Here is a 288,358-nt window from a genome sequence, read left to right on the forward strand (position 1 = left end):
AGAAGGTCATTCAGAAGCAAACTATTAGATCTTACTTGACCTGTGCGTTCAAGACAACAAAGATTATAACTCAAATAGAAGTTGACATAGTCTGCAAGGATGTTGGCTGGCCCTCTGGTCGGCGTAAAGAATCCCGGTATCATCTAGATACCAATGTGGCCTCATTGCATCGTAATCAGAAGTAAGATGGATTATATATAGTTGTCCTGGATACACACTATGCTGCGGTATTGGTGCAGAGAAGTAGAGCTCCATGTGGATAAGGACATTACTGGCCACATATATTTTCTTATGAAGGATTCATTGCATCTTAAATCCTCAGTTAGGTCTCATAGTAATTAATAATGGCATAACAAGAAAAAGTTCCAGCATGGAGTAGATCATACATTACTGCATATTTATTCCAGTATTCACATGACAGGTAAATCGCAGTGAGCTTCACCTTCCTCCACCTCCCATCAGATCAACATGTTTCGAGCCTCCTGGTTTTTAATCATGATCACCAATAATGACCTGCTTCCTTTTTGTGAAGCTGGAGGTTATAATTAGTGTTGAAGTCGAACTAATTGATTTGGATCCGAATTTCAGGAAAAATTCCCGCAAAGCCAAATTTCCTCGTGCTTCATGGTAACTAATCAATTTTCCCTGAAATCGGGGTAAAAACAAAAAAATACATACTCACCTCATCCATTTGTGCTCAAAGAGGCTGTCGCAAATATCTTGATTGAAGATACCGCGCAAAATATTTGGTGCAGTGACATATGGCGTCACCACGCCGGACAACGTGATGATGTCATCACGTCACTGCGCAAGATTTTGCGCAATGTCTTCAATCAGGATGGTCACGACGCCCTCTCAACGATACAATGCATAAGGTGGGTATTTATGTATTTATTGTTCCACCTTCATTAACCCCTGAAAGGCCTAAATGGTAGCCTCAGATGCTGCGATCAGCGCTCACTGCATAGAAAGAAATGCACTTTGTGACATTAATTTCTTTGTGAAATTTGGCGAAGCAGCTTAATCGAATTTTCCATAGCTATGTTCGTCTCTAGTAATAATGTTATACCCAAACCACAGGGGACATTTTCAGTACCTAGGACAAAAATGGCGACTTTAGTCATACAATCATATTAGAAATTTTTGTAGGAATCATAGCTGTAATAAAATATTACAATTTGTTTTATTATTATTATGCCATGACCTGTATTCATGTTCGTGCCCCAAAAAAAGTGAGGGCTCACTTTAAGCAATAAGTTATCCTCTGGCAATATTTTAATTAAAATATGACCTCTTGCCAACACATAGTGCGCCCAGAAATCTACCTTGTACAAATCCTCTGATCTAGAGATTAGCTTAACAAGAATAACATTTCCTTTTAGTAACAAGCTAAGCTTTTTATATAATGAAAAGAGCATCTTTCCTTCACTGGCTGCTGCCACAGATCACTGTCTTTCTACCAAGTTTACCACATTTCCAGTGCAGTCATTTCTAGGCTCGTGTTACATTATGTAATTGAAAACATTTTTTTTTTCCTGGAAACCATAGGGATTCCTTTCAAGCAATTAGCACCTTTGTAGCTTTGTACAGTCTAGAACAGCGCCGTCTGCAGGCAGCAGGTATGCTTTCCTTCTGTCTTTTAATATTTGCTTACAGGTTTCTTCCCAATCGAAAACATGTCCAGGTTCATTTTTTTTCTAAATGAGATCGGTAAAATTTCTGTATGTGTATTTGAATGCTTATAAGGTATGTAAATTACTATGAGCCTCATTTGGGCAATATTCTGAAGAAAAACAAAATCTGACACCAACTAAAGTAGAGTATGAAAACAGATACATGACTACAAAAAATAGGAAAAAATATAATAGAGAAGAAATGGGCAAATTAATATAAATATTAGAAACCAGTTAAGCCACAGCAGGGGACAATTTTAACTTTCTTAGTTGCATATCAATAAGAAAAAAAAAAAAAACTCAAAAAGTGAGGTACCTACAGCAAATTTTTGAACTGGCTACTTGGCTCCTGAAATTCGCCCACCCTCGAAAACATCAATAATAATAGCAATTATAGCAACAGTTAAAGGGCTCAGGCGCAAGACCGTAATTTGTATCTATGTCCAATCCACATTTTTTGAGGATTGCACATTGACCCATCCATTTCTATGGATCCACAAAAAAAATGATTAGCGTTCATATGTCCGTTCTGAAAATTAGAGAGCATGCCGTATTCTTGTCTGTATTGCGGTCAAGAATAGTCATTACTATTGATGGGAGTGAGAAAAAAAAAATAGGAGTGTGATTGTACATGGACGGTATCTGTATTTTGTGGATGTGTGGTTTGTGGACCGCAATATGGACACGGTCGTGTGCATGTGTCCTAATAATGAGAAAAAGACTTGCTTTAAAGTATCAGTTCACAAAATTCCAAACACTGACTGTATATAAGGCTGACATCAAGCATGTAGTCAGTATGAAATTACTTAAGCTATTATACTTATTAAAAGTATTAAAAGTTGATAGCAAATATTGAATTTGTCATTAGCATACCATATGTCAATGCAATGTGCTGTATCAGCTGTCAAATTTCTGTTGGCAAAATAATATGATCTTAAAACAAATTGTTAATAGAACAAGTAATATACAGCTGTCAATATAATGGAACTGTCAGAGCTTTGACATATTTGTTGCCATAGGTTTGGTTTCAGATTATGAATTTTAAGGTTTTCTATGGGTAAACAAGACTTGGCATACTAATTCAGTCTTTCTGGAGTTGTAGTCTTCAGACATACGGTAGGTAGCCTATAGGAATGGTCTTAAAAAAGATTCCTGAGGCCACACAAAGGCTTCATTAGACAGATGGATCAGCTCTTTAGTAACTTAAATAATGGCCTGGCTAATTAACATGCTGGACTGGCTGGACGCTAAATACTGACCAGTCCGATGACACTCAATTCCGCATCACACTATTGATTTTGTAATAAAAGACATCTGACATTGTGCATAGCAGCCAATGAGGATTCGTGTCAATCTGTGGCTAGGTCAACCCCTTGATTATCTAAGGCTCTAGATCATAGCGTGCTACCACACTTCATTATGTGTCACTGATTGGGTTTACAGCAACACATGAACGTACAGGGATATTCAGGAAAAATCTTAGTATGGTAAATAAGTATATATAACCAAGTATTGCTTGGGAAATTGGCATTCTGTTATTCTACCATAAAAGGGCGCTTATTGCATCATATTTTGGTATTGGTATGGTAGATAGATAGATAGATAGATAGATAGATAGATAGATATAGATATATCAGACAAGTGGATGATAGATATATGATAGATAGATAGATATGGGATGAATAGATATGAGACAGACAGATAGATAGATACAGTAGATAGATAGATAGATAGATAGATAGATAGATAGATAGGAGGCAGATATGAGATAGGTAGCTAGATAAATAGATACAGTATATAGATAGACAGAGATAGATAGATAGTAACATAGTCCATAAGGCCGAAAAAATACATTTGTCTTCCAGTTCGGCCTGTTATCCTGCAAGTTGATCCATAGATAGATAGATGGTAGATAGATAGATATTAGACAGAAGATAGATAGATGGATAGACAGATAGATATTTGTCCCTGGTTTACAGTTATACATGTATTAAAATGTGGATACTCATTCATTTTACTAATCTCCCATGTAATGCTGCTACTTCTGACAGTAATAACAAGCATTTGAAGAATATTATTGGCCTTTCACACTATAACAATACCATCATCACTGTTTCCTCAATATAAGGTATGTTACTACTAATACTACAGTGTATAGCGTGGGCCTGATACAACCGTACTAGGACAGCACCCCAGTACTACATGAACCCTACAGAGGACTCTTATCTACAAAATATAAAGTTCGAGGGTAGAACAAATAGCTAAGATCTGGCAGCGACAGAACAATGCCTGGAACATTGCAAGCAGGTTTTTATTGTTAGAGCTGTCACGTCCCTGTAGTTGGTAAGATAGTGACATCCCTGACGAGGATCACACCCCATGCAGATGTTGGCATTCTATAGGACAAGGTAAAATGTGCAAACCTGTAAGGGATGGACATTTCCCCATGATTATAATTTAGAAACATAAAGGCTTCCAAGAGAATGTTATGACTGCAAGAAAGTGATACCAGGAAGTGTCAGAATTACCAAGATCTGCATATCAGATCACACATGGGAAATTTCAATACAAATATATAAAAATTAAAAAATAATAATACTTGATACGGTTAGAATAAACGTACAGTCTGTGTAAAAAGATTTCAAGTTCTTGAAATCAAACCCTTTATTTTCAGGTTCTCACATTATATCTGTTTACACAAAACATGTCAAATCATTGAATTGTATGCAACCTCTCTGCAAACATAATGCTAAATAAACTTATTCCTAAAATATAAAAAAATATAAAAATTAACAACAGGGAAATATCTTTTAAAAAAAATATAGTAAAAATTATAAAAAATAAATAAACTTGGACCGTATTTCATTTAGAACACAACATAGTAACAGTAACATTGACTCAGAAAATCTGACAAAATAGTGACGATAACAGACACTTATCAGTTGGACTTTTGATGAAATTGTTGGTACATTTAACGTAATCAATCGGACTGTATACATTTTTTACCTTTTTTTTTTTTTATTCAGGTGATACCAAAGTCATACTTAGCTATACATAACCTTTCATTAGCTAAATCTATTATTTCCCTAAGGCTGTGACTTTCTAAATACTGTGCATGCACAATAAAAGCCTCTTCATGTGGGTCTGTCTATATAATGCTGTGTGTAATCTAGAAAAAATAATAAAGTTAACTATAGAATACTGTATTTTGGAAATACACATCTAACGGGAAGACCTCCGGAGGCTTCGAGACCTACAATGTTGGTAGCTCTCAATATCCCCCTCCGTTAAAGACCATCAAAATCCGCAAGGTCACTTATTAGTCCTTATTAATGACCTCTGTCATTTACAGCTCCATTTCACTCATTTTCGACACGTTATTTATTTTTACTAATGCCGTTTCTTCGTTATATTTATTTCTTTTCATTTTTATGTATCAAAGAATTTCGTTTTTGTGCATTTGTCCCCTCCTGCAGCACATTCGAATCTCAATACTTTAAAGCAGACGCGCAGGATGCTCTCTCTACTTTTTAAGCTTATCTGGCTTTATTGTTGGCGTGGAAACAAACAGCTAATTGGTGTGAAAAAAGAAAAACAATCAAATCACGCTAGCAGAAATAAATTATTTACCATTTTGGATTTAGATTAACTGAGGATGAAGTCGCGAAGTAAAATGTTGACTTTGTTAGGATGGGTCACTCGAAGGGGCTGCGCTAAACAGTGGTGAAGTCTGTAATAGACTCCGTGATGTCGTTTGCCATTATTTTCCTTTCTCGTAACGCATATCATTAGATGGAGAAGGTGCGTGATCCTTGCAGGAAGCAGAAGTTTGCACAAAAGTTGAAGAGGAATTTTGACTTCCAACTGAGTTGCTATCGCTCTGGGGCCCAGGTGAGGGATGTATAATTTTCAGACACATACTCCTATTGAAAATAGCACCTTTTTTATTTTAAAAGGCGATGGAGCAGTCAAAGTGCTAAATTATACATTTTCACAGGTTGATTCTGTTTTTCAAATAGTTCCAAAAAGAAAGTACTGAACGGTATATCTTTTAACCCTTACACGAAAGACAATACCTCACTGACGAACATATCCACCTGCTTAGGGCCTCAAAGTTGAAACCCAGAAGATGCTTGCCACCAGATTCTTTTTGCTTTTGTATTATGTACATTGTATCTTTCTCATCCAGTTTCTCTATGCACATGATACACCTCCTACATTGTTTTGCTTACGGTGGAGTTGAGCTCTCCTCACCAGTCTTGGTGTTCTTCAGTAACTTTAATGACCTCCTAATTGTCAGCCATCTATTTCATTTATTATTTGCACCAAGTTCTGCGCCTGCAATCACCTCCAGCAGCTCCAATAGGTCAAGAAGCTGACAATCCCATAAAACACACATGTACAAGGACAACAACATTGCTGGAGAAAGACTTCTGCTGCTGCTGACTAGAACCTGACTTTACTCTCTTAAAGCATGAGACATTTCTACCCTTAGACTTGCTGCTGTTAAGAACTGGCAGGGATCATGTGCTAAATGCCTGTGACAAGAGGAAACAAAGCTACAGACATGCTAATGATTCTCATTGGGGAGGAAATGAGGGCTGCTGAAGAACATGCAGTAGGACATTGATCTTTACAAATCACCCTGGGAAGAAACAACCAAGGCTCTTCTAATCAGGTACTGTACAATAATAATGATGCCCACACATCTATAAGATGCTGGATCTTACCTTTCCTCTTAGGTCTCCTTCTTCTTCTCTTAGACTTGAATTTGAGTTGACTACTTGAACAGGCTGAGGTCCTGCTGCTGCCCAAAACTGAAGCCATGGATGGAGTGCAACTGAGTACAATGTTTGGAGAATAGTCACCAATTTGCCTCAGTTCATGGGATTTAAGCGCTTGCTTGGTAAGATATACCTCTGTAGCTGCTGTTGTATCCTGCTGGATTTTGTTCTGGCATGTAGTCACTTGCTATTAGCTGTGTTAAGTGTCTTTTATCTTCTTTGCATGCTTGGGAAGCTGCTGGTGAAGCTGCTGGATCAGCTCTCAGTGTAAGGCTGTCTTCCTCTTAGCAGGGGCTGCAAATGCTCTGAATCTACTTTTTGCACCTCTGCTAGTCGTTTGGCACAAGCCACTTTGAAGCCAATCATGCAGGGAGCCTGTCTATTTGCTATAGGAAAGTCTAATTAGATCCAATCAGAACTGTCTCCTGGCTCTGACATCACACCATCATCAGTCCTCTCTCTCTCTCTCTCTCTCTCTCGCTGTATCCCCCCTTGTCAGATTGCAAATTCAGCTCCCATTTGGGCTGATGGATATGCTTAGGACCCGACAGAAAGGGAAAAGAAGAAGAAGACGCACTGTAGGGGCTAGGAACATACTGCCTGTCTATCTGGAAGAAGCCTGGGGGAGCATCTTAAAGAATGCATGCTGTAAAAGCATCTCTCTTTGCCTTTTGCATTAAGCCACATGGGCAGAACATTATGTTTGCGGACCCTGCCCGCAACTAGTTCTCAGGGCAAAGAGTTTTATTTATTTATTAACTAGTTAGTTCTCAGAACGGAATAGAAGTACGTGATTATGAGTGTTGAAGTATTATAGGTGGTGTCTGTTTCCAAGGAGGGGGAAGCTGTGATTGTAGAAAAGTATCTGATTATATATATAGACGGAAAAGGAAAAGAGAAGAGGAGATCACGGATGAAGTGTGTGAATCATATAGAGTGAGCGGAAGCCGAGGCTTTGTCTGCTGTGCAATAGGTGGGAGTTACAATGTGGTACATTTGCTCCTTTGTGTAGTTTATTACATATTTATAAACTATATACGGTATGTAGCTTATTGGACAAGTGGGAAATAAAAGGGGTTGAATGTTGTGGTCTACCCAAAGGCATGATTGAAAGGTAACTCGCCATGGACCTGGTGCCTTTTACTGCATAATAAAAAAAAGACCATTATACGGTGCTGACATATACTGCAGCGGTGTACAATTATACAAAACGACACGTAATAAAAGCAAATACTGATCCCTACTCCAAAAAGTAAACTCTAAATGGAGGCCTCTACAATCTTAACATGTGGGCTAATGTCAAAATAAGTTAAAAAAACTACTGATTTTTGCTTTTGATTTTAAGATTGTGACTAGTATTGAGCAAATCGAACCCAAACTAATTGACTTTGATCTGAATTTCAGGAAGAATTTGATTCGCTGTGAAGCCAAATTTCCTCGGGTTACGTGGTAACAAATCTATTTGTCCTGAAATGGCGCTAAAAGTAAAAAATACATACTCAACTCGGCAAAGAGGCCGTCGCGGCCATCTTGATTGGCAGAAACCACCCCCAGACAGCATCATGATGTGATGACATCATCTTGCGAGATTTTGCGCAGAGTCCTCAATTAAGTTGGCCGGGCCAGCCCCTACGCGAGCAAATGGATGAGGTGAGTGCTTATTTATTTATTTTTCCGTGATCAGTGATGAATGCAGCATCTGGGGGGGTTCAATGATGAGGGGGGCAAAATCGCTGTTCTCCGTCATTGTGCCCACTACATACCAAGGAATTCAGTATATTGGGCAGACTAGATGGGCCAAATGGTTCTTATCTGCCGACACATTCTATGTTTCTATGAATGTGCTTCATTAATAAGTAATTCGTCACAAATTGAATTTCTTTGTCAAATTCGACAAAACAGCCAAATCAATGCCTTTGTTATTCTATACATTTCAGAACATGCATCAGGTCGGGGAGGAGAACTTCATGTCTGTGGACCTCTGCACCAGCTGCTTAGCTAGGATGTATAGGTGACTATATACTCTATGTTCATTCGCTTCGGTTTTGCTAAATTATATTTTGCAGCCTACTTGACAGTTTGCACATTACCAGATGTAGCAGAGCTGTTTAACTTGTTGGGGCTGCATTACTAATAATTGAGGGAGATATAATAAAACAAATTTACTACTTAGCGATATGGTGAAACATAATACATACATCACAGTATAAGTAGTAATAATGCAAAGTGTCCAATCCATTTCTGCTACATCTGCATGTTGTTTCGATTGTCTTCCATAATGATAATAGGTGTAAATCAGTGTATGAGTTTCGTAGAAGTAAATGTTAACACATTCATGCCCAGAGATTGTGAGTAGAGATGAGCGAAGTTTTGTAAAATTTGATTCGGCAACTTCACCTAAGTCCGTCAAGAAATGTAATTGGTTACAAATGAATTATTCACGAATCGCTATAAATCATGTATATCCAGGCCTCTCTGCCTTAGGGTATGGCCAAACGGCAGTGCTGCAGGTGGGTGATGAACCGCGTAATCAATTAGCCCACAGTTGCCTTTAATTTAATAATGAAGACTGCAATGTATATTCCTTCTTTATTGGTAATGGTCGTGCGGCACCTTTAATCAGGGGCTGTTGCTGGTATGGGGTTTGGCTAGTTAGGTGGGGGGGACAATATGCAAACTATTGCTGTTTTTCCTTGCAATCTCCTGCAAGTTGATGGTAAACACAGAATATTAATCAGCACTTGCATACCCACTTCTCCGACCCCAGCTCTCTCCTGCCCTACAGGTAGCAGCTCTTCTTCTGCCATCTGCTTTTCCTCCTTTTCCACATCATCTAATATCTGTGAGAATATGTCATCAGGAACATCCAGCTCCTCTTCTCTCTGCATCTTGCTGACATTTCTAAGACATGGAGACTTTGAAGAATGATTTGGAAGAAGTAATGCCAGCAAAGTATGAGGTTGGTCCTCATTAAGACCTAGTCCCCCTAAGAGGTGCAGACTGGATGGTTTTGGTTGGCACGCTAGCAAAGGAATAATAAAAGCTTTCATCTTATTGGGATTGAATTACATATCTCACTTTATGGCTGATGTTGGAATAACTAAATGTAGGAATAAATAAAACTGATGCAGAATAAGTCTCCCTGCACTCTCCCTCTCCAATACTCTTCTACTAATCGTTTTCAGCAACATTGTCCCTAGTGCATGAGCACTTGCCACATCTCTCCCTATGTTCAACTCACAACAAGCCAATGGTGAAGACTGCGAGGGATGACGGTTTTATAGGGTTGTTAATGACCACTCCTAGTAGGCGTCAGTGGGCACATGCAAACTAATAGGAGGCCATTGTAGCAAAAATTTCAGAAAAGGACAGCTGAAAACACAATTTTACTCAATTAAAATATAAAAAAATAAAGGGGTTGTCCAACATAAATAAAAATGTCATTACAACCAGGAAAGTTTGTAAAACAAAACAAAAAAAAAAATCTCTTTTTGAAAGTGCCGCAGCCCTAGCGTCTCAGCTCTTGTTCCCAACAGATCACCGCCAGACTGTTAGTGATGACATTATGTCCAAGATTGGGTGACTACTGCAGCCAATCATTATTCTGCATGAACGGCACATCACTGCAGAGGCTCAGAGGCTGCCGTTCATACATGCGTCACCACTTTTAGCACTTTGGGGGCTGCTTGGTGGGTGGGATTCTACCCACCAGTAACTCCATATTATGCTCGACCATACCGCTATCCTACTTTTATTAGGTCTTTCTTAGTGACAGGTTCTCTTTATTATGTCACTGACTTGGAAATAATTGATTAATGATGACAGCAGCAGAAGAGAACGTTGTTTCCTGCTCTTTTCCTCTTTAGGTTTCAATAGGACTCAATACATCTTGGACATTAAGGAAATAAAAGAAGGGTTAAACATTGACAGAGGTGTAAGAGGTAAAAGTGAGCTCCAGGCTGAATAGCAACATTTGGAATTTGCCATCGCCACCATGGTACTGTATGACACTTAGACTAGGCTACTCATATAGGGGTGCAGGCTATCTGGCAGAAATTCTGCGCAAATTTCCATGTGGATTTCTGTGCATTTCTGCACTAAATCCACAGCAAAAATCATATGTGTTACTTGCAGTTTTTGTGCGGATTTGAGGTGTTTTTTCCGCATATCTCTTTTCTCTACCACTGAAAAGGGTGAAATCTGCACCCAAAATCGCATACATAGTTGACAGGATGCAAATTTACTAATCGAAAAAGCAAAGCTTACATGAGATTTGTCAAATTTCATACACTTTGTACTGTAATATGCTGCAATTTTTCTGCACAAGAATCCACATGGAAAAAAAACGTCATCTACGTGCAGTTACCTCAAAATATCTGTTCTGTTAACATTTCCACTATGGCTTCTGTCCCCATAACTCTGTGCGGCATGCATCATACTGTACAACGGATCCAAAGGCATGACCACATGGTGCGGTTGTGATCCGGTCGGATTGGGCCAGCTACAGTCAAGAACCGTGTGGCTAATTACAAGTAGTCCACACCTATACAGTGTGATCTTCTTGACCACAGGTAGCCTAGACGCGACCGGGATCATGAGCGTGGTCTTACTCTAAATAGCACCTGGTATGTAGATTTAAGATTTCAACAGATCTAAACACTGTGGGGATTCGCTCTGGTAGGCAGATTAGCGGACGCAGTACAGAGGCAAAAACAAAGTCTTTAACTTAAACAGTTCAGTGTTTATTCACACATAAACAAAATGACAGTTTGCCGTCTTGGTGTTCATTCACACTATAGCAAGTGCACAGAACAAAAAACATTCACCTTGTCAGCAGCAGTTCACAACAGGCTTTAGGGGCCTGCTTCCCAGCAAGCATCTCTCAGCCCTTTAATACGGCACACATCCTTAGATCTCAAAACACAGAGACTCCACAGCTTCCCTGTCAGACGCAGGATAATCCACACCACCTAACATTGCTGCATGTGCTTTTATAACCCAGACCAAGACCCGGCCTGGAGCGTGGGGAGGAGCCACCCACCCAGCACTTTGGCTACTCCCAGAAAGAGCCGTCCCGAATTGGCATTGCAGGTATACTAAACAGCAAACAGTGTCAATCAGCACTAGCTGCCGCCGACACTTGAAACTACCGGCTCTTACCTCACCGAGGCCAGGAACCTAGGTGACACATACCTTCCGTCAATGACGGACCCTTGCACCTTCCTACAACACACACACACATAAATAACACACACACAAAAAAAAACATATACACAGATAAGCGCATATACATATAGTGCACATAAAAGTATTCATGCATAAATACACAAATGTACCGATACAGATATAAACACATTATTGTGCACATACGTTCACATAAATACACAAATATACAGCAACATGTACATGTATATTTCCATATACATATGTATTATTTGCCCTAGGACTGAACCGGTGAGTATAGTCCCTTTTGTTATTGTATGACAAGGCCTAGTAATTTGTAAATTCTTGAACTCCCCTTTAATTTGTCTGTACACATAAGAGTAAAGTCGGCCAAATGCACCGATTTAGGCAGACCCTGCTGTGCAGACTCTTCACCTTTGGCAGATGAAGGGGGAAAGAAGAGTCAGTAACAGCTTTCTCGCCTTTCCCTATTGAGAACATATTTGGCTAACAGCTATTGAAAGTGTTTGCGCACATTTAGTGCCTGCTCACACTGAGTATTTGGTGCTTATTTTGGCGAGTTTTCCACTTCAGAATCAGTGCCCAAAATGACTTCAAACAACGTTTTTCTTTTGTTTTGTTTTTACAGCAAAGTTTATACCACTCCGAAAAAAAAGGAGCAGCGTTCTCTATTTTGGCATGGAATCTGCATTTAATCTCCTGAATCCATGCCAAAATCTGTGAGCAGAAAATGCAGTTTTGAAAAAAAGTATATGCTCCAACAAAACCTTGTAAAAACACCACAGTGTCAAAAACACACAGAAAGTGGCTATAAAAAAGAAACCTGTCAGGAATATGGATTAACATGTACTGTCAGCCATGTCCTCACATCCACAATTTGTTGAAAGATAGCAGAGGTAGTGAACTCCACAGGAGGGCCCTGCTTCAAAGCCGCAGCCAGATAGCAGAAAACTACCAGCAGGCCTCATTTGGTTATATTTCACACCTCCATTCAGACAGCACGGATCCTGCAGGAAAACCTCCCTGCAGGGGGTCTGAGCCATTACCCAGTTCAATCAAATCTAGAAGACAGCATGGAACCGGCGATTTATAAGGAATTATGAATTGTCCGTCCATCCCAGGCATAATTCGGTTACCTTTTTGCGATCCTGGGGCAAAGCCAAACATCCACATGGTCCTGGCTTGATGCTAGGATGCTCAGGAGGGGAGATATACAGTACAGACCAAAAGTTTGGACACACCTTCTCATTCAGAGTTTTCTTTATTTTCATGACTATGAAAATTGTAGATTCACACTGAAGGCATCAAAAATATGAATTAACACATGTGGAATTATATACATAACTAAAAAGTGTGAAACAACTGAAAATATGTCATATTCTAGGTTCTTTAAAGTAGCCACCTTTTGCTTTGATTACTGCTTTCCACACTCTTGGCATTCTCTTGATGAGCTTCAAGAGGTAGTCACCTGAAATGGTTTTCACTTCACAGGTGTGCCCTGTCAGGTTTAATAAGTGGGATTTCTTGCCTTATAAATGGGGTTGGGACCCTCAGTTGCATTGTGGAGAAGTCAGGTGGATACACAGCTGATAGTCCTACTGAATAGACTGTTAGAATTTGTATTATGGCAAGAAAAAAGCAGCTAAGTAAAGGAAAATGAGTGGCCATCATTACTTTAAGAAATGAAGGTCAGTCAGTCCGAAAAATTGGGAAAACTTTGAAAGTGTCCCCAAGTGCAGTCACAAAAACCATCAAGCGCTACAAAGAAACTGGCTCACATGCGGACCGCCCCAGGAAAGGAAGACCAAGAGTCACCTCTGCTGCGGAGGATAAGTTCATCCGAGTCACCAGCCTCAGAAATCGCAGGTTAACAGCAGCTCAGATTAGAGACTAGGTCAATGCCACACAGAGTTCTAGCAGCAGACACATCTCTAGAACAACTGTTAAGAGGAGACTGTGTGAATCAGGCCTTCATGGTAGAATATCTGCTAGGAAACCACTGCTAAGGACAGGCAACAAGCAAAAGAGACTTGTTTGGGCTAAAGAACACAAGGAATGGACATTAGACCAGTGGAAATCTGTGCTTTGGTCTGATGAGTCCAAATTTGAGATCTTTGTTTCCAACCACTGTGTCTTTGTGCGACACAGAAAAGGTGAACGGATGGACTCTACATGCCTGGTTCCAACCGTGAAGCATGGAGGAGGAGGTGTGATGGTGTGGGGGTGCTTTGCTGGTGACACTGTTGGGGATTTATTCAAAATTGAAGGCATACTGAACCAGCATGGCTACCACAGCATCTTGCAGTGGCATGCTATTCCATCCGGTTTGCGTTTAGTTGGACCATCATTTATTTTTCAACAGGACAATGACCCCAAACACACCTCCAGGCTGTGTAAGGGCTATATGACCATGAAGGAGAGTGATGGGGTGCTGCGCCAGATGACCAGGCCTCCACAGTCAACGGACCTGAACCCAATCGAGATGGTTTGGGGTGAGCTGGACTGCAGAGTGAAGGCAAAAGGGCCAACAAGTACTAAGCATCTCTGGGAACTCCTTCAAGACTGTTGGAAGACCATTTCAGGTGACTACCTCTTGAAGCTCATCAAGAGAATGCCAAGAGTGTGCAAAGCAGTAATCAAAGCAAAAGGTGGTTACTTTGAAGAACCTAGAATATGACATATTTTCAGTTGTTTCACACTTTTTTGTTATGTATATAATTCCACATGTGTTAATTCATATTTTTGATGCCTTTAGTGTGAATCTACAATTTTCATAGTCATGAAAATAAAGAAAACTCTTTGAATGAGAAGGTGTGTCCAAACTTTTGGTCTGTACTGTACATATCTCTCCACAGAAACCAAATAATGGTACCATGTTTGGACTCTACTTGTAGCCAGAACCCAGGCGGATCTGTTGGTCCTAGTACCATCTCCCTGTGATGTTCTGATCTGGAGCTATGAACCCTAAAGGGTTTTGTGGGTCATTGAGCTGCCAGACCACTGTATATATTCTGTGTGTATAGTGTTATATCTAGTGTGCCCTTACGGCGATTAAATATATAATTTAATCTTGTGCTGTCTTATATCTCGATCATGAATCCCCACGTCCGTGTTTCGGCCTAGTTATAAGCTACCGCGGGTTGGTTTCTCACCTAAATAATCCCGTTAGCGGATCGGGATTATATAAAACGAGAAGCTGGTGGCAGATTACCCAGGCTGAGAAGGCGCTGTTTCGCTGCGGCAGTGAAAAGGCCCTCTCACCTTGTTGCCTCTCTGTGCCCGCGTAGACAGGTGGTGTCTGTGTAAACTGTACCAAGCTGACCTTACCTACTCCTCCAGGAGGGCGTAATGTCACGCTTTGGTAACAAGTGACCATACTGCGTCTCGTGAGCTCGACGTAGGTGACGTCAAGTGGGCACGAGGCATGGTATCTGTCACAAAACCTTTTTTCTGATTTTTTTTTAAATCAGTCGTGTGAATGTACCCTTAGACTACAGTGGTAGGTCTGCCTCTGGTCATGGCATTTCAACACACAAAAGTAGCCGAGACATATATTCTCAACAGATTTGTGGAAACTCCATAAAAATTACAGTTTCTCATTGTAACATTTCATTACTAAGTCAGATTTTGTAATAAAGTAATTTGACTGTGGATTAAAGGGAAAGTGCCAGGAAAGGCTTTCTTAGCCTATCACTGGCCTTAGCGGTAACCAACTCCAACCAGTGATTGACTGAGCTTGCCTTTCTGGTGTTGAGTTAGGACGGGCTGTGGAGAACATAGCTCCAAAATGTTGTGGTGAGGGACCCATTATGGTGAGTATCCATTCTTTTATGTACTAAAGCCCCTCTGAGCCCTCTTCTAACAATTTTTATTGTGTTACATGTCAAGAAACACCAGCGGAGACCCGGGAAGCACGGAATGGGAAGGGTAAGGGTGGGTGAGGTATAAAATGTGTTTAAACATTTTTTTATACCATTCTGAAGCTTTTTTAAATCATTTTTATTGCCCAGACAACCCCTTTAATGTTACTTTATAATGTATTCTGAATTCTTCTCCAGCCTTCTCCCCTGGTGGAGCATTCATTTAGATAATCTTCAAATCCTAATTGTCTATCTGTGTACTCCAGGATCCCACTTTCATAGATAAGGTTGCACTCAAGGTTTGTAAACTAGCAAAATAATGCATTTCAGATTTTATTCCTACATATGCTTTCGACAAAACCATCTCATTGGCTGCCACCATCACAGTACCTAAAATAAATAATTCAGATGAAGAGACTAGCATGCTGGTTACTTGTGACTTATGACTGAGCTGCATGTTCAGAAAAGGCTGCCACTCTCTATTTACACTGCCAAGAAAAAAAAAAATCAGCCTCTGACGGGGAGTAAATACACAATAAGAACATTTTAAAAGACGTGCCTTAACATCGGGGTATCAAAGCATTTCCTCTCCACCAGCTTGAGGTTTTTAATAGGCAGTGAAGACTGTTAGAGCAAGAGTTGAGGAACACGTACGTTACAGCAGCATATGTAAAGCTATTGATCTAAGCCATCATCTCATCTTTTTTCTCTTTTCCTGCCATCAAGGAGTTCACGCGCTCCGTCAGACTGGTCAAATGTGTAGAATCTGACTAACAAGTTTATTATATCTGACACAGCCACGAGAAGAACAGAAAAATCTTTCATGAGTCTTTTCAGTATCTGTAGTGTACATCGATATCCTAGGGGAGTCTTTTCCTCATGCCTCATCTTGAACATCCCATATACCTCAAATTATCTTTCTTAATTTTTTTCTGAGTTTACATTAACACAAAATATTTTTTCATTTTTTAAATTCTAGTTGTAGAGATGAAATATTTTGGACTGGCTGTCACGCTTGTGTGTGGGAGGAAAACACCACACCGAGCATAGGAGAGAAAGGGGATACCAGAATAAGGCCTGGAAACTAGGGAAGGAAAATGGACACCTCCTAGAGAAAACCCTAACTCCAGTCCTGACAGACTACTAGTATGAACAGGCCCCAAAGGAAGGCAAGTTCATACACCGTATAGCTAGAATCCAATCTCACCCTATAGGACCCTGGAACTAATGTCAGGACTGAGTCTACCTGTTCCTCCAAAGGGAAGGATGAACAGGAGTTTCCCTCAGGCCTAATGACAAATAGAGATGTCGCGAACGGCGAACGCGAATTTCCGCAAATGTTCACGAACGGGCGAACCAGGCGAACCGCCATAGACTTCAATATGAAGAAGCGTACGCTAGACCTTAGGTAGAGCGTGTGGACCACAGAGGGCGCACGAAACAACCGGTCAAAGACAATATTTTGGTTTCAGCAGTATTCCATTTATTCGTAAGACAACGCGTTTTGGGGTGCTAGGGTCCCCTTTATCAAGTCTGAGCCGGAAGGCTGGAGGGGTGTCACGGCTCATCTACAGAGGCACGTGTAGAACTCTGACCTCTTCGGTAACCGCGCTCCTCCACAACTTCTCCTTCTGAGAGGAGACCATCGATCTCCTACTGTTTAGAGGGAGCTGACTCGTCTGCTAAATCGTCCTCTGTTGAAACCAAAATATTGTCTTTGACCGGTTGTTTCGTGCGCCCTCTGTGGTCCACACGCTCTACCTAAGGTCTAGCGTACTCTTCTTCATACCGTTACCCAAGTGGCAGGGTGGCTCCTGCCCAAGGCGATCGGACGAATCTAGGCTGCACCAACCGTCATTTATCTACACTCGTTCTCAATTGCAGTTGCATCCAATTGATGCAACCACAATAGGTGAGCAAACCATTTCTTTCATTAGAAATCTGATTTGCTGAATTTACTTACCCTATGAGCGCCTTCTCTATCCTCTTGGCCGTTATCTGCTATAGATTTCAATAGGCAGGCGAATTTTAAAACCCACAGGGACTCTTTCTGGCCACAATAGTGATGGAAAAGTTGTTTCAAGGGGACTAACACCTGGACTGTGGCATGCCGGAGGGGGATCCATGGCAAAACTCCCATGGAAAATTACGTAGTTGACGCAGAGTCGGGTTTTAATCCATAAAGGGCATAAATCACCTAACATTCCTAAATAGTTTGGAATAACGTGCTTTAAAACATCAGGTATGATGTGGTTTCGATCAGGCAGTGTAAGGGTTACGCCCGCTTCACAGTGACAGACCAAACTCTGACAGACCAAACTCCCCTTTTAACTCACCGCAAACAACCGCAAACAGTCCATTTGCACAACCGCAAACACCCCATATGTACAAGGTTGGATACCAAGCTAGCCATGTCCCGTTCCTTGTCCTCACTGACGTCATTCAAGGTCTCTTCCTCCACCCAGCCACGTACAACACCAAGGGTTCCCAAAAGGTGACAACAAGCCCCCTGGGACGCCTGCTGTGGTTAGTCTTCCACCTCCTCAAAGCCTCCTTCCTCCTCTGACTCCTCTTCTTCAGACTCCTCTCTCTGCGTTGCCACAGGTCCAGCAATCGACGACGACAAGGCTGCTTCTGGTGGTGATGGTGACCACAACTCTTCCTCTTCATGCTCATCTATGGCCTGATCCAGCACTCTTCGCAGGGCACGCTCCAGAAAAAACACATATGGGATGAGGTCGATGATGTTGCCTTGGGTTTGACTGACCAGGTTTGTCACCTCCGCAAAAGGACGCATGAGCCTACAGCCATTGTGCATGAGCGTTCAGTAACGCGGCCAAAAAATACCCAGCTCCGCAGAGGCTGTCCTCTTTTTTTAAATAAAAAAAATCTGTTCTTAACAGTTTAATCTCTGTTTTGTCCCCTATCAGGGGCCGGTGTATGGAATAGATTTTAGTAACCGGGAGATGGAAAAAGATGCTTGGTCGGTCCTTTTCCAATTTAGGGCACTGCGTGTAATGTACTTTGCAATTCCCAATATGAGTGGTATGTTAAGTAGTACTATTCCTATCAGTTTAATCCCTCTTACGTCCCCTATCACGTCCTTCCCTGTTACGTCCCCCTGGAAGTAGGAGGACCGACCAAGCATCTTTTTTTTTTAAATCTATTCCATACACGTCCCCCCGACCAAGCATCTTTTTCCATCTCCCGGTTCCTAAAATCTATTCCATACACGTCCCTTGATAGGGGACGTGTATGGAATAGATTTTAGGAACCGGGAGATGGAAAAAGATGCTTGGTCGGTCCTCCTACTTCCAATTTGGGGCACTGCACGTGCGCCGTGCAATGTACTGTGCCACCAAATATGAGTGGTGTGTTAAGTAGTACTATTCCTATCAGTTTAATCCCTGTTATGTCCCCTATCAGGGGCCGATCTAATAAATAGATTTTAGACAACCGCAAAGAGTTGTCAATAGTTGACACACTCATGACATAAATTTTATTCCTCTATGCGTCAAACTTGGTGTAGTAATGACTGTGCTCGTGCACACGTTGGGGAGATTGCAGGCGATGTTTTTTTTTAAAAGCCTATGGTCGTGCTGAGGTAGTTCAGTGACAGTTAAGTGACCCAGAAAACAGTGATTCTGCAGTCTGGGCCCATTGTTGGCCTAGTAGGCTTTAATGATCACCTTAGATGATCACAAAGAAAATTAATGTTTTTTCTATGCAAAGTTATCCAGCCGATCGCTTTTGGTCTGTTCACAATGAAGCAATGACCTTATCATCTGGGGTGTGCCAACATTGCCAACACACTCATAGAGGTGGTTGCTTCATTGTGATACGCAAGTCCCTTCGCCACAAAGAGGTAATGATCACGAAGGGGAATTGACACATGTATGTGCCTTTTTTTTTGTTTTGTTTTTGCAGCCACAGTGCAGCACCAGAGGCCAGAAAAATTAGGCATGTATACATGCCTGAAAAATTAGGTATTGTTGCAGCCGTTGCTGCGGCCAGAAAAATTTATGTTTACCAAGCAGAAAGTGTACTAAAACATTGCGGCTTGAACCCTAGTTGGTGGCGGATAAGTTACGCAAGTCATCCGGCATGCAGAGATAAAATACAGCAGCGTGTGGACCATTTTTAGCCCAAGGCAGCTCATCTCAGCACCAGGCCTTTATTAGTCAAATGTATCGCCCACTGTCAGTCCCTTCAGGATCCATGCCTCATTCATATTAATAAAGGTGAGGTAATCTAGACTTTTTTGACCTAGGCGACTTCTCTTCTCAGTGACAATACCTCCTGCTGCACTGAAGGTCCTTTCTGACAGGACACTTGAAGCGGGGCAGGCCAGAAGTTCTATCACAAATCGGGATAGCTCAGGCCACAGGTCAAGCCTGCACACCCAGTAGTCAAGGGGTTCATCGCTCCTCAGAGTGTCGATATCTGCAGTTAAGGCGAGGTAGTCTGCTACCTGTCGGTCGAGTCGTTCTCTGAGGGTGGACCCCGAAGGGCTGTGGTGATGAGTAGGACTTAAAAACCTCTGCATGTCCTCCATCAACAACACGTCTGTAAAGCGTCCTGTCCTTGCCGGCGTGGTCGTGGTAGGAGGATTCCTTTCATCTCTTCCCCTGTTAGATTCCCGTTGTGCTGTGACATCACCCTTATACGCTTTGTAAAGCATACTTTTCAATTTATTTTGGAACTGCTGCATCCATTCCGACTTGCAGTAATTCGGTAACATTTCAGGCACTTTCTGCTTATACTGGGGGTCTAGTAGCAAGGACACCCAGTACAGGTCGTTCTCCTTCAGCCTTTTTATACGAGGGTCCCTCAACAGGCACGACAGCATTTAAGACCTCATTTGCACAAGGTTGGATGCCGAGCTACTCATGTCCTGTTCCTCGTCCTCAGTGATGTCACTGAAAGTCTGTTCTTCCCCCCAGCCACGTACAACACCATGGGTACCAGATAGGTGACAACGAGCACCCTGGGATGCCTGCTGTGGTTGGTCTTCCTCCTCTTCCTCAAAGCCACATTCGTCCTTTGACTCCTCTTCCTCACACTCCTCTTCCAGCGTTGCCGCAGGTCCAGCAAGCAATGCTAATAAGGCTGTTTCTGGTGGTGATGGTGACCACAACTCTTCATGCTCATCTATGGCCTGATACAGCACTCTTCGCAGGGCACGTGTTACGGAAGGTGTACAGGAAACTAGAAGACACAAAATGAAGATCCGACTGACTGGATCCAAAACTAAGGAACAAAAGGGAGAGCCCTGCATCAGACCTGGCTCTCTCCCTAACTGCTCAGCCTATGCGAAAATCCCAATGGTAGATGATTGCATATCCTCGTACCTCGACTGTATAACACCTGAACACCCTATAATAGTGAGGGGACACGACCACCGGCTCCCTACACTTGATACGGAGGGAGTCAGGGTCACCTGGGATCCAGCAAACAGGAAAACACAAATTAATGAACAAAACTTATCTGTAGAAGACTCAGAAGTAGGATCAGCATGCACACACTCCAGGAAGTAATATAAACCACAAAGTGATGCAGTATGTGGAGGGATTTAAAGGGATGCAATCAGTGCAACTACATGACAGCTGAGAGAGGCTAACGAGATGAGAAAATGAAAGCAAAACAAAAGGAACCCCCAAGCGAGAACAGAAAGCCTTCCAGAATCTGGAAACAAACTGTGTGCCCCTATCAGAGACTATGTCTGAAGGAATACCATGCAATTTGACAATGTGATCAATAAATGCCTGCGCCAGCGTCTTAGCATTGGGCAAACCAGGAAAAGGAATGAAATGCACCATTTTGATAAAACGGTCCACCACCACCAGTATCACAGTCTTCCTCGAGGAACGAGGCAGGTCCGTAATGAAGTCCATGGACAGATGTGTCCAAGGACTGGAAGAAATGGGTAACGGAAGGAGAGGACCCGATGGCCGTGAGTGAGGGACTTTGGCATGAGCGCAGGTCTCGCAGGCAGCCACAAAACCCTCAACCGACTTACGAAGCGCCGGCCACCAGAATCTCCGAGCGATGAGATCCACTGTGGCTCTTGCCCCCGGGTGCCCAGCAAGGACAGTATTGTGGTGTTCTTTAAAAATCTTGTGTCTTAAAGCGAGAAACAACCTCCCAGGAGGACAAAGATCAGGAGCCTCTGACTGGGCTACCTGAATCTCTGCCTCCAATTCAGGATAAAGAGCATAGACCACCACACCTTCAGCCAAAATGGGACCCGGGTCTTGAAAAATTCCCACCTCCCGGAAAGCAACGTGACAGGGCATCCGCCTTCACATTCTTAACCCCAGGGCGGAATGTGACAACAAAATTAAACCTTGAAAAGAACAAAGACCATCTGGCCTGTCTCGGGTTCAGACGCTTGGCTGACTCCAAGTAGGCCAGATTCTTATGGTCAGTAAACACGGTAATAGGGTGTCTGGCTCCCTCTAGCCAATAGCGCCATTCCTCAAAAGCCAACTTGATGGCCAACAACTCTCTATCTCCCACATCATAATTTCTCTCTGAGGAGGAGAGTTTCTTCGAGAAAAAGGCACACAGTCGCCATTTGGCAGGAGAGGGACCCTGAGACAAGACCGGACCCACACCCACCTCAGAAGCATCAACCTCAACTATGAAGGGTAGAGAAATATCAGGTTGTACCAAGATGGGAGCGGAAGCAAAACTCTCCTTGATATTAGAAAAGGCTTTACGCGCCTCTACCGACCAGTAGGAAAAATCTACCCCCTTTCTAGTCATATCAGTGAGTGGTTTAACAACAGAGGAATAATTCAAAATAAACTTCCTGTAATAATTGGCAAAACCCAAAAAACGCATCAGCGCCTTCTGATTCTCAGGAAGCTCCCACTCAAGCACAGCGCGGACCTTCTCGAGGTCCATGCGAAAACCAGAAGCGGAGAGAAGAAACTCCAGTAATTGAATTTCTGGAACCGCAAACACACATTTTTCCAGTTTAGCGTACAATTTATTCTCCCGCAGGATGAGCAAGACCTGACGTAGGTGGTCCTTATGAGTTTTGAAATCAAAATGTCATCTAGATACACTAATACAAATTTCCCCATTAAATGATAAAAAATGCTGTTCACAAAATGCTGAAAGACGGCTGGAGCATTCATCAAACCAAAAGGCATAACCAAATTCTCAAAATGGCCCTCAGGGGTATTGAAGGCCGTCTTCCATTCGTCTCCTTCTCTGACCCTGACCAGGTTGTATGCCCCTCTTAGATCCAACTTGGAAAAAACTTTAGCCCCAACAATCTGGTTAAACAGGTCCGGGATCAGAGGAAACGGATAAGGGTCGCGAATTGTGATACTGTTCAGCTCCCTGAAATCCAGACATGGTCTTAAAGAACCATTTTTTTTCTTAACAAAGAAAAAAACTGTGGCAACAGGTGACTCTCAGAGATATAAGCCCGCATAGCGACCCTTTTAGGTTGGGAGAGATTGTATAAACGAGATTTAGGCAGCTTGGCGCCTGGGGTGAGTTTAATAGGGCAATCGTACTCCCTGTGCGGGGTCAAGTCCTGAACACCACTCTCAGAGAACACATCCGAAAATTTACGATCCGGATCATCATATATCTGACCCAGGGCTAAAAAGAAATTCATCCACTGAACGGAGGGGCCGTGCCCCCACCGGCAGCGGAAAGGCCCAGGACTGACCGTTATCCCTGAGCAGCGAGATGATGATCCCCACCCTCCGTTCCTCATCACCAGAGGAATGGGGAAGTAGGCGAAAATGGAGTTTGCAAGCCTCTATAAAATGAACAAAATTCTCACTACCCCCGAGAACGTATCCGGGAGCGAGATCTTAGGCTCAGAACAAACTCCATGAACGCAAGCAGGACAGGTAACTTGAAACTGAGAAAGAGTCTTACGGAGATCTGCTACCTCCAATGGAAGACCATGCATGCGTTCAGTCAAAAGTGAAACCGGATCCATGCTTGAGACGGTTTTGGCGGTTTATAATGTCACGGAAGGTGTACAGGAAACTAGAAGACACAAAATGAAGATCCGACTGACTGGATCCAAAACTAAGGATTAAAAGGGAGAGCCCTGCATCAGACCTGGCTCTCTCCCTAACTGCTCAGCCTATGCGAAAATCCCAATGGTAGATGATCGCATATCCTCGTACCTCGACTGTATAACACCTGAACACCCTATAATAGTGAGGGGACACGACCACCGGCTCCCTACACTTGATACGGAGGGAGTCAGGGTCACCTGGGATCCAGCAAACAGGAAAACACAAATGAATGAACAAAACTTATCTGTAGGAGACTCAGAAGTAGGATCAGCATGCACACACTCCAGGAAGTAATATAAACCGCAAAGTGATGCAGTATGGGGAGGGATTTAAAGGGATGCAATCAGTGCAACTACATGACAGCTGAGAGAGGCTAACGAGATGAGAAAATGAAAGCAAAACAAAAGGAACCTCAAGGAGGAGGTTCTGAAGGACGTCTGTCAGAGCTTCTCAGATGTCTGGTGGTGACAGCACGCTCCAGGAAGAAAACAAATGGGATGATGTCGCTGATGGTGCCTTCGGTGCGACTGACTAGGTTTGTCACCTCCTTAAAAGGACGCATGAGCCTACAGGCATTGTGCATAAGCGTCCAGTAACATGGCAAAAACCCCGGTCATACAAATACTCATTGACGGATTTTTCTTGTTGGAGCAGGTCGAACATTCGGAGTGTTGAATTCCAACGTGTCGGGCTGTCGCAAATCAAGCGCCTCACTGGCATGTTGTTTCGCCACTGGATATCTGAAAAGTGCGCCATGGCCGTGTAGAAACGCCTGAAATGGCCACACACCTTTCTGGCCTGCTTGAGGACGTCCTGTAAGCCTGGGTACTTATACACAAAGCGTTGTACAATCAGATTCAACACATGTGCCATGCACCGCACATGTGTCAACTTGCCCAAATTCAATGCCGCCAACAAATTGCTTCCATTGTCACACACCACTTTGCCGATCTCCAGTTGGTGCGGAGTCAGCCACTGATCCACCTGTGCTAGGAGTGCTGGTCCAGTGTGACTCTCTGCTTTCAGGCAAGTCAATCTAAAGACTGCGTGACACTGTCGTATCCGGGATGTGGAACAGCACCTGGGGAGCTGGCGTTGATGTGGAGCAAGACGCAGCAGCAGAAGAGGACTCAGCCGAGGAGGTTAGCGAAGAGGATGGTGTAGGAGGAGTAGAGGAGGTGGCAGCAGGCCTGCCTGCAAGTCGTGGCGGTGTCACCAACTCCTCTGCAGAGCCACGCATTCCATGCTTGGCAGCCGTCAGCAGGTTTACCCAATGCGGTGATATACCTGCCCTGACTGTGCTTTGCAGACAAGGTATAAGTGGTCAGATGGACCCTTGCCCCAACACTTTGTGCCAGACATGCCATGACTTCCTTTTGCACAATTGAGTACAGGTTGGGGATTGCCTTTTGTGCAAAGAAATTTTGTCCGGGTACCTTCCACTGCAGTGTCCCAATAGCTACAAATTTTTGGAAGCCTCAGACTCCACCAGCTTGTATGGTAAAAGCTGGCGGGCTAAGAGTTCCGACAAGCCAGCTGTCAGACGCCAGGCAAGGGGGTGACTTTGTGACATTGGCTTCTTATGCTCAAACATGTTCTTGAGTGGCGGATTGTTGAGAGGGGGCAAGGAGGACAGCAGTGGTTGACGTGGCTGAAGATGCTGGACCAGGAGGAGGATGGCGGCTTTGAGTTTGTGTGCTGCTTATACTCATGTGTTGATTCCATAGGCATTTGTAATTTGAGATCATGTGCCTTCGCAAAGCAGTTGTACCTAGATGGGTGTTGTACTTCTCACGACTCAGTTTCTTTTGGCACAGGTTGCAAATGGCATCGCTGTTATCACAGGAAGACACACAAAATGCCACACTGCTGATCTCTGCAATGACGTAATTCTGGTGGTGGCAACAGCATGCGTTGATTGGCGTGCTGTCTGTCTGACCCCGGGTGCCAATGCATGCTGTCTGACTTTGCCAATAGCTCCTTGTGACGACCTCCCCCTGCTTCCAACTCGTCTCCTCCTCCTCTCTGTTTCCCCATCTGAACTTTCCCCCTGTTCTTCTTCTCTTCGAGCGGGCACCCACGTGACATCCACGGACACATCGTCATCATCAACCGCTTCACTTGTATCTGACAACTCAGCAAAGGAAGCAGCGGGTACAACATCATCATCATCACACCATGTGTCCATCTGTGTAATGCTTCCTGACTGAGAAATATCCCTGTTATCTACATCCTCTGGCAATAATGGTTGCGCATCACTCATTTCTTCAAACTGATGTGTAAATAACTGCTCTGACAGATCAAGTGAAGCGGCTGTGGTGCTAGTGTTGGTGGTGGCGGCAGGCGGGCGAGTGGTAACTTGAGAGGTACCCGAAGCTGAGCTGGAGGAGGATGGTGCGTAAGGCTGGGTTCACACCTGAGCGTTCGCGATGGAGCGCTCTGTATGCGCGATTGTACCGGCGTTTGCAATCGCACATACAGAGACAAGCGAACGCCCATTGTCGCGCGTTCCCGAAAGTCTATGTACGGGAACACGCGACAAGACGCCCCAAAGAAGCTCATTTACTTCTTGGGGCGTCTGGCCAATCGCGCTGTAAAACGCCCAGGTGAGAACCATGCCGATAGGGAAGCATTGGTTTCTCCTTGTTAAGCGTTTTACAGCGCATAGGAACGCGCTGTAAAACGCTCAGGTATGAACCCAGCGTCAAGGTTCCGAGCGGAAGCTGTAGAAGATTGGGTGTCCTGTGTTAGCCAGTCAACTATGTCCTCAGAACTTTTCGAGTTCAGGGTACGTGGCCTCTAAACAACGGGCATTATTCTAGGGCCAAAGGGAATCACAGCACCACGACCAGGACGGCCCCTGTGGGGTGGCCTGCCTCTGCCTGTCATTTTTTTAAGATTAGTTTAGTTGTACTATGCGTGCAAGCTACTGTGACACCAGATATGAGTGGCACTGTGCACTGGCAGAAGTTGGCAGAGTAGATGCTGTAGGCCTGACACACACGCTTGCAGACAACTAACTGCTATTCAATCTATTACAGTCAAAAAATTTTTTTTTTAAATGTAATCTACTGTGAAACCAGATATGAGTTGCTCTAGTGACACTATGCACTTGCAGGGCCTGAAATACACACACGTGCAGCAGGCAACTGACTGCTATTATTTCACAGTCAAATTTATTTTATTTTTTTATGTCATCTTCTGTGACACCAGATATGAGTTGGCTGGTGACACTGTGCACTTGCAGGGCCTGAAACACACACACGTGCAGGCAACTGACTGCTATTATTTCACAGTCAAATTTGTTTTTTGTTTTTTTAATGTAATCTACTGTGACACCAGATATGAGATGCACTGGTGACACTATGCACTTACAGGGCCTGAAACACACACGCGTGCAGGCAACTGACTGCTATTATTTCACAGTCAAAATTATTATTTTTTTAAATGTAATCTTCTGTGACACCAGATATGAGTTGCGCTGGTGACACTGTGCACTTGCAGGGCCTCAAACACACACACGCGTGCAGGCAACTGACTGCTATTATTTCACAGTCAATTTTTTTAATTTTTTTTAAAATGTAATCTACTGTGACACCAGATATGAGTTGCGCTGGCTACACTATGCACTTGCAGGGCCTGAAACACACACGCGTGCAGGCAACTGACTGCTATTATTTCACAGTCCAAATATATATATATATATTTTTAAATGTAATCTACTGTGACACCAGATATGAGTTGCGCTGGTGACACTGTGCACTTGCAGGGCCTGAAACAAACACGCGTGCAGCAGGCAACTGACTGCTATTATTTCACATTTAAATTTTATTTGATTTTTTTATGTAATCTACTGTGACACCAGATATGAGTTGCGCTGGTGACATTGTGCACTTGCAGGGCCTGAAACACACACGCGTGCAGGCAACTGACTGCTATTATTTCACAGTCAAAATCGTTTTTTTTTTTTTATGTAATCTACTGTGACACAAGATCTGAGTTGCACTGGTGACACTATGCACTTGCAGGGCCTGAAACACACACGCGTGCAGGCAACTGACTGCTATTATTTCACAGTCAAAATAGTTTTTTATTTTTTATTTAATCTACTGTGACACCAGATATGAGTTGCGCTGGTGACACTATGCACTTGCAGGGCCTGAAACACACACGCGTGCAGGCAACTGACTGCTATTATAACACAGTCAAAATATATATATATTTTTAATATAATCTACTGTGACACCAGATATGAGTTGCGCTGGTGACACTGTGCACTTGCAGGGCCTGAAAAACACACGTGCAGGCAACTGACTGCTATTATTTCACAGTCCAATTTTTTTTATGTAATCTTCTGTGACACAAGCTATGAGTTTCACTGGTGTGACACTGTGCACTTGCAGGGCCGGAAACACACACGTGTGTCGGCAACTGACTGCTATTATTTCACAGTCAAAATAGTTTTTTTTCATGTAATCTACTGTGACACAAGATATGAGTGGCACTGGTGTGACACTTTGCACTTGCAGGGCCTGAAACACACACGCGTGCAGGCAACTGACTGCTATTATTTCACAGTCAAAATAGTTTTTTTTTTTAATGTAATCTACTGTGACACAAGATATGAGTTGCGCTGGCTACACTATGCACTTGCAGGGCCTGAAACACACACGCGTGTCGGCAACTGACTGCTATTATTTCACAGTCAAAATACTTTTTTTTTTAAATGTAATCTACTGTGACACAAGATATGAGTTGCACTGGTGTGACACTGTACACTTGCAGGGCCTGAAACAAACACGCGTGCAGGCAACTGACTGCTATTATTTCACAGTCAAAATATATATATATATTTTTTTTTTAATGTAATCTACTGTGACACAAGATATGAGTTGCACTGGTGTGACACTGTGCACTTGCAGGACCTGAAACACACACACGTGCAGGCAACTGACTGCTATCATTTCACAGTCAAAATTTTAGTTTTTTTTTAAATGTAATCTACTGTGACACCAGATATGAGTTGCGCTGGTGACACTATGCACTTGCAGGGCCTGAAACACACATGTGTGCCGGCAACTGACTGCTATTATTCCACAGTCAAATGTTTTTTAGTTTTTTTTTATATAATCTTCTGTGACACCAGATATGAGTTGCACTGGTGACACTATGCACTTGCAGGGCATGAAACACACACGCGTGCAGGCAACTGACTGCTATTATATTGCAGTCCAAAAAGTTGTTGTTTTTTTTAAATGCAAGCTACTGTGACACCAGATATGAGTGGTGGCACTGGGCAAGTTGGCACAGTATACGCTGTGAGCCTGACACACACGCTGGCAGGCAACTGCAATTAGATTACACAGGAAACAAAAAAAACAAAAAAAGCAGACTTATGTTCTAGCCCTAAAAAGGGCTTTTTGGGGTGCTGTCCTTACAGCAGAGATCAGATGAGTCTTTCAGGACTGTAGTGGACACTGAATACACTGGCCTAGCTATCGATTTCCCTATTAAATTAGCAGCAGCTAGACTGTCCCTCCTCTCACTAAGAATGCAGCTTCCGAATGAATCTAAAATGGATGCTGTCCAGGAGGTGGGAGGGTTTGGGTGGGAGGGTCTGCTGCTGATTGGCTGGAATGTGTCTGCTGACTGTGAGGTACAGGGTCAAAGTTTACTCAATGATGACGAATAGGGGGCGGACCTAACATCGCATATGTTCGCACACTGCGGCGAATGCGAGCAAGCTATGTTTGCCGGGACCTGTTCGGGATAGTTCGGGACATCTCTAATGACAAACAACAGGGAAAGGGAACACACACACACATATATATATATATATATATATATATAAACAAAATACAAAAGGGAAAGGAAACACTTATCTTCAATGAAGCTTTGGTAGCACCAGGAACTCAGCCGAGAACCACATACAAGCTAACCACAAGTCTAACAGAAGCTATAAACCGCGTAACGTAGTGGGAGAAACAGCAATAAATAGAGAAGGTTAAATGACCACAATAGCCACACCTGGAGATAGAAAGTGTGGCAAGCACCAGAAACAAGACAGATGTCATTGGATCCAATATGAAAACATGTCAGATCAAACCACATGTTGCCAGTCTCACAGATCTCCTGCCACCTGTCGAGGGAACGTCCGCATGTCTCGGTACATCCGTGACACTGATACAATTAAAGGGATATACAAGTCATTAGTGCCATTGGCTCTCTATTTGGCTACTTATAACAAGGGACTTATAATAATGCTACTGCATGTGTACATGGGTTTAAAAATAAAAAAGTAGAGAACCTCGTTAATGCCCCTTTCACACGAGCGTGACTTATTAGATCCAGATGCGTTCAGGGTGCGTTCAGTGAAACTCACATAATTTTGCAATCAATCACTTTTGTCTGCGATTGTGTTTAGTTGTTCAGTTTTTTTCCGTGCGGGTGCAATGCGTTTTGATGCGTTTGTAAAGCGCGTGATAAAAAACAGAAGGTTTACAAACAACATCTCTTAGCAACCATCAGTGAAAATCGCATCACATCCGCACTTGCTTGCGGACGTGATGCGATTTTCACGCAGCCCTATTCATTTCTATTGTGCCTGCGTTGCGTGAAAAACGCAGAATATAGAACATGCTGCGATTTTCACGCAACGCACAAGTGATGCGTGAAAAACATTGCTTATGTACACAGCTCTATTGAAGTGAATGGGTCAGGATTCAGTGCAGGTGCAATGTGTGCACCCGCGCAGAGTACTCGCCCGTGTGAAAGGGGCCTAAAGGTGTTATTCTGTGATCCATGTAAAAAAATTAAAATTGACCATCATTTCAGACATGAAAATACCTTTCTAACAAAGCTAGAACCAGCTCTGTCCCACATATGGATCCAGAGATCTCCACATTCACGGCACCATGTGCTCTGCAAGATTATGTTTAGCCTAGCAGCACATGGGGCGGGCGTGTCCTTTCTGCTTCTGCTCTCTCCCTGTAACTGCCATAGAAAATATGGCTAATGGGATTTGAAGATTTGAACTGAACACACTCAACCAGCTCAGTGAGACGGACAGCCTGGATGCAGTAGCCAGAGGTGAAGAAGAACTATGGCAAAATCTGAGCAGAATGTGCTCCACTGTTTCCATTACTTCCAGAGATGAGAACCACATATATCAAGCACTTATGACATATCCTGTAGAGATGCAATAAATGTTGGGAATGACCATAACCCTTTAAACCCCTTCCCCACCATAAATTTAAGTCAGGAGTCAAGTATTTAAATTTGGCGCCTGCTTGTTAGAGCAACAGGTGCCATAGCCGCCAGATGCCTGCTGTATTAAACAGCAGACACCTGTGGCTAATGTATGGGATTGACGATAATGTAGATTGCACACATTTAACCTCTCAAAACTCATGGTCAAATGTGACCACAGCATCTGGGAGCTCAAAAACCCAGGAGCATGCACTTCTGGGCATGCAAACTAGATGATTTCTGCAGCAACCTTGGTCCTCCTGAATGATCCAAGGCTGCTGCAGATGGATTCTTGCAGAGATCCTGCCTGTGGCAGGGCTCCATAAGAACTCAGCGAAATTCTCATAGACTCCAATACACTGGAGTCTATGAGAGAACGATTTCTTCTCAAAGTTCCTTGGGGAACTAATAAAAAGTGTAAAAAAGTTAAAAAAGGCTTTAAAAAAATCTAATTTAAATAAACACAAAAAACAATCAAAAAAATTAACGACACAGGCATCGCTGTGTGCAAAAACATCCACACTATTAAAATACAAAAATATTTATTCCATATGGCAAATGGCATAGTGAAAAAACATAAAAATCGTTGATTCACCAATTTTTTTGTCACTTCACCTGCCTAAAAAATCATTATCAGAAAGTCATGAACACTCCAAAATGGTATAAAGAGAAGCTATAGATCCCGCAAAAAATGAGCCCCCAAAAAGCTCCATGCACATAAAAATAAATAAGTTATGGGGGGTTTTAACCACTTATGGACCACAGGTCTATACCCCCCTAGTGACCAGGCCCTTTTTTACAAATCGGCACTCCACAACTTTAGCGGTTTATTGCTCGGTCATGCAACTTACCACCCAAATGAATTTTACCTCCTTTTCTTCTCACTAATAGAGCTTTCATTTGGTGGTATTTCATTGCTGCTGACATTTTTACTTTTTTTGTTATTAATCGAAATTTTATGAAATTTTTGCCAAAAAATGTCATTTTTCACTTTCAGTTGTTAAATAAAAAAAATAAAAAATACATCTATATATAAATTTTTCTCAAAATTGATTGTTCTACATGTCTTTGATTAAAAAAAAATGTTTGGGGGAAAAAAATGGTTTGGGTAAAAGTTATAGCGTTTACAAACTATGGTACAAAAATGCGAATTTCCGCTTTTTGAAGCAGCTCTGACTTTCTGAGCACCTGTCATGTTTCCTGAGGTTCTACAATGCCCAGACAGTAGAAAACCCCCACAAATGACCCCATTTCAGAAAGTAGACACCCTAAGGTATTCGCTGATGGGCATAGTGAGTTCATAGAACTTTTTATTTTTTGTCACAAGTTAGCGGAAAATGATGATTTTTTTTTCCTTTCCATGCTGGGTGAGAAAAATATCTCGGCAAAAGACAACTTTTCCAATTTTTTTATACAAATTTGGCATTTGACCAAGATATTTATCTCACCCAGCATGGGTATATGTAAAATGACACCCCAAACCACATTCCAAAGAGCACCTTTCGGATTTCACAGGCCATTTTTTACACATTTTGATTTCAAACTACTTAGCACGCATTTGGGCCCCTAAAATGCCAGGGCAGTATAACTACCCCACAAGTGACCCCATTTTAGAAAGAAGACACCCCAAGGTATTTCATGATTTCATTTTTTGTCACAAGTTAGTGGAATATGAGACTTTGTAAGAAAAAAAATTAAAAATAAATCCTCATTTTCCGCTAACTTGTGACAAAAAATTAAAAATTCGGGGAACTCGCCATGCCCCTCACGGAATACCTTGGGGTGTCTTCTTTCCAAAATGGGGTCACTTGTGGGGTAGTTATACTGCCCTGGCATTTTAGGGGCCCAGATGCGTGAGAAGTAGTTTGAAATCAAAATCTGTAAAAAATGCCCTGTGAAATCCGAAAGGTGCTCTTTGGAATGTGGGCCCATTTGCCCACCTAGGCTGCAAAAAAGTGTCACACATGTGGTATTTCCGTACTCAGGAGAAGTTGGGGAATGTGTTTTGGGGTGTCATTTTACATATACCCATGCTGGGTGAGAGAAATATCTCGGCAAATGACAACTTTTCCCATTTTTTTATACAAAGTTTGCATTTGACCAAGATATTTATCTCACCCAGCATGGGTATATGTAAAATGACACCCCAAAACACATTCCCCAACTTCTCCTGAGTACGGCGATACCACATGTGTGACACTTTTTTGCAGCCTAGATGCACAAAGGTGCCCAAATTCCTTTTAGGAGGGCATTTTTAGACATTTGGATCCCAGACTTCTTCTCACGCTTTAGGGCCCCTAAAAAGCCAGGGCAGTATAAATACCCCACATGTGACCCCATTTTGGAAAGAAGACACCCCAAGGTATTCAATGAGGGGCATGCCGAGTTCATAGAAAAAAAAAAATTGGGCACAAGTTAGCGGAATTTTTATTTTTTTTTCTCACGAAGTCTCCCTTTCCGCTAACTTGAGACAAAAATTTCAATCTTTCATGGACTCAATATGCCCCTCAGCAAATACCTTGGGTTGTCTTCTTTCCAAAGTGGGGTCATTTGTGGGGTGTTTGTACTGCCCTGGCATTTGAGGGTCTCCGCAATCATTACATGTATGGCCAGCATTAGGAGTTTCTGCTATTCTCCTTATATTGAGCATACGGGTAATGAGATTTATTTTTTTCGTTCCGCCTCTGGGCTGAAAGAAAAAATGAACGGCACAGATTTCTTCTTTCGCATCGATCAATGTGGATGAAAAAACTCTGCCCCCCCAAAAATGGAGGGGAAAGGCGTCTGCCAGGACATAGGAGCTCCGCCCAACATCCATACCCACTTAGCTCGTATGCCCTGGCAAACCAGATTTCTCCATTCACATCAATCGATGTGGATGAATAAATCATTGCCGGTATTTTTTTATTTTTTTTATATATACAAAGTGTTTGCCAAAGCATATGAACACCGCCGCCTCCTCAGCTCATATGCCTCGGCAAACGTATCTTTTACTGCAGAGGAGAAATCTCGTCTTGCAGCGCCGCATACACCGACTTTTGTGTAATCTGACAGCAGCGCAATGCTTCTGTCAGAATGCACATCAGTGCTGCAGCTGCTTGATCGCTTGGTCCACCTAGAAGGTAAAAAAAAAAACTAAAAAATAAACAGTCAGCAACGCAATACATTTATTAACATTAACTTTAGAGAACATTAACTTTTATAAACTTTTGAAACTGAACAATAACTTTTTTGCTTACCGGTGATTTATTTATTTATTTTGTTTTTTTACCTTTATAAGACAAACCTCTGGCAGCTCTGTGTGAAAGGGCCCTAAGACCCCTGTGTGCCTGTCCTGTGTGACGCAATCCCTACACTAATAGTGTACCTGAGTGTGGAACTTGCGGAAACACTCCCCTATGCATAGGGCACGCTGGTCAGGACAGTCAGGACAAAAAAAGATGGTGTCACGCCTTATTCCACCTCTGCTACAGACACAACATCTTTTTCTTGGGGAACGTTGAGTTGGGGTACCAGGATAGACAGACGCCTTGGGGCACGGACCCTCCTGGATACAGGATTTCCGAAATGATCTCTTCCTGGAATTTTAGGAAGGATCTTGTTCTCCCAGCCTTACTGTAGAGAACAAAACTATTATACAGAGCCAATTGGATCAAATATACAGACACCTTCTTATACCAGCGTCAGGTGCGTCGGGAAACTAAATAGGGAGCCAACATCTGGTCATTGAAGTCCACCCCTCCCATGTGAAGGTTATAGTCGTGGACAGAGAGGGGTTTCACAATGACTCCAGTTGCCCTTTCAATTTGTACAGTCGTGTCTGCATGAATGGTGGACAGAAGGTAAACGTCCCTCTTGTCCCTCCACTTCACCGCGAGCAGTTCTTGGTCACACAAGGCAGCCCTCTCCCCCCGTGCAAGTCGGGTACTAACGAGCCGTTAGGGGAAGCCCCGGCGACTAGGTCGCGCGGTGCCACAGCATTGAATTCCGACTAGATGTAAGTGCGGAAAGAGGGCCATGCTTGAGTAAAAATTGTCCATGTATAAGTGGTACCCCTTGTGGAGTAAGGGTGACACCAAGTCCCAGACAATCTTGCCACTGCTCCCCAGGTAGTCAGGACATCCGACCGGCTCCAGTTTTGAGTCTTTTCCCTAATAGACCCTAAAACGATATGTATAGCCTGTGGCCCTTTCACAGAGCTTATACAGTTTGACCCCATACCGGGCGCGCTTGCTGGGGATGTACTGTTTTATGCCAAGGCGCCCGGTAAAATGTACTAGGGACTCGTCTATGCAGATGCTTTGATTAGGGGTATACGCATCTGCAAATCTGGATGACAAATGGTCTATGAGGGGCCGAATTTTGTGGAGTCGGTCATAAGCAGGGTGGCCTCTTGGATGACAGGTGCTATTGTCAGCGAAATGCATAAAGCACATGATGACCTCAAAACGTGCCCTGGACATTGCAGCAGAGAACATGGGCATGTAATGTATTGGATCTTTAGACCAATATGACCGCAATACATTTTTTTTAGTTAGACCCATGCTGAGGATAAGGCCCAAAAAAAAATTAAACTCGGAAACTGTGACTGGTTTCCACCGGAAAGGCTGGGCATAGCGGTTGGTTTCTGCCACAACTAGGTCATAGAGATCCGCGGTGAAGAACAGCTCAAAAAACTGAAGGGCCGATCCTAAATGAGCCGTCTCCACGCGAACTCCAGACTGGGCGATGAATGGGGGCAATACGGGTGCGGCGGATGCAGGGGATTGCCAATTAGGATTTGCCAGCACCTCTGGGAGACTAAGGGTTCTATGGGCCTGTGAACGCGGTGGCTGTGACGGGGGAGTTATTGCACGTGCCACCGTACCAGCTGGAACATCCCTTCTGGTGCTTGCCACTTCACCAGGGAATACGGCAGTGCTGGTAGAAGGTCCAGGGTGTGCTGCGCTGCTGGTGTATGCCGCACCATAAACAAGATCAGCGCTAGCACCACTCTGCTGCAAATGAGGATCATCATGCGAGGTATGCAGAACTCTGACATGGGATCGGGTACGCCTGACCGTAGCAGGGACCTCTACCTCGTCATCTTCGCTAGCGGTTAGAGTGCCACTGCTGTCTACAGGTTCATATTCTGAACCACTGGATTCAGCGGGTGAGGCGTCCCCATCGCTTTCATCCATCACGGCCAGAATCCTGTAGGCCTCTTCAGCGGAATACCCCTTGTTTGACATTTTGGCTTCACAAAATTTAGGGGGTATTCCTCTGAGACTACACGGGAAAAAGAGCAAACCTACCTAGTAAAAAGGAGTGCTTGCGAAGTAAAGCTGCGATCGCTAATAAAGATCCAAAAAGCTCAAAAGTGATCTTTATAGTGGCGCAGCGATTTTACAGTGTTTTTGCAGTGATCAGAAAAATAAATATTCTGGCACTGCGGTCAGTCTTGATCACTTACAGATACTATATAGTACTAGTGCTGATTAGCGACAGCGAAGACGCTAATCAGCGACTAATCAGTGACTGCGGTGCGGTGGGCTGGGCGCTAAACTACCTATCAAGTAGCTAACTATCTGGCAGAGATGAGGGACCCTTACAGGGGGGGTGATCAATGACAGGGGGGTGGACAAGGGGGTGATCAGGGTGATCAGGGAGTCTAATATGGGTGATCAGGTGCTAAATAAGGGGTTAATAAATGACAGGGTAATGTCTAATGTGTAGTTGGTGATTTGGTGCTACTTACAGAGCTGCCTGTGTCCTCTGGTGGTCGATTCAAGCAAAAGGGACCACCAGAGGAGCAGGTAGCAGTTATATCAGACGCTATTTTCAAAATAGCGTCTGACATGCCTCTTTCATAGGTCGTTTAAAAAATCCACAGCCTGCCAGCCAATGATCGCGGCCGGCAGGCTGCAGCTGAACTTGTGAACTACGCGATCCTGTGAACGCGCGCTCCTGTGTGCGCGCGTTCACAGGAAATCTCGGCTTACGCGAGATGACGACAATCGGCGTTAGTGTGACCTGGCAGCGCCGCAGCAATGACGCCTTTCGCCGTTAGTGTGACGGGAGGTGGTTAATATGGTGATGCAAAGAAAAAAAATTATTTTTTGTATTAAAACGCAAGAAAAACTATATAAATGTGGTATCATTGTAATCTTACTGACCCAGAGAATAAAGAGAACAGGTCAGTTTTACCACATAGGAAACACTGTAAAAACAAAACCCATAAAATCATGGCAATTTTATTTTATTTTTTATAATTCCATGCCATTTGACATTTTTTTCCAGCTCCCACTATATCTTATGCAACAATAAATTGTGCCATTAGAAAGTACTTGTCCCACAAAAAAAGAAGCCCTCATGTGGCCATGTTAATGGAACCATAAAAAAGATATGGCTCTGAAAAGACCGGAAATAAAAAATAAAAAAACGAAACATAAAATGGCCCAGTCCTGAAGTAGTTATCTTACGCTGCATTATATAGTCTGTATGGCATTTTTTAACAACTTTCACACTGGCGTTTTGACTTTCCGTTTGTGAGATTCGTTCAGGGCTCTCACAAGCGGTCCAAAACAGATCAGTTTTGCCCTAATTCATTCTGAATGGAAAAGGATCCGCTCAGAATGCATCAGTTTGCCTCCATTCTGTCTCTATTCCGCTTTGGAGGCGGACACCAAAACGCTGCTTGCATCATGTTGGTGTCCGTTTGACGAAACTGAGCCAAACGGATCCGTTCTGACACACAATGTAAGTCAATGTGGATAGATCCGTTTTCTATGACATAACAGAAAACAGATCCGTCCTCCATTGACTTTCAATGGTGTTAAAGATAATGCAAACAGATCCATTCTGAACGGATGCAGACGTTTGTATTATCTGAACGGATTCGTCTGTGCAGCTCCATGACGAATCTGCACCGAACGCGAGTGTGAAAGTAGCTATACTAACCATCATCTTTGATGCCTGTTTAAATCTCACTGATACTTCTAGTAATATTGGTTTTAAAGAATGTATTTCATATCTTTCAATATCAGCATAAACTGTCTCAACTAAACCACATCAATTCAATTGTATATATTGTCCTGGAAACATGATATGGGCACCTCAATTGTATGAAAAGATTTTCATGTCATAACCAAGATATAAATAAATCACTGCAAAGGTGCACTACAATTTATGCAAATGGAAATACAAGTCTAAACCCTCACGCTAGATGTTAAAATAAGACTTTAGCCAATATATTCAGTTCAAGAACATATCGGAGCCCGCGCACCCCGTCAAGGTATCTGGCTCCCCGTCCAACAGCGGGTGATGTTCAAGATTGAATGCTTTATGCATAGGGTATTCCATGGTGTGGGGCCCTTGTACCTGCGATGTAAATTCACCAGGTACGCCCCGTTGAGGACATTGAAGTCTAGTAACTCTGCAAATTTTAACATCCCGCAAGTTAATAAGATCAGACATGGAGGTAGATTATTTTCGGCTCAAGGGGCCAGATTTTGGAACCACTTACCTCTGGCCCTGAAAATTATTCCCAATCTTCTCTCATTCAGGCGTACACTGAAAACCCTACTTTTCAAAAAGGTGTTTGATCTTCCTATGTAACACTTACCTTGGTTAATATAATTTTGGGGGTTTTCCTAAATCTTAGTCTATAAATTCACGGTTGGTAATCTCCCTTCTATTTTAAAGATACCTTTTCCTCACGTTTATTAATTTTGTTCTCTTCACATTCTCTATATCTCGTCCGAACCCTTTGAACCTTGAGATCCCCTACCTTCCCTTCCTCTTTCTTGATTTTCCATTTGATAAGTGCTAGGAAATTGGTCTTTGGAATAGGTGCCTTATCCTCTAGGCCTTTGCGGCCCATGGTAAAGTGTCATGCCTTCTTCTTAGCCAGCCCTAAGGGTAAGACTGCGTGTACACAAGACTATACATCATCATCATCTCAGTTGGCGTGGGACCTACCGCTAAACCTACCTATAGTGTGTGAACACTGTCTAATAGGTGCTAAGGTCCGACTCACAGCCAAGCTTCCACAAACCTCCAAAGTGAGATCACATATACAATGGGAGGAGGGAGGAGGCTGTGAGCCCCACCTAAAACAGGCTAGTGTGACACAGGCTACCAGGTGCACCAGAATGTTACCAAAGATAAAAAATGGCACATTCCATACATATAGAGACAAATCACTGAATAAAGTGGCCTAAATGGGAGGAAATGCTCAGAACCCCAAATACTGTAGTGTATTTATAACCGGGGGAGCAAACCCTACACATGTGATCCGCTGCAAACGGCAATCCCCAGCAAATAACGTATACAATGGAGGATGCCGGGAGCGGACCACGTGTGCCACAAAAACATCCTACACAATATGGAATAATGTGTGGATTAGACTATAAGAATAAATAAATCACTGCAAAGGTGCCCTACAATATATGCAAATGAAAATACAAGGCTAAACCCTCACTCTAGATGTTAAAATGAGACTTTAGCCAATATATTCAGTTCAAGAACATATGAGATACCTTGACAGGGTGTGCGGGCTCTGATAGTTCTTGAACAGAATATATTGGCTAAAGTCTCATTTAACTAGTGACGGTACTTTGTTTTTTGTATTCAGCCTGTATCTACTGTGCCATGCTGAAATGAGCTGTGGCATGATGTGCTTTACCTTGATTACATTAAATTTAATTGGTATTGTAGTGTTTACTCCAGACACTAGCAAATTATAAAAGGACTTGCAGCAGGGAACACGCTGTAGTGTGTAGCTGAAGCCAGATGGTGTTAGAGAGAAGGCTGCACAGTTTGTAGAGGCAATGTTACTATCTGGACAGGGTATAATCTGACAAGGAAAGAATGGAGGATTGTTGTATGATTCAGGAGGATTACAAGGAGAAATCTATAGTACCCCAGACCTGGGTGTGCTACTATTAAATAGTAACATAGTTTATAAGGCTGAAAAAAGACCTGCAAGTTGATCCAGAGGAAGGCAAATTTACCTCACTTTAGGGGAAAAAAATTCCTTCCCGACTCCAATCAGGCAATCAGAATAACTCCCTGGATCAACGACCCTTCTCTAGTAGCTATAGCCTGTAATATTACTACACTCCAGAAATATATCCAGGCCCCTATTGAACTCTTTTAGTGAATTCACCATCACCACCTCCTCAGGCAGAGAGTTCCATAGTCTCACTGCTATTACTGTAAAGAATCCTACATTTGTGTAGAAACCTTCTTTCCTCTAGACACAGAGGATGCCCCCTCGTAACAGTCACAGTCCGGGGGATAAATAGATGATGGGAGAGATCTCTGTACTGACTCCTGATATAATTATACATAGTTATTAGATCTCCCCTCAGTTGTCTTTTTTCTAAAGTGAATAACCCTCATTTTGATCATCTTTCAGGGTACTGTAGTCCACCAATTCCAGTTTTTACTTTAGTTGCCCTCCTCTGAACCCTCTCCAGCTCTGCTATGTCTGGCTTGTTCACAGGAGTCCAGAACTATACACAGTACTCCATGTGTGGTCTCACTAGTGATTTGTAAAGTGGCAGGATTATGTTCTCATCACAGGCATCTATGCCCCTTTTGATGCAACCCATAATCTTATTGGCCTTGGAAACAGCTGCCTGACACTGGTTTCTACAGATTAGTTTCTGTTTACTAAAATTCCTAGGTCCTTTTCCATGTCAGTGTTACCCAGTGTTTTACCATTTAGTATGTACTGGTGACTTGCATTATTCCTTCCCATATGCATTACCTTACATTTCTCTGTGTTTAACCTCATCTGCCACTTCTCTGCCCAAGACTCCAATCTATCCAGATCCCTCTGTAGCAGTATACTGTCCTCTTCTGTGTTAATTACTTTACACAGTTCAGTGTAATCTGCAAAAAAATAATATATTACTGTGCAAGGCTTCTACAAGATCATTAATAAATATATTGAAGAGAATAGGACCCAACACTTACCCCACTAGTGATAGTGACCCAATCTGAGTGTGTACCTGTCACGGCGGGGAGCGGGGGAAACCCCCCACCATGCAATAGCAGTGGCTGCAACGCCAGATAGCAGGGCACAGGGAGCTGGTCACCACCTAAAGTAACCCTGAGCTCTCCCTGGACTTCTAGCGCATGAGCCGCTTCAGATGGTAAGGGGGTTCATGCTCACAAACCTAGGACCCTACTATCCCTGTAATGCCATAGGCCTAATTACAGGGCAGAGACCAACTATTCATCCTACACCACGGATGAAAAGGTGTCTCCAGAGGCCCAGTGGCAGACAGGAAGCAAGACCATGGGATAAACAGTACGGCAGGTAAGTTACACAGCAACATAACTATGCTACACACTTACCTGCTGTAGCCAAGATAGAATGCGGCTCCAGGCTGGGAAACCCACAGTCTTGTCTTCGCCTAAACCCCTCCGGGAAAGCACGCCCCTTTCGGAGCCAAGATACCACCAGAAAACCTCCATACACCAACCACACCAATACAACATACACCAGGTGGGGGAGGAAAACAGAGACACACTGGAGGGGACACACAGCCAGGGCAAGGAAACAATATAATAAATAGGGGTGACTCACACAGACACAAAGACATACCGCCAGGGAGCAGAGCCCCTACACAGGCAGACAACAAAATAAGACTGACCACAGGCTCCAACACACCATCATATAAAGAGGTCTGATGTCACACCCACCACACCTAGCAGACACACCTAAATTAACCCGTGACAACCAAAAGGGGAAAGCACCAAATAAAGGAAAGTATACGTGCAAACAGCAAACTACTCGTTGCCCCCGGCAACCAGTCTGCGCGCAACAGCGTCACGGTCAAACATCAATTTGACTGTGACAACTACTCATTGCCCAAGGCAACCAGCCTGCACGCAACAGCGTCACGGTCAAACATCAATTTGACTGTGACAGTACCACCCCTAAAAGCCCCCCCCAACCAAAAAGGGGAAGTTGGTGGGGCACAACAAACAATGGGAAGGGGGGTGGAAAATAAAATGTCAGTGTCAGCATGTCCCTTCAAGACTGCTGCCAGCAAGCCAGGACCATCACCTAGGTCCCTGGCCGCCAGCAAAGCAGTCCAAAGGACATACTGGACACCGCGTCCAACTCAAAAAAACGCTCCCACTTCAGGTCGCTGCCAGCAGCCACTCCCCAACCAGCACACAGCCGGATCACCAAAGGAATGCTGCCAGCAGACGACCAGAGATAGGAACAAAGAGAGGGACGAGGGATCACCAACACGGACACGGTTAGCAAGGTGGCAGGGAATAAGCCACCAACCGCGTCGTTAACGGTTAACTCCATAACGCTCTCCCTCCGGAAAATGCGCATTTATGCCCAAAAATGCAGGCCATACATGCTGCACCCTCTTCCGAAGGAATGCGACTGCGGAGCCAATATTTATTATAATGTCACGACGGGGAGTGGGGAAAACCCCCCACCGTGCAATGGCAGTGGCTGCAACGCCAGATAGCAGGGCACAGGGAGCTGGTCACCACCTAAAGTAACCCTGAGCTCTCCCTGGACTCCTAGCGCATGACCCGCCTCAGATGGTAAGGGGGCTCATGCGCATGAACCTAGGACCCTACTATCCCTGTAATGCCCTAGGCCTAATGACAGGGCATAGACCACCCATTCATCCTACACCACGGATGAAAAGGTGTCTCCAGAGGCCCAGTGGCAGACAGGAAGCAAGACCATGGGATAAACAGTATGGCAGGTAAGTTAAACAGCAACATAACTATTCTATCCACACTTACCTGCCATAGCCAAGATGGAATGCGGCTCCAGGCTGGGAAACCCACAGTCTTGTCTTCGCTTAAACCCCTCCGGGAAAGCACGCCCCTTTCGGAGCCAAGACACCACCAGAAAACCTCCATACACCAACCACACCAATACAACATACACCAGGTGGGGGAGGAAAACAGAGACACACCGGAGGGGACACACAGCCAAGGCAAGGAAACAATATAATAAATAGGGGTGACTCACACAGACACAAGACATACCGCCAGGGAGTAGAGCTCCCTCTCAGGCAAACAACAAAATAAGACTGACCACAGGCTCCAACACACCCATCATATAAAGAGGCCTGAGGTCACACCCACCACACCTAGCAGACACACCTAAATTAACCCCTGTGACAACCAAAACGGGGAAAGCACCAAATAAAGGAAAGTATACGTGCAAACAGCAAACTACTCGTTGCCCCCGGCAACCAGTCTGCACGCAACAGCGTCACGGTCAAACATCAATTTGGCCGTGACAATGTTGCGTGCAGACTGGTTGCCTGGGGCAACGAGTAGTTGTCGCGGTCAAATTGATGTTTGACCGTGACGCTGTTGCGTGCAGACTGGTTGCCGGGGGCAACGAGTAGTTTGCTGTTTGCACGTATACTTTCCTTTATTTGGTGCTTTCCCCGTTTTGGTTGTCACGGGGTTGATTTAGGTGTGTCTGCTAGGTGTGACCTCAGGCCTCTTTATATGATGGTGTGTTGGAGCCTGTGGTCAGTCTTATTTTGTTGTCTGCCTGAGTAGGAGCTCTACTCCCTGGCGGTATGTCTTTGTGTCTGTGTGAGTCACCCTTATTTATTATAATGTCATGCCGGGGAGCAGGGAAAACCCCCCACCGTGCAATGGCAGTGGTTGCAATGCCAGATAGCAGGGCACAGGGAGCTGGTCACCACCTAAAGTAACCCTGAGCTCTCCCTGGACTCCTAGCACATGAGCCCCCACAGATGGTAAGGGGGCTCATGCTCACAAACCTAGGACCCTACTATCCCTGTAATGCCCTGGGCCTAATGACAGGGCAGAGACCACCCATTCATTCTACCCCATGGATGAAAAGGTGTCTCCAGAGGCCCAGTGGCAGACAGGAAGCAAGACCATGGGATAAACAGTAAGGCAGGTAAGTTACACAGCAACATAACTATGCTATCCACACTTACCTGCCGTAGCAAAGATAGAATGCGGCTCCAGGCTGGGAAACCCAAAGTCTTGTCTTCGCTTAAACCCCTCTGGGAAAGCACGCCCCTTTCGGAGCCAAGATACCACCAGAAAACCTCCATACACCAACCACACCAATACAACATACACCGGGTGGGGGAGGAAAACAGAGACACGCCGGAGGGGACACACAGCCAGGGCAAGGAAACAATATAATAAATAGGGGTGACTCACACAGACACAAAGACATACCGCCAGGGAGCAGAGCTCCAACACACCATCATATAAAGAGGCCTGAGGTCACACCCACCACACCTAACAGACACACCTAAATTAACCCGTGACAACCAAAACAGGGAAAGCACCAAATAAAGGAAAGTATACGTGCATACAGCAAACTACTCGTTGCCCCCGGCAACCAGTCTGCACGCAACAGTGTCACGGTCAAACATCAATTTGACCGTGACAACTACTCGTTGCCCCAGGCAACCAGTCTGCATGCAACAGCGTCGCGTTCAAACATCAATTTGACCGTGACAGTACCGTTAATAACCACCCTCTGTTTTCTATCACATAGCCAGTTACATACCTACATACAGACATTTCCCCCAGTCCAAGCATTCTCATTTTATATACTAACCTTTTATGTGGTACAGTGTCAAATGCTTTGGTGAAGTCAAGATATACAACATCCATTGATTCGCCTCGGTCAAGTCTACAACTTACCTCCTCATAAAAAACTGATTAAATTAGTTTGACATGACCGATCCCTCATAAAGCCATGCTGCTATGGCGTTATTTGCCTTTTCTCATTGAGGTACTCCAAGACAGCATCTCTTAGAAAACCTTCAAACAATTTACCCACTAAAGTTGTTAAACTTACCAGCATATAGTTTTCCACCTCAGTTTTTGGACCCTTTTTGAATATTGGCACTACATTTACTATGAGCCAATCCCGTGGAACACTCCCTGTCAGTATGCAGTCCCTAAATATTAGAAATGAGGGTCTGGCTATGAAATTACTTAATTCTCTTAGGATGTATGCCATCTGGTTGCGGCGATTTGTCTATTTTAATCTTTTTAAGACGTCGCTGTACTGCTTCCTGGGTCAGAGAGGGCACTTTTATGCCTCATGCACACATCTGTGGAACATGGACCGTGTGATACCGAAAAGGATTTCTTCTGAGTGCAGGAGTTCACTGCATCATTGGTTGCTATGACGCCGTGCGCTTCCTGCTGCCGCTGCAGTACAGTAGTACACTGGTATGATCTATACCAGTGTACTACTGTACTGCGGTGGCAGCAGGAAGCACAGGGCGTCATAGCAACCAATGACGCCGTGTGCTCCTGCACTCAGAAGAAATCCAGGCCGGTATCACACGGTCCGTGTTCCATGGACATGTGCATGAGGCTTTAATAGGGAATTTACTTTTACATTCTGCATTTCATCTGACAGTTTATTTTCCTCAGTGAATACAGTGGAGAAAAAATTTTTTTTAATAGCTTTGCTTTCTCCCCATTGATCTCGGCAACTCCCCCCTCATTACACTGTAGAGGGCAGACACCTTCAGAGTTATACTTTTTACCATTGATATAATTGAAGAACATTTTAGGGTTAGTTTTGCTCTCTTTGGCAATTAATCTCTCGGTCTCTAGTTTGGCTGCTTTTATTTGTCTTTTACATATTCTATTTTTTTCCTTATCGTTTTTCAATGCTTCCTCGCTACCGTCCTGTTTTAGTGATTTAAATGCTTTCTTTTTGTCATTTATTGCTTTCTTTACAATTAGATTTATCCACATAGTTTTTTTTCTTGTTCCTCAACCTTTTATTCCCATAAAGGTATTTTCCTCTCACAATTAGATTTTAGGATGCTTTTAAAAATATCCTATTTGGTGGCTGTATTTTTTTTTTTTTGAGGACTTTGTCCCAGTTAGTTGGCAAAATTGTGCTTTTTTGATGTTTGGTATTTTTTTTTCCTCCCTGGAGAAACACTCTTTTAAATGACAATTGGAAGGTTATTACTTTATGGTCACTATTTCCCATGTGTCCCCCAACCTGCACGTCTGTTGGTTAATATTAAGTCTAGTATGGCCGTCCTTCTAGTCGGGTCCTGAACCAGTTGGGAAAGGTAATTTTCTTTGTTTACTGTCAAGAACCTGTTTCCTTTATGAGATGTACAGGTTTCAGTTTCCCAGTCTTTATCTGGGTAGTTGAAGTTTACCATAATAATGACGTCATTAAGATTTACCGCCTCGTCTATTTTATTTAAAAGTAGATTTTCTGTGGACTCTGGTATATTAGGTGGCTTATAATAAACTCCTACTAGTATTTTATTATTGATTTTTCCTCCATGTATTTCTACCAACAGTGACTCCACATGTTCATGTCCCTCACTTATATCTTCCTGGAGTGTGGGCTTTAGACAGGACTTTAAATAAAGGCAAACCCCTCCCCCTCTCCAGTTTTGATAATCCTTTCTAAACAGACTGTTGTAAATGGTTTGTAATGTAATGCAATGTAATGTATGTACTTATGCCCTTAACCTGGTCTCTTCACAGCAATGGGAGGAGGTCAGCATGATTAGCCACTTTGGGTATTTGGTGCTGTACTACCAGGAAGGGACCACAAGCACAACCTGCTGACAGCCCACCTTTCATCAAGGGGGTGTGTAGTACCCAATGAACTGGGGGTACTACTATTGTAAATGGTTTGTAAAGGAATGCAATGTAATGTAATGTCATGCTATACACTTTGTCCACCAGAAGATGGGGTATGGTTGGCAGTGTTTGGCAACATGAATGAAATTTACCATTACATTCCTCCCCTTTTGTTAGGAGTGGGCTGGTCTGACTTCTTGCCAAGGAAAGGACAGAGATAGTTAGAGTGAAAGAAGAGAGTGAGGGAGCCTGAGATCCAGCTTCCACTCCTCCAGGCCATGATGCAGCTTATCTAGAAGGACCACTGCAGAGAGCTTGCAGGATCCGAGGCTACAGAGGATCTGTAAACTATGGCATATTTGTTTCTGTAGAGTGATCATGCAATCAAGCTATATAGATTCAGCTGCACCGTGAGGGGAAACATGTTCATACATCACCACCACAGTTCAGGACAGGAATTGCTAGAAGTCTGCATCATACAGTAGACACCTACAGCCACATGTTTCAGAGTACAGCCATAGGGAAGGAAATCAGAAGAGAGACATTGTCAGCTAGCCAACTTTTCCGTGTCATCATCTGCCACATTGCCAGACACCATTTTCCATTATCTGGGAGAAGAAATTGCATTTTGTACGAACTGATGCTGGATGTGCTGCTACCTGTTTTTGCATTCAGTAAAGAAAGACATTCTTTGTTCTATAATCTGTGCCTGACTCTTTTACATCACATTTTCACTGCACCGAACCCCAGAGAGCAAATATGCTTTTATTGTGAAAAAGTAACAAAACCCTAGACAAAGTATACACATTGTAATCATACAGACCCATAGAATAAAGGCAGAATATTAATTATACTGCACATCGAATCTTGCAAAATGTATAATAAAAAATAGAAGCAAATGATTGCTGTTTTTCCTTCCCACTAGAAATAGTTAATATAAGTTATATGTACCCCAAAATAGTGCCATTGAAAAACATAACTCATTCTACTAAAGACACACCCTCATTTAGTGTCATCAATGGAAAATAATTATGGCTTTCATAAGGCTGCCATGGCAGTGAGTGTGGAATCACTGTGTCAACCAACAGGTTTGACTTCCTGGAGTAGAAGTAGTGTTGTTGACATTTGACCCACAGGGGCCAGAGACACTGGTTCAAGGCACCAAAGGAACAGGCAAGCATGTAGTCAGTTGCCACCTGGGGTCACAGTAGGCTGAGTTCATGCGAATTTGTGATACAGATGAGGTTAGAGTTGGCAGCAGAGGGTCACAATGTTAAACAGGCATAGATCAGTGCTGGTACAGTAGTTGAGAGTCAGAATCTGGTAAACAGACACAAGTTGATCGAAGGCAGACAACGGAAAATAAACACTTTAGCAGGAACTAGGCAAGCTAGGAACCTAATTGGTCTGGCAAGGAAATGAGGTCAGCAGCACAGTCTTATAGCAGAAAGCTGATTAGCAGTTAGAAGCAGCTGAGCAACTGCACATAGCAAAAAGAGGAGGGGAGTGATGGTAGTAGAAATGGGAGTAGTAGTGTTCACTAATGTTCCTAATAGAAGAAGCGGCACAGCAACAGGTTCGGAGTGCCAATGCAACAAAGGCAGAAATTGAAAAATCACACATTATAAATAGAGATGAGCGAATTTCATGTTATAGTCCGTGGTAATTCTGCTTTTACCTCCAAACGAAGCGTAAATGAATTTCAAAATATGAAATTTGCTTATCTCTAATTATAAAGAGAAAAAATGGCGGTGACAGCAAGGGGTTAATGTACACTTCCAATGCCATTGTTGATTGAATCACTTCTAACAGTTAAAATGCATGATGACTTTATGATGATATTCGTAATCATTTCAGGTACAAAAATATCTTTTCAATATCCTTTCTGTATCAATTTCTCACGGTATTCAAGATTAGTGATAAGTGGCATAGGCAATATTCTTTTTCGTGATATTTCGCAAATGTTTCGCATAATATTCGCAATAAATTCACAAATTCTAGAATTCGTGATCTCCAGTCATTATTTTCGCAATTGTGCAAATCGGTACTAATGATGTGCATATTTTTTGCGCAATACATGCAACTTCACATTTTATCAGGTCTGAGTAGATATTACTGATTGGTGCACTAAGTATTGTTGTGACATCACAGCACTACGTATGTATGTACAGCAGAGAAACCGTAATTCCTATCACACTACCTAACACCCTGCACTGGAACTCTCAGCTACACTATATCACTATCTAACCTACACTGACTATCTCCCACTATCTGTTTAATATATTTATGGTCAGGGCTAGGAAAACGTCGGCGTACGCAGAGACTCCCGCCCTGAGCAAGGTGGCTGGATTATGCCGGGAGCCACGGCGAGGGTACACCAAGAAAGGGGGCAAAAGCAACCATTAGTAACAATATTTTATTACGTGGATTACAAAGCCAAAGAACAAAAGGCACGGGATATCTCTACTTGAGGATCAGGGATATATCTAGTGTAGCAAGAGGATCGCCACCGGCCCATGCTCCGAATGACGTGAGCTGGCACCTGATGCCGTGATGCGGCTGAAGCCGCCCCTATGCGCAAAGAATGCCCTGATATTACTTTGGGGTCGTATCCTAGGCCTTGGGCGAGAGCACGGATGCAGGATATGAACCGTGTGGCAGTAAGGGGTTTGCCTGCGTGCGTCAGGAGTGGAGAAGAGACCTGGATGTGTAATAATAATTGGTGCAGCACCTGAACTGGGCACCACATGTTGGTAGTCGGATAAAATCTGATTGCGGTGGGGGGACCCGACTGACTGGTTTTGGTGGAGGGTAGGAGGAGAGTGTAGCAACCTCGGCCCCAAGACAGATGCTGTTTCAACGGGTGACCCTGACGGTTTGGCCCGGCTAAGACTTCCCCGGGCCTAAGAAACCCATAAAAAATGAGGTACATGGCCGCTTTCAGGATCAAGCTAGTGGAGGGCCCAAAAGGATAACCGTCCAACGACGAGGAGAGAGCCCTAAACAATTCGCTAGACACAGGTTGCCTACGGCTATGGGACCCCTTACCCTCCTTTTGAATACCCCGAAGGGTGGCCCTAATGGCCTGAACAGAGAAAAAGGACCCGCGGTGAGGATCATCCAGCATGAAGTGGTGTTGAAGTCCGGCTAAATAGAGTTTGATGGTATTGTGTGACAGAGACAGTTGGTAGTGACAATGGGCTAGAAAGGCGATGATGTGGGAAGTTTCGGAATGATGACCCCTTGGATGAGTCCTGGAGAATTTATCAAACGCTCTCAAGCCGGCCTGATAATTCCTCGCCGTATTACGCGACAGAGACTTCCTGACCAGACCCTTGGCTTCGTCTATGAGGAAATCTAGCCCAGGGTGAGGGTGCTGAAATGGGGCACGGGCGCTCCTGACCGATCCGCGTCGGGCACTTCCTGGAAAAAAAACGGAAAATTAAAGCGGGAAAGAGCGTCCTATTCTGCTCGCCTGATATATGAATACACCGAAAATGAAAATTGTGGCGGAGGGACAGCCAGACTAGCTTGCGCAACAATGCCATGATCTTGAATGACTGGGCCCTGCCTTTGTTGACGATGTCCACCAAGGTCTGACTTTCCGTAACAAAGGACACAGAAGAATTAGACCAATGGTGGCCCCAAACCTGAGCTGACGCCACGACGGGATACAGTTCCAGGAGGGGAGAGGATTTGAGAGCAGCTGGATCTGAGGCCAATTCTGGCGGCCATCCGGCGGCCAGCCAATGGGACCTAAAAATGGCAGCGAACCCGAATGACCCCGCAGCATCAGAGAAGACGAGTGGAGAAGAGGAACCCCACTGTGGCACAAACAGCGAAATGCCATTCCAATTGGATAGGAAACTGTCCCACATGCACAGGTCCGCGATGGCCTGACCGTCGAGATGGACAACAGAATCCTGCTCTGGAGCGGAGGGCAACAGACATAACAATCTGGCAAGAAAGGTCCTGCCTTGAGGCATGATTCTGGTGGCGAAATTAAGCATCCCCAGCAAGGATTGCAACTCGACCTTGGTCAAAGAGTGGGACCGGACTGCTTGAGTGATGGCTGAGCGAATCCTGTGCAATTTCTCGCTGGGGAGGCTGGCCTCCATCTTGACTGTATCTAGAATTATGCCCAAGAAGGTGACCTTGGTGGTCGGACCCTCCGTCTTGGCGGCAGCGACAGGGACCTGAAGACGGGCAAAAATATCCAAAAGAGTGTGGGGAATGGATGGGACCTGTCTAGGACTTTCTACCATAAGGAAGTCATCCAGGTAGTGAACGACCATGGATAACCCGCCATGATGGATGAGGATCCAGTGTAGGGCTTTGGCCAGTTGATCGAAAAGCCACGGGCTACTTTTTAGACCCGAAGGTGAGCCGGTTGGCGAAGTAGTAATTATCCGCCCACTTGAAGCCATAATACTTCCAAAGCTGTGGATGGATAGGAAGCTGCTTGAAAGCATCAGCTATATCTACTTTAGCCAACCATGCCCCGGCCCCTGCTAGCAGAATGTACTGAATGGCCTCATCGACCGAAGAATATTGCATTGAATATTCCTCGGAAGGAATGAGTGAATTGAGACTAGGGATGGCCGACATATGAGGCGCAGAGAGGTCGTAAATGAGACGCTTTTTATTAGACGAATGCTTTGTAACAAGTCCAATGGGACTGATGCGCCATGATTGGAAACGAATGTCCAAAAAAGGACCGATGACAAACCCTTTGTCGACCTCCAGTTGGATGAGAGAGGTGACTGCCTCGGGATCGCTGGCAGCAGATAACAGATTAGGGCCCGTCCAGCAGCCCTGTGGGAGTGTAATGAGGCCAGTATGAAAACCTTCTCTGAACCCATCCAACAAGGAGACAAAAGGCCGATCAGGGTGGACCCGCAGAAGAGCAGCCAGTAACCCCAAATTAATGTCGGCTAGTCAGGAATCCTTGGCTGCCCTCCTGGGACAGGAGGAACGGGGATGGGCCCGAAAACAAAGGGAACAAATATGGAGCGCACGGCAAGAATTAAAGGCACATCCCTTGGCATTAAAATTATTGCATACCTGGCTGTTACCGAGGTACACAATCGGTCTGCCCAGCTTATCTAAAGACGGGGAAGACCTGGAGGACCCGGAAGGACCTGCCGAGGGAGCTGACTGTGGGGCTTGCACCGGATTAGGACACCACTCAGTGGAATGAAAAATAGACTGGCAGGTAGCACAGAGGGGGGCCTTGAGACCCGCAAAATGCCGGCAAAACAATTCCATATCCAAATCCGCCCAGCTAGACACGAACTGGAACTGATTCAGAGCGGCCGCGGCTTTAGCCGAAAAAGAACGATGGTAATCGTAGAAAGCCGTGCCGCCGTATTTGTGCCCTAAGTCCGTAATCCGGTACAAGTAAGTGTCCAGCTCTTCCCTGCGATCTGGCTGAGCGGAACACACCACGTCCCTGTAGAGGCTGAAGGCCAGGACAAACTCGGAAATAGATAGCTTCCTATTAAGCCGAGCATCCTTAGCCTTCAACACTACGGAAACCTCACCGCAGTTAATGACCCGATTCTCTGAAATATCCTGGGAGGCAATAAGAATGGACGCCAGATTTACGTCCTTGCCCGCCAGGATATCCTTTTTAATATGCTCCGGGACAAAGTGGGAAGGGGCGATCTGAGGGGTGGCAGAAGGCCTACCTGCAACGTCTAGCGGAATGGCAGGGGTGACTGCCGACCCTGGAAATTGCGGTGAGACTGCGGGCCTGGATTCCAAAACCGCTACCCTAGCCTGAATGTCCGAAACCGAGCCAGCTAGACCAGTGATGGACGACTGAATCTGAGCTAGGGCCAGCTGTATAGAATCGAGGTTGGAATGGTCCGCCATCGGGACCGGGGCCGTCATCAGCAGGCGATACAATTCAGCCTTGCGGGCAGACGCCGGATGCCGTATCCCCCTGCGGTTAAGTTCGGCGACCAATCTTGGCACCGTCCAGCTTCTCAATGATGTGCCACTGTTGCGCCCTGAGATGGGAGTTCCTGGCATGGAGACGTTATCGTCCATATCGGAGGAGACGTGAGACATATTTGACCTGAGAAAAAAGATGAGTAAAGTACACCTAGAAAATGAAACGGTACAGACGAATGCGGAGAGGCCGGACGGAAGACTTGTGAGAAAGAATGAAGGTGAGTAAAATGCCCATCGGACGAACAACCTACCTGGTAGGACACGAATGGATTTGGAAGCACGGCTCCAAAACCCCAAATGCTTAAGTTGAAGCTAATGAAAGGAAAATGACCCTGAGTAGAACCGAAGTTTGAACCCTGCCTTGATAACCATCTATAAACTGACTTACCAGAGAGCGCCTCAGAATTGCCTGGCCGAAAACGTAGAAAAACGTACAACTAAAAGCCAATCTAAAGGGAGGAACAACACAACGTCAGAATTAAAAGAACATATACGAACCCCCTGAAGAACCGGGAGACAGAGACAACCTGGGCGATCCAGGGACATGACAACCTGGGCGATCCAGGGACATTGACAACCTGGGCGATCCAGGGACATTGACAACCTGGGCGATCCAGGGACATTGACAACCTGGGCGATCCAGGGACCTTGACAACCTGGGCGATCCAGGGACCTTGACAACCTGGGCGATCCAGGGACCTTGACAACCTGGGCGATCCAGGGACCTTGACAACCTGGGCGATCCAGGGACCTTGACAACCTGGGCGATCCAGGGACATTGACAACCTGGGCGATCCAGGGACATTGACAACCTGGGCGATCCAGGGACCCAGAAAAAAATGGGACGACCGGGAGACAGAAGCAAAATGCGACAGAAATGAAAAACCGCTGACTTAAAACAGTAAAGTGAAAAGCTCCCCCTCACCTAGACCGCAAATTCTGGCACTATGAAGCTGTAAGATTTAAATTCTGCTATATATATATATATATATATATATATGTATATTATTTTTTATCTCCTTTTTTTTTTTTTTTTTTAATAACCAGCCTATGTATCGCTGCTCTGAAAACGGGCACGCACATGGTATTTTAATCCCGCCGGTAACCTGCTGGAGGGGTTGGGGAGCACAAATGAGGCTACGCCCCCCCCTGAAAACAGGAGTACCCCTGCAACATAATACCAGAATTTGCCAACACCTCCTGTGCTGGAAGCACCGTTTAGACTTTTATTAAAAGTCTCAAAAATTGCCTCACCCTGGCTCTACCACTAACTGAGCCTTTAAATCCTTCATGACACCCATCCTGAGCGGCATGAGACCGGAAAGGCACGAAGCTAGGACACCGCTCCCCCAACCCAGCCGCCTGTAATTCCGTGGGCGGAACGTACTGGGGGAGAGCGGCATCCCAACCGCGCACCCCCGGGGCCAGAGACCAGGCCGGACGTGAAACATAGCTGGAGCGGGGCCGCTGAACCCCGATTACCTGGCAGGCTGGCGGCGAAGCTGACGTCGGCGGCACGTGACCACGGTATCACCGGAAGTGACGACACTGAAGGAGGGAGCGTCATGCCGCAGTGATGCGTGAAGCTCGGGCGCCTGGCTGAAAGGTAGCGAGGGGTATATATGGCCAGACGCCCCTCCCACAAATGCAGGCTGGTAACAGCCTTACCTATATGAGCTAACTATCTAATGTAATTGGATAAAGAATAGGATCCAGATGAAAGCACAGAGAACAGCAATGTCACTGCTCTCTCAGAACTGCAAACAAAAATTGCAGAAAATGGCTTCTGGGGAGGTTCTTATATAGTAAGGGGTAGGCAACTTTCCTATTGGTTGCTAGGGATGTTACTAAGCTCAGACAAAGACATTGCATCCTTCTCAGTGGCCCACAAGCACGAAGGGAGGTTACTGTAAAAAAACAATCTAGAATATTCACAATTACGAATATATAGCCCTATATTCTACATCTTCGCGATTTCTCGAAGTGCAGGTATTTGTGATAAAAATTTGTGATTAGAATATTCGCAAATCAACACTATTCAAGATGGACACACAGGTGGATGACTGGGTACAGCATGTGCATCAGTATGTGCAGTGTACTTCATCTCCATGTCCATTGAAGGTTCCTATTAAATGACGGCAAAGAGAGATCACAAACTATGAGGAATTTCATAGTCTCACTGCCCTTTACAGTAAAGACTCCTAGTCCATGCTGACGATGAAACCTTCTTTCCTCTGGACATAGCAGATGCCCTCTTGTCATGGATACAGGTCTAGGTATCATAGGCAAGAAATCTATATTGGCCATTCTAGATCTCTCCTAAAGGCTCTTTTACATGGGCAGACACAACAGACAATAACCGTTCACTCCCGATAATTACCTGCTTGTCAGAGGAGGTGAGAGATACACTTACATACAGCAATCATCTCCATTGTATGGAGATGAATGAGAGCTACAGCGATCGCTCATTCCCCTACATAATCGTTGCTTCTTGGCAGCAGATGGCCTGCATGATCTGCTGTCCAGAAATGATGATTTAGTTGACCAGCATCAGCAACACTTTCAGCTGATGAATGAGTATTTGCTCATTCTTTGGGTGATCTGTGGCACAGTTACACAGTTATCTATTTGTTCCAAGGGATGCTCCTTCCCAATAATTACCCCAATCACTGGCCCATGTAAAGGGTCTTAAGCCAACTTTTTTTTATTTTTTTCAGATCAAAACAGACTAATCAAATTCAAGTTAACCTGTCATGTACAATTTTTGGTTGACCCAAATGCATACCTCCAGCTTCTCAGATCCAAATCTCTTAGTGGTATTATATTATCCTCCTCTGTGCTGATTACTTTGCAGAGCTGAGTATCATCTGCAAACATTGAAATTTTTTGTATACAGGCCCTCTACAAGATCATTAATAAATATATAAAACAATATTAAAAAGCCCAATACTAAAGATGTAATCCCATGGTCAGGGCCAGCTTTAATATTGATTGGACCCTGGGCAAGAATTTACTTGGGCCCCCTGGATCCCGCCTTCCCACACCCTAAAAAAAATAATTATACTCACCTGTGTCCCTTCACTGGCGCTCACTAGCTGCTGGTACAGCGAGGGATGGTGTAACGCAGACGCGCACACCTCACCGCGTCCTGGCACAGGCGGGCGTGAGGGCATCATTACGCCTGCCTGCGCTGGGATTTCACTACCAAATAGACCTCAGGCCTGTAGCCTATGACAAGTCTTGTCGCCATCTGCAAATTTTAAGGCGCATTGGCGACCATTTTGGTCGCCATCTGGAGCGCTGTATTGCATCAGTGACATGAACACTCTCTACATATAATGTCATAGTACATCAGTGACATCACTGCTCTCCACATATAATGTTATATTACATCAGTGACATTACCACACTCCACATATAAGTGATATATTACATCAGTGACATCACCGCTGTCCTCATATAGGCAATATATTACATCAGTGACATCACCGCTCTCCACATATATGTGGACAGCGGTGATGTCACTGATGTAATATATTACTTATGTGGACAGCGGTGATGTCACTGATGTAATATATTGCTTATGTGGACAGCGGTGATGTCACTGATGTAATATATTACTTATATGTGGAGAGTGGTGATGTCACTGATGTAATATATTACTTATATGTGGAGAGTGGTGATGTCACTGATGTAATATATTACTTATATGTGGAGAGTGGTGATGTCACTGATGTAATATATCACTTATAAGTAATATATTACATCTGTGACATCACCGCTCTCCACATATAAGAGGCATATTACATCAGTGACGTCATCCCTCTATATGACGTTACAGACTACAGTTCGTTCTATTGTATGACACAGGAGTGGTGCGCAGCCAGGGTTGGCCTTAGGTGTTCAGGTGCCCTGTGCGAGCTAACCTTGTGGTAGTGTTACCTGCAGTCCTATGCAAAACCACAGATTACAGTAGTGCTGAATAATGTAGTAGTGTTACCTGCAGTCCTATGTAAAACCACAGATAACACTAGTGTAGATCATGTGGAAGTGTTACCTTCGTCCTTAGTGTGCCTCCCTGTGTCTATCGCACGGACTCCATGCTGGCGCTGCCTCCTCTTCCTTCTTCTTTTTGCCCCGCACAGAACGTTCTGAAGCAGCTGCGTCAAGACATAGGAACACTGTGGGCATGGTGATACACACAGGGAGAGACACACACACACAGGGACGGACAGTCACACACATACACAGGGACGGACAGTCACACACACAGGGACGGACACACACACACACACAGGGACAGACACACACACACACAAAGGGACAGACACACACACACAAAGGGACGGACACACACACAGGGACGGACAGTCACACACACACAGGGACGGACAGTAACACACACACACAGGGTCGGACAGTCACAAACACACACACACAGGGACGGACACACACACATACATACAATAAATATGATCACCACAAGGCTCCTGCCTGTCTGCTTTGCTATGCCAGGCTTTAGAAGAGTGGGCACAGGACAGTGGACATAGGGCACGATATGTATGCGAGCACAGCTGAGCGAGTGCAGGGCAAGGGCCCACATACACATCGCCCCTCCTGCTTGCCAAACCACCCCCCCCCCACTGCATTTTGGGGGGCATTAGGGGTTGGATGATGCGGAGTGTGCACATAGCCACCAATCATACCCCCCCCCCCCCCCTCCTAAAGGTAACTGATGTGCTGGGGGGAAGGGAATATAATTGGTGGCACTGGCACACCCAACATCAGCAGCAAGGAGTTAAAGTCCAACCCTTAATGGCCCCCAAAATCCCTGGGGGGGGGGGGTGATGTAGTAGCAGGAAAGCACACACTGTCCCCCTGTCCTCGATGAGCCCCCCCCATGGCACATTTCTCGCACTCCATCATGGGCCAGTGGCAGATGGGATACATCCAGTTGTTATCTTTGTACAAAATTGCACTTTGTACTACCAAATACCTGTAAGTTGCTTGCCTGGCTCAGGCTATGTCTGTTGTGGCTGCTGGCTGGCGCTCGGGCTCGCTCCACCTCCTTCTTCTCTCTGCCTGTGCGGCAGCTGCGTCACGCTCCAGCAGCCACTGGTCTGCTCTGTTAAAGAGACAGGCAGGCCAGGCAGCAGAGCGGAGCGCAGAGCGGCCGCGGGCCCCGCCCCCTCCTCACTCAGTCTCTTTCTATAGTCCGGACCGTGACTCAGTGCTGTTAGATGGGCGGCGGCGGCGGCAACAAAATATAGTAGTAAGCACAGCCCGCCCGCACACCCCAAAGGCCGGCCCTGTGCGCAGCGCACAGCTCCCATGCCCCGCCGCAATATTCGGCAGCTAAGGCTAAAAAGTCTTGTTGGTCACTGAGTGCTGCTTGGGCCCCCCAGGAGCAACTAGGCCCGGGGCAGCTGCCCCTTTTGCCCCGCGGTAAAGACTGCCCTGCCCATGGTTAATGAAAAAGTGAAAGTCAGACATCATATAGTACATGACAATCACTTTCTATCCAGATCCAAACCTCCATGACTTGATTGCAATAAAACTGCATCAGGTATTGAAAACTAAATTGTATTTTTCTTATTTTTGTTTCCACAATGAATATTTTTTTTTATATATTACCGCATATTATAAGATTTTTTTCTGGGTTCAAATAAAACGGTCAATTTATAGTGATATAGAAAAATAAGACCAATATATTACGGAGCAATAATAATCAAAATAGAGTTATCTTATTAGGAATTTCTTACCAATTGTTTGAGCCGTGCTTAGTCATGTGCTGTCTGTAAACATTTAGTAAGGTCGGTAAAGAGCTTTTCTTTATTTTATGCAGCCTACCATTCTGACTTTTTTTTTTTAAACGTGGGTATCAGCTTCAAAGGTTTTTTTAGTTACCAGTGCATGTAATGATCAGAAAACCATGCTGAAGAAAAAAATGGTACATAAAAGTTAATATTCATGCCATAAGAAATATACTGTGTTTATACAAACCTGTACGTAATTTGTAATCTTGTATATTTCATTGTAGTAGAAAATCTTTATGCATGTGTACACAGACAGGACATTATTAATAGGCTTTTCACAATATATTATATTTGTAATATAGTAGGGATACAGATATATCAGGTACCAGTTTAGCAGATGACAGCATCTGTCTCTGTTGGAAACATGCCATAATGCATTATCAGATGGAGGTGCATTCAATTACTTCAACTCCATCTGGTGGTTAAAAACATGAACAATCTATGATAATACAGTATATGACTTACTGCTTTACATTTCTTCTAGAGGAAGTGTTTTATTTAGTAATTTAAAGGACTATTCAATTTTTTTTTTATTTCAAGTTCCCCCCTCTTGTTGAGACTAACATCTTTTGAATTGATATGTATAAAGCAGGCACCTGCCTGCTGAAAGCTGCGGCAAGCTGCATACACAGTGTGTCCTGGTGATATAGCAATTTGGCCACCTATTCGGCAACAGGAAAGCATTTTGCTTTCCCCCTTTTTGCTTTGATAACAAGTGTCTAAAAGCATGTCTATCCAGTAATCATCATTTTGCTTCATACTAACAATACTCCTATAAGTATGTAAGTAACTAACCATACAGTTTGCCATGTTTACCAGCGTGTCAGAGGATCCAGTACTTTCTGGCTTCCCCCCCACTGAGATAATTCATCATCATGGCCAGTGTTGATCTTATCATTATCTGCTTCTTCCTCCTGCACAAGCAACTACTCTTCCTGCTTCTCTGCCTCCAGTGGTAGCTCCTCATCTTCATCCTCTAATTCCTCCTCCAATTCTCCATGTGGGTCCCCAACAGCTAAAGGCGGTTAGCAAGATGGTAAAGCTCACTGTTCATCTTCCGCTGTCTGTTGTTGCATCAGCTTGAGCATCTGTTCTAAGATAATGATCAGGCAGATAGCAATGTTCATGCTGCAGTTATCCTGCTGACAAATCTGGTGGTCTCTTCAAAGGGCCTTAGTATGCAAAAACGCTTCTCTGATGAGCTGCCCCTGTCAGGTCTTAAAAAAACCACATGCTTCCTGCTGAGGTGGTCTTGTACGTGACAAGATCCTTCACCACTTTATGCTGCTCGCACATACGCTCTAGCATATGCATAGTGGAATTCCAATGAGTTGAACATTCTCAGATCAAATGGTACAATGGCAGCCCATTCTGTTACTGCAAATCCAGGAGGGTATTCCTTGCCATATAAGAATGGCTGAAATGTAAGGACAGTCTCCTGGACATTGCCAGCACTTTCTGCAACCCAGAGTACTTAAAAAAAAAAAGCGTTGCACAACTTGGTTTTTTCATGTGTACCATGCTGTCACAGTGAGCTTCTCTGTACCTGAGTTGCCATCTAGGCTTGCTGCATGCGCCCTTGCGTACTGGCTGCAGGTCAAAATCCTGTAAAGGCTGGTTGCTAGGGGCTGCGTGCTGGCTGTGGTATCCGTGTTGAACCACCTGTGTATGTTTTCCCTCCCTGATTGTGTCTGCAGTTCCACGGGTTGCGGGTATCTCACCAGGGGCAACGGCCTGTGCTGCAGTCTGTCTGTTATGGTCTGTTCTGGACTCAGGTTCTGTTGGGGTTAACTCCCCTGTTCTGTGGCTGGGTGGGGCTTCTCAGGTACCTCGTTATGAAGCTTTCAGTTCCTGTCAGCTGTGGGGCTTGAGGTAGTTTGTCCTGTTCCGTTCTAGGTGTAGCTCCTTGCTGCTGACCCAAGAATCTTACTATATGCCCTTTTGTATGGTTTCGCCTAGGTTTTCATTGTTGTATTCTGTATCTTGTATCGTGTTTATGTCATGTCCAGTTCTGTCTGTACCTGCCCTGTATTATGTCATGTGATGTTCCTGGTCTGTTCCCTGTTAGCCTAGCAGTGCATAACTGCGTCTGAGAGCCTGGCAGTGCTTAACTGCTTCCGATGTATCCTGTCCCATGTCTGTCTGGTAGTGCCTACGGTTTCTGTCCCTGTTCTGTTCATGTCAGTTGCTATGCCTTTCCTGTATCTGGATCTGGATCCGTATCTGTATCGCTGTCTGACTCTGCTGGTACCATTGTTGGTATCTTCTGGTCTGCTGGACCAGCTGCCACTGACTCGGTTTACGCTCTGGAGTCGCCCATGGCAACTACTGTGGCTCAAGTCTATCTTCACCACCAGAGGCGCTAGTGAAGACCTGATGTTGATTAGTTATGCCCCTCCAGAGTATTGCCAGTCAGTGGCACAGTGGGTACACACCCGCTGGTTCGTTACACATGCATTTATTTCCTCCAGGTTGTGGCCATTATCGCTGACCACCTTGCCCAGTTAGAGTTGGCAGGGAGACAGCCAGTGGGATATTTGCTGCTTGATGCACTTTAGTAAGTAATCAGCTGTGCGGTTACTGTCGCTCAGGCTCATCAGCTTTAGCACAACATGACAATGGTTCACTTTACTAAATAATAGGAGGAAGAGGGAGTTAGAGCACTAGAGGATGTCCATGAAGGAGGACGTGGAGGAAGTGGATAAATACCTGGTGTGGGAACCAGACTGACACAAACATGGAGATGTCAATAGGACCTGGCCTAGTGTAACGACCCTTGGTCATGGTCGTGACTCTTGTGGCCGCATGCAGTTGCCTGCGGTCTTGGTGTGGTTGTCAATCACAGGTGAGGGCTATTGTATGTTGCCTCACCTGTGGTTGCCGCTGGCAACATTGGGTATGTGGCAGCAGAGCAGCCTGAGCGGTGCTAGGCAGCTTGCTGCAGTAGGCATGCGGTTGCACCTGGCAACCTCTCCGATAGGTGTGCCTTTTATCAGTGTGCACGGGGTGTTATATGTGTTGTGTGCACTTCCCCTTTAAGTTGATGTCTTTCCTTCCCTGGTGTTGGAAGGGTTAACTTCCTTCCTAGTGTGTGTGTGCACTGGGTGTGTCTGACTGTGGGTGTGGCTACTTGGCCCTATAAAGCCTCGTGGAAGGCAGTAGTCAGTGAGGGTGCTTCAGCCATGCTTGCTGGAGACATCCTCCTGGCTATTTACTATCTGCCAGTGAGGGCCACCCTGGTGGTCATAAAACTTTATGTCTGGTGTTAGTTTATGTGTTATTGCAGAATATGGTTTACTGGGTTCCCGTGTGATGTCTGTTGTGTGCTGTGTCCTTGGTGTTTGTTGTGGATAACAGCACTTGCACGTGGGTTCCAGGTTGTGTGTCTGTGGCAGGTAAGTGTGGTACTAGTCTCACTTACCTGTCAATGCCATATGTCTGTTTATGTTCCCCTTTTCTATGTAGCTTGGCCAGTGAGACTCCTGTTCCTCCGTGTCTAGGAGGAACGGGTCGTCTTACCCAGCTCCTAGCTTAGGGACCTGCGGAGGGTTAGTAGGGACCCGAGGTTCCGAAGCATGAGTCCTCCTACCTTCAAGGTCGGCTCATGCTGCTAGGAGTTAGGGTCAAATTAGAGATGTGTAGGAGGTGACCAGCTCCCTAATTCTCTGTCCTGGCCTTGCAGCGACTCCATCTGCTGATACCGCACGGCTGAGGGTTTTCCCCATCCGTAGCTGTGACACCTAGTTGCTGCAGTGCCACGTAGCTGCTGCTTTAAGAAACTTTGACCAAATTGGCGTAAAAGACATGTACTGTCCCTGCCCATGACAGCTGCTCCAGGTGTCCACTATGGTGTGCATCTTGCCAACAGCAACAAATGCAAAGAGCAGCGCAAATTCTCCATTACTTGACAATACAAGACAGAGATGGCTTTTTTTTTAGAAATAATGGCAACTAGGTATCTTCCAGCAAGGGTGGGCGCATGTAATCAGCTTCCTAAATGCATCAAAATCTACTAAGTGGTATGGTAGCGACTACACCGCCAGCAACATGGCAAGGTGGGAGTTTTCACTGCATCAAATTTCTGGATCCGTAGAGTTAAATAGTTACATAGTTAATACGTTTGAAAAAATACATAGTCAGGTCCATAAATATTGGCACATCAACACAATTCTAACATTTTTGGCTCTATACACCACCACAATGTATTTGAAATGAAACAAACAAGATGTGCTTTAACTGCAACAATTCCTATACCGTTCACCTGATTTGGATGTAAATACCCTCAAATTAAAGCTGACAGTCTGCAGTTAAAGCACATCTTGTTTGTTTCTTTCAAATCCATTGCAGTGGTGTAAAGAGCCAAAAAATTTAGAATTGTTTTGATGTCCCAATATTTACGGACCTGACTGTAAATCCATCAAGTTCAACCAAAGGATAGGTGGGGACACGAATCCCAGAAAGGAAGTGAGATTCAGATTTCTACACATTTTCATAAGCATTAATGTCATTTATTTTTAAGAATTAGGCCTCATGCACACGACCGTTGTGTGCATCCGTGGCCGTTGTACCGTTTTCCGTTTTTTTTCACGGACCCATTGACTTTCAATGGGTCCGTGGAAAAATCGGAAAATGCACCGTTTTGCAGCCGCATCCGTGATCCGTGCTTCCTGTCCGTCACAAAAAATATGACCTGTCCTATTTTTTTGACGGACAACGGTTCACGGACCCATTCAAGTCAATGGGTCCGTGAAAAAACACGGATGCACACAAGATTGGCATCCGCGTCCGTGGTCCGTGGCCGTAGGCTACTTTTACACAGACGGATCCGCAGATCCGTCTGCATAAAAGCTTTTTCAGAGCTGAGTTTTCACTTTGTGAAAACTCAGATCCGACAGTATATTCTAACACAGAGGCGTTCCCATAGTGATGGGGACGCTTCAGGTTAGAATATACTAAAAGAACTGTGTACATGACTGCCCCCTGCTGCCTGGCAGGTGCTGCCAGGCAGCAGGGGGCAGACCCCCCCTCCCCCTGTAGTTAACACATTGGTGGCCATTGCGGCCGGCCCCCCTCCCTCCCCTGTAGTTAACTCATTGGTAGCCAGTGGGCCCCCCTCCCTCCCTCCCCTGTAGTTAACTCATTGGTAGCCAGTGGGCCCCCCTCCCTCCCCTGTAGTTAACTCATTGGTAGCCAGTGGGCCCCCCTCCCTCCCCTGTAGTTAACTCATTGGCAGCCAGTGGGCCCCCCTCCCTCCCTCCCCTGTAGTTAACTCATTGGTAGCCAGTGGGCCCCCCTCCCTCCCCTGTAGTTAACTCATTGGTAGCCAGTGGGCCCCCCCTCCCTCCCCTGTAGTTAACTCGTTGGTGGCCAGTGGGCCCCCACTCCCTCCCCTGTAGTTAACTCGTTGGTGGCCAGTAGGCCCTCCCCCCTCCCTCCCCCTCCTAATTAAAATCTCCCCCCCTTATCATTGGTGGCAGCGGAGAGTACCGATCGGAGTCCCAGTGTAATCGCTGGGGCTCCGATCGGTAACCATGGCAACCAGGACGCTACTGCAGTCCCGGTTGCCATGGTTATTTAGCAATATGTAGAAGCATTATACTTACCTGCGAGCAGCGATGTCTGTATCCGGCCGGGAGCTCCTCCTACTGGTAAGTGACAGGTCTATGCGGCGCATTGCTTAATGATCTGTCACTTACCAGTAGGAGGAGCTCCCGGTCGGTCACAGACATCGCAGCTCGCAGGTAAGTATAAAGCTTCTACAAATTTCTAAGTAACCATGGCAACCGGGACCGCAGTAGGGTCCTGGTTGCCATGGTTACCGATCGGAGCCCCAGCGATTAAACTGGGACTCCGATCGGTACTCTCCGCTACCACCAATGATAGGGGGGGAGATTTTAATTAGATGGGGGAGGCCACCAACGAGTTAACTACAGGGGAGGGAGGGGGGCCCACTGGCCACCAACGAGTTAACTACAGGGGAGGGAGGGGGGGCCCACTGGCCACCAATGAGTTAACTACAGGGGAGGGAGGGGGGGCCCACTGGCTACCAATGAGTTAACTACAGGGGAGGGAGGGGGGCCCACTGGCCACCAATGAGTTAACTACAGGGGGGGAGGGGGGTGCCGGCCGCACTGGCCACCAATGAGTTAAAAACGGGGGGGGGGGAGTCATGTACACAGTTTTTTAGTATATTCTATCCTGAAGCGTCCCCATCACCATGGGAACGCCTCTGTGTTAGAATATACTGTCGGATCTGAGTTTCACAATCTAACTCATATCCAACAGTATATTCTAACACAGAGGCGTTCCCATGGTGATGGGGACGCTTCAAGTTAAAATATACCATCGGATTGGAGAAAACTCTGATCCGATGGTATAAAAGGGACTCCTGACTTTACATTGAAAGTCAATGGGGGACGGATCCGTTTGCAATTTCACCATATTGTGTCAACGTCAAACGGATCCCCATTGACTTGCATTGTAATTCAGGATGGATCTTTTTTTTATGTCCGTGGATCCTCCAAAAATCAAGGAAGACCAACGGACGAAAAAACGGTCACGGATCACGGACCTACGGACCCCGTTTTTGCGGACCGTGAAAAAAAACTGTCGTGTGCATGAGGCCTAAATCTAAACCTTTTTTTAAAATGATCCATTGTCACTGTTGTGACCTTGTCCAGAGGTAGTTTATTCCACAGATTCAAAGTTCTTACAGTAAAAAAGCTTTGATGCTTCTGGAGACTGAACTTTTTCTACTCCAGTCGGAGGCAGCGCCCCTTGACTTTTAAAGGGCATTTTACATGGAACAGCATTTCACCATATTTTTTGTATGGCCCACTTATATATTTGTATAGGTTAATCATGTCTCCCCTTAGACGTCTCTTCTCAAGACTAAATAAATGTAATTCTTTTAATCTTTCTTCAAAACTAAAACCCTCCATGCCCCTTATCAGTTTAGTTGCTCTCCTTGTTCCACAACTGAACTGCATATTCCAGATGAGGTCGCATCAAAGCTTTGTAAAGTGGTAATATTACATCCCTGCCCCGCGAGCCCATGCCTTGCTTAATACATGACAATATCCTGGTAGCCTTTGAAGCATCTGATTGACATTTTATGCTGTTATTTAATCTACAATCAAAAAGGACACCCAAATCCCTCTCTACAAGTGACTCTCCCAGTGTTACATTCCCTAGGACTGTGATGGCTAACCTCCAGCTGTAGTAAGACTATAACTCCCAAAATGCACACTTGCTTGGCTGTTCTCATGCTGGGAGTCATCATTGCCCTAGGACACATGATGCACAGAGATTATTGCTGCCAAGGTGCATAACTTTACATTTATCCACATTGAACCTCATCTGCCAAGTTGATGCCCAATCACTCAGAGTATACATGTCAGCTTGTATTTTATGGATCTTCCTTAGATTGCACAGTACTACTTAGCTTGGTGTCATCTGCAAAAATTCAAATAGTGATATTATTCCCATCCTTGATACCCTTAAAAAATAAATTAAATAAAAGAAAACCCAGCACTGAACCTTGGGGTACACCACCTATTACAAACGACCATTCTGAATAGAACTCACGACTCTCTGGACACGGTCCTTCAGCCAGTTTTCAATCCCATTACAAACTAGACTCTCCAAGCCTATAGACCTTATTTTACCTATTAAACGTCTATGAGGGATTGTATAAAAATCCTTAGCAAAATCCAGAAACACTACATATACAGCTTCCTCTCTGTCCAGGCTTCTAGTCACCTCCTCATTTTCCCAGAACAGAAGTTAAACTAACTTGTCTATAATTGCCTGTAGAGGACCTAGATCCGTTTTTGAATAGGGGCACCACATTTGCCTTGTGCCAGTCACTTGACACTGCACCAGTACCTAGAGAATCTTAAAAAATTTTAAACAGAGGCACAGCATTGACTGAACTGAGCTCTTAACAACTTTTGGGTGCAATCCATCTGGAGTCTTGTTCACAGCTACCTTATTTAACTTAGCTTGGACAATATCTACAGTAAGCCAGTTTAGTATTAGAGATGAGCAGCAGGGTCAATATTCTTTTTTTTATTCAAATTTTTATTTTAACATATCAACTTAACAATAGTAAAAATCGAAAATTCCATATTAACAATAAATTACAATTTCAAGTTATATCAAAAACATTAATTTTCTATACTTAAAAAAGCAATTTTCAATCCCCTATTACCCACCCACCACCCTTAGGGGGAGGGAGGGGGATGCAAAAAACAAACAAAAAAAAACACAACTGTCCAGCCCTAAAGCAACCATCTTTTCCATAGTTCATCAACATTTTGTGGTCTTTTACTATGGCCCTCCATCACCCGTTCTTCTTTAATCAGATTGTCCACAGCCTTTCTCCACTGTCCCACTGTCGGAGGATCTACCTTTACCCAATTCTTAAGTATAAGGAGTCTAGCTTGAAATAATACTTTGGTCAGGACCGTTCGTATATTTTTATTTAACTTCAGATGTTCAGTTGCCCCTAATATACAGGTTACTGGATCTTCAGATATTTGGACCTTCAGAGTTAAATATACAGTCTCTAGTATTTCTGTCCAATATCTAAACAGTCTAGGACATCTCCAAAAACAATGTATTAAATCTGCATTCTCTCCCTTACATTTTGGGCACTTGTCTGAGTCTCTCACACCCATTCTTTTTAACATCCGTGGGGATCGATGTAATCTGTGAACTATGAAAAACTGTGAAATTTTGTGTGAACCCCTATCAGAAACCCCAGCATAACTTCTAAGAGCATCTTCCCATTTCTCTTCCGAGAAAGATTGTAAATCATTTTTCAATTTTTTCCTAGCAAGTATTGTAATCCCTTTTTTTTTTACCCTCCATCAAAATCCTGTATCTTTTTGCGGTTATTCCTCCTCTTTCACCTTCGTTGGTAAATTTGTACAATCTATCTGATTTTTCCATTCTATATTTATCCTCCTGTCCCACTGTCCGCAACGCAATATTCAAATTTGTGATATTTTACGAATATTTGTGCGAATACTTGTCATATATGTGCGAATTCGAGAATTTGCGATAATTTTCTTAATTGTGAAAATCCATAATGAAATATGCACGTATTGCGTGCGCAATACAGGCGTGGGTCACTGTTGCTATATTTTCCAAGCTGCTAGAAGTTTCCTGAGACTGGAGAAAATAGTTAGCACGGCAGAACATTACAATAGCTTTACATGCAGATAGAGCGCTCAAATATATTCATGATTGTGCAAATTGGCAATTAATGATGGACATATTTTTGCGCAATATGTGCAACTTCACATTTTAGCAGGTCTGAATACATATTACTGATTGGTGTATTAAGTATTGTTGTGAACTTGTGACATCACAGCACTATGTCTGTAGCATGTACAGTATGTATGGACAGCAGTGATGAGCGTCAGGGGTCATATTCGAATTCGCGATATTTCAAAAAATTTTTTTTTAATATTCTTCGAATATTCGAAAATTCGGCAAGGTGATGATTGTGTAATATGCAAATTTTCGTAATTCGAATTTTCGGATTTGAATTTTTATTGCGAATTTTTCAACTTGCAACTATTAGACAATGAAGATTATAGCACTATATTAGCTAAATTGCTCTATATTCGATTTTTTTTTGAATATTCGCTATATTGCTATCTTAGTTTTTTTTCGAATATTCGTAATATTCTAAAACAAGAATATATAGCAATATAGCGAATATTCGAAAAAAAACTAATATAGAGCAATTTAGCTAATATAGTGCTATAATCTTTTTTTTATAGTTGTAATTTTTTTCCAATCTGAACTTCAGATGAGAAAAAAAATTACAACTATTAGACAAAGAAGATTATAGCACTATATTAGCTAAATTGCTCTATATTCGTTTTTTCGAATATTCGCTATATTGCTATATATTCTTGTTTTAGAATATTACGAATATTCGAAAAAACTAAGTTATAGCAATATAGCGAATATTCGAAAAAAAACTAATATAGAGCAATTTAGCTAATATAGTGCTATAATCTTCTTTGTCTAATAGTTGTAATTTTTTTCTCATCTGAAGTTCAGATTGGAAAAAAGATTACAACTATAAAAAAAAGATTATAGCACTATATTAGCTAAATTGCTCTATATTCAAATAAAAAAAAAGGGAAAAAAAATCGAATATTTGAAATTACGAATATATATAACTATTTGAAATATTCGCGAATTTTTCGAAGTACCTATATTCGCAATAAAAATTCGAAATTCGAATATTCGTGATCAAAACTACACACTACCTAACACCCTGCACTGGAGCCTAACCGCTACACTATATCACGATCCAACCTACACTGACTATCTCCCACTAACTATCTGTATTATATATATAAGCTAACTAACTATCTAATGTAATTAAACAGTAAAGCAGAGAGCACAGCAATGACACTGCTGTCTCTCTCAGAACTCCATAAAACTACAGAAAATGGCTGCTGGGAAGGTGCTTATATAGTATGGGGTAGGCAACATTCCTATTGGTTGCTAGGGATGTTGCTAAGCTCAGACAAAGACATTGCAGCCTTCTCATTGGCCCACAAGCAAGAAGGGAGGTTACTGATGGAAAAAAAAATCTAGAATATTCAAGAACACAAATCTATAGCACTATATTCTAAATCTTCACAAATTCTCAAAGTGGCGATATTCGAGATTAAAATTCGTGATTCAAATATTCGCACCCAACACTATTAAGTATTTTGCTGGATGTATGTAATGATAATGTAATACTAAAGCCAAACTGACGACCAACAAACGCGGTGTACCAGACACACTTTGCACAAGCCTTGAAGGGCAAGTTACTCTTCATCCACCTCCAACAGGAAGGGGGACTTCGGCAGAGCCCCTTCCAGGTGTCAATAGCAGGGTGGCTGGTGGCAGGGCACACCGGTCGCAGTTGGTCAAAAAAAAACAAAGTAAATACAGTGATACTTCACAGTGGCAAAAATAGAGAAACACGAGAATTGTCAGTAAACGTAAGACAACCAAAACCAGAGCCAGAGTCAACCACCAGAGAAACCACTCACCAGATAGCTTAAGATCCAGAACCAGAAAAGCAAATAATCAGCAGTGAGTGAGGGAAAAGACCAGGTTTAAATATCCCTCCATATATCACCTGATACTGCAGAGGTCACACCCAATCTCCACCCTCAGACCAGGGAAGCACAGGTGAGAGTGTGCAGAGAATGTAACCTCCCACCACATATCTAAATCAGGAGACATGACAGCAGAAGTTCCCGGGCAACAGCTGACGCTATGGGTTCTGGCGTTCCAGGACCCCTGACCACCATCAGCGCTGGGAATGATGGCGTCCCGTCTTCCAGCAATACCAAGACCAGGAGTGGATCTCACAAAGTGAAGTGCACGTGTAAAGCGTGACCCTTTACTAGCTGTTGTCTCTGGGGGCAACACCCCGCCCCTCGTGGCCAGCCAGGGCTGAGGGATGTCCCGACGGAGGGCCGGAGTCCTCCTGAGAGAATCAGAGACACGTCTTTGCGTGGTGACATGCTTCAGGTGAGACTGCATCTGTCTCCCTGGCTGCCTGACAATGTAACAGCCCTGGCACCACCGATATCAGCTCCTTTCTCTTTTTTGTATATTAAGAGCTAAAAAACCCATTTAGTAACTCTGCCCTTTCCTTACTGTTTAGGGGACCTACCTGCTCCAACCCCAGTTTTTTAGCATTTATATATTTAAAGATTTTGGGGGGATTTTGTTCTCTTTTGCCACCTGTTGTATTTTTGCCAATTTTATCTCCTTTTTACAGATTTTATTAAGCCCTTTTTAAACTTCAAAGACTAACTCTGACCCCCTCAGATTTGTATTTATTAAATGCCCTTGTCATTTATTATGCTTTTTACAGTAGCTAAAAGCCATGGGGGGGTTTAATTTTAGCAGTTTATATTTGTTACCTGGCCACACATTCTATCATTGATGGCTGACAATGGAGAGGAGTAGTAAAAGGAGGAGAATGATAGGGAGAAACAGTAACTGATAATGACAATGACAATGTACTACACATGAATGTGGATACTGGAAGAAAGAAGATACTCTTGTTGTGCTAGCTATTTTCCCACAGGATCTGGTTATGCCGCTTCATCTACTGCAACAGAGCCTTAGTGCCTCTATTTGTACTTGAACGCTCACTGCTTATTATAATCCTGCAGATCTTGCACAGTGCAATGATTTTGTCTTCCAGCACTGTGAAAAAATAAATGCCAGATGGGAAAAACTTACACAGAGCTAGTGGCAGCAGAACTTGGCTTAGCTTTGGCACATTTTGAGCCTGCGCCCACAGTATCAGCGGCATTGCCAGTTCCAGAGCTGACCATAATAGAGCCAGAACTGGACCTGGCACTTTTTGGGGGTTCTAGCATATGTTGCCTCTGCTTTTTATTACTGCCATCACAGTCACCATGTTCCTCCTCTGATGTTACCTCCTCCTCAGCACTCTGGACCGGTTCTTAGGTCCTGTCCACTACACAATCCTCTTCAGAGTCTGCACCCACCCTTCTACTTTTATCAGACTGTGAGATGTCATTGTGGGCTCCTTGCCACCCTTACATTTCCCTGCTCTGTATTTGCCTTGAGTGCCACTGTCACTACCACTACTACCACTACTACTACCAACATAACCAATACAGCTATACATAGGGTCACCCTCCTCTTCCTGAACCTCCTGCTCATGGCAGTCCAAACAATGACTGTTCTCACACTCATTGACAGGGAGACTCTCTAGAGTATATTTCATGGTGGGGTTTTGTTGTCTCTTCTTAGAGTAAAACAAGTACCCCACTAGTAGGGGTCAATTAACATAGAGAAGAAGTAAAATGCTTTTCTGAGGTATCAACGAAAAGAAGCAGGAATAATACTGTTACCTCTGGCTCCTAGGCACAATTTCATCTCAGAGGTGACCTCAACATCATGCTGATGTGACTGAGAAAAGGAGTGAGCCACCCAGTCCCTAATTTCATCCTCTTTGTCCTCAATATTAATATAGTGCTTATTGGAAGCCAGGGAGAACCTAGTACAACTACTACTGGCAGGATGACTGGTACTGCTACTACCTACATTCATTTTCTTGGATGACGAGGCATAAGTTCAATTTTGCAGTCTGCTGTTTATGATACATTTTTGTAATGAGACCTTTAAATTAAAAGTCACAGGTTTATTACACAGATTATTAACCCCTTAAGGACTCAGGGCGTACCGGTACATCCTAACTTTAAATCGGGATTCTGGCGCCGCGGGGGTTAATCGCAACGGGATGCCAGCTGAAATCATTCAGCCGGCATACCGTAACAACGCAGGGGGGGGTCATTTGACACCCCCCCCGTATCGGCGATTGCAGAAAACCGCAGGGTGTCCTGTGACCCGATGAACCGGAAAAAGACTGCGATCGGTGGTGTGATTACACACCACCAATCGCATTACGAAGATTTGGAGAGGCGGTGCTGGCCCTGGTGCTGAACACTGCTGTCCAGGGTGCTGATTGGTGCAGGGAAAAGAGAGGCGCGAGATTCAAACTTCCTGCGCTCCTCTCTCCCCTCCTCTTCCTGTTATGCACGAGCACCCGGCAGCATCGTCCAGCACCAGCTCCTGTGTCCCCCTAATCGCCATCCATCACCCTCCTGCACCAATCGCCACCCAGGTAGGTTAGGGTCAGTGAGGGAGAGGCACCGTTAGGCAGGTAAAGAAGGGAAAAGTTAGTTAGGGGAAAAAAAAAACACTTTTATTCCAAACTTTCTTTGATCCATCTATCAGACCTCAGCCCCCCCCTGCCACTTGCCCCCCCTACCAGCCCCCCAACACCACCAGCCCCCCCCCACCCCCCCACCAGCCCCCCCACCACTTGCCCTTTTTTTGCTTTTTTTAGTACGCAAACACCCTTGCCCCCACACACACGCACATATAATAAAGTTTGCCACACACGCACACATACACGCACACACACCCATGGCCCGCCGGATGTTCTCGGCCGAGGAGGCATACGCCCAGATTGCCTCCGACTCTGAGAGCCCCAGTGAGGATGAGGATTACCCCACATTCCTTTTATCATCCGCATCCTCCTCATCATCATCAGATGACGATGAGCCACCAAGGCGGCGGAGACGCCGCCAGGCGGAGCCAGGGGCCCCACATGCTAGGGATCCTGTGGCCCACCCTAGTACGAGCCGCCCTGGGGTTCGTACTGGTTTCCCGGCCCACCAAATAAGTTCACCGGAGCCCCCTGCCGATGAACTTAGCTGGTGTCCCCCAGTGGACTTTGAGCCTGAGATTCCGGATTTTGCTGGCAATCCTGGAATCCAGATTCCCACAGTGGGGTTTACTGAAATTGACTAATTTAGTTTTTTTTTCATTAACCCACTGGTGAATCTGATGGTGGAGCAGACGAATCTGTACGCCCAACAGTTCGTCGCTCAAAACCCAGGCTCATTTTTGGCTAGACCCGGTGGCTGGACGCCGGTCAGTGCAGCCGAGATGAGGACATTTTGGGGCCTCGTGCTGCATATTGGTCTAGTCCAAAAACCCAGTGTCAGGCAATACTGGAGTGGGGACATCCTATACCAGACCCCACTGTACAGTATGGTCATGACACGTCCCCGGTTTGAGGCCATCCGGAAATGTCTGCATTATTCCGATAATGCAGCATGTCCACCCCGAGGAGATCCTGCCTATGACCGGCTGTATAAGATACGACCGGTCATCGATCACTTTGGGGCCAAATTCATGGAGGCCTACGTACCTGGAAGGGAGGTCGCGGTTGATGAGTCTCTCGTTGCGTTCAAGGGGAGACTCAGTTTCCGCCAATATATTCCCACAAAGCGGGCGAGGTATGGCGTGAAGCTATACAAAATTTGTGAGAGTACCTCAGGGTACACTTACAAATTTCGTGTGTACAAGGGGCAAGATTCCTGTATTCAACCCCCAGAATGTCCCCCCACTCTGGGTGTTAGCGGGAAACTCGTGAGGGACCTTATGTACCCACTGCTGGATAGCGGTTACCACTTGTATGTGGATAACTTTTATACCAGCATTCCCTTGTTCAGGTCCCTTGCCGCCAGATCCACGTTCGCTTGTGGGACCGTGTGGAAAAATCAACGCGGCCTCCCTGCTTACCCCCTCCAGGTACCTATCCCCAGGGGTGAGACCTGTGCACTTACCAGTGGAAATCTGTTGCTGGTCAGGTATAAGGACAAGAGGGATGTCCTTATGCTGTCCACAATCCACGGTAACAGCACCACCCCAGTCTCTGTGCGAGGTACCACGGCAACGGTCCTCAAGCCCGATTGTATCGTCGACTACAATTGGTATATGGGAGGAGTTGATCTCTCTGATCAAGTCCTCAAGACATATAACGCCATGCGCAAAACCCGGGCATGGTACAAAAAAGTTGCGGTCTACTTGGTACAGGTTGCCATTTACAACTCTTTTGTACTATCCTGAAGCGCTGGCAGCACAGGGACATTCCTCCAGTTCTATGAGGCAGTCCTCAAGGCCCTGATCTTTTCGGACCAGGAAAGAGCAGGCCGGAGTACCTCGGGAACTGGAGGCGCCCGGATCGTCCCTGGCCAACACTTTCCAGGTGTGGTCCCCCATACTGGAAAGAAGGGACGAACCCCAAAAAAGTGCAGAGTGTGTCGCAGGAGGGGGATACGGAAGGACACCACCACTCAGTGCGACACGTGCCCCGATCATCCGGGCCTCTGCGTTATCGATTGCTTCAGGAAGTATCACACTTCCATGGAGTACTACATTTTTATAATCCCCAACAGTCCACTAGAGAACATAAAAAACAATGGCTCTCAGACTTTGGAGACACGAAAACAATTTTTGTTTCCCCAAAAAATATTAGTTTTAGTGCAGGCATCCTCAAACTGCGGCCCTCCAGATGTTGCAAAACTATAACTCCCAGCATGCCCAGACAACCTACAGCCATCAGCAGGGCATGGTGGGAATTGTAGTTTTACAACATCTGAGGGCCATACATATTGGGCATCGTCGCGTGCGTAAAAGTCGTCGCTATAAAAATAACTTTTGACCAAACGCCTCGGATGAACGGTGTTAAAAATATAAAAAAAAACGGTGCCAAAACACCCATTTTTGGGCAAAATTTCCATTTGAATCCTTTTTGCCGGTAATAAAGCAAGGGTTAACAGCCAAACAAAACTCAATGTTTGCAGAAACACCCCATGTGTGGTCGTAAATGGCTATATAGCCGCACGGCAGGGCATAGAACGAAGGGAACTCCATACGGTTTCTGGAAGGCAGATTTTGATGGACAGTTTTTTTTTTACACCATGTCCCATTAGAAGCCCCCCTGATGTAGCCTAGACTAGAAACTCCCAAAAAAGTGACCCCATCTAAGAAACTACACCCCTCAAGGTATTCAAAAGTTACTTTACAAACTATGTTAACCCTTTTGGTTTAGACGAATGTAGAAACAATTTTAGAATTTAATTTTTTTTGTTACATTGCCTCAAAAAAGAGTAATATAGAGCAACCAAAAATCATATTTACCCCTAAAATAGTCCCAAAACAACAACCACCTTATCCCGTAGTTTCCTAGATGGGGTCACTTTTATGGAGTTTCTACTCTAGGGGTGCATCAGGGGGCTTGAAAGTGTACATGGTGTAAATAAACCAGTTTAGCAAAATCTGCCTTCCAAAAACCATATGACGTTCCTCTTCTTCTATGTCCTGCCGTTTAGCCAAATAGTAGTTTACGACCACATATGGGGTGTTTCTGAAAACGACAGAATCAGGGCAACCCATGTCCCATTTTGAGTTTTGTTTGGCTGTTAACCCATTTTTTCCAGTAATAAAGTAATGGTTAAAATGGAAAATTTTCAAAAAAATAGAAATTTCTAAATTGTTTCTCCATCTGCCATTAACTCTTGTGGAACACCTAAAGGGTTAACAAAGTTTGTAAACCCAGTTTTGAATACCTTGAGGGGTGTACTTTGTTAGATGGAGTCACTTTTTTGAAATTTCTATTCAAGGGGTGCAATAGGGGGCTTCAAATGGGACATAGTATAAACAAAATCAGTCCTGCAAAATCTGCATTCCAAAACCCATATGGTGTTCCCCTCCTTCTATGTGCTCCCGTTCGGCCATACAGTAGTTTACGACCACATATGGGGTGTTTCTGCAAAACTACAGAATCAGGGCAACCCATTTAGAGTTTTGTTTGGCAGTTAACCCTTGTTTTACTCCTGGAAAAAATTGATTATATTGGAAAATTGTCCAAAAAATAGAAATTTCTAAATTGTTTCTCAATCTGCCATTAACTCTTGTGGAAGACCTAAAGGGTTAATAAAGTTTGAAAAAAACAGTTTTGAATACCTTAAGGGGTGTAGTTTTTTATACCTTTGGGAGGTTTCTATTATCTAAGCCTCACAATATGACTTCAAACCTGAACTGGTCCATAAAAAGTGGGATTTTGTAGATTTCTGAACTTCTAAGCCTTGTAACATCCCCCAAAAATAAAATATCATTCCCAAAATGCTACAAACATGAAGTAGACATATGGGGAATGTAAAATCATCACAATTTTTGGGGGTATTACTATGTATTACAGAAGTATAGAAACTGAAACTTTGAAATTTGCTAATTTTCCTAAATTTTTGGTAACCTTTTTATTTTTTTATGCAAAAAAATTTACTTTTTTGACCCAATTTTAGCAGTGTCATGAAGTACAATATGTGACGAAAAAAAAATCTCAGAACGGCCTGGTTAAGTCAAAGCGTTTTAAAGTTATGAGCACTTAAAGTGACACTGGTCAGATTTGCAAAAAATGGCAAGTCCTTAAGGTGAAATAGTGCTTTAAGGGGTTAAATGGTACTAGGAAAATTGCCAAAAATTTTTCCTGTAATTTGCAGACAGAGACACAAATAAATGTCCCCCTCCATCTACAAACACACTGCATACTGTTATTGACAATTTACAATGGTAATAATGCAGTTTTACGTGAGTATAGTATAGCAGTTTTTGCAGTAAATCACATTCAATAAGGCAGGTATAGTAATGCAGTTTTTTTCAGTAAAATGTTTTTGCTGTCACTGAACACGTTTAATAACATTGATATAGTTATTTAGTTTTTGTAGTAAAATACTTTTGCTGTAACCAGACAGTATTTTTAACTAATGCAACACATTCACTAACATGAATATAGTAATGGAGTTTTTACAGTAAAATGTGTTCACTGGTATAATAATGTTTGTTTTTTTTCAATAAAATGTGTTAATTAACAAGGGTATAGTAATTGCCACAAACTTACCATTCCTAGTCCCAACGATGAGATCTCCAGCTTAAGCACAACTGCGTTGAAAAAAAGACGCGTAGCGAAGCGACACGCCCTGGTGACGCAACAACATCCTTTACAACAGGATGCAATGCTCTGTTTCTCCCCGCAGCGGGAATATGCTGGAGGAAACCAGCAGCGGGTTGATTGTTGAGCTGTTCTATTCCTGTGTGCTGTGTTCTGACTAATGGAGTGCAGAGTCATGACTTATCAGGTTCTGATCCTGCGACTCAGTGATCTATTTAAACCCCTTACTGGCCAGGTACCATTGCCAGTGATAGGTTTTCACTCCCTAGCTGTGCTCTCAGTTCTGTTCTGTTTGTATTTTGATTGCTTATTGGATTGATCTCGGCTTGCCTTTTACCACTCTCTGACTCGTGATTTGGTACTGTGTTTTCTGTGTGATCCTGACCAGCTTGGCTATTCTGACTACCCTCTATCATCTGATTTGGTACTGCATTGCTTGCCTGGTTCCGACCCATTTCTATATGAATTCATCTTTGTGTAGTTTCCTTTGAGTGTGTGTGTCAGTCCTGCACCTAGCAGAGTAGGGAGCGCCGACCAGATGACTTGCTACCTAGGGCTTGCACTGCAGGTAGGCAGGGAAAGCAGACAGGGTTCTAGTTAGGACTCACTGTCTTTGTGTTTCTGCCTACTGTGCTATAAGTAATGCAGTTTTTCCAGTAAAATACTTTTTCTATAACTGAAGTGTATCTTAAAGTAACACAATACATTCACTAAAACAGGTATAATAATGTCATTTTTGTACTAAAACAGGTATTATAAAGCGTTTTTTTTCCATAAAAAGCTTGCAATATCATTATAATCATATTTTCCATACTAGAGGTTTACTATGTTTAGTTTTTCTAATCTTTCTGCACTTTCTTCAATGAAAGTCATCTCTCCACACACTGAAACCCTGGTGAGGCTGTCATAGACTTGAATTTATACACATAATCCAATCTGATGAGGTAGAGTTGCAAGGAAAGGGAGGAAGCAGCAACTTGAAACAATAATGAGATAGGAGATGTGTCCCAGACTACAGAAGACTCCTTGTAGGCACTGTAGCTGAGCAGATGACAGCTCTGCCCTAATAGAGTTGAACTAAAAAGCAGACAATGAGCAAGCAGGAAAAATAAATATCAGGTAAGCATCAATTATTTGTAGAGACTTACATATCATGACTGGACCTGGTTTAATAACAAATATGTGAACCATAAGTGATGATGCAAGCTAAGGAAGAATTTTATAATACTAAGTACACATAAAACAATTTTGCATTTGACATTTTGGGGTTTTTATATGTTGATATTTTTGTATATATTGTATCTAAAAATATATTGCATCTAGAAATACTGTATATAGTAAGAATATTAAATATTAATCTCTAGCATATTGTATCCTATGTCCATAGATAAAGAAATATAGGTACATCCTTAGGATGTAGCCCCTTTTCTTTTCGATCAATAATGACTGAATCATTTGCTCAGCTTGGTCTGTAGTTCCTCACATACTTTTATGCTTGTTCACAGCGCTTGTTGTGTCCTTAGGGAGGTAGAATGATTTCACCACTGGTAGTCAACATAAGGTCTACAGATTAATCTATTTTTGACATGTGGAAAGGAACATTGGTCTTTTAGTTCTCATAGATTTTTTAACCAATCTTCTAATGAAAAAAAATCTGAGCTCTGTGAACAAATTTTTAGACTTTTTCTTATTTCCTATTGTTGTTTTTGTCCCTCCAAAATCTAATCTTCGTCTGTATCCCTGTCAAAATTACTACATGATGGTTCCAAGAAATGTTTCATTCATTGAATTCCCAGGACACTTCTAACCAATCCAGGCCTGCAACTGAGAGGATGAAACATATAACATAATAGATCTGTTTTATTCCTGACAATCCACTGTGAAAATTCCCAATGTTTTACCTAAATTCAATAAAAATGGTGTGTTGAATCATAAAGTAGGTTGTATGAATTAATTCTGCTGCCTTAGAAAGGGAGCAATAAATTCTTAAATATGTACATTAATAACAAGTAAGTCTACTTAACCTATTATGCTATGCTGGTGAGTAATAATTACTTTGGGGAAAATGATTTGGTTAAAATAAAAGAAATTGAAAAAAATATAATATAATAAGCTCAATAAATAATCAAAACTATCAAATTCCCTTAAAAATATAAATTTTTATTAAATATCCACTGTTAAAAATACATATACATTGTAGTACAGGATCCACCAGTATATACAGCCACCAGGTGCTCAATGTCCCAATGCATAATTACTAGTGTTGGTCAAGCACCAAAGTGCTTGTGTGTAAATGAGATACATTCCTATAAGGCAGAAGTATTTTTTTTTGTAACTGGCCATGCAGCTCTATATTGTAGTGGTTAACATTCTTGGCTGTAATGTAGAAGGCTGTGAGTTTGAATCCCACCAGAAACTTTTCATAAATAGAGGCTAAATTAGATTTAAATATACTGGCTTGAGCACACGCAATATTTGGCAGAACACCACAATGTGGTGAGCATAGCGATGCTCGAGCCGAACTTGTGTTCGGCCGAGCATGCTCGCCCAACACTAATAATTACCACTGTCATTTCACCAACCAGTATTGTACTGCTACTGTTACTAAAAACATCTACAATCCCCATAGTTACTCAACCTCAATAATAACTTTTAGAAGCAGAATAATGTAACCATAAAATTGCTCAACACTAGTGTGGATCTAAGCACCCAAGCACCTTGACACACATTTCTTTTCTTTCTTCATCAGGATGTGATGCTGGAAATAGAAAGGGTGTTAATAAAAGAATTCTACCAGGATCCCCTTGTAGTTTTAGGACTTGGCTTGGTGCTGCTTCCATGGGAAACTGTATGTGAATGACAACTTGAAGTGTAGGAGCTCTGAGGAAAGGGGTTGTCCCTTGGAGGAGTGCAGTGATGTGCTGGTAAGCATGGACCACTTGTTGCTTAATTGTCCCTTTAATACAGAGGTCTACAACAGGGTGGATGCCTCAATTGACTGGCCTGGGCTGGCCTGTCTCATCTATACAGAGTGGGCCTATCTTGCATTCAGAGACGTGGGAGGCGGGGACGGCTGCACTGTATTCTTAGTTAGTGTAGTGGTGAGGAATGCACAGTGTCTAGTATCTATGCAATGGAAAATACTCCTGGTGGATGAGGTGGTGAGGAAATTTCTGGGTTACTTCACTGGTGGTGGGCTGATCTTGACACAGTAGATTTTTGTCTTGGTCAGTATATAGGATGTAGGGCTTGCAGGCACCAAACTTAGGCTTTGTTGGGTGTGGGTTTTGTGTATTTTGTTTATGTTTTGTTTTACCAAAGTTTTCTTTTATTACATTTATATTGTATATATGGGGTTTGGTGTTAGGTGGGGTGGTGACCCAAGGGGGAAGAGTGTGTTTATGTGACTTTCTGTACTTTGGGATTATGTGGATTTTATGGACTTGGGGACACTGGGTAAAAAAATAAAGAACTTGTATTTTGCCTCTGTACTGCACCCACTTACCCTATCTACCAGAGTGAAACCCCACAATAGTTGTTATTGTTGTGGTTATATAGGTGGTTTATTCGGCAACTGGACCAGTTAGTTTTCTGTGATTATTTGTATATATTTGGTGTAGAGTGTGTGGGGGTCAGTTCAATAGTGGTAGGCACAGCAGTCAGAGACAGTGACACAATGGCACAGTTCACAAAGGGATTTGCCTGTTTTCTTTATTCTCATCCACAAGCAAAATATACGGCCTTTACATTCAGGCAAAATACGACAAAAGCGTTTTTTTCTTTAGCACTGTCAGTAAGGGGCACTTGCCAGTACCCCTTGGTTAGGTCAAGAGTAGAGAAATACCTTGCATGGCCAAGTCTCTCAATTAATTCATCCACTCTCGGCATTGGGTATGCGTAAAACTTTGACACTTCATTTAATTTTCGGAAATCATTACAGAATCTCACTGTACCATCTGGCTTTGGGATTAGGACTATGGGATTGGACCACTCACTTTGCGACTCTTCAATCACCCCAAGTAACTAACATATTTTTTACTTCTTCAGATATAGCTTGTCTCCGAGCTTCAGGTACCCTATATGGTTTCAAGTGAACTCGTACCTGCGGCTCAGTGCCCATGTCATGTTTGATAACTGAAGTGCACCCAGGCAAATCTGAGAACACATCAGTGTTTCTTGAGACAAATTCTTTTGTCTCCTGCATTTGAAACTTGGACAAGGACTCTGAAATATGCACACCTACAGTATTATTACAAGGGTTGTTTACCTTATTTGCCGACAACTCTGGGGCAACACTGCCAGGGGAACTCACTGCTAACAGAGTCTCTTTGTCCTTCCAAGGTTTGAGCAAATTTATATGATATAATTGTTCAGGTTTTCTTTTACCAGGCTGGTAAACTTTATAATTTACCTCTTTGACTTTTTCTGCACACAAACAGTAACCTTATTTAGTAGACCCGCAACTTGCAGACAGCAAAACCTAAACGGTTCTGTGCACGAGCCCTATCACTTATACTCAGTGCCCATAACAGTGACATCCACAGGGCTCATATAACAGTGACATACACAGCGCCCCGATAACAGTGACGTTTACGGTGCCCCCATAACAGTGACATCCACAGTGCCCCCATAACAGTGACGTCCACAGTGCCCCCATAACAGTGACGTCCACAGTGCCCCCATAACAGTGACGTCCACAGTGCCCCCATAACAGTGACGTCCACAGTGCCCCCATAACAGTGACGTCCACAGTGCCCCCATAACAGTGACATCCACAGTGCGTCAATAATAGTTCCATTCACAGTGCGTCCATAACAGTGAAATCCACAGTGCGTCCATAACAGTTACATCCACAGCGCCCCCATGACAGTGACATCCACAGTGCCATTCATTGCCCCTGTTTGCCATCCAGTGCCTCTGTTTGCCATCCAGTGCCCCCTGTTTTCCATCCAAAGTGCCCCCATTCTGCTATCCATTGCCCCGTGTGCCATCCAGTGCCCGCATTGGGTCATCCAGTGCCCTTGTTTGCCATACAGTTCCCCTTTGTGCCATCCATTTCCCCCTTGTGCCATCCGTTGACCTCATTGTGCCATCCAGTGCCCCTTTGTGCCATCCATTGCCCCCTTGTGACATCCATTGCCCCCTGTGTGCCATCCAAAGTGCCCCCAGGGACATGCACAGCATAGCGATCAGCCTCTGTGGCTGATCGCTATGTTGTCACTCCTGCACAGCGCTTACATCGCACTGTGCAGGAGTCAATACAGGCTTCACATAGAAGCCTGTTCACTGCAGAGAGTGGCAGGCAATCCCACGCATGCGCACTACGATTCAGCATAGTGCACTTGCGTTGTAAGTGAAGACGGACGGGCGGAGCTTTCTTTTGCAGGAGGCGGTGACGTAATTTATGACGATCCGTCATCTGCACAACAAAGGAAGAGAAGACAGGAAGAGAAGAAGACGGAGACTCACAGAAAGACAAGAAAGCCAGACAGGAGCAGTCACGTTTCCTCCACAGGTTAGCTTTTAATCCCCAAAAAAGGTTAAGCCCAGAGAACCCCTTTATAGAGTTGAGCGAACCCGAACTGTAAAGTTCGGGTTCGTACCAAACTTTAGGTTTTTCGGCACCCGGACCCGAACCCGAACATTTACGCAAAAGTTCGAGTTCGGGTTCGGTGTTCAATAATTTTTATGGCGCTTTTTGAAAGGCTGCACAGCAGCCAATCAACAAGCGTCATACTACTTGCCCCAAAAGGCCATCACTGCCATGCCTACTATTGGCATGGCTGTGATTGGCCAACTGCAGCATGTGACCCAGCCTCTATTTAAGCTGGAGTCACATAGCGCCGCCCGTCACTCTGCTGGGATTAGTGTAGGGAGAGGCTGCAGATGCTGTAAGGGAGAGATCAGGGAGGGATCTTATCAAGAACTGGTTTAGTACTCAGCGATCTACAGAAAAAGTGTTTTGTGGATGCAGTGCATAATTTTTTTAAACCTGCCCTGAGCAAACTACTACTGAAAACAAACTTTTTTTTCTTCATTTCATCAATATCAATACCTAATCGGCAGCCACTTTATGCAACGATAGTGCACCAGCATAGGCTATCTGCAAGTCCAGAAATACAGCTTTGGCATACTGGGGTGAAAAAACCCTCTAATATACTGCACATCTGTGATTACACGTGCATAAGTGACTGTCACATTTAGGACAGAAATACAGCTTTTTGGTTACATACTGCACATCTGGGATTACACGTGCAAAAGTGAATGTCACATTTAGACAATAAATATGGCTTTGGCATACTGGGGTGAAAAAACCCTCTAATATACTGCACATCTGTGATTACACGTGCATAAGTGACTGTCACATTTAGGACAGAAATACAGCTTTTTGGTTACATACTGCACATCTGGGATTACACGTGCAAAAGTGAATGTCACATTTAGACAATAAATATGGCTTTGGCATACTGGGGTGAAAAAACCCTCTAATATACTGCACATCTGTGATTACACGTGCATAAGTGACTGTCACATTTAGGACAGAAATACAGCTTTTTGGTTACATACTGCACATCTGGGATTACACGTGCAAAAGTGAATGTCACATTTAGACAATAAATATGGCTTTGGCATACTGGGGTGAAAAAAGCCTCTCATATACTGCACATCTAGGATTACACATGCATAAGTGACTGTCACATTTATGACAGAAATACAGCTTTTTTTTTACTGGGGTGAAAAAACCCTCTGATATACTGCACATCTGTGATTACACGTGCATAAGTGATTGTCAGATTAAGGCCAGAAATACGTATTTTTGGTTACTGGGGTGATAAAACCTCTGATATACTGCACATCTCTGATTACACATGCATAAGTGATTGTCAAATTAAGGCCAGAAATACAGCTTTTTTCTTACTGGGGTGAAAAAACCCTCTGATATACTGCACATCTGTGATTACACATGCATAAGTGATTGTCAAATTAAGGCCAGAAATACAGCTTTTTTCTTACTGGGGTGAAAAAAGCCTCTCATATACTGCACATCTGTGATTACACATGCATAAGTGAGTGTCACATTAAGGCCAGAAATACGCCTTTTTGGTTACTGGGGTGAAAAAAGCCTCTAATATATTGCACATCTCTGATTACACATGCATAAGTGATTGTCACATTAAGGCCAGAAATACCCCTTTTTGGTTACTGGGGTGAAAAAAGCCTCTAATATACTGCACATCTGGGATTACACATGCATAAGTGATTGTCACATTAAGGCCAGAAATACGCCTTTTTGGTTACTGGGGTGAAAAAAGCCTCTAATATATTGCACATCTGGGATAAGACGTGAATAAGTGAGTGTCACATTTAGGCCAGAAATACGCCTTTTTGGTTACTGGGGTGAAAAAAGCCTCCGATATACTGCACATCTGGGATTACACATGCATAAGTGAGTGTGACATTTAGGCCACAAATACTGCTGTCATATAGAGTTCAAAAAAAAATTGAGTGCAATACCCTACATCAGGGTTTTTATTGGCGGTTAATTTTTTTTAACAGACTTAACCACTTTTTACTTTGCTTTGTAAACGCTAACTATGAGGCAAACATCTAATAAGGGTCATGGTCATGGTCGTGGTGTTGGTGTTGGTGGAGCCTCTGGTGCAGGGAAAGAACGTGGGCGTTCTGCCACAGCTACACATCCTACTGAACCTACTACCTCAGGTCCCAGTAGCCGCCAGAATCTACAGCGATATTTGGTCGGGCCTAATGCCGTTCTAAGGATGGTAAGGCCTGAGCAAGTACAGGCGCTAGTCAATTGAGTGGATCCAGCACGTTCACATTATCTCCCACCCAGTCTTCTGCAGAAAGCGCACAGTGCATATCGGGGAACCTGTCTGAGCCTTAAGTTATGCAGCAGTCTCTTAGGCTGTTTGAAGACTCTGTTGGCAGGGTTTCCCAAGGGCATCCACCTAGCCCTTCCCCAGGGGTGGAAGACAGAGAATGCACTGACGCACAACTACTTATGTTTCCTGATAAGGACATGGGAATACCACCTCAGCACGTCTCTGATGATGATGATGAAACACAGGTGCAAACTGCTGCATCTTTCTGCAGTGTGCAGACCAAAAAGGAGGTCAGGGAGGAAGACTGGGTGGAAAACGATGCAGGGGACGATGAGGTCCTAGACCCCACATGGAATGAAGGTCGTACCACTGACTTTCAAAGTTCAGAGGAAGAGGCAGTGGTGAGACCGAGCCAACAGCGTAGCAAAAGAGGGAGCAGTGGGCAAAAGCAGAACACCCGCCGCCAAGAGACTCCGCCTGCTACTGACCGCCGCCATCTGGGACCGAGCACCCCAAAGGCAGCTTCAAGGAGTTCCCTGGCGTGGCACTTCTTCACACAATGTGCTGACGACAAGACCCGAGTGGTTTGCACGCTGTGCCATCAGAGCCTGAAGCGAGGCATTAACGTTCTGAACTATAGCACAACCTGCATGACCAGGCATCTACATGCGAGATGCATCTGCTGCTGCCTCGGCCTCTTCTTCCGCCTCTGGAGGAACGTTGGCACCTGCCGCCCAGCAAACAGAGGATGTGCCACCAACAACACCACCTCTGTCACCAAGCATCTCCAGCATGTCACACGGAATCGTTCAGCTCTCCATCTCACAAACCTTTGAGAGAAAGCGTAAATTCCCACCTAGCCACCCTCGATCCCTGGCTCTGAATGCCAGCATTTCTAAACTGCTGGCCTTTGAAATGCTGTCATTCAGGCTGGTGGATAGGGACAGCCTCAAACAGCTCATGTCGCTTGCTGTCACACAGTACGTCGTTCCCAGCCGCCACTACTTCTCCAGGAGAGCCGGGCCTTCCCTGCACAACCAAGTATCGGATAAAATCAAGTGTGCACTGCGCAACGCCATCTGTGGCAAGGTCCACCTAACCACAGATACGTGGACCAGTAATCATGGCCAGGGACGCTATATCTCCCTAACTGCACACTGGGTAAATGTAGTGGCAGCTGGGCCCCAGGCGGAGAGCTGTTTGGCGCACGTCCTTCCGCCACCAAGGATTGCAGGGCATCATTCTTTGCCTCCTGTTGCCTCCTCTTCCTACTCGGCTTCCTCCTCCTCCTCTACCACCTCCTCATCCGGTCAGCGACAGACCTTCACCACAAACTTCAGCACAGCCAGGGGTAAACGTCAGCAGGCCATTCTGAAACTGATGTGTTTGGGGGACAGGCCCCACACTGCGCAGGAGTTGTGACGGGGTATAGAACAACAGACCGATGAGTGGTTGCTGCCAGTGAGCCTCAAGCCCGGCCTGGTGGTGTGTGATAATGGGCGAAATCTCGTTGCAGCTCTGGGACTTACCGGTTTGATGCACATCCCTTGCCTGGCGCATGTGCTGAATTTGGTGGTGCAGAAATTCATTCACAACTACCCCGACATGTCAGAGCTGCTGCATAAAGTGCGGGCCGTCTGTGCGCACTTTCGGCATTCTCACCCTGCTGCTGCTCGCCTGTCTGCGCTACAGCGTAACTTCGGCCTTCCCGTCCACCACCTCATATGCGACGTGCCCACCAGGTGGAACTCCACCTTGCACATGCTGGACAGACTGTGCGAGCAGCAGCAGGCCATAGTGGAGTTTCAGCTGCAGCACGCACGGGTCAGTCGCACTGCGGAACAGCACCACTTCACCACCAATGACTGGGCCTCCATGCGAGACCTGTGTGCCCTGTTGCACTGTTTCGAGTACTGCACCAACATGGCCAGTGGCGATGACGCCGTTATCAGCGTTACAATACCACTTCTATGTCTCCTTGAGAAAACACTTAGGGCGATGATGGAAGAGGATGTGGCCCAGGACGAGGAGGAAGAAGAGGGGTCATCTCTAACACTTTCAGGCCAGACATTTAGAAGTGGTTTAGAAAGAGGATTTTTGCAACAGCAGAGGCCAGGTACAAATGTGGTCAGCCAGGGCCCACTACTGGAGGACGAGGAGGAGGAGGATGAGGAGGAGGATGGGGATGAAGCATGTTCACAGCAGGGTGGCATCCAACTCAGCTCGGGCCCATCTCTGGTGTGTGGCTGGGGGGATACGGAGGACGCAGACGATACGCCTCCCACAGAGGACAGCTTGTCTTTACCTCTGGGCAGCCTGGCACACATGAGCGACTACATGCTGCAGTGCCTGCGCAACGACTGCAGAGTTGCCCACATTTTAACGTGTGCTGACTACTGGGTGGCCACCCTGCTGGATCCCCGTTACAAAGACAATGTGCCGTCCTTAATTCCCTCACTGGAGCGTGATCGGAAGATGCACGACTACAGGCACACGCTGGTAGACGCGCTCCTGAGAGCATTCCCGACTGACGCCGGGGGACAAGTGGAAGCACAAGGCGAAGGCAGGGGAGGAGGAAGAGGTCGCCAACGCAGCTGTGTCACGGACAGCTCCTCTGAGGGCAGGGTTGGCATGGCCGACATGTGGAAAAGCTTTGTCACCTGTCCGCAACAACCGGCCCCAAATGCGGATATGGAGCGTGTTAGCAGGAGGCAGCATTTGAACAACATGGTGGAACAGTACCTGTGCACACGACTACACGTACTGACTAATTACTCTGCCCCATTCAACTTCTGGGTCTCCAAATTGTCCACATGGCCAGAGCTTGCCCTGTATGCCTTTAAGGTGCTGGCCTGCCCTGCAGCCAGTGTACTCTCTGAACGTGTATTTAGCACGGCAGGAGGCGTCATTACAGACAGACGCAGCCGCCTGTCCCTAGCCAACGTGGACAAGCTCACGTTCATTAAACCAGACTTGGATCCCACAAGACTTGTCTGTACCTTGTGCAGAATAGACATTTATACCACCACCAAATATACATTCTTGTACTCAAGTCAAGTGCAATGATTCTTTGTTTTCTTTTTTTTTATTTGGCCCAATATTTTGGGGGCTCCCTACCCAATAAAAAAAAAAAAAAAACATTGTTGGCTACCTGTTCCTCCTCCATTGCTGCCTCCACCTACAACACCACATTCACATTTTAGGCGTATACAAACCCCTGCTGTGCCTGGGTGACAGGGGCCTAAATCTCTCAAAATCGTCTGTTGTATTGCTGGGTGACATGCAGGCTCGGACTGGCCCACAGGGGTACGGGGAATCCCCCGGTGGGCCCCTGAGCAAGGTGGGCCCCTAGCCTCCCACCCCCTACACAAGTGGCACATAACACAGTAGACTTACTGCACTACATACATATATTCAATGTACAGCACCTCAACCAGCTTATGTTCATATAAAAAAAAAACTTGTTAAATTATTAATAATATTCAAATGCATCCGTACGGTGGGCCCCCCAAAATAAATTTTACTGGTGGGCCCTAGGTACCCCAGTCCGACACTGGTGACATGAACCCCCTTTTGACGTAAATGAACCCCTGCTGTGCCTCGGTGACAGGGGCCTAAATCTCTCAAAATCCTCTGTTGTATTGCTGGGTGACAAGAACCCCCTTTTGCCGTGAATGAACCCCTGTTCTGCATTGCTGACAGGGAACTAAATTTAGTGAAAACATCTGTTACTGATCGGAAGATGCGCAACTACAAGCGCACGCTAATGATAGCATTCCTACCTGACAGCGGGGGCACAGTGGAAGCACAAGGCGAAAGCAGAGGAGGAGGAAGAGGTCACCAACGCAGCTGGGGCACCACCAGCACCTGAGAAGGCAGGGATAGCATGGCCCAAATGTGGAAAAGCTTTGTCAGCCTTGGAGGTGCTGACCTGCAGCCAGTGTGTAGTGTGTTTAGCACGGGAGAGATCATTATCACAGGCCGCAGCCAATGTGGACAAGCTTACGTTTATTAAAATGAACCAGGCATGGATCCCACAGGACTTGTCTGTACCTTGTGCAGAATAGACATTTATACCAGCCTCAACCATCCATTCTTGTACTCAAGTGCAGTTATTCTTAGTTTTATTTTGTTATATGTCACAATATTTTGGGGGATACCCCAATTTAAAAATAAAAAATAACACAAATCATTGTTGGCTACCTATTCCTCCTTCACCGCCGCTTCCACCTACACCGACACATCCACTCATCCACCACCTCCTCAACCTCCTACTCCTAGATCCAGATTGTTATTAGAAATTTTTGTGTATTTTATGTTATTTTGAGTCATTTCCCTATCCACATTTGTTTGCAGAACAGTTGCCATGCTTTTTAGCACATTTTGATGCCTTTTGCAGCCCCCTAGTCCTTTCCAGGACTATTTTAGAGCCATTTTAGTGCCCAAAAGTTTGGGTCTCCATTGACTTCAATGGGGTTCGGGGTCAAGTTCGGATCAAGTTTGGGTCCCGAATAGAGTTGAGCGAACACCTGGATGTTCGGATTCGAGAAGTTCGGCCGAACTTCCCGGAAATGTTCGGGTTCGGGATCCGAACCCGACCCGAACTTCGTCCCGAACCCGAACCCCATTGAAGTCAATGGGGACCCGAAATTTTCGGCACTAAAAAGGCTGTAAAAAAGGCCCAGGAAAGAGCTAGAGGGCTGCAAAAGGCAGCAACATGTAGGTAAATCCCCTGCAAACAAATGTGGATAGGGAAATGAATAAAAATAAAAAAAAAATAAAAAAAAATTAACCAATATCAATTGGAGAGAGGTCCCATAGCAGAGAATCTGGCTTCACGTCACCCACCACTGTAACAGTCTATTGTCAGATATTTAGGCCCCGGCACCCAGGCAAAGGAGAGAGGTCCCGTAACAGAGATAGTGGCTTAATGTCAGCAGAGAATCAGTCTGCATGTCATAGCAGAGAATCAGGCTTCACGTCACCCACCACTGTAACAGTCCATTGTCATATATTTAGGCCCAGGCACCCAGGCAGAGGAGAGAGGTCCCGTAAAAGAGAATCTGGCTTCATGTCAGCAGAGAATCAGTCTGCATGTCATAGCAGAGAATCAGGCTTCACGTCAGCCACCACTGTAACAGTCCATTGTCATATATTTAGGCCCAGGCACCCAGGCAGAGGAGAGAGGTCCCATAACAGAGAATCTGGCTTCATGTCAGCAGAGAATCAGTCTGCATGTCATAGCAGTGAATCATGCTTTACGTCACCCAACACTGGAACAGTCCATTGTCAGTTATTTAGGCCCAGGCACCCAGGCAGAGGAGAGAGGTCCCGTAACAGAGAATCTGGCTTCATGTCAGCAGAGAATCAGTCTGCATGTCATAGCAGAGAATCAGGCTTCACGTCACCCAACATTGGAACAGTCCATTGGCATATATTTAGGCCCCGGCACCCAGACAGAGGAGAGGTTCATTCAACTTTGGGTTGCCTCGCAATATAATGGTAAAATGAAAATAAAAATAGGATTGAATGAGGAAGTGCCCTGGAGTACAATAATATATGGTTAAGGGGAGGTAGTTAATGTCTAATCTGCACAAGGGATGGACAGGTCCTGTGGGATCCATGCCTGGTTCATTTTTATGAACGTCAGCTTGTCCACATTGGCTGTAGACAGGCGGCTGCGTTTGTCTGTAATGACGCCCCCTGCCATGCTGAATACACGTTCAGACAAAACGCTGGCCGCCGGGAAGGCCAGCACCTCCAAGGCATAAAAGGCTAGCTCTGGCCACGTGGACAATTTAGAGACCCAGAAGTTGAATGGGGCCGAACCATCAGTCAGTACGTGGAGGGGTGTGCACACGTACTGTTCCACCATGTTAGTGAAATGTTGCCTCCTGCTAACACGTTGCGTATCAGGTGGTGGTGCAGTTAGCTGTGGCGTGTTGACAAAACTTTTCCACATCTCTGCCATGCTAACCCTGCCCTCAGAGGAGCTGGCCGTGACACAGCTGCCTTGGCGACCTCTTGCTCCTCCTCTGCCTTGGCCTTGGGCTTCCACTTGTTCCCCTGTCACATTTGGGAATGCTCTCAGTAGCGCGTCTACCAACGTGCGCTTGTACTCGCGCATCTTCCTATCACGCTCCAGTGCAGGAAGTAAGGTGGGCACATTGTCTTTGTACCGTGGATCCAGCAGGGTGGCAACCCAGTAGTCCACACACGTTAAAATGTGGGCAACTCTGCTGTCGGCGTCATCGCCACTGGCCATGTTGGTGGAGTACTCGAAACAGCGCAACAGGGCACACAGGTCTCGCATGGAGGCCCAGTCATTGGTGGTGAAGTGGTGCTGTTCTGTAGTGCGACTGACCCGTGCGTGCTGCAGCTGAAACTCCACTACGGCCTGCTGCTGCTCGCACAGTATGTCCAGCATGTGCAAGGTGGAGTTCCACCTGGTGGGCACGTCGCATATGAGGCAGTGAGCGGGAAGGCCGAAGTTACGCTGTAGCGCAGACAGGCGAGCAGCGGCAGGATGTGAACGCCGGAAGCGCAAACAGACGGCCCGCACTTTATGCAGCAGCTCTGACATGTCGGGGTAGTTGTGAATGAACTTCTGCACCACCAAATTCAACACATGCGCCAGGCAAGGGATGTGCGTCAAACCGGCTAGTCCCAGAGCTGCACCGAGATTTCTCCTATTATCGCACACCACCAGGCCGGGCTTGAGGCTCACCGGCAGCAACCACTCGTCGGTCTGTTGTTCTATACCCCGCCACAACTCCTGTGTGGTGTGGGGCCTGTCCCCCAAACATATGAGTTTCAGAATGGCCTGCTGACGTTTACCCCGGACTGTGCTGAAGTTGGTGGTGAAGGTGTGTGGCTGACTGGATGAGCAGGTGGAAGAAGAGGAGGAGGAAGCCGAGAAGGAGGAGGTGGCAACAGGAGGCAAAGAATGTTGCCCTGCGATCCTTGGCGGCGGAAGGACGTGCGCCAAACAGCTTTCCGCCTGGGGCCCAGCCGCCACTACATTTACCCAGTGTGCAGTTAGGGAGATATAGCGTCCCTGGCCGTGCTTACTGGTCCACTTATCTGTGGTTAGGTGGACCTTGCCACAGATGGCGTTGCGCAGTGCACACTTGATTTTATCGGATACTTGGTTGTGCAGGGAAGGCACGGCTCTCTTGGAGAAGTTGTGCCGGCTGGGAACAACATACTGTGGGACAGCAAGCGACATGAGCTGTTTGAAGCTGTCTGTGTCCACCAGCCTAAATGACAGCATTTCATAGGCCAGTAGTTTAGAAATGCTGGCATTCAGGGCCAGGGATCGAGGGTGGCTAGGTGGGAATTTACGCTTTCTCTCAAATGTTTGTGAGATGGAGAGCTGAACGCTGCCGTGTGACATGGTTGAGATGCTTGGTGACGGAGGTGGTGGTGTTGGTGGTACATCCCCTGTTTGCTGGGCGGCAGGTGCCAACGTTCCTCCAGAGGCAGAGGAAGAGGCCGAGGCGGCAGCAGCAGAAGAGGCCGAGGCGGCAGCAGCAGAAGAGGCCGAGGCGGCAGCAGCAGAAGAGGTAGCAGGGGGAGCCTGAGTGACTTCCTTGGTTTTAAGGTGTTTACTCCACTGCAGTTCATGCTTTGCATGCAGGTGCCTGGTCATGCAGGTTGTGCTAAGGTTCAGAACGTTAATGCCTCGCTTCAGGCTCTGATGGCACAGCGTGCAAACCACTCGGGTCTTGTCGTCAGCACATTGTTTGAAGAAGTGCCATGCCAGGGAACTCCTTGAAGCTGCCTTTGGGGTGCTCGGTACCAGATGGGGGTGGTCAATAGCAGGCGGAGTCTCTTGGCGGCGGGTGTTCTGCTTTTGCCCACTGCTCCCTCTTTTGCTACGCTGTTGGCTCGGTCTCACCACTGCCTCTTCCTCCGAACTGTGAAAGTCAGTGGCACGACCTTCATTCCATGTGGGGTCTAGGACCTCATCGTCCCCTGCATCGTCTTCCACCCAGTCTTGATCCCTGACCTCCTGTTCAGTCTGCACACTGCAGAAAGACGCAGCAGTTGGCACCTGTGTTTCGTCATCATCAGAGACGCGCTGAGGTGGTATTCCCATGTCCTCATCATCAGGAAACATAAGTGGTTGTGCGTCAGTGCATTCTATGTCTTCCACCGCTGGGGAAGGGCTAGGTGGATGCCCTTGGGAAACCCTGCCAGCGGAGTCTTCAAACAGCATAAGAGACTGCTGCATAACTTGAGGCTCACTCCTCCTGAGGACGCAGCACGGCGAAACGTACGTCGGGGAGATCCAGCGCCTATTTTGACCCTCATTGGTAGGTTTACATTTTGTCCATGGTTAGCTGTCTTTGACACTAGTTCCTTTACCCAGCAGCATATGTCCTTTTGTTCAGGAATGGTGATAGTCTCTACACACTTTCACATGGGTGATTGCATTTAGAATGATATCCTTAGTGCACCCCAGTTTCACATTTCAACAGAGTCCACCTTCCTGCTGACATATACCATTGATGGTCCCTTCCATGAGAACAGTCCTATATAAGTAATAGGTGTATTAGCTATTAGATTCCTTTATTATAATGGCTTATTACTATTGGTATAATTTAATGTTATAGAGGTGTAATCATGTTTACAATTATGATTGTTCAATAAAGATTATATATAATTTTTAAAATTCAATGGGATTCATTGTACTCATTCAGTGAAGTTGATAACTTGAGGCTCAGACAGTTTCCCTGGTATGCATGGGGGTGATGTGACAGACTGATGGGCTTGGTTTTCAGGCGCCATCTGTGCGCTTTCTGCAGAAGACTGGGTGGGAGATAATGTGAACGTGCTGGATCCACTGTCGGCCACCCAATTGACTAATGCCTGTACCTGCTCAGGCCTTACCATCCTTAGAACGGCATTGGGCCCCACCAAATATTGCTGTAAATGATGGCGGCTACTGGGACCTGAAGTAGTTGGTACACTAGGACGTGTGGCTGTGGCAGAACGGCCACGTCCTCTCCCAGCACCAGAGGGTCCACTAACACCACCACGACCATGTCCGCGTCCTTTACTAGATGTTTTCCTCATTGTTATCGTTCACCACAACAACAAAAATATTATTTGGCCCAATGTATTGAAGTCAAATTCAGGCCTTTTTTTACAGACACCTAACACTATCTGGCTATCTATTTAGTTACCGTATTACACTAATACAGGCACAGCAGTAACCACAGATTTAGCTGACTATAAATTTAAGGCCTATTATTTAGGCGCTGGGTGACAGGTATACGTTTACGGACAGAATTAGACTGGGATATGCACAGTAGCGTGTGTGTGAAGTTATTGAGAATGACCCTATCAGCACCTTGAATCTAATATACCCTTTTAGGGATAAATTTAAAGTAGGCCTGATACAGAAGAAACCACTAATTTAGAGAATTGCTAAATTGGTAATTGTATTTCAACCCAGAACAAAAACTGTGCTTTAACGGACACTAAATAACTTGCCCAGCCACAGCAATAACCACAGATTTAGCAGACTATAAATTTGAGGCCTATTATTTAGGCGCTGGGTGACAGGTATAGGTTTACAGACAGAATTAGACTGGGATATGGCCAAAAAATAACCACACTATTGATGGTTAAATGCACTTGGTGTGACAGCTTGACCAACCACACTATTGAGGGTTAAATGCACTTGGTGACAGGCTCAGCTTTCCCCTGATGTAGTATATGGCCAAAAAATAACCACACTATTGATGGTTAAATGCACTTGGTGTGACAGCTTGACCAACCACACTATTGAGGGTTAAATGCACTTGGTGACAGGCTCTGATTGCCCCTGATGTAGTATATGGCCAAAAAATAACCACACTATTGATGGTTAAATGCACGTGGTGTGACAGCTTGACCCTGATGTAGGATTTAGCCAAAAAACAACCACACTATTGAGGGTTAAATGCACTTGGTGGCAGCTTGTGCTGGCGCACCACAAGACACAAAATGGCCGCCGATCACCCCAGAAAAAAGTGAATGAAAAACGCTCTGGGCAGCCTAAAAACAGTGAGCAGTTGAATAGCAGCAGTTCAATGATCCACAGCTGCAGATCGATTACTGAATGAAGTCTTTTGGAGGAGTTAATCACTGCCTAATCTCGCCCTACTGTCGCAGCTGCAACCTCTCCCTACACTGATCAGAGCAGAGTGACGTGCGGCGCTACGTGACTCCAGCTTAAATAGAGGCTGGGTCACATGCTGCACTGGCCAATCACAGCCATGCCAATAGTAGGCATGGCTGTGACGGCCTCTTGGGGCAAGTAGTATGACGCTTGTTGATTGGCTGCTTTGCAGCCTTTCAAAAAGCGCCAAGAAAGCGACGAACACCGAACCCGGACTTTTACGAAAATGTTCGGGTTCGGGTCCGTGTCACGGACACCCCAAAATTCGGTACGAACCCGAACTATACAGTTCGGGTACGCTCATCTCTAGTCCCGAACCCAAACTTTTTTTTCAAGTTCGGCTGAACCTGCCGAACCCGAACATCCAGGTGTCCGCTCAACTCTACCTCTTTACTATGGGAGTAAGTGGCTGTGGTTGTGTTTGATATTTTATGATGATTATGTTTGTTATTATTGACATTGTTACATTGTCTTATTGTTATGTTTTATAATTTTAGAATAAAAGAAATACAGTAACTATCGTTTACTCCTGTGCATGCTTAATGTTCCCTAGGTACCTCATACATTGTACTTCCACCCACCATCCGAAGCAGCACCTGTGCAAGGCATTCCCATGGAGCTTCGGAGCTGGTGGTTCAAAGTACCATGTACACGGTAGAGAATGCTAGGCATGCACTGGAGAAACCTCTACCTAGGAAGTCAAGGATAGCCAGCTCCTGATGAAACAACAACACGAAACGCATGCCAAGATGCCCAGGCACTTGGGACCATGCTAGTGGTGAACAAGTTCAATGTTACATTTGAAGGCTTTGATTATTTATTGAGCTTATGATATTTAAGAAGCTTTTGTTGAATTCAATTACTAATAGGGGTCTTTACTTAATCTGAAAAAATAAAATGTCACATTTCCATGCTGATTCTCAAAATTATGTAGTTCCATATACACGTAGAATTTGCATTTATAACTGGTGGGGCTATGACTATTACCCCTGCCGAATAGCTGAATGAAGCTACTTAGTTAATCATTTACCCAGGTAGAGCACCATATGTATGAGCTCATACTAAGACAAGGCCATCAATATTAACCCTTTCACTACCAGCATCGTACATGTACGGCACTGGAGCGATAGACAAACATGGCACCCGCTCGCAGAGACCTGTGGCTAATTACCACGACCAGCAATAATGCCGATCGCGGTAATTAAAGCCTTTAGATCCCGTGATCAAGTGAGATTGTGGCATCTAAAGTGTTAAAAACACCGGCATACTATGAGGATGCCTGTAACTGATATAAATGCATTCAGCCTCACTGAAGAGGCTGAGGGTAGGGTTGAGCGAACCTGAACTGTAAAGTTCGGGTTCGTACTGAACTTTAGTATTTTTGGACCCCTCACCCGAACATTTCAGTAAAAGTTCGGGTTCGGTGTTCGGCGCTTTCTTGGCGCTTTTTGAAATCAACAAGCGGTTAACTGTCTGACCTTAGAAGCCATCACAGCCATGCCTACTAATGGCATGGCTGTCATTGGCCAGTGTAGCATGTGACCCAGCCTCTATATAAGCTGGAGTCACGTAGCGCTGCACGTCACTCTGCTGTGCTTAGTGTAGGAAGAGGATGCTGCTGGTGATTTCAGGGAGAGTATAGGAGACTGTCTTTGCTCAGAATCGAAATCTAACTCAGCGATCTACATACATCGTGTTTTGTGGGTGCAGGGCACAATTTTTTTATCCTGCCCTGAGCCCAGTGATCGAAAAAAAATAACTTTAATAAGTCAGTTAGATGGGCGGCGACGGCAGCGGACATTTTATGCAAGCCCAGTGCACCAGCACTGCATCTGAGCTTTTGGGACATTGAAAATCCCAATTTGTTGGGCAATTTACAACATCTGGATTAGTCAGTGTGCAATTTTAGCTAGAAATACAGCTATCATTTTCTGGGGTTTTAAAAACACACTTTTTTTTGCCAAAAACCACTATTTTCCTGATCTGCAAGTGTTAAATTCAAGTTTAATATATACAGCTTTCATATTCTGTTACAAAAAAACTAACACTTTTTTGGCAATATACATCTGGATTAGTCAGTGTGCAATTTAAGCTAGAAATACAGCCATCATTTTCTGGGGTTTTAAAAACACACTTTTTTGCAAAAAAAAACACACTACTTTCCTGATCTGCAAGTGTTAAATTCAAGTTTAATATATACAGCTTTCATATTCTGTTACCAAAAAAACACTTTTTTTTGGCAATCTACAACATCTGGATTAGTCAGTGTGCAATTTAAGCTAGAAATACACCCATCATTTTCTGGGGTTGCCAAAAAACATTATTTTCAGGCCTTGCAGCATCAGCACGTGTGAAATTACAGGCTTAAATACTGCTGTCAAATTCAGTTATTAAACAAACACCCGTTTAGGCAAAAAAAAAAAAAGTTGGCAGCCTTTGATGCAGATGTCATTGTGAGATACACCCTTTATACATTTGGGTTATATTCAGATATTTTAAATACCGACATTTGGTGCACATATCTTTAATTGAGGACTACTATCTGTCAGGCTGTGTAAGAAACACCCTGTATATACAGGGCTTATATTCTTTCATTAAGACACCCTTTTTGGGGCAAAATACACAATATTTCAGGCCTTGCAGCCTCTTGACGTTTGAAATTCCTGGGTTATATACTGCTGCCATATTGAGTTATTAAACAAACACCCGTTTGGGCAAAAAAAGTTTATTTAGCAGCCTTTGCTGCATATGTCATTGTGAGATACACCCTTAATACATTTGGGTTAGATTCAGATATTTGAAATACCGCCATTTGGTAAACAAATTCAGGCCTACTGTGGGTCAAGCCATGTGGGATACACCCTGTATATACAGGGGTTTGATTCAGGCATTTAAAATACAGCCATTTTGGGCAAAGAAATCTTTAATTGAGGCCTACAGTGGGTCAGGCCGTGTGAGATACACCCTTTACATACAGGGGTTTGATTCAGGTTTTGAAATACAGCCATTTTGGGCAAAGAAATCTTTAACTGAGGCTTACTGTGGGTAAGGCCGTATGAGATACACCCTGTATATACAGGGGTTTAATTCAGGTATTTGAAATACAGCCATTGTGGGCAAAGAAATCTTTAATTGAGGCCTACTGTGGGTTAGGCCGTGTGAGATACACCCTTTACATACAGGGGTTTGATTAAGGTATTTGAAATACAGCCATTTTGGGCAAACAAATCTTTAATTGAGGCCTAGTCTGATTCAGGCCGTGTGAGATACACCCTTTAAATACAGGGGTTTGATTCAGGTATTTGAAATACAGCTATTTTGGACAAAGAAATCTTCAATTGAGTCCTACTGTGGGTCAGGCTGTGTAAGATACACCCTTCACATACAGGGGTTTGATTCAGGTATTTGAAATACAGCCATTTTGGGCAAATAAATCTTTATTGAGGCCTACTGTGGTTAAGGCCATGTGAATACACCCTGTATATACAGGGGTTTAATTCAGGTATTTGAAATACAGCCATTTTGGGCAAAGAAATCTTTAATTGAGGCCTACTGTGGTTAAGGCCATGTAAATACACCCTGTATATACAGGGGTTTAATTCAGGTATTTGAAATACAGCCATTTTGGGCAAATAAATCTTTAATTGAGGCCTACAGTGGGTTAGGCCGTGTGAGATACACCTTTTAAATACAGGAATTTGATTCAGGCATTTGAAATACAGCCATTTTCGGCAAAGAAATCTTTAATTGAGGCCTACAGTGGGTTAGGCCGTGTGAGATACACCCTTTAAATACAGGGGTTTGATTCAGGTATTTGAAATACAGCTATTTTGGACAAAGAAATCTTCAATTGAGTCCTACTGTGGGTCAGGCTGTGTAAGATACACCCTTCACATACAGGGGTTTGATTCAGGTATTTGAAATACAGCCATTTTGGGCAAATAAATCTTTATTGAGGCCTACTGTGGTTAAGGCCATGTGAATACACCCTGTATATACAGGGGTTTAATTCAGGTATTTGAAATACAGCCATTTTGGGCAAAGAAATCTTTAATTGAGGCCTACTGTGGTTAAGGCCATGTAAATACACCCTGTATATACAGGGGTTTAATTCAGGTATTTGAAATACAGCCATTTTGAGCAAATAAATCTTTAATTGAGGCTTACTGTGGGTCAGGCCTTGTGAGATACACCCTATATATACAGGGGTTTGATTTAGGTATTTGAAATACAGCCATTTTGGGCAAAGAAATCTTTAATTATGGACTACGGTGGGTCAGGCCGTGTGAGATACACCCTTTACATTCAGGGGTTTGATTCAGGTATTTGAAATACAGCCATTTTGGGCAAAGAAATCTTTAATTGAGGTTTACTGTGGGTCAGGCCGTGTGAGATACACCCTTTAAATACAGGGGTTTGATTCAGGTATTTGAAATACAGCCATTTTGGGCAAATAAATCTTTAATTGAAGCCTACAGTGGGTCAGGCCGTGTGAGATACACCCTTTAAATACAGGGGTTTGATTCAGGCATTTGAAATACAGCCATTTTGGGCAAAGAAATCTTTAATTGAGGCCTACTGTGGGTCAGGCCGTGTGAGATACACCCTTTAAATACAGGGGTTTGATTCAGGTATTTGGAGTTGCTGACAGTGGATCCAGTTAATTTGCATTGTCTCCCACCCAGTCTCCTGCTGAAAGACCACAGTTGGCACCTGCAGCTGATGTCCATCAGTCTTTCACCTAACCCCCTTGCAAATCAGCCAAGCAGTTTGAGACCCAAGTCATGCAGCAGTCTCTTCTGCTTTTTGAGGACTCTGTTAGCAGGGTTTCCCAGGGCCATCCACCTAGCCCTGCCCCAGAAGTGGAAGAGATTGAGTGCACCGATGCCCAACCACTTATCTTTAAAGATGAGTACATGGGAGGACCATCGCAGCACGTCTCGGATGATGACGAAACACAGGTGCCAACTGCTGGGGCTTTCAAAAGTGTGCAGACCGACAAGGAAGGCAGGGGTGAAGACTGGGTGGAAGATGATGTGGAGGACAATGAGGTCCTCGAACCCACATGGAATCAAGGTCATGCCAGTGACCTATGTAGTTCGGAGGAAGAGGCATTGGTCGCACAGAGCCACCAGCAAAGCAGAGGAGGGAGCAGGGTCCAAAAGCGGAGCGGCCGTCCTCTAGACAGTACGCCTGCTACTGCCCACCGCAGCAAAGGAACTGAGCACACCAGAGCCAGCTCCAAAGAGTTCCCTGGCAGTTCTTCAGACAATGTGCTGACGACAAGACACAAGTGGTTTGCACGCTGTGCAATCAGAGCCTGAAGAGAGGCATAAACGTTCTCAACCTGAGCACAACCTGCATGACCAGGCATTTAAGTGCAAAGCACGAGTTGCAGTGGAGTAGACACCTCAAAAACTAAGAAAGGTCTCTGGCTCCTCCTGCTTCCTCTTCTGCTGCAGTCTCGGCCTCTTCATCTACCTCTGGAGTGACAGTGCCACCTGTCACCGCGCAAACAGAGGATCTGCCAGCAACACCACCACCTGGGTCACCAAGCATCTCCACAATGTCCCACGGAAGCGTTCAGCTCTTCATATCCCAAAAGGAAAGGAAGAGAAAGTACCCCCCTACCCACCCGCGATCCCTAGCCCTGAATGCCAGCATTTCTAAATGACTGGCCTTTGAAATTCTGTCATTCCGTGGTGGAGACGGATAGTTTTAAAGACCTTATGGCGGTGGCTGTCCTACAGTACGTCGTGCCCAGCCACCACTACTTTTCCAGGAGAGCCACCCCTTCCATGCACAACCAAGTAGGGGACAAAATCAGGTGTGCACTGCGCAATGCCACCTGTGGCAAGGTGCACCTGACTACGGATATGTGGACCAGTAATCACGGTCAGGGACGTTATATATCCATAACAGCACACTGGGTTAATGCAGTTTGGCGCATGTCCTTCCACCACCGAGGATTGCAGGGCGCTTAAGTTTTTCTTCTGTTGCTTCCTCCTCCTACTCTGCTTCCTCATCCTCTACCAGCTCCTCATCTGGCTCAGCGTAACACCTTAACCACCAACTTCAGCACAGCCAGCGGTAAACGACAGCAGGCAGTTTTAAAACTTATCTGTTTGGGGACAAACCCCACACCGCACAGGAGCTGTGGACTGGCCTTGAACAACAGACCGATGAGGGTTTGTGCCAGTCAGCCTCAAGCCCGGCCTGGTGGTGTGCGATAATGGGCGAAATCTCGTAGCAGCTCTGGGACTAGCCGGTTTGACGCACATCCCTTGCCTGGCGCATGTGCTGAATTTGGTGGTGCAGAGATTCCTTAAAACTTACCACGATATGTCAGAGATGCTGCATAAAGTGGTGGCCGTCTGTACGCGCTTTTCGGCGTTCTCACCCTGCTGCTGCTTGCCTGTCAGCGCGCCAACGTAACTTCGGCCTTCCCGCTCACTGCCTCATATGCGATGTGCCCACAAGGAGGAACTTCACCTTCCACATGCTGGCCAGACTGTGCAAACAGCAGCAGGCGATAGTGGAGTTTCAGCTGCAGCACGCATGGGTGAGTCGCTCTGCGGAACAGCACCACTTCACCGCCAATGACTGGACCTCCATGCGAGACCTGTGTTACTTGTTGCGCTGTTTCGAGTACTCCACCAACATGGCCAGCACCGATAACGCCGTTCTCAGCATTACTATCCCACTTCTATGCCTCCTTGAAAAAAAGTCTCCTGGTGATGATGGAAGAGGATGTGGCACAGGAGGAGGAGTAGGAAGAGGGATCAATTCGTAGGGTTTCCGGCAAGTCTTTCCCAAGTGGCTCCGAGGGTGGGTTCCTGCACCCACAAACCCAAGGTACACAATTGTTCAGCCAGGGCACAGTTCTGGAGGATGATGAGGTGGAGGATGAGGAGGAGGAGATGGAGGAGGAGGAACCATGTTCACAGCAGGGTGGCACCCAGACCAGCTCATGGCCCTCACTGGTGCATGGCTGGGGGGATAGAGAGGACAAAGACGATACACCTCCCACAGAGGTCAGCTTTTCGTTGCCTCTGGGCAGAATTGCACACATGAGCGATTACATGCTGCAGTGTCTCCGCAACGACCGCCGAGTTGCCCACATTCTAACTTGAGCTGATTACTGGGTGGCCACGCTGCTGGATCCCCGTTACAAGGACAATGTCCCATCCTTAATTCCGTCACTGGAGCGTGATCGTGAGATGCACGAGTACAAGCGCACGCTGGTAGACTTGCTGCTGGTAGCATTCCCACCTGACAGCGGGGGCACAGTGGAAGCACAAGGTGAAAGCAGAGGATGAGGAAGAGGTTGCCAACACAGCTGGGGCACAGCCAGCACCTCAGAAGGCAGGGTTAGCATGGCCTAAATGTGAAAAAGCTTTGTCAGCACGCCACAACAACCAGCACCACCAGCTGATATGGAACGTCTTAGCAGGAGGCAGCATTTCACCAACATGGTGGAGCAGTATGTGTGCACACGCCTACATGTAATGAATGACGGGTTTGCCCCCTTCAACTTCTGGGTCTCCGAATTGGGCACATGGCCTGAGCCGGAGGTGCTGGCCTGCCCTGCAGCCAGTGTATTATCTGAACGTGTGTTTAGCACGGCAGGGGGCGTCATCACAGACAAGCGCAGCCGCCTGTCCACAGCCAATGTGGACAAGCTTATGTTCATTAAAATGAACCAGGCATGAATCCCTCAGGTCTGTCCGTACCTTGTGCAGAATAAACATGTATACCGGCACTAACCAGCCATTGTTATACTGCAGTGCAATTGCTCATTCTTGTATTTTAGATATTTCACACTCTTTTAGAGTGTACCCTAATTTAAAAAAATTTAATTAAAACGAAAAACCTGTGTTGGCTACCTCGTCCTCCTCCACCGCCGCTTCCACCGCCTCCTCAAGCTCCTACTTCATATGGAACTCCACCTCATAAATCAAATTTTTTACATTTATTTGTACGTATTTTATTTTATGTCATTTCACTACTTTGTCAGTTACATTTTCTGGTGAAATTCACCAATTCTTGGGTGTATAGTACCACTGCAATATCTAGTAGACAGGTTAAAATAAATAAATAAATTGTAATTTACATTTTTGGACGAAATTCACCAATTTTTGGGTGTATAGTACCACTGCTATACCTAGTAGGCCGTTAAAAAAAATAAAAAATTGTCATTTACATTTTCTGGTGAAATTCACCAATTTTTGGGTGTATAGTACCACTGCTATACCTAGTAGACAGGTTAAAAAAAAATAATAATCGTCATTTACATTTTCAGATGAAATTCACCAATTTTTGGGTGTATAGTACCACTGCTATACCTAGTAGGCCGTTAAAAAAAATAAAAAATTGTCATTTACATTTTCTGGTGAAATTCACCAATTTTTGGGTGTATAGTACCACTGCTATACCTAGTAGACAGGTTAAAAAAAAATAATAATCGTCATTTACATTTTCAGATGAAATTCACCAATTTTTGGGTTTGATGTACCACTGCTATACCTAGTAGGCTGTTAATAAATAAATTAATTTTCATTTACATTTTCGGGTGAAATTCACCAATTTTTTAGTGTAAAGTACCACTGCTATACCTAGTAGACAGTTAAAAAAATGTAAAAAAAATTGTCGGGTACATTTTGGGGTGAAATTCACAAATTTTTGGGTGTGATGTACCACTGCTATACCTATTTGACTGTTAAAAACGAAAAAATTGTCAGTTACGCTTTCTGGTGAAATTCACCAATTTTTGGGTGTATAGTACCACTGCTTTACCTAGTAGACAGGTTAAAAAAAATAATAATCGTCATTTACATTTTCAGGTGAAATTCACCAATTTTTGGGTGTGATGTACCACTGCTATACCTAGTAGGCCATTAAAAAATAAATAAATTGTCATTTACATTTTCGGGTGAAATTCACCAATTCTTGGGTGTATAGTACCACTGCAATATCTAGTAGACAGGTTAAAATAAATAAATAAATTAATTATCATTTACATTTTCGGGCGAAATTCACGAATTTTTGGGTGTGATGTACCACTGCTATACCTAGTAGAACGGTAAAAAAAAAAATGTCAATTACATTTTCAGTTGAAATTCAACAATTTTTTTGTGTGAAGTACCACTGCTATAACTAGTAGACAGGTTAAACAATAAAACAATGTGTCTGTTATATTTTATGGTGAAATTCACCAATTTTTGGGTGTATAGTACCACTGCTATACCTAGTAGACCGTAAAAAAAAAAAAATTTAATATACATTGTCAGGTACATTTTCTGGTGAAATTCACCAATTTTGGGCTGTATAGTACCACTGCTATACCTAGTAGACAGGTTAAAAAAAACAAATAAAATTAAATATACATTTTCGGGTGAAATTCAAATTTTTTGGTGTGATGTACCACTGCTATATATAGTAGGCCGGTTAAAAAATAAATAAATTGTCATTTACATTTTTGCGCGAAATTTACCAATTTTTGTCTGCTATACCTAGTAGACAAGTTAAAATAAATAAATAAATTGTATATTACATTTTCGGGTGAAATTCACATATTTTTGGGTGTGATGTACCACTGCTATACCTAGTAGACTGTTAAAAAAATTAAATAATTGTCAGGTACATTTTCTGGTGAAATTCAGCAATTTTTGGTTGTATAGTACCACTGCTATAACTAGTAGACAGGTTAAAAAAAACTAAAAATGTTAAATATACATTTTTTAATGAAATTCACCAATTTTTGGGTGTGATGTACCACTGCTATACCTAGTAGGCCGGTTAAAAATAAAAAATATTGGTCAGTTATAATATCGGGTGAAATTCACCAATTTTTGTGTGTATAGTACCACTGCTATACCTAGTAGACAAGTTAAATAAAATAAATAAATTGTCATTAACATTTTCGAGTGAAATTCACCAATTTTTGGGTGTGATGTACCACTGCTATACCTAGTAGGCCAGTTAAAAATAAATAAATTGTAATTTACATTTTTGGACGAAATTCACCAATTTTTGGTTGTATAGTACCACTGCTATACCTAGTAGGCCGTTAAAAAAAATTAAAAATTGTCATTTACATTTTCTGGTGAAATTCACCAATTTTTGGGTGTATAGTACCACTGCTATACCTAGTAGACAGGTTAAAAAAAATAATAATCGTCATTTACATTTTCAGATGAAATTCACCAATTCTTTAGTGTAAAGTACCACTGCTATACCTAGTAGACCGTTAAAAATGAAAAAATTGTCAGTTACGCTTTCTGGTGAAATTCACAAATTTTTGGGTGTAAAGTACCACTGCTATACCTAGTAGACAGGTTAAAAATGAAAAAATTGTCAGTTACGCTTTCTGGTGAAATTCACAAATTTTTGGGTGTAAAGTACCACTGCTATACCTAGTAGACAGGTTAAAAAAAATTATAATTGTCATTTACATTTTCAGGTGAAATTCACAAATTTTTGGGTGTGATGTACCACTGCTATACCTAGTAGGCCATTAAAAAATAAATAAATTGTCCTTTACATTTTCGGGTGAAATTCACCAATTTTTGGGTGTAAAGTACCACTGCTATACCTAGTAGACCGTTAAAAACAAAAAAATTGTCAGTTACGCTTTCTGGTGAAATTCACCAATTTTTTGGGTGTATAGTACCACTGCTATACCTAGTAGGCCGGTTAAAAAATAAATAAATTGTCATTTACATTTTCGGGTGAAATTCACCAATCTTTGGGTGTATAGTACCACTGCTATACCTAGTAGACCGTAAAAAAATTAAAATAAATTGTCAGGTACATTTTTGGGTGAAATTCACCAATTTTTGGGTGTGATGTACCACTGCTATACCTAGTAGGCCGGATAAAAAAATAAAAAATTGTCAATTATATTTTCAGGTGAAATTCACCAATTTTTGGGTATTGATGTACCACTGCTATACCCAGTAGGCTGGTTAAAAAATGAATAAATTGTCATTTACATTTTCGGGTGAAATTCACAAATTTTTGGGTGTGATAAACCACTGCTATACCTATTAGGCCAGTAAAAAAAATAATATATTGTCAGTTACATTTTTATTTGAAATTCAACAATTTTTGTGTGAAGTACCACTGCTATACCTAGTAGACAGGTTAAACAATAAAAACATTGTCTGTTACATTTTATTGTGAAATTCACTAATTTGTGGGTGTATAGTACCACTGCTATACCTAGTAGATTTTTAAAAAAATAAAAAATTGTCAGGTACATTTTCTGGTAAAATTCACAAATTTTTGGATGTATAGTGTGTGATGTACCACTGCCATACCTAATAGGCCGGTTAAAAAGAAATTGTCATTTTCAGGTGAAATTTACCAATTTTTGGGTGTATAGTACCACTGCTATAACCTAGTAGACAGGTAAAAAAATATAAAAAATTGTCATTTACATTTTCGGGTGAAATTCACCAATTTTTTGGTGTGATGTAACACTGCTATACCTAAAAGACAGGTTAAACAATAAAAAAAAATTGTCTGTTACATTTTCGGGTGAGATTCACCAATTTTTGCGTGTGAGTTACCACTGCTATACCTTGTAGACCGGTAAAAATAAATAAAAATAATAATAAAATTGTCAGTTACATTTTCTGGTGAAATTCAGCAATTTTTGGGTGTTATGTACCCCTCCTCTACATTGACAGCTTAATAAATTTCAATAATTTTTATTTTACATTTTTAGGTGACAATAAACAATTGTTTTCTGTCACAGACCCCTGCTCTACCAAGTAGACAGGTTAATACATTTCTGTAATTTTTCTGTTACATTCTTGGGTTGACATTATGCAATTTTAGACGTGAATAAACCCCTGCTCTGCATAGGTGACAGGCAATACAATTTCTGAAATGCTTCTTTAATTGATGCACGGCACCTCCTTTGATTCAATGCTTTAACTTAAACAAGTTGTACCACATTTGCACTTCAATAATTTCTCCCACATTTCCGCTATACTCTTTTGGCCAACATTTGCGCCTCAATAGCTTTTCACGCATTTCCGCTTGACTCTTTTGGCCCACATTTGGGCTTCTGTAATTTGTACAACATTTGCGCCTTAATAGCTTTTCCCACATTTCCACTTGACTCTTTTGGCCCACATTTGGGCTTCAGTAATTTGTTTTACATTTGCGCCTCAATAGCTTTTCCCACATTTCTGCTAAATCCCCAAATTTGTTTATAAATGTATCTCCCTTAAATTTGGTCTATTTTTCTCCCGCTCCCTCTCCGGCCTGGAACCCTGATTCCCCGCCACCCGTGATCACCATGGTAGGTGCATTAAAAGAACATCGAAAGTTGATAGAGCAGATATCAAATTGGATCGTAAAAATCACGGGGACGTTTGACATGGTGGGGCAGTAAGTATGCACACGCCTACACGAACTAACTGACAGGGGTCAGCCCCTGCAACTTCTGGGTCTCCAAATTGGGCACATGGCCTGAGCTTGCACTTTATCCCTTGGAGGTGCTGGCCTGCCCTGCAGCCGGTGTATTGTCTGAACGTGTGTTTAGCACGACTGGAAAGTTATATTTCCCAATGTTTTGGGGTGTACCCTAATTTGAAAAATAAAAATAAATTTTAAACCAAAAAGCAGTGTAGGCTGCCTCCTCCTCCTCCACCGCCACTTCCACCACCTCTTCAACCTCCTACTCCTTATGGACCTGGTCCTCCTAGATCAAGATTATTATTCTTTATTTTTATGTATTTTATGTTATTTAAAGTCATTTCCCTATCCACATTTGTTTGCAGAGCACTTGCCATGCTCTTAACCACATTTTGATGACATTTACAGCCATCTAGCCCTTTCCATGACATTTTTACAGCCATTTTAGTGCTCAGTTCGGGTCCCCATTGACTTAAATGGGGTTCGGGGTCAAGTTCGGGTTCCGAACTCAAACTTTTTTGTGAAGTTCGGCCGAACCCAAACATCCAGGTGTCCGCTCAACTCTAGCTGAGGGCATTCATGCTGCAATTCTTATTTTGGCCAACAGATGGCAGGACAGCAGAAGAAATGAGCAATACTAAGTAATAAATGCATTTTAAAAATCCATGATTGTTCAAAATAAAAAATAAAAAAATCATTTTGTATGCTCATATATGAGCTTCAAAATCATTAAAAAAAAGAAAAAATTTAAAAAATATAAAAGTTTAAATAACCCCCCTTTTTCTGTGTAATAAAAAATAAATACCTAAATAACAAAAATCATAAACATCATGGATATCCCCGGGACCGAAAATGCCTTACTGTTAAAATATAAAAATATATTTCCAATATGGCGAATGGTTTAATGGAAAAAAGGGTCAAAATAGCCAATTTGCAAGGGGAACTAACAGCTATTTACACAGGATGGCTGTCAATCACTGATAGGAGCGCTCATACGGCTACTGAGATCACAAAGAGCAGAGATTTAGTCCAGCATATCTTCTGTCTTCTTCTTTGCTGTGCACAGGAATAGGACCTTTCATGACATCACTGTGCTCATCACATGGTCAAATCACATGGTTCATCACCATGGTGAAGGACCATGTGATTGGATCATGTGATGTGACGTCACCACAGGTCCTTAGCCGGCAGCTCAACATTACAGAAGAAGACAGACATCCGCAACTACGCGATCAAGTGGACTCGTGAGTTGTTGTTTTTTTAACCCCTCCATCACTATTTTACTTTGCATTCTGCATTCAGACAGAAGAGAAGCCGGGCTGTGCAAACAAGTGGATGAGGTGAGTTAAATTATTTTTTATTTATTTGAACCCCTCCAGCCCAATTTTACTAAGCATTCTGTATTAAGAATACAATTATTTTCCTTATAACCATGTTATAAGGGAAAATAATACAGATCGGGTCCCCAGCCCTATCGTCACCTACCAACCATGCGTGAAAATCGCACCGCATCCGCACTTGCTTGCGGATGCTTGCGATTTTCACACGGCCCCATTCACTTCTATGGGGCCTGCGTTGCGTGAAAAACGCAGAATATAGAGCTTGCTGCGATTTTCACGCAACACACAAGTGATGCGTGAAAAACACAGCTTATGTGTACAGCCCCATAGAAATGAATGGGTCAGGATTCAGTGCGGGTGCAATGCGTTGAATTCACGCATTGCACCTGCGCAGAATACTCGCCCGTGTAAAAAGGGGCCTTTTAGTTTTTTGCGGTTTGTTTTTCACGGATCCGTTGTTACGTTTTTTGATTCCGTTGCGTTTCCATTCCGTTCCATTTTTCAGTATGGCATATACAGTATACAGTAATTACATAGTAAAAATTGGGCTGGGCATAACATTTTCAATAGATGGTTCCGCAAAAACAGAACGGATACGAAAGACATACGCATGCATTTCCGTATGTGTTCCTTTTTTTTGCGGACCCATTGACTTGAATAGAGCCACGGAACGTGATTTGTGGGCAATAATAGGACATGTTTTATCTTTCAACGGAACGGAAAAACGGAAATACTGAAATGGAATGCTTACGGAACACATTCCATTTTTAATGCGGAACCATTGAAATGAATGGTTCCGTATACGAACCGTATAAGGAACACAAAAAAAGGCCCATACACTCGCAAAAAAAAACCGATTCTGTGAACTAGGCCTTAAATAAATAAATTATGGTGACAGATTCCCTTTAAAGGGGTTAGACTTATTATTTAAAGGGAATATGTCACCAGTTTTATTTTGTCCTAACTAAGTGCAACATAAATGAGTACAGATTCCCATAGCTAGATGCTGGGTGACTTTCTTTAATTGACTCTTTAATTGGTATTTTGATAAAATCTTATATTGAACATCTCCAGCGCATGCCGATGAGTCTTGAATATTCATGAGCTCCTGGCTTTCTCTGCCACCCCTGCTGCTAATTTAGTTGCAAAAAAAATGTTGATCAGTGGCAGAGGGTAGAGAATTCCAAAAGCTCATTAAAATCAGGACTCATTGGCAAGCGCTGAAGCTGTTAGAGCCTAGCAGCGTAAAACTGCTGACAGATTCCTTTTTAAAAAATCGCAGAGAAACTGTTATAATAATATTAATAATAATAATAATAATAGAAAAAAAAATAACATACCAAACCCTGGTGGTCTTTGTGTCTTGACTGCCGTTCTGAGGTCAGTGATTTGCTGCAGTGGTCACGTGTGGAATATGGGCATGTCATTACTGGAGGTAAAATATTGGGCGTGGAGGATAGGAGTGGCACTGCTGGAATGGAGAAGATTCGGGATGGTAAGGCTGAGTTCACACTTCATTTATTTGATCAGTTATTTCCATTAGTGATTGTGAGCCAAAACCCATAAAAAAGCTAACTCAGAGGTAAGGTATAGTGGAAAGATCTGCACCTGTTCAGTATTTTTGCAGATTTTTTTTTATTATTATTCTTCCTTGCTTCCTTTTGTTTTTATCTTAGACATTGTGAGAAAACAATAAATATTTATAGAAATTATTATTTTACGTAATTATAAAAGGTTCAGACTGAATATAAAATAAAAGTCACTCACCTTACTATCCCCCTACCAGTTACATTCTGATGCCTCCCATTCCCCAACAGTTTCTACTTTCCTGTCCATGTTGATGCATAGAAAATTATAGGAAATGACCACCCAGTCAATTAGTGGCTGTCAGGCAGGCCACCACTACCCTTGCTGAACTGCTTGGATGACTAGTAGGGATGAGCGAACCCGGACTGTATAGTTCGGGTTCGTACCGAATTTTGGGGTGTCCGTGACACGGACCCGAACCCGGACATTTTCGTAAAAGTCCGGGTTCGGGTTCGGTGTTCGTCGCTTTCTTAGCGCTTTTGTGACGCTTTCTTGGCGCTTTTTGAAAGGCTGCAAAGCAGCCAATCAACAAGCGTCATACTACTTGCCCCAAGAGGCCATCACAACCATGCCTACTATTGGCATGGCTGTGATTGGCCAGAGCACCATGTGACCCAGCCTCTATTTAAGCTGGAGTCACATAGCGCCGCCCGTCACTCTGCTCTGATTAGCGTAGGGAGAGGTTGCGGCTGCGACAGTAGGGCGAGATTAGGCAGATTAACTCCTCCAAAGGACTTGATTATTGATCGATCTGCAGCTGTGCATCATTGAGCTGCTGATACTCAATTGCTCACTGTTTTTAGGCTGCCCAGACCGTTTGTCAGTCACTTTTTTCTGGGGTGATCGGCGGCCATTTTGTGTCTTGTGGTGCGCCAGCACAAGCTGCGACCAAGTGCATTTAACCCTCAATGGTGTGGTTGTTTTTTGGCTAAAGCCTACATCAGGGTGAAGCTGTCACACCAAGTGCATTTAACCAGCAATAGTCTGTTTATTTTTTGGCCATATACTACATCAGGGGCAAGCTGCGCCTGTCACCAAGTGCATTTAACCCTCAATGGTGTGGTTGTTTTTTGGCTAAAGCCTACATCAGGGTGAAGCTGTCACACCAAGTGCATTTAACCAGCAATAGTCTGTTTATTTTTTGGCCATATACTACATCAGGGGCAAGCTGCGCCTGTCACCAAGTGCATTTAACCCTCAATGTGTGGTTGTTTTTGGCTAAGCCTACATCAGGGTGAAGCTGTCACACCAAGTGCATTTAAACCAGCAATAGTCTGTTTATTTTTTTGGCCATATACTACATTAGGGGCAAGCTGCGCCTGTCATCAAGTGCATTTAACCCTCAATGGTGTGGTTGTTTTTTGGCAAAGCCTACATCAGGGTGAGGTGAAGCTGTCACACCAAGTGCATTTAACAGCAATAGTCTGTTATTTTTTGGCCATATACTACATCAGGGGCAAGCTGCGCTGTCACCAAGTGCATTTAACCCTCAATGGGTGGTTGTTTTTTGGCTAAAGCCTACATCAGGGTGAAGCTGTCACACCAAGTGCATTTAACCAGCAATAGTCTGTTTATTTTTTGGCCATATACTATATCAGGGGCAAGCTGAGCCTGTCACCAAGTGCATTCAAACCCTCAATGGTGTGGTTGTTTTTGGCTAAAGCCTACATCAGGGTGAAGCTGTCACACCAAGTGCATTTAACCAGCAATAGTCTGTTTATTTTTTGGCCATATACTACATCAGGGGCAAGCTGCGCCCGTCACCAAGTGCATTTAACCCTCAGTAGTGTGGTTGGTCAAGCTGTCACACCAAGTGCATTTAACCAGCAATAGTCTGTTCATTTTCTGGCCATATACTACATCAGGGGCAAACTGCGCCTGTCACCAAGTGCATTTAACCCTCAGTAGTGTGGTTGGTCAAGCTGTCACACCAAGTGCATTTAACCAGCAATAGTGTGGTTATTTTTTGGCCATATCCCAGTCTAATTCTGTCAGTAAATCCATACCGGTCACCCAGCGCCTAAATACTAGGCCTCAAATTTATATCCCGCTAAATCTGTCGTTACTGCTGTACTGTTGTGGCTGGGCAAGTTATTTAGTGTCCGTCAAAGCACATTTTTTGTTCTGGGTTGAAATACAATTCACAATTTAGCAATTTCCTAATTTAGTAGTTTCTGCTGTATCAGAGCTATTTGAAATCTATCCCTAAAAGGGTATATAATATTCAAGGTGCACATAGGGTCATTCAGAATAACTTCACACACACGCTACTGTGCATTTCCAAGTCTAATTCTGTCAGTAAATCCATACCTGTCACCCAGCGCCTAAATACTAGGCCTCAAATTTATATCCCGCTAAATCTGTCGTTACCGCTGTACTGTTGTGGCTGGGCAAGTTATTTAGTGTCCGTCAAAGCACATTTTTTGTTCTGGGTTGAAATACAATTCCCAATTTAGCAATTTCATAATTTAGTGGTTTCTGCTATATCAGAGCTATTTGAAATCTATCCCTAAAAGGGTATATAATATTCAAGGTGCACATAGGGTCATTCAGAATAACTTCACACACACGCTACTGTGCATTTCCAAGTCTAATTCTGTCAGTAAATCCATACCTGTCACCCAGCGCCTAAATACTAGGCCTCAAATTTATATCCCGCTAAATCTGTCGTTACTGCTGTACTGTTGTGGCTGGGCGAGTTATTTAGTGTCCGTTCAAGCACATTTCTTTTTCTGGGTTGAAATACAATTCCCAATTTAGCAATTTAAAAATTTAGTGGTTTCTGCTATATCAGAGCTATTTGAAATCTATCCCTAAAAGGGTAGATCATATTGAAGGTGCACATAGGGACATTCAGAATAACTTCACACACCCGCTACTGTGCATTTCCAAGTCTAATTCTGTCAGTAAACCCATACCTGTCACCCAGCGCCTAAATACTAGGCCTCAAATTTATATCCAGCTAAATCTGTCGTTAGTGCTGTAGCTGGGCGAGTTATTTAGTGTCCGTTCAAGCACATTTCTTGTTCTGGGTTGAAATACAATTCCCAATTTAGCAATTAAAAAATGTAGTGGTTTCTGCTGTATCAGAGCTATTTGAAATCTATCCCTAAAAGGGTAGATCATATTGAAGGTGCACATAGGGTCATTCAGAATAACTTCACACACCCGCTACTGTGCAATTCCACGTCTAATTCTGTCACTAAACCCATACCTGTCACCCAGCGCCTAAATACTAGGCCTCAAATTTATATCCAGCTGAATTTGAATACAATACATTGGGCCAAATAATATTTTTGTTGTTGTGGTGAACGATAGCAATGAGGAAAACATCTAGTAAAGGACGCGGACACGGACATGGTCGTGGTGGTGTTAGTGGACCCTCTGGTGCTGGGAGAGGACGTGGCCGTTCTGCCACATCCACACGTCCTAGTGTACCAACTACCTCAGGTCCCAGTAGCCGCCAGAATTTACAGCGATATATGGTGGGGCCCAATGCCGTTCTAAGGATGGTAAGGCCTGAGCAGGTACAGGCATTAGTCAATTGGGTGGCCGACAGTGGATCCAGCACGTTCACATTATCTCCCACCCAGTCTTCTGCAGAAAGCGCACAGATGGCGCCTGAAAACCAACCCCATCAGTCTGTCACATCACCCCCATGCATACCAGGGAAACTGTCTCAGCCTCAAGTTATGCAGCAGTCTCTTATGCTGTTTGAAGACTCCGCTGGCAGGGTTTCCCAAGGGCATCCACCTAGCCCTTCCCCAGCGGTGAAAGACATAGAATGCACTGACGCACAACCACTTATGTTTCCTGATGATGAGGACATGGGAATACCACCTCAGCATGTCTCTGATGATGACGAAACACAGGTGCCAACTGCTGCGTCTTTCTGCAGTGTGCAGACTGAACAGGAGGTCAGGGATCAAGACTGGGTGGAAGACGATGCAGGGGACGATGAGGTCCTAGACCCCACATGGAATGAAGGTCGTGCCACTGACTTTCACAGTTCGGAGGAAGAGGCAGTGGTGAGACCGAGCCAACAGCGTAGCAAAAGAGGGAGCAGTGGGCAAAAGCAGAACACCCGCCGCCAAGAGACTCCGCCTGCTACTGACCGCCGCCATCTGGGACCGAGCACCCCAAAGGCAGCTTCAAGGAGTTCCCTGGCATGGCACTTCTTCAAACAATGTGCTGACGACAAGACCCGAGTGGTTTGCACGCTGTGCCATCAGAGCCTGAAGCGAGGCATTAACGTTCTGAACCTGAGCACAACCTGCATGACCAGGCACCTGCATGCAAAGCATGAACTGCAGTGGAGTAAACACCTTAAAACCAAGGAAGTCACTCAGGCTCCCCCTGCTACCTCTTCTGCTGCTGCCGCCTCGGCCTCTTCTGCTGCTGCCGCCTCGGCCTCTTCCTCCGCCTCTGGAGGAACGTTGGCACCTGCCGCCCAGCAAACAGGGGATGTACCACCAACACCACCACCACCTCCGTCACCAAGCGTCTCAACCATGTCACACGGCAGCGTTCAGCTCTCCATCTCACAAACATTTGAGAGAAAGCGTAAATTCCCACCTAGCCACCCTCGATCCCTGGCCCTGAATGCCAGCATTTCTAAACTACTGGCCTATGAAATGCTGTCATTTAGGCTGGTGGACACAGACAGCTTCAAACAGCTCATGTCGCTTGCTGTCCCACAGTATGTTGTTCCCAGCCGCCACTACTTCTCCAAGAGAGCCGTGCCTTCCCTGCACAACCAAGTATCCGATAAAATCAAGTGTGCACTGCGCAACGCCATCTGTGGCAAGGTCCACCTAACCACAGATACGTGGACCAGTAAGCACGGCCAGGGACGCTATATCTCCCTAACTGCACACTGGGTAAATGTAGTGGCAGCTGGGCCCCAGGCGGAGAGCTGTTTAGGCGCACGTCCTTCCGCCGCCAAGGATCGCAGGGCAACATTCTTTGCCTCCTGTTGCCACCTCCTCCTACTCGGCTTCCTCCTCCTCTTCTTCCACCTGCTCATCCAGTCAGCCACACACCTTCACCACCAACTTCAGCACAGCCCGGGGTAAACGTCAGCAGGCCATTCTGAAACTCATATGTTTGGGGGACAGGCCCCACACCGCACAGGAGTTGTGGCGGGGTATAGAACAACAGACCGACGAGTGGTTGCTGCCGGTGAGCCTCAAGCCCGGCCTGGTGGTGTGCGATAATGGGCGAAATCTCGTTGCAGCTCTGGGACTAGCCAGGTTTGACGCACATCCCTTGCTTGGCGCATGTGCTGAATTTGGTGGTGCAGAAGTTCATTCACAACTACCCCGACATGTCAGAGCTGCTGCATAAAGTGCGGGCCGTCTGTTCGCGCTTCCGGCGTTCACATCCTGCTGCTGCTCGCCTGTCTGCGCTACAGCGTAACTTCGGCCTTCCCGCTCACCGCCTCATATGCGACGTGCCCACCAGGTGGAACTCCACCTTGCACATGCTGGACAGACTGTGCGAGCAGCAGCAGGCCATAGTGGAGTTTCAGCTGCAGCACGCACGGGTCAGTCGCACTACGGAACAGCACCACTTCACCACCAATGACTGGGCCTCCATGCGAGACCTGTGTGCCCTGTTGCGCTGTTTCGAGTACTCCACCAACATGGCCAGTGGCGATGACGCCGTTATCAGCGTTACAATACCACTTCTATGTCTCCTTGAGAAAACACTTAGGGCGATGATGGAAGAGGAGGTGGCCCAGGAGGAGGAGGAGGAAGAGGGGTCATTTTTAGCACTTTCAGGCCAGTCTCTTCGAAGTGACTCAGAGGGAGGTTTTTGGCAACAGCAGAGGCCAGGTACAAATGTGGCCAGCCAGGGCCCACTACTGGAGGACGAGGAGGACGAGGATGAGGAGGAGGTGGAGGAGGATGAGGATGAAGCATGGTCACAGCGGGGTGGCACCCAACGCAGCTCGGGTCCATCACTGGTGCGTGGCTGGGGGGAAAGGCAGGACGATGACGATACGCCTCCCACAGAGGACAGCTTGTCCTTACCCCTGGGCAGCCTGGCACACATGAGCGACTACATGCTGCAGTGCCTGCGCAACGACAGCAGAGTTGCCCACATTTTAACCTGTGCGGACTACTGGGTTGCCACCCTGCTGGATCCACGCTACAAAGACAATGTGCCCACCTTACTTCCTGCACTGGAGCGTGATAGGAAGATGCGCGAGTACAAGCGCACGTTGGTAGACGCGCTACTGAGAGCATTCCCAAATGTCACAGGGGAACAAGTGGAAGCCCAAGGCCAAGGCAGAGGAGGAGCAAGAGGTCGCCAAGGCAGCTGTGTCACGGCCAGCTCCTCTGAGGGCAGGGTTAGCATGGCAGAGATGTGGAAAAGTTTTGTCAACACGCCACAGCTAACTGCACCACCACCTGATACGCAACGTGTTAGCAGGAGGCAACATTTCACTAACATGGTGGAACAGTACGTGTGCACACCCCTCCACGTACTGACTGATGGTTCGGCCCCATTCAACTTCTGGGTCTCTAAATTGTCCACGTGGCCAGAGCTAGCCTTTTATGCCTTGGAGGTGCTGGCCTGCCCGGCGGCCAGCGTTTTGTCTGAACGTGTATTCAGCACGGCAGGGGGCGTCATTACAGACAAACGCAGCCGCCTGTCTACAGCCAATGTGGACAAGCTGACGTTCATAAAAATGAACCAGGCATGGATCCCACAGGACCTGTCCAGTCCCTTGTGCCAGATTAGACATTAACTACCTCCCCTTAACCATATATTATTGGACTCCAGGGCACTTCCTCATTCAATCCTATTTTTATTTTCATTTTACCATTATATTGCGAGGCAACCCAAAGTTGAATGAACCTCTCCTCTGTCTGGGTGCCGGGGCCTAAATATATGCCAATGGACTGTTCCAATGTTGGGTGACGTGAAGCCTGATTCTCTGCTATGACATGCAGACTGATTCTCTGCGACATGAAGCCAGATTGTCTGTTATGGGACCTCTCTCCTCTGCCTGGGTGCTGGGCCTAAATTTATGAAAATGGACTGTTACAGTGGTGGGTGACGTGAAGCCTGATTCTCTGCTATGACATGAAGACTGATTCTCTGGTGACATGAAGCCAGATTCTGTGTTACGGGACCTCTCTCCTCTGCCTGGGTGCTGGGCCTAAATTTATGAAAATGGACTGTTGCAGTGGTGGCTGACGTGAAGCCTGATTCTCTGCTATGACATGAAGACTGATTCTCTGCTGACATGAAGCCAGATTCTGTTACGGGACCTCTCTCCTCTGCCTGGGTGCTGGGCCTAAATTTATGAAAATGGACTGTTGCAGTGGTGGCTGACGTGAAGCCTGATTCTCTGCTATGACATGAAGACTGATTCTCTGGCTGACATGAAGCCAGATTGTCTGTTACTGGACCTCTCTCCTCTGCCTGGGTGCTGGGCCTAAATTTATGAAAATGGACTGTTGCAGTGGTGGGTGACGTGAAGCCTGATTCTCTGCTATGACATGAAGACTGATTCTCTGCTGACATGAAGCCAGATTGTCTGTTACGGGACCTCTCTCCTCTGCCTGGGTGCTGGGCCTAAATTTATGACAATGGACTGTTACAGTGGTGGGTGACTTGAAGCCTGATTCTCTGCTATGACATGCAGACTGATTCTCTGCTGACATGAAGCCAGATTCTCTGTTACGGGACCTCTCTCCTCTGCCTGGGTGCTGGGCCTAAATATATGACAATGGACTGTTGCAGTGGTGGATGACGTGAAGCCTGATTCTCTGCTATGACATGAAGACTGATTCTCTGGTGACATGAAGCCAGATTCTGTGTTATGGAACCTCTCTCCTCTGCCTGGGTGCTAGGCCTAAATTTATGAAAATGGACTGTTGCAGTGGTGGCTGACGTGAAGCCTGATTCTCTGCTATGACATGAAGACTGATTCTCTGGTGACATGAAGCCAGATTCTGTGTTACGGAACCTCTCTCCTCTGCCTGGGTGCTGGGCCTAAATTTATGACAATGGACTGTTACAGTGGTGGGTGACTTGAAGCCTGATTCTCTGCTATGACATGCAGACTGATTCTCTGCTGACATGAAGCCAGATTCTCTGTTAAGGGACCTCTCTCTTCTGCCTGGGTGCTGGGCCTAAATATATGACAATGGACTGTTGCAGTGGTGGCTGACGTGAAGCCTGATTCTCTGCTATGATATGAAGACTGATTCTCTGCTGACATGAAGCCAGATTGTCTGTTACGGGACCTCTCTCCTCTGCCTGGGTGCTGGGCCTAAAGTTATGAAAATGGACTGTTACAGTGGTGGGTGACGTGAAGCCTGATTCTCTGCTATGACATGAAGACTGATTCTCTGGTGACACGAAGCCAGATTCTGTGTTACGGAACCTCTCTCCTCTGCCTGTGTGCTGGGCCTAAATTTATGAAAATGGACTGTTACAGTGGTGGGTGACGTGAAGCCTGATTCTCTGCTATGACATGCAGACTGATTCTCTGCTGACATGAAGCCAGATTGTCTGTTACGGGACCTCTCTCCTCTGCCTGGGTGCCAGGGCCTAAATTTATGACAATGGACTGTTACAGTGGTGGGTGACGTGAAGCCTGATTCTCTGCTATGACATGCAGACTGATTCTCTGCTGACAGGAAGCCAGATTCTCTGTTAAGGGACCTCTCTCCTCTGCCTGGGTGCTGGGCCTAAATATATGACAATGGACTGTTGCAGTGGTGGCTGACGTGAAGCCTGATTCTCTGCTATGATATGAAGACTGATTCTCTGCTGACATGAAGCCAGATTGTCTGTTACGGGACCTCTCTCCTCTGCCTGGGTGCTGGGCCTAAATATATGACAATGGACTGTTGCAGTGGTGGATGACGTTAAGCCTGATTCTCTGCTATGATATGAAGACTGATTCTCTGCTGACATGAAGCCAGATTGTCTGTTACGGGACCTCTCTCCTCTGCCTGGGTGCCAGGGCCTAGATTTATGACAATGGACTGTTACAGTTGTGGGTGACGTGAAGCCTGATTCTCTGCTATGACATGCAGACTGATTCTCTGCTGACATGAAGCCAGATTCTCTGTTAAGGGACCTCTCTCTTCTGCCTGGGTGCTGGGCCTAAATATATGACAATGGACTGTTGCAGTGGTGGCTGACGTGAAGCCTGATTCTCTGCTATGATATGAAGACTGATTCTCTGCTGACATGAAGCCAGATTGTCTGTTACGGGACCTCTCTCCTCTGCCTGGGTGCTGGGCCTAAAGTTATGAAAATGGACTGTTACAGTGGTGGGTGACGTGAAGCCTGATTCTCTGCTATGACATGAAGACTGATTCTCTGGTGACATGAAGCCAGATTCTGTGTTACAGAACCTCTCTCCTCTGCCTGTGTGCTGGGCCTAAATTTATGAAAATGGACTGTTACAGTGGTGGGTGACGTGAAGCCTGATTCTCTGCTATGACATGCAGACTGATTCTCTGCTGAGATGAAGCCAGATTGTCTGTTACTGGACCTCTCTCCTCTGCCTGGGTGCCAGGGCCTAAATTTATGACAATGGACTGTTACAGTGGTGGGTGACGTGAAGCCTGATTCTCTGCTATGACATGCAGACTGATTCTCTGCTGACATGAAGCCAGATTCTCTGTTAAGGGACCTCTCTCCTCTGCCTGGGTGCTGGGCCTAAATATATGACAATGGACTGTTGCAGTGGTGGCTGACGTGAAGCCTGATTCTCTGCTATGATATGAAGACTGATTCTCTGCTGACATGAAGCCAGATTGTCTGTTACGGGACCTCTCTCCTCTGCCTGGGTGCTGGGCCTAAATTTATGAAAATGGACTGTTACAGTGGTGGGTGACGTAAAGCCTGATTCTCTGCTATGACATGAAGACTGATTCTCTGGTGACATGAAGCCAGATTCTGTGTTACGGAACCTCTCTCCTCTGCCTGTGTGCTGGGCCTAAATTTATGAAAATGGACTGTTCCAGTGGTGGGTGACGTGAAGCCTGATTCTCTGCTTTGGGACCTCTCTCCAATTGATTTTGGTTAATTTTTATTTATTTAATTTTTATTTTAATTAATTTCCCTATCCACATTTGTTTGCAGGGGATTTACCTACATGTTGCTGCCTTTTGCAGCCCTCTAGCCCTTTCCTGGGCTGTTTTACAGCCTTTTTAGTGCCGAAAAGTTCGGGTCCCCATTGACTTCAATGGGGTTCGGGTTCGGGATGAAGTTCGGATCGGGTTCGGATCCCGAACCCGAACATTTTCGGGAAGTTCGGCCGAACTTCTCGAACCCGAACATCCAGGTGTCCGCTCAACTCTAATGACTAGTACTTTAATTGTCTTTTTTAATTGAATTCATGATATTTCTACTAATGTTTTGTGTTTCCTTGTTTCCCACTGAACAAATTATCTAGTAAGCCATCATTTCTATTTGACACAAACAAGGATATTTGTATCCTTGCCATATTTGGCTAGACAGACAGTATCATTAGGTGATTTTGATTCTTTCTTTTTCAGCTCACATTGAGGAAGCAACTGTTATCTTTCTAAAGGCCTATTCACACAATCGGTTTTTGCGTTCCGTATACGGACCCTTTTTTTTTGCGTTCCGTATACGGGGTCCGTATACGGAACAATTCATTTCAATGGTTCCGCAAATAAAACGGAATGTACTCCGTATTCAGTCCGTTTCCATATTTCCGTTTTTCCGTTCTGTTAAAAGATAGAACATAACCTATTATTGCCCGCAAATAACGTTCCGTGGCTCTATTCAAGTCAATGGGTCCGCAAAAAAACTGAACACATACGGAATGTACTCCGTATGTCTTCTGTATCTGTTCTGTTTTTGCGGAACTTTTTTTCTATATGCCATACAGAAAAACGGAACGGAAAAACTGAGCGAACTGGAAACACTACTGAAAAAATAAATGGAAAAACGGATCCAGGAAAAAACGCCCCGCAAAACACTGAAAAAGGCATACGGTTGTGTGAACGAGCCTAATACAGTTGCAAGAAAAACCCTTTGGAATTTTATGGATTTCTGCACAAATTGGTCATAAAATGTGATCTGATCTTCATCTAAGTCACAAAAATAGACAATCGCAGTCTGCTTAAACTATTAACACACAAATAATTAAATGTTACCATGTTTTTATTGAACACACCATGTAAACATTCACAGTGCATTTTGGAAAAAGTATGTGAACCCCAAAGACTAATGACATATCCAAGAACTAATTGGAGTGAGGTTTCAGCCAACTGGAGTCCAATCAATGAGATGAGATTGAAGGTGTTGGTTACAGCTGCCCCGCTTTATAAAAAAACACACACGTTCTGGGTTTGCTTTTCACAAGAAGCATTGCCTGATGTGAATAATGCCTTACACAAAAAAGCTCTCAGAAGACCTACGATTAAGAACTGTTGACTTGCATAAAGCTGGAAAGGGTTATAAAAGTATTTCCAAAAGCCTTGCTGTTCATCAGTCCACGGTAAGACAAATTGTCTATAAATGGAGAAAGTTCAGCACTGCTGCTACTCTCCCTAGGAGTGGCTGTCTTGTAAAGATGACTGCAAGAGCACAGCGCAGATTGCTCAATGGGGTGAAGAAGAATCCTAGAGTGTCAGCTAAAGACTTAAAAAAGTCTCTGGCATATGCTAACAGCCCTGTTAGCGAATCTACGATACATAAAACACTAAACAAGAATGGATTTCACGGGAGAATACCACAGAGAAAGCCACTGCTGTCCCAAAAAAACATTGCCGCACGTTTACAGTTTGCACAAGAGCACCTGGATGTTCCACAGCAGTTCTGGCAAAATATTCTGTGGACAGATGAAACCAAAGTTGAGTTGTTTGGAAGAAACACACAACACTATGCTTGGTGAAAAAGCGACGCAGCACACCAACATCAAAATCTCATCCCAACTGTGAAATATGGTGGTGGGGGCATCATGGTTTGGGGCTGCTTTGCTGCATCAGGGCCTGGGCAGATTGCTATCATCAAAGGAAAAATGAATTCCCAAGTTCGTCAAGACATTTTGCAGGAGAACTTAAGGCCACCTGTCCACCAGCTGAAGCTCAACAGAAGATGGGTGTTGCGACAGGACAATGACCCAAAGCATAGAAGTAAATCAACAACACAATTGCTTAAACAGAAGAAAATACGCCTTCTGGAGTGGCCCAGTCAGAGTCCTGACCTCAACCCGATTGAGATGCTGTGGCATGACCTCAAGAAAGCAATTCGCACCAGACATCCCAAGAATATTGCTGAACTGAAATAGTTCTGTAAAGAGGAATGGTCAAGAATTACTCCTGACCATTGTGCACATCTGATCTGCAACTACAGGAAACGTTTGGTTGAAGTTATTGCTGTCAAAGAAGGTTCAACCAGTTATTAAATCCAAGCGTTCACATACTTTTTCCACCTGCACTATGAATGTTTACATGGTGTGTTCAATAAAAACATGGTAACATTTTAATTATTTTTGTGTTAATAGTTTAAGCAGACTGTGATTGTCTAATGTTGTGACTTAGATGAAGATCAGATCACATTTTTTGACCAATTTGTGCAGAAATCCATATTATTCCAAAGGGTTCGCATACTTTTTCTTGCAACTGTATGTACTATTTAGTATGGTAAAAGCTGCCACAAATATTCGTAAGAAGCAGCACCTTATGTTTTGCACATTTCACAGCCGTTTTATTGATTGTAATTGTTGACATCTGAAGGTTGGATTATTACTTTTTCAGGAGTTACATTTAATTCACCTACCTAGATAATTAAAGTTCTGGATGACAGTGAAGGCCAAATTTCCGCAAGCCAAATAAAGAATGACTTGACAACTCTAGCCTTGCACTTGAGACACGTAATTTACTGTAGGGGCTCCAGCTGAAGGTTCACAGAAAATATTTCCTAGACAAAGATTTACTGTATAACTTTATTGTATATGTATGTCTTTTTTATTAAAGTATTTTAATGATCTCTGCATAGGTAGAATATGAATGTTACATTGGCAGAATACTCTCAAAAAGTTTAATGTAACTAGTGCTGTACAATAAATTGTTATACTCAGTTATATTACTATAGTTTTAATTATAATTAGAAAATGATCTGTTGTTTAAATTATGTCTTTATGTTAGAATTGTTATTTTTTTTAAGTTAGTTTTTTCCATATTTTTTTTCCCTGTCTACTTACAAAAATCATGAAATCTCTGAAGTTTTCACTTTTCCCACTGAGCCTCATTGACGTTGATGCTTCCTGTTATGTGGAGATCACATTTCAGTTAGAATTTGAAAGCACAGTTAGGCCTCTTTCACACGGGCATCATGGATTTGGGCCGGATATGATGCGGGTGCGTCGCGGGAAAATGCGCAATTTTCCACACGAGTGCAAAACATTTTAATGCGTTTTGCACGCGTGTGAGAAAAACCGGCATGTTTGGTACCCAAACCCAAACTTCTTCACAGAAGTTCGGGTTTGGGTCAGGTGTTGTATAGATTTTATTATTTTTCCTTATAACATGGTTATAAGGTAAAATAATAGCATTCTTGATACAGAATGCTTAGTAAAATAGGGCTGAAGGGGTTAAAAATAAAATAAAATTAACTCACCTTAATCCACTTGTTCGCTTCCCGGCTTCTCCTCTTTCGTCTTCTTTGAGGAAAAGGACCTGTGGTGACGTCACTGCGCTCATCACACGGTCCATCACATGATCCATCACCATGGTGATGGATCATGTGATGGACCATGTGATGAGCGCAGTGAAGTCACCACAGGTCCTTTTCCTCCTGGACAGCAAAGAAGAAGACAGAAGAGAAGCCGGGCTGCGCAAACAAGTGGATGAGGTGAGTTAAATTATTTTTTATTTCTTTTGAACCCCTCCAGCCCTATTTTACTAAGCATTCTGTATTAAGAATGCAATTATTTTACCTTATAACCATATTATAAGGGAAAATAATAATGATCGGGTCCCCATCCCGATCATCTCCTAGCAACCATGCGTAAAAATCTCACCGCATCCGCACTTGCTTGAAGGTGCTTGCAATTTTCACTTCTATGAGGCCTGCGTTGCGTGAAAAACGCACAAAATAGAGCATGCTGTGATTTTCACGCAACGCACAAGTGATGTGTGAAAATCACCGCTCATGTGCACAGCCCCATAGAAATGAATGGGTCCGGATATAGTGCAGTTGCAATGCGTTCACCTCACGCATTGCACCCGCTTGGAAATCTCGCCCGTGTGAAAGAGGCTTTAGAATCAAAGGTAACATCTTTAGGATGGGTTCATACTTGGCATAAATATTACAGTAATGAACCAGCTTAAAAATTAAAACCCCATTCACTTACATTGTGCTGCACTGTGTAATGCCTGTAGATAGGGACAGACATGGAAAATGAGCACTGACTTAGAACCCATCCCGCTTTTCCTACCTACTTACAGTACAAGCCCTAGGTAGCACTATTAAGGTGCAGAGATGCAGAAACACCAAGAGACAAAACAATACAAAAACACGGTTGTACATAAATGGTTCAGAACTAGTGTTGAGCTCGAATATTCGAATAGCGAATATTAATTGTGAATATCGCAACTTCGCTAATTCGTGAATATTTTGAATATAGTGCTATATATATTCGCTATTTTGAATAATCGTCATTTTTTTACATCTGAAAACATGATTCCCCCCTGCTTCTTTCTTGTGGGTCAATGAATCATTGGCCCACAAGCAACTTAAGCAGGAAGGAATCATATTTTCATATGGATTTTTTTTTTATGAGTATTCAAAAAAACTAATATATAGCAATATAGTGAATATATTCGTTATTTAGATTATTCACATAATTTTTTCCTATCTGTACAGTTGTTCGCATACTCCTCCCCGACAAGTGTCCCCTGAGATCGTGAAAACTCAGATCCGATGGTATATTCTAACCCACAGGCGTTCCCATGCTGACGGGGATGCTTGTCGGGGAGCAATATGCCAAAGTGGAATAATAGTACACATTGAAAAAATGACGAATATTCTAAATAACTAATATATTTGCTATATTGCTATAACTTCGTTTTGTAGAATATTCGTCATATTCATCATATTCTAAAAAACGAAGTCATAGCAATATAGCAAATATTTGGAAAATACACATATAGACTGCAATTTTAGCTAATATAGTGCTATAATCTTTTTTTTATAGTCTAATTTTTTTTGTTTCTTCTGAACGTCAATTTTGGAAAAAATGTACACTATTAAAAGAAAATACTATAGCACTATATTAGCTAAATTACAGTCTATATGTGTATTTTACGAATATTCACTATATTGCTATAACTTAGTTTTTTAGAATATTCGTCATATTCTAAAACAAGAATATACACTCACCTAAATTTTTAGGAACACCTGTTCTATTTCTCATTAATGCGATTATCTAGTCAATCAATCACATGGCAGTTGCTTTAATGCATGTAGGGTTGTGGTCCTGGTCAAGACAATCTCCTGAACTCCAAACAATGTCAGAATGGGAAAGAAAGGTGATTTAAGCAATTTTTAGCGTGGCATGGTTGTTGGTGCCAGACGGGCTGGTCTGAGTATTTTCACAATCTGCTCAGTTACTGGGATTTTTACGCACAACCATTTCTAGGGTTTACAAAGAATGGTGTGAAAAGGGAAAAACATCCAGTATGCGGCAGTCCTGTGGGCGAAAATGCCTTGTTGATGCTAGAGGTCAGAGGAGAATGGGCCGACTGATTCAAGCTGATAGAAGAGCAACGTTGACTGAAATAACCACTCGTTACAACCGAGGTATGCAGCAAAGCATTTGCGAAGCCACAACACGCACAACCTTGAGGCGGATGGGCTACAACAGCAGAAGACCCCACCGGGTACCACTCATCTCCACTACAAATAGGAAAAAGAGGCTACAATTTCCACGAACTCACCAAAATTGAACTGTTGAAAACTGGAAAAATGTTGCCTGGTCTGATGAGTCTTGATTTCTGTTGAGACATTCAAATGGTAGAGTCTGAATTTGGCGTAAACAGAATGAGAACATGTATCCATCATGCCTTGTTACCATTGTGCAGGCTGGTGGTGGAGGTGTATTGGTGTGGGGGATGTTTTCTGGGCACACTTTAGGCCCCTTAGTGCCAATTGGCCATTGTTTAAATGCCGCGGGCTACCTGAGCATTGTTTCTAACCATGTCCATCCCTTCATGACCACCATGTACCCATCCTCTGATGGCTACTTCCAGCAGGATAATGCACCATGTCACAAAGCTCGAATCATTTCAAATTGGTTTCTTGAACATGACAATGAGTTCATTGTACTAAAATGGCCCCCACAGTCACCAGATCCCAACCCAATAGAGCATCTTTGGGATGTGGTGGAACGGGAGCTTCGTGCCCTGGATGTGCATCCCTCAAATCTCCATCAACTGCAAGATGCTATCCTATCAATATGGGCCAATATTTCTAAAGAATGCTATCAGCACCTTGTTGAATCAATGCCACGTAGAATTAAGGCAGTTCTGAAGGCAAAAGGGGGTCCAACACCGTATTAGTATGGTGTTCTTAATAATTCTTCAGGTGAGTGTATAACAATATAGCGAATATTTGTAAAATACACATATAGACTGTAATTTAGCTAATATAGTGCTATAGTATATTTTTTTTATATTGTAAATTTTTTCCAAAACCGAAGTTCAGAAGAGGCAAAAAATTTGACTATAAAAAAAATGATTATAGTACTATATTAGCTAAATTACAGTCTATATGTGTATTTTACGAATATTCGCTATATTGCTATAACTTCGTTTTTTAGAATATTACGAATATTCTAAAAAAACTAAGCTATAGCAATATAGCGAATATTCGTAAAATACACATATTAGCCATAGCCAACCAATAGGAAAGTTGCCTTATACAGTTAAAAGAAAATCGCAATATTCAAATAATTAAATCGCATATTATTCACGATAAGTAGAATAAAAAAGAATATTCGATTTCAACGAATATTCAATCGATTTAAATAGAACACCGAATTCCAGGATCAGAACCTGATAGGTCATGACTCCATTAGTCAGAAACACTAGCACATAGAAATAGAGTAGCTGAGCATTCAGCCCACTGCTAATCTCCTCCAGCACACGCCCGCTGTGAGGAGAAACAGAGTATTGCATTTTGTTGCTAAGGATGCTGCCTCGTCACCAGGGGGCACGGCGTAGCAGCTAATCTCTATCGTTGCAGACACGCTGAAGTTAGAGATTAGTGATGAGCGAGCATGCTCGGCCGAACTGTTGTTCGGCTCGAGCATCGCTATGCTCGGCAGATCCGAATGCTCGGACGAATAATTCGGGTGCTCTAATACAATTTAATACAATGGAAGTCAATGGGAGACAAACAGGCAGAGGGTGTCTGGTTCATAAAAAAAGGTTAGAAATTGATGGAAACCTCATCAAAATGGTTTGGAAATAGCATTAAGAGGATAGCTGGATGCGTCTTAGACTCCTATTATGTACAACATACAATAGACAACCACACAAAGGCTGTATGCCAAAAGCCAGGTATGTGCTAGCCATCAATCTATCCATGAGACAGATGACCGGCTTAGTCAGCATACCTTACAATGGCAGCCTAGTGCACTATGAGTTATTCCAAACCAGCTCTCATCTGACTGAGAACCAGTAAACCTCAAAGTTATTTTGCATCTGTTGGATGGCTTGGGTGGACCTGCACACCTAGATCAATATCATTAGGGTGACAAAAAGTTTTCCGATTGTCCTAACATAATATTCAATAACCATTCTATACAGAGACCAAGAGATTAATTGCCAAAGAAAGCAAAACTAACCCTAAAATGTTCTTCAATTATATAAATGGTAAAAAGTATAAATCTGAAGGTGTCGGCCCTCTACAGAGCAATCAGGAGGGAGTTGCAGAGAGCGATGAGGAGAAAGCAAAGCTCTAAAAAAAATTTTTTCCCATTGTATTCACTGAGGAAAATAAACTGTCAGATGAAATGCAGAATGTAAAAGTGAATTTCCCATTAAAAGTGCCATGTCTGACCCAGGAAGAAATACAACAGCGACTTAAAAAGATTAAAATAGTATCACGACCGGCGTGCCTATCACATACGTGACACAGAGGGAGGGAAAGAGGAAGGCCCTGTCCAAGGGAGAGGGAAAGGTGGTGACCCCTATCTGTCACGGCTGAGGATGGGGGAAATCCTCAGCCGTGCGATGATAGAAGATGTCCAGTCGCTACTCGGCCAGGACCACAGAATTAGGGAGCAGGTCACCTCCTATTGCGTCCCTAACGCTGACCCTGTCTCCTGTCTGTATGAGCCGACCTTGGTGATAGGAGGGCTCATATGCTGGAACCTTATAGTCCCTACAAGCCCTCAAGTCAGCCCTGAACTAGAGAACAGAGTAAGACAACCCACTCCTCCTAGGCACGGAGGAGCAGGAGTCTCACTGGCCAAGCAGCATGAAGATGGGGAACATAAACAGGACTATGGATAAGACAGGTGAACCAAACAGTTTCACACAAACCTGTCTCAGCCTTGCTGACTGGAACCCATGCTCAGAAAACGCTGTCCACACAACATAAGAGAAACAGCACACACATACGAACACTCAGGAACCAGGACACCCATAGCCGCACTAAAAAGCAAAGACATAGGACATCAACAACACATCACGGTAATAGAACTTATGACCGGAAGGGTGGCCCTTACAAGAAGATGGAAATCACAGGAGGCTGCTACAGCAAAGCATGACTGAAGCAACCTACTGAGCCATGCCAAAGTGAGAGGCTTTATAGGCCTAAGAGGCCACACCCAACGGTCAGACACACCCAGTGACTTACACACACACTGGGAAGGGAGTTAACCCTTCCAGCACCAGGGAAGGGAAACACCAACTTAAAGAAAAAGTGTCCAACACTAGAACACACTGTGGCTGTTGCCGCTGGCAACGACATGGGTGGCAACCGTGTCCTGGGAGTCAGCCCGAAGGCCGGGACACTGCCACCACATGTACACATCAGCAAACGTTGCCACGGACAACCACAGTGCAGGAAAGGTGTCAGTGCACACCACACAATACACAGAGTGCACACAGACAAACAACAGTGCATACATACACGCACACAAACTCCAAGGGAACCGCACACATACCTGTTGTCAGCGGCAACCGCACTTGAGGCAAACGACATCATGCCTCAAGCTGCGGTTGAAACAACAACCCAAACAGCGGGCAACTGTATGCGGCTCCCAAGGAGTCACGGCCATAACCGTGGCCGTGACACTATCTCACCTTGAGGCTGGCACCTGACTGCCCTGACGTCCCTAGATGGGTTCCTCACCCGTACGCAGATCACGTGCCTAAAACCCTGGCTTTCCCTAAGATGAGCCTTAGATAGTGAATAGGGCGGTGGGAACACTAGTCCAGACCACTAGCTCTAAAGGAAAACACCAAGGGGAGGACAGACAATACAGACTAAACATATAATCCCAGGTGGGCGACAACAGAAGACAACAAAAAGCCCAACAGGGATCCGGAGGATAACACTCTGGAACAACAACCAGGATTCACAGCTCCAGTGGGTCAGTATAGAAGTCCAGGCAGGAAGCTCTATATCTGGCAACCAGAGAAGTGAGAGAGGAGAATATAAGGAGGTTGGGAGTGACAGACAAGAAACAGCTGAGGAGGAGAAGCTACGGATCCCTGAGTGAGACAAAAAGGAGTGCAAGGCAAACACAGAAAACTATCATTAAGAAACAACGTGATCTTTAGACATAGAGCGCGCAGCCACCCGCTGCGACTTCCTGACCCCGGTTATAACGGAGTCAGAGGTGCTCTTGACACCCTCGTGACAGTACCCCCCCTTTCACGAGGGGCCTCCGGACTCTCAGGACCAGGTCTCTCAGGATGAGAGGCATGGAAGGCCTGAACTAACCTGTTGGCGTTTACCTCTGACGCTGGAACCCACATTCTTTCCTCGGGACCGTAACCCCTCCAATGCACCAGATACTGAAGAGAGCGGCGGACCAGACGAGAATCAACAATTTTGGATATTTGAAACTCCAGATTACCATCCACAATACCAGGAGGAGGTGGCAGCGGTGATGGTTCTAGAGGTGGAACATACTTCTTGAGTAACGACTTATGGAAGACGTTATGGATCTTAAAAGTCTGAGGTAGCTCCAGGCGAAAAGCCACGGGGTTAATGACGGCTACAATTTTATAAGGACCAATGAACCTAGGACCCAGTTTCCAAGAGGGAACCTTCAACTTAATATTCCTAGTAGACAACCACACATAGTCATTCACTCCTAGGTCCGGACCTGGCGACCGTTTCTTATCAGCCATGCATTTATATTTACCTCCCATATTTTTCAAGTTAGCTTGCACCTTCTGCCATACCAATGAAAGAGATGACGAAAACCGTTCCTCTTCGGGAACCCCAGAAGACCCCCCCTCTTTGAAAGTACAGAATTGGGGATGAAAACCATATGCACCAAGAAATGGTCACTTGCCAGTGGATTCCTGATGGCGATTATTTATGGCAAACTCGGCTAACGGTAAATATGATGACCACACCTCTTGGTTTTCAGACACAAAACACCTTAGATATGTCTCAAGGTTTTGGTTGGTACGCTCAGTCTGTCCATTCTACTGAGGATGGAAAGCTGAGGAAAAGGACAAGTGTACCCCCAAACGGGAACAAAAAGCTTTCCAAAACTTAGAAATAAACTGGGTTCCCTGATCCGAAACCACATCGGAAGGGACCCCGTGAAGCTTCACGATTTCACTGATAAACACCTGAGCAAGAGTCTTAGCATTAGGAAGTGCGGGTAACGCAATAAAGTGTACCATTTTGCTAAACCTGTCTACTACTACCAAGATAACTGTTTTACCCGCAGACAAAGGTAAGTCAGTGATGAAATCCATTGACAGATGTGTCCATGGCCTATTGGGGATGACAAGTGGCAATAAAGACCCTGCTGGACGTGTAGGAGAGACTTTCGCGCGTGCACAAGTAGAACAAGTAGACACAAAATCCATTACATCCTGACGCAACCTTGGCCACCAAAAACGACGAGACAATAGCTCCAAGGTTGCTTTACTAGTGCCGAATTATGATGTTCCTTTAATAATTCGAGACGCAGGTTTAACGGTACAAACAATTTCTCTGAGAAGCAAGAGGCCGGGGCGTCCCCCTGGGCCTCTAACACCTTCCCCTCCAGAACAGAGTGTACAGCAGAGACAACCACTTCTCTTTGTAAAATGGGTACCGGATCACTAACATTACCCCCTCCAGGGAAACTACGAGATAATGCGTCTGCCTTGGTATTTTTTGCCCCAGGACGATAGGTGATAAAAAAGTTTAATCTGGTAAAGAATAGCAACCACCTATCTTGTCTAGGGGTGAGACGCTTAGCCGATTCGAGGTACAGAAGGTTTTTGTGATCCGTAATCACCATGACGGGGTGGATTGCTCCCTCTAAGAAGTGACGCCACTCTTCAAACGCCAGTTTAATCGCCAACAGTTCCCTATTTCCAATATCAGTTCTTTTCAGCTGTAGATAACTTTTTGGAAAAGAAAGCACAAGGACGCCATTTGCCAGGAGACGGACCCTGAGACAATACAGCCCCCACTCCCACCTCTGACGCATCGACTTCAACAATAAAAGGCTGGGAGACATCAGGTTAAATTAGAACAGGTGCCGAGGTAAATCTCTCTTTTAGAGAGGAAAATGCAATTTTAGCGGCGTCAGACCATTTAGAAAAATCAGTCCCCTTCCTAGTCATGTCAGTAAGGGGTTTAACGATCACCGAATAATTTTTAATGAACTTTCTATAGAAATTTGCGAAACCCAAAAACCGTTGTAGAGCTTTAAGGTTCTCAGGAAGATCCCAATCTAAAATTGCCTGGACCTTCCTAGGATCCATACGGAAACCTGAAGCAGATAATAGATATCCCAGGAACTGTATTTCCTGAACGGCAAAGACACATTTTTCAATTTTCGCATATAATTTATTCGTCCGTAGGACCTGCAGTACCTGTCTGACATGTACTTCATGTGTTTTCAGATCAGCCGAATAAATTAAGATATCATCTAGGTATATCACCACAAACCTGCCGATAAGATGACTAAAAATATCATTAACGAAATGTTGGAAGACAGCAGGAGCATTGGTCAGACCGAAAGGCATAACTAGATTTTCATAATGCCCCTCCGGGGTGTCAAAAGCTGTCTTCCACTCATCCCCTTCCTTTATACGAATCAGATTGTAGGCCCCCCTAAGATCAAGTTTGGAGAACCACCTAGCACCCGCAATCTGATTAAAAAGGTCAGGAATGAGAGGAAGAGGGTATGGGTCTCGGATGGTTATCCGGTTTAGCTCGCGGAAATCTAGGCAAGGACGCAGGCCCCCATCTTTCTTTTTAACAAAGAAAAACCCTGCAGCCACGGGTGAAGAAGATGGTCTGATGTGTCCCTTAGCCAGACTCTCGGAGATATAATCCTTCATGGCTTGTCTCTCGGGACCCGAAAGATTATATAACCTGGTCTTGGGTAATTTTGCACCGGGAATCAGGTTAACCGGGCAATCATAAGGACGATGAGGTGGTAACTTCTGACAACCCTTTTCAGAAAAAACATCCTCAAAGTCCGAAATAAATGTAGGTAGGGTAGCTATGGAGGCGACTAAGCAATTCCTATTTAAGCAATACTCTCTGCAATGCTCACTCCACTCCAATATCTCCCTGGCCTGCCAATCCACCACTGGATTGTGCGCTACCAACCAGGGAAGACCCAATACCACAGGAGAGGGAAGGCCCTCCAGAACGTAACATGAAAGACACTCATTATGGTGGTCCCCTACCCGAAGGTGTAAGTTATGGACAATGTGAGTGAGGTTTCTCTGAGACAGAGGAGCAGAATCAATAGCGAATATGGGAATAGGTCTCTGCAGCGTACAGAGAGACAAACCCATAGTGCGGGCAAAATGGGCATCTATCAAATTTACCCCTGCTCCACTGTCTAGAAAGAAAGAAATAGTCTCCGTCTTAACACCAAAAACAATAACCGCTGGCAACACAAATTGAGATGTTCGTATGGAGGAAACGTATACCCCCCGGCTGACATCCTCCGCACAGCCTGGGGTTAGTAGTTTTCCGACGGTCTTTTGTTTTTGAGAAAGGAGGGACAGACATTAATGAAATGACCCCTCCCCCCACAGAAAAGACAAGCCCCACGCCTACAGCGAGCCTCAGGAGGATGGACCTGACGAGTAGTTCCTCCTAGCTGCATTGGCTCGTCTAAGTCAGTACAGACTAACTGCTGTTTGGGAGAGGTTACCAATTGCTCAGGAATTTTCAATCTCTCCCTAAGACGTCTATCTATTCTGATAGAGAGGGACATAACAGCATCAAGGGAAAGGGGGGTCTCATACAGCGCAAGCGCATCCTTAACCCTTTCGGATAACCCTGAGCAGAACTGACTCCTGAGAGGCGGGTCGTTCCACTGAGTATCCGTAGCCGACCTACTGAACTCTGAGCAATATTCCTCTGCTGGCCGATCTCCCTGTAGGAGTCTCCGTAACTTCGACTCAGCCAGGGCGACTCGGTCAGGGTCATCATATATGAGACCCAAGGCCCCAAAAAATTAATCCACTGACCGGAGAGCCTGGGAACCAGGGGGTAAAGAGAATGCCCAGGATTGCGGGTCCCCCTGAAGCAGGGAAATAACAATCCCCACCCGCTGTTCTTCATTACCAGAGGAGTAAGGGCGCAGCTTAAAATATAATTTACAGGCCTCACGGAACGTCACAAATTTGTCCCTTCCCCCAGAAAATCTGTCAGGAAGAACAACCTTGGGTTCTGCAACAACCTGGTTACCCATAGCAACCGCTGGGCTTGCGGTCTGCTGCATTTGCTGCTGTTGCTGGAGGACCGACGCCTTCAATCCTGCCACCTCCAAAGAGAGGCCTTGAAGTTGTTTTGCCAAAGCAGCAATAGGATCCATACTGGATTCTAAATAAGGGCCAGATATAATATCAGGATCGGCCTGCCTATCACATACGTGACACAGAGGGAGGGAAAGAGGAAGGCCCTGTCCAAGGGAGAGGGAAAGGTGGTGACGCCTATCTCACCTTGAGGCTGGCACCTGACTGCCCTGACGTACCTAGACGGGTTCCTCACCCGTACGCCGATCACGTGCCTAAAACCCTGGCTTTCCCTAAGATGAGCCCTAGATAGTGAATAGGGCGGTGGGAACACTAGTCCGCACCACTAGCTCTAAAGGAAAACACCAAGGGGAGGACAGACAATACAGACTAAACATATAATCCCAGGTGGGCGACAACAGAAGACAACAAAAAGCCCAACAGGGATCCGGAGGATAACACTCTGGAACAACAACCAGGATTCACAGCTCCAGTGGGTCAGTATAGAAGTCCAGGCAGGAAGCTCTATATCTGGCAACCAGAGAAGTGAGAGAGGAGAATATAAGGAGGTTGGGAGTGACAGACAAGAAACAGCTGAGGAGGGGAAGCTACGGATCCCTGAGTGAGACAAAAAGGATTGCAAGGCAAACACAGAAAACTATCATTAAGAAACAACGTGATCTTTAAACATAGAGCGCGCAGCCACCCGCTGCGACTTCCTGACCCCGGGTATAACGGAGTCAGACGTGGCTCTTGACACCCTCGTGACAAATAGACCAATCACCAGGGCTGAATGGCATACACCCCCGTATCCTAAGAGAATTAAGTAATGTCATAGCCAGACCCTTTTTCTGATATTTGCGGACTCTATACTGACAGGGAGTGTTCCACAGGATTGGCACATAGCAAATGTGGTGCCAATATCAAAAAGGGTGCAAAAACAGAGCCTGGAAACTATAGGCCTGTAAGTTTAACATCTGTTGTGGGTAAACTGTTTAAATGTTTTCTAAAAGATGCCATCTCAATGAAAACAAGCAAATAACATCATATCAGCATGGCTTCATGAGGGATCGGTCATGTCAAACTAATTTAATCAGTTTCAATGAGGAGGTAAGTTCTAGACTTGACAGCGGCGAATCAATGGATGTCGTATATCTGGACTTCTCCAAAGCATTTGACACTATACCACATAAAAGGTTAGTATATAAAATAAGAATGCTTGGACTGGGAGAAAACGTCTATATGTGAGTAATAACTGGCTCAATGATAGAAAACAGAGGGTGGTTATTAGCGGTACACACTCAGATTGGGTCACTGTCACTAGTGGGGTACCTCAGGGGTCAGTATTGTGCCCTATTCTCTACAATATATTTATTAATGATCTTGTAGAAGGCTTGCACAGTAAAATGTAAATTTTTGCAGAAGACCGTAAACTGTGTAAAGTAATTAACACTGAAGAGGACAGTATACTACTACAGAGGGATCTGGATAGATTGCAGGCTTGGGCAGAGAAGTGGCAGATGAGGTTTAACGGGACAAATGTAAGGTTATGCACATGGGAAGGAATAATACAAATCACCTGTACATACTAAATGGTAAAACACTGGGTAACACTGACATGGAAAAGGACCTAGGAATTTTAATAAATAGCAAACTAAGCTGTAAAAACCAGTGTCAGGCAGCTGCTGCCAAGGCCAATAAGATAATGAGTTGCATCAAAAGGGGCATAGATGCCCGTGATGAGAACATAGTCATGCCACTTTACAAATCACTAGTCAGACCACACATGGAGTACTGTGTACAGTTCTGGGCTCCTGTGAACAAGGCAGACATAGCAGAGCTGCAGAGGGTTCAGAGGAGGACAACTAAAGTAATAACTGGAATGGGGCAACTATAGTACCCTGAAAGATTATCAACATTAGAGTTATTCACTTTAGAAAAAAGGACTGAGGGGAGGTCTAATTACTATGTATAAATATATCAGGGGTCAGTACAGAGATCTATCTCATCATCTATTTATCCCCAGGACTGTGACTGTGACGAGGGGACATCCTCTGTGTCTGGAGGAAAGAAGGTTTGTACACAAACATAGAAGAGGATTCTTTACGGTAAGAGCAGTGAGACTATGGATCTCTCTTCCTGAGGAGGTGGTGATGGTGAGTACAATAAAGTTTTATTTAAAAAGCATAAGTATAGACACCCATTGATAACTGGATATCCAAAACAAATAATAGGACAAGATGTTGTCCAGCTACCACCGTGAATTGGTGAAACAAAAGAGATAATTAGACAGATGTGCAAAGAATTCCCGTGGCATTAGTGACCTTTTAGGCTTGGAGTCGGGTAGAAGGTAGGGCACATTGATGTGGGTATTCGGGATGGTTCTTTCCCTGTACCTGCCCTAAGATAATCCTCTGCCCAGGGATAAACCCTGATGGTGGGATCACCCTGTCCCCGTGCCTACCCTGTCTAGCCCTGTACAGTGGGAATTTATTACAAATGATGTCCGAGAATTTTTTATATATATATTTTTACCCCGACGCGTTTCCCCACTTTTGGTTCGTCAGGGGGTCGGTTATAGGATAAGAATTATAATGATTAACATCATGCAGGATGAAATACAATAGATAGTTATATATAATTACTGTGTCCTGATCGATGCCATGATAGGGCAGTCCGTTGTGGAGGAACTGTGGATTCCCCAGTCTCATAAATAAATAATGGTCTCAAACTGGTCATGGGTACACAAAGTACCCAATATATGATATCAGAAGGGTCTGTGCTATATCATGCCCCACCCAGCTAAACTATCTACTACCTAATTTTCATCTAGTCTGATCAGGTGATTACGTCGACTGTACACGTCTCTACTGATCAGAACAGCTATAACCCAGAAATGAATTCGGTCCTGCTACTGTGTTGCTATTTGTATGACCTTAGAGGGTCCTTTGATTACAATGGGAGATTTGGGGATTATGTACAAACGACCCCACAGGGCTGCTCTATCTGGCATACCAAAATTGCTTTACATGGCATACCGAATGTCCCCAGAGTAAAAGGTATCAGAGGAATCGTACCTCAATAAACAACCATATATACCTTAGCCCCTCTAAGATGCCCAGTAGTGCCCAATTAGAATAAACACTGGGGAATAATCAGGTGCCATAGTCGGATTCATCTTAAACCAGATATGTACTATATAGGAGCACTGGGAGCGCGCTGGCATCGCTACTAGCCGGAAATGACGTCTGCGGTTCAGCAGACAGGAAGCGATGCCTGCGTTCCAATATACCGGAAGTAGAGGGTGCGTTCCAAGATGCCGGAAGTAGTGGAGCGTGTGTTCCACCCACCGGACATGCGGCTCCCGACAGAAAAAGGCGCCTTCTAATCAGTCCCTTTATAAACAGCACTAACACAGGGATGCCTTACTGCCCCATCGGACACGGCAGGTGGCAGTCTAAATAACAGGGGGACATCTACATGTAAGTCACCGCGAATTGGAAATCCATATGAATATTTTTATATAGCCATAATATTGACAGCAGGCTCTTGTATAATATTTTATTCCTTGGTGACTTTTCCTCGACTGGGGAATCCACAGTTCCTCCACAACGGACTGCCCTATCATGGCATCGATCAGGACACAGTAATTATATATAACTATCTATTGTATTTCATCCTGCATGATGTTAATCATTATAATTCTTATCCTATAACCGACCCCCTGACGAACCAAAAGTGGGGAAACGCGTCGGGGTAAAAATATATATATAAAAAATTCTCGGACATCATTTGTAATAAATTCCTACTGTACAGGGCTGTACAGGGCTAGACAGGGTAGGCACGGGAACAGGGTGATCCCACCATCAGGGTTCATCCCTGGGCAGAGGATTATCTTAGGGCGGGTACAGGGAAAGAACCATCCCGAATAACCACATCAATGTGCCCTACCTTCTACCCGACTCCAAGCCTAAAAGGTCACTAATGCCACGGGAATTCTTTGCACATCTGTCTAATTATCTCTTTTGTTTCACCAATTCACGGTGGTAGCTGGACAACATCTTGTCCTATTATTTGTTTTGGATATCCAGTTATCAATGGGTGTCTATACTTATGCTTTTTAAATAAAACTAATAAAAGTGAATTTTAAAAGGGTCCACTCCAGGTTAAGAACTCACGTATACGGACACTTATAATGTTTGTAATTCTTTAGTATATTTCTGAGTACAATAAAGGAATTCAAGAGGGGCTTGGATGTATTTCTGGAGTGTAATAATATTACAGGCTATAGCTCCTAGAGAGGGGTCGTTGATCCAGGGAGTTATTCTGATTGCCTTATTGGAGTCGGGAAGGAATTTTTCCCCCCTTAAGTGGGGAAAATTGGCTTGTACCTCACAGGTTTATTTTGCCTTCCTCTGGATCAACTTGCAGGATAACAGGCCGAAATGGATGGACAAATGTCTTTTTTTCGGCCTTATGTACTATGTTACTATGTTACAGTTTTGTCATGTAAAAACTCATTTGCATAAACAGGGGCATATGGGAAAGACATGCAAATGAACAGAATCTGCCTTGCTTTTCAGCTGTTATAAGACTATGAAAACCAATAGATGGCGCTATCGAGTTATGAATAGCACCCTCTATTAATTTTACAGTCTTTCGACACCAGCAGCACCGCGACCGGCGCCACGTCCCCTATTTGACGCTCTCCTCATTATTTGCGTTTACCCACCAAACTAACAGATGGTTAATGTCAGGCAAAAATGTAACTGCCAGTAGTCAACAATTAAGTTCATGAGGGTAAGGCAGTGCCGGCGTCATAAAGAGGAAAAATTTCTTGAAGTCACACAACAGTGTGACAGGGAAATTTTATACAATTACTTCACGGTCACAAAAAATTTGGATTTGTCAATCAACAATGTAACTGCAGTATTGACTGGTTGTATTTCACTGTGACAAATGCAGCAAAGGCACCAGATGTAGGGTCTTGCCCAAAATTTGAGTTTTTTTTAATACCAGAATATAACAGCGATATACAACGCTTGTATTGGACTGTCAGAAATGCAGCAAAGGGCGCAAATTTAGTATCTTGCCCAAAATAGGTGTTTTTTTAATAACAAAATATAACAGCACGATCTAACGCTTGTATTTCACTGTGACAAATCACAGCCATGCCATTAGTAGACATGGCTGTAATGGCTTTTTAGGGCACACGAGTTAAACGCTTGTTGATTGACTGCTGAACACCGAACTCGAACCCAAACTTAGTATCTTGCCCAAAATGGGTCTTTTTTAAGAACCAGAATATAACAGCAGTATCTAACGCTTATATTTCACTGTGACAAATGCAGCAAAGCCCGCAAATATAGTATCTTGCCCAAAATGGGTGTTTTTTTAATAACAGAATATAACAGCAGTATCTAACGCTTGTATTTCACTGTGACAAATGCAGAAAAGGTCGCAAATTTATTATCTTGCCCAAAATGGGTCTTTTTTAAAACCAGAATATAACAGCTGTATCTAACACTTGTATTTCACTTGTGACAAATGCAGCAAAGGCCGCAAATGTATTATCTTGCCCAAAATGGGTGTTTTTCTTAATAACAGAATATAACAGCAGTATCTAATGCTTGTATTTCACTGTGACATATGCAGACAAGGCCCCAGATGTGACAAGGCCCCAAATGTGACAAGGCCCCAGATGTAGGGTATTGCCAAAAATGGGTGTTTTTTTTAAACCCAGAATATTATTGCAGTATTTCAAGCTTGTATTTCACTGTGACAAATGCAGCAAAGGCCCCAGTCGTAGGGTATTGCCAAAAATGGGTGTTTTTTTTTTAACCCAGAATATTATTGCAGTATTTCAAACTTGTATTTCACAGTGACAAATGCAGCAAAGGCCTCAGATGTAGGGCATTGCCAAAAATGTGTGTTTTTTAAACCCAGAATATAATTGCAGTATTTGTACTTGACTGTCACAAATGTACATATGCTGTGCTGGTGCACTGAACTTGCATAAAATGGCCGCCGACACCCACCTAACTAACAGACAGATAAAAGTTATTTTTCTGTGTCACTGGGCTCAGGGCAGGGTAAAAAAATGGTGCACTGCACCCACAAAACAAAATCGCTGTAGATCGCTGAGTTAACAAGCACTTCAGATAAAAGATTCTTTCCTATTCTCTCCCTCACAGCAGCAGCATCCTATCCCTATACTAATAAGAGCAGAGTGACATGCAGCGCTACGTGACTCCAGCTTATATAGAGGCTGGGTCACATGCTGCACTGGCCAATCACAGCCATGCCATTAGTAGACATGGCTGTAATGGCTTTTTAGGGCACACGAGTTAAACGCTTGTTGATTGACTGCTGAACACCGAACTCAAACCCAAACTTTTACTGAAAAGTTTGGGTTCGGGTCCGGGGTACAAAAATCCTAAAGTTCGGGCACGAACCCTTACTTTACAGTTCAAGTTCGCTCAACCCTACCTACAGGAGATACAGATGGTCGAACATACCCTTTTTCAGGCTATTCTTCATAGTCTGTCTTTCAGGCATGGGAAGTTTCGCACAAGTTCAATGGTGCAATTGTAATCACAATGAGGGTGCAAAACTTTGTGGCCTCTTTGTAAAAAACATCTTGAAAGTCCTTGATGAACTTAGGTAGTGGTTCTTCCTCCAGTTCCAGACCAAGGAGTTAGATAAAAGACAATGATAATAACACTATGTGCTCTCAATCAGGGTAATCCCACAATGACATCTATAAACATTTCTCAGAATAAATAGACCAAATCTTCATTACCAAATCAAGGGTTTTAAACTTAATAAACCCTCTGGCTAGTATCCACCCCAGAAATCAGAATAGGTTCATGTAGTCTACATACCACGAGACCCAAGGCAGACACAAAATTTGCTGCAACCCCCAAAATCCACAAAGGCTAAATAAGAAACTGACCTCCTGTCACGCTTCGGTGTGGGAGGGAAACACCACACTGAGCGTAGGAGGGAAGGGGGAAATCGGGAATCAGGCCTAAAAACTAGGGAAGAAAGATGGACACCTCTAAGTGAAAACCCTAACCAATATCCTGACTGACTACCAGTATGAACAGACCCCAAAGGTCGGTGAGTTCATACGCAGAAATACCTAGAAACCTATCTAGCCCTATAGGACCCTGGTACTAATGGGAGGGACAAAACTACCTGTTCTTCCAAAAGGAAGGACGAACAGGAGTCCACTTCAGGCCTAATACAAACAATAGGGAAATGCAACACACAGAACCCAAACAAAATACAGAAGGAAAAGGAAAGACTTAAGGGTACTTTCACACTTGCGTTGTTGGATTCCGGCATGCAGTTCCATCGCCGGAACTGCCTGCCAGACCAGGCAATCTGTATGCAAATGGATACCATTTGTAAACAGATCTGGATACGGATCTCACAAATGCATTCCAATACCGGATCCGTCTCTCCGGTCGTCATCCAGAAAATCGAATCCGGTATTTATCTTTTTTACATTTTTAGGCTACTTTCACACTAGCGTTCGATCGGATCCGTTCTGAACGGATCCGATCATAATAATGCAGACGGAGGCTCCGTTCAGTACGGATCCGTCTGCATTATTTTAGCATAAAAACAGCTAAGTGTGAAAATAGCCTCGTACGGATCCGTCCAGACTTTCAATGTAAAGTCAATGGGGGACGGATCCGCCTGAAGATTGAGCCATATTGTGGCATCTTCAAACGGATCCGTCCCCATTGACTTACATTGTAAGTCTGGACGGATCCGCACGGATCCGCACGCCTCCGCACGGCCAGGCGGACACCCGAACGCTGCAAGCAGCGTTCAGCTGTCCGCCTGTCCGTGCGGAGGCGAGCGGAGCGGAGGCTGAACGCCGCCAGACTGATGCAGTCTGAGCGGATCCGCTCCATTCAGACTGCATCAGGGCTGGACGGCTGCGTTCGGGTCCGCTCGTGAGCCCCTTCAAACGGAGCTCACGAGCGGACAGCCGAACGCTAGTGTGAAAGTAGCCTTAAAGGTCTGCACATGCGCAGACCGCAAAACCGGATCTGTTTTTCCGTAACACTTGGGGCCGGATACGGCATTAATGCATTTTTTAAATGGTAAATAATGCCGGATCTGGCATTCCGTCAAGTGTTCCGAAATTTTGGACAGATAAAATACTGCAGCATGCTGCGGTATTTTCTCCATCCAAAAACCGTACAGTGACTGAACTGAAGATATGCTGATGCATACTGAATAGATTGCTCTCCATTCAGAATTTATTAGGATAAAACTGATCAGTTTTTTTCCAGTATTGAGCCCCTAGGACGAAACTCAATACCAAAAGATTTAACGCAAGTGTGAAAGTACCCTAACTTCAACAAGGCTATGGAAGCACCAGGAACTCAGCCGAGATCCAACCACAAACAATCCACAGTCACAGAAGCTATAAACCGCACAGCATAGTGTTAGAAGCAACTATAAATAAGGAAGGTTAAATGACCACATAAGCAACACCTGGAGCAAGGGGTGTGGCCATTACCAGAAACAACACAGACACCTATTGATCCACAGGGAAAACCTGTCAGATCAAAGCACTTGTTGCCAGTCTCACAGATCTCCTGCCACTCACTGTCGCCAGGACATCTGTATGTCTCGGTATGTCCATGACACCTCTCTAGTGAGGACAGAGTAACAGGCAACAGAACCCTGTCAGTTTTATCGGGAAATACCTTGGCGTCTGATTGACCTCCCCAATCATCACTCAGATGCTGAAGTTTTTTGTCTTCAGCCTAGTAGAACAGGATCGCAGTAGATGTGCCAGATTGCCAGTGGGTACTATTTCAATTATGTGGACCAGTTGATATATGTGATGACTATTGTAGGCTAGACAATGCTCCTCTGGATTTCTGGGTAAAATATATGCAAATTATCATGTCAAACATTTGTTGGCGTCAGATAGGTTCATGAAAGCTAATTTAATATCTTTCCCAGAAACCAAGAGGGGCATTGCCTGGTCTACAATACTGCACACTGCTTACTAGGCGCTTTACTTGGCCTACAATACTGCTAACATGTATTTGGCATAGAAGGGACATTGTCTGACCTACAATACTGCGTACTCTGCATATACTCTGTATATATATAGTATATACTGTTGAGAAACACATATTTATGTACTAGTCTCTCTTTTTCTCTCTCTCTCAAAAAAAATCAAACATAAAAAAGTTAAATGAAATGTGTCATCAGAAAATGACCTGCTGTTTAACCCCTTTAGGACACAGCCATATTTCACCTTAAAGACCAGGCCATTTTTTGCAAATCTGACCAGTGTCACTTTATGTGGTGATAACTTTAAAACGCTTTGACTTATCCAGGCCATTCTGAGATTGTATTTTCATCACATATTGTACTTCATGACACTGGTAAAATGGGGTAAAAATAAAATCATTTTTATTTATAAAGAAAAATACCAAATTTGCTCTAAATTTTGAAAAATTTGCTAATTTCCAAGTTTCAATTTCTCTACTTCTATAATACGTAGTAATACCTACAAAAATAGTTATTACTTTATATTCCCCATATGTCTACTTCATGTTTGGATCATTTTGGGAATGACATTTTATTTTTTGGGGATGTTACGAGGCATAGAAGTTTAGAAGCAAATCTTGAAATTTTTCAGAAATTTCAAAAACCCACTTTTCAAGGACCAGTTCAGACCTGAAGTCAGTTTGTGAGGCTTACATAATATAAACCACCCAAAAATGACCCCATTCTAGAAACCACACCCCTCAAGGTGTTCAAAACTGATCTTACAAACTTTGTTAACCCTTTAGGTGTTCCACAAGAATTAATAGAAAATAGAGATACAATTTCAATATTTCACTTTTTTCAATTTATTTTTTTTCCCAGTTACAAAGCAAGGGTTAACAGCCAAACCAAACTCAATATTTATGGCTATGATTCTGTAGTTTACAGAAACACCCCATATGTGGTCGTAAACCGCTGTACGGGCACACGGCAGGGCTCAGAAGGAAAGGAATGCCATCCGGTTTGTGGAAGGCAGATTTTGCTGGACTGTTTTTTTTACACAATGTCCCATTTGAAGCCCCCCTGATGCACCCCTAGAGTAGAAACTCCAAAAAAGTGACCCCATTCTAGAAACTACACCCTCAAGGTATTCAAAACTGATTTTACAAACTTTGTTAACCCTTTAGGTGTTCCAGAAGAATGAATGACAAATAGAAATAGAATTTCAAAATTTCACTTTTTGGGCAGATTTTCCATTTTAATATTTTCTTTCCAGTTACAAAGCAAGGGTTAACATCCAAACCCAATATTTATGGCTCTGATTCTGTAGTTTACAGAAACACCCCATATGTGGTCGTAACATACTGAACGGGCACACGGCAGGGCGTAGAAGGAAAGGAATGCCATACGGTTTTTGGAAGGCAGATTTTGCTGGACAGTTTTTTTGACAACATGTTCCATTTGAAACCCCCCTGATGTACCCCTAGAGTAGAAACTCCAAAAAAGTGACCCCATTTTAGAAACTACGGGATAGGGTGGCAGCTTTGTTGGTACTATTTTAGGGTACATATGATTTTTGGTTGCTCTATATTACACTTTTTGTGAGGCAAGGTGATAAGAAATAGCTGTTCTGGCACGGTTTTTATTTTTTGTTATTTACAACATTCATCTGACAGGTTAGATCATGTGGTATTTTTATAGACCAGATTGTCACAGATGCGGCGATACCTAATATGTATACTTTTTTTTATTTATGTAAGTTTTACACAATGATTTCATTTTGGTAGCAAAAAAAATCATGTTTTAGTGTTTCCATAGTCTGAGAGTCATATTTTTTTCAGTTTTTGGGCGATTATCTTGGGTAGGGTATGATTTTTGCAGGGATGAGATGACGGTTTGATTGGCACTATTGGGTGCATATGACTTATTGATCGCTTGCTATTACACGTTTTGTGATGTAAGGTGACAATTTTTTTTATTTAGTTCAGTTTTTATTTTTCATTTTTCACTGTGTTCATCTGAGGGGTTAGGTCATGGGATATTTTTATAGAGGCGGTCGATACGGACGTGGAGATACCTAATATGTATACTTTTCTTTTATTTATGTAAGTTTTACACAATAACAGCTTTTTTAAAACAAAAAAAAAGATGTTTTAGTGTCTCCATATTCTGAGCTATATTTTTTTATTTTTTTTGGGTCGTTTTTTGCAGGATGGGGTGACGGTTAGATTGGTACTATTTTGGTGGGCATACGCCTTTTTGATTGCTTGCTGTTGTATTTTTTGTGATGTAAGGTGACAATTCTTTCTATTTATCACAGTTTTTATTTTTTTACGGTGTTAATCTGAGGGGTTAGGTCATGTGATATGTTTATAGAGCCGGTCGATACGGACGTGGCGATACCTAATATGTAAACTTTTTTTTCCCCTATTTTTTTCCCTTTTTTTTTTTACTTTATTTGGGGGAAATTACGTTTTTGTTTATTTTTACTTGAAACTTTTTTTTTTTCACTTTTTTTTTGTCCCACTTTGGGACTTCCACTTTTGGGGGTCTAATCCTTTACAATGCATTCCAATACTTCTGTATTTGAATGCATTGGCTGTATGAGTAATACAGTGAGTATTACTCATACAGCTTCCGGCCTGTGAGATCCAGGGGGCTGGATCTTACAGGCTCTTTACCAGAAGGCAGTGCAGATGCCTCAGGAAGGCATCGCGCTGCCTTCCATGCCATCGGATCCCCCGTACAGCTCCATTAGGACCCGATGGCACCGCCGCCCGCCGCTGACGCACCAGGTGGGTGGGTCACGGGGAGGTCACGGGACCCCCCCCCCCGCGCATTTAGCCAAGGTGCCTGCTCAATAATTTGAGCAGGCACCTTGTTCCAATCATCGCCCGCCGCGCGGTGGTGATCGGAAATACATAGGACGTACCGGTACGTCCTGTGTCCTTAAGGATCGGGACATCAGGGCGTACCGGTACGCCCTATGTCCTAAACAGGTAATCCACTTTCTTATGTTTAACATATTTTTTAATAATTTGTGATGGTGTTATTTAAAATTTTCTATGTCACTGTTTTATATTTAGACTAAAACCAAAAATCCTGCAGTTTTTGCACTGGCCACTATGTCTAATAATTGGTGCCACTTCTTTGTTTGTACAGATTACTTTACTGCAGTTAACTCATTCTAATCCTGCCTGCAATGATATCATGACTGTGTGTAGCTACTGTAAAGGCGGGTTCTTACCAGCGTTAGGAATTCCATTATAGTGTTCCTTTATAGCAAAGTTATAACGGTATATGATGGAATTCTAGGACAGAATGCAAAACGGAACCTTTTAAGAAGCATTCTGTTTTGCTCCTTCCTAATAAATGTCCATGGACACAAATAACGGTTCTGTTTTGTTCCATTATATATGGCGGAAAAAAAAGTCCTGTCGGAACACTGTAACGGAATTCCTAATGCTGGTGAGAACTCGCCCTAAGACAGAATCTACCACCATAAATGCATTTTTTGAATGCTTTGTAAATTATGTTAAGAACAGCTCAGGCAAGTTGGCAGTCCCCATAGTCATGTTCCGGAAATAAAATAAAAAAATCTAAAAACAGATTAGAAAAAAGCAGGTCTGTTACTATTTGATTTTAACTGGTAGATAAAAATTTTGGTGACACATTTCCTTTAAGCACTGTGCCCAGTTCCTCACTCACTCAAAGCTTTCCCTAATCAAAGTCCCTAGTATTCTACATAATTCAATTTATTTTGATTCTTCCCCTACACTGTCATTGTTATGCTAGAATAGATGCATGTCTGTGCCTCTGTATACTGTGTAAAATTTTCAGACATTGCATAGACCCATCCGCTCTCATCAACATCTCAACGCAGAATGATGTCTGCTCATTCTGCACAGGCATCTCCCTGCCTTCCGCCACACCTGATTGGTTGGTTAGGCTGTTTTTCAGCCTCTGAGACAATCAAGGCAAGCCCTCACCCACTTCTTCCCACAATCATGTGAGCATCCTTCGTTTTCCTCCCTAATGCAGTAAAACAGCTCTGTGTGCCGTTTTACTGGATTTATCCAAAACTAACCTGAAAAGCTGAAAACCCAGGTCATTACAAATTGATTCTTAGATTTTTTTGCCTCTCCAAAAACCCTAATATTCAGCTCTGTCATATTTGATAGTGGGAGATATCCATAGTAAAAGAACCCTGTCTTGTAGTAAAAAATATTGAAAGACAGTTTGACTAATTAACAATAACCTAGGAATGTACTATATTTCCATATAACTATTTCAATGAGAAAGAAAGTTCATGTGTTGGTTTGACAGAATTTAAAAGGAAAAAATATAGTTATGCAGGTAAAGTAATATTACATGGTTGCCCATTCTATGCGATCTAGACCCTAATTCCTGACTCTGTAGGTACATGCAAAAACAACAAAGTCTATGCATTGAGAATATGCTGCTTATAGCAGTTCTGTATATTTAGTGTCTTCTAATAGAGTCCATTTGTCCTTTAGATACAAACCAAAAACTTTAACTGAGGCGTTAAAAGAAACTTTAATAAGCATTTCTACAATTATTTCTAATATTCTACTGTAGATATAATCATATGTATTACATGTTTCAAATAGATAAAGAAGTGCAATTGAAATGCTTATGCTCCCACCATCAATCTTTCGCCAAAAGTGTGGCCTCAGTCTATTGGATCTCGAAAGCCTTGACCTCCGTTGTAAATTTCTTTACACTTCCATGAAACTTTAATTTGCAGGAACATTTTGAAAATAAGTGTCCAGTGTTTTTATGACTTCACTGACCTTCAATATTCAGGAAGACTCAGAATCTGACAAGAACTGTTGTTTGTGTCTAGTATAAAAGCATGTTGCCATTCAAAAGAAATCAATCAATTAATCAACAAAATATAGCACTAATTAATACACTAATACATTCGTATGGCAAAATAAATGGAGAAACAGATTTGGGAACTAGGTGGACCTCTTACAATAGGTAATGCGCTTTACTTAAATGTACAATGTAAAAAAACAAAAAAATAAAATAACAAAGTTAGACCAGCACCTCCAAAATAATTTTAAAAAGTTTTGGACCATGCACTCCCTGCCCACCTACCCAGGGTTTCTAATCAGAGTATAATCTACACAGCTGTATAATCTACACAGATTCTACATTGCCCTGATTTTTGTAGGCCAAAAGCCAAGCAAGGAGGGTCCCTTCTGTTGGAATCCACCTTGTCATTGGTAGACAGGTCCGACACAATTTTGGTAAAAAATGTGTGGAAAAATTTTCATATACCAAGTAAAGCAGTAGTGCAATTTACATTTACTCATGTTTCCAGTGTTTGCATGCGTCTTTGTACATGTCAATGTGCTGCTACTTGTGCTTCTTGTTTGCTTTCTTTAAATGTAGGCACATTAACTACCACGCAAATATGTTAATATTCATTCTAATAGGCAATTTGACACATTTTTCTCATTATAAGGACCTGTGGTGTACTTAGAAGACAGAATAACAGTATTACAACGTGCCATACATTCTGGTAAAGGGAAGGTTTGATGTTTGCCTTTTTATCCCCTACCCTCCACTTCCTCCATTACCCTTAGGCCAATTTTTCACCTTGTTTGCAAACAATGATTTTCTCTCAAAGGGGTTCTTCAAGATAATTAAAAATGTGGGAGAACGCCTACAGTTGCATATAAATAAAAAAACTGATTTACTAACCCGTTTCTGCAGCCCCATTCTTGATGGCGGCTGTCCAGTACCCCTGCTGTGTTTGTTTACAAGCAGCAGAGGTGACGGGCCAGGATACAGCACGTGACCACTGCAGCCAATCCCTGTCCTTAGTGGACTACAGCTGAGGACTGTGATTGGATGCATCCTGCCATGTCACTGTGCGTATCACATCATTAGTAGCACGCGCAGCTTTGTGCTGGGATACAGCATGTGACCAATGCAGCCAATCCGTGTAGACTGCTGATGACAATGATTATTTGCAGCAGGCACGTGTCGCATCCCGGCATGTCACAGCTGCTGTTTATAAACAATATAGACCTGAGTAACACTGTAAGGACATTGACATTGATGTTAATTTTGATCTAAGCAATTGATAACTCTGCACAAGTGTTGATAAAGGCAAAACCAGTACCATATGATTGGTTGAATATCACGGCATCTTATGTGTGGACCAGAAGTCACCATCACTATTTAATCCTTTAAGACACTTATTGAGACGCTCAATGGAATATCAGGAGCAAGTGCATTTGGGTGGCAGAGTGCCAGTGAAAAAGAGAGTCCTTCTTTAAGGGGACTCATTTGTAATTTTGGTCAGATAATTATAATGGCATGCTTGTAAATAAACGGACTTGCATATTGCTCTTAATGGCATTCTCTGCCTCTATTCGAGCGACTATTAACTTTGAATTCTGCATGGTTTTTCAACCATCATATTCCATATGGAGAGTTCTCACTGCATTTTTAGGTAGCATCTAAAAAAGCTGAAAACAGCAAAGTTCCCAACTTTACCTTTAAAAAAACTAAATACATTAGTATACGGTGCCATTTGTTTTAAAAACTGTTATTTTGATCTTTGAAAATGACAATCCTGCTATACAAAAACAGAAAATCCACGAGCAACACATGCATGGGCTAAATGGTAGGGTGAGATAGTGTATGCAGTCCAACTGCTGAAAGTGAGAAAAGATGGAGAACAATAACATGGCCCATCATATAAGAGAGTTTTCTTACTGCCATCATGAAAATTCACAGGACACTAAACTTGGAATACGTTATAGCACCTGGAAACTAAAGTTGCCAATGTAAGTAATCCTATTGTATGAGCAGGCGCAAGCGGTAGAGTGTAACAGGCAGAAAGACAAACAGTAGGACTATTATGAGACCTAAAGTAAGTGCCAAAAGAATAAAGAGCAAAGCCCTGAATGTTTAGGTAGATCATCCAAAAATAGGAATCAGGATTATAATGTAAGTGAAAATTATTTGCTCTAAAGATTCAACATGAGATGTGAAGCCAAAAACGTGAAGGGCATGAAGTCAGATGACTTTGGAAGATAGAGTGAATTCAATTTAGTAAATACAAACACAGGAGAAATGCTTTGTATTTCTGCCATAAATATCATTTAAAGTAAAACTGGCCACTGACATAAGATGATGAGTTTGGATCAGTATTCAATATATTTATGATTTTTTTAGTTTTTGGGTAAAAGTGACCAATCAGATCTAGTTAAAATTCGAGACGCACCTGATTATAAGACGCACTTAGGTTTTTGAGGAGGAAAATAAGAAAAAAAATTTTGAACCAAAAGATGTGTTTTTGGTGGATTTAGAACTAATAGTAGTATGGGGATGACATTGTTATGGGGAACCTGTGGATGACTCATTGTTATGGGGGATCTGTGGATGACAATGTTATGGAGGATCTTTCGCTGACGCATCCTTATGGGGGATCTGTGCCTGACCTGTTATGGGGGATCTGTGGGTGACACACTGTTATGGGGGACCTATGGCTAACACACTGTTATGGGGGATCTGTGGCTGATGCAGTGTTATGAGGGATCTGTGGTTGATGCAGTGTTATGGGGGACCTGTAGATGACACACTGTTATGGGGGATCTGTGTCTGACACACTGTTATGGGGGACCTGTGGCTGACGCCCTGTTATAGGGGATCTCTGGATGACACACTGTTATGGGGATCTGTGGATGTCACACTGTTATGGGGGCTCTGTGGCTGATGCAGTGTTATGGGGGACCTGTGGATGACACACTGTCATGGGGGATCTGTGGCTGACACACTGTTATGGGGGACTTGTTGCTGACGCACTGTTATGGGGGACCTGTGGATGACACACTGTTATGGGGGATCTGTGGATATCACACTGTTATGGGGGATCTGTGGATGATGCACTGTTATGGGGGGATGTGTGCTGTAACACATAGGGCCATGAGGGGGGACCAGCATAAGATGCTATATGTGTGGATGACACACATATAGCATCTTATGCTGGTCCCCCTCATGGCACAATGTTTCACAGCATCACTTTATTAATATGTGTCCCATTACACTCTGCGCACAGCTTTCTCTTTGTATGTAAAGTCTATTTCTTTAATGCTGAAGCAATCGTTCTCCTTTGATAAACTAGCCTAATCGCCGGAAACAGTACTCACTTTATGAATGCAGCGGTCCGGCCGGCACGTAACGTCACTTAGTCAGTTACGCTCCTCCCAGTTCAGGAGCAGAAGCTCGACTGACTGACTGACTGACGTCATGCGCTGGCCAGAACGCTGCATTCATAGAGTGAGTACTGTTTCGGTCGATTAGTTTATCAAAAGAGAGCGATTGCTTCAGCATTAAAGAAATAGACTTTACATACAAAGAGACTGCTGTGCGCAGGGCCTGGTGTAATACAGTGACTGCACCGGGCCTCGCCGGGAGTTGCCAGCCTCCAGCCCCTCCTCCCACCCCGCATAACTGTAACTGATGTATCGCTGGCCGCGCTGTGCAGCATACTGGCCCGGGATACATCAGTGTCAGCCATGTAAAAATGACACCATCGCTTTATAAGACGCACAGTTTCCCCCAGCTTTTGGGGGGAGTAAAGTGCGTCTTATAAAGTGAAAAATTTGGTAGTTAATATTGTTTTGTATCATGTATTTTACTGTTTGTATCTGAGCTGTTACTATCAGCAAGGAAGGAATGGCAAAGGTTGACAGGGACAGGGTTAATCACCTTGTTCCTGCCCTCTTGGTAGGAGTGGGCTGGTCCTGCTCCCTGTAAAGAGGGGGAATTACTGTAAAGAGACAGAGGGGAGAGGAAGCACACTGCCTATGCTCCTGCTTCATTTACAGATTCTTCAGGGAGAAATACCCACATTGTCCTCACATAGTAACAAACCTTCTTTCATCAAGACGCATAAGATGTCCTCTCGTCACAGTCACAGTCCTGGATATAAATAGATGATTTTTTTTAAATTCAATTTGTCTGGGTTTAAAAAAATTTGCTTCAATACGAATTTATTCATGGCAAATTGCGTTAAAAAAACAGCTGTTTCCTGACTGCAGAGAGCCATTATAGTGGTGTAGAACACTGTGCCTTGCAGTAACACGTATAGGGAGTCTGCTGTGGTAGTAAAATAATACTGTGAATCCGTCAGCAGTAAGTTTGTGTTGATGTCACTGATTATTTTGCCCTTCCTCTGATCCATCAAATCAATAACACCAATAAAACGGATTCTGTCCGCAGAGCATCCGCCTTTAGAATATATAACTGCACCGCTGAACGGCAAATATATTATTATTTTGCCACTATTACACAACAAAAAAGGCTTTAAAGCATATAACTGCACCGATGAATGGCAAATAGGCCCTTATTTTTTCCACTAATACACGCCACAAAAGGCTTTAGAATATATAACTGCACCACTGAACGGCAAATATGTTTTTCTTTTTCCACTGTGGCAATGTGAATAGGATGGGTGCAGTAAAGTCCCGGGGAAGCATAAAAAAAGGGGTGTTGTTTGTACCAGGAGCAAGTCACCAAGGGGCCTGGCCTTGGTGGAGTAAATGCCTAGATATAGGTGGCCACCAAGTTAGTTGGTGGATACCAAGACAGTTAGCTTAGCTGGCTAGCTAGCCTGGGGCAGGCTTTTACTAGGAACAGGCAATGTGTTGGGTGGGTGCCTGTTCCCTATGCTTCAGTCCGGGATTTTGGAATATGCCCATGTCCAGGGATGGTATCGCATCTACACATAGTGACAATAGCTATTGGAACATATAATTTCTACTGGTGTGATTTACCAGTTGCCCCTCAAAAAAACAGATTAAGGCCTCTTTCACACTTGCGTTGTCCGGATTCGGTGTGTACTCCACTTGCCGGAATTACACGCTGGATCCGGAAAAACGCAAGTGTACTGAAAGCATTTGAAGACGGATCCGTCTTCAAAATGCTTTCAGTGTTACTATGGCAGCCAGGGCGCTATTAAAGTCCTGGTTGCCATAGTAGGAGCGGGGAGCGGTATACTTACAGCCCGCGCGGCTCCCGGGGTGCTCCAGAGTGACGTCAGAGCGCCCCATGCGCATGGATGACGTGCCATGCGATCACGTCATCCATGCGCCTGGGGCGCCCTGATGTCACTCTGGAGCGCCCCGGGAGCCGCACGGACGGTAAGTATGCTGCTCCCCGCTACACTTTACCATGGCTACCAGGACTTTAGCGTCCCGGCAGCCATGGTAACCATTCAGAAAAAGCTAAACGTCGGATCCGGCAATGCGCCAAAACGACGTTTAGCTTAAGGCCGGATCCGGATCAATGCCTTTCAATGGGCATTCATTCCGGATCCGGCCTTGCGGCAAGTCTTCAGGATTTTTGGCCGGAGCAAAAAGCGCAGCATGCTGCAGTATTTTCTCCAGCCAAAAAACGTTCCGTTCCGGAACTGAAGACATCCTGATGCATCCTGAACGGATTTCACTCCATTCAGAATGCATTAGGATAAAACTGATCAGGATTCTTCCGGCATAGAGCCCCGACGACGGAACTCTATGCCGGAAGACAAGAACGCAGGTGTGAAAGAGCCCTTAGGTATACTTTCTTAGAATTTTAATCAAGTTTGGGCTTAATAAAATCAATGTTAAAATATTTAATAAATTTAATAATAAAAATTAAATGTTGCTTAAGACAGGAGAGAATCAGCCAGTCTTCTGTTTATTCAAGGACGTGGTGTTGCGATGTTGAAGCATTCAAAAAAAACTATTGCTCTACACCTGGAGCCAAATCCTGTCAAGATTGATGCAAGTGCGGTATTGGCTGCTCATCCAACAAGATACTTCTTTGGGGGAAACTGCCTGCCATGCTTAGGCCTCTACTAGTGACAAACAATGAGAAGAAGACAAAGCTTGTTCTTTTCTGTACATTGAATGAATAATTTTTGGGGCCTGTACTCCACTGGCCTGCAGTAAAATTGATATCTAACTAATTGATGTCGAATATACCTCCAGCCACATAATCACTTGATGTTTTCTGTCCGGTGAATGCCTAATGTTTGGGGCCTGTACTCCCGTGGCCTAAAATAAAAAAAAATCTAGACTCCAGCAGGGCACATTTTTGAGAGTTTCAATTTAACACGCATAAAAATGTCCCCTAATTAAAATACATATTTTTAGTGGGAATTTTTTCCATTGATTCCCCTCAGGTATGTCACTGTCCATGTTGTGGGACGATTTGTGCACTTCTTTTCTTGTAAGTATTTGGTGGCTTCAAATATGAGCTGAAGGTTTTTCAGGTTCGTCTGCCATTAAAGTGACTGGGGCCCGCCGCAAATTTGCAGTTCGCGAACATTTGATTGCGTTCGTACTATTGCGTACTATTGCGTTCGCGAACCGTCCCGGCCGATGTTCGTCCATCACTACTGATGATGACGAAACACAGGTGCCAACTTCTGCGGCTTTCTGCAGTGTGCAGACCAGCAAGGAGGGCAGGGGTGAAGAGTGGGTGGAAGATGATGTGGAGGATGATGATTTCCTAGACCTCACATGGAATCAAGATCACAGCCACACAGCAAAAGAGGGAGCAAGGTACAAAAGCAGAGTTGCCATCCCTTAGCCAGTACGCCTGCTACTGCCCACCGCACCCAGGGACTGAGCACGCCAAAGCCAGCTCCAAGGAGTTCCCTGGCGTGGCAATTCTTCAGACAATGTGCTGACGACAAAACGCGAGTGGTTTGCATGCTGTGCAATTGGAGCCTGACTTATTTTATATTTCTGTGGAGGTTAACAGGTAGCTGTATAGTGTAGTGGTTAATGTCCTTGCCTCTAATGTACAAGGTTGGGAGCTCAAATCCTGGCAGAAACATATATATATATATATATATATATATATATATATATGTTTTTAGCCATAATATATTATTATATAATTAGAATATATAATATATCTAAATATATTATGGCTAAAAACTTCAGTAGTAGTTTCCCACATATACATTCATATATATCAGAAGTATGATTTTATCTATCTATCTATATATATATATATTTTGTAATTACACATTTATTTTGTGCCATACATTTTTTACAATTACAAAAAAATATTAAACATAATCTGTATTTCTGAAATGTTTCTGCCAGGATTTGTACTCCCAACCTTGTACATTAGAGGCGAGTATGTTAACCACTACACTAGAGAGCTACATGTTAACCTGCACAGAAATATAAAATAAGTCTTCTGCTGAATATGAATAGTCAGTACATCAGAAACTACCATGGGTTTTTTCTGACACAGTTTAACATTCAGTGAGAAAGCCGGCAGCCAGCTTTCTCACTGCGCCTGCACCGAATACTGAACGGAACAGCGCAGGCGTGAGATTTACATGGCGAGAAGGGGCCAGCATGGAGAACCAATGCTGGCCTGGCCCTGTCAATCAAGACAGAAGGGCGTGAAAATGAGGTGGGCAAACGGAGCCTCTAGGAGCAGGTGCAACGCCCCCCCGATCCTAGAGGCTCATTTGCATATAATAAAAGTTAAAATTGCACAAAAATGGGGGTATAATTAAATAAAAGAAATGCAGAGTTAAATTCAGGTGACATTTTTACATCTATAATGTCAGCCTGTTTAATAGCGAAAATTGGGGTGACAGAAACCCTTCAATGAACATTCAAAGCGCTCACCATTATACTCCCAGCCACCTCATATCAGGAGCACGCCGGCATCAAGTCACGTGCACTGACTGAGAGTCAGCTGATATGTCACGTGATGTGCACGCCATGCGTGAAGGGCCTCCATACTGTTTATTTACAATAGTGGGCATAAAAGATATAATATCAAACCTCCATAGCCGACACACATATATATTAAAACCAAAGGACCTACATGTCAATACACTTTATAAGGCCGGCCTCAATTTCAGAAGAAGATGTCCTCAGAGCTCTCAGTCAGTGCATGTGACTTGATGCTCCGGATATGAGGTGGCTGGGAGTATAATGGTGAGCTCTATGGATGTTCATTAACTTTATTAATTATTTGAATATAAGATGTGATCAATTAACTGGTTTATTGAACCTGGGAAAATAGAAGGGCTCTTTGTCGTCCATTTAGTTCATTTTCCCTGAGGAAGCTGACGCGAAACACGTGCCAGTTATTGTGGAAGTGCCATCAATTGAGTCTGTACTTGATATTTATGTGACTTCCATAGTTTCTTTTTGTTAGGAAGGTTAACCACATGTTGATTATTTTTACCCTCCTACATGCACTTTATTACTTTAACATATCCAATAGGGCTTATTAGGCACACCTCCCTACTTTAGGGTAAGGTATCCAGACAGGGCCACCCCTTGCGGGGTAGGAACTCTGTATAGACAGGCAGGGCCGCATTAGCAATGGCCTCATCCCCAACCAGGGATTTCTAGGGACATCGGTTCCCTGCACTGTCTACACCTAACAATTACCAACAACCATACCTAAATACCAGCCTGGACGTGGTGCATCCTCTTTACCACGCTCGGTTGACCAGGGTTGCGTCGGAATGGTAAGACTGTTCCTTATTTCTTAAGCCATATTTATCATTATTACCATTTATTTGTGTGTGGCGCTATGTTTTAACTATATTAGTAAAAGTTATATTTTAAGATCCCCCATTAATTCTGTTATTTTCAAATTGCCATTGGGAGCGCCAGTATCTATCATTCATTGCTATATACACTGTCTTTCTCCTAGCTTTTTGTCAGACACCACCAAAACACATCTTTCTCTGCAGAAGGATTTTACTGCTTACTGCCCCCTGATTGACTTATCAGGGTGTTTTCTAGCCTCTACGCCAGGCTGTAGGCTGATACCTGTAGGCTGTTCGGGCATGCTGGGAGTTGTAGTTTTGAAACAGCTGGAGGGCCGCAGTTTGAGGATGCCTGCTCTACGCCAATCATGGCAAGCCCCTCCCACCTCTTTCATGTGTCGTGTGATCTTCCATCTTCTTCCTCCCTCATGGTTTTCCCTGCCAATAATTACAGTAAAATGGCGCTGGGTTAGGGTTAGGGTTAGTTTGACTGAATATTTTTGTGTGAAATTCATAATGAATCAGGTTAGTTTAGAATCGATTTGTTCATCTCTATCTATCTATCTATCTATCCATCAATCTCTATAAGGGTAATTTATTAAGACCAGAGTTTTAGATGCTGGTCTTAATACCCTTTTAGCTAGCAGTGGATGTGCCGAATTTATGTAGAGATGCATGCCTCTACATAACTTAACCGTATCCAACGCCTGTCTAAATATTCGCCAGCTCCATTGCTGGCATAGAGTTAGACCCTTTTCTACACCAAAAACAGGCGTAGAAAAGGATAAATGAGAGGAGCCTGCCGGCCAACCCCCTTCCTCCTCCATGCCACGTCTTCTTTTTTAGACCTGGTGCCAGCAGAGAAAATTTGCAGATTGCGATGCAAATAACCTTCGCGCCACAATCTGCTTCAGATATACTGCAAAAAGTGGCATATATCTATTTGCAAATGACCCCCTATGTCTCCTATAATAAAGCTGATGTCAAATTGTGTCTCTTTGCTAGATATTACAAATTGTTATAGAAATAATGGAGCACTTCACGCTTCAGTCAAAAAATAAATCTTTGTGGAGGTTACTGTAGCAACGGTATTAAGAAAGATAGAAAAGGAGGTCTTCGTGATCACCTTGCTCGTTTTTTTGAGACCCCTGGCAACATCACAATTAATATATGATACAAAGGGAACAAGAGTGGCACTTTGACATTTAGCAGCAACATACAGCAGCGAGTTTGACAATCTCTGCTTACTTGCTAAGGGTTTTGCTGCAAGACATGTAAGTCTCTGTTTGTCTAAAGCACCTGGTGAAATAGACTTAGCCAGTCTATGGATATCAGTTTCTTTCCTAATTCTGTAAGGACGAAAAATCCATATAAATGGCAGCTTGAGCAGAATCAACAGATGAGGCAGACAGCAAATAGCAGTGACGAGGGATATAATGAATGTGTAGAAGCATAACCAACCCATCTAACAAAAGGCTGGAAGATCACAGGGCCCGGTACTATTGAACCGATGTAACGTATAATGAAATGCAGTTTTCTGGTTGCACATGTCTGATATTAGAGTGTTTTGCTCTGGTAATTCTAAGTAGCAAACATCATATCTCTATGTATCTTAATGGTATGTCTATCTCAGTGCATCTCTATGGTATATCTGTCGTATTGCATCTCTAGGGTATATCTATCTCAGTGCATCTTTATGGTATATCTGTCGTATTGCATCTCTAGGGTATATCTATCTCAGTGCATCTCTATGGTATATCTGTCATATTGCATCTCTAGGGTATATCTATCTCAGTACATCTCTATGGTATATCTGTGGTGTTGCATCTCTAGAGTATATCTATCTCAGTGCAGGTGTCACTGAGATCTGTAAAGGATCATATTTTCAAGCACCTAGCTCCAATCTGTGGCATGTGGGAAGGGAATAAAAGCCAGATTGAAAGCAAACTTGAAACACATGAAACATAAAAAATCATATCAAGTCATATGGGATGATTGTGTGATGCCTTCTGTTATTCAATCTGCCAGTTATTGTCTTAGTCGCAAACCAAAAGAGACAGAATCCTTGAAATGAGAAACCTTGGTTTATCACTCTGGCAGGTCAACATGCCTAGACCCAGATGTCAGCACTGTTAAATGTTGCATGTCCTGCTGGTTGGGAACTACAAACTGGAATAACAGCAAGAGATGCAGGAAGGTGTACCTCTGCATGGATGGATCACCTGATTAGAAGAATGACACATAGTGATTAGTGATGAGCGGCAGGGGCAATATTCAAATTCGTGATATTTCGTGAATATTTTGTAGAATATTCGTCATATATTTTCAAATTCGAGAATTTGAGATTATATTCTTGATTGCAAAAATTAACAATGTTTTATTATTCGCGTAATGCGCAAAATACTAGCGTGGGTCACTTATGCTACATTTTTCAAACTGGTATACGTTTCCTGAGACTGGAGAAAATGGTTGGCATGGCAGAACATTACAATAGCTTTATATGCACCAATATACACTCACCTAAAGAATTATTAGGAACACCTGTTCTATTTCTCATTAATGCGATTATCTAGTCAACCAATCACATGGCAGTTGCTTCAATGCACGTAGGGTTGTGGTGCTGGTCAAGACAATCTCCTGAACTCCAAACTGAATGTCAGAATGGATAAGAAAGGTGGGCTACAACAGCAGAAGACCCCACCGGGTACCACTCATCTCCACTACAAATAGGAAAAAGAGGCTACAATTTGCACAAGCTCACCAAAATTGGACTGTTGAAGACTGGAAAAATGTTGCCTGGTCTGATGAGTCTCGATTTCTGTTAAAACTTTCAAATGGTAGAGTCCGAATTTGGCGTAAACAGAATGAGAACATGTATCCATCATGCCTTGTTACCACTGTGCAGGCTGGTGCTGGTGGTGTAATGGTGTGGGGGATGCTTTCTAGGCACACTTTAGGCCCCTTAGTGCCAATTGGCCATCGTTTAAATGCCACGGGCTACCTGAGCATTGTTTCTGACCATGTCCATCCCTTCATGACCACCATGTACCCATCCTCTGATGGCTACTTCCAGCAGGATAATGCACCATGTCACAAAGCTCGAATCATTTCAAATTGATTTCTTTAACATGACAATGAGTTCACTGTACTAAAATGGCCCCCACAGTCACCAGATCTCAACCCAATAGAGCATCTTTGGGATGTGGTGGAACGGGAGCTTCGTGCCCTGGATGTGCGTCCCTCAAATCTCCATCAACTGCAAGATGCTATCCTATCAATATGGGCCAACATTTCTAAATAATTCTATCAGCACCTTGTTGAATCAATGCCACGTAGAACTAAGGCAGTTCTGAAGGCAAAAGGGGGTCCAACACTGTATTAGTATGGTGTTCCTAATAATTCTTTAGGTAAGTGTATTTGCGCTTGCAAATTTTTGGCAATTAATGATGCACATTTTTCGCAATACGTGCAACTTGTGACATCACAGTACAATGTCTGCAGCTGGTATGTATGGACAACATAACCTATTACACTGCCTAACACCCTGCACTGGAACCTATCAGCTACACTATAGTTCAATCTAACCTAGACTGACTATCTCCCCCTAACTATCTGAAATATATACTGTATATAAGTTATCTTTCTTATGTAATACAACAAAGCACAGAGCACAGCAATGAAATTGTGGTCTCTTCATAACTGCAATCGACTTTATAAAATAGCTGCTGGGGAAGTTCTTATATAGTAAGGGGTAGGCAACTTTTCTATTTGTTGCTAGTAATGTTGCTAAGCTGTGACAAAAACTTCTCATTGGCTCAAAAGCTAGAAGAAAGGAGGGATGATTACCTGATGTGTACTGTGTTAAAAAACAAAAAAAATATTCATCATTACGAATATATAGCACTATATTCTAAATATTTGCGAATACTCGAAATGCTGATATTTACGATAAAAATTAGCTTTTTAAATATTCACGCTCAACACTAATAGTGATCCATTCTGTACTGTGAGTGAAATTGGATGTCACATCCCAAATCTAGGGTGGCAAACAGTATCTACACAAACAATCAGAAGATGTTTGCATGACATTGGGCTATGTTGAGCTACTGTAAGTCTGAAGTCCAGCTTCATGTGTTCCATTTACCTCACGCCACTACTTTCAAAGGTGCACAGCAAGACGGCAATGGAGGCTGGAATGGGGGTCTATCAGCAATGAGTTCCAGTTTTGTTTTTGATGTAATGGTAGCCAGAGATTGGTCTGGAGACCATGTGGGCAACCCAGTGAAGAGGTCTTCACAAGTAAATGTCATACAGGTCCTACTCTTGGGATTATGTGTGGGGTGACATAATATATAGTAGCCAGACCTGTCTAATCTTCATTTCAGGTATACTAACAGTTTTGCATTTACATTGATTTGCTCACGGAACCAGTGGTAAAGCCATTTCCCCCCCGAGTGTCCCAGGAGCTGTTTTTCAACAGGACCACGACAGGCCACATGTTGCTCATGCTATTGTGAACAGTCTGTGTGGCATAAATGTGGCACCATGGCCTACAGCACTTTCAGACTTGTCTCCCATCAAACGTATCTGGGACATTATTGATCATCAATTGCAAAGGGAGCTGCCAGCAGCAGATGTTGATGATTTGTGTGTCCAAGTGCATTCAGCGTGGCAGAACATTCTTCAGACAACTGTTAATGACCTCATTGATAGCATGTCAAGGCATGTAGGTGTGTGTATTTCTGTGCATGGCACTCACACTCGATACTGAATAAATCAATCTGCTTTGAAAATGTTGTTTCTTTTTTATCATTTGCATATCATAAATATGTTGGTCGATTCTGTTCATTCCATAATTCCATTACTTTTCATTGTTGATTTTGCAGTTTCCACTGTGAAAGTTGCAATATTTCTGGATATTTTCTACTGCAAGACACATAAAAATATAACACCAAGAATTAAAAGTAAATGTTTATAATATTAAAGTTATTAAAGTAACAAGCCATTCTCTACATTCCTTTTTCACTGTGTAACACTTTAAAGAGTATAATTTTACAAATGCCTAGGAAGGCAATATGACCTATCTTGACCCAGGTGAAATTTAATACTTCACTTTTATTATTATATATATTAAAATCTGAATTACTAAGTGAGTGCTCATTTTATTTACCTTTATTAACTATTTTACAAACTTTTTTACAAACAAATTGCGGACCCAAATTACGGACGTGTGAATGGACCCCCAGAGTCGGCAGCAGAGAGGCTGCGCTGATGGAAGCTGCGCCTGGACTTAGAGGGAGCGGCGCTCACAACAGGGGTGAGTGGCCCGAGAGCTATACAAATAAATGCTGCATCTAGACCTGGGACAGAGCAGCTAGGACACTTTGCAAATGAGACCTGCGCCTGAACTTAGAAAAAAACTGCTTAATATTGCTCAAGCTGTACAGGTACAGTGTGACATAGGTGCTTGATGATCATTTGATATGCTGGTGGGTTTTATCGACAACATACATAGCAATTGGAGCACAAGAAAAAGAATAAGATATTTAAGTTGATGTCAATTGTTAAATAGACACTAAAAGTGCCTTAAGGGGGATTCAAACTTATGTGCAGCACAGGAAAAGCTGCCCCTGTATTTCATCTACAGTCCTACACTGGCATATTAGGTCAGATATAGAGTTAAGCGAACACCTGGATGTTCGGGTTCGAGAAGTTTGGCCGAACTTCCCGGAAATGTTCGTCCCGAACCCGAACCCCATTGAAGTCAATGGGGACCCGAACTTTTCGGCACTAAAACGGCTGTAAAACAGCCCAGGAAAGGGCTAGAGGGCTGCAAAAGGCAGCAACATGTAGGTAAATCCCCTGCAAACAAATGTGGATAGGGAAATGAATAAAAATAAAAATTTAATAAATAAAAATTAACCAAAATCAATTGGAGAGAGGTCCCATAGCAGAGAATCTGGCTTCCCGTCACCCACCACTGGAACAGTCCATTCTCAGATATTTAGGCCCCGGCACCCAAGCAGAGGAGAGAGGTCCCGTAACAGAGAATCTGGCTTCATGTCAGCAGAGAATCAGTCTTCATATCATAGCAGAGAATCAGGCTTCACGTCAGCCACCAGTGCAACAGTCCATTGGCATATATTTAGGCCCAGCACCCAGGCAGAGGAGAGAGGTCCCGTAACAGACAATCTGGCTTCACGTCAGCAGAGAATTAGTCTGCATGTCATAGCAGAGAATGAGGCTTCACGTCAGCCACCACTGCAACAGTCCATTGGCATATATTGAGGCCCAGCACACAGGCAGAGGAGAGAGGTCCCGTAACAGAGGATCTGGCTTCATGTCAGCAGAGAATTAGTCTGCATGTCATAGCAGAGAATGAGGCTTCACGTCAGCCACCACTGCAACAGTCCATTGGCATATATTTAGGCCCAGCACCCAGGCAGAGGAGAGAGGTCCCGTAACAGACAATCTGGCTTCATGTCAGCAGAGAATTAGTCTGCATGTCATAGCAGAGAATGAGGCTTCACGTCAGCCACCACTGCAACAGTCCATTGGCATATATTTAGGCCCAGCACCCAGGCAGAGGAGAGAGGTCCCGTAACAGACAATCTGGCTTCATGTCAGCAGAGAATCAGTCTTCATATCATAGCAGAGAATCAGGCTTCACGTCACCCACCACTGTAAGAGTCCATTTTCATAAATTTAGGCCCAGCACCCAGGCAGAGGAGAGAGGTCCCGTAACAAACAATCTGGCTTCAAGTCAGCAGAGAATCAGTCTTCATGTCATAGGAGAGAATCAGGCTTCACGTCACCCACCACTGCAACAGTCCATTTTCATAAATTTAGGCCCAGCACCCAGGCAGAGGAGAGAGGTCCCGTAACAGACAATCTGGCTTCATGTCAGCAGAGAATTAGTCTGCATGTCATAGCAGAAAATCAGGCTTCACGTCACCCAGCACTGTAAGAGTCCATTTTCATAAATTTAGGCCCAGCACCCAGGCAGAGGAGAGAGGTCCCTTAACAGACAATCTGGCTTCATGTCAGCAGAGAATCAGTCTTCATATCATAGCAGAGAATCAGGCTTCACGTCACTCACCACTGTAAGAGTCCATTTTCATAAATTTAGGCCCAGCACCAGGGCCGGACTGGCCATAGGGCAGACCGGGCATTTGCCCGGTGGGCCGGGCCGAACACAATCAGCCGTTTTTTTTTGTTTTTTTATTAATGTGGCAGGCAGCAGCCAGCAACAGGACGGCCCGATGTGGGCGGAGCTATCATAGCCCCGCCCCTTTTCTAGCCGCGAAGCGATTCCTGCAGCCTGAACCTTTCCTGCCCAGCAGCATGCTCAACATCAGTTGGATTGTCACCAGTTAACTGCACCAGTGATGTGAGTGGCAGGGGAACTGGGGTTATATTCAGCTTTCCCAGACTGTGCACATGTGACATGCAGTACAGTAGGAAAGCTGGGTGAATTATATCATGAGATGTCATCCAGCTTCCCTGCTATCCTGCATGGCACAAGTGCAGAGGCATTAGAGTATGGGGGAGAGGCACAGCAGGAAAGCTGGGTGTCTATATATGTGTATGGTATATGTGTGCGTCCATGTATGTGGAGAGTGTGTGCATGTGTGCGTCCATGTATGTGGAGAGTGTGTGCATGAGTGCATCTATGGATGTGGAGAGTGCGTGTATGACTGCGTCCGTGTATGTGGAGAGTGCATGTATGACTGCGTCCATGTATGTGCAGAGTGCGTGTATGAGTGCGTCCATGTACGTGGAGAGTGCGTGTATGACTGCGTCCGTGTATGTGGAGAGTGCATGTATGACTGCGTCCATGTATGTGGAGAGTGCGTGTATGAGTGCGTCCATGTAAGTGGAGAGTGCGTGTATGACTGCGTCCATGTATGTGGAGAGTGCATGTATGACTGCGTCCATGTATGTGGAGAGTGCGTGTATGAGTGCGTCCATGTATGTGGAGAGTGCGTCCATGTATGTGGAGAGTGTGTGTATGACTGCGTCCTTGTATGTGGAGACTGCGTCCATGTATGTGGAGAGTGCGTGTATGACTGCGTCCATGTATGTGGAGAGTGCGTCCATGTATGTGGAGATTGCGTCCATGTATGTGGAGAGTGCGTCCATGTATGTGGAAAGTGCGTGTATGACTGCGTCCTTGTATGTGGAGACTGCGTCCATGTATGTGGAGAGTGCGTGTATGACTGCGTCCATGTACGTGGAGAGTGCGTGTATGAGTGCGTCCATGTATGTGGAGAGTGCGTGTATGACTGCGTCCATGTACGTGGAGAGTGCGTGTATGACTGCACTATGGGGGTATCTACTGGGGGCCCTATATACTGGCACGCATTATAGGTGGGCACTATGGAGAAGTGGGGGACAAGAGCACTATGAGGGCATTATATAGGGGCATTTAATACTGGCACCCATTTTGATGCCACTATGGGGAAGGGAGGAAAGCAGCATTATGGGGGTATCTATGTGGGGCATTTTATAGTGCCACATTATGGAGGGCACTATGGAGACGGGGAAGGAGCACTATGGGGGCATCTTCTGGGGGGACTATATAGGAGTATTTTATACAGGCACAAATTATACGGTCACTATGGGCACCTAAGCTCAACTGGGCACTAAGTGTTTTTTGTAGTGGCACACAGTGCAGGTCATTAGAACACATGAGGGCACTCTGGGGACATTGGCTCTACTGGGGGCACTAAGAGGAGGTGTTTCTTTTTTTACTGCCCCACGACTGAGCATTTTTTGTACTGGTGCACATTATAAGGAGGGGGGGGGGGTTCTACTGTCACACATTATAAAGATAATTATTACTATCGGGGCATTATGGTGGGCTTTATTACAACTGGGGGACTATGGGAGCATTATTACTTGTGGGACACATTACTGACTTTGGGAGCACCATTACTGTGGGGGCACCTGGCACAGCATCAGTTTAGCACAGTTATTATTGCAGTATAGTTTTGGGGAGCACAGCTTCTCAGTATTGGGGGTGCATGATGGGATGTTAATTGGAGGATGATGGAAAAGTAGGAAACTAAGATGTCTGTCAAACTCTGCAGAGATGTGAGATGGCTGAAAGAAATGATCACAATGGTCTGGTCTGAATGGAGAAGATGAAGAAAGAACATCTACATCAGAGGAGACGTCACTGGATGTAGGAGGTATGGGGCGCTGTATGAGGCTACTGTCACATCTGCGATAGTGATCCTGGCAGGCTGTTCCAGCTGAGAATTCACTGGATCCGGCACTGCTGGATGCTGACGGAATGCCCGCCAGTCCCATTAACTATAATGGGGTACGGCAGAAATCAGGCCACAATCTGGGAAAAATGCAGAGAATCAGCGGGACATAAACCGCTGCATGCTGTGCTTTGTGTCCAGTCGATTCCTTGCATTTTCTGCCGGATTAGGTGGCCGGATCGTACTAAGACCCCTAATGTCACCTGGGGACCCCGAAGAACCTTGTGTGTTGGCTGAAGCCTTCCTATCTTACTGGTGGCTGGCCCTGCCTCTCAATTGTGCTTCCGGTTTTGGCTCCGCCCCTAGACTGCAAGGGGATGGGGCCTGTTGTGGGTCATGTGATTGGGCTGCTCAGTCAAAAATGCCCGGGCCTATTTTTTGTCCCAGTCCGGCCCTGCCCAGCACCCAGGCAGAGGAGAGAGGTCCCGTAACAGACAATCTGGCTTCATGTCAGCAGAGAATCAATCTTCATATCATAGCAGAGAATCAGGCTTCACGTCACCCACCACTGCAACAGTCCATTTTCATAAATTTAGGCCCAGCACCCAGGCAGAGGAGAGAGGTCCCGTAACAGACAATCTGGCTTCATGTCAGCAGAGAATTAGTCTGCATGTCATAGCAGAGAATGAGGCTTCACGTCAGCCACCACTGCAACAGTCCATTGGCATATATTTAGGCCCAGCACACAGGCAGAGGAGAGAGGTCCCGTAACAGAGGATCTGTCTTCATGTCAGCAGAGAATTAGTCTGCATGTCATAGCAGAGAATCAGGCTTCACGTCACCCAACATTGGAACAGTCCATTGGCATATATTTCGGCTCCGGCACCCAGACAGAGGAGAGGTTCATTCAACTTTGGGTAGCCTCGCAATATAATGGTAAAATGAAAATAAAAATAGGATTGAATGAGGAAGTGCCCTGGAGTCCAATAATATATGGTTAAGGGGAGGTAGTTAATGTCTAATCTGGACAAGGGACGGACAGGGCCTGTGGGATCCATGCCTGGTTCATTTTTATGAACGTCAGCTTGTCCACATTGGCTGTAGACAGGCGGCTGCGTTTGTCTGTAATGACGCCCCCTGCCGTGCTGAATACACGTTCAGACAAAACGCTGGCCGCCGGGCAGGCCAGCACCTCCAAGGCATAAAAGGCTAGCTCTGGCCACGTGGACAATTTAGAGACCCAGAAGTTGAATGGGGCCGAACCATCAGTCAGTACGTGGAGGGGTGTGCACACGTACTGTTCCACCATGTTAGTGAAATGTTGCCTCCTGCTAACACGTTGCGTATCAGGTGGTGGTGCAGTTAGCTGTGGCGTGTTGACAAAAGTTTTCCACATCTCTGCCATGCTAACCCTCCCCTCAGAGGAGCTGGCCGTGACACAGCTGCCTTGGCGACCTCTTGCTCCTCCTCTGCCTTGGCCTTGGGCTTCCACTTGTTCCCCTGTGACATTTGGGAATGCTCTCAGTAGCGCGTCTACCAACGTGCGCTTGTACTCGCGCATCTTCCTATCACGCTCCAGTGCAGGAAGTAAGGTGGGCACATTGTCTTTGTAGCGTGGATCCAGCAGGGTGGCAACCCAGTAGTCCGCACAGGTTAAAATGTGGGCAACTCTGCTGTCGTTGCGCAGGCACTGCAGCATGTAGTCGCTCATGTGTGCCAGGCTGCCCAGGGGTAAGGACAAGCTGTCCTCTGTGGGAGGCGTATCGTCATTGTCCTGCCTTTCCCCCCAGCCACGCACCAGTGATGGACCCGAGCTGCGTTGGGTGCCACCCCGCTGTGACCATGCTTCATCCTCATCCTCCTCCACCTCCTCCTCATCCTCGTCCTCCAGTAGTGGGCCCTGGCTGGCCACATTTGTACCTGGCCTCTGCTGTTGCAAAAAACCTCCCTCTGAGTCACTTCGAAGAGACTGGCCTGAAAGTGCTAAAAATGACCCCTCTTCCTCCTCCTCCTCTTCCTGGGCCACCTCCTCTTCCATCAAGTGTTTTCTCAAGGAGACATAGAAGTGGTATTGTAACGCTGATAACGGCGTCATCGCCACTGGCCATGTTGGTGGAGTACTCGAAACAGCGCAACAGGGCACACAGGTCTCGCATGGAGGCCCAGTAATTGGTGGTGAAGTGGTGCTGTTCTGTAGTGCGACTGACCCGTGCGTGCTGCAGCTGAAACTCCACTATGGCCTGCTGCTGCTCGCACAGTCTGTCCAGCATGTGGGCACGTCGCATATGAGGCGGTGAGCGGGAAGGCCGAAGTTACGCTGTAGCGCAGACAGGCGAGCAGCAGCAGGATGTGAACGCCGGAAGCGCGAACAGACGGCCCGCACTTTATGCAGCAGCTCTGACATGTCGGGGTAGTTGTGAATGAACTTCTGCACCACCAAATTCAGCACATGCGCCAAGCAAGGGATGTGCGTCAAATTGGCTAGTCCCAGAGCTGCAACGAGATTTCGCCCATTATCACACACCACCAGGCCGGGCTTGAGGCTCACCGGCAGCAACCACTCGTCGGTCTGTTGTTCTATACCCCGCCACAACTCCTGTGCGGTGTGGGGCCTGTCCCCCAAACATATGAGTTTCAGAATGGCCTGCTGACGTTTACCCCGGGCTGTGCTGAAGTTGGTGGTGAAGGTGTGTGGCTGACTGGATGAGCAGGTGGAAGAAGAGGAGGAGTAAGCCGGTGTGCAGTTAGGGAGATATAGCGTCCCTGGCCGTGCTTACTGGTCCACGTATCTGTGGTTAGGTGGACCTTGCTACAGATGGCGTTGCGCAGTGCACACTTGATTTTATCGGATACTTGGTTGTGCAGGGAAGGCACGGCTCTCTTGGAGAAGTAGTGGCGGCTGGGAACAACATACTGTGGGACAGCAAGCGACATGAGCTGTTTTAAGCTGTCTGTGTCCACCAGCCTAAATGACAGCATTTCATAGGCCAGTAGTTTAGAAATGCTGGCATTCAGGGCCGGGGATCGAGGGTGGCTAGGTGGGAATTTACGCTTTCTCTCAAATGTTTGTGAGATGGAGAGCTGAACGCTGCCGTGTGACATGGTTGAGACGCTTGGTGACGGAGGTGGTGGTGGTGTTTGTGGTACATCCCCTGTTTGCTGGGCGGCAGGTGCCAACGTTCCTCCAGAGGCAGAGGAAGAGGCCGAGGCGGCAGCAGCAGAAGATTTAGCAGGGGGAGCCTGAGTGACTTCCTTGGTTTTAAGGTGTTTACTCCACTGCAGTTCATGCTTTGCATGCAGGTGCCTGGTCATGCAGGTTGTGCTCAGGTTCAGAACGTTAATGCCTCGCTTCAGGCTCTGATGGCACAGCGTGCAAACCACTCAGGTCTTGTCGTCAGCACATTGTTTGAAGAAGTGCCATGCCAGGGAACTCCTTGAAGCTGCCTTTGGGGTGCTCGGTCCCAGATGGCGGCGGTCAGTAGCAGGCGGAGTCTCTTGACGGCAGGTGTTCTGCTTTTGCCCACTGCTCCCTCTTTTGCTACGCTGTTGGCTCGGTCTCACCACTGCCTCTTCCTCCAAACTGTGAAAGTCAGTGGCACGACCTTTATTCCATGTGGGGTCTAGGACCTCATCGTCCCCTGCATCGTCTTCCACCCAGTCTTGATCCCTGACCTCCTGTTCAGTCTGCACACTGCAGAAAGACGCAGCAGTTGGCACCTGTGTTTCGTCATCATCAGAGACATGCTGAGGTGGTATTCCCATGTCCTCATCATCAGGAAACATAAGTGGTTGTGCGTCAGTGCAGTCTATGTCTTCCACCGCTGGGGAAGGGCTAGGTGGATGCCCTTGGGAAACCCTGCCAGCGGAGTCTTCAAACAGCATAAGAGACTGCTGCATAACTTGAGGCTGAGACAGTTTCCCTGGTATGCATGGGGGTGATGTGACAGACTGATGGGGTTGGTTTTCAGGCGCCATCTGTGCGCTTTCTGCAGAAGACTGGGTGGGAGATAATGTGAACGTGCTGGATCCACTGTCGGCCACCCAATTGACTCATGCCTGTACCTGCTCAGGCCTTACCATCCTTAGAACGGCATTGGGCCCCACCATTTATCGCTGTAAATTCTGGCGGCTACTGGGACCTGAGGTAGTTGGTACACTAGGACGTGTGGATGTGGCAGAACGGCCACGTCCTCTACCAGCACCAGAGGGTCCACTAACACCACCACGACCATGTCCACGTCCGCGTCCCTTACTAGATGTTTTTCTCATTGTTATGGTTCACCACAACAACAAATATATTATTTGGCCCAATGTATTGTATTCAAATTCAGCGGGATATAAATTTGAGGCCTAGTATTTAGGCGCTGGGTGACCGGTATGGATTTACTAACAGAATTAGACTTGGAAATGCACAGTAGCGTGTGTGTGAAGTTATTCTGAATGACCCTATGTGCACCTTGAATATTATATACCCTTTTAGGGATAGATTTCAAATAGCTCTGATACAGCAGAAACCACTAAATTATGAAATTGCTAAATTGGGAATTGTATTTCAACCCAGAACAAAAAATGTGCTTTGACGGACACTAAATAACTTTCCCAGCCACAACAGGACAGCGGTAACGAGAGATTTAGCGGGATATAAAATTGAGGCCTAGTATTTAGGCGCTGGGTGACCGGTATGGATTTAGTGACAGAATTAGACTTGGAAATGCACAGTAGCGTGTGTGTGAAGTTATTCTGAATGACCCTATGTGCACCTTGAATATTATATACCCTTTTAGGGATAGATTTCAAATAGCTCTGATATAGCAGAAACCACTAAATTATGAAATTGCTAAATTGGGAATTGTATTTCAACCCAGAACAAAAAATGTGCTTTGACGGACACTAAATAACTTTCCCAGCCACAACAGGACAGCGGTAACAAGAGATTTAGCGGGATATAAATTTGAGGCCTAGTATTTAGGCGCTGGGTGACCGGTATGGATTTACTAACAGAATTAGACTTGGAAATGCACAGTAGCGTGTGTGTGAAGTTATTCTGAATGACCCTATGTGCACCTTGAATATTATATACCCTTTTAGGGATAGATTTCAAATAGCTCTGATATAGCAGAAACCACTAAATTATGAAATTGCTAAATTGGGAATTGTATTTCAACCCTGAACAAAAAATGTGCTTTGACGGACACTAAATAACTTTCCCAGCCACAACAATACAGCGGTAACGACAGATTTAGCGGGATATAAATTTGAGGCCTAGTATTTAGGCGCTGGGTGACCGGTATGGATTTAGTGACAGAATTAGACTGGGATATGGCCAAAAAATAACCACACTATTGCTGGTTAAATGCACTTGGTGACGGGCGCAGCTTGCCCCTGATGTAGTATATGGCCAAAAAATGAACAGACTATTGCTGGTTAAATGCACTTGGTGTCACAGCTTGACCAACCACACTACTGAGTGTTAAATGCACTTGGTGACGGGCGCAGCTTGCCCCTGATGTAGTATATGGCCAAAAAATGAACAGACTATTGCTGGTTAAATGCACTTGGTGACGGGCACAGCTTGCCCCTGATTTAGTATATGGCCAAAAAATGAACAGACTATTGCTGGTTAAATGCACTTGGTGTGATAGCTTGACCAACCACACTACTGAGGGTTAAATGCACTTGGTGACGGGCGCAGCTTGCCCCTGATGTAGTATATGGCCAAAAAATAAACAGACTATTGCTGGTTAAATGCACTTGGTGTGACAGCTTCACCCTGATGTAGGCTTTAGCCAAAAAACAACCACACCATTGAGGGTTAAATGCACTTGGTGACAGGCGCAGCTTGCCCCTGATGTAGTATACAGACGTGGACAAAATTGTTGGTACCCTTTGGTCAATGAAAGAAAAAGTCACAATGGTCACAGAAATAACTTTAATCTGACAAAAGTAATAATAAATTAAAATTCTATAAATGTTAACCAATGAAAGTCAGACATTGTTTTTCAACCATGCTTCAACAGAATTATGTAAAAAAATAAACTCATGAAACAGGCATGGACAAAAATGATGGTACCCCTAACTTAATATTTTGTTGCGCAACCTTTTGAGGCAATCACTGCAATCAAACGCTTCCTGTAACTGTCAATGAGACATCTGCACCTCTCAGCAGGTATTTTGGCCCACTCCTCATGAGCAAACTGCTCCAGTTGTGTCCGGTTTGAAGGGTGCCTTTTCCAGACTGCATGTTTCAGCTCCTTCCAAAGATGCTCAATAGGATTGAGGTCAGGGCTCATAGAAGGCCACTTTAGAATAGTCCAATTTTTTCCTCTTAGCCATTCTTGGGTGTTTTTAGCGGTGTGTTTTGGGTCATTGTCCTGTTGCAAGACCCATGACCTGCGACTGAGACCAAGCTTTCTGACACTGGCTAGTACATTTCTCTCTAGAATTCCTTGATAGTCTTGAGATTTCATTGTACCCTGCACAGATTCAAGACACCCTGTGCCAGACGCAGCAAAGCAGCCCCAGAACATAACAGAGCCTCCTCCATGTTTCACAGTAGGGACAGTGTTCTTTTCTTGATATGCTTCATTTTTTCGTCTGTGAACATACAGCTGATGTGCCTTGGCAAAAACTTCGATTTTTGTCTCATCTGTCCACAGGACATTCTCCCAGAAGCTTTGTGGCTTGTCAACATGTAGTTTGGCATATTCCAGTCTTGCTTTTTTATGATTCGTTTTCAACAATGGTGTCCTCCTTGGTCGTCTCCCATGTAGTCCACTTTGGCTCAAACAACGACGGATGGTGCGATCTGACACTGATGTTCCTTGAGCATGAAGTTCACCTTGAATCTCTTTAGAAGTCTTTCTAGGCTCTTTTGTTACCATTCGGATTATCCGTCTCTTAGATTTGTCATCAATTTTCCTCCTGCGGCCACGTCCAGGGAGGTTGGCTACAGTCCCATGGATCTTAAACTTATGAATAATATGTGCAACTGTACTCACAGGAACATCTAGTTGCTTGGAGATGGTCTTATAGCCTTTACCTTTAACATGCTTGTCTATAATTTTCTTTCTGATCTCTTGAGACAGCTCTTTCCTTTGCTTCCTCTGGTCCATGTCGAGTGTGGTACACACCATATCACCAAACAACACAGTGATTACCTGGAGCCATATATATAGGCCCAATGGCTGATTACAAGGTTGTAGACACCTGTGATGCTAATTAGTGGACACACCTTGAATTAACATGTCCCTTTGGTCACATTATGTTCTGTGTTTTCTAGGGGTACCATCATTTTTGTCCATGCCTGTTTCATGAGTTTATTTTTTTACATAATTCTGTTGAAGCATGGTTGAAAAACAATGTCTGACTTTCATTGGTTAACATTTATAGAATTTTAATTTATTATTACTTTTGTCAGATTAAAGTTATTTCTGTGACCATTGTGACTTTTTCTTTCATTGACCAAAGGGTACCAACAATTTTGTCCACGTCTGTATGGCCAAAAAATAAACAGACTATTGCTGGTTAAATGCACTTGGTGTGACAGCTTCACCCTGATGTAGGCTTTAGCCAAAAAACAACCACACCATTGAGGGTTAAATGCACTTGGTCGCAGCTTGTGCTGGCGCACCACAAGACACAAAATGGCCGCCGATCACCCCAGAAAAATGTGACTGACAAACGGTCTGGGCAGCCTAAAAACAGTGAGCAATTGAGTATCAGCAGCTCAATGACCCACAGCTGCAGATCGATCAATAATCAAGTACTTTGGAGGAGTTAATCTGCCTAATCTCGCCCTACTGTCGCAGCCGCAACCTCTCCATACGTTAATCAGAGCAGAGTGACGGGCGGCGCTATGTGACTCCAGCTTAAATAGAGGCTGGGTCACATGGTGCTCTGGCCAATCACAGCCATGCCAATAGTAGGCATGGCTGTGATGGCCTCTTGGGGCAAGCAGTATGACGCTTGTTGATTGGCTGCTTTGCAGCCTTTCAAAAAGCGCCAAGAAAGCGTCACAAAAGCGCCAAGAAAGCGACGAACACCGAACCCGAACCCGGACTTTTACGAAAATGTCCGGGTTCGGGTCCGTGTCACGGACACCCCAAAATTCGGTACGAACCCGAACTATACAGTTCGAGTTCGCTCATCCCTAGTCAGATAATATCAGAAAGTCACAAGCCAGTATATATCATTGTTCTTAAAGATACAGTGCATCACTATAGAATTACACGTACCCTCAGAGTAAGTGTTGTAGTGATCAACACAGTCATTGTGGTACACTAAATATTTTAAGGTACAGTAAAATACCAATCATGTGATGTAAGAAATGCCATTTAATATTTATTAATTATTATTATTTTTGAATTCTTGAAAACCGACATAAAGTATTCCTACTCCTTCACTTTTAAAGAAAGAATGTGAAGGCAAACCCTTAATTAAGCCCTTTAGGGCTGAGGCTATCTAGCCTATAGATCCACCTGGTTTCTTCCTGTAACAGGATAGCATCCAGGTCCCCCTTTCTGACACCTAGGGTTTTCTTACAGATACCCCAGAATTTAAGCCCCTTATGGTCTCCGCCATGATGGACCCTGACATGTCTGGAAATTGACATGTCCGCCTTGGTGTTAATGCTACTTATATGTTGTGAAATTCTCCTCCTAAACTCCTGAGATGTTTTGCCAACATAGATCTTAGGGCACGTGCATTGTATAGCATAGACAATGCCTTTGGTCTTGCAGTTAATATACTGTCTTATATGATATTCTTTGTCGTCCACAGGGTTGGTGAATGTTCGACACCTTTTAACGAGGGGGCAGAAGATGCAATCTCCACAAGGGTAATTAACCACTATTTTCGATGTAAGCCAGGTGGTGTTAGGCGGTGCAGGTCGATAAAAACTATGGACCAAAGTGTCTTTAATATTCCTACCTCTGCGGTAGGTTACACTGGGTTTTTTGTGTGATTACTGTCCTTAGAGTGTTGTCTGATCCGAAAAACCTGATTGTTATTGGCATCAAAGGTGCCTATACATCTGACCTTATATTCCTCAGGGACCTTGGGCATAGCTTTTAACAGTTCAATCCGGTTAGTGTTGCTTGCCCTAGCATAGGCTTGATGCAATACCTTTTTGGGGTAACCCCTTGATCTAAAACGGTCATACAGGGTCTTGCTCTCTTTTGCAAAACTAGCATCGTCCGAACAATTCCTGCGGGCTCTTATGTATTGTCCCACAGGTATTCCCCTTTTGAGTGGTTTTGGGTGGTAGCTGTTCCACTGCAAAAGGTTATGGGTAGCTTTGAGTTTACGATGAATCTCAGACTGGATGTGGCCATCAGGGTCCAGTGTGAGTTTGAGATCCAGAAAAGTGATCGTATTGTCATGGATCTCAGAAGTGAATTTCATACCAATACAGTTGGTATTAAGTGCCAAAACAAACTGGTGAAAAGTGTCAGTGGGGCCTTCCCAAAGTATTAGTACATCATCAATGTATCTACCCCAAAATAATATGTGCTCAGTGTAACAAGAAAAATCGTGTGTAAAGACAATAGTGTCCTCCCACCACCCTAAAAAGAGATTAGCATAATTTGGTGCGCATTTACTACCCATAGCGGTGCCGACTGTCTGTAAATAATAATGACCGTCAAAAAGAAAATAATTGTGTGTGAGAAGAAATTTGAGGAGAGTTAACAAGAACTCATTATATGTATGAAATTGGGTGCTCCTAGTGGAGAGAAATGTAGACACTGCCTTAATCCCTAGGTCGTGTCGAATGTTAGTGTACAGGGCCTCTACATCGAGGCTAGCCAATTTGGTCCGTGAAGTGACCTGTACATCCTGGAGCCTGATGACCACATCCTTTGTGTCTTTGATATAGGATGGCAAGCTGGATACAAATGGCGCTATGAACTCATCAACATACTGGCTGATGTTTTCAGTTAGGCTGTTGTTGCCGGACACTATGGGTCTGCCTGGCACCGTCCGCCTCTGTTTATGCACCTTTGGGATGGCATAAACAGTGGCAATGGTCGGATGCTTTTTAAAGAGGAATTGAAATTCGTCTTTGGAGATTAGTCCAGCATCCTTCGCTGCAGACAGTATCGTCTTTAATTCACTCAGGAATCTATCAGTTGGGTTGTGATCTAGCTGCTGGTACGTGTCTGTTTGTTTCACCAACTCTTCAACCATCTTTTTGTAGTCAGGTTTGTCCATAAGGACAACATTTCCACCCTTGTCCGAGGGTTTTATCACCAGATCATCATTCTCCCTCAGTTCTTCAAGTGCCTTTTGTTCATCCGCGTCAAGGTTGAATTGTGAGGTGGGTATCTTAGTGTTTAAGGTTTTAAGATCTCTTGTCACTAATTGGACTGGGAAAAGGGGGAGTGTATTTGGATTGTGGTTTGAGGGAGGACAGGGGTGCCTCGACTACATCCTGAGCATTGTCATCGAATGTATCCAGGGATTCAAGGATGGCCAGAGCCTGTTTTTCTTTGGCCTGCATCCGCTGGAATTCTCTGGATTGCTGGTTGAAAGTTTTGCGAAGTGCCAGCTTTCTTGCGAACAGGTTAATGTCCTTAACCCAATTGAAGCATTGAAAAGTAGGGGTTGGTGTAAAGGACAATCCTTTGCTGAGCACCTTAAAATGACGAGCTTCCAACTGAAAATTTGAGAAGTTGATTATCCTAAGGGGGTGATCTATGTCCTGGCATTGTAGGCCCACTTCTCCCTGTCCCTGAGGGGTGGGCCCTGGCCTAAAAAAAGGAGGAAGAGCTGAAGATGTCACTGTAGGGGCCTGTGACAGTCAGTTATTTAGCTCGCCCTTCCAGCGGTGAAAAGGTAGGGGGATTAGTCAGATTATTTCGCTGAAGGAGACCTCAGGAGACAGAAGTGCATTTCCACTGGCGTCCTGCCAGCTTTATTTCACAGGTTGCCTATAAAACACAAAACATAAACGGAACACCTAGCCTTATCCAGGCTCTAACTAAACAATAGGTCCCTCTCTAGGACGTGGATGAGCTAACCTCAGTCCACGCAAAATAAGCACGCTGTCTGTACAGCAACCTGTGATACTTGCAGTTTGCAGGCTCTGGACCTTCAGGGTCCCTCAGTGAGATGTGGCTTCTCTCCCTCCCAGGGAGTTCTGAGCAAGTGTGTTGACAGCCCAGTTTTCTAGCAACTCCCCAGGTGCAGCTTATCAGGACCCAGGCTTAGGTTTTTCTTAACCCTTTCCTAAACAACTTTCTTCAGCATATGCTAAGAACCTGGGAGACACGTATATACCCTCAATTACTTCACCCTGTGGGATACCACATTTCCCCCACTTTTGCACTAACCTATGGGTTGGGGCACCCTGGCTTGACAAACAGTAAGTACGAGACAAACCATCTACATTCCCCTGGAGGCTGCCTGCTCGGTGCTGTACTGTGAACCTAAAAGGCTGGAGGGACAGAAACCACCTGGTAACCCTACTATTCTTTTCCTTGTTATTCTGCATCCACTTTAGGGGTGCATGGTCTGTGATGAGGGTGAATTCTCTGCCCAGTAGGTAGTATTTAAGAGCGTCCAAGGCCCATTTAATGGCCAAAGCCTCTTTCTCTACAGTGGCATACCTCTTTTCATGGTCATTCAGTTTCCGACTTATGTATAACACAGGGTGTTCTTCCCCATCAATTATTTGTGATAACACTGCTCCTAACCCAGCCTCCGAAGCATCGGTTTGCAGGGAGAAGGGTTTATGAAAATCCGGACACACCAGTACCGGCTGGGAGCACAGGGCTTGTTTCAAGGATTGGAACGCCCTCTCGGCCTCTGGGGTCCATTTTATCATCACTGAATTTTTCCCTTTTGTAAGATCGGTTAAGGGAACCGCCATAGATGCAAAATTAGGGATAAACCTTCTGTAATACCCTGCAATTCCCAAAAACAATCTCATTTGCTTCTTGTTTAGGGGTCTAGGCCAGTTTTGTATTGAGTCTATTTTGTTTAGCTGGGGTTTGATCAGACCTCGCCCAATGGTGTATCCCAAATACTTGGCTTCTTCCAAGCCGATGGCACACTTTTTAGGGTTTGCGGTGAGACCCGCCTGTCTTAGTGAATCCACGACCGCCTGCACTTTTGGTAGGTGAGACTCCCAGTCGCTACTGTAAATTATTACATCATCCAGATATGCTGATGTATATCCAATATGTGGCCTTAGGATCCTATCCATCATACGCTGAAAAGTCACCGGGGCCCCATGGAGGCCAAATGGCAACCTAGTGTATTGGAAATGACCACTGGGTGCAGAAAAAGCCGTCTTTTCCTTGGCCCTTTCAGTTAGCGGAATTTGCCAGTACCCTTTAGTTAAGTCCAATGTTGTTAAGTACCGAGCACTACCCAGTTTGTCTATTAGTTCGTCTACTCTCGCCATTGGGTAGGCGTCAAACTTTGAGACCAAGTTTAACTGGCGATAGTCATTACAGAACCTTATGGACCCATCAGGTTTGGAAATTAAAACGATGGGACTAGACCACTCACTTACGGACTCTTCTATTACCCCTAGGTCTAACATCTTGTTAATCTCTTGGGTAATGACCTCGCGCCTCGCTTCGGGGACCCGGTAGGGCTTAATCTTCACCTTAACACTGGGTTCTGTGACAATATTGTGTTTTATCACATGAGTGAGGCCTGGGAGTTTTGAGAAGAAATAGTTATTTCTCATAACGAATTCCTGTGATTCCTGTTTCTGATGGGGAAACAGGGACTCAGCAATTCTAACCTCAGGTACGGTGTAGCTTCGTGGTGCTGAAATTACCACCAGAGTTTCCCTATCTTTCCAGGGCTTTAGCAAGTTAATATGATAGTTCTGTTCGGGTTTTCTCTTCCCGGGCTGATGAACTAGATAGTTCACCTCGCTTATCTTTTTAACAATTGTGAAGGGCCCTTGCCATTTTGCTAAGAATTTGCTCTCTACTGTGGGTATTAACACAAGCACCCGATCCCCTGGACTAAAATGACGCAGTTTCGCACCCCGGTTATATATTCTACTTTGGGCCTGTTGGACTTGTTGCATATGTTCTCGAACCAAGGGCATGACTGCCTTGATCCGGCCCTGCATCTGTGACACATGCTCAATTACACTGCGGTACGGGGTAGATTCGTGCTCCCACATCTCTTTAGCTATGTCGAGTAGCCCTCGGGGCTGCCTGCCATACAGAAGTTCAAAGGGTGAAAACCCCGTAGACGATTGCGGTACTTCTCGTATGGCAAACAGTAAATAGGAAAGTAGGCAATCCCAATCCCTACTATCCTTGGCAACCACCTTTTGTAGGTAGTTCCCAGCACATATGTCCTTCTTCCCCATGGGACCAATTTTAGTCGACCAAGGGGTCTGGTCTGCAAAGCGCTGCACCACCTCAGTCAAAGCAACACGATCTTTGTTTTGCATCTCGGTTAGAGTGGTAAGTTGCATTGCTATAGACCGCGCCAGATCCTCTGTCTGCCGATTAGCTTCTTGCTGCACTTTGTTTGCATGTTGCTGGGCTGCGGTGGCTTGCAGCAAAGCCTTTAACATATCCTCCATGTCAGGAGTCTTTCTCTGCAGAAATGTAGCAGGTTTTACCCAGGACATATACCTGTTCCCAAGTCCAGAAACAATTTGTATTCAGGCGTTACCCTTAGCAACCAGCTGTTCAAGGACCAGAAAAATTTCCAGCAGCACCAGTTCCACTAAGAAACGGGCTTCTGGCCCTTTAAATTCCCACACAGCACTGCAGCATTCAGCTTTTCTGAGGTGTCGTTGCCCTTAGCATCCTCCACCAATTGTGACAGTCAGTTATTTAGCTCGCTCTTCCAGCGGTGAAAAGGTAGGGGGATTAGTCAGATTATTTCGCTGAAGGAGACCTCAGGAGACAGAAGTGCATTTCCACTGGCGTCCTGCCAGCTTTATTTCACAGGTTGCCTTTAAAACACAAAACATAAACGGAACACCTAGCCTTATCCAGGCTCTAACTAAACAATAGGTCCCTCTCTAGGACGTGGATGAGCTAACCTCAGTCCACGCAAAATAAGCACGCTGTCTGTACAGCAACCTGTGATACTTGCAGTTTGCAGGCTCTGGACCTTCAGGGTCCCTCAGTGAGATGTGGCTTCTCTCACTCATAGGGAGTTCTGAGCAAGTGTGTCGACAGCCCAGTTTTCTAGCAACTCCCCAGGTGCAGCTCATCAGGACCCAGGCTTAGGTTTTTCTTAACCCTTTCCTAAACAACTTTCTTCAGCATATGCTAAGAACCTGGGAGACACGTATATACCCTCAATTACTTCACCCTGTGGGACACCACAGGGCCATTGTCAAAGATGGACCACAAAAAAACACCAGACTGTGCAGAGGGTAAAAATTGTCCCCCAGTAGTGGGAACAAGTTGTTGAGAGTTGATTGACGGGACAAACATAGACGCTGTGGGACCTGCACTGGATACAATAGTGGGTGTTTGAATACCTTGCCATATTTGGCCAGTCTGCGTCACTGTGCCTGTCTGGGGGGCTGGTGCCTTCCTCTGACCAGGTGGCCCTCGGTATTTATATTTGCGTTTGGTCCCTGCAGGGTTTCTAGTGGGTCGGTTCTCAGATCCAGACCAGTCTGACTCAAAGAAATCAAACTGTGATGGATTTGACCTATTGATGTTATATTTTCTGGTCTGAGTATTGGTGGTATTAGACTTCTGTTGGTAAATTTGACCAGTGTCAAAATCTCTTTTGTCTCTGATATATTTATTTTGCTTCCTTTCTTTAATTTCAGTTTGGAAGGACTCAATATGTTTTTGTAACCGCAATTCCTGCGTAACAAAATCTGGATTTGACCTGAGGGACTGAATCTGAGATATTTCTTGTTCCAATTGCTTAGCTGTTCTAGTCAGTGCCTGTCTCTCATATTCTAACAAGTATTGCTTCATCCGCCGTGAGTTTTCTGTCAGAAGTTGTTGCCAGCCTTTAATAAAGACTGCGTCGTCTTGGTGTGAATGAGGCACAATATTAACTCTCATGCCCCTGAATACCAAGCCCTGTTGTTGGTAGGTGTCTAGGCTTGCAACTTCCCACTGGGCATGGACATATTGCTTGTAAGTTTTATAAATCGATTTAAATGCCACTTGTATATCAGTGGTATTTATAGGGAGGCAGCCAATAGAAAATACCTGTGCTGCTTCCGTGATATTAAAGTGAGACGACGGTACATTGGAAAGAAACCCTGCCATGTGAGCACTAAGGTGCTGTGAAATGATCTCTCCCTATCCTTTCCCTGCACTTATGAATAGTTTTTTTTTTCTGTATTTTTTTTTTTCCTCAATCAGGCTTTTCCAGTTGCTGTCCCTAGCGGCTTCACACATCTGTCCCTGCACTGTGAACGCTGGAAAATGTCTGACTGTAAGATGGCCGCCGTATATTTATAGGGTTGTGACATCACAAGGCTGGCTGGCTGCAGATTGGCTGCATGCATGCATGTCAATCTGGGTGATCCCGCATTCCCAAAGTTCCTTGCCCCCATGTCCTCAGTCCTCATACGTGTTGCCGCCATTTTAGAAAAAAATGTGATTCGTTACCACGAAGCACGAGGAAATCGAATTCCAATTCATCAGCTTTGATTCGCTCATCTCTAGTTATTACTTTACGTTTCCTATGTCTGGATCATTTTCTAAATTACATTTTTTTTTTTGGGTCATTAGAAGGCTTAGGCCTCTTTCACACGAGTGTGACGGATTAGGTCCGGATGCGTTTAGGGTGCGTTCAGTGAAACTGGCACCATTTCGCAAGCAAGTTCAGTCAGATTTGTCTGCGATTGCGTTTAGTTGTTCAGTTTTTTCCGCGCGAGTGCAATGCGTTTTGATGCATTTTTCATGCGCGTGATGAAAAACTGAAGGTTTACAAACATCTCTTAGCAACCATCAGTGAAAAACGCATCGCATCGGCACTTGCTTGCGGATGCAATGCGTTTTTCACACAGCCCCATTCACCTCTATGGGGCCAGTGCTGCATAAAAAAACCTGCAGAATATAGAACATGCTGCGATTTTCACGCAACGCATAAGTGATGTGTAAAAAACAACGCTCATGTACACAGACCCATTGAAATAAATGGGTCAGGATTCAGGGCGGGTGCAATGCGTTCACATTGCGCATTGCACCCGCGCTGAAAACTCGCTCGTATGAAAGGGGCCTTAGAAGTTTAGAAGCAAATCTTAAAATTTTTAAGAAATTTTCCAAAACCCAATTTTTAAGGACCAGTTCAGGTCTGTGGAGCTTACATAATAAAAAAAACACCTATAAATGGCCCCATTTTAAAAACTGCACCCCTCTAGGTACTGAAAACTGATTTTCCAAACTTTGTAACATTTCAGAATTTCACTTTTTTGGCAGATTTTCCATTTTTATCAATTTTTTCAGCTAATAAAGCAAGGGTTAACAGCCAAGCAAAACTCAATATTTATTACCCTGAGGCCCCATGCACACGGCCGTGTTTCACAGCCGTGTGCGGGCCGTGGAACCGCGGCCTGGATCCCTCCTGAGAGCAGGAGCGCACGGCGTCACTGGTTGCTATGACGCCGTGCGCTCCCTGCTGCCGCCGCAATACAGTAATACACTGGTATGATCTATACCAGTGTATTACTGTACTGTGCCGGCAGCAGGGAGCGCACGGCGTCATAGCAACCAGTGACGCCGTGCGCTCCTGCTCTCAGGAGGGATCCAGGCCGCGGTTCCACGGCCCGCACATGGCTGTGAAACACGGCCGTGTGCATGGGGCCTGATTCTGTAATTTATAGAAACACTCTATTTGTGATCATAAACTGCTGTACGAGCACACGGCAGGGCGCAGAAGGAAAGGAGCACCATCCATATGGTTTTTGGAAGGCAGATTATACTGGGATAATTTTAAGTTGCCATGTCTCATTTGAGAACCCCCTGATGCCCCCCTAGAGTAGAAACTCCAAAAAAGAGACACCATTTTGGAAACTACAGGATAAGGTGGCAATTTTGTTGGTACTATTTTAGGGTACATATGATTTTTGGTTGCTCTATATTAACACTTTTTGTGAGGTAAGGTAGCAAAAATAGCTGTTTTGGTACCGTTATTATTTATTTAATTATTTATTTATAATACATTTTTTGTTTTTTACAATGTTCATCTGACAGGTTAGATCATGTGCTATTTTAATACACCAGGTTGTTACGGATGTGACAATACCAAATCTGACTCCTTTTTTGATTGCTTGTTTCAGTTTTACATGAAAAAGCATTTTTGAAAAAAAAGATTTTTTAGTGTCTCATTATTCAGAAAGCCATAGTTTATTTAGTTTTTTTTTAGGCGACTGTCTTATTTAGGGTCTCATTTGTTTGTGGGATGAGATGACGGTTCGATTGGTACTATTTTGGGGTGCGTACAAATTTTTCATCGCTTGGTATTACACTTTTTGTGATGTAAGGAGAGAAAACACAGGTTTTTTTTTTTACGGTGTTCACCTGAGGGTTTAGGTCATGGGATATTTTTATACAACAGGTCATTACAAACATGGCAATATCTAATATGTCTGCTTTTTTTTATTTATTTACGTTTTACACAATAAAAGCACTTTTTAACCCAAAATTTTTATTAATTTTTTTACTTGAAACGTTATCTTGTTTATTATGAAAAACACTTTATTTTTTTACTTTTTATTATTGTCCCACTATGGGAATTCAACTTCTGGGGTCTGATCCCCTCTGCAATGTATTACAATACATCCTGTATTGTAATACATTGCATGTCAGCTTGTATGCTGACAGCCTGCCTGTGAGAACCAGCCTAAGCGCTGGATCTCACAGGCTTACATAGAAGGCAAGCCCTGATGCCTATGGAAGGCATTGGGTCTTCACCACTGCCGATGGATGGGACCCGATGGAGATGCAGAGGGCACCTGAACCCTCCGCAAACCCTCTATATACCGCGGTCAGTAGTGATGAGCGAGCATGCTCGACTGAGTTGAGTACGAGCGCTCGGCCGAGTACCACATGTGCGTGAGCGCCATGCTCGAGTCTCCTCCCCGCACGTTTGGCGCCTTCTAAGCAGCCGCTAAATATGCTGGTAAGCATTGCTATCACTGTAATGGCATTAGCCATGTCTTCTCCTGGCATTACAGTGATTGGCTGGCCGGAACACATCATCGGGTGCTATATAGCACCCGGTCATGCGGGTTCGGCTCATTGCGAGTCAGGGAGAGCTACTGTTAGGAAGGGACAGACAGTGTAGGGAGATTGGAATCACAAATGACTTTCTTTCTCAAGATGTTTCAAAGACCCAAAATTGCTTCATTGGCTATATTAATAGAAGGTGTCTGCAGTGACTTCAGACATCTGTGCAATACCTTCTGTGTATCAGGGGCATAGATAGGAAGAATATCAGTGAAAACAGCACCCAGTTTTTTTTGTCTATACCGTCTGAGTGCTTCAATCCCATATATTGGGAAAAAGTGAAAATCTATATATATACAAATTTTACTGAATCAGCACCCAGTTTTTTTGTCTGCGGCAGAAACCGTTAATCGCAGCGCATTGCATTTCTATACCGACTGAGTGTTCAATCCCATATATTGTGAAAAAGTAAAAATCAACATATATACAAATTTCACTGAATCAGGCGGGATGACCCATAATGTCATGTATGCAGCCAATCAGCAGCCAGCCTGGTGATGTCACAGCCCTATAAATACGGCGGCCATGTTAGATGCTGCCATTCACCATCGTACATTGGTCAGGGACAGACGTGTATGCAGGCACTAGGGAGAGTGAAAGAAAAAAAAAAAAAGAAAGGAGCGATTTACTAGTGCAGTGAAAGGATAGTGAGAGGAATCATTTAATAGGCAGGGCGAGGAGACATGTGCAGATGCTAGTAGGGAGAGTCATCGGAATTTCCTCATTGTGAAAACCAGCAATTTACAAGTGCAGGGAAATGACAGTGAGAGGAATCATTTCACAGTTTCACAGTCAGGGAGAGACATGTGCAGATGCTAGGGAGAGTTATAGTAAAATCCTCATTGTGAAAACAATCGATTTGCAAGTGCAGGGAAACATTACATGGGGATCCAGATAGTCTCATAATACCTTTCTGTTATTTCAGCAATTAGTTATCGGGGTGCAAATGCTATGTTGAAAAGCCTTTAGCGGCTTTTATCTGTGGAAAAAGAAAAACATATACTCAGGTCACTTTTGCTGTTTACTGCGCTGATATCATTTAGTGGCCAAGTTCAATACAATACAAGAAATATATACGCAGGTCACTTTTGTTGTTATTTACGATAAAATAACTAGCATTTCTAGGAAAAGAGTATAGGGAGGTATTTCAGTAATACAAAACATTTAAATGCACTGCATGGTTGCATTCATTTCTGGTGGAAGAGTATAGGGGCTTATTTTATTTAAAAAATAAAAATATATACGTATAGTGTAGTGATGAGCGGGGGGTGCCATATTCGATTTCGCAATATTCTTTCTATATCTTTTGACAGTATAAGACGTTCCTATGACTAATTGACTATGGCTAGGCTAATATGTGTATTTTACGAATATTCTTAATATTGCTCTAAGGCCTCATGCACACGTCCGTGTCCGTTGTTCCGTTTTCCGTAATTTTCTGCGGACCCATTGACTTTCAATGGGTTCGTTGAAAACTCGGATAATGCACCGTTTGTTACGGACAACAGTTCGCGGACCCATTCAAGTCAATGGGTCCGTGAAAAAACAAGGAGGCACACAAGATTTTCATCCGCGTCCATTTTTTTCCTATCATTTGCATGGCAAACTTGACTTAGATTTTTTTTCACTTTCCTTCATGTCTGGTGATCCTCCAAAAATCAAGGAAGACGCACGGAAACAAAAACGGAAACGGATCACGGAACAACGGAACCCAGTTTTGCGGACCGTGAAAAAATACTGTCGTGTGCATGAGGCCTAACTTTCGTAATATTCTAAAAGACGAAGTTAGAGCAATATTACGATAATTCGTAAAATACATAGATTGTAATTTAGCTAATATAGTGCTATCATCTTTTTTTTTTTCTTTTGTCAATTTTTTTTTGCCTCTTCTGAACTTCAGTTTTGGAAAATATGTACACTATAAAAAAAATTACTATAGCACTATATTAGCTAAATTGCAGTCTATATGTGTATTTTACGAATATTCTTAATATTGCTCTAACTTCGTCTTTTAGAATATTCGTAATATTCTAAAAGACGAAGTTAGAGCAATATTAGGAATATTCTAAAAGACGAAGTTAGAGCAATATTAAGAATACATTCGTTATTTAGAATATTTGTCTTTTTTTTTTTTTCAATGTGTACAGTAGTTATTCTACTTTGGCATACTGCTACCTGACAAGCGTCCCCGTAACCATGGCAACGCCTGTGGGTTAGAATATACCATCAGATTTTAGTTTTCACGATCTCAGGGAAAACTCAGATCTGATGGTATTTTCGAACCCACAGGCGTTCCCATGGTGACGGGACGCTTGTCGGGGAGGTGTATGCCAAAGTTGATTAAATAAGAATATATTCACTATATTGCTATGTATTCGTTTTTTCAAATATTCGTGAAATAGTCGAAATCTTGATTTCGATTTTTTTGTTGCAAATAATATTTGATTATTTTTTTTTTATTTGGTATCGCTGTCCCTAATTTAAATAAAGCGGGTAACGTAAATTACGTATGACGTAATTTACAGTACTAGAGCCGCCCAGTGACTGTGACCAGTGTCTATAAAGCATTCATCATCACTATTTGAACTTTACAAGTGAATGACTACAATGGCTACTGAAAGTACGTCAAAGTTCAGACACATACTTGAGAAAGATGAGGACGACATCATATTAACTGTAAGTAATATTCTCTTAAAGCATATATATGTTGTTTGTGTAGATATTGCATGCAGCACAATGATTGTTCTGCAGATCACGAATTCTGAAATATTCGTAGATGTGATTATTATCTATATTGATACGATTTTATTTTTTGGACTGTATGTCTCGTAGGGCATACGGTCATGTGCAAGTGGCGTAAGTGTCTAATGTAGCTAATAAATATAACTACCCCAAAAAATAACATTAAACTGTATCCGAACTATCTCTAATCTAAAAAACACTATAATGACCATAAACATGTGTACCTTTTGGATTTAGATGTAAATCTTAAGTGTTTATACACCTACTCCACACAATGCACTAATTCTCTGATAAACTAAATTGCATTAATATTTTATTTTATTTTAAACATACAGTAATCAATAAATGCTATAAACGAATGGCCAAGTACCAGAAGGAGCAATAAAAGGATCAATTGGCTCTACATAAGCTGCTGCGGCGGGTTTCAAAAAAGGTTCGGAGGATGGATCAGAGGAACCGTAAAATAATAAAACATATGCATTTCATGAAAAAATAAAAAATAAGCCCAAAATGACTGTTATTTTTAAAATGTTTGATATTGTTATTGTTAAAATGTTATTAAAAACATTTATCTGCCACAGACTTGATGTGTCCAATCTTGAAAGTTCTATCAGTCAATGTAATGCGTTGTGTCGTGTGTAGCTAATTTAGTACTTTTTTCTTCTTGTTTAAAAAAATTATTTTTTATTTAAACAAAAATTTTAGAAAGTCAAATAGTGTAATTTTTTTCATGTTAGCCCATTCCTGCTGCACACTAATAACATGATGCTGTCAGAGGTGTATTGGTTTATTTTTGGTGTTGTCCTGATCTGGTAGGGGCCCATTCCTGGGAACAAATTCCTGCTGCACACTTCGAACGTGCTGCTGACTGTCATGCTGCTGAGTTAGGCCAAGCTATGTGTGGGCCTTATACTCCACCATTACCAATACTTGCTGTTGTAGGTCCTGACACTGCTGAGTTATGTGTGCGGCGTATACTACAGTGTTACTATGTACCTAATGCTGTCTGTTCTGCTGTCTGTCCTGACCTGGAATAAAGGGGCCTTACAACAAATGTCTAAAATTACACTGTAACATTACATTAAAAAAAAAAAAAAAAACACACTTTATCAAACTGTAAAAAAATGTTTTATTATAGCAAAAATAATAAAGCAAGCCTCTATGGCAACTTTTTCAGCTCCAATAATATTTTGTTAAGTTTTCGGAGCTGGTGAAGGTTTTTTTCCTCCATTTGCCGAATCCTCTTATTGAATCGATGCTGCATTTTCTTAAGCTCCGCAACATCTTTACTAAATTCCTTTTTGGCCGTGTCTAAGTTACAAGGTAGGATTTGTTCCCAGGAATGGGCCCCTACCAGACCAGGACAACACCAAAAATAAACCAATACACCTCTGACAGCATCATGTTGTAAGTGTGCAGCAGGAATGGGCTAACATGAAAAAAATTACACTATTTGACTTTCTAAAATTTTTGTTTAACCCCTTAAGGACTCAGCCCTATTTCACCTTAAGGACTTGGCCATTTTTTGCAAATCTGACCAGTGTCCCTTTAAGTGCTCATAACTTTAAAACACTTTGACTTATCCAGGCCATTCTGAGATTGTTTTTTCGTCACATATTGTACTTCATGACACTGGTAAAATGAAGTCAAAAAAATTATTTTTTTTGCATAAAAAAATACCTAATTTACAAAAAATTTGGAAAAATTTGCAAATTTCAAAGTTTCAGTTTCTCTACTTCTGTAATACATAGTAATACCCCCAAAAATTGTGATGACTTTACATTCCCCATATGTCTACTTCAGGTTGGAATTATTTTGGGAATGATATTTTATTTTTTGGGGATGTTACAAGGTTTAGAACTTTAGAAGCAAATATTGAAATTTTTCAGAAATTTACAAAAACCCAATTTTTAGGGACCACTACAGCTCTGAAGTCACTTTGCGAGGCTTACATAATAGAAACCACCCAAAAATGACCCCATTCTATAAACTACACCCCTCAAGGTATTCAAAACTGATTTTACAAACTTTGTTAACCCTTTAGGTGTTGCACAAGAGTTATTGGCAAATGGGGATGAAATTTGAGAATTTCATTTTTTTGCCTAATTTTCCATTTTAACCCATTTTTTCCACTAACAAAGCAAGGGTTAACAGCCAAACAAGACTGTATCTTTATTGCCCTAACTCTGCCGTTTACAGAAACACCCCATATGTGGCCGTAAACTACTGTACGGCCACACAGCAGAGCGTAGAGTGAAAGGTGTGCCGTTTGGTTTTTGGAAGCCAAATTTTGCTGGACTGGTTTTTTGACACCATGTCCCATTTGAAGCCCCCTGATGCACCCCTAGAGTAGAAACTCCATAAAAGTGACCCCATCTAAGAAACTACACCCCTCAAGGTATTCAAAACTGATTTTAAAAACTTTGTTAACCCTTTAGGTGTTGCACAAGATATAATGGAAATAGAGATACAATTAAAAAATTTCACTTTTTTGGCAGATTTTCCATTTTAATATATTTTTTCAAGTAACAAAGCAAGGGTTAACAGCCAAACAAAACTCATTATTTATGGCCCTAATTCTGTAGTTTACAGAAACACCCCATATGTGGTCGTAAACTGCTGTACGGGCACACGGCAGGGCGCAGAAGGAAAGGAATGCCATACGGTTTTTGGAAGGCAGATTTTGCTGGACTGTTTTTTTGACACCATGTCCCATTTGAAGCCCCCCTGATGCACCCCTAGAGTAGAAACTCCAAAAAAGTGACCCCATTTTAGAAACTACGGGATAAGGTGGCAGTTTTCTTGGTACTAGTTTAGGTTACATATGATTTTTGGTTGCTCTATATTACACTTTTTGTGCGGCAAGGTAACAAGAAATAGCTTTTTTGGCACCGTTTTTTTTTTTGTTATTTACAACATTCATCTGAAAGGTTAGATCATGTGGTAATTTTATAGAGCAGGTTCTCACGGATGCGGCGATACCTAATATGTATACTTTTTTTTTATTTATGTAAGTTTTACACAATGATTTCATTGTTAAAACAAAAAAAGTTTTAGTTTCTCCATAGTCTAAGAGCCATAGTTTTTTCAGTTTTTGGGCGATTATCTTATGTAGGGTCTCATTTTTTGCGGGATGAGATGGCTGTCTTATTGGCACTATTTTGGGGTGCATATGACTTTTTGATCGCTTGCTATTGCACTTTTTGTGACGTAAGATGACAAAAAATTGCTTTTTTTAAACCGTTTTTATTTTTATTTTTTTACGGTGGTCACCTGAGGGGTTAACTCATGTGATATTTTTATAGAGCCGGTCGATACGGACGCGGAGATACCTAATATGTATACTTTTTTTATTTATGTAAGTTTTACACAATGATTTAATTTTTTAAACAAAAAAAATGATGTTTTAGTGTTTCCATAGTCTAAGAGCCATAGTTTTTTCAGTTTTTGGGCGATAATCTTGGGTAGGGTCTCATTTTTTGCGGGATGAGATGCCGGTTTGATTGGCACTATTTTGGCGTACATGCGACTTTTTTGATCACTTTTATTACCTTTTTTGGGAAGTAAGGTGGGCAAAATTTTAATTTTCTCATAGTTTTTATTTTTTTATTTTTATGGCGTTCACCGTGCGGAGAAAGTAACATGACCGTTTTATAGATCAGGTCGTTACGGACGCGGCGATACCAAACATGTGTAGGGAATTTTATTTTTTTCATTTTTAATTAGTGATAAATGTGTTTTTTGATTTTCACTTTTTTTTCACTTTTTCTTACTTTTTTTTTGACCCAGACCCACTTGGTTCTTGAAGATCCAGTGCGTCTGGTGTCTGCATAATACAGTACAGAACCTATATATGTTTCTGTACTGTATTTTACTTACACTGAACAGATCTATGCTTTCAGCACAGATCTGTTCAGCACCATGGACAGCAGGACGCCTGAGCAGGCGTCCTGTTGCCATGGGAACCTTCCCCGTCTGCCACAACTTCGCAGACGGGGAAGGGTAAGGACTGGGGCTTCGGGGGGCTGTCTGGGGGCTCTCTCCATCTCCCATCGGGGGGCTGCAAAGGCACAGCAGCCCCCCGATGGGAGAGGGAGGGAGCCGCATCTTACTGTTAACTCTTTCCATACAGCGGTCCGTACGGACCGCTGTATGGAAAGGGTTAAACGGCTGACATCCATTCACAGATGTCAGCCGTTTATACCAGGGTGCCAGCAATGTGCTGGCACCCTGGTATACCCACTAGAAGCCAACGATTATTCGGCGGGAGGCGGGCGGGGGATCGCGATCCCGCCTGCCGCACCGCCCGCCTCCCGCACCGCCCACACCGCCCGCAAGACCCCCCCTGCACCTCCCACCAGGCTAAAATCATGCAGGGGTGCAGGGGGGGTGATCACTATAGATTTGTGCCACACTAAAGTTTCTGATCGCCGCGGTCAGGGACCGCGGCGATCAGAAACAGCAGAAATAGCAACAAACCGCAGGTCTGAATTGACCTGCGGTTTGCTGCGATCGCCGATACGGGGGGGTCACATGACCCCCCCAGGCGTTGTGACAGGATGCCGGCTGAATGATTTCAGCCAGCATCCTGTGCGGATTAACCCCTGGGGCGCCACAATCTCAATTTAAAATCATGACGTACCGGTACGTCATGGGTCCTTAAGGACTCGGGAAACATGCCGTACCGGTACGTCATGGGTCCCTAAGGGGTTAAATAAAAAATTATTTTTTTAAACAACAAGAAAAAAGTACAAAATTAGCTACACACGACACAACGCATTACATTGACTGATAGAACTTTCAAGATTGGACACATCAAGTCTGTGGCAGATAAATGTTTTTAATAACATTTTAACAATAACAATATCAAACATTTTAAAAATAACAGTCATTTTTGGCTTATTTTTTTTATGAAATGCATGTTTTATTATTTTACTGTTCCTCTGATCCATCCTCCGAACCTTTTTTGAAACCCAGAAGCCGCCCAGCAAAGTGAATATTGATGAGCTGGGCGGCGCTTCAAAACGGCAGTTGGGGCGAGGCTGGCTGGGCGCAAGTGGAAATGAAACGCCGCCCCTTGGGCAGATTGAAGACGATTCAAGCAGGTTATAAAACTTCAGTTTACTGTATTTATAAGGTGGACAGGGGGGATACTTAGATGATTTTAATACACTTTATAAGACCTGTACTGTCATATATATACCTAAATATGCTTATTGGGCCTGTCCGTGTCCCTTTAAGTAATCATTTGAAAAGGGATGAAACACGGATGTAGCAGAGTTAACACACAAGCTTTATGAGACATGTTATGTAAACTTAATGCAATTAAATACGTTAAGATATTTTTAAAAAAACTTGTGTTTCAAGATTACGTGATGAGTTAAGAAATTTGAGTTAAGAGGTTGTGTGTTAGGCTACTTTCACACTTGTGTTCGGAGCGGATCCGTCTGGTCTCTGCACAGACGGATCCGCTCCTATAATGCAAACGATGGTATCCATTCAGAACGGATCCGTCTGCATTATATTTCAGAAAAAAAATCGTTCGGGGCCGCTTGTGAGAACCTTCAAACGGAACTCACAAGCGGAACCCCGAACGCAAGTGTGAAAGTAGCCTTAGCAGCATAACTGAATATATACATTACTGAGTGTTGTAGAGAGAAATACAAAAATCATGTAAGCATTGTACCTGGGCATAATCGCCGACTATACTCATCGACCTGATCTGGGTGTAGGTGCTTCAGGTCGCAATACTTTTTTTGAATGGCCTTGTGGTTGTGCCATATCCCGCTTTTTAATTTTAATTCTGCCCGGACAGACCGTACGATGGCCACTTTTTCTACCCTTTGGCTGGTCCAAGGGTATCCCTGCTCCAGAAAGCACTGAAGGATAAAGATGAAAGCATATAATCACAATTTCTTTATTATACAAATATTCAAAGAAATATCCACAAAAAAAAATTAAAAAGTAGTTACGTCTTTAACCCCTTCACACATTATGACTTAAAAGGTATGTCATTGCGTGACTGGGGATGTATGGAGCGGGCCTCTGCAGTGAGCCGCTCCATATGAACGATCTGCCGGCTATATGATACAGCCGGCATCCGGCCGCACTAACAGGAAGCGGCGATCGCGCCGCCCCTGCTATTCAACCCCTCAGGTACCGCGATCAAGGCTCATCGCGGCACCTGTGACGTGATGCGCCTCCATCTTCCTTCCAATCAGAGCCCCTGCAGTGAAATCGCGGGTCTCCGATCGGTTGCCATGGCAGCATGGACGCTGCTGAAGCTATTCAGGCCTGCCATAGCTTTCTCCATACTGAGCTATGCACGAGGCACAGCGCAGAATGGAGTGTGTAAGAATCCTATTCACCGTAATAGATCTCTATTATCGTTAAAAGGAGACAGGATCAAAAGAACCCATGTACGAGGCCCCTATGGGGGCTAATTGCTGTAAAAAAAAAGTTAAAGAAAGTTTAAATAAACACCACTATATTAAAAGTTTGAATCACCACCCTTTCCCAATTTTACATATAAATTTTTTTTTTCTAATACAAAACATGGTAAATTAAATGGTGCCATTAAAAAATGCATCTTGTCCCGCAAAAGAAAAAGGCCTCATATAGCTATGTGAACAGAAAAATAAAAAAGTTATGGCTTTTGGAACACGACGGAGGACAAAACAAAAATGTAAAAATGAAAGGCCTGGTCTTGAAGGGGTTAAAGGGGAAATATTAGACTTAAAGTTACCGATATAAGATCGGATTGTATTGCGATTATATGTATGTGAGGTCTGAGCAATTAGATAATGGCCAGCAAAGCTGCGATGAACCTGTCGGTCAGTCAGTGGAGTACTGACTCCACACTGACTGACGGTACGGTATTGGGTGTACTGCTGGTTTGCATCCCCGAGGTGCACGTTGGGTAACGCTAAATGAACCAGCAAATACTGACGGTCTGACAAAAAAAAATTCATGGACATAAATTTTAATCTATATATATTGTGTGTATGGTATATAGTGTGTGGTATATATTGCATGGCAGGAAAACAGACGTGCTATGTGCACCATTATCTGTCCATACATACAGGTCCTTCTAAAAAAATTAGCATATTGTGATAAAGTTCATTATTGTACTGATAAACATTAGACTTTCATATATTTTAGATTCATTACACACAACTGAAGTAGTTCAAGCCTTTTATTGTTTTAATATTGATGATTTTGGCATACAGCTCATGAAAACCCCAAATTCCTATCTCAAAAAATTAGCATATCATGAAAAGGTTCTCTAAACGAGCTATTAACCTAATCATCTGAATCAACTAATTAACTCTAAACACCTGCAAAAGATTCCTGAGGCTTTTAAAAACTCCCAGCCTGGTTCATTACTCAAAACCGCAATCATGGGTAAGACTGCCGACCTGACTGCTGTCCAGAAGGCCATCATTGACACCCTCAAGCAAGAGGGTAAGACACAGAAAGAAATTTCTGAACGAATAGGCTGTTCCCAGAGTGCTGTATCAAGGCCCCTCAGTGGGAAGTCTGTGGGAAGGAAAAAGTGTGGCAGAAAACGCTGCACAACGAGAAGAGGTGACCGGACTCTGAGGAAGATTGTGGAGAAGGACCGATTCCAGACCTTGGGGGGGGTAGAGTAGAAACATCCAGAGCCACCGTGTACAGGTGTGTGCAGGAAATGGGCTACAGGTGCCGCATTCCCCAGGTCAAGCCACTTTTGAACCAGAAACGGCGGCAGAAGCGCCTGACCTGGGCTACAGAGAAGCAGCACTGGACTGTTGCTCAGTGGTCCAAAGTACTTTTTTCGGATGAAAGCAAATTTTGCATGTCATTCGGAAATCAAGGTGCCAGAGTCTGGAGGAAGACTGGGGAGAGGGAAATGCCAAAATGCCTGAAGTCCAGTGTCAAGTACCCACAGTCAGTGATGGTCTGGGGTGCCATGTCAGCTGCTGGTGTTGGTCCACTGTGTTTTATCAAGGGCAGGGTCAATGCAGCTAGCTATCAGGAGGAAAAAAAAATATTTGCATACACGAATATTCAGCAACACTCAATCTACATATAAATAATTTAGGCTACAGTTTTAAATTAGAGGGGCAAAGGTTTAAAAGTAATATAAGGAAGTATTACTTTACTGAGAGAGTAGTGGATGCATGGAATAGCCTTCCTGCAGAAGTGGTAGCTGCAAATACAGTGAAGGAGTTTAAGCATGCATGGGATAGGCATAAGGCTATCCTTCATTTAAGATAGGGCCAGGGACTATTCATAGGATTCAGATATATTGGGCAGACTAGATGGGCCAAATGGTTCTTATCTGCCGACACATTCTATGTTTCTATGTTTCTATGTTTACTTTCACACTTGCATTCGGGGCTCCGCTTGTGAGTTCCGTTTGAAGGCTCTCACAAGCGGCCCCGAACGGATCCGTACAGCCCCAATGCATTCTGAGTGGATGCGGATCCGCTCAGAATGCATCAGTCTGGCACCGTCTGTCCTCCGCTCAGCAGGCGGACACCCGAACGCAGCTTGCAGCGCACATGTCGAGCGAAACCAGGGCACATGTCACGTGACACGATTACGTCACTCATAAGATCGATTCCTCACGCGATCATTCATAACATTCCCGATTTTCGGGTAAAAATCGGGAATTCGAATAACAAGATCGATTCCACCCTGCTTCTTGCAATATAGCGAATATTAGAAAAAATTATTTAGAATCGATTTAGCTAATATAGTGGTATAATCTTATTTGTGGGCCAATGACTCATTGGCCCACAAGCAAGAAGCAGAGAGGGATCATGTTTTTTCAGATGTTTAAAATTTACGAATATTCGATATAGTGAATATATAGCACTATATTCGAAATATTCGCAAATTCGAGAAAAAAATTTGCAATTCGAATATTCGCGCTCAACACTAGAATAGTGGCCTATTTCAGTCCAACACGAAAAATACATTTTCAGGTCACTTCTGCAGTTATTTCTGTTGAAAGTGTATAGGGACGTATTTTAGTAAACAAATAAAAATAGATACACACTGCACTGTTGCAGTTATTTCTGGTGAAAGTGTATAGTGGCCTATTTCAGTCCAACAAGAAATATATCTTCTCAGGTGACTTCTGCAGTTATTTCTGGAGAAAATATATAGTGGCCTTATTTCAGTAATACAAGAAAAAATATATACCCACTGCACTGTTGCAGTAATTTCTGGTGAAAAAGTATAAGGCCGTATTTCAGTAATACAAGAAAAATATATACCCACTGCACTGTTGCAGTTATTTCTGATGAAAACGTATAGGGCAGTATTTCAGTAAAAAAAGAGAAATATATATACTCACTGCACTGTTGCAGTTATTTCTGATGAAAGCGTATAGGGCAGTATTTCAGTAAAAAAAGAGAAAAATAGATACCCACTGAACTGTTGCAGTTATTTCTGGTGAAAGCATATAAGGCAGTCTTTCAGTGATACAAGAAAAATATATACCCACTACACTGTTGCAGTAATTTCTGGTGAAAGCGTATAGCGGCCTATTTCAGTTCAACAAGAAATATATTTACTCAGGTCACTTCTGCAGTTATTTCATACACACAGTTGACATTTAGTGTTATTTGCGTTCAAACCATTTATTGCCAGTTCAGTACAATAAGAGAAAAATATACGCAGTTCACATTTTGTTGTTATTTGCGCTAAAAGCATTTATTGCCATATGTAATGTATTATTTCCGCTATAATAATTTAGTGGCTTATTTCAGTCCAAAACGAGAAATATATAGGCAGTTCACGTTTACTTGTATTTGTGCTAAAAGTGGTTTGTGGACTATTTCTGTCCAAAAAGTGAAATATATTCTGGGCTTTTAGGGTTGTTTTAATTTGCTTTTAATTATTTTACTTCAGCAAAAAGTATGTCAGACAGAGAAGTGCCAGGACATGTACAGAGGAGTGGCAGATGCATAAATGTTTCTGGTGCAGGCAGAGGTTGCAGCAGATTAAAGGGCCATGGCAGCAGGAGTCGCAACGAGAGGCGTGAGCTCCCGGTGTCATCTAATGGTCGTGTCTTGACCAGCAACCCAGAGGTTATTGATTGGTTAACTCAGTCATCCAATTCATCCCAAGTGACATCGGACACCCCCAGCCAACAGTCGGTGGGTTGGTCAGACACAACCCTTAGTTGGCATGGCCCGAGATCAGGCCCTGTTCCCTCACCTGTCCTCAAACTGCCTCTGTCCTTTGCTGTTCCTTCAGCCAAAGAAGTACTATCTGCTGTGGGCTCAGCTCTACTATTCAGTGAGGACTAGCTACTCGAGGACAGTCAGCAGCTAATACCCAGCCGATATTTGGAGGAGACATCGCTACTTCCTCCGCTAGGCGGGCATGTAGTGATGAGGAGAGTGGCGTGGGAGGTGGTGTTGCGAGCGGTCAGGCTCCTGACCCACAGAACGTTGAGGTGGACACCAGTGACTTGCAGACACTACTCGATGATGATGAAGCTGATCGCACTTGGGAGCCGTGTGAAGAAGGGGCTTCATCATCATCAGTAGAAGAGGTTGGCAGCTTGGCCACAAGGCAGTGGCTGAGCCAACAACCTGGTAGCATGGCTGGAAGTCAGAAGGTTGGCAGCAGTGGGAGGTCAGCAGCCAAATGGGCCCGGGGTAGACTACCTGCTTCGTAGCAGCCTAGCTGCCTGGAAAGGAGTGGTGCATGGGTTCACGTAAGGAGCGGCACTAGCAGTCAGTCAGTGTGGAGTGTTGGGGGGAAAATGAGCTACTCGGCTGTGTGGAAGTTTTTTGTCAAGACTCCAGAGGAGGTGAACATGGCCATATCCCATATATCGAATCTGTGGACAGAAGGTGAGCCGTGGGCAGGGGGCCAATGTTGGCACTACTGCCCTGCAACAAAATATGCAGAGACACCATAAAGTGGCCTGGGACAATCGTGGCTCTGATGTGGTGGTCCAGCTTACCGCAGCCACCGCTGCATCACCTAGTGTTAGGCACCCCATTGCAGGCAGTCAAGGCTCCACCAGCTCAGCAGAAGGGAGCTGTCTGTCCCATCGTCTACTGGTCCTGAAGCTCCTGCTCTTCCTCCTTCTACTCCTCGTCAGTCATTCCGCCAGCAATCAATCACTGAAGCGAATGCCAAGAGACAGCAGTATGCATGCATGCATCCAAGTTGCTGGTGCTGCAGTCCCTCCCTTTCCAAGTTGTGGACTCTGCACCTTTCATAGAATGGATGTCTTGTGCCGAGCCGAGGTGGAAAGTCCCAAGCCGTCATTTCTTTTCACAAAAGGCAGTGCCAGCCCTTCACACGTATGGAAGGTGGAAGGTGGGCCAGTCATTGAGCCTGTCTGTGTCTGCCAAATTGCATGGTAGTGCCGAAGTGTGGAGCTGTCACTATAGTCAGGGACAATACATGTACTTTACGGCCCACTAGGTGAATGTGGTTTCTGCACAGCCACACCAGCATTCTGCGACAATGTCCGCCTTTGCATCCTCACCCTCCACCATGTACTCAGCCTAGTCATAGTGTCCCTCCAGCATTCCACATGTGTAGGGCACGGCGGTGTCACGCGGTTCTGCACCTGGTTTGCCTGGGCGAACAGAGTCACACAGAGTGACAACTGAAAATCGGAACCATGGCGACCGACAACGGGAAGAACATGTTGTCGGCGCTGCGTCAAGGAAGGCTGAGCCATGCACCCTGCATGGCACACTTGTTTAATCTGGTTGTCAAGCGGTTCCTGAAGTTTCCATCCATCTGCAAGACATCCTAAAAATGGTCAGGAAACTTTGCATGCACTTCGGCCACTCATACACCGTAAAGCACACCCTCCTTGATCTGCAGCGGCTTAACGGCATCCCCCAACATAGGCTGATATGCAACGCTTCCACCCATCATATGTTGGAATGACTGTATGAACAGAGAAAGGCCATCAACGATTTCTTGATGATCCAAACGGATAGGCGTACTCCCCTTTGTAACTTCGAAGTGAGCCAGTGGCAGCTCATACGTCACACTTGCCATTTGCTCCGGCCCTTTGAGGAGGTCAACTTATTGGTCAGTTGCTAGGACAACGGGATGAATGACATCATTCCACTGCTTCATGTCCTGGAAAAAATGCTGGTGAATATGTGTCACAACCAGACAGCTGAGAAGCTCTGACAGAAGCCTTTCAGAACCTCCTCCTTGAGTTTTCTTGGTTTTGGTTTTCAGTTCCTCATCTCGTTAGCCTCTCTCAGCTGTCATGTAGTTGGACTGATTGCATCCCTTTAAATACCTCCCCATAATGCATTAGTGTGCGGTTTATACAGCTCCCTGGAGTGTGTGTGCATGCTGATCCTATTTCCCAGTCTTCTACAAGTTAAGTGTTGTACATTAATTTGTGATTTTATGTTTGCTGGATCCCAGGTGACCCTGACTCCCTCCGTGTCTAGTGTAGGGAGCCGGTGGTCGTGTCCCTTCACTATTGTAGGGTGTTCAGGTGCTATATAGTCGAGGTACGAGGATATGCGATCGTCCACCATTGGGATAAATGCATAGGCTGAGCAGTAAGGGAGAGAGCCAGGTCTGATGCAGGGGTCTCCCTTTTGTTCCTTAGTTTTGGATCCAGTGAGTCATATATTCATTTTGCATTGTCTTGTTTCCTGTACACCTTCCGTGACATTATAAACCGCCAAAACCTTCTCAAGCATGGATCCGGTTTCACTTCTGACTGAACGCTTCCAGGGTCTTTCATTGGAGGTAGCTGATCTCCGTAAGACTCTTTCTCAGTTTCTAGTGACCGGTTCAGCTTGCGTTCATGGAGTTTGTTCTGAGCCTAAGATCTCGCTCCCGGATACGTTCTCCGGGGGTAGTGAGAATTTTGTGCATTTCAGAGAGGCTTGCAAACTCCATTTTCGCCTTCTTCTCCATTCCTCTGGTAATGAGGAACGGAGGGTGGGGATCATTATATCGCTGCTCAGGGGTAACGCTCAGTCGTGGGCCTTTTTGCTGCCGGTGGGGGCACGGCCCCTCCGTTCAGTGGATGAATTCTTTTTAGCCCTGGGTCAGATATATAATGATCCGGATCGTGTTGCTTTGGCTGAGTCTAGACTACGTCTGTTATGCCAGGGTAAACAATCCGCAGAGATATACTGCTCAGAATTTCGGAGATGGGCAGCTAATACTGGTTGGAATGATGCTGCACACCGAAGTCAATTTTGCCATGGTCTTTCAGAGGGATTGAAAGATGCATTTGCCTTTCATGAGAGGGCCATCTCCTTGGACTCTGCTATGTCTCAGGCCGTTCGTAATTGACAGGTGTCTTAGAGAGAGAGGAGAGATCTCTCTTTCCTGTCATACTCAGTCCCAGGACAGTGCAGCGGTCTCATTCTGTGCGCAGGGGTCTCAGTCGCTGTCAGCCCCTTCTGAGCAGGAGCCCATGCAGCTGGGGTTGATTGCCTCTGACAATAGAAGATTCAGCCCGCATGGGAAGGTTTGTTTTTGTTGTGGAGGTATAAATCATTTGGCAAATGTTTGTCCCTCTAGGAGATTCAGGCAGTTTTCTGGGAGTAATAAAGAAACAAATAGGGAAAAATCTTTTAAAAATGTTCCATCTGTTACTATTGGCAGGGTTGAGGCGGAAATTAAAGGTTTTCCGTTTGCTTGTAGTTCCCGTTTTGTCCTGCCTGCCAGGGTGGCGCTAGAGAGCAAGAACCTTTTTTGTGAGATTTTTGTAGATAGTGGAGCAGCTGTCAATCTCATTGATAATCATTTTGCGATAACTCATGGTTTCCAGGTGTGCACTTTGGGAAAGGATATTCCTGTTTTTGCTATTGATTCCGCTCCACTTTCTCAGAAATCATTAACCACTCCAGGACCGCCGTACGCAGGATTGCGTCCTGCCGGCGGCCCTGCTCTTCTGGGTGGACGCATATACGCGTCCTCCCGCGAGAGCCGAGATTTCCTGTGAACGAGCGCACACAGGCGCGCGCGCTCACAGGAACGGAAGGTAAGTGAGTGGATCTCCAGCATGCCAGCGGCGATCGCTCGCTGGCAGGCTGGAGATCCGAATTTTTTAACCCCTAACAGGTATATTAGACGCTGTTTTGATAACAGCGTCTAATATACCTCCTACCTGGTCCTCTGGTGGTCCCTTTTGTTAGGATCGACCACCAGAGGACACAGGTAGGTCAGTAAAGTCGCACCAAACACTACACTACACTACACCCCCCCCCGTCACTTATTAACCCTTTATGAACCCCTGATCACCCATGATCACCCCATATAAACTCCCTGATCACCCCCCTGTCATTGATCACCCCCCTGTCATTGATCACCCCCCTGTCAGGCTCCGTTCAGACGTCCGTATGATTTTTACGGATCCACGGATACATGGATCGGATCCGCAAAACACATGTGGACGTCTGAATGGAGCCTTACAGGGGGGTGATCAATGACAGGCGGGTGATCACCCATATAGATTCCCTGATCATCCCCTGTCATTGATCACCCCCTGTCATTGATCACCCCCTGTCATTGATCACCCCCCTGTAAGGCTCCATTCAGACGTCCGCATGATTTTTACGGATCCATGGATACATGGATCGGATCCGCAAAACACATGCGGACGTCTGAATGGAGCCTTACAGGGGGGTGATCAATGACAGGCGGGTGATCACCCATATACACTCCCTGATCACCCCCCTGTCATTGATCACCCCCCTGTAGGGCTCCATTCAGACGTCCGCATGTGTTTTGGTATCCATGGATCCGTAAAAATCATGCGGACGTCTGAATGGAGCTTTACAGGGGGGTGATCAATGACAGAGGGGTGATCACCCATATACACTCCCTGATCACCCCCTGTCATTGATCACCCCCCTGTAAGGCTCCATTCAGACATCCGCATGTGTTTTGCGGATCCGATCCATGTATCCATGTATCCGTAAAAATCATGCGGACGTCTGAATGGAGCCTTACAGGGGGTGATCAATGACAGAGGGGTGATCACCCATATACACTCCCTGATCACCCCCTGTCATTGATCACCCCCCTGTAAGGCTCCATTCAGACGTCCGCATGTGTTTTGCGGATCCGATCCATGTATCCGTAAAAATCATGCGGACGTCTGAATGGAGCCTTACAGGGGGTGATCAATGACAGAGGGGTGATCACCCATATACACTCCCTGATCACCCCCTGTCATTGATCACCCCCCTGTAAGGCTTCATTCAGACGTCCGCATGTGTTTTGCGGATCCGATCCATGGATCCGTAAAAATCATACGGACGTCTGAATGGAGCCTTACCAGGGGGGTGATCAATGACAGGGGGGTGATCAGGGAGTCTATATGGGTGATCACCCCCCTGTCATTGATCACCCCCCTGTCATTGATCACCCCCCCCCCCCCCCCCTGTAAGGCTCCATTCAGACATTTTTTTGGCCAAAGTTAGCGGAAATTTTTTGTTTGTTTTTGTTTTTTCTTACAAAGTCTCGTATTCCACTAACTTGTGTCAAAAAATAAAATCTCACATGAACTCACCATACCCCTCACGGAATCCAAATGCGTAAACATTTTTAGACATTTATATTCCAGACTTCTTCTCACGCTTTAGGGCCCCTAAAAAGCCAGGGCAGTATAAATACCCCACATGTGACCCCATTTCGGAAAGAAGACACCCCAAGGTATTCCGTGAGGGGCATATTGAGTCCATGAAAGATTGAAATTTTTGTCCTAAGTTAGCGGAAAGGGAGACTTTGTGAGAAAAAAACAAAAAAAATCAATTTCCGCTAACTTATGCAAAAAAAATAAAAATTCTATGAACTCACCAGGCCCCTCATTGAATACCTTGGGGTGTCTTCTTTCCAAAGTGGGGTCACATGTGGGGTATTTATACTGCCCTGGCTTTTTAGGGGCCGAAAGTGTGAGAAGAAGTCTGGGATCCAAATGTCTAAAAATGCCCTTCTAAAAGGAATTTGGGCACCTTTGCGCATCTAGGCTGCAAAAAAGTGTCACACATCTGGTAACGCCGTACTCAGGAGAAGCTGGGGAATGTGTTTTGGGGTGTCATTTTACATATACCCATGCTGGGTGAGAAAAATATCTTGGTCAAATGCCAACTTTGTATAACAAAATGTGAAAAGTTATCTTTTGCCAAGATATTTCTCTCACCCAGCATGGTTATATGTGAAATGACACCCCAAAACACATTCCCCAACTTCTCCTGAGTACGGCGATACCAGATGTGTGACACTTTTTTGCAGCCAAGGTGGGCAAAGGGGCACATATTCCAAAGTGCACCTTTCGGATTTCGCAGGCCATTTTTTACACATTTTGATTGCAAAGTACTTCTCACACATTTGGGCCCCTAAATTGCCAGGGCAGTATAACTACCCACAAGTGACCCCATTTTGGAAATAAGACACCCCAAGGTATTCCGTGAGGGGCACGGCGAGTTCCTAGAATTTTTTATTTTTTGTCACAAGTTAGCAGAAAATGATGATTTTTCTTTTTTTTTCTTTTATCCTTACAAAGTCTCATATTCCACTAACTTGCGACAAAAAATAAAAAATTCTAGGAACTCGCCATGCCCCTTACGGAATACCTTGGGGTGTCTTCTTTCCAAAATGGGGTCACTTGTGGCGTAGTTATACTGCCCTGGCAATTTAGGGGCCCAAATGTGTGAGAAGTACTTTGCAATCAAAATGTGTAAAAAATGGCTGCGAAATCCGAAAGGTGCACTTTGGAATATGTGCCCCTTTGCCCACCTTGGCTGCAAAAAGTGTGACACATCTGGTATCACCGTACTCAGGAGAAGTTGGGGAATGTGTTTTGGGGTGTCATTTTACATATACCCATGCTGGGTGAGAAAAATATCTTGGTCAAATGCCAACTTTGTATAAAAAAATTGGAAAAGTTGTCATTTGCCAAGATATTTCTCTCACCCAGCATGGGTATATGTAAAATGACACCCCAAAACACATTCCCCAACTTCTCCTGAGTACGGCGATACCAGATGTGTCACACTTTTTTGCAGCCTAGGTGGGCAAAGGGGCACATATTCCAAAGTGCACCTTTCGGTTTTCACCGGTCATTTTTTACACATTTTGATTGCAAAGTTCTTCTCACACATTTGGGCCCCTAAATTGCCAGGGCAGTATAACTACCCCACAAGTGACCCCATTTTGGAAAGAAGACACCCCAAGGTATTCCGTGAGGGGCATGGCGAGTTCCTAGAATTTAGTTAGTGGAATATGAGACTTTGTAAGAAAAAATAAAAAGAAAAAATCATCATCATTTTCCGCTAACTTGTGACAAAAAATAAAAAGTTCTATGAACTCACTATGCCCATCAGCGAATACCTTAGGGTGTCTAGTTTCCGAAATGGGGTCATTTGTGGGGTTTTTCTACTGTCTGGGCATTGTACAACCTCAGGAATCATGACAGGTGCTCAGAAAGTCAGAGCTGCTTCAAAAAGCGGAAATTCAAATTTTTGTACCATAGTTTGTAAACGCTATAACTTTTACCCAAACCATTTTTTTTTTGCCCAAACATTTTTTTTTTATCAAAGACATGTAGAACTATAAATTTAGCAAAACATTTATATATGGATGTCGTTTTTTTTTACAAAATTTTACAGCTGAAAGTGAAAAATGTCATTTTTTTGCAAAAAAATCGTTACATTTCGATTAATAACAAAAAAAGTAAAAATGTCAGCAGCAATAAAATACCACCCAATGAAAGCTCTATTAGTGAGAAGAAAAGGAGGTAAAATTCATTTGGGTGGTAAGTTGCATGACCGAGCGATAAACGGTGAAAGTAGTGTAGTGCAGAAGTGTAAAAAGTGCTCTGGTCATGAAGGGGGTTTCAGCTAGCGGGGCTGAAGTGGTTAAAGGGCATAGTTCACAAAATTTGTTTAATTGTGAGTGATGCTCATGTTGAGGATGTGTCATGTTTCGTCCTTAGCGGATTACCTACTTCTCTTGTGTTGGGGCTACCCTGGCTCACTAAACATAACCCCACCATTGATTGGCAAGCGAGGCAAATAAATGGTTGGAGTGACTTTTGCAGAGAGAATTGCCTCACGACATCGGTTTCTGAGGTTTTTACTAAGACTGTACCACCTTTTCTCTCAGAATTTTCGGATGTCTTCTCTGAGAGTGATGTTCAGGATTTGCCCCCGCACAGGGAGTACGATTGCCCTATTAATCTCATCCCAGGCGCCAAGCTGCCTAAATCTCGTTTATACAATCTTTCCCAACCTGAAAGGGTCGCTATGCGTGCTTATAGCTCTGAGAGTCTGAGAAAATGACACATACGACCCTCGAAGTCACCTGTTGCCGCTGGTTTTTTCTTTGTTAAGAAAAAAGATGGTTCTTTAAGACCTTGTCTGGATTTCAGGGAGCTGAACAGTATCACTATTCGTGACCCTTATCCGCTTCATCTGATCCCGGACCTGTTTAACCAGATTGTTGGGGCTAAAGTCTTTTCCAAATTAGATCTAAGAGGGGCATACAACCTGGTCAGGGTCAGAGAAGGAGACAAATGGAAGACGGCCTTCAATACCCCTGAGGGCCATTTTGAGAATTTGGTTATTCCTTTTGGTTTGATGAATGCCCCAGCCATTTGTCAGCATTTCGTGAACAGCATTTTTTATCATTTAATGGGAAAATTTGTATTGGTGTATTTGGATGACATTTAGATTTTTTCTCCTAATTTCAAAACTCATAAGGAACACTTACGTCAGGTCTTGCTCATCCTGCGGGAGAATAAATTATATGCGAAACTGGAAAAATGTGTGTTTGCGGTTCCAGAAATTCAATTTCTGGGGTTTCTTCTCTCCGCTTCTGGTTTTCGCATGGACCCCGAGAGGGTCCGCGGTGTGATTGAGTGGGAGCTTCCTGAGAATCAGAAGGCGCTGATGCGTTTTTTGGGCTTTGCCAATTATTACAGGAAGTTTATTTTGAATTATTCCTCAATTGTTAAACCACTCACTGATATGACCAGAAAGGGGGTAGATTTTTCTTTCTGGTCGGTAGAGGCGCGTAAGGCCTTTTCTAATATCAAGGAGAGTTTTGCTTCCACTCCCATCTTGGTACAACCTGATATTTCTCTACCCTTCATAGTTGAGGTTGATGCTTCTGAGGTGGGTGTGGGTGCGGTCTTGTCTCAGGGTTCCTCTCCTGCCAAATGGCGACCGTGTCCCTTTTTCTCAAAGAAACTCTCCTCCGCAGAGAAAAATTACGATGTGGGAGATAGGGAATTGTTGGCCATCAAGTTGGCTTTTGAGGAATGGCGCCATTGGCTAGAGGGAGCCAGACACTCTATTACCGTGTTTACTGACCATAAAAATCTGGCCTACTTGGAGTCAGCCAAGCGTCTGAACCCGAGACAGGCCAGATGGTCTTTGTTCTTTTCAAGGTTTAATTTTGTTGTCATGTTCCGCCCTGGAGTTAAGAATGTGAAGGCAGATGCCCTGTCACGTTGTTTTCCGGGAGGTGGGAATTTTGAAGACCCGGGTCCCATTTTGGCTGAAGGTGTGGTCGTCTCTGCTCTTTTTCCTGAATTGGAGGCAGAGGTGCAGGCAGCCCAGTCAGAGGCTCCTGATCTTTGTCCTCCTGGGAGGTTGTTTGTGCCTCTCGCTTTAAGACACAAGATTTTTAAGGAACACCACGCTACGGTCCTTGCTGGGCACCCGGGGGCAAGAGCCACAGTGGATCTCATCGCTCGGAGATTCTGGTGGCCTGCGCTTCGTAAGTCGGTTGAGGGTTTTGTGGCAGCCTGCGAGACTTGCGCTCGTGCCAAAGTCCCTCATTCACGGCCATCAGGTCCTCTCCTTCCCTTACCCATTCCTTCCCGTCCTTGGACACATCTGTCCATGGACTTCATAACGGACCTGCCTCGTTCCTCGGGGAAGACTGTGATTCTGGTGGTGGTGGACCGTTTTAGCAAAATGGTGCATTTCATCCCTTTTCCTGGTTTGCCCAATGCTAAGACGCTGGCGCAGGCATTTATTGATCACATTGTCAAAATGCATGGTATTCCTTCAGACATAGTCTCTGATAGGGGCACGCAGTTTGTTTCCAGATTCTGGAAGGCTTTCTGTTCTCGCTTGGGGGTTCGGTTGTCATTCTCTTCTGCTTTCCACCCGCAGTCGAATGGCCAGACAGAGCGCATCAATCAGAATCTGGAGACATATCTGCGCTGTTTTGTGGCGGAGAATCAGGAGGATTGGTGTTCTTTTTTGTCCCTTGCTGAGTTTGCTTTAAATAACCGTCGTCAGGAGTCCTCTGATAAGTCACCATTTTTTGGTGCATATGGGTTTCATCCGCAGTTTGGGACTTTCTCGGGAGAGGGGTCTTCTGGTTTACCTGATGAGGACAGATTCTCCTCGTCTTTGTCATCTATTTGGCAAAAGATTCAGGATAATCTAAAGAGCATGAGTGAGAGATATAAGCATGTGGCAGATAAGAGACGTGTGCTGGTCCGGGCCTGAATGTTGGTGATCTGGTGTGGTTGTCTACCAAGAATATCAAATTGAAGGTTCCCTCCTGGAAGTTGGGTCCTAGGTTTATTGGGCCTTACAAAATCCTGTCTGTCATCAATCCTGTTGCCTATCGTCTTGATCTTCCTCAGACTTGGAAGATCCATAATGTTTTTCATAAGTCCTTATTAAAACCTTATGTTCAACCCATTGTACCCTCGCCTTTGCCTCCTCCTCCGATTATGGTTGATGGGAATCTTGAATTTCAGGTCTCTAGGATTGTGGATTCTCATCTTGTCCGCGGTTCTCTCCAGTACCTCGTTCATTGGGAGGGTTATGGTCCTGAGGAGAGGATGTGGGTCCCAGTGACGGACATTAAGGCCACTCGTCTCATCAGGGCTTTCCATAGGTCCCATCCTGAGAAGGTGGGCTCTGAGTGTCCGGAGTCCACTCGTAGAGGGAGTGGTACTGTCACAACCAGACAGCTGAGAAGCTCTGACAGAAGCCTTTCAGAACCTCCTCCTTGAGTTTTCTTGGTTTTGGTTTTCAGTTCCTCATCTCGTTAGCCTCTCTTAGCTGTCATGTAGTTGGACTGATTGCATCCCTTTAAATTCCTCCCCATAATGCATTAGTGTGCGGTTTATACAGCTCCCTGGAGTATGTGTGCATGCTGATCCTATTTCCCAGTCTTCTACAAGTTAAGTGTTGTACATTAATTTGTGATTTTCTGTTTGCTGGATCCCAGGTGACCCTGACTCCCTCTGTGTCTAGTGTAGGGAGCCGGTGGTCGTGTCCCTTCACTATTGTAGGGTGTTCAGGTGTTATATAGTCGAGGTACGAGGATATGCTATCGTCCAGCATTGGGATAATCGCATAGGCTGAGCAGTAAGGGAGAGAGACAGGTCTGATGCAGGGGTCTCCCTTTTGTTTCTTAGTTTTGGATCCAGTGAGTCATATATTCATTTTGCATTGTCTTGTTTCCTGTACACCTTCCGTGACAATATGGCTTGTCAGGGGACTGGAGACATGGTGCCTAGATCTCACAGCCACGTGAGCCCTGTGGCTGCTGAACTGGAAGAGGAGGAGGAGGGGGAGGAGGACATTGAAGCTCAGGCAATATATAGCCAATTGAGTGCTTTTTCTACTGCAGTGACAGGAGAGGAGGAGCAGGAGCAGCCAGGGGAGCAAGAGGGAGATGAGGAAGACGAGACAGAGGACCCAGACACACCGTGGCAGTATGCAGTGGAGATGGATGCAGGGAATCCCTCATAGTCACTTGCACAAATGGCCCGCTGCATGCTCACTTGTTTGCGTAGTGACAGCAGAATTGTCACCATTCAGCAGAGGGATGACTTCTGGCTCTCCACCTTGTTGGACCCTCGCTACCATTCCAAAATGGGGGCCTTTTTTAGATTCACTGAGAGGGAGGACAAACTGAACTACTACTGAGACATCCTATGTAGTCAGTTGGCCACTGCCTATCTGCGCCATCGTCCATCCTCTCGCAGGTCTGACCGGGGGGGGGGCCCTCTACGCTCACACTCTACTGCCATGGCTGCTGGGAGGGGTGGAGTGGCAGGAACAGTAGCAGCTCCATCAGCAGCCTGAGTCTAGAGTCCATGATGAGCACCTTTCTTCACCCGCATAGTGAAGAAACTACTCACGAGCAGCAGCAGGTAGACCTGGAGCAGGACATGAACCAGCAGGTGGTGGCATACTTGGACAGCATCCTGCCACCCCACATTGAAGATCCACTGGACTACTGGGCAACCAAACTGGATTTGTGGCAGCAACTGGCAGAGTTCTGCCAGGCCAGTAGTGTGGCATCAGAGCGGGTGTTTAGTGCGGCAGGGGCCATAGTTACCCCAAGAAGAACTCCCCTGTTTACCCAAAATGTGGAGAGACTTACTTTAGTCAAGATGAATCAGGCTTGGATCCACAAGGATTTCCACCCACCGATGCCTGATGCAGCAGATTAGATCATCCATCTCCACACCATATCACTATGCCACTCTGTGTCCTCCTGATGCTTTCATTTCCACACTATATCATCGTGCCACTCTGTGGTATCATGCTGCTGCTGTTGCTGCCATCTCCACACTATGTCACTGTCACGACTGTGACTGATCCAGACAGGTCTGGGAGGAGAAGGTCGCAGCGACTTGCTACTCGCGATAGCTTGTGAGTTTGCTCCGTGGTTCAGGGTATGTCATCCGGGTTTTGCCTTGTGAACCTTTTTGTCCTGACTGGGAGTTTGTAGGCATCCTTCTCAGGTAAGTCCTGTCTGCCACTCCCAGCTACTATATTAGTTTCAGTTTCACTTGCAGTCATTGCCAGATATAGTCCTTACTTCCAGTGCTATTCTGACCCTTGAAGGAGATCGTTTGACGGTATTGCTGTGGAGCTCTTGTCTGGCGTGGACTCTCGTGATTGGGATCACCTTCTCTGCTAGTGACTGGAAAAGTCTATCTCTGCTATAGATTGTTTGTTTGTTGCTGTCTTCCCCTGTTGTTCTCCTAGACATGAGTGATGGTGACTAGTGCTCCCATCTGCCTTTCCCCAGTCTAGTCTTGCTAGGGTGACTGAGGGTTTAGGCATCCTGCTCGCCGCACGGGTTCACACCCCGTCTAGGGTATCAGGGCAGACAGGTGCCAGCTTAGGGTTAGTCAGGGGTGGCCGTTCTATTTCCTATCCGTAGATAAGGGTCCCCCTTCCCCTACGTCTGGTACGACATGACTGCTGCTGGGATAGCGGTCGTGACAGTCACCTTGCCACTCTGTGGTATCATGTTGCTGCCCATCTCCACACTATGTCATTTTGCCACTCTGTGGTATCATGCTGCTGCTGTTGCTGCCATCTCCACACTATGTCACCTTGCCACTCTGTGGTATCAAGCTGCTGCTGCTGCTTGAAGGTCTTAAACTGATCACCCACCCCACGATCTAATTTAGGTTTTGGAACTAACAAACCCAACTTGCTTTTGAGGGCTGCATTAATCTGCAGGTTACCGTCGTACAGCTTTACAGATAACTTTCCATCCGCATCTTTCTTAAAAATCTGTGCCCTTAGTCTTTTATCCAGATTCTGTCATTGTGCCATTCTGTGGCCTTCTCATACTGCTGCGAACTTCACACTGTGTCATTGTGCAACTCTGTGGCCTCCTCATGCTGCCGCCACCTCCAGACTCTGTCATTTTGCCACTCTGTAGCCTTCTTGACGCTAACATTGAATAATACTTGAGTTATTTGTTCAGCTTTGGCCCCGTGACTGCCCAAATAAGTGAAGTGTGCAGTGATTCTAATAGCGACGCCTGTCATCTACATGTCATGCTCACTGACAGTATTATTTCACTCACCCAGCACACTCCCTATGTGTGTTACTGCAAGGCACAGTGTTTAACATCCATATAAAGGCTCTCTGCAGCCTGGAAATAGCAATTTTTTAACGCAATTCGCCGCAAATAAATTCGGATCGAAGCTCATATCTAGTGACGTCCACCACATATATGGTGGGGGTCCTTAAAGGGGTTGTCCGGGATTGGGGACATTGCTCTAATAGTACAAGTGTGGCATACACATTACATACAAGCAGGTAGTACCTTTGTCACAGATTTCTGCAGCCCCGTTTTCATCTTTGAAATTCATGGCCGGAAGTTACTGTTTTCTTCTCCTCAGTGACGTACCGGGTCCCTTGCAGGCAAGCAAAGCTTCCACTTCCGCTGCTCAGGGAGCCCGGTGACGTCACTGGCAGCAAATGAATCGAGGTGAATATGGATGAGGGGCGGAGTTACAGCGGCTGGCCGACATCCCGCTAAGCCCCGCCCCTTAACAAGCTCGGCCCGCCCCTCCAGTCCGGTGAGCTTCAGAATGAATTGAGGTGAATATTGATGAGGGGGCGGAGTTACAGCGGCTGTCCGACATCCCGCTAAGCCCCGCCCCTTAACCCGCTAAGCCTCGCCCCTCCAGTCCGGTGAGCTTCAGAATGAATTGAGGTGAATATTGATGAGGGGGCGGAGTTACAGCGGAGCAGAGAGACAGCTGTAACCACCTGATGCTGCGCTGCCCCAGGACCCACAGGGCAGTGCAGCCGGAAGTCAGGTAAAGATAAACAGATATATAAACAATGAGTGGGGGACCGTTGGAGCCACATAGAAGTGGCAAAAATAGCTGAAAATGTATGGAGGCCTTTACTTAGATGTACATTGTGAGTAAACGTGTTTTTTTTTAAAACATTTGGTCCCGGACAACCCCTTTAAGGGGTTAAAGACAAGATGGAGTCAGTTACATTAGCACCCTTTTCTGGTTGACTACTTTGTTTGACCTTGGACTGTTTAGTGACCATTCTCCTACTGTTGCATCTTTGTAGCTTTGTCTCTGGTTTTGACTCTATTTGTTTCTGTTTTTGCTGTTGGATAATTTATTTGCTTTGACGTTTGACTGCTCTGTTTTTGAGTATTTGACCTATTCGCTCCACTTGCTTACAGCTACCTGGTAAATGCAAGATAGGATTCTATGAGACCCACAGGGATCACTCTAGGTCAACTAGTTAGGTTCTGGAGTGGTATTGCCCTGCAGGGCGCCTGTAGTTATAGGGTTCATCAGCTCCTGCTGAACTGGGTAGCTAGCAGTATAGTAGTGGGTGTGCAGTTTGCTTGACAGATAACCTATATCATGTCAGAAATCCAAAACACCTGATTTTATTGTATGGCAAACAAAATTCTACTTACTGCAATCTGGAGAAAACTGGATATACAGTGGGGAAAATAAGTATTTGATACACTAGCGACTTTGTACATTTTCCCACCTACAAAGAATGTGGAGGTCTGTAATTTTTATCGTAGGTACACTTTAACTGTGAGACAGTATCTAAAAAAAATCCAGAAAATTACATTGTATGATTTATAAATAATACATTTGCATTTTATTGCATGAAATAAGTATTTGGTCACCTACCAACCAGCAAGAATTCTGGCTCTCACAGACCTGTTAGTCTTTCTTTAAGAAGCCCCCCTACTCTGCACTCATTACCTGTATTAATTGTATCTGTTTTAACTTGTTAACTGTATAAAAAAAAAAATATCCACACACTCAATCAATCATACTCCAATCTCTCCACCATGGCCAAGACCAAAGAGCTGTCTGGGGACACCAGGGACAAAATTGTAGACCTGCACAAGGCTGGGATGGGCTACAAGACAATAGGCAAGCAGCTTGGTAAATAAGGTAACAATTTATTAGAAAATGGAAGAAACATAAGATGACTGTCAATCTTCCTTGGTCTGGGGCTCCATGCAAGATCTCAATTCATGGGGTAAGGATGATTCTGAGAAAGGTCAGGAATCAGCCTAGAACTACATGGGCAGGTCCCCCTGCTCACGCTAGCACATGTCCAGGCCTGTTTCAAGTTGACCAATGACCACCTGGATGATCCAGAGGAGGCAAGGGAGAAGGTCATGTGGTCAGATGAGACCAAAATAGAACTTATTGGTATCAACTCCACTCGCCATGTTTGGATAAAGAAGAAGGATGAGTACAACCCCAAGAACACCGTCCCAACCGTGATGCATGGGGGTGGAAATATCATACTTTGGGGGTGCTTTTCTGCAAAGGGGACATAACGACTGCACCGTATTGAAGGGAAGGTGGATGGGGCCATGTATTGCAAGATTTTGGCCAACAACTTTCTTCCCTCAGTAAGAGCATTGATGATGAGTTGTGTCTTACAGCATGACATTGACCTGAAACACACAGCCAGGGCAACTAAGGAGTTGCTCCGTAAAAAACATTTCAAGGTCCTGGAGTGGCCTAGCCAGTCTCCAGACCTGAACCCAATCGAAAATCTTTGGCGGGAGCTGAAACTCAATGTAGCCCAGCAACAGCCTTGAAACCTGAAAGATCTGGAGAAGATCTGTATGGAGGAGTGGGCCAAAATCCCTGCTGCAGTTTGTGCAAACTTGGTCAAGAACTACAGGAAATGTCTGACCTCTGTAATTGCAAACAAAAGTTTCTGTACCAAATATTAAGTTCTGTTTTTCTATTGTATCAAATACTTATTTCATGCAATGAAATGCAAATTAATTATTTCGAAATCATACAATGTAATTTTCTGGATTTTTTATTTATTTTTAGATTCTGTCTCTCACAGTTTAAGTGTACCTACGATAAAATTTACAGACCTCTCCATTCTTTGTAGATGGGAAAACTTTCAAAATCTCCAGTGTATTAAATGCTCATTTTCCCCACTGTATTTTGGGTGCAGTTCCAGCACAATATCCATGTACTTTTCACTTTTTTGTGCATGTTTAATACCAATCTCAACCTGGGTCACTGGGCAGAAGCCACAGAAATGGACCCCATTGAGACATTTCTACATGCACTTGCAAGTGTTGTTCTCTTATGGCACAGTTTTGCCAGATGAATGCATTAGTACTAGTTAGTAGTGTTGATAAGCACCGTAGTGCTCGGGTGCTTGGGGGCTCGGGCCGAACACGTCCAGATGTTCGGGTGCTTGACCGAGCACCTGAGTATAATGGAAGTCAATGGGAGAACCCAAGATTTAAACCAGGTACCCCCTGCTCTGAAGAGGGGAGGGTGCCTGGTTCATAGGAAAAGGTTAGAGATTGATGGAAACACCACCAAAATTGTTTGGGAACAGCATGGGGAGGATGTCTTGATGCATCTTGGACTGCCAGGTCACTGCTGTGAACCATGTTGTCCAAATAGTACGCCACTTTTACAGACTGACAATAATACGCACAAAACTGGAGGAAAAAAATCTATTTTAGAGGAAAAATTGTTAAAAAACTATCTTTCCTGTGTATGTACTTGTATATAAAGTGCAAGTGCTGCCAAAAATTACAAGGAAGAGGCACTCCGATACAACCTGTATATCACATAATGGAGGGCCTTATTTACATTGTGGTACAATTGTTCAGGTAGTGGGACTAATACACTCATAAAGCCTATGCACTTAGTGGAAGGGCTGCCAAAAATTACAAGGAACCGGCACTCCAAAACAGCCTTTGTAACACATAAAGGAGGGTATCATACACACCCTTGACAAATTATGACTAATGGCCTGCTGGTGACCTTCAAAAACATTTGGAGCAATGGCCTGTTGATCTGACCAACTAAAACATTAGGGGCGAGGGCATGTTGCTGCATTGGTGACTCTAGATAACCTCTGGGCAATTGCACGTCCCCGTGATGGCGACAATCCATTCGGATATCTGCCCTATCAATTTGTGATGTTATATTCTGTGCCTACCATGGTGATCACGTGTACCGTGGAAATCAGGGTTTGATACCGGAGAGGAAGCCTAAGAAACGGCTACCAAATCCAAGGGAGTTCAATGGCTAAAATGTTGACCAGACTCTTGGCTACTGAGACTGGACTTGTAGGTGAGGGCCTGCTGCCGCTTTGTTGACTCTAGATACATTTTTAGACCTTTATATTCCAGACTTCTTCTCACGCTCTAGGGCCCCTAAAATGCCAGTGACCCCATTTTGGAAAGAAGACACCCCAAGGTATTCCGTGAGGGGCATGGCGAGTTCCTAGAATATTTATTTTTTTGGCACAAGTTAGCGGAAAATGTTTTTTTTTTTTGTCTTACAAAAAATTCTAGGAACTCGCCATACCCCTCACGGAATACCTTGGGGTGTCTTCTTTCCAAAATGGGGTCACTTGTGGGGTATTTATACTGCCCTGGCATTTTAGGGGCCCTAAAGCGTGAGAAGTTTGGAATCCAAATGTCTAAAAATGCCCTCCTAAAAGGTACTCATTGGAATTTGGGCCCCTTTGCGCACCTAGGCTGCAAAAAAGTGTCACACATGTGGTATCGCCGTACTCAGGAGAAGTAGGGCAATGTGTTTTGGGGTGTATTTTTACATATACCCATACTGTATGTGAGAAATATCTCTGTAAATGACAACTTTTTAAAAAAAAATATACAAAGATATTTCTCTCACCCAGCATGGGTATATGTAAAAATACACCCCAAAACACATTTCCCTACTTCTCCTGAGTACGGCGATACCACATGTGTGACACTTTTTGCAGCCTAGGTGCGTAAAGGGGCCGAAAGTCCAAAGAGTACCTTTAGGCTTTACAGGGTTGCTCACAATTTAGCCCAGCCCAAAATGCCAGAACAGTAAACACACCCCACAAATGACTCCATTTTGGAAAGTAGACACCCCAAGGTATTCGCTGAGGAGCATATTGAGCTAATGAAAGATTGAACTTTTTGTCACAAGTTAGCGGAAAAGGAGACCTTGTGAGAAAAAACAAAAAAAAAATCTATTTCCGCTAACTTGTGCCAAAAAAAAAAAAAACTTCTATGAGCTCGCCATGCCCCTCACGGAATACCTTGGGGTGTCTTCTTTCCAAAATGGGGTCACATGTGGGGTATTTATACTGCCCTGGCATTTTAGGGGCCCTAAAGCGTGAGAAGAAGTCTGGAATCCAAACGCCTAAAAATGCCCTTCTAAAAGATACTCATTGGAATTTGGGCCCCTTTGCTCATCTTGGCTGCAAAAAAGTGTCACACGTGTGGTATCGCCGTACTCAGGAGAAGTAGGGCAATGTGTTTTGGGGTGTATTTTTACATATATCCATGCTGGGTGAGAGAAATACAACTTTGTATAAAAAAATGGGAAAGTTGTCTTTTACAGAGATATTTATCTCACCCAGCATGGGTATATGTAAAAATACACCCCAAAACACATTGCCCTACTTCTTCTGAGTACGGCGATACCACATGTGTGACACTTTTCTGCAGCCTAGGTGCGCAAAGGGGCCCAAATTCTAAAGAGCACCTTTAGGATTTTGCAGGGCATCTTTTACGCATTTGGATTCCAAACTACTTCTCACGCTTTAGGTCTCCTAAAATGCCAGGGCAGTATAAATACCCCACAAGTGACCCCATTTTGGAAAGAAGACACCCCAAGGTATTTCGTGAGGGGTATGGTGAGTTCATGTAAAATTCGATTTTTTTTTGTCACAAGTTTGTGGAATATGAGACTTTGTAAGAAAAAAAAAAAAAAAAAACATTTTCCGCTAACTTGTGACAGAAAATAAAAACTTCCATGAACTCACTATGCCCATCAGCGAATACCTTAAGGTGTCTACTTTCCAAAATGGGGTCATTTGTGGGGTGTTTCTACTGTCTGGGCATTGTAGAACCTCAGGAAATTTGACAGGTGCTCAGAAAGTCAAAGTGCGCAAATTCACATTTTTGCACCATAGTTTGTAAACGCTATAACTTTTACCCAAACCAATAAATATACACTTATTGCATTTTTTTTTTATCAAAGGCATGTAGAACAATAAATTTAGAGAAAAATGTATATACAAATGTAGTTTTAATTGAAAAATTTTACAACAATAAGTGAAAAATGTTGGTCAATTTTGATTAATATAAAAAAAAAGTTAAAATGTCAGCAGCAATGAAATACCACCAAATGAAAGCTCTATTAGTGAGAAGAAAAGGAGGCAAAATTCATTTGGGTGGTAAGTTGTATGACCGAGCAATAAACCGTGAAAATAGTGTAGTGCAGAATTGTAAAAAGTGGTTTGGTCATTAAGGGGGTTTAAGCTAGAAGAGCTGAGCTGATTAAAGTGCCTTTGTTCATCTGCTTTCCTCTGGTGGAGTCGAAGTCTGGGGCAATCCAGGACTTGTTCATTTTTATAAGAGTCAACCTGTCAGCATTTTCAGTTGACAGGCGGATACGCTTATCTGTTATACTGCCACCGGTAGTACTAAATACCCGCTCAGACAAAACGCTGGCAGTATGGAAGGCCAGCACCTCCAAGGCACAGAGCGCCAGTTCATGCCACATATCCAACTTGGATACCCAGTAGTCGTACGGCACTGAGGGATCACTAAGAAAGCCGACACGGTCTGCTACGTACTCCTTCGGCATCTTCCAAAACTTTTCCCTCCTTGTGACACTAGGCCATGCATCAGGGTGAGGGTGCTGGCGGGATGTCATGAAACTATCCCAGGCCTTGGAGAGTGTTGCCCTGCCTCTGTTAGAACTGCTTTGTGTTCTCCTTGTCTCCCCTCATCGTTTGCCCAAGGAAGTACGGACTCTGCCGCCAGGGTTGTCAGATGGAAATTTTTGGAGCAATTTTTCAACAAGGACCTTCTGGTATTGCACAGTTTTGCTTGACCTCTCCACCTGAGGAATGAGAGATGAGAAGTTATCTTTGTAGCGGGGGTTGAGAAGGGTGAACACCCAGTAATCCGTGTTGTCTAAAATGCGTATAATGCACGGGTCGCGGGAAAGGCAGCCTAACATGAAGTCAGTCAGAGTACCAACAGGCAAGACTTCGCTGTCGTCATCAGGAGGATGACTGTCTATCTCCTCATCCACTTCCTCCTCTTTAGCCTACCCACGCTGGACAGATGAACAGAATTAAACTTCCATGGGTACTACTCCTGTAGCGGAGGCAGCATCTCCTCCTCCTCCTGCTCCTACTTCTCCTTACCGTCCAATTCGCGCTGAGAAGACGGGTGGAGGGTGGTCTGGCTATCACCCTGTGTAATGTCTTCTTCCCCCATTTCCACCTCTTCCACATGCAAAGCGTTGTCCTTAATTGTGAGCAGCGAGCGTTTAAGTAGACACAGAAGTGGGATGGTTACGCTGATAATGGCGTTATTGCCGCTCACTATCTGTGTTGATTCCTCAAAGTTTCTTAAAACCTCACAGAGGTCAGACATCCATGCCCACTCCTCGCTTCTAATTAGCGGAAGCTGACTGGAAAGGCGACGACCATGTTGCAGCTGGTATTGCACTTCTGCCCTCTGCTGCTCACAAAGCCTGTCCAACATGTGGAACCTCGAGTTCCAGCACGTGCTCGTGTCGCAAAACAGCTGGCAATTTAAAGCGCTGCTGCAGCGTTGACAGACCGGCTGAAGTTGTCGATGACTTGGGAAATGTGCACACACACGGTGCACCTTCACCAGTAGCTCAGGCAAATTGGGGTAGGTTTGGTAAAACTGCTGAACCACTAAGTTTAAGAAGTGGGCTAGGCATGGTATGTGTCTGAGCTTGCCAAGCTCCAAAGCCGCCACCAAGTTATGGACATTATCACACACAACCATGCCTGGATGTAGGTTGAGTGGCAAGAGCCACAGCTCAGTCTGGTCTCTTATCCCCTGCAACAGCTCTGCGGCGGGGTGTGCTGTTTGTCTCCTAAGCATATCAGCTTCAGCACGGCCTGTTGACGCTTCCCCACTGCAGTGCTACACTGCTTCCAGCTACCGGCTGATGGCTGACTGGTGCTGCACGCGGATAATTCGGAAGTGGAGGCGGAGGAGGAGAAGTGGGGGTTGGAGCCACTAACGTAGGTGCTGGCGGAAACCCTGATGAAATTAGGGCCCGCAATCATCGGTGTTAGTAGCACCTATGGCATCCCAGGGTACAACTCGCTCCCGGCCTCCACAATGTTCACCCAGTGTGCCGTCAGGGAAATGTAGCATCCCTGGCCGAATGCACTTGTCCATGTATCCGTGGTTAAGTGGACCTTCCCAGTAACTGCATTGGTCAGGGCACATGTGACATTTGGGGACACATATTGGTGTAAGGCGGGCGTGGCACACCTTGAAAAATAATGGCGGTGGGGGCAGAGTACCTTGGGACGGCCGCCGACATCAGGCTGTGAAAGGCCTCAGTGTCCACAAGCCTAAAGGGCAACATTTCCAGGGCCAGTAATTTTAAAAGGTGCGCAATTAGTGCTATGACCGGTAGGTGGGTGGCTGGGTATTTGCATTCAAATGCTTGGGGTAATAAGATTTGGATGCTGCACTGAGACAGGGAATTGGATGTGGTCGCTGACGGTGCTTGCAAAGGTCCAGGTGCAGGGCGGGAGGCATCCTCGCCTGCGCCTTCAACAGGCGATTGGCCAGCACGTACCACCTGGTAGCACTGGTCTGACTTCAAGAGTTTTGTCCTGCAATGCCCTGCAAACTGGGTCTTGAAGCTAGGTATCATGGATGATTGTTTTTCTTGTGCTCTGGCAGCAGGCACAGTTTCAATGCACCCAGGGCCACGGCCTCTGCGTGAACCATCAGCATCACGCCCACTTCCCCGTCCCCTAATGCTCGGCTTCTTCATATTAAATGTTATATGCACGCTTGACACACAAGATGTGGCACGTATGTCACAGTTCCAAGGCAAGCACAGTATATGGAAAAAGTAAGTAAAAGTATGGAAAAAGGAAAATAGATTTCACTTATATTTTTTCTATCTCTTGTCCTGACACTCAGGAGGTATTGCACAGATGTCACAAGTCACTGCAGACACCGTCTATAGAAAAAGTATGGAAAATTATGGAAACAATATACTAGTTTTCATTTATATTTTTCCTATCTCTTGTCCCGACACACAGAAGGTATTGGACAGATGTCACAAGTCCCTGCAGACATCCTTTATAGAAAAAGTATTGCAAGGTATGGAAAAAATATACTAGTTTTCACCTATATTTTTCCTATCTCTGGCCCTGACGCACAGAAAGTATTGCACAGATGTCACAAGTCACTGCAGACACCCTCTATAGAAAAAGTATTCAAAAGTATGGAAAAAATATACTAGTTTTCACTTATATTTTACCTATCTCTGGCCCTGACGCACAGAAAGTATTGCACAGATGTCACAAGTCACTGCAGACACCCTCTATAGAAAAAGTATGGAAAAGTGTGGAAAAAAAAATGGCTATATTATATTGCTGCCACCACACACAATAGTCCTTTAAAGGACTTTGGGGTCTTTGAAATGTTTTTCAACGAAATAGATTGCGATCACACTCCCTACACTATCTGTCCCTTCCTAAGCGCAGCTCTCCCTGACTAATAATAAGCCGAACACGCGCCATCGGATGCTATATAGGACCAGATCACGTGTTCCGGCCAGCCAATCACTGTAATGCCAGTAACCAACAAGGCAACGGCATTACAGTGATGGCAGTACTTACCTGCACGTTTATTGGCTGCATAGCAGCCGCGAAACATGCGGGGAGGAGACTCGAGCAGGGCGCTCGAGCACATGCAGTACTCGGCCGAGTAACGGCATGTGCTGAGCATAGCAGTTCGGCCGAGCATGCTCGCTCAACACTACTAGTTAGATCAATTCTTTTGTTTTCCAAAGGACCTCTGAAAAATGAAAGGAGGAATCTCATTGGTTTCTGTGGGCAACTAAGACAGCTTTCCTTTGTACCTGTTTTGTTAAATATCCTATATTTATCACCTTCTATCTTAATATCTGTACAGGGAATGACCTACAGCCACTAAAAAGTCATAGCAAGAAATCAATCAGCAAAGAAATTTGTAAGTATTTAGATTTAAAAAAAAATAAAAATGATGCTGACGTGTAGAAATTCACCTTATGTATTACAGTATCAGCTACTCATAACTTTTATCCAACTTTTAAAACATTTGTTTCTAATTATCATAGGCGCTGCTATTTTCCAATTGCCTAGTAGGTTCCTATTTGTATGTCCAGCAGCCTTCTAGCTATTTTTTGGTTAAAATTGAGCAAAAGATATCCGATGATACAACCATGTTTTTTCAGCATTAGTATATTGTTTTTTTTTTTTTTTACATTTTCCCTTTTCCTCTGAATCATTACAACCCTTCAGTGAAAAAGCCGAACCTATTGATCTTTTATTTCTTTGCAAACTCAGTTCTTTGCTGCAATTTTATTCTGGCATTTGAATTAAGTGTCTGCAATTATTTTCTAAACCCCAAAGCCTTTATGATCTTTGTTTGAGCTCCACATATTGGTTTACAGATTAACTTTAGCATTTGCACATGGTCATAACAAAAGAGGTTGCAAGAAGCCCTTGTAGACTGTGCTGATATTTCATTATTTCCAATCAATGGATTTCGCAGTTTATTATTTTTAACAGAAATGTCAGAAATGTATTTGTACTACATGGTGTTAATTTATTTGGTCCTGAAAGAAATGCATTATAATTTAAATTTCATAAACAAGTGCCATAATGACTGAAATAAGCCCTGACTACTCAAGTTACCTTACAAATATTAGTGTATTGACCTCACTGTCATAAAACCACTTTCAAATGATATAATTGTCCATTTACTTCCATTGTATGGTAGAAAGGGATGCGAGAGTTTTGTTGTAAATGGCTTGTGCTGAATAGTCTACTCAATAAACATCAGAGTACATCATCGTATATGGTTTAAAGAAAGATTGCAGTATTCTCCTTTGTGACTTATGCATTGATCAAAATCATGGCCTCATTAAAATAGATTCAGCAAGGCAGATAGTAAAGTTATTGACTCCAAGTGGAAGTTGTGCGCGGAGTGGTGAGTTCCAATATGCACGGTTGAGACATATTATTATGACCACTTCCTACTTTTGAAGTCGACAGCATGCAGCTCGTAAAGGAAGTCACGTGTCATGAGCTGGCTTAGTGGGTGTATAAGGTTTGTAATAGGCTGTCTGTCCACATATCTTTCATTGTTGTCATGGATAAAAGGGCAATTTATCAGAGTTGCAAAAACAGATGTCTTTTAGGCCAAGGGTGGTGAAACTGCATCATGAGTGGATAAATGTCACCATTGGAAATAAGTGACATTGAAACTGCGGAGCACCATGTAGCATTGATGTGGGAGGTGGAAGTCAGCTACGAAGGTACGCAAGGGCGGAATGGCACACTACAGTGGAGCCACAATAATGAACCAGGAGGCTACCAGACAAGTGTCTAAAACAACAGTTTTGTGAAGCTTACTGCATATGGGGCTGCAAAGCTGACAGAGGGCACCTCTTTGCAATGGCAGAAAAGGCTTCATTTTTCATGTCAGTAATTGGACCTCTGTTTATGGACAGAAGGTTGCCTTCTCCAATGAGTCACATTTTCTGCTTCATTGAACAGATGAACATTGGCGTGTTAGGAGAGAAACATCAGCGAATAAACATTCATCCATTGCTGGAAGAACATAAGCTGGTGGTGGCAGCGTTATGGTCTAAGGAATGTTTTTGTGGCATTCTCAGGACCCATTCAACCGATTGGGGAATTAATCCATCCTTGTATATCATGCACACCCATACATGCTCATTGTGACATGTCAAACAGCTAAAAATGTCCAACATAGGTTGGAAGAGCATGAATTCAAGTACTACCCTGGCCTCCTAATTCCCTAGACTCAAACCCTATTGAGAATCTGAGGGATTACCTTGATTGTCATGATTACTCTATGGATCCTTGCTGACTCCCCTTTCAGCAGTTGTGGGATGCACTGCAGTAAGCATGGCCCCAGATGCCGGTGCCAACCAACCAGGACCTTATTGAGTCACTCCTAGCCTATGTAGCTGCTGTCCATGCTGCACATGGTGGTTACTTTAGATATTAGCTGCTCCATAGGAAGCAAAGATAGCTGATTGCAATGGTGAAGCAGGGAGCCATCCTCTCCTTGCTTCACCATTCAAATGCCAGCGCTCCCCAGCAGCAGTATGATGTACTGTCACACATCATACTGCTGGTCTGTGTAGGAGGAGGGTGCCAGCCAAGAATCATCCTCTCCTCCTACACAGCAGCACGATATCCTACTGCTGCTGCTGCTGGGGAGTGCCAGCAGCTGAGCTCTAATCATCAAAATAACTAGGTGAGTATTTACAGTTTTTATTTTTTTCTCTGAAGAGGGTACATTTCTGGCCATAACTACTGTGAGGGGCCACATATCTGGCATAATTACTGTGAGACGGCACATATATGGTATGACTACTGTGTGGGAGAACATATCTGAGCATAACTAGTGTGAGGGGGCACATATCTGTCCATAACTAGTGTGGGGGGGCACATATTTGATCATAACTACTGTGAGGGGGCACATATCTGGTCATATAACTACTGTGAGGGGGCATATATCTGGCATAACTCCTGTAAAGGGGCCCATATCTGGCATAATTACTGTGAGGGGGCACATATCTGTACACAACTACTGTGAGGGGGCACATATCTGGCATAATTACTATGAGGGGGCACATATCTGGTATAACTACTGTGAGGGGGCACATATCTGTGCATAACTACTGTGAGACGGCACACTCCTGGCCATTACTACAGTGAGAGGGCACATATTTGGGCATAGCAACTGAAGATGGCACATCTGTCCATAATTACTGTGAAGGGGGCATATATGGGCATAGCAACTGTAAAGGGGGGACATCTGGGCATAGATACTATGAAGGAGGCACATCTGGGCATAACTACTGTTAAGGGGCACATCTGGACATGGTTACTGTGAGGGGCACATGTTGGCATAACTACTGTGAAAGGGGCACATGTGGGCATGACCGCTGTTGAGGGGGGACATCTGGGCATAACTACTGTGAAGGAGGCATATCTGGTCATAACTACTGTGAAGGCAGCACATGTGGGCATTACTACTGTGAAGGGGGCACAATGTGGGCATACCTACTGTTAAGCGCACAATATGGGCTTAACTATTGTAAAGGGGAATTATGTGGCCATAATAACTTTGAGGGGGCACAATGTGTACTACTGTCTGCTAGCACAAAGTTAGAATAATTATTATGTGGGGGCATTAAGGGAACTGGGTGTATATAGTTATGTTTTGGGCAGAGTTAGAGGCGTGGCCTAGTATGAAAAAATTGCGGCACTACTCATATTGACCCCCTGTGTTTTTCAAAAGTTTAAAGGTATGGTGTTATTACTGTGCAGATGAAGCTTCTAGGACAGGGGTGACACGCTTTCATGTCTGAGGTCCACATTGTCATATTGAGCCAACTCCAAAGGCGGCAATACATTTTAAACATACAATTGAAACAAAAAACAGCAGCACTCTCCAGCCTTGATCCTTAATGCTTTATTTCACCAAGACAAATGCAACGTTTCGATCAGTGTGATCTTTCTCAAGCAATCTAACATTGTGAACTCAAAGTCAAATACATATACCCTACTAAGCTGGTCATCTGACCTAATCAATTATGCAAATACATCATTAAAAAAGACTGTGCGTACCGCCCCTACTTCTGTTCGTCTAACAGCGGGGTTAACCTGATCCACCATATTTAAACTTTATCTATTGTGCATACATAAAAATAGAACTCCATCAACTTACTGTGGTGTAAGGCGTGAACCTGGGGAATCCGCTGCTGTGGCAATTATAACTATATAGAAGGCCGATCACCTCGCTTACTTCGGCGTTTCTCAATCTCCAAAGTGCCTGCGCCTGCGTGTCTCACCCATGACGTCAGTCTCAGGACGCTCAGCCAGTGCCATGGAGACCGGGCGCCTCTCCTCCTTGTCACTACCAGGATAGAGCGCGCATGCGCGCCTAGCCTCAGCGGCGACTGGATTCAGCGTCTAGTCCCGCGTCACTGCGTAGCGTCCCTAAGGCCGTCGCCATGGAGATTCAAAACATCGTGTCCTATGTAAAGTTCACAAACCAGGCTTTCATGTTTGTCATTATATGTGTTCACCAATCGTATGGGGCAAATCCGTCTAGAATTATTAAAACTAGGGGTTGATTGCACATCGGTGTTAGTTTGATTTAAGAGGGCTATAGGTGGCTATACGTACCAGGTGTCCACTCCTCAACCATATCTTAAGATTAGAATACCCAGTCACTAAGTTTAGCCTCATGATAATTAATCCAGGGTCCAAAAACTAATTTACATAGAGTGGCACTATTCAATCCAGTACAATAGGGGTAAATATCCCCCCTGTCATGGAGTGAGCTTGTGCCCACCCTCACCAGACAAGCATGGTGGTCCTAATGGCAGCGCGTCTTCCCCTGTTATGGGGTCAACGAATGTAGCCATAGTCCACCCCACACATTTTTTAGGGGGGCATACCCTCCAAACCGGAGGCCAACCATTCTAACCCATATAGTCGGATAATAGGTATCCCCGTCACCGGGTATACATCCATATTTCCGACCACTAGGTCATCTCAAACACTTCAACCCCCTCCATTATATGTATAAATACCATCTGGCTGTTCCACAGGGACTGTGCATCTCATTCTCCCATATACTGTATGGAACAGTAGTGAAACCAGCGCATTGTCATCTAGTATGTCTAAATTGACAAAATTTGCCCCCTCACTGGGCGAACACAAAAACATAACAAAAATGATAATAACTGGATTACCGTTAGATTGTACATATTCTGTTGCCTCAGTCACACCCACACACACCCACACACACAGTCATCTATAAATAGAAGACAGAGAGATTGTGTAAATATAAAAAGACATAAATAGTACAAAACCATTATAAAAAGCACATCAGGTTGGGTACTAACTTCATTAAAAAAATGATTAAACTTAGATGGAATATAGTATTAATCAACAAGTGTGGAGGCTACTTGACTCTGTGCAGTCAGTAGAGTGAGCCAATCCTAAACTCCCTGTTGAGGCCTTTGGGTTCGAGTGTTTGTAACTCGTAGATCCACCTCAACTCCATCCTTTTTAAGAGCTTCTCCCTATCTCCCTCTCTTCTTTGGGGTGGAACTCCATCGATAATGCGGAAGCGTAATTGCGAAACATTATGGTTATAATTGAGGAAATGCTCTGGGACAGGTAACTCTGTCTTGGAATTGTCGGTCTCCTTCACTCCTCATAACAGTTTACGTATGTCATACCGATGTTGATTTACTCTCTTTCTAAATTCCTGAGTGGTCTCTCCCACATAAAGAAGTCCACAGGGGCATTGCAGTACATAAATCACGTACTCGGATCTACATGTGTAGTAATTCCCAATCTGGTAAGTCTTCCCTGTCCTGGGGTGTGAAAAGGAGCTCCCCTTTAGGATCCCATTACAATTACATCATCCCAGGCAGGGAAAACAACCCTTTCTCTGTTTCAATTGTACCTGGATCTGGGGAAGCATAGGACTGGCTTCTGGCACGGCGAGCACCACCACAGTAAGGAAACTACTATTTTTGTAGTGCTGCTACATTTTTCTTTTTTGTAATACATTTTAAACGGGTATTGCGATCTGAGACATGTAGGCATGTAGAAAAGTATATGCCATGAAATTTTCAAAGTTACTAGTTGCACTTCCAGGACTTCCATCTATTGGGAAATAGGATGTCTATTTCTTAGAAAGTCCCCAGGTTGTATAAGTATAAGAACAGTTCAGCCACAAAGCAGTAGACCATGCAAACTCACAGATCAGGTCTGCCAAAGTGCATCATCCATCTGATATTGCATTGATCACTACATCATTACACACTGGGTATGCAACAAACTTCTGTGAGGAGCTGCCACTGTCTGACCTCAAAACAACACATTCTCCCTGCTGATAAAATCATTCGCTGCTCTGCACTGCTTGTACTAGCATATGCAAGATGGAACTCCATTAACATTCTGGATCAAGCAGTGCAATGGAAGACTGTTCTGTTGCTGTACGTCCAGAAGGTAGTTCCTTGCCACATAAAAATGGCTGAAATGCAAGAACAGTCTCCTGGACATGGCCAGCATCCTCTGCAAGCAATGGTACCTTTTCAAAAAGCATTGTTCAATTAAATGGATTATATGCATCATACTGTATTTATAGTTCACCTAAATGATGTGCAGCTACAATTTTCCAGTTATTGTTGCTGACTACCTTGCCCAGTTAGAGTTGGAGTGGAAACAGCTAGAGGGATGTTTTCTGCTTGATGCACATTATTAACTGATCGACTATGCATCTACTCTCACCGATGAGGGCAAGACAATGCTTCACGTTGCACATATTATAGGAGCAATGATCTGTCCTACTTCTGTTGGGGATGGGAGGAGGTTCATGGAGGAGGATGTGCGTGAGGGGAATAAGCACCTGGTCCTGGTGGTTCAAACCAGACCGACACAAATGTGGAGGTGTCAATAGAACCCGGCCTTCTTGCTGCAGTGTTTCCTCGCCGTTGCCTCGAAAAATGACTCCATAGGCTGTAAAAAAACATGTACTGTGCCTGACCTTTTAAGCACCAAGAAAATTGCATGGAGCGGCCATCGTTCTCCATGTGACAACACATGGCAGCAATTACTTTTTTTGAGAAATAATGGTGGCTAGGTGTCTTCCAGCAAGGCTGAATGCACACCATTAGTTCCCTAAAGGCGGCAGAATCCACCAAATGGTTCAGCAGGGACTGCACCTCCAGAGACATGGCAAGGTGGGAGTTAAGCTGGCACAGCGTTGGATTGCTGGGCACATAGAGTTGTTTCCTGGCCATGCATTCACTTATCGATGGCTGATGACAGAGTGAAGTAAGAGGAGGAAGAGTCTGTACGGGAAAAACAGTAACTGATGATAACAATGACAAGGGCACTTTACTGCATGTGAATGGCTGCCACAAAGGAGACCAGGATAAGGAGGACACTCTTGTGCACTATCTGGTGGCTACTTACAGTATATTTTTCCTCAGCATCTGATAATGCCACTTTATGTGCAGTAATAGTGTCGTGTTGGCAAGTTTGTGTTTAAACGCCCATCGCTTAGTTTAATCCTACAGATCTTGAACACTGTGATCTTTCCATGACAGTTTTTTAGGAGGTACTGGCTGTACAGAAACCTATGTGGCCCAACCCCAAGGCTGGGTCTCATAGGAAAACTGGCAGTGTATTACATTGTGTAATACACTGATAGTCAATGCAATGCAATACAGATGTATTGTACTGTATTGAAACAGGGATTAGACCGTGAAAAGTCCCATAGTGGGACAAAAAATGTTTGCTTTGACACAGGTTTAATATTTTTTTTTTTTACGCTATTCACCTTAGGGGATAGATCATGTGATATTTTTATAGCGTAGGTCGTTACGGATGCAGTTTATTTTTATTTTATTTTTTTAGTTTTACACAATAAAACCATTTTTGATAAATGAAAAATCATGTTTTAGTGTCTCTGTATTCTGAAAGCCATATTTTTTTTATTTTTTTGGCAATTGCCAATTTTTGTGGGATGAGATGACTATTTGATTGTTACTATTTTGGGGTACATATGACTATTTGATCACTTTATTACACTTTTTGTGATGTAAGGTGACATAAAATGGTTGTTTTAGCAATTTAGAAGTTTTTATTTTATTTTTACGGCATTCAGGTGACGAGGTGGATCATGTGATATTTTTATAAAGCCGTAACGGACATGGAAATACCTAATATGTCTGTTTTTCTTTTTTTTTTCCCATATTTTATTTTACAATTTTATGTGTTTTATTATAAGAAAATGGTCTTTTTTTTATTTGAAACTTTATTTTTTGATTATGAAAAACACTTTTTTTTTACTTTTTATTTTTATCCTACTCTGGGACTTCGAGTTCTGGGGGTCCGATCCCCTCTGCAATGTATTACAATACATCTGTATTGTAATACATTGCCTGTCAGCTTTTACACTGAAGGGCTGGATCTCACAGGCTTCCATAGAAGGCAAGCTCCGATGCCTATGGAAAGCATCGGGCTGCCTTCTCAGCCATCGGGACCCCACCCCTGCAGCACGGGGACCCAATGGGGAAAAGGAGGAAACCCATACCCTTTGCAAACCCTCTGCATGCTGCAGTCAGCTTTGACAGCTGCATACAAGGGGTAAATACGCTGGCATCAGTGTTTTTATTGATGCCGGCGTATCCTGCAGGGCAGCCGCTGTCAGTAACTGCCAGGTCCGTGCCGTCGATCGGGCGGGTGCGAGCTGTAGCTGTACTGCGCTGGTCCTTAAGTAATGGATCCCAGTGCCATACATGTATGGCGAAGGTCCTCTACCGATTATTAATACAGATATTATACAATGAAAAACATGCCCAATTGCTCTGCGTTTGCAAAAGAAGCAGAATGCTATTGAAGTAATGTGCTGGCAATAAGCCTATGGAGAAACTTTAGGTTTGTAAAAAAAAAAGTCTGTTCAAATGAAAAAAAAAATTCTTGTAGGTGGCTGATTTTGTAACGCAGAACTGCTAGAATGAGGTTGTGCAGAAGCTGTGTTATTATTGACCAAGGGTCATTTATGCCCCAGTGCCCATGTCAAAATTTACAAATCTGACATGCGTCACTTTATGTGGTAATAGCTTTGGAACACTTTTACTTATCCACGCCATTCTGAGATTGTTTTCTCGTGACACATTGTACTTCATGATAGTCATATATTTGAGTCAATATATTTCACCTTTATTTATGAAAAAATCCCAAATTTACCAAAAATTTGATTTTTCTTTCCAAATTTCAATTTCTCTGCTTCTAAAACAGAAAGTCATACCTAATAAAATATATATTACTTAACATTCCCCATATGTCTACTTTATGTTGGCATCATTTTGGAAATGTCATTAAATTTTTTTAGGACTTTAGAAGGCTTAGAAGTTTAGAAGCAATTCTTACAATTTTTAAGAAAATTTCCAAAACCCACTTTTTAAGGACCAGTTCAGGTCTGAAGTCACTTTGTGGGGCTTACATAGTGGAAACCCCCATAAATGACCCCATTGTAGAAACTACACCCCTCAAGTTACTCAAAACTGATTTTACAAACTTTGTTAACCCTTTAGGCGTTCCACAAGAAATAAAGGAAAATGGAGATTAAATTTCTAAATTTTACTTTTTTGGCAGATTTTCCATTTTATAATTTTTTTTTCTTTAACACATTGAGGATTAACAGCCAAACAAAACTCAATATTTATTACCCTGATTCCGCGGTTTACATAAACACCCCACATGTGGTCGTAAACTGCTGTACGGGCACACGGCAGGGCGCAGAAGGAAAGGAATGCCATACGGTTTTTGGAAGGCAGATTGTGCTGGATTGGTTTTTTGAACGCCATTCTGCCGATCGTCTTGTGCAGGGGCTCGTTTTTTGCAGAAAGTGTTGAGGTTTTTATTGGTACCATTTTGGGGTACATAGGATTTTTTGATCATTCATTATTACACTTTATGGGGCAAGGTGACCCAAAAATTGGCTCTTTTGGAACCGTTTTCATATTTTTTTTTTTACAGCGTTCATCTGAGGAGTTAGGTCATGTGATAGTTATATACAGAAGATCGTTACGGACGTGGAAATACCTAATATGTATACTTTTTCTGATTTATTTAAGTTTTGCACAATAATAGCATTTCTGAAACCAAAAAAATTATGATTTAGTGTCTCTATAGTCTGAGAGCCATAGCTTTTTAATTTTTGGGGCGATTGTCTTAAATAGGGTATCATTTATTGTGGGACGAGGTGACGGTTTGATTGGTACTATTTTGGGGGTCATACGCCTTTTTGATCGCTTGCTGTTGCACTTTTCGTGATGTAAGGTGACAAAAATTGCTTTTTTATTTTAGTTTTTGAGTTTTTATTTTATTTTTTATGGTGTTTATCGGACGGGGTCTATCATGTGATATATTTATAGAGACGGTCGTTACGGACGCGGTGATAACCAATATGTGTAGTTTTTTTATTTTTCATTTTTTATAGGAAAAGGCTATTTCTTTCAATTTTACATTTTTATTTATTTATTTTAACTTTTTTTTTTTTTTCACATTTTGTTTTTTTTATCAAGTCCCTCTTGGATCTTGAAGATCCAGTGGGGCTGTACTATACTTTGCAATGCTCTTGCATTGCAAAGTGTAATACAATCAGATGCCCTGTAGGTGGCAACAGCAGACGCTTTTGCAAAGGGTTCCGATTGCCATGGCAACCATTGGGGCTGCCATCGCAGAGCAGCAGCTCCGGGGCTTCTATGGGGCGGCATCTATGGGGTTACAGCAGAGTGTCAGCACAGAGCTGACACTCTGATGATGGCGGCGGCTCAGGAATGGAGCCGCCTCCATCAAACACAGCAGGGGTACCAAACCATATCGGGGGGCAGGGGGCAGCGCTGGAAAGGGAGGGGGGGTGTCACTGAATGTATGTGGCGGGGAGGGGGAGGGCGCATCAGTGCACTGGGCAGGCTGATTCAATGTGCAGTGCACAGTGCAGACAGCTTCAGGTGCAGGGGCACAGATTGGGGGGGCACAGATTGGGGGGGCACAGATCGGGGGTGGACACAGATCGGGGGCACAGATTGGGGGTGGACACAGATCGGGGGCACAGATCGGGGGGGGGGGACGAGCACTCGATGTGATTTCAGGGTCTGATCTGCAGAGCGCAGATCAGAGCCTGAAACCGGCATTTTTTCACTGCCGCGATCCGATTGGTTAGTCTGCACAGACTAACCAATCGGATTGATTGCCGGCAAGGGTTCACTCAGATTGGTCCCTTACCGGCATTACTGCACTGTATGCTGTCCGTGACAGCATACAGGGCAGGGGCAGAAGATTTAATCCAAGCGCTTTGCAGCTCTTGGATTAAAGAGCTGCCAGAACGTTTATATACGTGGTAGCTGCACGGGGTATGTGCAGCTATCACGTATATATACAGATTGCGGTCGGGAAGGGGTTAAGCACTGTGCCCCAGACCCCCACTTCCTCAAAGCTTTCCCTGAGCAAAGTCCATAGTATTCTACATAATTATTTATTTCTATTCTTTCACTACACTGTCCCTGTTACACTAGAATAAATGCTTGCCTGTGCCTCTGTATACTGTGTAATATAGTTTTCTGTCAGACACTGCATATACCACTCAACAATCATAAAGACGCTCAACACAACATGACGTCTGCACGTTCTGCACAGGCATCTCCCTGCCTTCTCTCACCCTTGATTGATTGACGAGAATATTTTTTGAGCCTCTGAGTCAATCAGGACAAGCCCTCCCCCACTTCCTCCCAGGGTCATGTGAGCATCCTTCTTCTTCCTCCCTTGTGGTTTTCTCCACCATGTGAATTAAAATGGTGCTGTGCCCAGATTTACTGCATTCATCTGAACCTGAACCTTCGCAAACTAATTTTTAATTCATTACCAACTGTGTTCATTCCCAATCAATTCGCTCATTCTTAATCTGAGTACTCTTGTAATTGAAGGTAATGAAAAATTTAGCATAGACAGTGTGGTATTCAATAAAATATGGACCACTTGCTGTTTTTTATTTTTGTTCCACTGATTATCATGTGAAATCCAAATTAGTAGAACTTTACAGAGCTCGGATCGAAGAATAATTTGAGACACAAACAGTGTGTCCAACAAGATCATTCCACTTTGAATGAAACAGTGTATAAGACTCTGTAATACTTACAGATAATTACACACCAACCTTCATAAACCATACATTTTCCATGAAATTCGTATCAAAGTAAACTTTGGATACTTCGATTAGCTCAAACCTAAAAATGATGCCTGATTTTCATTTTTTACATAAAAAGTAACCATTAAGGGTGCATTCATATCACCGTTTAGCTTTCTGTTCTTCTGATCTATCAGAAGAAGAGAGAGAGAAAAAACAAAACAGGATACTGTAAACAAAAAACTGATCCTGTTGCATCAGTTAGGCCTCATGCACACGACCGTTGTGTGCACCCGTGGCCGTTGTGCCGTTTTCCGTTTTTTTCTGCGGCTCCATTGACTTTCAATGGGGCCGTAGAAAACTCGGCTTGTGCACCGTTTTTACACCGCGCCCGTGACCCGTGTTTCGAGGCCGTGAAAAAAATATAACCTGTCCTATTTTTTTCACGGCCAACGGTTCACGGGCCCATTCAAGTCAATGGGTCCGTGAAAGAACACGGATGCACACAAGATTGGCATCCGTGTCCGTGATCCGTGGCCGTAGGTTGCTTTCATACAGACGGATCCGAAGATCCGTCTGCATAAAAGCTTTTTCTGATCTAAGTTTTCACTTCGTGAAAACTCATTTCCGACAGTATATTCTAACACAGAAGCGTTCCCATGGTGATGGGGACGCTTCAGGTTAGAATATACTGAAAAACTGTGTACATGACTGCCCCCTGCTGCCTGGCAGGTGCTGCCAGGCAGCAGGGGGCAGACCCCCCCCCCCCCTGTTTTTAACTCATTTGTGGCCAGTGCGGCCGCCCCCCCCCCCCTCCCTCCCCTGTAGTTAACTTCTTGGTAGCCAGCCCCCCCTCCCTCCCCTGTAGTTAACTAATTGGTGTCCAGTGGGCCCCCCCTCCGTCCGCTATAGATAACTCATTGGTGTCCAGTGGGCCCCCCCTCCGTCCGCTATAGATGACTCATTGGTGTCCAGTGGGCCCCCCCTCCGTCCGCTATAGATAACTCATTGGTGGCCAGTGGGCCCTCTCCCCTCCCACCCCCTCCTAATTAAAATCGCCCCCCTATCATTGGTGGCAGTGGTGAGTACCGATCGGAGTCCCAGTGTAATCGTTGGGGCTCCGATCGGTAACCATGGCAACCGGGACGCTACTGCAGTCCCGGTTGCCATGGTAGCTTAGCAATTTGTAGAAGCTTTATACTTACCTGAAGAGCAGCGATGTCTGTGACCGGCCGGGAGCTCCTCCTACTGGTAAGTGACAGGTCTGCGCTATAAGCAATGCGCCGCACAGACCTTTCACTTACCAGTAGGAGGAGCTCCCGGCCGGTCACAGACATCGCAGCTCTTCAGGTAAGTATGAAGCTTCTACAAATTGCTAAGCTACCATGGCAACCGGGACTGCAGTAGCGTCCCGGTTGCCATGGTTACCGATCGGAGCCCCAGCGATTACACTGGGACTCCGATCGGTACTCACCACTGCCACCAATGATAGGGGGGCGATTTTAATTAGGAGGGGGAGGGAGGGGAGAGGGCCCACTGGCCACCAACGAGTTATCTACAGCGGAGGGAGGGGGGGCCCACTGGACACCAATGAGTTATCTATAGCGGACGGAGGGGGGGCCCACTGGACACCAATGAGTTATCTATAGCGGACGGAGGGGGGGCCCACTGGCCACCAACGAGTTAACTACAGGGGAGGGAGGGGGGGCCCACTGGACACCAACGAGTTTACTACAGGGGAGGGAGGGGGGGGGCGGCCGCACAGGGGAGGGAGGGGGGGGGGGCGGCCGCACTGGCCACCAATGAGTTAACTACAGGGGAGGGAGGGGGGGCGGCCGCACTGGCCACCAATGAGTTAAAAACAGGGGGGGGGGTTTGCCCCCTGCTGCCTGGCAGCACCTGCCAGGCAGCAGGGGGCAGTCATGTACACAGTTTTTCAGTATATTCTAACCTGACAGTTTTTTTTCACGGTCCGCAAAAACGGGGTCCGTAGGTCCGTGATCCGTGACCGTTTTTTCGTCCGTGGGTCTTCCTTGATTTGTGGAGGATCCACGGACATGAAAAAAAAGTCGTTTTGGTGTCCGCCTGGCCGTGCGGAGCCAAACGGATCCGTCCTGAATTACAATGCAAGTCAATGGGGACGGATCCGTTTGACGTTGACACAATATGGTGCCATTTCAAACGGATCCGTCCCCATTGACTTTCAATGTAAAGTCTGGAGTTCTTTTATACCATTGGATTGGAGTTTTCTCCAATCCGATGGTATATTTTAACTTGAAGCGTCCCCATCACCATGGGAACGCCTCTATGTTAGAATATACTGTCGGATATGAGCTACATCGTGAAACTCAGATCCGACAGTATATTCTAACACAGAGGCGTTCCCATGGTGATGGGGACGCTTCTAGTTAGAATACACTACAAACTTTGTACAAGACTGCCCCCTGCTGCCTGGCAGCACCCGATCTCTTACAGGGGGATATGATAGCACAATTAACCCCTTCAGGTGCGGCACCTGAAGGGGTTAATTGTACTATCATATCCCCCTGTAAGAGATCAGGGCTGCCAGGCAGCAGGGGCAGACCCCCCCCCCCCTCCCCAGTTTGAATATCGTTGGTGGCACAGTGTGAGCCCCCCATCGGGCCCCCCGTCCTCCCTCTAGTGTAATAAATCGTTGGTGGCACAGTGTGCGCCCCCCATCGGACCCCTTCCTCCCTCTAGTGTAATAAATCGTTGGTGGCACAGTGTGCGCCCCCCATCGGGCCCCCCCTTCCTCCCTCTATTGTTATAAATCGTTGGTGGCACAGTGTGCGCCCCCCATCGGGCCCCCCCTTCCTCCCTCTATTGTTATGAATCGTTGGTGGCACAGTGTGCACCCCCCATCGGCCCCCCTCCCTCTATAGCAGTAACAACATTGGTGGCCAGTGTGCGGCCTCCCATCTCCCCCCCCTTACCCCTCTCCCCCCTCCCCCCCCCCCCCCGATCATTGGTGGCAGTGGAGTTCCGATCGGAGTCCCAGTTTAATCGCTGGGGCTCCGATCGGTAACCATGGCAACCAGGACGCTACTGCAGTCCTGGTTGCCATGGTTACTTAGCAGTAGTACAATAGTAGAAGATTCATAGTTACCTGCTTGCTGCTGCGATGTCTGTGTCCGGCCGGGAGCTCTACCTACTGGTAAGTGACAGGTCTGTGCGGCGTATTGCTAAAGAACTGTCACTTACCAGTAGGAGGAGCTCCCGGCCGGTCACAGACATCGCAGCAGCAAGCAGGTAAGTATGAATCTTCTACTGTTGTACTATTGCTAAGTAACCATGGCAACCAGGGCTGCAGTAGCTTCCTGGTTGCCATAGTTACCGATCGGAGCCCCAGCGATTAAACTGGGACTCCGATCGGAACTTCGCTGCCACCAATGATCGGGGGGGGGGGGGGAGATGGGAGGCCGCACACTGCCACCAATGTTGTTACTGCTATAGAGGGAGGGGGGCCGATGGGGGGTGCACACTGTGCCACCAACGATTTATAACAATAGAGGGAGGAAGGGGGGAGCCGGGGGGGGGGGGCGCACACTGTGCCACCAACGACATTCAAACTGGGGAGGGGGGGGCTGCCCCCTGCTGCCTGGCAGCCCTGATCTCTTACAGGGGGATATGATAGTACAATTAAGGGGTTAATTGTGCTATCATATCCCCCTGTAAGAGATCGGGTGCTGCCAGGCAGCAGGGGGCAGTCTTGTACAAAGTTTGTAGTGTATTCTAACTAGAAGCATCCCCATCACCATGGGAACGCCTCTGTGTTCGAATATACTGTCGGATATGAGTTTTCACGAAGTGAAAACTTAGATCTGAAAAAGCTTTTATGCAGACGGATCTTCGGATCCGTCTGTATGAAAGCAACCTACAGCCACGGATCACGGACACGGATGCCAATCTTGTGTGCATCCGTGTTCTTTCACGGATCCATTGACTTGAATGGGTCCGTGAACAGTTGTCCGTCAAAAAAATAGGACAGGTCATATTTTTTTGACGGCCTCGATACACGGATCACGGCCTCGGCTGCAAACGGTGCATTTTCTGATATTTCCACGGACCCATTGAAAGTCAATGGGTCCGCGAAAAAAAACGGAAAACGGCACAATGGCCACGGATGCACACAACGGTCGTGTGCATGAGGCCTAAGGCATTTTGCAGACGTTTTTTGCGTTCTGTATACGGCCCCATTCATACGGAACCATTCATTTCAATGGTTCTTCAAAAAAACGGAATGTACTCCGTGTGCATTCCGTTTCTGTATTTCTGTTTTTCCGTTTCGTTAAAAGATAGAACATCTCCTATTATTGCCCGCAATTCACGTTCTGTGGCTCCATTCAAGTCAATGGGTTCGCAAAAAAAACGGAACACATATGGAAATGCATCCTTATGTCTTCAATATCCATTCAGTTTTTGCGGAACCATCTATTTATAATGTTATGCCCAGCCCAATATTTTCTATGTAATTAATGTATACTGTATATGCCATACGGAAAAAAGGAATGGAAAAACGGAACGGAAACACAATGGAAACAAAAAAAAAAAACAACAACGGATCCGTGAAAAACAGATGGCAAAACACTGAAATAGCTATATGGTAGTGTGAAAAGGGCCTTAGGATCAGTAGAGAATTTGAAGTCAGGTGTTTTTTTATTAATGAGATGACAATCAGATGTGAGTGGGTGATCTCTTTTTTTAAAGGACAGGCATCTATCAAAGTCTGATCTTCACAATATGTTTGTGGAAGTGTATCATGGCAAAAACAAAGGAGATTTCAGAGGATTCCAGAAAGAGAGTTGTTGATTCTCATTAGCCTGGAAAATGTTACAAAACTATATCTAAAGAATTTTTGATCTCCACCAATCCACAGACAAATTGTGTACAAATGGAAAAAATTTGTGTGTGACACTTCCCCCTTCAAGGAGAACTACTTATCTTGTTTATTAGGAGAAAACAAATATAATAATGTTTTGTTTTTGGTAAATTGTATTGTTTGAATTTATAATAAGATTTTAAATAAATTTAAAAAAAACACACTGCGAGTGAAAGGAGCAGGATTTCTTAGCAGTGCAGAGTATTTCAGGAGAGGAGTGTGTTGATCTTGTTGAAGATTGTGGACTAAGAGTTACAAGGTGGAAAGAGCAGGGTCCCAAGCAGCACAGAGTATTTCAGGAGTGTGCTGGTTGTGTTGGAAAGGACAGACAGGATTACTGGTTCTCAAAAAGCTTAGAATCAACGTTGAAAAATATATGGCATCAGAGGATTTTGAGGGCACCATCATGATAGGATGGGTATGCCATCCAAGGCACATTGTATATGTGGATGACATACAGAATATAGCTAGGAAACAGATTGAAGAATGCAGAAATTTCGATCTGATGATTGGCGGCAGTTCTTGTAATGACTTATCTGTGGTTAACCCGCACCGGAAAGGCCTTTATGGTGGCAGTCGACAACAGTTTTTTTACAAACCGGATTCCAAAAAAGTTGGGACACTAAACAAATTGTGAATAAAAACTGAATGCAATGATGTGGAGATGGCAAATGTCAATATTTTATTTGTAATAGAACGTAGGTGACAGATCAAACGTTTAATCAGAGTAAATGTATAATTTTAAAGGAAAAATACGTTGATTCAAATTTTCACGGTGTCAACAAATCCCCAAAAAGTTGGGACAAGTAGCAATAAGAGGCTGGAAAAAGTAAATTTGAGCATAACGAAGAGCTGGAAGACCAATTAACACTAATTAGGTCAATTGGCAACTTGATTGGGTATAAAAATAGCTTCTCAGAGTGGCAGTGTCTCTCAGAAGCCAAGATGGGTAGAGGATCACCAATTCCCAGAATGTTGCGCAGAAAGATGGTGGAGCAATATCAGAAAGGTGTTACCCAGTGAAAAATTGCAAAGACTTTGCATCTATCATCATCAACTGTGCATAACATCTTTCGAAGATTCAGAGAATCTGGAACAATCTCTGTGCGTAAGGGTCAAGGCCGTAAAACCATACTGGATGCCCGTGATATCCGGGCCCTTAAACGACACTGCACCACAAACAGGAATGCTACTGTAAAGGAAATCACAGAATGGGCTCAGGAATACTTCCAGAAACCATTGGCAGTGAACACAATCCACCGTGCCATCCGCCGTTGCCAGCTGAAACTCTACAGTGCAAAGAAGAAGCCATTTCTAAGCAAGATCCACAAGCTCAGGCGTTTTCACTGGGCCAGGGATCATTTAAAATGGAGTGTGGCAAAATGGAAGACTGTTCTGTGGTCACACGAGTCACGATTCAAAGTTCTTTTTGGAAATCTGGGACGCCATGTCATCCGGACCAAAGAGGACAAGGACAACCCAAGTTGTTATCAACGCTCAGTTCAGAAGCCTCCATCTCTGATGGTATGGGGTTGCATCAGTGCGTGTGGCATGGGCAGCTTGCATGTCTGGAAAAGCACCATCAATGCAGAAAAATATATTCAGGTTCTAGAACAACATCTGCTCCCATCCAGACGTCATCTCTTTCAGGGAAGACCCTGCATTTTTCAACAAGATAATGCCAGACATTCTGCATCAATCACAACATCATGGCTGCGTAGGAGAAGGATCCGGGTACTGAAATGGCCAGTCTGCAGTCCAGATCTTTCACCTATAGAGAACATTTGGCGCATCATAAAGAGGAAGATGCAACAAAGAAGGCCCAAGACGATTGAACAGTTAGAGGCCTGTATTAGACAAGAATGGGAGAGCATTCCTATTTCTAAACTTGAGAAACTGGTCTCCTCGGTCCCCAGACGTCTGTTGAGTGTTGTAATAAGAAGGGGATATGCCACACAGTGGTGAAAATGGCCTTGTCCCAACTTTTTGGGATTTGTTGACACCATGAAATTCTGATTCAACATATTTTTCCCTTAAAATGGTACATTTTCTCAGTTTAAACTTTTGTGATTTATGTTCTATTCTGAATAAAATATTAGAAGTTGGCACCTCCACATCATTGCATTCAGTTTTTATTCACGATTTGTATAGTGTCCCAACTTTTTTGGAATCCGGTTTGTACTTTTTATGATTACTCAATAAAGTGTTGCCTAAGACAGGAGAGAATCGGACAGTCTTCTGGTTTTTTGAGAATGTGGTTGCTATGTAGAAAGCATTCAAAAAAACTATTTATCTCGATCTGGAGACGAATCCTGTCAAGATTGATGCAAGCGCAGTATCTGCTGCTCATCGAGCCAGTGTCACGACCATATTATGGCCGTGACTCCTTGGGAGCCGCATACAGTTGCCCGCGGTTTGGGTTGTAGTGTCAACCGCAGCTGGAGGCATAAGGTTGTTAGCCTCAAGTGCGGTTGCCGTGGACAACAGCTATGTGTGCGTTCCCTTGGAGTTGTGTGCGCGTTTGTATGCACTTTTGTATGTCTGTGTGCACTCTGTTTATTTACTGGTGTGCACTGACATCTTTCCTGCACTGTGGTTGCCCGTGGCAACGTTTGGTTTTGTGTACATGTGGTGGCAGTGTCCCGGCCTTCGGGCTGACTCCCAGGACACGGTTTCCACTCATGTCGTTGCCTGCGGCAACAGCCACAGTGTGTTTGTTGTTTGGACACTTCCCCTTTAAGTTGTGTTTTCCCTTCTGTGGTTTTGGAAGGGTTAACTCCCTTTCTGTGTGTGTGAATCACGGGGTGTGTCTGATTGTTGGGTGTGGCCTCTCGGCCCTATATAGCCTCAGTTGTAGGCAGTAGCCAGAGAGGGTGCTTCAGTCATGCTGGCTGGAGACATCCTCCTGGTTACTTACCAACTGCCAGTGGGGGCCATCCTTCTGGTCATAGCAAAATATTATATTGTTTGGTGTCTAGAAGATGTGTTTGGTTTATGCTTGTTTATTGCACCTATGGTCCTGGGTTCCCATGTGATGTGTGTTGTGTGCTGAGTCCTTTTGTTTGTGGAGAGCAGTACTTCCACATGGGTTCCAGGCTTTGTGTCTGTGGCAGGTGAGTGTTATGTTTGTGGCAAGTACCTGCCATTGCCATAGGTTGTATTTGTTCTCCCTTCCTTGCAGCTTGGCCAGTGAGACTCCTGTTCCTCCATATCCAGAAGGAACAGGTTGTCTTACCCTGACTCCTAGTCCAGGGATCGGTCGGAGGGTGAGTTAGGGATCCGAGGTTCCTGAGCATGGGTCCTCCTACCTTAAAGGTCGGCCCATGCAGCTAGGAGTTAGGGTCAGGTTAGGGACGCGATAGGAGGTGACCTGCTCCCTAATCCTGTCGTCCTGGTCAAGCAGCGACCATCTTCCACCATCGCACGGCTGAGGGTTTCACCCATCCTCAGCCGTGACAGCCAGATACTTCTGGGGGAACCTTCCTGGCATGAACAGGCCTCTAGTAGCTACAGACAATGAGAAGACAAAGCTTCAAGACTTCTTGGAGCCCGGAAGAGTCGCAAAGTTCAAGGTTCAAAACATAACTACCAGCCCCTGATCTCTTCATAAGGAAAAACATCATGAGTTCACAGTTATCTTGGATAGGATGGAGGACATCCTGCGGTGCACGGAGAGGATCTTTGAAATCCCCCCCGCACTATACGGACGTCTCAGAAATGAACCGCTGCTCCCGACAGAAGCTCCTGGGAAGGCCATAGTAGCTCATCCTCACTGTATAGTGGAGCTGAGCCCACAGCATACAATACTTCTCTGGCTGAGGGAACAGAAAAGGACAGAGGCAGGTTGAGGACAGTTGAGGGCACAGGGCCTGCTCCCAGGCCATGCCAAATAAGGGTTATGTCTGACAAACCCACCGACTCTTAGCTGGGGGTGTCTGATGTCACTTGCGATAAAATCAAAGATTGAGTTAACCATTCAAGAATCGCTGGGTTACTGGTCAAGACACAACCGCTAGCTGACCCTGGGAGATCAGGCCTCTTGAAGTGACCCCTGCTGTCGCAGCCTCTTACTCTGTTGCGACCTCTGCCTGCACCAGAAACACTTAGGTCTCTGCCACTCTGCTGTGCAGGGCCTGGCACTTCTCTGTCTGACATGACTGTTAGATCAAATAAATAAACAAGGAAATTAAAACACCCCAAAAAAGTCTGTAATTTTCTCACTTCACAACACAACGGCTAATAAGCCCTTTTTTCCCCACTAATACACGCAAAAAAGGGCTTCAGAACATATAACTGCACCGCTGAACGGAAAATATATTTTTCTTTTGCCACTAATACACAACAAAAAGGACTTTAGAACATAACTGCACCGCTAACCAGCAAATATATTTTACTTTTGCCACTAATAGATGCCACAAAAGGCTTTAGAACATATAACTGCACCACTAAACGGCAAATATATTTTTATTTTGCCACTAATACACGACAAAAAGGGCTTTCAAACATATAACTGCACAGCTGAATGGCAAATATATTTGACTTTTGCCACTAATACACAACACAAAGGGCTTTAGAACATATAACCTCACCACTGAACGGCAAATATGTTTTTATTTTTCCACTATTACACGACAAAAAGGGCTTTAGAACATATAACTGCACTGCTGAACGGCAAATATATATTTATTTTGCAACTAATACACGACAAAAAGGGCTTTAGAACATATACTGCACCGCTGAACGGCAAATAGATTTTACTTTTGCCACTAATACACACCACAAAAGGGGTTTTAGAACATATAACTGCACCGTTGTGTAAGAAGCAGCCCTGAATCAACCAGCAGCATTTCCAAGCACTTATAACTATGCAGACAGTCATGTTTTCCTCCGGCCACCAGAGGCCACTGTGACTAAACAGGAACCTGAGTTGTGCTAGCCAGAGGCTAAGAAAGAGTTAAGAAGTTTTTCCCGGGCCGTTCCAGAAGTTGCTGGGGGCTTTGCTGAGATAACAGGGAGAGATGGACTGCTGAGAGATAGCAGTAAAAGACTGTAGCAGCAGGAGGCTATATTAGCTGAGATTTTCCTGACAGCTGTGGAGCTACACACAGAGGACTTCACTGTGTGTTCCAGAGGAGTGGGACAGTGTGTTAGAGACCAGTACAAGCCGGATCCTTCCTGCCAGAGCTGAAACTAGGTGGCGATCTGCATCTGTTGTGAACAAAGAGAGAAAGACAGCCAAGCAAGCGACCGGACCTGGATCCAGACTGCATCTTATTGTACCCAGGAGAATCTGCAGAACTGTGAGTGGCACCAGTGCTTTCCTGTGATAGGTTAGACTAGAGTCAGGGACTTAGTCAGTGCGCTGTAGAATCGTCCCCTGGGTAGCAGGGCTATATATGAAATTGGTAGTGAGAGTAGCTTGCAAGCTGACTGCTTACTGTTTAGCTCATTCTGTGTATATGCAAAACTCCATTGCCATTGTTGTTGATTTATGTTCACCTGTTAATACCATTCCTGTATTTGACCCATTGTGCCTCTGGTGCGGTGGTACTGTATTGTTACTCAGGTTTTCCGGCAGTTTCATTTTGCTCCTTAACAAAGCCGGTTTTTGCTTCAGTCTCCTTGTCCGCTGTACTGTACTTGAATCCTGCTTTGTACTCTCTCCCTCCTCTGACTGCTTCAGTTAAACGGCAAATATATTTTTATTTTGCCATTATTACACAACAAAAAGGGCTTTAGATAGAACCTATAACTGCACCGCCAAATGGCAAATATATTTTACTTTTGCATGACAGAAAGGGCTTTAGAACATATAACTGCACCGCTGAACAGCAAAAAGGGCTGTAATTTTCGCACTTCACCACATAACGGCTAATAAGCCCCTTTTCCTTCCACTAATACAAGCCAAAAAACAGCACTTGCACCCCAATAACAAGAACAGTTTGCTGGAATTACAGAGCTGTATAATGGCAATTTGGGTCCCCAGTCAGTGCAGCAAGGTGTAATAGGATTGTTCCTAATACCCAGGCTGTAACCTCCCCTACTGAACCCTGTTCAACATAAATGCTGTGGAATGATTCTACTTCGAAACAAATTCCACTTTGTCAGCTTCGATTCACTCATCTCTAATTAGGCTTGAACATAAACACTAGTTCTTGAGTGCTCGGGTGCTCGAGTAGAACACCTCGGGCCTGCTGCTGAGCTGACCATCTAAGGGCTCTTTCACACCTGCGTTCTTTTCTTCCGGCATAGAGTTCCATCGTCGGGGCTCTATGCCGGAAGAATCCTGATCAGTTTTATCCTAATGCATTCTGAATGGAGAGAAATCCTTTCAGGATGTCTTCAGTTCCGGACCGGAACGTTTTTTGGCCGGAGAAAATACCGCAGCATGCTAAGCTTTTTGCTCCGGCCAAAAATCCTGAACACTTGCCGCAAGGCCGGATCCGGAATTAATGCCCATTGAAAGGCATTAATCCGGATCCGGCCTTAAGCTAAACGTCGTTTCAGTGCATTGCCGGATCCGACGTTTAGCTTTTTCTGAATGGTTACCATGGCTGCCGGGACGCTAAAGTCCTGGCAGCCATGGTAAAGTGTAGTGGGGAGCGTGGGAGCAGTATACTTACCGTCCGTGCGGCTCCCGGGGCGCTTCAGAGTGACGTCAGGGCGCCCCACGCGCATGGATGACGTGATCGCATGGCACGTCATCCATGCGCGTGGGGCGCTCTGACGTCATTCTGGAGCGCCCCGGGAGCCACACGGACTGTAAGTATACTGTTCCCCCGCTCCCCACTACTACTATGGCAACCAGGACTTTAATAGCGTCCTGGCTGCCATAGCAACACTGAACGCATTTTGAAGACGGATCCGTCTTCAAATGCTTTCAGTTCACTTGCGTATTTCCGGATCCGGCGTGTAATTCCGGCAAATGGAGTACACGCCGGATCCGGACAACGCACGTGTGAAAGAGCCCAGGCTACTTTCACAATGGCATTTCTGGGTCCGCTTGTGAGATCCGTTTCAGGGCTCTCACAAGCGGCCCAAAACGGATTAGTTTAGCCCCAATGCATTCTGAATGGATAAGGATCCGTTCAGAATGCATCAGTTTGCCTCCGTTCAGCCTCCATTCCGCTCTGGAGGCGGACACCCATTGACTTAAATCAGATCCGTTTGCATTATCATGAACACCCTATTAGGGTGCTTTATTGCCATGTGGTGGATCATGCTGGTAGTAGTGAGGTTGCTAGTGTTCACGCCCCTGCTCATTTTGGTATGGCACAGGTTGCAAATGACAATTCTTTTATCGTCCGCACTTTCATCAAAAAAGTGCCGGACTGCGGAACACCTACGCATTGGCAAGGGAGATTTCCACAAGGGGATGCTCCAGGGAACAGTTGCAGGCCTGTTAGGTGTGGCCCGCCTTCTCTCTTTTGCCACCCCACTGCCTCTTCCAGTCTGTTGCAGTGCTGCGGATCCATCCCCCTCTGTACTGCTGTCCTCGCTGGGCTTGCCACCTTTCCAGGTTGGGTCAGTGATTTCATTGTCCACCACCTCCTCTTCCACTTCCTCACTCTGGTCATCCTCCTGACTTGTTGACCTATCAACAACCTCACTTATTGACAACTGTGTCTCATCCTCATTATCAACCTCTTGAGACACAAATTGGCGTTCACTTATTGGCAACTGTGTCTCATCATCATCATCCACCTCGTGAAACACTGATTGCCGTTCCCCACGGCCATCTTTTTCTGATTGTGGATGCTCAAGAGTTTGGGAATCAGGACACAAGATCTCCTCATGTCCCTCTTCAAGCGGGCTTAGCGAAAGGCCCAAATCAAGGAATGGCGGTGAAAAGAGCTCCTCAGAATATCGGAGTGTGCAAAGAATCTCTATGGTAGGAGGATCAGGGCGAGGATTCTGTTGACAGACTCTTGGCTACTGAGACTGGACTTTGTGGAAGACAGGGTGGTGCTTAACCAACTGGAAGCATTATCTGCTGCAATCCAACCGACCACCAGCTCGAACTGATCTGACTTCGAGAGTGGTGTCCTGCGTCGCCCTGCAAACTGGGACATGAAGCTAGGTATCGTGGATGAGTGAGTTTTTTGTGCTCTGGCAGCAGGCACAGTTTGACCGCACCCAGGGCATGACCTCTGCATGCTCCATCAGCATCACGGCCACTTCCCAGTCCCTTACTGCTCGCCTTCATCATATTAAATGGTATATATGCTTGCAAGTATGTCACACGTACAGTAGTGCAGTTTTTTTAAGTGTATAGGCAACATGCCGGGGCTCCCTAAGGATGATGCGGGCATGAGCATACTAGTGAATGAGGTGTCGAGGATAGTAGTACTCACGTTTTTTTTGTCCCTTGGAGCCGGTAGTGCAGTGGATGGGAAGACAGCACAAAATCTTCCGGGGCACTCTATTGCAGGGACACCAGTCAGATGTTGGTTGAGGTGCCCTTGATGGTGGTGATGTTTAGGGTGCTTGTGTCTGGACCCCTGGTTCGTGATGCTAGCACCGTTAGGTGCAAATGTTGAGAGTAGTAGTTGTAAGAATGAGGAGTCAGTAATTGTAAACCAGTTGAACATTTACTGAAAATCAACAGTCTCTGGACAGTTGATACAGTTCATCAATAAGAAGCGTTTTATATGGTGTAAGTAATAAGTTCACTGGTAATCCTATTATCTGGTAGTGACAAATGTCTATGAGGAATTGTACTTTTTGGAGTAGGCAGGAAAGGATCCTGGTAGAAATCCTGCATGAGGTTCAAGAGAATAGGCACAATAGTGAAGCACCCTTTAGCAAATGATTTTAAAACGTTTTAATCTACTCACAAGAGTTGTTCAACAAAAAGCATATCACAGTATCATTTAAGATCGTCTCGTTCCTGCCCGACCCGGGTTTCGCTGCCTCGCTTCTTCAGGAGCGAACTGCGCATGTGTGCAGTAAGGCTCTTTAAATAGCCCAGCTTGTCTCATTACATCAATCAATGCTTATCCGGATCATATCCGGAAATTACACAACACATTTTTGCATTAAACATTCTCAAAAAGGCTTGTTCTTATCGAGATATTTACTATATTCAACAGCCTGATCGTAATCCGTAACCACTCTTTTCTTATACCACAGCTTCACTTAATAATTACGTTTTTTCCAAAAACACACATTTTCCGAAAAGCTACTATACATTGTTCTCTCATCTCATAGTTTTAATCATCATCTTCTAATATTCCTTCTATTCGTCAATATTCATAATGCCATCATTTAAGCTCCACCCTCTCCTGGGGCGTCATTTGAGTCTACTCGATCCCACCTCCCTCATTACCTCTACCTGATCCCGCCTCCCTCATTACCTCTATCCGCATCACACCGTGACGCCACCCTATCAGGGCGATCCAGCCCCTTGACGTCACTCGAAGGTCCTCAAGAGGCGAAATGGAGAAGAATCAAATAACGTAACCAGGCCGAGTTGTTTCACAATATACACGGTTTCAGATCAAATTCAATGTTTAGCCCACCTGGCTGCAAGGTCCCTAACTGATAGATCCACTCAACCTCTTTTTTATTTATTTGTGCCAGTGAATCCCCCCCTCGCCAATGTGGCTTAACTATCTCAACTCCAGCGAATTTCAAACCCCGCGGATTTTTCTCATGCGCAAGTTTGAAATGGGCTGAAACGCTATGGGTAATTAGACCTTTTTTGATGTTTCGGAGGTGTTCTTGTATTCTAACCTTAAGCTTCCTTATTGTCCTGCCCACGTACTGGAGCCCACAAGGGCACTCCAGTACATATATGATGTTCTCATTTTCGCATGAACAATTCCCTCTTATGCGGAATTCCACTCCATTCTTATTGGATTTTATGCTGTTACTATTCCTCTGGCGTTCCTTTATATTCTGGTTTTTGCATCCTGCGCAAAATCCACACCAGGTAAATTTTCCTCCCTCTTTATTTAGTTTAATATTTACCGGAGGTATGGCGCTATGTACGAGCTTTGTTTTAATACTAGCCGCTTTTTTGAAAATAAAGGAGGGGTTGTCTGGTATAATCTTTCCTAAAACGGGATCGTTCTTTAGTGTCCCCCAATTCTTTTTCACCATTTTTTTGATGTTGTCAGACATGGAGCAATACTTTGTCACAAATGAAAACTTAAAGTCCCTATTTTCTTTTTTCACTATTCCTCTTGTGTTTTTACTTTCTTCCCTTTTTTCCACTTCCACTGTATTTATGCATACGTCCAGATCCGCCTCATCATAACCCCTTTCAAGGAATCTGCTCTTTAATATATCACTCTGTGCTCTATATTCTTCCATTCTTGTGCAATTGCGGGCCATCCTCTTGAATTGCCCCTTCGGGATATTCTTGAGCCAAGGCCCGTAATGGCAACTTTTCACATCGATGTAGGAGTTAACATCTGTCTCCTTAAAATATGAACTGGTTAGGAATTGGCCGTCTTCTATCCGTATGCATAAATCTAGGAAGTTAATTGAACTGTTACTGACTTCCCCCACAAATTTCAAATTCCAATCGTTATTATTTAACTGACAGATGAAGGACTCAAGACCTTCTCTCTCTCCTTCCCACACCAGGAGACAGTCATCAATATACCTCCTCCAGAAGGTCAGTTTACCTCCTGGGGTATCTGCTCCTAGTGTGGGAAGAATGGTGGTCTCTTCCCATGTCCCCATAAAAATGTTGGCAAAACTTGGGGCGAATTTCGCCCCCATCGCCGTACCGATACACTGTACATAGTGTGAATCAATACACCAAAAATAATTATGATCAAGGCAATAACTGAGGCATTCCAGGATAAACATTTGAGCCAAATTTTGAGAATGGGAATGACTATCCGTACCAGCAGAACCATATATACCAGCAAAATTATGCTGGTTACCAAGGTAGGAATTATGATCATAGCTATAGAGGAGACCAATATAGTGGAAATTATGAACAAAATAATGGATATAGAGGATATCGATATAGACAGCCGTATAAACAGCCATACCAGGGAGGAGGGTATAAGGGAAAATCAAAATGGAGACCACAAGAAAATTATAGAATGAATAATTATGAAGGAGGACACCAGGTAGACAGAAACTATGGTGATAACCAAAAGAGTGATAATAGTGGAGGAAATAGACCTAACTATAGACAACAAAATGAATAGAATTTTCCCCACCAGAGTATAAAAGGGGTCCAGAGGGAGGGAGAGATGAAAGACCTGATAACAAGGACACCGCAAAAAAGAAGTCTAGTAGAGGAGGACGGGGAAAGGGAAAAAGGAAGAATGAGTCCAAAAACCAAAAAGATCAAGGAAACATGAGAGGGATATTTAATTTAAGTGATCATATTTTAACAGAGGGAGAAAAGAGTGTTCTGAGCAAGAGTGTTCTGGGCTTAAAATATGCCCCTAACCAAAAAATTAATAAATTTGAGGCGTTTCTGGATATTCATAAGTTCATTCGGAAAATTAATATGGCCAAGTATTGGATCAATAACCCTGCACCACAGAGTAAAAACTCTGTAGAATTAGGCACACAGGCTGAGGAAAAAGAAGGGATTGTACATACACACATGAAAGAAAAATCCAAGTTTTTCCCAAAAAATCGGAACAACGAATGTGTGGAGGCCTTTAAAACAGGCTTGTTGAAAGAGTTAGAGGAGATGGATACGAATAAGGTGAAACAAAATCTCAGTTACAAAGAAAGAAAAGCCCTCAAAGATCTCGAAAGAAATCCAGATTTAATAATTAAGCCGGCCGACAAAGGGGGGGGGGGGGGGGGTGGTTGTAATGAACAAAGTAAAATATGAAGTAGAAATGGCAAGACTGGTATCAGACGTAACAACGTATAGAAAACTGAAAAGTAATCCCACTCAAGAATATAAAAAGATCCTTGATGGAATTCTGAGAGAGGGTTTTAAAAAGGGGATATTAGATAAAAAAAGAGTATAAATACCTTACTGTTCCCTTTCCGGTAGTACCAGTGATATACCACCTGCCAAAGGTACATAAAAACCTAATTGACCCCCCGGGAAGGCCGATAATTTCCGGCCTTAACTCATTAACATGCAGAGTTACTGAATACATTGATTTCCATCTACAGGGATATGTGATGCAGAATCCCTCGCACTTGAAAGATACCGGAGCTGTGTTGCAACTAATTAAAGAACTAAGTCCCCCCACCACTAATACTTGGATGGCCACAATTGATGTGGCATCTTTATATACTGTTATCCCGAAGAAATTAGGGATGGAAGCTGTGAGAAATAGGATCAAAAAAGATACGAAAATGGGGGAATTACAGGGAATGTTTATCCTGGAATGCCTCAGTTATTGCCTTGATCATAACTATTTTTGGTGTATTGATTCACACTATGTACAGTGTATCGGTACGGCGATGGGGGCGAAATTCGCCCCAAGTTTTGCCAACATTTTTATGGGGGCATGGGAAGAGACCACCATCCTTCCCACACTAGGAGCAGATACCCCAGGAGGTAAACTGACCTTCTGGAGGAGGTATATTGATGACTGTCTCCTGGTGTGGGAAGGAGAGAGAGAAGGTCTTGAGTCCTTCATCTGTCAGTTAAATAATAACGACTGGAATTTGAGATTTGTGGGGGAAGTCAGTAACAGTTCAATTAACTTCCTAGATTTATGCATACGGATAGAAGACGGCCAATTCCTAACCAGTTCATATTTTAAGGAGACAGATGTTAACTCCTACATAGATGTGACAAGTTGCCATTACGGGCCTTGGCTCAAGAACTATCCCGAAGGGGCAATTCAAGAGGATGGCCCGCAATTGCACAAAATGGAAGAATATAGAACACAGAGTGATATATTAAAGAGCAGATTCCTTGAAAGGGGTTATGATGAGGCGGATCTGGACGTATGCATAAATACTGTGGAAGTGGAAAAAAGGGAAGAAAGTAAAACACAAGAGGAATAGTGAAAAAAGAGAATAGGGACTATAAGTTTTCATTTGTGACAAAGTATTGCTCCATGTCTGATAATATCAAAAAAATGGTGAAAAAGAATTGGGGGACACTAAAGAACGATCCCGTTTTAGGAAAGATTATACCAGACAACCCCTCCTTTATTTTCAAAAAAGCGGCTAGTATTAAAACAAAGCTCGTACATAGCGCCATACCTCCGGTAAATATTAAACTAAATAAAGAGGGAGGAAAATTTACCTGGTGTGGATTTTGCGCAGGATGCAAAAACCGGAATACAAAGGAACGCCAGAGGAATAGTAACAGCATAATATCCAATAAGAATGGAATGGAATTCCGCATAAGAGGGAATTGTTCATGCGAAAATGAGAACATCATATACGTACTGGAGTGCCCTTGTGGGCTCCAGTACGTGGGCAGGACAATAAGGAAGCTTAAGGTTAGAATACAAGAACACCTACGAAACATCAAAAAAGGTCTAATTACCCATAGCGTATCAGCCCATTTCAAACTTGCGCATGAGAAAAATCCTGCGGGGTTTGAAATTTGCTGGAGTTGAGATAGTTAAGCCACATTGGCGAGGGGGGGATTCACTGGCACAAATAAATAAAAAAGAGGTTGAGTGGATCTATCAGCTTAGGGACCTTGCAGCCAGGTGGGCTAAACATTGAATTTGATCTGAAACCGTGTATATTGTGAAACAACTCGGCCTGGTTACGTTATTTGATTCTTCTCCATTTCGCCTCTTGAGGACCTTCGAGTGACGTCAAGGGGCTGGATCGCCCTGATAGGGTGGCGTCACGGTGTGATGCGGATAGAGGTAATGAGGGAGGCGGGATCAGGTAGAGGTAATGAGGGAGGTGGGATCGAGTAGACTCAAATGACGCCCCAGGAGAGGGTGGAGCTTAAATGACGGCATTATGAATATTGACGAATAGAAGGAATATTAGAAGATGATGATTAAAACTATGAGATGAGAGAACAATGTATAGTAGCTTTTCGGAAAATGTGTGTTTTTGGAAAAAACGTAATTATTAAGTGAAGCTGTGGTATAAGAAAAGAGTGGTTACGGATTACGATCAGGCTGTTGAATATAGTAAATATCTCGATAAGAACAAGCCTTTTTGAGAATGTTTAATGCAAAAATGTGTTGTGTAATTTCCGGATATGATCCGGATAAGCATTGATTGATGTAATGAGACAAGCTGGGCTATTTAAAGAGCCTTACTGCACACATGCGCAGTTCGCCCCTGAAGAAGCGAGGCAGCGAAACCCGGGTCGGGCAGGAACGAGACGATCTTAAATGATACTGTGATATGCTTTTTGTTGAACAACTCTTGTGAGTAGATTAAAACGTTTTAAAATCATTTGCTAAAGGGTGGTTCACTATTGTGCCTATTATCTTGAACCTCATAGAGGCTACTGTCTGTGGAAGACCGGACCTTGTTGGGGTGATAAGGAAAGGGGCTGGAGCACAATGCCATCCATCAGTGACCGGGGAATTTAGTCTAAAGCAGCGCGGTTCCAAACTTTCTATTACTTGTATTGAGTGTGAACACCTACCACACTATCCCGGAGCCTGCAGCAGCGCAAGTATTTGCCTTTATTGGGACACAGGACTGACTTTCATTGTATTTTGTCAGGTAGAAATCCTGTTTACTTCACAGCACACTGGCACTAAAGACACTAATTATTATTTATTAAGGAGTTTTTCTTTAAGAGCGCCCCCCTCACAGCAGGCAAACTCATCTTTTTTCATTAACTAAATTAAAAACAAAGGACGGAAGGTATGTAGAAGAGAATAAAGGGCTAGCCGACTGCCTTAATGAATACTTCAGTTCAGTTTTTACAAAAGAAAAAGAAGGAGAAGGACCTCCACTAGAAAGGATGACTAATAAATCGTTTGATGCATGTGTCTTTACAGAGGAAGAGGTTCTAAGTCAGCTGTCTAAAGTGAAGACAAATAAGTCACAGGGGCCTGATGAGATACACCCAAAATTATTAAAAGAGCTTAGTGGTGAGCTGGCAAAACCGTTAACAGATTTATTTAACCAATCATTAGTAACAGGAGTCGTCCGGGAAGATTGGAAATTGGCAAATGTCGTGCCCATTCACAAGAAAGGTAGTAGGGAGGAATCGAGCAACTATAGACCAGTGAGTCTGACATCAATAGTAGGCAAATTAATGGAAACCCTATTAAAGGATAGGGTTGTGGAACATCTAAAATCCCATGGATTGCAAGATGAAAAACAACATGGGTTTACTTCAGGGAGATCATGTAAAACAAATCTTATAGATTTTTTTGACTGGGTGACTAAAATAATAGACGGTGGAGGTGCAGTAGACATCGCATATCTAGATTTTAGTAAGGCTTTTGACACTGCCCCACATAGAAGACTTATCAATAAACTGCAGTCATTGAGCATGGACTCCCATATTGTTGAGTGGATTAGGCAGTGGCTGAGTGACAGACAACAGAGGGTTGTAGTCAATGGAGAACATTCAAAACAAGGTCATGTTACCAGTGGGGTTCCACAGGGATCTGTACTGGGACCAATTTTGTTTAATATCTTCATAAGTGATATTGCAAAAGGCCTCGATGGTAAGGTTTGTCTTTTTGCTGATGACACAAAGATATGTAACAGGGTTGATGTTCCTGGAGGGAAACGCCAAATGGAAAAGGATTTAGGAAAACTAGAAGAATGGTCAGAACTCTGGCAACTGAAATCTAATGTGGATAAGTGCAAGATAATGCAACTGGGGCGTAAAAACCCAAGGGCAGAATATAGACTATTTGACACAGTCCTGACCTCAGTATCTGAGGAAAGGGATTTAGGAGTAATTATTTCAGAAGACTTAAAGGTGGGAAGACAATGTAATAGAGCAGCACGAAATGCCAGCAGAATGCTTGGCTGTATAGGGAGAGGTATAAGCAGTAGAAAGAGTGAAGTGCTTATGCCGCTGTACAGAACACTGGTGAGACCTCACTTGGAGTATTGTGCGCAGTACTGGAGGCCATATCTCCAGAAGGATATAGATACTCTAGAGAGAGTTCAGAGAAGAGCTACTAAACTGGTCCATGGATTGCAGGATAAAACTTACCAGGAAAGGTTAAAAGACCTTAATATGTATAGCTTGGAAGAAAGACGAGACAGAGGGGATATGATAGAAACTTTTAAATACATAAAGGGAATCAACTCGGTAAAGGAGGAGAGCATATTTAAAAGAAGAAAAACTACCACAAGAGGACACAGTTTTAAATTAGAGGGGCAAAGGTTTAAAAGTAATATCAGGAAGTATTACCTTACTGAGAGAGTAGTGGATGCATGGAATAGCCTTCCTGCAGAAGTGGTAGCTGCAAATACAGTGAAGGAGTTTAAGCATGCATGGGATAGGCATAAGGCTATCCTTCATATAAGATAGGGCCAGGTGCTATTCATAGTATTCAGATATATTGGGCAGACTAGATGGGCCAAATGGTTCTTATCTGCCGACACATTCTATGTTTCTATGTTAGAAACGGATTTTATGTTTTCTTACTACCACCCGGAAGGTTAAGTAAGAGATAATGACAATTTGGCCTAAATTGTCTGGTTGTGTAAAGGCACTCTAAAAGCTACTCCTGGTCACGTGGTGCTAATGAGGTCCATAAGCCTTAGTTAGCCGTAACCCTCACTAGTCTCCTTGCACCTCGGTGTATAGACTCACCGTCTGGTGCTGATCTTCTGCAATAATCTTCTCGAGGCTTGATCAAGCCCCAGAGGGAAGTACAGCAATTACATAGTGGCTTAGGTCTGTCTCTCCTCTATGGACTTGCTTCTTCCTCCTCTAACTTCAACAAACTCTATACTGCTCTAAGCTAGAAACACACCACTATATATGCTATGTGGTGCCAGCACCACCTAGGGACGAATGGATGTAATGGCATTGCCAGCCAGAAAATAGGAAATACCATACAATGCAATTACAGATGTTTGAAGTGTCCATTTTTATGTAGCACAGGTAATGTCACTGTCAGCAGCATCTACGAAAAAAGTACACTGGAAGTCACAGATATTTTTAGGATGCGCAAATGTAGATATAGCACAGATTATGTTGCTGTCTGCAGCATCTACGGAAAAAGTACACTGAATGTCACAGATATTTTTAGTATGCGCACACGTTAAACAGGAGATGCAGCACAGATATTGTCGCTGTCCGCAACGTCTACGGAAAAAGTATACTGGATGCGCAAACGTTATACAGCAGATGTAGCACAGGTAATGTCACTGTCTGCAGCAGACACCGTCTATGGAAAAAGTACACTGGATGCCACAGATATTTTTAGGCTGCACATACGTTATTCAGCAGATGTAGAACAGATAATGTCGCTGTCTGCAGTGGCCAAACAATTGCAAGCTATAAAAATATATATTGCTGCCAGATACAACAATAGTCCTTAAAAGGACTTTTGGGTTTCTAACACCAACCCTGCCTAACAAAAAAATTTAATTAAATTCCCTACACTCTCTATCCCTTCTACAGCTCAGATCTCCCTGACTAAGACTGAGCCGAACCACATGTCACCGGGTGCTTTATAGCACCCGATGACGCGTTCCGGCCAGCCAATCACTGTAATGCCAGTAACCAACATGGCTACGGCATTAGGCCTCATGCACATGACTGTTGTTATGGTCCGCATCCGAGCCGCAGTTTTTGCGGCTTGGATGCGGACCCATTCACTTCAATGGGCCTGCAAAAGATGCAGACAGCACTCCATGTGCTGTCCGCATCCGTTGCTCTGATCCGTGGTCCGCAAGAAAAAATATAATCTGTCGAATTCTTGTCCATTCTGCGGACAAGAATAGGCAGTTATAATAATGGCTGTCCATGCCCTTCCGCAAATTGTGGAACTCACACAGACGCCATCCGTATTTTGTGGATCCGCAATTTGCGGACTGCAAAACACAAAACGGTCGTGTGCATGAGTCCTTACAGTGAGTGGCAGTACTCACCTGCACATTTATCGGCTGCGCAAGCAGCCAACAAACGTGCGGGGAGGAGACTCGAGCATCGCACTCGACCACACGCGGAATTCGGCCGAACACCGCGATGTGACGAGCGTCGCAATGCTTGAGCCGAACTCGTGTTTGGCCGAGAATGCTCGCTCAACACTAATAAACACCTTAGAGTTGATCTCATTTACATGTACAAATACATATGGGGTCAATACAAGGAAGTGGCACTTGATTTGTTCATTCCAAGGACTTTATAAAGGAAAAGAGAACATTCTTTACATCTGGAGGAAAGACAATTTAGACATCAATATAGGAAAGGTTTTTTTTTACTGTTAGAGTACAGTAGTTAACTATGGAATGCCCAGTCACCCTACATCAAGAGGTGGTAATGACAGCTACTATGCCAGCATTTTAAAAAGGGCTAGATGCTTATCTAATAGCAAATGGCATTGAGGGTTATAATTAATTTAACAATTAATATAATTTTTCAACTGATGTAACTACAATATGTTTCTTGTTAACTGAAACACAGCCAATGTCTAGATACTAGGGAGAAAACTCACAATAAACACATATCATGTTGAATCATGTTAAACAATGTAAATTCAGTGTCCACAATAACAGTTCTGGTACGTATAGTGGATGCTTCTATCCCCCTACATGCTGATGTGTTTAAGGCCTCATGCACACGACCGTGCCGTTTTTGCAGTCCGCAAACTGCAGATCTGCAAAAAACGGTAGCCGCCCGTGTACCTTCCGCAATTTGCGGAACGGACGGCCCATTGTAGACATGCTTATTCTTGTCCGCAAAACGGACAAGAATTGGACATGCTATATTTTTTTTTGCGGGGCCTCCGAACGGAGCAACGGATGCGGGCAGCACACGGAGTACTGTTTGCATCTTTTGCGGCCCCATTGAAGTGAATGGGTCCACATCCAAGCCGCAAAAACTGCGGATCGGATGCGGACCCGAAAAACTGTCGTGTGTATGAGGCCTAACTCCTATAACAGCTTATACTGGTGGTTCCCAATCTAGCCTTAGAGGAACTTCAACAGTCAATGTCTTCTGGATTCCCAAATAGAAATTTGAAACTATTGAAATTATGATGGAAGCCAATTAATTTTGAAACATATTCACCACCATTGGCTCATTGGTAGCTAATGTCCTAATACAATTAAAGGGCTTCTATAGGATTAGAAAATCATTACACCGGTCAATGCTTTGTGTCTGGCATTGCAGCTCAGATACATTAAAGTGAATTAGACTGAGCTACATTACCCCCACAAAATCTGTGGACAGGCATGTCACTGTATTGTAAAGAAATCAGACATGTTTTTCCAATAATTTAGAATGCCTTTAACCATGGTGGTTAGCCATTGATCCGATTTATTCAATGTCTACCTAAATTCCATAAACATGCATAAATTATTTTTTGCTAATCTGTTATAAATGTTATTCATACTAAGGTTGGAATGAAGTTTTGTTTTGTTTTCTATTTTCACCAAGACATGGGTAGCATCGATTTCATTTAACATTTTGTCCAGTGAACTAGAGAAGAAATATTACCTCTTTGAGTACCAGCCAAAGGTCATGTAGCTAATAGTGACCTCTGTCAGCTATAACACATAGCATAGAAAGAATTGACAATTACGGTTCCACTGAATTTTGTAAGACTCCGGGGGTCATAGCAATGAAATTGTTATGCTGTAGCTGAACTATATTTTAAGGCTTGTTTCAGTGTGCTGAGACAGAGCAAGATCTTAGATTAAATGCAGTGGTACTAGAATGAAAGCCAGGAAACAATGTATAAAATTGAGAGAACTGTTTAAAAATAGTTTTTATACTATTGCGGGTATTGCAGGCAACATGCAATGTCATATGTGATCCTTAGTTCATATGACTGGAGTCTACATACTGTATGTGGTCTTTTGCTCATACATCTGTAGGCTACATACGTGGTCTTTATATGATTGTGGGCTACAAACGTGTCCTTCATACTGTGGACTACACACATGGTCTTTAGTTCAAAACACTGAGATCTGCATATGTGTTTTTTTGTTCATATGAATGTTGGTGTACCTATGTGGTCTTCTGCAGTAGTGTTGAGCGCGGATATTCAAATAGCGAATTTTAATCACGAATATCGGCACATTCGAAAATTTGCAAATATTTAGAATATAGCGCTATATATTCGTAATATTAAATTTACTGTGAAAAAAAACTAAAAAAACTTTTTTTGCCCCATTGATCCCAACCCAATAAAGTTTGCCCAAATTCCCTCATTTTCTCTCTATATATTTTTTCCTATACAAAAACACATCATGAGTGTGCGTGCCGGCAGCCGTGTTCGTGGTAGGGGGGTTGGTTCCAGTGCTGGAAAGCTGCCAGCACAAGGCCGCTCCTCTACCCATGGAGGGACAGGTGCAAGTCGCTGGGGCGTCTGCCTTATCCGTGATTTTTTGGGGGCGTTGCAGCTGCCCCATTCCCATTTCATCTCAAGACGCTGAGGCAGTGGTGCCATTCGTGACACAAGCTAGTGGCACAGAGTCCTCTGCCCTGACTCTGAGCTGCAGCAACTCTCCACCTCCTGCAGGAACAGCCCCCAGCTCCCAAGAATCGACCCTGATGCTGTTTGACAGCGACAGTGAGCGGGACATCTTGGGGGTGGTAATGCCGGAGAGTGAGTTAGAGCTTGGTCAGGATGCTCAGGACCTTTAGGAAGGAATGGAGGAGGAAGAGGAGGGGGTACCCCTGTCAGTACCCCAGTGACATCCCTTCCAACTGGTGCTTTCAGCCACAGAACCCCAGCACCTAGTCAGATCCAGTCGTCAGCGAGGGGACAGCGGTGCCAGGTTAGGGGCTCCACGTCTGCTGTTCCCCTCAGTCAATCACTGGTTGACCTTGGGTCTGACATTACAGGGGATGAAGACGAGGGTGACTTAGAATGGATGCCACCTCCATTGTCAGGTGACAGCAGCACTGATGAGGAAGGTAGGCACCCGAGGCAAACGGTGCGTCAGGTCACCAGGGAGCCCAGTGGCAGGGGCTCCACTGGTAATAGCAGCAGGAGGCGGCGGCAGCAGCAGCAGGTGCCGCCTTCACCTGTTCGCACCGAGCCTGAACAGGCGCAAGCCAGCACCACCCCATCTGACATGAGGTCAGTGCGTAAGTCGCCTGTATGGGCTTACTGTCAGCTGTGCCATGCCAGGGTGAGGAGAGGGAGGTCTGTTTGCTTGGCTGGGTACCACTGCCCTTACTCAGCACCTGAGAGTCAACCACTGGCAGGAGAGGGAACAGATGCAGGGTGGTCGCGGCCGTGCCAGCAGCAGTGCGCAGGGGACAGCAGCTCCTGCCACTGTCCTGCAGCCACCCCACCCCCTTCCAACAATGCATTCCCACTCCCCCACTCCCTCTCCTAGAGGTACTGGTATCTGCAGCCAGACCTCTGCTTCCTCTACACCCTCCTCTATCACCTCCACTGCTGTCCGGGGCCAACCGTCGGTTGCCAATGCATTTGAACGCACCACGCCCTACGCCCCTGGGGACCAATGAGTGTTTTCACTGAATGGGCTCCTGGCGAGGGTTATCGCCCATCATCTGCTGCCCTTCAATATTGTGGGCTGCAATCCATTTCGGCACATGTTTTCAGTTTATTTTTTGTCCCCCTCTGGGAATTCAACTTTTGGGGGTCTGATCCCTTTTACAATATATTACAATACTTCTGTATTGTAATGCTGCATTTGCTGTACGTGTATTACCAGTGTAATACAGGGGGCTGGATCTCACAGGCCCTCCTGAAAGGCAGCCATGAAGCCTAAGAAAGACATTGGGCTACCTTCCCTGCCATCAGGTCCCCGACACAGCAGCACAGGGACCCGATGGACACCCCGCACATGTCTGAAGCTCGCACGTGCCGCGGCCAGCGCTGACCGCGGCCGTGCAGGGGTTAATGAACCGGCATCTGTGATTTCACCAATCCCGGCTCATACAGCAGGGGTCCGCTATCAGTGACTGCCCCCGATCAACAGGACACAAACTCTAATCGAATAGACTGTGTTTGTGGGTGTGTGTGTGTGTAGGGGCTGCATGTGCATTAAGTGAACTTTACATTGCGATTTTAGTAATAGCAAATTAGCGAATTCACAAATATATGACGAATATTCACCCACATATTTGCTAAATTTTATATTGCCCCTGAGGCTCAACACTATTCTTCAGTTCATTCAACTGTAGTGTGCATATGTGGACTTAAATATCTGCTCTTTAGTTTATATTAATGTGGTCTACATATGCAATCCTAAGTAGGTCTTGATTTCATAAACTATGAGCTACACATGTGTCCTTAAGTTCATACTACTGTGATATACATATGTGTTCCTTAGTTCACCCTAGCTGAGGTCTACATATGTAATTTTTAGTTCATGACATATGTGATATTTAATTCATATTACTGTGGGCTACGTGTAACTCTTGTCTATACTTCCAACTTGCTGCTCTGTGTATGAAATCGCCCATTCAGCCTGGTCTTACTGCCTGGAGAACCTAAAATTGTAAAGATCGGAGGATCCAAAGCTGGTGAATCCACAGGCCACCCCAAATCATCCACAAGCGGCGGCGAAATGGAAAAATTCATTAAAAAAGCAGCCTCTGCATATGTGGCCCGAGAGACAAAGATGGCGCCGACCTCGCCGCGAGTGACAAAAAGCCAGCAGGCAGAACTGTCGGATGAAGTGCATGGAGGTGAGGACGAGCCCGGGAATCTCCCCATCTCCCGCACATACCTGAAAGAGGCTCTGACATCTTCCCTAGCCTCCGCTCTCGAGCCGTTGAGCTCCGATCTAGCGGCAATCAAACAAGATGTTTGCCACATAGGGAGGAGGGTAGAGGCCCTGGAGGAGTCACAATTCTCACTAATCCACTACCAAACAGCGGTATCTCAACAAATGCACAGTATTCAATCTAACCTAAACTCACTATATAGTGCCCTGGAGGAAAAGGAAAACCGAGGGAGACGCAACAACCTTCGCTTCAGAGGCATCCCTGTAACGGTGGCGGCAGGGGACATTTCTAACACAGTAGTCCAAATCTGCCTCTCCCTGCTCCCTAGGGATGTAATATGTAAGCTTTTAAGCTTCCCTGTGAAAGAAGCCATACTTGCCAAGGCAAGGGAAGCCAACTCCATATTATGGGATGGTCACGAAATCCTAGTCTTTCAGGACCTAGCCCTATCTACCTTAAAAAAAAAGGAGAGCAGTGAAACCCCTGACAGACTGGCTCAGAGCGCATAACATACCATATATACGTGTAGATGGTTGTTCCCCTTTGGAGTCTCCTTCATGTATGAAGGCCGGAGAATGTCATTGAATACGTATCTGGACTTGGATCCAATATACGACCACCTGAAGATCAAACCGCTGGATATCCAAAATTGGGATCCCATTCAAGACCTAACATCTCTCCCAGCACTTCTTCCATTTGAACCCAGGGACAGAGAAATCACACCACACAAACCAAAGAGAGGCGCTCTAGGAGATACTCCCAAGAGACTTCCTATGGGGGACTGAGGAAAAAAAAAAAAAATTGTTCACACAAGAATATGGTATATGGTACTTATACATGCCTTCTAGGGGGATTTTCTACAATACTTCTGCTAAATACTTCCATATGTAGTTAACCCTCTCACCTGTTACTTAGCACAAACTAACCCCCCTGACTTCTCTTATACTATCGGTTCCTTATCTATACTGGGTGATAACTCACGTCATATTCACCCCTATTTGCATAGATATGCCGTTATTACTCTCAACACTTATGCAATGTTACTGTTAAATGTTGTTCTTACTGATTTATGTTTAAAGGGATATTCCCCTGATGGTACAGTTAACAGAAATATCTATCAAGATTGGAAGAAAACACTCCTTGTTAGTATAGTTCTTTCCAGAGAATCTAAGCTTGATCTGATAATCATAATAAGGATTAGTGATGGCTGACTTACAGATAGCCTCATTTAACGTTAAAGGCTTCAAGGCCCCATCTAAAAGATGTCAAATCCTGTCCCGTTTAAAAAAGAAAAAAACTGCTCTATACTTTTCTTACAAGAGACACACTTCAAGCTTAACCAATACCCTAATTTGTCCTATTGACATTTACCCATATGGTACCACTGCGGGTCCAATTCCTCAACCTCCAGAGGAGTGAGTGTGGGTTTTCATAGAGGTATTCTATTCCAATACTATGCTCATTTACAAGATGGTAGATACATCCTTCCCAAGGGTACTATATCGAACCAAGTATATACGTTTATTAACATATATGCACCTAATACTAATCAAGTAACAGTTTAAGAAGTTTTTCCAAATAATGGAACCTTTTAGGGAGGGCGTGGTCATCATGGGAGGCAATTTTAACATCACCATGGAGCCTTATATAGATTTCTCTTCACAGAGATCCTCCCTCTCGCACAAAGCCCTGGGCTTCATGCGCAAAAAGCTCCATGACCTGCACATGGTAGATGTTTGGAGAGCTTTAAATCCCTCCGTAAGGGACTATACTTTATTTTCTAATGTACATACAGTCAGGTCCATAAATATTGGGACATCGACACAATTCTGACATTTGTGAAGGCTTTTTTAGATGTTGTTTGGCAAACTCTAATCTGGTCTTCCTGTTTTTAAGGCTCACCAATGGTTTACATCTTGTGGTGAACCCTCTGTATTCACTCTAATGAAGTCTTCTCTAGATTGTTGACTTTGACACACATACACCTACCTCTTGGAGAGTGTTCTTGATCTGGCCAACTGTTGTGAAGGGTGTTTTCTTCACCAGGGAAATAATTATTCGGTTATCCACCACAGTTGTTTTCCGTGGTCTTCCGGGTCTTTTGGTGTTGCTGAGCTCACTGGTGCGTTCCTTCTTTTTAAGAATGTTCCAAACTGTTGTTTTGGCCACGCCTAATGTTATTGTTATCTCTCTGATAGATTTGTTTTGTTTTTTCAGCCTAATGATGGCTTGCTTCACTGATAGTAACAGCTCTTTGGATCTCATCTTGAGAGTTGACAGCAACAGATTCCAAATGCAAATAGCACACTTGAAATGAACTCTGGACCTTATATCTGCTCATTGTAATTGGGATAATGAGGCAATAACACACACTTGGCCATGGAACAGCTGAGAATTGTCCCATTACTTTTAGTCCCTTAACAAGTGGGAGGCACATATGCAAACTGTTGTAATTCCTACACCGTTCACCTGATTTGGATGTAAATACCCTCAAATTAAAGCTAACAGTCTGCAGTTAAAGCACATGTTGTTTGTTTCATTTCAAATCCATTGTGGTGGTGTATAGAGCCAAAAATGTTAGAATTGTGTTGATGTCCCAATATTTATGGACCTGACTGTAGGTCATACCAACGTCTAGATTACATCCAGATCTCGAAAGAACATCTCCAGTTGTGTTCAAAGGCCATAATTGACTCCATACGCATGTCAGATAACTCCTCCATAAGAATATATCTCTCTACATCACACATGCCCCCTAAAGCATTTAAATTGCGGCTAAATGAACAATTAATATAATCTACTGAACTTATAGATAGAACTCCCGAACTACTAGATGACTTCTTTTTAATAAAGTCCCTCCCAGACACATCTCCTCATGTGATATGAGACGCCCACAAAGCCTACATGCAAGACCAATTTATTAGTAAAGGGTCCTACCCAAAAAAATTAAGAATGGCCTGTATTGATACAATATTCTCTGAGATTCGGAGAATTGAATCAATACATAAACAATCCCTATTAGAAACACACATACCCCAACTCAATGCTCTCCTCAGCTAAACACTTTCTGCACTCACAATACAAATATTTTGCCCACGGAGACAAGGCGTCTAAATTTATGATGAATCGCATTAAAAAAACAAGGGCCCAAAACTTAATCTGCATCTGCAACTTCAATAAATAGAGGGGAAAATGATATTGTTTCAAATACTAAAGAGATATCTCATCAATTTAGGACATTTTATAAATCATTATATAACATCCCTCAAAACAGAATGACACCAAATACCAATTCCAATATAGAAGCAATCAACTAGTTTCTGCACTCAGTTACTCTCCCCAAACTAGATGAAATCCAAAAAACATCCCTAGAGGCCCCATTTTCCTCAGACACAATTCTTCTAGCCATTAAACAGCTTCCCAAAGGTAAATCCCCAGGTCCAGACGGGCTTCCAGCCCTTTACTACTGAACTGTCAGCAAAAACCTAGTTTCACATCTATTGGCCATTTGCAACCATTCCCTTTATGGAACTCTATTGTCTCGAGATATGACCAAGGCCCATATAACCATTATCCCTAAGGAGGGTAAGGACCCTACTCAATGCGCCAATTACCATTCCATCTCCCTGCTAAACTTAGGTCTGAAACTACTAGCCAAAATGCTATCAAATCGCCTCTCACCATTTTTACCACAACTGATTCACAGGGATCAGACTGGATTTATCATAGGGAGGGAGGGAAAAGACAACTCAGCTAGAATCTTAAATGCTATATACCACACAAAAAAATACTCATGCCCTTTGGTTCTTCTCAGCACCGATGTTGAGAAAGCGTTCGACAGAGTCCAATGGGACTTTATGCGACTTACACTTGACAAGTTTGGCCTACCAAGCCCTTTTGTTCAAGCCGCCTTTTCTAGTGTTGATCACGAATATTCGAATTTCGAATTTTTATCGCGAATATAGGTACTTCGAAAATTTGTGAATATTTCGAATATGGTTATATATATTCGTAAATTCGAATATTCGATTTTTTTGTTGTTTTTTTTTTGTACTTTTTTTTTTTTTTAATCAGTACACATGATCCCTTCCTGCTTCTAGCTTGTGGGCAATTGCCTTGACTTTAGGAGTAGTAGTGTTTGCGAATTTTGCTCTATATTCGTTTTTTCGAATATTCACTATATTGCTATATATTCTTGTTTTAGAATATTACGAATATTCGAAAAAACTGTTAGCAATATAGTGAATATTCGAAAAAATCGAATATAGAGCAATTTAGCTAATATAGTGCTATAATCCTCTTTGTCTAATAGTTGTAAGTTGAAAAATTCGCAATAAAAAAATCGAATCCGAAAATTTGAATCCGAAAATTCGCATATTATACAATCATTACCTTGCCGATTTTTCGAGTAAAAAAAAAAAAAATCACGAATTTTCGAATATTCAACGAATATTCTAAAAAATATTCACGAAATATCGCGAATTCGAATATGACCCCTGCCGCTCATCACTAGTCTTTTCTATGTATATCAACGCCTCGGCATCGGTGCTGGTGAATGACACAGTCTCCAACCCATTCCCCATTAGCAACGGCACTAGACAGGGATGCCCCTTGTCCCCTCTAATTTTCGTTATGATAATGGAGCCATTTCTTTCAAAAATCAGTCAAGATATAATTTTAAAGGAATTAAATTAGGCAGTCAAGTTCATAAGGTTGCAGCTTTTGCTAACGACCTTTTAATTCTAAAAACTAATCCGGTTGAATCTCTACCCCTCATCTATGACCTACTAGAAAAATTCAGCCCCCTATCCAACTTCAAGGTTAACATGAAGAAATCATATATTGTGAGCGTAGGACTAAAAGCATCAACTAGACTGGAACTAGCAAATACATCTCTCTTTAACTGGAATGCCCCTTACATCACATACCAGGTATCAAGATATGTCCAGATCTCTCAAAACTATTCGACCTGAATTATACCCCACTATTATTGTCCATATAAGACCAAATGGATAGGCTGCACTCCCCTACACTTTCCTGGTTTGGCGGTAAAAACCTGTTTACTTCGTTGGTCTTACCAAGAATAACTTACTTGCAACAAGGTTTACCCCTACCTATCCCCAACTCTTATGTCAAAAGACTTACTAAAAGTATGCGCTCCTTTTTTTATGGAGTGGGAAAAAATCACGTATTGCACTAGACATATTACAAAGACCTAGGGCATTTGGAGGCATGGGTCTTCCTGCTCCCATATTTTATAATAGAGCAATTCTACTTTCCAAGGCCATAGATTGGTTTAGACAAACACCACACAGGTCTTGGGTAGAAATGGAATCCTCAACTTGGCATTCATCCTTTAGAGGCCTACTAGTGAAACCTCATGATACTTCCAATACCACAAAAACCACATGTCCAACAATTAAAGCTAGCATTGATGCATAGAAGTGGTTCGAAGAATCAGACTGGGGCTTCCCATTGCCCTCCCCCTTATTCAGATTAGAGACGTGATTGATGTCGCTCCTATCGAATTGAAACAGAGCCTCCCGTACTCATTACGTAAACTGGAAATACATTTTATTTCCATATTCGATGAGAAAGGGCTGATGAGAGATAGTCATTCCCTAATCTCCATAATACCTGGAGCGGACTTATACCCCAACCTAGTATCTTCCCTACGTTCCTTCGCATCAAAACACATCCCCTTACAATCACTTCTCAGGCCACTCACATTGTTTGAAAGCTTGACATCTAAAAAGAAAACTCCACGTAAACAGATTTCCCTACTATACAAAAAATTCAGCTCCCCTATTTTGAGGCCGAAACCTTCCTTCATTGGTCATTGGGAAAGTGACTTGGATACTCACTTCTCACCCGAAGACCTTCACAAAATACTTATAAACCATCACACCTCTTCAAGATGCGTGAGAATACAGGAAAATGGCTATAAGGTTCTAACGAGGTGGTATAGGACCCCCGACACTACATACAAATACGCTAAGTCCATAACAAACTTATGTTGGCGCTGTGGGGAGGAGAGAGGCACTTTCTACCATATTTGGTAGACTTGCTTACTAGTTAAAAAATTGTGGTCTGAAATCTTTAAGAGAAGTAATGAAATATGTGGCTCTTCTATCCCACTATCTCCTCATTTAGCTCTCTTACACCTCTCTCCTCCCGACGGTACCGGTAGTGTCCCCTTTCTATTTAAAAAACTTTTACTAGCAGCTCGTCTCTTATTACCTCGACATTGGTTAACACCAGATCTTCCAGCAGTTGATTATTGGATCAATAAGATTGATTCTTTATATAGATTCGAGGAAATAGCGTCTTGGGAAAGTTGCACACACTACAAGTTTAAGTCCAAATGGAAGGGATGGGAAAAATTTAGGAAACCTATCCTAGGATTTCAATCTGATATGCGATTTCATAGATATGTTATTTATCATGATACTTCAGAATCAATTGTACCATGTGTTTGTAAATTGTATCTGTACGGCTTTTTACCGTTCTTTACCATACAGTTCAATCTCTGTATGTATATTTTATCATATTTTTAAATAAAGCTTTGAAAAAAATAAAAAATAAAAAATTTTTTTGTCACCTTACATCACAAAAAGTGTAATAGCAAGCGATCAAAAAGTCGTATGCCCCCCAAAATAGTGCCAATCTAACCATCTCATCCCACAAAAATTATACCCTACCTAAGACAATCGCCCAAAAACTGAAAAAAACTATGATTCTCAGACTATTGAGACACTAAAACATGATATTTTTTTTATTTAAAAAATATTATTGTGTAAAACTTAAAAAATAAAATAAAGTATACATATTAGGTATCGCCACGTCCGTAACGATCGTTACGATACTGTGCTAGAAAAACATTTGTTTTGTCACCTTACGTCACTAAAAGTGCAACACCAAGCGATCAGAAAAGTGTATGCCCTCCACAATGGTACCACTCTAACAGTCACCTCATCCTTACATAAAATCATACCCTACATAAGACAATCGCCCAAAAAATAAAAATAAATATGGCTCTTAGACTATGGAGACACTTAACATAGTAACATAGTACATAAGGCCGAAAAAATACATTTGTCCATCCAGTTCGGCCTGTCATACTGCAAGTTGATCCAGAGGAAGGCAAAAAAACCCTGTGAGGTAGAAGCCAATTTTCCTCACTTTAGGGAAATAAAAAATTCCTTCCCGACTCCAATCAGCCAATCAGAATAACTCCCTGGATCAACGACCCCTCTCTAGTAGCTATAGCCTGTAATATTATTACTAGTGTTGAGCGCGAATATTCGAAAAGCGAATTTTTTTCGCGAATATCGCAACTTATATTTCGAATATAGTGCTATATATTCGTAAAAACGAATATTCGTTTTTTTTTTTTTTTTTTTTACAAAATTACAGTACACATATAATTGATTGTTTCCCAAAGGTCCAAAAGCTCAGATCTTACTCACATTGCCTAGAAAGTGATTGAGGCGCGAATCTTCGTAAGGCGATTTTATTAGCGCACATGCGAATATCGGCACTTGTCCCAGAACAGAGGCAAAGGGCTTTGCATTCATACATTAGTGAATTGAGTTGAGAATCTTCGTAAGGCGATTTTATTAGCGCACATGCAAATATCTACACTTGTCCCCAGAACAGAGAGGCAAAGGCCTGTGCATGTGCATTCATATAGTATAGCACCATATTCGCGAATACTTCGAACTTCGTAAAATTCGATTTCCGAATATTCGTATTTTTTATTTTAGTTTCCACCTTACAGATTACATTGATCTGTACTCTGTCAACTACTGTCATCACCCCCCACTGTATATCGATTGATTCCCAAAAGTCCAAAAGCTCAGATCTTACTCACATTGCCTAGAAAGTGATTGAGGTGTGAATCTTCGTAAGGCGATTATATTAGCGCATATGCGAATATCTACACTTGTCCCCAGAACAGAGAGGCAAAGGCCTGTGCATTCATATAGTATAGCACCATATTCGCGAATACTTCGAACTTCGTAAAATTCGATTTACGAATATTCGTATTTTTTATTTTAGTTTCCACCTTACAGATTACATTGATCTGTACTCTGTCAACTACAGTCATCACCCCCACTGTATCTCGATTGATTCACAAAAGTCCAAAAGCTCAGATCTTACTCACATTGCCTAGAAAGTGATTGAGGCGCGAATCTTTGTAAGGCGATTTTATTAGTGCACAGGCGAATATCAGCACTTGTCCCAGAACAGAGGCAAAGGGCTTTGCATTCTTACATTAGTGATTGAATTGAGTTGCGAATCTTCGTAAGGCGATTTCATTAGCGCACATGCGAATTTTGCATCTCATAATATGTATTATGCGATGCGAAATTCGAATTATCGCATATGCGAAATAATAACGAATTCGAATATTCGCGAATATTTTACGAATATTCTTTCGAATATTCGCGAAATTTCGCGAATTCGAATATGGGACATGCCGCTCAACACTAATTATTACGCTCCAGAAATACATCCAGGCCCCTCTTGAATTCCTTTATTGTACTCACCATCACCACCTCCTCAGGCAGAGAGTTCCATAGTCTCACTGCTCTTACCGTAAAGAATCCTTTTCTATGTTTGTGTACAAACCTTCTTTTCTCCAGACGCAGAGGATGTCCCCTCGTCACAGTCACAGTCCTGGGAATGAATAGTTGATGGGATAGATCTCTGTACTGTCCCCTGATATATTTATACATATTAATTAGATCTCCTCTCAGTCGTCTTTTTTTCTTTTTTTTTGTTTAAAAAAGATTATTGTGTAAAACCTAAATAAATAAAAAAGGTATACATATTAGGTATTGTCACGTCCGGAAGAACTTGCTCTATAAAAATACTACATGATGTAACCCCTCTGGTGAAAGCTATTTTTTTGTTACCTTACATCACAAAAAGTGTAATAGCAAGCGATCAATAAGTCATATGCACCCCAAAATAGTGCCAATCTAACAGTCATCTCATCCCGCAAAAATTATACCTAACTTGAGACAATCGCCTAAAAACTGAAAAAACTATGGCTCTCAGACTATGGAGACACTAAAACATGATTTATTTATTTTTGCTGGACTGGTTTTTTGACACCATGTCCCATTTGAAGCCCCCTGATGCACCCCTAGAGTTAAAACTCCAAAAAGTGACCCCATTTAAGAAACTACACCCCTCAAGGTATTCAAAACTGATTTTACAAACTTTGTTAACCCTTTAAGTGTTCCACAAGAGTTAATGGCAAATGGAGATGAAATTTCTGAATTTCTATTTTTTGTTACCTTGCCTCACAAAAAGTGTAATATAGAGCAACCAAAAATATGTTACCTAAAATAGTACCAACAAAACTGCCACCTTATTCCGTAGTTTCAAAAATGGGTTCACTTTTTTGGAGTTTCTACTCTAGGGGTGCTTAAGGGGGCTTCAAATGGGACATGGTGTCTAAAAACCAATCCAGCAAAACCTGCCTTCTTAAAACCAAATGGCGTTCCTTTCCTTCTGCGCCCTACCGTGTGCCCGTACAGCAGTTTATGACCACATATAAGGTGTTTCTGTAAACTACAGAATCAGAGTAATAAATATCGAGTTTTGTTTGGCTGTTAACCCTTGCTTTGTTACTGGCAAAAAATTATTCAAATGAAAAATCTTCCAAAAAAGTGAAATTCAGAAATGTTATCTTCATTTTCCATTAAATCTTATTGAACTCCTAAAGGGTTAATAAAGCTTGCAAAATCAGTTTTGAATAGCTTGAGGGGTGTAGTTTCTTAGATGTGGTTGTTTTTATGGAATTTCTACTGTAGGGGTGCATCAGGGGTTCTTAAAATGGGACATGGTGTAAAAAAAAAAAAAAAAAAAAAAAAAAAAGGCCATCAAAATCTGCCTTCCAGAAACCCTATGGCATTCCTTTCCTTGTGCGCCCTACCGTTTGGTCATACAGCAGTCTACAACCACATATGGGGTATATCTGTAAACAACAGCATCAGGTCAATAAATATTGAGTTTTGTTTGGCTGTTAACCCTTGCTTTGTAACTGGAAAAAATGAATTAAAATTGAAAATTTACCAAAAAAATGAAATTCAGAAATTTTATCTCCATTTTCCATGAAATCTTATGGAACACCTAAAGGGGTAATAAAGCTTGTAAAATCAGTTCTGAATACCTTGAGGGGTGTAGTTTCTAGAATGGGGTCACTTTTAGGTGGTTTCTATTATGTAAGCCTCACAAAGTGACTTCAGACCTAAACTGGTCCTTAAAAAGTGGGTTTTTGAAAATTTCTGAAAAATTTCAAGATTTGCTTCTAAACTTCTAAGCCTTGTAACGTCCCAAAAAAATAAAATGTCATTCCCAAAATGATCCAAACTTGAAGTAGATATATGGGGAATGTAAAGTAATAACTATTTTTGTAGGTATTACTATGTATTATAGAAGTAGAGAAATTGAAACTTGGAAATTTGCCAATTTTTGCTAAATTTTGTATTTTTTTTTATAAATAAAAATGATTTATTTTTACTCCATTTTACCAGTGTCATAAAGTACAATATGTGACGTAAAAACAATCTCAGAATGGCCTGGATAAGTCAAAGCGTTTTAAAGTTATCACTAGGGATGAGCGAACTCGAACTGTATAGTTCGGGTTCGTACCGAATTTTGGGGTGTCCGTGACACGGACCCGAACCCGGACATTTTCGTAAAAGTCCGGGTTCGGGTTCGGTGTTCGTCGCTTTCTTCGCGCTTTTGTGACGCTTTCTTGGCGCTTTTTGAAAGGCTGCTAAGCAGCCAATCAACAAGCGTCATACTACTTGCCCCAAGAGGCCATCACAGCCATGCCTACTATTGGCATGGCTGTGATTGGCCAGAGCACCATGTGACCCAGCCTCTATTTAAGCTGGAGTCACATAGCGCCGCCCGTCACTCTGCTCTGATTAGCGTAGGGAGAGGTTGCGGCTGCGACAGTAGGGCGAGATTAGGCAGATTAACTCCTCCAAAGGACTTGATTAACTGATCGATCTGCAGCTGTGGATCATTGAGCTGCTGATCCTCAATTGCTCACTGTTTTTAGGCTGCCCAGACCGTTTGTCAGTCACATTTTTCTGGGGTGATCGGCGGCCATTTTGTGTCTTGTGGTGCGCCAGCACAAGCTGCGACCAAGTGCATTTAACCCTCAATGGTGTGGTTGTTTTTTGGCTAAAGCCTACATCAGGGTGAAGCTGTCACACCAAGTGCATTTAACCCTCAGTAGTGTGGTTGGTCAAGCTATCACACCAAGTGCATTTAACCAGCAATAGTCTGTTCATTTTTTGGCCATATACTAAATCAGGGGCAAGCTGCGCCCGTCACCAAGTGCATTTAACCCTCAGTAGTGTGGTTGGTCAAGCTGTGACACCAAGTGCATTTAACCAGCAATAGTCTGTTCATTTTTTGGCCATATACTACATCAGGGGCAAGCTGCGCCCATCACCAAGTGCATTTAACCAGCAATAGTGTGGTTATTTTTTGGCCATATCCCAGTCTAATTCTGTCACTAAATCCATACCGGTCACCCAGCGCCTAAATACTAGGCCTCAAATTTATATCCCGCTAAATCTCTCGTTACCGCTGTCCTGTTGTGGCTGGGAAAGTTATTTAGTGTCCGTCAAAGCACATTTTTTGTTCTGGGTTGAAATACAATTCCCAATTTAGCAATTTAAAAATTTAGTGGTTTCTGCTGTATCAGAGCTATTTGAAATCTATCCCTAAAAGGGTATATAATATTCAAGGTGCACATAGGGTCATTCAGAATAACTTCACACACACCCGCTACTGTGTATTTCCAAGTCTAATTCTGTCACTAAACCCATACCTGTCACCCAGCGCCTAAATACTAGGCCTCAAATTTATATCCTGCTAAATCTCTCGTTAGTGCTGTAGCTGGGCGAGTTATTTAGTGTCCGTTCAAGCACATTTCTTGTTCTGGGTTGAAATACAATTCCCAATTTAGCAATTTCATAATTTAGTGGTTTCTGCTATATCAGAGCTATTTGAAATCTATCCCTAAAAGGGTATATAATATTCAAGGTGCACATTGGGTCATTCAGAATAACTTCACACACACCCGCTACTGTGTATTTCCAAGTCTAATTCTGTCACTAAACCCATACCTGTCACCCAGCGCCTAAATACTAGGCCTCAAATTTATATCCTGCTAAATCTCTCGTTAGTGCTGTAGCTGGGCGAGTTATTTAGTGTCCGTTCAAGCACATTTCTTGTTCTGGGTTGAAATACAATTCCCAATTTAGCAATTTCATAATTTAGTGGTTTCTGCTATATCAGAGCTATTTGAAATCTATCCCTAAAAGGGTATATAATATTCAAGGTGCACATTGGGTCATTCAGAATAACTTCACACACACCCGCTACTGTGTATTTCCAAGTCTAATTCTGTCACTAAACCCATACCTGTCACCCAGCGCCTAAATACTAGGCCTCAAATTTATATCCTGCTAAATCTCTCGTTAGTGCTGTAGCTGGGCGAGTTATTTAGTGTCCGTTCAAGCACATTTCTTGTTCTGGGTTGAAATACAATTCCCAATTTAGCAATTTCATAATTTAGTGGTTTCTGCTATATCAGAGCTATTTGAAATCTATCCCTAAAAGGGTATATAATATTCAAGGTGCACATTGGGTCATTCAGAATAACTTCACACACACCCGCTTCTGTGCATTTCCAAGTCTAATTCTGTCACTAAATCCATACCGGTCACCCAGCGCCTAAATACTAGGCCTCAAATTTATATCCCGCTGAATTTGAATACAATACATTGGGCCAAATAATATATTTGTTGTTGTGGTGAACCATAACAATGAGAAAAACATCTAGTAAGGGACGCGGACGTTGACATGGTCGTGGTGGTGTTAGTGGACCCTCTGGTGCTGGGAGAGGACGTGGCCGTTCTGCCACATCCACACGTCCTAGTGTACCAACTACCTCAGGTCCCAGTAGCCGCCAGAATTTACAGCGATATATGGTGGGGCCCAATGCCGTTCTAAGGATGGTAAGGCCTGAGCAGGTACAGGCATTAGTCAATTGGGTGGCCGACAGTGGATCCAGCACGTTCACATTATCTCCCACCCAGTCTTCTGCAGAAAGCGCACAGATGGCGCCTGAAAACCAACCCCATCAGTCTGTCACATCACCCCCATGCATACCAGGGAAACTGTCTCAGCCTCAAGTTATGCAGCAGTCTCTTATGCTGTTTGAAGACTCCGCTGGCAGGGTTTCCCAAGGGCATCCACCTAGCCCTTCCCCAGCGGTGAAAGACATAGAATGCACTGACGCACAACCACTTATGTTTCCTGATGATGAGGACATGGGAATACCACCTCAGCATGTCTCTGATGATGACGAAACACAGGTGCCAACTGCTGCGTCTTTCTGCAGTGTGCAGACTGAACAGGAGGTCAGGGATCAAGACTGGGTGGAAGACGATGCAGGGGACGATGAGGTCCTAGACCCCACATGGAATGAAGGTCGTGCCACTGACTTTCACAGTTCGGAGGAAGAGGCAGTGGTGAGACCGAGCCAACAGCGTAGCAAAAGAGGGAGCAGTGGGCAAAAGCAGAACACCCACCGCCAAGAGACTCCGCCTGCTACTGACCGCCGCCATCTGGGACCGAGCACCCCAAAGGCAGCTTCAAGGAGTTCCCTGGCATGGCACTTCTTCAAACAATGTGCTGACGACAAGACCCGAGTGGTTTGCACGCTGTGCCATCAGAGCCTGAAGCGAGGCATTAACGTTCTGAACCTGAGCACAACCTGCATGACCAGGCACCTGCATGCAAAGCATGAACTGCAGTGGAGTAAACACCTTAAAACCAAGGAAGTCACTCAGGCTCCCCCTGCTACCTCTTCTGCTGCTGCCGCCTCGGCCTATTCTGCTGCTGCCGCCTCGGCCTCTTCCTCCGCCTCTGGAGGAACGTTGGCACCTGCCGCCCAGCAAACAGGGGATGTACCACCAACACCACCACCACCACCTCCGTCACCAAGCGTCTCAACCATGTCACACGCCAGCGTTCAGCTCTCCATCTCACAAACATTTGATAGAAAGCGTAAATTCCCACCTAGCCACCCTCGATCCCTGGCCCTGAATGCCAGCATTTCTAAACTACTGGCCTATGAAATGCTGTCATTTAGGCTGGTGGACACAGACAGCTTCAAACAGCTCATGTCGCTTGCTGTCCCACAGTATGTTGTTCCCAGCCGGCACTACTTCTCCAAGAGAGCCGTGCCTTCCCTGCACAACCAAGTATCCGATAAAATCAAGTGTGCACTGCGCAACGCCATCTGTAGCAAGGTCCACCTAACCACAGATACGTGAACCAGTAAGCACGGCCAGGGACGCTATATCTCCCTAACTGCACACTGGGTAAATGTAGTGGCAGCTGGGCCCCAGGCGGAGAGCTGTTTGGCGCACGTCCTTCCGCCGCCAAGGATCGCAGGGCAACATTCTTTGCCTCCTGTTGCCACCTCCTCCTTCTCGGCTTCCTCCTCCTCTTCTTCCACCTGCTCATCCAGTCAGCCACACACCTTCACCACCAACTTCAGCACAGCCCGGGGTAAACGTCAGCAGGCCATTCTGAAACTCATATGTTTGGGGGACAGGCCCCACACCGCACAGGAGTTGTGGCGGGGTATTGAACAACAGACCGACGAGTGGTTGCTGCCGGTGAGCCTCAAGCCCGGCCTGGTGGTGTGTGATAATGGGCGAAATCTCGTTGCAGCTCTGGGACTAGCCAATTTGACGCACATCCCTTGCTTGGCGCATGTGCTGAATTTGGTGGTGCAGAAGTTCATTCACAACTACCCCGACATGTCAGAGCTGCTGCATAAAGTGCGGGCCGTCTGTTCGCGCTTCCGGCGTTCACATCCTGCTGCTGCTCGCCTGTCTGCGCTACAGCGTAACTTCGGCCTTCCCGCTCACCGCCTCATATGCGACGTGCCCACCAGGTGGAACTCCACCTTGCACATGCTGGACAGACTGTGCGAGCAGCAGCAGGCCATAGTGGAGTTTCAGCTGCAGCACGCACGGGTCAGTCGCACTACAGAACAGCACCACTTCACCACCAATGACTGGGCCTCCATGCGAGACCTGTGTGCCCTGTTGCGCTGTTTCGAGTACTCCACCAACATGGCCAGTGGCGATGACACCGTTATCAGCGTTACAATACCACTTCTATGTCTCCTTGAGAAAACACTTAGGGCGATGATGGAAGAGGAGGTGGCCCAGGAGGAGGAGGAGGAGGAGGAGGAAGAGGGGTCATTTTTAGCACTTTCAGGCCAGTCTCTTCGAAGTGACTCAGAGGGAGGTTTTTGGCAACAGCAGAGGCCAGGTACAAATGTGGCCAGCCAGGGCCCACTACTGGAGGACGAGGAGGACGAGGATGAGGAGGAGGTGGAGGAGGATGAGGATGAAGCATGGTCACAGCGGGGTGGCACCCAACGCAGCTCGGGTCCATCACTGGTGCGTGGCTGGGGGGAAAGGCAGGACGATGACGATACGCCTCCCACAGAGGACAGCTTGTCCTTACCCCTGGGCAGCCTGGCACACATGAGCGACTACATGCTGCAGTGCCTGCGCAACGACAGCAGAGTTGCCCACATTTTAACCTGTGCGGACTACTGGGTTGCCACCCTGCTGGATCCACGCTACAAAGACAATGTGCCCACCTTACTTCCTGCACTGGAGCGTGATAGGAAGATGCGCGAGTACAAGCGCACGTTGGTAGACGCGCTACTGAGAGCATTCCCAAATGTCACAGGGGAACAAGTGGAAGCCCAAGGCCAAAGCAGAGGAGGAGCAAGAGGTCGCCAAGGCAGCTGTGTCACGGCCAGCTCCTCTGAGGGCAGGGTTAGCATGGCAGAGATGTGGAAAACTTTTGTCAACACGCCACAGCTAACTGCACCACCACCTGATACGCAACGTGTTAGCAGGAGGCAACATTTCACTAACATGGTGGAACAGTACGTGTGCACACCCCTCCACGTACTGACTGATGGTTCGGCCCCATTCAACTTCTGGGTCTCTAAATTGTCCACGTGGCCAGAGCTAGCCTTTTATGCCTTGGAGGTGCTGGCCTGCCCGGCAGCCAGCGTTTTGTCTGAACGTGTATTCAGCACGGCAGGGGGCGTCATTACAGACAAACGCAGCCGCCTGTCTACAGCCAATGTGGACAAGCTGACGTTCATAAAAATGAACCAGGCATGGATCCCACAGGACCTGTCCGTCCCTTGTCCAGATTAGACATTAACTACCTCCCCATAACCATATATTATTGGACTCCAGGGCACTTCCTCATTCAATCCTATTTTTATTTTCATTTTACCATTATATTGCGAGGCTACCCAAAGTTGAATGAACCTCTCCTCTGCCTGTGTGCTAGGCCTAAATATATGCCAATGGACTGTTGCAGTGGTGGCTGACATGAAGCCTGATTCTCTGCTATGACATGCAGACTAATTCTCTGCTGACATGAAGCCAGATTGTCTGTTACGGGACCTCTCTCCTCTGCCTGGGTGCTGGGCCTAAATTTATGACAATGGACTGTTGCAGTGGTGGCTGACGTGAAGCCTGATTCTCTGCTATGACATGCAGACTGATTCTCTGCTGACATGAAGCCAGATTCTCTGTTACGGGACCTCTCTCCTCTGCCTGTGTGTGTGCTGGGCCTAAATATATGCCAATGGACTGTTGCAGTGGTGGCTGACGTGAAGCCTCATTCTCTGCTATGACATGCAGACTGATTCTCTGCTGACATGAAGCCAGATTGTCTGTTACGGGACCTCTCTCCTCTGCCTGTGTGCTAGGCCTAAATATATGCCAATGGACTGTTGCAGTGGTGGCTGACGTGAAGCCTCATTCTCTGCTATGACATGCAGACTGATTCTCTGCTGACATGAAGCCAGATTCTCTGTTACGGGACCTCCCTCCTCTGCCTGGGTGCTAGGCCTAAATATATGCCAATGGACTGTTGCAGTGGTGGCTGACGAGAAGCCTCATTCTCTGCTATGACATGCAGACTAATTCTCTGCTGACATGAAGACAGATTCTCTGTTACGGGACCTCTCTCCTCTGCCTGTGTGTGTGCTGGGCCTAAATATATGCCAATGGACTGTTGCAGTGGTGGCTGACGTGAAGCCTGATTCTCTGCTATGACATGCAGACTAATTCTCTGCTGACATGAAGCCAGATTGTCTGTTACGGGACCTCTCTCCTCTGCCTGGGTGCTGGGCCTAAATATATGCCAATGGACTGTTGCAGTGGTGGCTGACGTGAAGCCTGATTCTCTGCTATGACATGCAGACTGATTCTCTGCTGACATGAAGCCAGATCCTCTGTTACGGGACCTCTCTCCTCTGCCTGTGTGCTAGGCCTAAATATATGCCAATGGACTGTTGCAGTGGTGGCTGACGTGAAGCCTCATTCTCTGCTATGACATGCAGACTGATTCTCTGCTGACATGAAGCCAGATTCTCTGTTACGGGACCTCTCTCCTCTGCCTGTGTGTGTGCTTGGCCTAAATATATGCCAATGGACTGTTGCAGTGGTGGCTGACGTGAAGCCTCATTCTCTGCTATGACATGCAGACTGATTCTCTGCTGACATGAAGCCAGATTGTCTGTTACGGGACCTCTCTCCTCTGCCTGTGTGCTAGGCCTAAATATATGCCAATGGACTGTTGCAGTGGTGGCTGACGTGAAGCCTCATTCTCTGCTATGACATGCAGACTGATTCTCTGCTGACATGAAGCCAGATTCTCTGTTACGGGACCTCCCTCCTCTGCCTGGGTGCTGGGCCTAAATATATGCCAATGGACTGTTGCAGTGGTGGCTGACGTGAAGCCTCATTCTCTGCTATGACATGCAGACTAATTCTCTGCTGACATGAAGACAGATTCTCTGTTACGGGACCTCTCTCCTCTGCCTGTGTGTGTGCTGGGCCTAAATATATGCCAATGGACTGTTGCAGTGGTGGCTGACGTGAAGCCTCATTCTCTGCTATGACATGCAGACTAATTCTCTGCTGACATGAAGCCAGATTGTCTGTTACGGGACCTCTCTCCTCTGCCTGGGTGCTGGGCCTAAATTTATGACAATGGACTGTTGCAGTGGTGGCTGACGTGAAGCCTGATTCTCTGCTATGACATGCAGACTGATTCTCTGCTGACATGAAGCCAGATCCTCTGTTACGGGACCTCTCTCCTCTGCCTGTGTGCTAGGCCTAAATATATGCCAATGGACTGTTGCAGTGGTGGCTGACGTGAAGCCTCATTCTCTGCTATGACATGCAGACTGATTCTCTGCTGACATGAAGCCAGATTCTCTGTTACGGGACCTCTCTCCTCTGCCTGTGTGTGTGTGCTGGGCCTAAATATATGCCAATGGACTGTTGCAGTGGTGGCTGACGTGAAGCCTCATTCTCTGCTATGACATGCAGACTGATTCTCTGCTGACATGAAGCCAGATTGTCTGTTACGGGACCTCTCTCCTCTGCCTGTGTGCTAGGCCTAAATATATGCCAATGGACTGTTGCAGTGGTGGCTGACGTGAAGCCTCATTCTCTGCTATGACATGCAGACTGATTCTCTGCTGACATGAAGCCAGATTCTCTGTTACGGGACCTCCCTCCTCTGCCTGGGTGCTGGGCCTAAATATATGCCAATGGACTGTTGCAGTGGTGGCTGACGTGAAGCCTCATTCTCTGCTATGACATGCAGACTAATTCTCTGCTGACATGAAGACAGATTCTCTGTTACGGGACCTCTCTCCTCTGCCTGTGTGTGTGCTGGGCCTAAATATATGCCAATGGACTGTTGCAGTGGTGGCTGACGTGAAGCCTGATTCTCTGCTATGACATGCAGACTAATTCTCTGCTGACATGAAGCCAGATTGTCTGTTACGGGACCTCTCTCCTCTGCCTGGGTGCTGGGCCTAAATTTATGACAATGGACTGTTGCAGTGGTGGCTGACGTGAAGCCTGATTCTCTGCTATGACATGCAGACTGATTCTCTGCTGACATGAAGCCAGATCCTCTGTTACGGGACCTCTCTCCTCTGCCTGTGTGCTAGGCCTAAATATATGCCAATGGACTGTTGCAGTGGTGGCTGACGTGAAGCCTCATTCTCTGCTATGACATGCAGACTGATTCTCTGCTGACATGAAGCCAGATTCTCTGTTACGGGACCTCTCTCCTCTGCCTGTGTGTGTGCTGGGCCTAAATATATGCCAATGGACTGTTGCAGTGGTGGCTGACATGAAGCCTCATTCTCTGCTATGACATGCAGACTAATTCTCTGCTGACATGAAGACAGATTCTCTGTTACGGGACCTCCCTCCTCTGCCTGGGTGCTGGGCCTAAATATATGCCAATGGACTGTTGCAGTGGTGGCTGACGTGAAGCCTCATTCTCTGCTATGACATGCAGACTAATTCTCTGCTGACATGAAGACAGATTCTCTGTTACGGGACCTCTCTCCTCTGCCTGGGTGCCGGGGCCTAAATATCTGAGAATGGACTGTTCCAGTGGTGGTTTCAAAGGAAAGGACCGGCACTTCGCTGATGTAGATCACAATGTAGATTTATTCAGTCACATATTCAAAATGGCATAGTGACGCGTTTCAGCACAGATGTGCTTTCATCAGACTGCATAAAACATCTTACACTCCAGCTATTTATACATAAATGAAACACAAAGGAACTGACATCATCAAAGAAGCTCCGCCTCCCTCATTAAATAAAATTCGCATATCAAATAATCGCAATGAAAAATTCGCATTGAAAAATTCGCAATTGAAAATTCGCAACTGAAAATTCGCAATTGAAAATTGAAAATTCGCAATTGAAAATTCGCAACTGAAAATTCGCAACTGAAAATTCGCAATTGAAAATTCGCAAAAAACATATCCACTCTATACTGGCGAAGATTTTCAGTCACATAGTCCATTCTTGCAGTGATTAATCACGCTGAAGAAAAAAAGAAATATATTTATCAGATGATTGCATAAGGCCGAATGCCTTATAGGAAGCAGGACACATTGTACTCACGATTGAGGCCCCTGGGCTCCATTGTCTGAAGACGATGGATCCAGTAAGCCTCCCTTTTCAATAACAATTTATTTCTGTCACCCCCTCGACGGGGTAATGATACACCTTCAATAATCTGATACCTCAACTGCGAGATGTTGTGTTTTTTATCATAAAAATGAAGGGGTATTGGGAGTAATAAATTCTGTTTACGGATAGTAGATTTGTGTTTACTTAGTCTGTCCTTCATTCTCATTGAGGTTTCCCCCACATATAGTAATCCACATGGACATTTAAGAATGTAAACCACAAATCTACTATCACAAGTGAACGTGCCCCTTATTGGAATATTTTCACCTGAGTGAGGGTGGGAGAAACATGAACCCTTTATAACGCTGGAACAATTGACACAGTTTAAACAAGGAAAAGTGCCCCGTCTAGGTGTAGATAAAGTACTCTGTCCTCTTTCTATTTTATTACTTCCCACATCCGCCCGGACTATTTTATCCCTAATATTTTCTGCCCGTTTATAGCATATCATGGGTGGCCTCTGGAACTCTCCTATCCGTGGATAGGACTTAGATAATATGTGCCAATGTTGATTAACAATAGTCCTAAGGCGCTGGGACCAGGGATGGTATTTAATCACTAAGGGGATCCTTGTTTCTTTCTTAGTTCTATCTGGTGGTGTAATCTCAGCTTTATTACGCTGTATTTTCAATAGATCAGGGGGGTAGCCTCGCTCTCTAAATTTATTGGTCATATCGTCTAATCTTGTTTGACACATATCCCTATCACTAACGATCCGTCTAACCCTCTGGTATTGCCGCCCTGCTTCTTACTAGAATTGTTCCAGTGGTGGGTGACGGGAAGCCAGATTCTCTGCTATGGAACCTCTCTCCAATTGATTTTGGTTAATTTTTATTTATTTAATTTTTATTTTAATTCATTTCCCTATCCACATTTGTTTGCAGGGGATTTACCTACATGTTGCTGCCTTTTGCAGCCCTCTAGCTCTTTCCTGGGCTGTTTTACAGCCTTTTTAGTGCCGAAAAGTTCGGGTCCCCATTGACTTCAATGGGGTTCGGGTTCGGGACGAAGTTCGGATCGGGTTCGGATCCCGAACCCGAACATTTCCGGGATGTTCGGCCGAACTTCTCGAACCCGAACATCCAGGTGTTCGCTCAACTCTAGTTATCACCACATAAAGTGACACTGGTCAGATTTGCAAAAAATGGCCTGGTCCTTAAGGTGAAATATGTCTGTGTCCTAAAGGAGTTAATGTAATCTCATACATGTTGCAGGTACTGTAATACGCTGCAGTTTTTCCACATGGGAGTCCGCTTGGGAAAAATGCATGTATTCCGCAAAGTGTACAGAGGACCTTCTATTTTCTCTCGTTTTATGATCTACTCCTGATATGTTGTTCAATTTCTTTTATTCAAAAGAGTTATGAAAGAACATCACATCAAGAGACATTAACAGCTCGATGACAAGTCGAAGCTGTGTACAAATAGAAATATACACTCCAATGTTTAAAGATGCAGAGAACTTCAGGGAGCATATAAGGGTACAACCAGTGGTCATTCTTTACAGTCAAGTGGCGCAACACAGTCTGGTTGACGGACGCTGTAAAGTAAGCGCTCTGTAGCATACAATCACAGAAAGACCAATGACATAGACAGGACAAACACAAAAGAACATGGGGGGGGGGGGGAAGGGGGAGATAGATCCTGACCATAGATGTAGAGAGACAAGAGTCAGAGTAATAAAATGCAATTGAAGCGAGCCAATCGGTAAACCTATACCCATTTCAGGTGGGAATGGTAACCTGAAAAAGGGAGTAGGGTAGTGGAGACTAGAGAGGGGGCCAATATCTCCTCAGGGACTGGCCTCATCCCTATTCAGCCAGTTGGTAAATTCGTTAGATCCCTTAAACAAAATCCAGGGAGTCCAGATCTTTAGGAATTTGGCGGAATTGCCTAAGTCCTCCGCCCAAAGTTCCTCCATTCTATAAATTTTCTCAAAGGTAATAAGCCAGTCCCTAAGGAGAGGGGGAGAAGTGGATTTCCAGAATCTAGGTATAACCAGGCGAGCTGCCTGAACAAAAAATCGTAACAGGCCTTTTCTCAGGGTAGAAGTAGAGCCGGGAAACATGGAGAGTAAGGCACCCTCTGGCGTCCACCTAGTAGAGCTACCACAAACCAGATCATAGAGGTCATTAATGGCCTCCCAGAAAGGTGTAATCTTATTGCAAAACCACCAAATGTGGGACATATTACCCTCTTCACTACCACACCTCCAACAAGTGTTGGGGCATGTGGGAAAGAAGGAGTGCAGCAGGGCCGGGGTCCTATACCACCTAGATAACACTTTAAAATTCTTCTCCTGGAGACCGCAACTGATTATGATCTACTCCTGATATGGGCTTCCTAAACTGCATGTTCAGGCGATGTTCACCTGTGCATTGGTATGTGCTAAAAGTTCAATTTTTTCTTTGCAATCTGCATTGGAGGTGTGGTCCTGCACTAACTAACCAGTCTGTCCCATAGTCTGATTTTAATTAGTGCAAGTATAAAGCTTTCTTTATTGGAGGCTATTTGGCACTAAGAGAGTTAAAATACAGAGCAGGCTCAGCATGCATGTGGAACCTGTATTCCCTAAATTTAAAGAAGACCATTATGGCACCAAAAGATGTATAATACAGTACAGGCTCAGCATGTATGTTGAACATGCATTCTTTGAATTTAATGGAGGCCAGTATGGCACTTGAGGAGGTAGTAGGGAGTTTAGTGTGGGCTTCCTTTGCTAAAGAGATCACCTTGTCATTGGTGGACAGGCAAAAATACTCTTGTACAAAATGCATTTGCCAAGAATCTCACATTTAGGCCACATGCACACAATCGCTAGGGCTCCTTGCCCGTGCTGCGGACCGCTAAAAATTACAGCCCGCAATGCACAGCCACAGACCGTGGGGCACTCGCATGAGGATCGCAGACCCATTCACTTGAATGGGGTCCGCGATCTGCATCTGACGGTCCGCACTGCATGCACTACTTTCTTGCGGTGCGGAGGCACGGCCAGAAACACTATGGAGTGCTTCTGTGGGGATCCGATCCGTGCCTCCGTTCCGCATCTCCGTGATTGCGGACCCATTCAAGTGAATGGGTCCATGATTCATGATGCGGAATGCACACGGTCGATCCCGTGTATTACGGACCCGCTGCATGCGGGCCGCAAAACGGCCATGGGGGGCACACGGTCGTGTGCGAGTAGCCTTATAACATAGCATTATATTTACTTTTCTATTTGTGTTTGCAGAGCGCTGTTGCATTGTTTTGTTTTTGCTTTTCTAAACTGCATGCAGAAATCTGACAGGGAGGGCACACCCTAAGGCCACCTGCGCACAAGTGTGGTTGAACGCACATAAGATCGGCACAAATGTCCATGTGGATTTATGTGCGCTTCTGAAGCATATCCGCACCAAAACCCACAATGTCTAACTGTGGTTTTTGGAACAGATTTGATGCGGTTTTGCTGCATATCTCAACCTTCCAGTGAAAACTGTGAAATCCACAGCTAAAACTTAAAACGGATAAATCACTGCAAAAAGTGCAACACAATGTTAAGCAACTGACAATACTGGCTAATCCTTCAGGCTAATGTTAAAAACTGAGACTTTAGCCAATGTATTCCAGTCAGGAACACAACAGAGCCTTTTTGGACCACCTGTCACCACCAGACATCTGAGAAGCTCTGACAGATGTCTTTCAGAACCTCCTCCTTGAGCTTCCTTTTGTTTTGCTTTCATTTTCTCATCTCGTTAGCCTCTCTCAGCTGTCATGTAGTTGCACTAATTGCATCCCTTTAAATCCCTTCCCAGACTGCTTCACTTTGCGGTTTATATTCCTTCCTGGAGTGTGTGCATGCTGATCCTACTTCTGAGTCTTCTACAGATAAGTTTTGTTCATTCATTTGTGTTTTTCTGTTTGCTGGATCCCAGGTGACCCTGACTCCCTCCGTATTAAGTGTAGGGAGCCGGTGGTCGTGTCCCCTCACTATTATAGGGTGTTCAGGTGTTATACAGTCGAGGTAAGAGGATATGTGATCATCTACCATTGGGATTTTCGCATAGGCTGAGCAGTCAGGGAGAGTGCCAGTGTTACAATCCTACAGGCTCACCTGAGTCAGAGGACAGCTGGCTGGAGGTGGGAGCCCAGTGGCAAGGACCGCAGGCAGGTTGTAGTTGCAGGAAGTCAGGCAGAGGCGTAACCGGTTGGCAGGCGGTGGGTCAGGGCAGGCGGCAGTGAGCGTGGTCAGACAATCCGGATCGGGTACGGTGGTAGCAGTTCAGTTGGTAGGGACAAGCAGAAGAGTAGTCGGGGACAATTCCGAGCGCGGCAGCAGTCGAGTTGGTATTAGAAGCAACAGAGGAACAGCAGTAGATGCAGCAGGATCAAGTCCAGAAGAACAATAACCAGCAGGGATCTGGTGCAAGAGGCTGGGCTTATAAAGAGGAAGTAGCAGGTGCAAGGAATCACAGAGATTAACAAGGCAAGGCTGGAACAAGGTAGATCAAAGAGTTCAGTAGAAGGAAAAGTCCAGAAGGGTTGGTAGTCTAGTGGCTAGAGCTACTGCCTGGGACATGGCCGGTCATGGGTTCGAATCCTGACAGTACTCCCCCCCCTCCAAGGTGACCTCTGGGCACCGCAGATGATGGTTTATCGGGATGTCTTTGGTGGAAAGCTTTTACCAGTCTGGGGGCATGGACATTTTCCTCCGGCTCCCAGGAGTTATCCTCGGGGGAATAGCCCTTCCACCCAACTAGATACTGCAGCCTTCCACGGTGGAGTCTGGAGTCAAGGATTTTGGCCACAATGTATTCCTGCTGGTCTTGTACTCTTACCGGAGGAGGAGGAGGGGGGTGGCGGCCTGGGAAAGTGTTCTCAACATGTGGTTTCAGGAGAGAGCAGTGGAACACCGGGTGCACTCGGATGGCGTCGGGAAGGTCGAGTCGGAAGGTGACTTCGTTGATTCGAGCCGTGATCTGGAAAGGACCCATGTATTTTTGGCCCAACTTCCGGGAGGGAACCTTTGGGCTTAGGTTTCTGGTGGAGAGCCACACCTTGTCTCCTACCTGGAATTCCGGAGCGGGTTTGCGGTGTTTATCCGCAGCCTGCTTGAAGCGGCTCTGGGCTCGTTGTAAACGAATATTTTCCTGTGCCTGTTGTAGATTTGCAATACGTTCAGCCACAGCTGGGACTGTGGTGGAAATGGGCAAATGAGGGATGAAGGTTGGGTGTAGGCTAGTGTTAGCGTAGAACGGGCTGTATTGGGTAGAACTGTGCTCCGCATTGTTATAGGCGAATTCGGCCGTGGAGAGGTGGTCCAGCCAGTCGTCCTGCAGATGGGTGACAAAACAGCGCAAATATTGCTCGAGGATTTGATTTGTTCTCTCGGTCTGCCCATTGGATTGGGGGTGGAACGCAGAAGACAGGTTCACCTTGATCCCCAGGGCTTGACAGAAGTTTCTCCAGAACCTGGAAGTGAACTGTACTCCCCGATCCGAAACTACATCGTCCGGGGCCCCATGTAGCCTAAAAACCTCTCGGAGTACCAGATCGGCCGTCTGTTTGGCGGTAGGTAGGCCCTTGCAGGGGATGAAGTGGGCCATTTTGGTGAGACGGTCAACGACGACCAGAACGGTGTTCATACCCTTGGAGGGAGGAAGGTCCACAATAAAGTCCATGGAGATTGAACCCCAGGGGCGGGAGGGAACTGGGAGTGGACATAGCAAGCCCACGGGGGAGGAGCGGGGGGTCTTGTTGCGGGCACACGTCGTGCATGAGGAGACAAACCTCTCGGTATCTTTTCTGTAAGTTGGCCACCAGAGAAACGGGAGAGGAGCTCCTGGGTCCTTCTGATACCCAGATGGCCGGCCGGTTTGGAATCGTGGTGGAGTTTAAGTACGTCAAGTCATGCAGATTCTGGTACGTACAACTGCTGATCCCAGTACAACCAGTAGCCACCCTTGAGAGTAAGGTTTACAGCTCCAGGTGGGTAGGTGAGGAGGTGATCGTTCTCATGCCCTTCCTTGAGGGAACCCAGGAGTTCCCTTGAGTAGGTGGCTCCTAGGATGCTTCTGTCGGAAAGGATACCGGCCGGAGCCTCATTGATCTGAGAGGGTTCAGAGAACATCCTTGAGAGAGCATCTGCTTTGCCGTTCTTCGACCCAGGGCGATAGGAGATAATAAAATTGAATCTGGAGAAAAACAGACTCCACCTGGCCTGTCTGGCGGTGAGTCTCTTGGCGCTGCGGATAAACTCTAGGTTCCGGTGGTCGGTGTATACAGAGATGGGATTGTGGGCCCCCTCCAGCAAGTGTCTCCACTCGGTGAAAGCGTCCTTGATTGCCAGCAGTTCCTTATTCCCGATGTCATAATTCCATTCAGCGGGAGACATCTGGCGGGAGAAGAAAGCGCAAGGGTGTAGGAGCATCTTTTCCCCTGAACGTTGAGACAGAATTGCGCCCACCGCAGTGTCGGAGGCGTCCACCTCGACCGTAAATGGTAGTTCAGGGTTTGGGTGGGCCAGGATCGGGGCAGAGGTGAAGAGGGACTTCAGTTTAGCAAAGGCCTCCTGTGCCTCCGGAGTCCACATGAAGGGGACAGTCTTTTTTGTTAGTTGAGTGATTGGGGCGATGATTTTCGAAAAGTTCCTGATGAATTTCCGATAAAAGTTTGCAAAACCTATAGATCTCTGGACCTCCTTTTCGTTCTTCGGGGCGGGCCACTCAGTCACGGCCTGGATCTTCCGGGGATCCATACTTAAGCCCTCCGGGGAAATAATATAGCCGAGGAATTGGGTGGAAGTCTGTTCAAATTCACACTTCTCCAGCTTAATATAGAGAGACTGTTCACGGAGTTTCTGTAGAACCCTGCGGACATGCCCACGATGTTGTTCAGGGTCTTCTGAGAAAATCAAAATATCGTCCAGAAATGCTACCACAAATTGGTCAAGCATGTCCCTGTGGACATCGTTGATAAAATGTTGGAAGGTAGCAGGGGCATTGCAGAGGCCGAAAGGCATGACCAGATACTCTAAGTGACCGTAGCGGGTTCGGAAGGCGGTTTTCCACTCGTCCCCCGGGCGAATTCGGACCAGGTTGTAGGCTCCTCGGAGATCGAGCTTAGTGAAGACTTTTGCCGCCCGAAGTCTCTCAAGGAGTTCAGAAATCAGGGGGAGAGGGTACCGGTTCTTTACAGTAACGTTGTTGAGCTTTCGATAATCTATGCAAGGGCGTAGAGAAGAGTCTTTTTTCTCCACGAAGAAGAAAGGGGCCCCTGCAGGAGATGTGGAAGGTCGGATAAAACCTTTTTTTAGATTTTCATCAAGGTACTCCTTCAGGGCCTTGAGTTCCGGCTCGGAGAGGGAGTATATACTGCCGAAGGGTATTTCTGCTCCAGGAAGCAGCTCAATCGGGCAGTCATAAGGCCGATGCGGGGCAGTTTGTCTGCATTTCTTTTGTCACAGACATCCTGGAACTCCCGATATTGAGGGGGTTAAAGCTCCTTGGTGGATAGTCCGAATATAGTAGGTTCTTCGGGCGGAGGAGGGACGGATTCACGTAAACAGTTCTGAGAACAAAAGTCCGAGCGAAACCGTATGCAGTGGGCGTCCCAGTCCACCAAGGGGTTGTGGGTTTCCAACCAAGGGATGCCTAGAATCACCGGAAACTTAGGGGAGGTGATCAGGGAGAAGTGAATGGTTTCCTGATGATCGGGTTTGACGAGGAGTTGAAGATCAGCGGTTTGGTGCGTAACCGGCCCAGAAGAGAGCGGGGTCCCATCGACGGTTTCCAGATCGATGGGGGCTGCCCTGGTTACCAGTGGTATGTTGTTCTCATGGGCGATGGTCAAGTCCATGAAATTTCCGCCGGCCCCCGAGTCAAGCATTGCAGAGCAGGGAAGCTGTCGTTCCCCAATGGTGATAAGGATGGGTACAATGAAGTGGGACCCGGTACCTGTAATGTCCATGGTTTCAGAGGCCAAGGGTGAGATTGTGGCTTGTTGTAATTCCTGTAATTTAGTGACAGCGATGGTTCGGCGAGTCTTATTGGGGCACTTAATAGCGAAGTGCCCTGGCTCGCCACAGTAAAGGCAGAGGCCTGTGGCCAGTTGTCTCTCCTTTTCAGCAGCCGATAGAGTCTTGCGCAGTGTGTCGACCTGCATCGGTTCGGTGGAGGGTTGGTGAGCCGGCTGAGTCGATGGAGTGAAAGGGTATGCAGGCCTGTTATCTAAGGACCAGAGTCTTTCTCTCCTTCTTTCCGCAAGTCTGCGGTCAATTCGGATGCACAGTTGGATGAAGTCATCCAGATCATCTGGGGCGTCTACCCTGGCGAGCTCATCCTTTATAAGTTCGGAGA

The 288,358-nt window shown here is 44.3% G+C and overlaps 2 long non-coding RNA genes across 2 annotated transcripts; both read left to right on the forward strand.

Moving 5' to 3' along the window:
* The first annotated feature begins 5,417 nt into the window (after positions 1-5,417).
* On the forward strand, positions 5,418-6,773 carry LOC122938606. Its single transcript, XR_006390040.1, has 3 exons — positions 5,418-5,564; positions 6,169-6,351; positions 6,437-6,773. It is a non-coding gene; the product is annotated as an uncharacterized LOC122938606 (long non-coding RNA).
* Positions 6,774-7,891: 1,118 nt separating this feature from the next.
* On the forward strand, positions 7,892-160,923 carry LOC122938607. Its single transcript, XR_006390041.1, has 3 exons — positions 7,892-8,107; positions 8,395-8,468; positions 160,885-160,923. It is a non-coding gene; the product is annotated as an uncharacterized LOC122938607 (long non-coding RNA).
* The last annotated feature ends 127,435 nt before the right edge of the window (positions 160,924-288,358 follow it).

The sequence above is a fragment of the Bufo gargarizans genome, chromosome 5, assembly GCF_014858855.1.
Source record: "Bufo gargarizans isolate SCDJY-AF-19 chromosome 5, ASM1485885v1, whole genome shotgun sequence".
Lineage (NCBI taxonomy): Eukaryota > Metazoa > Chordata > Amphibia > Anura > Bufonidae > Bufo > Bufo gargarizans.